This window comes from Daucus carota, chromosome 1 (genome assembly GCF_001625215.2).
Source record: "Daucus carota subsp. sativus chromosome 1, DH1 v3.0, whole genome shotgun sequence".
Taxonomy (NCBI): domain Eukaryota; kingdom Viridiplantae; phylum Streptophyta; class Magnoliopsida; order Apiales; family Apiaceae; genus Daucus; species Daucus carota.
The window spans coordinates 46,748,006-47,016,318 of NC_030381.2; the positions used below are offsets into that span (position 1 = coordinate 46,748,006).

The 268,313-nt window shown below is 34.3% G+C and overlaps 31 protein-coding genes and 1 pseudogene across 46 annotated transcripts; 21 read left to right on the top strand and 11 right to left on the bottom strand.

The window, feature by feature from the left end:
• Positions 1–1,547: 1,547 nt before the first annotated feature.
• On the bottom strand, positions 1,548–3,900 carry LOC108205416 (uncharacterized). The gene is made up of 5 exons (XM_017375365.2): positions 3,197–3,900; positions 2,894–2,951; positions 2,705–2,788; positions 2,484–2,619; positions 1,548–2,388 (listed from the first exon to the last, which is right to left on the bottom strand). The coding sequence occupies exons 1-5, from the start codon at positions 3,798–3,800 to the stop codon at positions 2,101–2,103; spliced, it is 1,170 nt and encodes a 389-aa protein (XP_017230854.1). The 5' UTR covers positions 3,801–3,900; the 3' UTR covers positions 1,548–2,100.
• Positions 3,901–15,883: 11,983 nt separating this feature from the next.
• LOC108198613 (peroxidase 7) lies at positions 15,884–17,404 on the top strand. The gene is made up of 3 exons (XM_017366370.2): positions 15,884–16,236; positions 16,457–16,799; positions 16,893–17,404. The coding sequence occupies exons 1-3, from the start codon at positions 15,943–15,945 to the stop codon at positions 17,297–17,299; spliced, it is 1,044 nt and encodes a 347-aa protein (XP_017221859.2). The 5' UTR covers positions 15,884–15,942; the 3' UTR covers positions 17,300–17,404.
• A 5,342-nt stretch (positions 17,405–22,746) lies between these two features.
• On the bottom strand, positions 22,747–24,250 carry LOC108215616 (myb-related protein 330). Its single transcript, XM_017388133.2, has 2 exons — positions 23,999–24,250; positions 22,747–23,729 (listed from the first exon to the last, which is right to left on the bottom strand). The coding sequence occupies exons 1-2, from the start codon at positions 24,126–24,128 to the stop codon at positions 22,927–22,929; spliced, it is 933 nt and encodes a 310-aa protein (XP_017243622.1). The 5' UTR covers positions 24,129–24,250; the 3' UTR covers positions 22,747–22,926.
• A 12,910-nt stretch (positions 24,251–37,160) lies between these two features.
• On the top strand, positions 37,161–38,776 carry LOC108204873 (peptidyl-prolyl cis-trans isomerase FKBP13, chloroplastic). Its single transcript, XM_017374529.2, has 5 exons — positions 37,161–37,605; positions 37,725–37,817; positions 38,024–38,084; positions 38,169–38,237; positions 38,319–38,776. The coding sequence occupies exons 1-5, from the start codon at positions 37,240–37,242 to the stop codon at positions 38,381–38,383; spliced, it is 654 nt and encodes a 217-aa protein (XP_017230018.1). The 5' UTR covers positions 37,161–37,239; the 3' UTR covers positions 38,384–38,776.
• On the bottom strand, positions 38,716–44,183 carry LOC108204872 (protein TRIGALACTOSYLDIACYLGLYCEROL 2, chloroplastic). The gene is made up of 6 exons (XM_017374527.2): positions 44,042–44,183; positions 43,313–43,950; positions 42,898–43,227; positions 41,646–41,761; positions 39,314–39,404; positions 38,716–39,220 (listed from the first exon to the last, which is right to left on the bottom strand). The coding sequence occupies exons 2-6, from the start codon at positions 43,832–43,834 to the stop codon at positions 39,128–39,130; spliced, it is 1,152 nt and encodes a 383-aa protein (XP_017230016.1). The 5' UTR covers positions 43,835–43,950; positions 44,042–44,183; the 3' UTR covers positions 38,716–39,127.
• A 990-nt stretch (positions 44,184–45,173) lies between these two features.
• On the bottom strand, positions 45,174–48,047 carry LOC108223482 (receptor-like protein EIX2). Its single transcript, XM_017397779.1, has one exon. It carries the CDS (start codon positions 48,045–48,047, stop codon positions 45,174–45,176), a length of 2,874 nt encoding a protein of 957 aa, XP_017253268.1.
• Positions 48,048–50,738: 2,691 nt separating this feature from the next.
• LOC108223492 (receptor-like protein EIX2) lies at positions 50,739–53,624 on the bottom strand. The gene has a single exon (XM_017397790.1). The coding sequence runs from the start codon at positions 53,622–53,624 to the stop codon at positions 50,739–50,741; it is 2,886 nt and encodes a 961-aa protein (XP_017253279.1).
• A 1,614-nt stretch (positions 53,625–55,238) lies between these two features.
• Positions 55,239–58,347, bottom strand: LOC108223500 (receptor-like protein EIX2). The gene has a single exon (XM_017397802.2). It carries the CDS (start codon positions 58,305–58,307, stop codon positions 55,335–55,337), a length of 2,973 nt encoding a protein of 990 aa, XP_017253291.2. The 5' UTR covers positions 58,308–58,347; the 3' UTR covers positions 55,239–55,334.
• A 4,129-nt stretch (positions 58,348–62,476) lies between these two features.
• On the top strand, positions 62,477–64,508 carry LOC108204382 (protein ALTERED XYLOGLUCAN 9). Its single transcript, XM_017373781.2, has 2 exons — positions 62,477–62,635; positions 62,842–64,508. The coding sequence occupies exon 2, from the start codon at positions 63,062–63,064 to the stop codon at positions 64,175–64,177; it is 1,116 nt and encodes a 371-aa protein (XP_017229270.1). The 5' UTR covers positions 62,477–62,635; positions 62,842–63,061; the 3' UTR covers positions 64,178–64,508.
• Positions 64,509–67,336: 2,828 nt separating this feature from the next.
• On the top strand, positions 67,337–82,204 carry LOC108205310 (vacuolar-sorting receptor 6). 4 transcript variants are annotated; one of them, XM_064085752.1, is made up of 14 exons: positions 75,194–75,711; positions 77,072–77,767; positions 77,857–77,945; positions 78,036–78,105; positions 78,767–78,850; positions 78,928–79,004; positions 79,121–79,202; positions 80,332–80,415; positions 80,648–80,730; positions 80,809–80,872; positions 80,965–81,084; positions 81,470–81,585; positions 81,675–81,802; positions 81,904–82,204. In XM_064085752.1, the coding sequence occupies exons 1-13, from the start codon at positions 75,438–75,440 to the stop codon at positions 81,795–81,797; spliced, it is 1,962 nt and encodes a 653-aa protein (XP_063941822.1). In that variant the 5' UTR covers positions 75,194–75,437; the 3' UTR covers positions 81,798–81,802; positions 81,904–82,204. The 4 variants fall into 4 exon arrangements, with proteins under 4 accessions (XP_017229269.1, XP_063941823.1, XP_063941822.1 ...); XM_017373780.2 differs by lacking the exons at positions 75,194–75,711; positions 77,072–77,767; positions 77,857–77,945; ... (9 more) ...; positions 81,675–81,802; positions 81,904–82,204 and adding exons at positions 67,337–67,896; positions 69,043–69,738; positions 69,828–69,916; ... (8 more) ...; positions 73,351–73,478; positions 73,580–73,879; XM_064085753.1 differs by lacking the exons at positions 75,194–75,711; positions 77,072–77,767; positions 77,857–77,945; ... (8 more) ...; positions 81,470–81,585; positions 81,675–81,802 and adding exons at positions 67,463–67,896; positions 69,043–69,738; positions 69,828–69,916; ... (7 more) ...; positions 73,158–73,261; positions 73,351–73,478 and having other exon boundaries at positions 81,904–82,041.
• A 1,079-nt stretch (positions 82,205–83,283) lies between these two features.
• LOC108197906 (vacuolar-sorting receptor 6) lies at positions 83,284–84,458 on the top strand. Of its 2 annotated transcripts, none has more exons than XM_064088557.1 (2): positions 83,284–83,839; positions 83,966–84,458. In XM_064088557.1, the coding sequence occupies exons 1-2, from the start codon at positions 83,536–83,538 to the stop codon at positions 84,241–84,243; spliced, it is 582 nt and encodes a 193-aa protein (XP_063944627.1). In that variant the 5' UTR covers positions 83,284–83,535; the 3' UTR covers positions 84,244–84,458. The 2 variants fall into 2 exon arrangements, with proteins under 2 accessions (XP_063944627.1, XP_017221136.1); XM_017365647.2 differs by having other exon boundaries at positions 83,312–83,839; positions 83,987–84,458.
• Positions 84,459–89,697: 5,239 nt separating this feature from the next.
• On the top strand, positions 89,698–97,082 carry LOC108205232 (protein PLASTID TRANSCRIPTIONALLY ACTIVE 14). 2 transcript variants are annotated; one of them, XM_017375140.2, is made up of 12 exons: positions 89,698–90,075; positions 90,623–90,760; positions 90,884–91,009; positions 91,149–91,277; positions 91,999–92,088; positions 92,215–92,365; positions 93,342–93,451; positions 94,492–94,560; positions 95,524–95,629; positions 95,719–95,919; positions 96,372–96,414; positions 96,521–97,082. In XM_017375140.2, the coding sequence occupies exons 1-12, from the start codon at positions 89,833–89,835 to the stop codon at positions 96,597–96,599; spliced, it is 1,485 nt and encodes a 494-aa protein (XP_017230629.1). In that variant the 5' UTR covers positions 89,698–89,832; the 3' UTR covers positions 96,600–97,082. The 2 variants fall into 2 exon arrangements, with proteins under 2 accessions (XP_017230629.1, XP_017230712.1); XM_017375223.2 differs by having other exon boundaries at positions 95,722–95,919.
• A 640-nt stretch (positions 97,083–97,722) lies between these two features.
• LOC108212935 (small ribosomal subunit protein mS33) lies at positions 97,723–101,942 on the top strand. Of its 2 annotated transcripts, none has more exons than XM_017384649.2 (3): positions 97,723–97,841; positions 98,811–99,041; positions 101,602–101,942. In XM_017384649.2, the coding sequence occupies exons 2-3, from the start codon at positions 98,824–98,826 to the stop codon at positions 101,702–101,704; spliced, it is 321 nt and encodes a 106-aa protein (XP_017240138.1). In that variant the 5' UTR covers positions 97,723–97,841; positions 98,811–98,823; the 3' UTR covers positions 101,705–101,942. The 2 variants fall into 2 exon arrangements, with proteins under 2 accessions (XP_017240138.1, XP_017240146.1); XM_017384657.2 differs by having other exon boundaries at positions 97,737–97,841; positions 98,814–99,041.
• Positions 101,943–104,743: 2,801 nt separating this feature from the next.
• Positions 104,744–110,685, top strand: LOC108204926 (uncharacterized). The gene is made up of 8 exons (XM_017374623.2): positions 104,744–104,954; positions 105,898–106,047; positions 106,225–106,401; positions 107,163–107,251; positions 107,344–107,408; positions 109,910–110,012; positions 110,190–110,300; positions 110,422–110,685. Exons 1-8 carry the CDS (start codon positions 104,855–104,857, stop codon positions 110,545–110,547), a joined length of 921 nt encoding a protein of 306 aa, XP_017230112.1. The 5' UTR covers positions 104,744–104,854; the 3' UTR covers positions 110,548–110,685.
• Positions 110,686–122,252: 11,567 nt separating this feature from the next.
• On the top strand, positions 122,253–126,545 carry LOC108213493 (uncharacterized). Of its 5 annotated transcripts, none has more exons than XM_064085755.1 (11): positions 122,254–122,450; positions 122,928–123,050; positions 123,177–123,233; positions 123,340–123,402; positions 123,516–123,584; positions 123,760–123,852; positions 124,754–124,858; positions 124,928–125,005; positions 125,384–125,512; positions 125,838–125,943; positions 126,130–126,328. In XM_064085755.1, the coding sequence occupies exons 2-11, from the start codon at positions 122,943–122,945 to the stop codon at positions 126,174–126,176; spliced, it is 855 nt and encodes a 284-aa protein (XP_063941825.1). In that variant the 5' UTR covers positions 122,254–122,450; positions 122,928–122,942; the 3' UTR covers positions 126,177–126,328. The 5 variants fall into 5 exon arrangements, with proteins under 5 accessions (XP_063941824.1, XP_063941825.1, XP_017240790.1 ...); XM_017385297.2 differs by having other exon boundaries at positions 122,256–122,450; positions 126,153–126,545; XM_064085754.1 differs by lacking the exon at positions 124,754–124,858 and having other exon boundaries at positions 122,253–122,450; positions 124,913–125,005; positions 126,153–126,545.
• Positions 126,546–128,154: 1,609 nt separating this feature from the next.
• LOC108204330 (cationic amino acid transporter 5) lies at positions 128,155–130,294 on the top strand. The gene has a single exon (XM_017373713.2). The coding sequence runs from the start codon at positions 128,356–128,358 to the stop codon at positions 130,150–130,152; it is 1,797 nt and encodes a 598-aa protein (XP_017229202.1). The 5' UTR covers positions 128,155–128,355; the 3' UTR covers positions 130,153–130,294.
• Positions 130,295–131,959: 1,665 nt separating this feature from the next.
• LOC108211528 (uncharacterized) lies at positions 131,960–135,045 on the top strand. Of its 3 annotated transcripts, none has more exons than XM_017383157.2 (4): positions 131,960–132,187; positions 133,478–133,795; positions 134,322–134,528; positions 134,606–135,045. In XM_017383157.2, the coding sequence occupies exons 2-4, from the start codon at positions 133,538–133,540 to the stop codon at positions 134,903–134,905; spliced, it is 765 nt and encodes a 254-aa protein (XP_017238646.1). In that variant the 5' UTR covers positions 131,960–132,187; positions 133,478–133,537; the 3' UTR covers positions 134,906–135,045. The 3 variants fall into 3 exon arrangements, with proteins under 3 accessions (XP_017238646.1, XP_017238654.1, XP_063941827.1); XM_017383165.2 differs by having other exon boundaries at positions 132,177–132,302; XM_064085757.1 differs by lacking the exon at positions 131,960–132,187 and having other exon boundaries at positions 133,355–133,795.
• Positions 135,046–135,269: 224 nt separating this feature from the next.
• Positions 135,270–137,388, bottom strand: LOC108210066 (proteasome subunit alpha type-4). 2 transcript variants are annotated; one of them, XM_017381319.2, is made up of 2 exons: positions 137,249–137,388; positions 135,270–136,348 (listed from the first exon to the last, which is right to left on the bottom strand). In XM_017381319.2, the coding sequence occupies exon 2, from the start codon at positions 136,346–136,348 to the stop codon at positions 135,599–135,601; it is 750 nt and encodes a 249-aa protein (XP_017236808.1). In that variant the 5' UTR covers positions 137,249–137,388; the 3' UTR covers positions 135,270–135,598. The 2 variants fall into 2 exon arrangements, with proteins under 2 accessions (XP_017236808.1, XP_063941828.1); XM_064085758.1 differs by lacking the exon at positions 137,249–137,388 and adding an exon at positions 136,508–136,529 and having other exon boundaries at positions 135,386–136,348.
• Positions 137,389–138,467: 1,079 nt separating this feature from the next.
• On the bottom strand, positions 138,468–146,733 carry LOC108204911 (protein SUPPRESSOR OF FRI 4). Its single transcript, XM_017374593.2, has 7 exons — positions 146,374–146,733; positions 143,963–144,060; positions 141,572–141,695; positions 140,360–140,781; positions 139,760–139,908; positions 139,611–139,664; positions 138,468–138,869 (listed from the first exon to the last, which is right to left on the bottom strand). The coding sequence occupies exons 1-7, from the start codon at positions 146,574–146,576 to the stop codon at positions 138,798–138,800; spliced, it is 1,122 nt and encodes a 373-aa protein (XP_017230082.1). The 5' UTR covers positions 146,577–146,733; the 3' UTR covers positions 138,468–138,797.
• A 2,599-nt stretch (positions 146,734–149,332) lies between these two features.
• LOC108205169 (notchless protein homolog) lies at positions 149,333–159,790 on the top strand. Its single transcript, XM_017374988.2, has 13 exons — positions 149,333–149,555; positions 150,225–150,306; positions 150,485–150,574; positions 150,771–150,896; positions 151,860–151,987; positions 152,843–153,042; positions 154,316–154,379; positions 156,072–156,182; positions 156,691–156,828; positions 158,363–158,505; positions 158,585–158,639; positions 159,088–159,144; positions 159,258–159,790. The coding sequence occupies exons 1-13, from the start codon at positions 149,406–149,408 to the stop codon at positions 159,339–159,341; spliced, it is 1,428 nt and encodes a 475-aa protein (XP_017230477.1). The 5' UTR covers positions 149,333–149,405; the 3' UTR covers positions 159,342–159,790.
• Positions 159,791–161,010: 1,220 nt separating this feature from the next.
• Positions 161,011–170,854, bottom strand: LOC108205136 (phenylacetaldehyde reductase-like; annotated as a pseudogene).
• A 778-nt stretch (positions 170,855–171,632) lies between these two features.
• LOC108205135 (phenylacetaldehyde reductase-like) lies at positions 171,633–184,620 on the bottom strand. The gene is made up of 6 exons (XM_017374946.2): positions 184,413–184,620; positions 182,924–183,093; positions 175,634–175,825; positions 174,075–174,240; positions 172,919–173,105; positions 171,633–172,042 (listed from the first exon to the last, which is right to left on the bottom strand). The coding sequence occupies exons 1-6, from the start codon at positions 184,528–184,530 to the stop codon at positions 171,898–171,900; spliced, it is 978 nt and encodes a 325-aa protein (XP_017230435.1). The 5' UTR covers positions 184,531–184,620; the 3' UTR covers positions 171,633–171,897.
• A 3,445-nt stretch (positions 184,621–188,065) lies between these two features.
• On the top strand, positions 188,066–191,045 carry LOC108209573 (polygalacturonase QRT3). Its single transcript, XM_017380556.2, has 3 exons — positions 188,066–188,584; positions 188,766–189,011; positions 189,833–191,045. Exons 1-3 carry the CDS (start codon positions 188,276–188,278, stop codon positions 190,820–190,822), a joined length of 1,545 nt encoding a protein of 514 aa, XP_017236045.1. The 5' UTR covers positions 188,066–188,275; the 3' UTR covers positions 190,823–191,045.
• Positions 191,046–193,286: 2,241 nt separating this feature from the next.
• Positions 193,287–194,980, top strand: LOC108194004 (uncharacterized). Of its 2 annotated transcripts, none has more exons than XM_017360897.2 (3): positions 193,287–193,421; positions 193,740–193,855; positions 194,401–194,980. In XM_017360897.2, the coding sequence occupies exons 2-3, from the start codon at positions 193,760–193,762 to the stop codon at positions 194,851–194,853; spliced, it is 549 nt and encodes a 182-aa protein (XP_017216386.1). In that variant the 5' UTR covers positions 193,287–193,421; positions 193,740–193,759; the 3' UTR covers positions 194,854–194,980. The 2 variants fall into 2 exon arrangements, with proteins under 2 accessions (XP_017216386.1, XP_017216377.1); XM_017360888.2 differs by lacking the exon at positions 193,287–193,421 and adding an exon at positions 193,432–193,656.
• Positions 194,981–195,880: 900 nt separating this feature from the next.
• Positions 195,881–197,707, top strand: LOC108223509 (polygalacturonase QRT3). The gene is made up of 3 exons (XM_017397813.2): positions 195,881–196,072; positions 196,187–196,417; positions 196,524–197,707. The coding sequence occupies exons 1-3, from the start codon at positions 195,881–195,883 to the stop codon at positions 197,595–197,597; spliced, it is 1,497 nt and encodes a 498-aa protein (XP_017253302.1). The 3' UTR covers positions 197,598–197,707.
• Positions 197,708–198,283: 576 nt separating this feature from the next.
• LOC108204354 (copper-transporting ATPase RAN1) lies at positions 198,284–207,674 on the bottom strand. The gene is made up of 9 exons (XM_017373741.2): positions 207,180–207,674; positions 205,807–206,421; positions 203,569–203,998; positions 202,793–203,118; positions 200,982–201,040; positions 200,528–200,870; positions 200,140–200,340; positions 199,743–200,000; positions 198,284–199,058 (listed from the first exon to the last, which is right to left on the bottom strand). The coding sequence occupies exons 1-9, from the start codon at positions 207,477–207,479 to the stop codon at positions 198,579–198,581; spliced, it is 3,012 nt and encodes a 1,003-aa protein (XP_017229230.1). The 5' UTR covers positions 207,480–207,674; the 3' UTR covers positions 198,284–198,578.
• Positions 207,675–216,716: 9,042 nt separating this feature from the next.
• LOC108204489 (vacuolar sorting protein 3) lies at positions 216,717–226,547 on the top strand. 2 transcript variants are annotated; one of them, XM_017373956.2, is made up of 15 exons: positions 216,719–217,881; positions 218,400–218,675; positions 220,671–220,867; positions 220,993–221,134; positions 221,872–222,144; positions 222,227–222,299; positions 223,935–223,983; positions 224,298–224,586; positions 224,758–224,813; positions 225,077–225,145; positions 225,226–225,337; positions 225,472–225,561; positions 225,645–225,815; positions 226,087–226,194; positions 226,292–226,547. In XM_017373956.2, exons 1-14 carry the CDS (start codon positions 216,778–216,780, stop codon positions 226,177–226,179), a joined length of 2,994 nt encoding a protein of 997 aa, XP_017229445.1. In that variant the 5' UTR covers positions 216,719–216,777; the 3' UTR covers positions 226,180–226,194; positions 226,292–226,547. The 2 variants fall into 2 exon arrangements, 1 of the variants encoding a protein (XP_017229445.1); XR_001803809.2 differs by lacking the exons at positions 225,226–225,337; positions 225,472–225,561; positions 225,645–225,815; positions 226,087–226,194; positions 226,292–226,547 and having other exon boundaries at positions 216,717–217,881; positions 224,298–224,614; positions 225,077–225,151.
• A 4,109-nt stretch (positions 226,548–230,656) lies between these two features.
• Positions 230,657–232,688, top strand: LOC108223522 (protein MAIN-LIKE 2-like). Its single transcript, XM_017397838.2, has 2 exons — positions 230,657–232,463; positions 232,519–232,688. Exons 1-2 carry the CDS (start codon positions 230,657–230,659, stop codon positions 232,686–232,688), a joined length of 1,977 nt encoding a protein of 658 aa, XP_017253327.2.
• A 3,912-nt stretch (positions 232,689–236,600) lies between these two features.
• On the top strand, positions 236,601–238,343 carry LOC108223531 (protein MAIN-LIKE 2-like). Its single transcript, XM_017397850.2, has one exon. The coding sequence runs from the start codon at positions 236,601–236,603 to the stop codon at positions 238,341–238,343; it is 1,743 nt and encodes a 580-aa protein (XP_017253339.2).
• Positions 238,344–241,933: 3,590 nt separating this feature from the next.
• Positions 241,934–243,781, top strand: LOC108223540 (protein MAIN-LIKE 2-like). Its single transcript, XM_017397863.2, has one exon. It carries the CDS (start codon positions 241,934–241,936, stop codon positions 243,779–243,781), a length of 1,848 nt encoding a protein of 615 aa, XP_017253352.2.
• Positions 243,782–247,370: 3,589 nt separating this feature from the next.
• On the top strand, positions 247,371–249,218 carry LOC135150519 (protein MAIN-LIKE 2-like). Its single transcript, XM_064086861.1, has one exon. It carries the CDS (start codon positions 247,371–247,373, stop codon positions 249,216–249,218), a length of 1,848 nt encoding a protein of 615 aa, XP_063942931.1.
• A 3,185-nt stretch (positions 249,219–252,403) lies between these two features.
• Positions 252,404–254,602, top strand: LOC108223548 (uncharacterized). Its single transcript, XM_017397873.1, has one exon. The coding sequence runs from the start codon at positions 252,404–252,406 to the stop codon at positions 254,600–254,602; it is 2,199 nt and encodes a 732-aa protein (XP_017253362.1).
• The last annotated feature ends 13,711 nt before the right edge of the window (positions 254,603–268,313 follow it).

The following is a 268,313-nucleotide window of genomic DNA, read 5'->3' on the forward strand; positions in this document are numbered from 1 at the left end:
GAGTAGAGTAGTGCCGAAGATACAATATTGATTAAATATCTAAAAATACATAATCGATTTGTCAATAATATTTTTATCAGATTCCAATATATTATTATATAATTTTTCATTAAAAAAAATATAATGATGTTAAAAATAAAATTATAAATATAAATTTTGAATATCATTTTAAAAACAAATATAAACAATTATATGAATAATGAGAGACACACCTGTCTTATTAGTTATAAAGTGTTATACTTAACTAAAAACACCAACCATCCCATAACTCTTTTCGGCACTAAAGTATTTTTTTTTTTGACGAAAAGCAAAAAAATTTAATAGATAACTGAAACCCAGCCGAGACAAACCCTCGAACTGTCAATTACAACCTGATTAAGAAACAAAAAACGAGCTAAACATATAGCCGCTTTGTTTTCAGATCGTTTAACAGATAGAATATTTAAATTCTTTATACTAAAAAGTATTACAATCAAATCTCGAACAATCCAACCTATATCAGTTGTGAACATAGTAGCATCGCAATTGACCTTCACATAAGCAGCAGCATCTGTAGCCCAATGTTCAGAATTATCAGTTACATCAACCGATATTGGATCAACAAATGACCCCAAAAGATGAACAATTTTATGTCGTGAAAGGTGAGCTCTTACGATATTCACCACCGTGCCATATCTGATACAAGCCTCACGGATTACCCAAAATATCATGTAACTCCTTCTTAGAAACATTACCGAGACCCATAACAAAACACACAGAAACGTCAAAACAGACACAAACATCCCAAAAAGATGGGCACGACCTTGATGACAAGGTACTCAACAAGAACTCACCCAAAAGGATTAGATCTTGGTTTTATTGATAAAATTAAGAAATACGAGAGAAGATGGAAGAACGAAGATGATTAATCAGAGGGGATGAAGGATGAAGAGCGGAGAAGTGGGGGTTAGAACTTGGAGTCGACTCTCAAAACTGCAAACCCTAATTTTGAGAGAGAATTATCGGCACTAAAGTATTTTACTTCCATATAAATACGAATTATCGATGTAACTTTTATTTACTCTAAGGTTTGTACTCCAAGACAAAGAAAAACACTACTGGTTATCCATGACACTTATTCATTAGTCACATGTTTTAGGATAGAAACATTAGCTAGCTATTAACTTAAAATGCACAATTAAAAAATAAAGCTAAAATGATAATTTAGTAACTATGATCTTTTAATCTCATCAAAATTGCTCTGTGTTGTTTACTATTCAAACAGATTACTGGTCTGATACATAACTCATATCTAAAAATGAGAATTACTGTTTGTGAGGAACTACTCTACAATAATTCAAAAACTCTTGGTTGCATGAGTATAAGGAATGTGTACTTTCTTGTATCTATCCCAAAAGCCTAAGATTCTTCTTCTATGAATGAGACATTGAATGGCTACAAAGCTATGATTTTGATGTCAGAATCTGCATATGAATGTAACCATAATGTCATAAACTGTATAAAAGTTGCGAAAAATGAGAAAAGTCTGTAAAGAAAGCAAGATCACATGCACAAAGAAAGTGTCAAAGTATATTTACATCTGCTCAATCAAATATATACCAAGCACCCCACAGTCAATAATGATACAATCCAATGCTCAAACTCCTAAAAAAACACAAAAACACTCAAAACCCTCCACTCTAGATTATGCTACACCCATTGTTATCCATATTATGGGTGTGAAGAAAATCACAAATTGCCTTATCTTGATCACATTTGATTCTTTTTCACACAACCTGTTAAAAAGCCATCAAATAATGGAGAAGAGGTGGTGGTCACAAAGCAAAGTGAATGGCATATGCACCAAACACATGCTTCTGTCCCAGTTTTTTCTGCCCACCTGCACATGCTCTTCTATCTTAAACTCCTTCTAAAAATCACTGCTGTTGAGTATAATATCTTACAACAACATATAATAAAACATCACACCTTCACACAACCTAGACATTATCTTCAAGTTCCTAGCTGGAAAATTACCTAACAATTAAGAAACTATTAGTGTTATAATCTTGTGATTACTAAAATTAATAGCCATTCTTGTTTGCCATGTGAATGACAACTTCATAGAGCTGGTGCCACGGTGGCGCGTCTCTGAGCCAGCGCAGTGCATTGAAGGTGGCGCGGGCAGGTGATGAGGTGGTCGATGGTGAGTCCAGCTGCCTGCATGAAGGAGTGTAGAACAGTGGGTCCGACTAATCGGAATCCTCTCTTGACCATGTCTTTGCTAATGCCCTCTGATTTTGAAGTTTTGACAGGCATTTTGTTGCATAATTTGTATTGTGTGACAATAGGGTTGTTGTTGACAAATCCCCATAGATATTTGTCAAATGACCCAAATTCCTTCTTAATCTGAAAACCAAATTTGTAAGCCTAGTGTTAATAGATTTCTTAAATTGTTATGTTGTTTAATAAACATAAAAAGATAAAAGTGTTGCAGTGATTACCTGAAGAATTCTGTTAGAATTGTCTACAACTCCTCTGACTAGCCTTAACTCTATGTTATACTCAGCACTGATTGATGTAATTTTCTTTTCTGAATATTTAGAGACAATTTCTGCATCAAATTCTGAGAAAGCATCTCTGTATATAAAAACAGCAGAGTTAGAGCTATAAGTTAGCAAAATTTTAATGTTTGCATGCTAATTGTAAATATTAGGCTCCTCACCTGAATTCCTGTCTTTTCTTTAGGACTGAAGTCCAATCTGATCCAACTTGTGCACCAGTTAGCACTAACAATTCAAACAGCACCCTGCATATCATTAGAAGAATCGTATATAGTTAATCCCCAAATCGCAATGCTAAAAAAAATTGTTCACACATATATAAAATAATGCTAGCGGAACAAGAGAATTACTTGTCATCATGGGTGGGAACTCCCCATTCTTCATCATGGTAAGCAACATAAATCGGGTCTGCAAAGATAACAAAAAGCAGCGCTATTTTATTAATAATGAAAAACTCCGAATACTTATTTTTTTTTTCAAATTCAAGCATAGCGCATATTTATCTTCTCTCAGTAACAAGAGGTTGGGAAATGAGGATATTAGCTTCCTTAAAGGCACGAGTGTGATAATATTCAAATTTCCGCTCGTAACAAGAGGTTGAAGGTTCGGGCAAAGGCTCAGTTAAAAATAAAGATATAAATTAAAGAGCATACCTGAATTAGGTGTAATGAAACTGCATCTTTTATCCTCTGTGACATTAAGAGTTGGCTCAATATTATCATTGAGGTTCAGGTAGGGGTCATATTTCGCAGACTTTGACCTTCCATAATGAGCAATCTTCATTTTTCTCTGCACTTGCAAATTCGCCACTTGCTCCCTCCTAGCCGCTGCAATACTTCCAGGAGCCTCGACTATACAAGACGAAACATAATTCAATGTGCTAGTGTCAACACAAGCCGTCTCGGTCTTTGACTTCTTCACAGGAATCCTAGCCTTCGGATCACTCTTGGGTGTCAAAACCAGCTTCTCAACGCTAGAATTAAGTCCATTCGGGTCATTCCCTCGTTTAATCGCAGGCTGTCGAGGCGATTTCAGCTTCGGAGACATAGGTGGAGTGGTCACAAAAGGCCTTAGTTTTGGACTAGTCACATTACTATGGGGAGGGCGCAGAGGCTGAATTTTAGGTGGTGTAACGGATTTTTTCGACGATATTCGACGTTCGAGCAGCGGGACTTGATTCGGCTGAAGGACAGGACGACCATTGAGATCAAAAGAGGGAGTGGTCGTTTGTTGAAGTTTGGACTTGGAGGAACACATTGTCAAGAGGAGGGCTTGTTTTGAAGTTCAAATGATTGTTATGTTTTTCGGAATGGGAAATAAATGGAAGAGTGCAAGTTGAGAGGGGGTTAAGTGAATATGAAGGGTATATATAGAAAAGGAGAAAAGATTGTGGGGGCAAGTTTGTGGAAGTTGTAACATGGGAGAGTTGGAATCTGTCATATATGTGATCATGTTCGTGGTCTTGTGAGTTGAGATTTTGAGAATGAAAGGGACCTTGGCTTAGGCTCGGGTCTTTGTTAGACTTCTGTATGCCAATAGTATAGTTTTTTTTGTTCGTATGAGAATTCTTTAATTTTCGAAAATCGTTTTTAGGGTCTCGACAAAATTTGTCATCTGTCTGGTGAAAGATCTGGGATGATATTTTTTGGGAACTAAACTAATTTTCGAAAAATAACGTGTATTTATTATTTGTTCGGAGTATAACAGTGAAAATAAAAATAAAATCACGGACTAGGTACGGAGTGTATTTATAATGTGCCCCATTTTGAGTTGAGTTTTTTTTTAACAAATCGATTGAATAATAAGTTTATGGAGTGAAATCTGTATTTATCTTTTTTATCAATATATATTGAACTAATCTGTAATTAAATATAAAAAAGTGATGAATATAAATGACAGCCTAGTGATGCTCTTGTTCTATGGCCCCCGACCCCGAGTGCATGCCTTTACTGCAACTGTGGCTGGAGCGGGGGAGAGATTTTTATGGGGCAGGAAAAAAGGAAGCCTTATTTTATAACGTCTTCACTTTTCAGCTGGCTCTAATTCTGTCATCTCTCCCGTCCTTTCTTTTTACATACTCTTTCATGAATCATGATGATAAAACATGTTAATTAGCTTTAAAAAATCTACAGAAACACTTGGCCATAAAAGAGAGCGAAACACTTTCGATAATCAGACACAAATCTCTACTTTAAATTATATACTCGGTTTGTCCGTCTCATTTTCCTTTTAAAGTTTTTTTTACTGCTCGATATGCATTTTAAGACGCATATAAAATATAGTTCTATAACTTATTTTTGAAAAATTTTCCTTTTTGTATAAAACTTTAAACATCGATTTTTTATTCAAAAAAAAAGTTCAAAATAATTAATCAAATTACATTTTACGAGAGTATTAGAATGCGTGACGAGCCCCCGTCCCCAATATAAACAAATGAGGGGACGGAAGGAGTATCATTCAAATATATAATAATAAGCCACTTTTCATCTGGCTCTAATTAAAATATTCAATTATTAGAAATTATTTAACATGCTCCATAAAAATAATTATTTAATCTGCATAATAAAAATATATTAATTTAACATGTTTATTTATTTTATTTTTTAAAATATGAACTCTGATTATGTATCATTTTAGTATAAATATATATTTTTTAAAATTAAGTATTCAAAATATATAATAAAATATAATATTGTAACCCAGGACGGTTACAAGCTAGTATAAACTAGGAGAGGAGCGCCTAATCCTGACACGGGTGTACAAATCAAGCAATCTACATAATTTTTGTGTTAATACTAAGATAGTGTTTGTTTATTGCTTAAAAGTCCGCTTTCTGGGTTTATAAGTTAGAAGCTAGGAATGTTATCTTTTATTTCAGGGTTTCGACTTCTTCAACAAACACTTTAATCACTTATATAAGTCTTAACTTGCTTCTGACTTCTACTCCACTTTTTTATTTGAAGTACGAAACACTTATTTTAAGTTCACTCAAACAGCCTGTAAAAGAGGTGGTTGTGATAAAAAAGAAGAAGAAGGAGCTGGTTGAGTTTAGTTGACATTTTACATATGAAAATCAACGTATTATTGCAATGCACATGCAGGTGTAGCTACAGAAGCTGACATTTGAACAATCAGGAATGATATTATTCTGAATCCTTATTTTGCAGATGGATTAGATGTTAAAATATACAAAAACTAGAATCAGAATTGTATGGAATCTCATAATCTTGAACTAAAGGACGGTGGTTAAAGGCCTGCAGAATAATTAGCATAGGCTAACAGGTTGTACATGTTCATTATAATAGTACAAGTTTAATACCAAAGACCTTTGCTCAAAAACAGCATTAAGATCTGGTAAGCGTGTTGAAACTCTGTCTTTTCTCAAAATTATTACTCCCTCTGTCCCTCTCATTTGTTTACAGTTACTATTTTGGGATGTCCCTCTCATTTCTTTACATTACCATAAATAGTAAGTTTTTCTCATCATTACACCCATTATCTTCCCCCACTATCTCATATTTAACAATAAAAACTACTATTACACCCACTACTTTCCTCCACTATCTCAAATCTATTATTAAATATTGATAGGTCCCACCACTTTACCCACTTTTCATCTAACTTTACTCATTTTTCATACATTGTATTAGTCTCCGTGTCCCCCTTCAATGTAAACAATTGAGGGGGACGGAGGGAGTAACTTTTTATTATAATATGAAAAGGTAGAGTTGCAGTTCTGGCATTCTGTAAAACACGCACGGGATTAGGGGAACACCTCTGGAATGAGGCTGGTTAATTCATCCAAGAAGTGGATTAAGTAAGATAATTTACATATATTCAATTTACGAAGAATATTATGGCTGGACTTAAAAAAATCCCAGTTTCCCGAGAGATGTAACCTATTCGTAGCTTACAAGTCAATTTCCGTCATAAACTCGAATGTAATAAGTGAAATGTTAGTGTTTTTCGGTAACTTATTTTCAATTTTGAAATTTGATTTAATATAAATATAAAAGATCATTTTAAAAGATAATTTATTATTATATAATAATTTTTATATCCAATAGGTTGTAAATATAACAAGATTTTGAAATTTAAGATTTTTAAAATTTGGAGTGGCCATGATGAACCCAGGTAACTAAGTTCTCATGTTTTGAGGTAACTACAAATATCATGAAAATTAAAGTTTTCTTATCATATCTATCTAGATATCATCTAACCAAACACTTGCACCCAATCAATATACTTATATAAAGGAGAAGCGGGCGGCGTGTAGGTGGCGCCTCTCACATCGCTCCGTTCTATTTTTCTAATTTTCTGGATTTTTTGGATGAAAAATATCAAAAATTAGAACTACTTTTTTAGTTTCGGGTATATTAGAAGCAAGTTTCAGAATCTGATTTTGCTTCAGATTATTTATAGAATATAATAGCTTGAAAGTTTTAATCTGATTTGATTTTGTTTCAGATTATTTAATTATGGGAAAGACAGATTATTTATGGAATATGGTAGCTTGAAAATTTTAATCTGATTTTGTTCGGATTATTTAATTATGGGAAAAAGTAGGCGCCTCTCACATCGCTCCGTTCTATTTTTCTAATTTTCTGGATTTTTTGGATGAAAAATATCAAAAATTAGAACTACCTTTTTTAGTTTCGGGTATATTAGAAGCAAGTTTCAGAATCTGATTTTGCTTCAGATTATTTATAGAATATAATAGCTTGAAAGTTTTAATCTGATTTGATTTTGTTTCAGATTATTTAATTATGGGAAAGACAGATTATTTATGGAATATGGTAGCTTGAAAATTTTAATCTGATTTTGTTCGGATTATTTAATTATGGGAAAAAGTAGCAAACAAGTCTCTCTGCACCTATAAATACCGTATAGATCGTAGGGTTTTGGATCATCTAAACACAACCTCCTCTCTCAATACCACAAACCAACCTGATAGTTCTCTTACTACTCGATTTTTAAAGGAGAAGCGAGGGACTTGTAGGTGGCGCCTCTCACAGCTCCGTTCTATTTTTCTAATTTTCTGAAATTCTTGGATGGAAAATATCAAAAATCAGAAATACCTTTCTCTTGCTCGATTTCTAACTTGGAGGTGTCGTTCTTCTACAACGATAAGTGAAGGCTGTTTATACAGTAAAGGTTGTTGCAAGCAAATGTAGTTATAGACCGTTACATTGGAGTCGACAAATCCAAACACGTGAAAAGAATATAGTCTTGACATGATATTGATGGTTGATGTCAATAAATTAATTATTAGTGATGTATGTTTGTCGGTTATTCTTTTATAATATTTGTTTTGTTCATCGGAAATGTTTGTTGTTGTTAATTTTTATATTATTTACTTTGTATACATGAAAATATTATTCATGCATTATCTGTTTTCTCTGTTTAAGCAACTTTTAAGAGGGTAGTTATATTTAAGTTAGATGTTTTTGTGCACAATCAATCCAAAAAAATTGGAGGAAGGTGACAATGTAAGAACATGATTACTTTAAAAAAAAACAAATAAAATTAAAATTCGTCATGCTTTAAATTGTTAATTACGTGTATAAATTTATTTATTTTCATTTTTCACCATGAATTATAATCCAATTTTGCAATTTTATATATTAGTATTGGTATTAAATCAAGATTTTTATAATATAAATTTATTTTATCCTACAAATATTAACTTTAAAATATTAATATACTTTTTATAGACAGCCATAAAATTATTTTATTCTAAAAATATAATATTAGATCACTTATATAATTTTTATAGACCGTCGCAACGCGCGGCTTCTCAACTAGTTTATATTCAATCAATTTTTGCTTACGTAGTTGGGTTATATTGAAACAAACTAGGCCTTCGTTATTTTCTTTTGTCTCATAAATCATACTATCGCATGGATATTGAACGAAAACAAAATTGGAATTTATTGCTTGTTAGTTGTTACATCATGCTAAAGTCAAAAAAACTGCCAAACAATAGCTTCTCTGAATCCACAAAGAGCAAACAAGATCCCGATAACAAGCAACTGATTATACAGTAAAATAGACCTCGCAGGCTTCAACATCAAGTAATATTATTACAACTGCAGTAGCTAGTGTATTGATATATTCCAAATTAAAACAGTCACACAGAGGAAGAAGATAACACTCTGTTCAATAAACTCCATATAAATGACACAGCATGTATCGAGTCCCAGTTTTCTTGAGCCCATTTGTTTTCTTTCTGGAAGTAGCCAACTCATTTACCACCAGACCTAGAGGTATCATATATTTCTGCCACATTTTATTATTGGAAAAAAAAAAAAGAATTCGATTTCATCGTCCAGCAACAACTGCTTTGACAGAAGCCGCGGTTTCTGACCCTCTTGACTAAGGTCTCAGAAATTTAAAATTATTGTCACATGGCTCAGACCTGTCGTGTCTTTTTAAAAGTGTATCACTGTAAACTGACTAAAGGACTCTACAGTAAGACATTTTTATGGAATCCGAAAAAGTTGATTTCACTTGTTTTTATATCATTTTCCTTCCGAAACATTTCCAAAATTATAGTATTAACTAGAGTAGCTATTTGTTCTTGTAATATTCCCCCGTCTTTCAATTGTTTACTGTCTTCTTTCACATATTTTAGGACTCATATAAACTATAATTTTATAATTTATTTTTAAATTTTATTTAATTTTTAGTGTGTGAATAATCTATAAAATTATATTTTATAAAAGTATTTTATTGGTATCTACTTGTCTAAAAGATTCAAAAGTAAACAGAGAAACTAACATTAATGTCTATTGGTTGGCAAAACTGGTTAAAAGTCTTAAAAAAATTAACTTAACCTAATTTCTTTAATAAGCAATTAGAAGCATGAAGCATCCTCTTTATTTCTAATCAATCAACTTAAACATTACTTTGCCACAAAACTAAACACCCCATGTGTTGATCCCAACCTTTTGCATCACTAATATCAAGCACTTTGTAGACATATCCATGGCAAAACACATGATTGGGATAATTAATCATGCAATATCCTCTGCTACCTAGCTTCTTAACACCTCCTCTTTTATCTTATCAGTTGCACCTATAGTAGGCCCTGTTATCACTTATTGTAATCTTTGTTTTTTATTTTTCTGATTAAATTAACTCAGCTTCTCAACTTCGAAATCACATTTTCAACTGAAAAAGATATGAGATCTACAAAATTTTAGCACTTTAGAAAAATAAATCGAGTATGGCTGATGATGTGATGATTTGAAATGACAAGTTAGGACGAAGATTGTTACAATGACACTTCCATGTTACTAGTGAAAAACGAGGAGTGTTTCGTTATTGTCTGAAATTTATTAGCCTTCCAAATAAAAGATGAGATTGAAAAACTTTCTGTCAATTTCTATATGTGAAGTGTGATGAAAGATGATGCTGATATATCTCATGCATGCATGTTCCTTTGCTTCAATTCTCTGCAGGACGATGGTTACATATTTTACTATATATCGAACGCGGCCAAGTTGCATTATTTGTTCGTACAAATAACATATAGTATATGCTCTGTTATTCTACAACCGTGTTTATACATATATGTGCATATACATCCATGAAAATCAGCTCTGGCCTATGAAAGCCACGATTCACCACATAACCCAAAGTACATGCAATACTATCTTTGTCTTCCATGGTTTTGCAATTCATCTTTAATTTATATTGAATCAATATACTCATATATAAAGGAGAAGCGAGAGGCGAGAGGCGTCTAGGTGGCGCCTCTAACATCGCTCCGTTCTATTTTTCTAATTTTCTAAAATTCTTGGATGAAAAATATCAAAAATTAAAACTATCTTTTTTTAGTTTCATGTATATTAGAAGCAAGTTTCAGAATCTGATTTTGTTTAAGATTATTTATGGAATATAGTAGCTTGAAAGTTTTAATTTGATTTTGTTTCAGATTATTTCAATATACTTATATAAAGGAGAAGCGAGGGGCGTGTATGTGGCGCCTCTCACATCGCTCCGTTTTATTTTTCTAATTTTCTGAAATTTTTGGATGAAAAATATCAAAAATTAGAACTACCTTTTTTAGTTTCATGTATATTAGAAGAAAGTTTCAGAATTTGATTTTGTTTCAGATTATTTATGGAATATGGTAGCTTGAAAGTTTTAATTTGATTTTGTTTCAGATTATTTAATTATGGGAAAGAGTAGCACACAAGTCTCTCTGCGCCTATAAATACCCCTATAGATTGTAGGGTTTTGGATCATCTAAACACAACCTCCTCTATTTCAATTTCAATCTGATTTTGTTTCAGATTATTTAATTATGGGAAAGATTAGCACACAAGTCTCTCTGCAACTATAAATACCCCTATAGATTGTAGGGTTTTGGATCATATAAACACAACATCCTCTCTTTCAATGCCATAACCCTACCTCTCTCTGGTAATAGTTTTCTTGCTCGATTTCTAACTCGGTGGTGCCGTTCTTCTACAACGATGAGTGAAGGATGTTTATACAATATTAAAAAAAAAATAAAGGTTGTTGCAAGCAAAGATAGTTATAGACCACTATGTGGGAGTCGACAAATCCAAACACGGGAAAAGAATATAGTCTTGACATGATATTGATGGATGATATCAATAAATTAACTATTAGTGATGTGTGTTTGTTGGTTATTTTTTTATAATATTTGTTTTGTTCATCGGACATGTTTGTTGTTGTTAATTTTTATATGATTTACTTTGTATACAGGAAAAAATTATTATAATTTGTTTGCTCCGTTCAAGCAACTTTTAAGTGAAGGTTGTTTACACATTATTAAAAAATAAAGATTATTACAAGCAAGGGTAGTTATAGACCGCTATCTCAAGGATTTAGGTTAGATGTTTTTGTGCACAATCAATCCAAAAAAATTGGAGGAAGGTGACAATGTAAGAACATGATTACTTTTTAAAAAACACAAATAAAATTAAGATTCGTCGTGCATTAAATTGTTAATACGTGTATAAATTTATTTTCATTTTTTCAGCATGAATTATATTCCAATTTTGCAATTTTATATATTAGTATTGGTATTACATCAAGATTTTTATAATATAAAATTTATGTTATCCTACAAATATTAACTTGGAAACATTAATATACGTTTTATAGACAACCATAAAATTATTTTATTCTACAAATATTAATATTACATCATTAATATAATTTTTATAGACCGCCTCAACACGCGACTTCTCAACTAGTTTCTTTATAAAAGTGGATAATATAAATTGTCATACTACTATATATGGCTAAGATGAAAGCGTAGATTGGGCAAGATGACTCAAATACCAGACACTTTTACTACGTTTGGATGGGAAGAATATAATAAAATGAGTAAAAATTATTATGATGAGATTTATTGAAGGTGAATGAAGCATTCTATCCGTAAATTAAGGAAAATGCTAGAAACGCCCGAAAATATTTTTATTTATTTTTTTCTCAAATCTAATTGGCAAATTGGCAAGGCATGATTAGTTCACCTCATACTAACAACAATGAGATTCCTATATGAACATTAATCACCCTTACAACTTGCCATGTTTGTGCCCTGTTATTCATGGGACAACATTGGAAAATAGAATTTGGAATACGTAATACTACTCATAAATTAATATTCCTTGAATCATTTGACCATATGCACATAATTTTATTTTAAAAAATTTTGAATAGCAGAATCTGTTTATAAAAATGTAAGTTCTAAATAAGGTCGATATAACAATAAATTAAAATTTTTGTAAATTACTCAAAATCGACTCAAATTGAATTGTTTGCAAGTCGAGTCAAGTTGGAATAACAAAATTAGTCAATAAACTAAACAATCAAATTCAACTCGATAAAAATAAACCTCAAACTCAAATTCGGTAGAGAAACTCGACTGACTTATTAACGCATTGCATTTCAATTTTCAAGAAAGTGTATAGTGCTTTCAATGTTAAATTAGATATAGAACACTTTATAAATTGCGTTAGACTTCTCAGACAAGATGGCTGTGAGCCTGTGACAAAGCAACAATCAAGAGAACTGAGATCGTTTACTGAGCTTGTTTTACTCGCGATTGATAAAATTTAAATATTACTAGTTCCTTACATTTCTAAATCAAAAAAAGTAGTAAGCAAAACAGGCAACGAGGAAGAACCTCGTAAAGGTTGTTGATGTACCAATGGCTTTATATCCTTGTGCATAATGCTCTTACATAATTACATTCTTCAGTGATTCTGGCCTAGAAATAAATTTATAGAGGATTATAATTTATACAGCACCCTTTCAACTTGAAACATAACCCATAAGCTGAAGAAATTATTGATTAATATATTCGTACAGAGTCATCGCTGTCAATTATAGACGAGTCTTGTTGGATTGAATGGAGAGAAAAACAATCAACACATTCTGCCACTGTGGTCTCCATTATACGCACTTTGTAATCGACCTGTTGCTGTTTTTATCAATTTACTGAATTCTATTTATGCTTTTATACATCAAACGAAAACACACCCAAAAAAAGACTTGGGAAGTAGTAATCATACAAGGATTTCCAAACTACGAAACCCAATTTTTTTAATTTGTTTTTTGTTTGTTTCTGGTCACATACACTTTTATCTCTGTTATGATCCAAAATCTCGACTGCTTGTTTTCAGGAGAATGGACGGACGTTATTGAATAATAAGACTATTGGTGAATGATTGATTGGAAAAGATATTAGTCCTTGATTTGGGGCTAATTCTTGGATATGTTGAGCCCACTACCATAGGACCATAGGTTTCAAGTTATGGACAGAAGCAGCCCAACCCTATACTCTACCCTAGCACCAAATAGTTTCTAAAAGGGAAAAGAGAGGAGAAAAATTATACATCCGATATGTCTAAAGCCTCTGTGATAAAATCTTTGATATCAACTTTTTAGAATAAAACAATGCAAAAAGCTTATCATTATGTTTGAATTTGGATGTTGGGTGTCCATGAGCACATCCTAAACGCTAAATTTAATGTATTTGGTTTATTTTAACTGGGACAACTTTTGAATATAGGGTTCACCATTACTAATAAGTAGCAGCCAATCAAAATAAGTTAAATACATGAAATTTGGCGGTTAGCATGTACCCATCACACACCGTAGCAAAACCGTATTATGTTTTATGGTTCGTGGCTACCAGAAAAGTAAAAGCCTGGTGTTGGATGCAAGCATGTCAAAATATCTTAAACTCAGGCCAAGATGGTAAATATATATCAGAATCATGGTCTTAGAATTCCGATTTCGGAACTAATCGATTAACATTATATTGATTCGGGATTTATTACAGATTTGTTAGAGATTTTTTCAATAAATACGGGATTTCTGAAATCTATAAATTGATAAAATATTTTTTAAGAATTAATCGAAGATTTTTAAATGAATGGGGACATTTAGAACACATATCAAAACTTATAAAAGAGACACTATCAGTTTTGGTTAGTTTATCAAATGTCAGCCTGGCCTGTCTAAAGGTTTAATTTCCAGAAACATAAACAGAAGTTGTCATCTTATAGGAAAAATTGAAATCTCCGAAATTGAACTTCTACGGACAATTTTCACTACCTCATTGCAGCTCTTGCGCAAATTTTAAACAGGTGCTGCACATATAGCTACATCTTAAGTTCAAAGTACAAAGGTACGATAAGATCAAAAGAAACAGTAACAGAGTAAACGTGGTAGCTTATGATCCCTTTAGGAAGATGTGGGCAAAGGAGAAGTTTCTAGAAGAGATGGAACTGAACCAGAATACCAGATTATCTGCCAAACTATGATGATATTAGCAACGGAATTTACCTTATTATGTTGTTGCCTTGTTAGCAAATTCTTGTTATTCAAAGTTTTGGTATCTTAGCTTGTCCTTTTACTGTTTTACATGTAACATATTCTAACCCGGACCAGCTTCTTATCTTATTTTCGTCGTTGGCCAGTGTTCTAACGCGATGATGTAATATCATCATCACTGACACTCCCTCCGATTCTATAAACTTTTCATGTTTGATATGTCGGTACTGTTCATAACATGAGACAAATTAATAATTTACGTCTAATCTATAAAACTAAATATGGTCGTGAGTGATCTCGTTGGATTCGTACTCACGAGTACCTTAATACGATGAAGAGACGGAGAGAGTATCTATTTTCATGCAAAACGATTCGAGAGGTCTAAGAAATTCAACTCCTTAGAATGTCAGAAACCACACCAATGATACAAGGAGAATGTCCTGATAGAGCCATTTTCTTTGAATGAGTTTTTCCCATAATCCTATGTGTTGATCAGCGATGTAGAGAGTTTTAGTTGTTACTATGGCCTATGTAGAGTAATCTGTAACTTCTTTGCATGATCAATCGCAGAAGATTTCCTTCCCTAAATACACATTCGTATTATGTGTGCAGTTAACTATTTACGAACTAGAATAGGGATTCTATAAAAGCTAAAGTTTCACAGACAAGAAGTATAATCTGCTATAGCTATATGCGAATGATTTTACAGAAAATTCTGTTCTGTATTGATTGTTGATGGACAATAGAAGGCAAAATTTTGAACCAAATGACTACGATTTAAAACAGAAGGGCACAGAACACCATACTAAAATGTAAGAGGAGCGAATGGGCGATACATTATTAAAAATTATGAAGACTCGTTGGAATCTCCGGTCTGGAAAGAATAGAGCTTTCAGGCTTGCCAGAGAAACCCGAGTCCATAGCAGGAAGAGCTTATGAACTCTCCACAAAACAGAGTTAAGTTCTGACTGTAAGAGTCTTGAGTCTACGCATAAATGTCTGGTCTTCTGTGGTGAGTCCACGCATAAATGTCAATCACATCTATTCGGATGGCACTTCTTATATCAAGAATTATTGAGAGACCTAAATAAATGTATTTAAGCGATGAAATCATTCCATTATGGCTTATTAATTTATCCAGGAATTACTCTATGTTCAAAGCATAAGGTGTTCTTTGGTTATTTTGGGCCTTGGCAAGACTTCTGGATCGTTAGACCAATACTGTTAAGCCAGGCTTAGCATTGCTATGTTCCTAGACGCTCTATTCATCCTTCAAAAACATAATTTAGTTGCATTGCTCTCTGCCAATGTCTTCGCACGTTGAGATCTATATATCAGAAGACTTTTACATTAGTTTAAGTTCAATGATCAAACATTAGCTACACATAAAACATGTTGTCACGTTATCAATATCAGCAAAAGGAGTGCCTCTCCACATATGTTAATATCCTTACCTACCTCATTCTATGCATGCATATTTACACAATAGTCAGCTCTATATATACGCCACATCAATTACCATCTCTCACAACCAAAATCAAAATCTTGTCTCATTCATCAAAAATATAAGAAAGAAATGAAGACTTGCATCAGCTTTTTCTTAATATTGTTCTTAGTTGTGGTTTCAGCGAAAGAGTATGATGGAGTTGATGATGATGATGAGCAGAGCTTCCCTGGAAATTCTATTACCACCTTTAGAGATATACCAGATTACTCGGACTTCGAGGATGATCTAACCTTTTCATACTACCACAAGAGCTGTCCTGATGCCGAAGCCATTATCCAGAGGAAGGTTGATGAATGGATTAAGAAGGACGACACTCTTGCTCCTAGTCTTATAAGGTTGCAGTACCACGACTGCGTTGTTCGGGTAAGAAATTAGCATCTGTGTCATCAAACAAAGTTGTTAATATTGACCACCTTGTTAATCACACACCTTAAACAATTGATGTAAGTTGAATCTAGTGATGCATAATTAGCGGCATTTTGATTTGCAAATATTTATTATATAATCAGTATAAAATGCAAGCATCGACTCTAGGCCGCGAATGCTGACACTCCTTAAACTGAAAATTCTTGTGAAAATGTAGGGATGTGATGCCTCAATACTTTTGGACTATGAAGGAAGTGAAAGGAATGCGAATCAGAGCAAATCCTTGAGAGGCTTCGAAGTTATTGATGACATAAAAGCCGAATTGGAGAAGAAGTGCCCGAAGACAGTGTCATGTTCAGATATTCTAGTTGGTGCAGTTAGAGATGCTGTTAGAATAGTTGGAGGTCCTTTCTACATGGTTCCTTATGGCAGAAAAGATGGACGCGTTTCTAAGGCCAAAGAGGCCGAATCTCTCCCCACTGGCCGCGAAAAAATTACTGATCTTGTTGAGTTTTTCCAGTCCATAGGGCTCAATATACTCGATCTGGTTGTCCTCTCAGGTAAATTTAATAACATGATTTTGTTTCATGTAATGTCTAACTGTGATACTTCAGTCGCGAAATGTTTGAGTTCTGTTTGAATTTGAAATTTAGGAGCGCACACAATTGGAAGGACTTCATGTGGCTCAGTGCAAGAAAGGCTGTACAACTTCAATGGAACAGTGGGACGATCCGATCCCTCTATCGATCCTAAATACTTGAACTTCTTGAAAAGAAAATGCAGATGGGCTTCAGAGTTTGTGGATTTTGATGGCATAACACCCAAGAACTTCAACAATGAATACTACAAAAATCTGCAGAAAAACATGGGACTTTTGTCAACAGACCAAATGCTTAACACAGACTCCAGGACTTCAGTTTTGGTCAGTGCCTTGGCTTCTCAGCCTGAGGTTTTTACCTCTCAGTTTGCTGCTTCTATGGTTAAGCTTGGAAAGATTCAAGACCCTTCTTCAGAGGGTAATGGAGAGATTCGTCTCAATTGCAATTACATCAATGCTTAATTTATTTTTGACTGTAAGTGATCCAAGAACAATCTAAGTGAAGGAGCTTTTATTTGGCCTTTTTCCCATGAAATTTTGAATCAGATGAATGTTTCATATGTGTAACTCTTTGCCTTTTTTACTTTAATATGTAGGGATGCATTTGGTAATATTTTTGTTTTATACTTTTGCTGATAATCCTGTTTGTTTCTTTGCTTATATTTTCTTGTATACTGATTTCCGGAAATAATTGGTTGGGGGATTTGCACACACCGAAACCGAATATCTGAAAATTACAGCACTAATGCAAGTTCCTATTCAGCATGCCAAATAAGGTTGTCTCACCCCCAACAAGAGCCCAATGCGGTATTAATTTTAAGAGAGTATACTTTACAGGGTATTTATAATGTTGACTGTAAACACACAACTATTATTTAATTAGATAAATTAATTTTATTCATAAATATTTTCTATACATGGAGAGGTTATTATTATTATTTTTTTTTTGAAACTGGAGAGGAGAGGTTATTATTATTAATGAGATTATAACAAACAATATCCAATATCTCCCTATAAAATGGTTGGTAGCATGTGTCTATTTTCACATACTCAAAAATTCGTACTGACATATTAGGAGGAAGCCAGTGACTTAGAAAGTCTTTATTTTATAATATATTTAATAGTGAGTTAACGACTTACTCCCTTCGTCCCACCTATTTCTTATCGAATGGGTTGGGCACGGAGGTTAAGAAATATGTATAAAGTAGTGGAAAAGCGAAAGAAAAGTGGGTGAAGTTGTGAGACCCATTGACTATTTTTGGTAAGTTTTGAAATGTAAAAAATTGAGTGGAATACCAAAAAAGTAAAATGTAAAGAAATGGGTGGGACGGAGGGAGTATAATAAACAGCTTATATAATATATTTAAAAAAAATTATATTTCTTATTATATTTAAGAGTGAGTCAAGATAGGAAGGTACTCATGAATTATGATTTAGTCACGATAATTTAAAAATAATCAAAATTGTGCAAAAGAAAACAACCGAGCACAACAGAAAGTACGTGCATCAATCGAAGAAAAAAAATAACTAGCGGTAATTACAAGAAAAAGTACGTGTATCAATGGGCAAAGACCGGATGCCGAATAGTTTATATTCTTTAAAGGAAGAAAAGTAAAAGAAAAATGGAAAACCAGTGCTGCAAATGCAACCATTTGTTTACTTTGAACATTTTGTAAGCAATGATGAATCTGCATATGGTCTGGACCCACACGTACAATCCATTTATTTCTTTCTTACATCAGAAGATGTTTTTATGCTTTTATCCGCTTCCACCCACCAGACCACATTCAATACCAGCATTACACTATCAACCATATGCTAGTTAGATACTAGTAGATAGATTTGGACTCTCTTGAATTCAGATATTGATGGGTAGCAACAATTTATAAATTTAACAGGAATTTTTATAATTAAGAACTGTTATGGAGAGCCCAAGGTTGAGTTCTTAAGATTTAAATATAATATTTTCTGGCAGAATAAATAATTATTTAGAATTTATTCAAAGAGATTACAAAATCTAAATTGCACCAACAAATTTTCATGTTTTTATAAATTTAAAAAATTCATTAATTTATATATGTCGTAAGAATTATAAATTCTAAACTTAAATTAAATACAATCACATTTGTAAGGGCATTTAAATTTTTTTTTTTTGAAAAAAATTGAAATACTGATTAAAATATTCACACACATTTTAATATGGACATGAACTGTAATTAAATATAGCTATACCTCATTAGTAACAAAGAATTTATTAAAAATTTGGATTCAATGCACCCCTTGTATATAAATACACACATGTTGACCAAATCTGCGATCGGAATGGTATGGCTAAAGAGAGCTCCCCTACGCTCAACAAAATTATGACCAACTTTTCTTGTTTTATTTTGGCCTCAACAACCCTCTTCTTTTTCATGCTTACAGTGATAATATCACCTACACAACACACCTTACCTCCTTCAACTATGAAGTCTTTGGTGGCGGAATCAAATGTGAAAAGCTTCAAAGAAGATGGTAATGCACAACAAAATGTTTCAATCACCGGGCGACGAGGAGGGCCTTGTAAATCGGTGAAGTGGCGAGAGAGAATTAACAATGCTAATGCTCATGAAGTTCCTAGCGGTCCTAATCCTATCTCGAATAGGTAAAATTAAATTTTAGAAATTAGGGTATGACCGATCGATGTATGTAGGTCATCTCTCTCGGTTATAGGTGCTTCTATTTAATATAGTTCGAGATTCCGAATTTTGAGTATTCGTCTTGGGTTTATCGTCATTATTTGTAGGATTTCTTTTCTGCTTTCGTTCTTTTGCTTTGTTTGCGGGAAACATGGCTGATTCGGAGCATCGATTTGCATCATGAATTAATAGTTAATCAGATCAAAAAGGAGATGATTAAATGATTTCATTGAAATAAGAAAGATGGAAAAAATATCTTGATCGAAAATTTGATATGATATACAATTGGGGGAGTGATTACTTTTTCTGTCCCGGATAAATTGAATTAAATATTATTTTTTCTGTCACAGATAAATTGAATTAAATAATAAATGTTATAGATTTATTTCATTTTTCCCAAAATTAAATATTCCGATAAAAATCAAAAATGAAGGCTTTGTCTATTTATTTACTCCCTTCTTTTATCTACGTCCTTTTAAATTTGTTTATAATATGTTGTTATTCCTAGTTTTCTCGGTGGAATAACCGTTACATTCTTCTTATTTTCTTTATTGAAATATTTCTTAATAATAAAATTTTAATTAAAAATTAAAGTGCCAATATATATTTGGTATATTATGCCTTAATTTCTTTTAATTTCCCAATAATATTATTCTTAACAGTTCAAAGAATATTAGTATATAAATATTTATTATGTTTAAAATAACCCCCAATTAAATATATGTAGGTCATTTTGAAGAAATAGACTTCATTTTTATCTATTTCCTATTTGCAAAAATTATTATTATTTTCTTAAAACATTTACTAGAGATATTTATGTGTAATATGAATAAAATATTTTAAATTTTCATTTAAAGTAATTAATATATATTTTAATGAAGTCAAATTTCAAAATGAAACTATTACTAAAAAAATTACCATTTCAAACTACTCATTTCAACTTATCAACATTTTTACATGGACCGCGCAAGTAATAAAATGATTAATACGTACGCAACCACCATTGTTTATTTCTCTAGAGGAAGTGCCTGATTTTGTCACGTTGTATTATAGTAATTTTAAGGTCTCGAGATGGATCAAAACAACACATTTACGACATGAGCACTTGGCAAGCAAGCCTGAGCATGGCATCCTGTGCCTAAATCGGAATCCGGATCATTTGTTAAACGCTAACAATTTAACATCCACACGTATAGGAAGTGAATGATGTAGTATCGAGTGCCAAGATAATGTCAGCACCGGCCAAGATTAAAACAAAAGGTGAAGAAGCTAATGATTGTTCCGGTTTAGAAGCTTTTATGTGCTAGCTAGCAGTAAAGACTTCAGACTGGACCGCAGGCAATCATCAAAGTGAAAGTAATATAGGACCAAAATCAAGCATTGTTTTGCGTGAAATTTCAGAGACCTTAATGTGTAAATATATGCTCAATACTTTGTTATTGTGCCAACTCGGAGCATTGAATTGTATAAATTGTATGACAGTATCCGAAGCAAGGGACAAAAACAACTTATAAGTAGCTCAGAAATGTCGCTTTCTTCTGCTGTGTCTGGCCGAGGCCTTGAATGTATTTTGTGGTGCAGAAAAGTAAAAGTCACAGTTTGTATGGAGCTGTAACGCAGGAGGCATCTGTGAACCATCAAAATCAGTGTCAATATATCTTTTTTCTTGTTCGTATACAGTTGTGTAGGATATTGTTAATTTGGCTGGGAAGATGTTCAGAGTAGTTTGATTTTTCGTCTGGGCATCTTTGAGTTCTAAACGAGGGAAAACATTGTCCATTCCAATTAAACCCACCATATGTCTATACGAAATTCACCAAGCATTTTCCATAATTTGCATCTAAGCAAGCGAGTCATAATTTCTTAACAGTAGCGTTTTGGGCCGAGCCCTACAGGTTTGTTTTTAAACGGGTTAATTATCAAACTCATAACTGAAGTGGACAAATGGTATCAACTTCATCACTGATCTCCACGGGTCTCAAGTTGCTCACTAAACTCGCTCAATGGTATCAAACTCATCACTGCCGTTAAAAAAAAGTAACGGAAGTTAGACGGAGTGACAGATTGGCGGTTGACGTAATACATTAATAAAAAAGACTGAAGAAAAACAAATGAAAGAAAATAAGATAAAAGTAGAAAATGGATATGCCACATAATTTGAAGTTTATATGAAAATAAAGTATGCAAATTTTTTATTAAATTCATTTTAGGATATAATTATCTAAATAAACGTATCGAACTAAATTTTAATATATAATTAACTAAACAATTAAGATTAACTTTTATGTTTTTTATTAGATTATAATTATTTTTGAATAATATTGAAATATTTTCTCTTTTAATAAATTTTATTTATGTGAATATTATTGTTGGCCAAAAAATATTTTCAAATTTTTTTTTATATCACCAACTTTTTTACAATTTTAAGAAAAATCTAGAGATAGAACATAAAGAAATTCATTTCGATTTTTAACACTTCTATTTCTTTTGGAATTTTTTGTACCAAACAAAAACATGAAAATATTCAAATCTTCAAAAACAACACATAATATTTAAAAATATTTTTTTGCCAACAATAATATTCACATAAATAAAATTTATTAAAAGAGAAAACATTTCAATATTATTCAAAAAAAATTATAATCTAATGAAAAAAATAAAAGTTAATCTTAATTGTTTAGTTAATTATATATTAAAATTTAGATCCATACATTTATTTAGATAAATATATCCTAAAATCAATTTAATAAAAAGTTTGCATACTTTATTTCCACATAAACTTCAAATTATGTGGTATTTCTATTTTCTACTTTTTTTTTATTTTCTTTCATTTGTTTTTCTTCAGTCTTTTTTATTAATGTGCCACGTCAACCGTCAATTTGTCACTCCGTCTACCCTCCGTTATTTTTTTTAACGGCAGTGATGAGTTTGATACCATTAAGCGAGTTTAGTGAGCAACTTGAGACCCCGTGGAGATCAATGATGAAGTTGATACCATTTGTCCACTTCAGTGATGAGTTTGATAATTAACCCGTTTTTAAACTTATCTCAAAAGGCCTCGGTTACTTCACGGCTTATATATGGATCCCGTTAGACTGAGTCTAAATTCCGCTTTAACGTCCGCTAAAAAGATTGATTTATGCTTTTCACACCGTAAGATTAAAAAAAAAGCAAATGCGTGGAAGGGTACCAAGTTCTCTCATTCAATTAGCACTAAAGAGACAAATCAACTTTTACGTAGAGAGAGGTGTGTGTTTCATACCATTATATCAACAAACATGATTGAGCTACAATAAAGCTAAACTAACACGAAACAATTTATAAACTCGCTCCATCTAATCACATTATGTAATTAAAACAACCCTTTAAAAAGAAAAGGAGATTAATAAACTAATTAACAGCCCTGACTAATTAACAATCCCATGCAAGCTGATCTATGATATTTCCACCAGCGTACATTCCACAAGGCACAAGTGCAGCTTCTATAAAATCAAAATCAAAGTTAGCGTCTGCATCAAATGAATGATCCATCCCCTCGATCATACTAGTCAACTCATTAACATTATTATTGTTCATCAAGTTTCCTTCGAAACGCTTCTTTTGTTGCGCTTCCTCTTCAAGCTCCATTTCTTGGCTTGCAATTGTTCCCACATTTTGATCCATACCAGCACTAGGACCCCACATAATATTTTCTTGATTAACAACACCGAAATTGGAGTGATTCATCGGGGTAAACTCGTTAGCAAAGTCTATTAAGGACTCCGAATTTTGAGTCGGAGTCCAAAACATTTTAGGGTTCTTGAATTCGAATCCATCGACCTTGGTTGCATTTTCATGAGGCAATGGTGTAAAAGAGGTTAATTTTGTGTGTGAAGTAAGAGTACTACTAGTAGTACTCAGAGAGAAAACTGAGGCTGCCGTGGTAATATTACATGCGTTATTTGCATTTTTATGGAGGGAGAGAAGATTGTGAGTATTGGGATCTAAACCTTGAGCAATAAGCTTCTTCTTGATGCATGAATTCCAAAAATTCTTCACTTCATTATCGGTTCTCCCCGGCAAATGTTTGGCAATTTGAGCCCATCTGTTGCCTAGAATTCTATGTACATCAATAATAGTTCTTTCCTCTTGCTCCGTAAACGACCCTCTTTTCAGATCAGGCCTCAAGTAATTAATCCACCTCAGTCTGCAACTCTTCCCGCACCTCTGCAAGCCTGAAAATCACACAAATATATACATGCATCAGCATTCATTAGTTAATTCATAGTAATTCTAAAGAATTAACTAATTAAGAACGACTTGGCGGGAGCACAGTTGGATAGCTCAAGTGATTAGGAGATTAGCCTCTGTCGTCCCAGGTCCTGGATTCGACCCTAACTCATCCCGAGAATATCTTGAAACAGATACTCATTTGTAAGGTTATAAGCCATATTTGTAATAAAAAAAAACGACTTGGCGGTCATAGGAAGAGAATGGAGCATGCCTGCAAGCTTAGGAACAGCACTCCAGCAGCCATGACCATGAGAAGTTATGTGTCTCATGAGTTTCTCATCTTCTTCAGGGGACCAGAGGCCTCTCTTAACTTTCTGTTTGCTGCAGCAGTGATGGCCCATCTCTATATAGATCCTATCTATCTCCTTCAAATAACATTCAACCTATGAATGTTGTCTCATTATATATATACATAATTCCTCTCTACTAAATAGTGTCTTCTACATATTATTATATATATATAGTGAGCTCTGTTAATCTATGTCTTTTCTAGAAAAAGAGGTTTAGTTCTGTCCAATTATTAGCATTACTTATCATATGCATACTTGTGTTGTATTTCAGGTAAAGTGTAGGTCACGGTGTATTATAATTATATTATACATGTTGATTAATCAGAGAGGCAAAAAATTGTTGGAAATATATACATTTTAACGTAGGATTTACTCTTTAATATTTAAGAGGACCAGATATATATGACAGCTCTGAAGAACAGTTTTGGTAGCTTCCAAAGTCATATAGATTGAGCCATTGTTCTTAGCTTAATGCTCACTCTATTCCAATCATGCACGTATGAAGGATTAATGAAGGTATATGATCATCTCTCTTAAAAGGGTCCGCCACACAATTATGTGTGCAGGTATACAATACCGTCCTCTTCAATACTAATCAAACTATAAATTGATAAAAAAAATAATCTAAATTACATTGAAGTATGCAAATTAATTGTTAGAAATAAAAAAATATTAATAATTGACGGAAAAAATCACATTAAAAACAGAAAATATTATTTTATATTGTGTTCGATATGATGTGTTTTAATTATTAAATTAGATAAGTAAGTTTTAAACTAATAACAAATGTAGGTATGATTACTCATTACATTTATTCCTGTGGTACATTGAAATAGGAATTTTTTTTTTCCCATTTTAACTGTTTTAATATTTTATATATATTGTAAGATGTTAAAAAAATTACATATAAATATAACTATTTTTATAGAATTCACATCAATTAAACTTTTAGAATCTAAATTTTGATTTAGCATAAAAGTTACATTTTCGTGTCAAATAAAATAATTATTCTTTTTATATCTTCATGTACGTATTAAAAATATCCAGTTAAAATGGAACTGAGTTAAAATAAATTGAAGGGAGTATAAACCAGGCAAAGCAAAAATAGCCCTAGGATAGACCTCAGCTTAACAGATACTCTACTGAAAATTAATCATATATGTTAAATATATAAAACACATGATCAATTTGGAATATTGTTTGTCAATTAAATAAAATATGAGTCAAGTATCAAGAAAACATGTCTCACCTTTAATCAAGAAACGTCATTAACCAACTAAGTTGTAAAATTACAGTAACAAATCTATATTAATGAAAAAGCTCCAAGTTTACCACACTCCAGCTTTACTCAAATATCCGAGCATAAAAATTTCAATCCAGTGAACTTCACACTTCAGAGGAGCATGCAGATGCATTGTAAACGAAATAGTAAAACAAAAACACCTCCACATATAATATTGCATAAAGTTGACTGTATTTTATACGTAAAGCAAAGTTTGAAATATTTGTGCATATAGCAAATATAATATGATATTGTGTCAGCCACGACTAGAAGTATTGATCTGCTTTTGTTTCGGTAGTGGGTTACTCATAATTAAAGTTACAAAACGAAATTATATATATATGTTAAAGACTTAAAGCTGATTATTTAATCAAATTCTATTATAGGAAATTGAATATACCAGATATCATATATTTACTTTATTTGGAAAGCGATAGGACTACCTATTTTTGTTATAATCACCCGATTAGGAAAAGTGCTTAGTTGTTTGCGCATATAATTAAGGATCAAGACCTGATTATTTGAAGATCTGGCTAGACACAAATTATAAGACCCTCCCTAATTAATTACATATCTATAATTGTATTATAAATAATAATTACACAGTCATTTAAATAATTTTTTTATTAATATACGTAGCTTCAATCGACACATACTTAAGTAGACACGCATTTGAGGATAACGATGAGAAACACACGAAATGTGAAATAGATTTGAAGGATAATGACATGGGTTTCCTTCACTCAACCGTTTCTAGCTTAACGACGTTTTAATTAGGACACTTATAAGTTGCTTAGTGAAAACGAATATTATTGTGGAAGGTGTCGGCTCCCATGACCTTGTATGTTTGTGCAATTCACTTTCACATTTACCCTTTCCCCTTCTTTTCACTGTATACTTTTTTACTCGCTTGTACTACATTTATTTATAATATATCTATGTTTGTGTAAGTAGGGATTAACTTTGAATTTTATATGGTCTTTCCATTTTGATGGTTTTCAAAACTTTTAGTTTTTTTTTTTAGGGAATCAAAACTTTTGGATTGTTTATTAGTAGAGGAAATCACGTGATAAAGGGAAACTTTGAAGTCGGGGGGCATAAATTGGTCTAAAAACAAGTGTCTTTTAAAACCGGTCTAAACTTTTTCTATAGTAAAATTATCTTTTTCCATCATTACACTTAATTATAGCAGGTAGAATCTTTTAGGAAACGCTTAGAGAAACATAGATCTTTTTAATCTACACGATTAATAGTTTAATATATAATTTACCTAGCTCTACCTAAGAGTACAATCCTATTTCTTAACATTAAAAGATTTAATCATGGATACATTGAATGTGCTACATATATACATAAAGAAACCGGTGGTGTTGTATGTAATTAGGTCGGTGCCAGAAGAAATCTAAAATATATAAGAGTGTTCATTAAAAAAAGCGGTTGATTTTGATAAAAAAAAATTCATTATTATCATTTTTACCGTATATGATCGTGACGACTAGAATAAATTATTAATTTAGATAATAATCAAAATTTAATGATTATTTTCGACCGCAGTCAACTCAGTCGATTGTGTTCCCCAAAATTTCAGTGAGGGTTTTCCCGTCCATGTTCCCAGACAAAAAATACTGGTCGAAAATAAAATGAAAGGGGGAATTTTATCACTTTTTTTCATGAGAAAATGCTACGCAGAAAATTATTTTCAACCAAACTTTGTCGAATATGTAATTTTGACCGGATTTGATTGAAAATTCAATCTTTGGAATTTTTCCTGAGATCGGCCGTAGTTGTATTTTTGATCATCTCTCATCAAAATTAGTCATCTAAATCATCACTGCTCGACAAGCTTTCCCATTCTTTCCTATTTTTACAAAACCTAGCCTCATTTCTCTATTGTGCTTCTATTAGAGCCACAAATACATATTCTCACATGTAATCTTCAAACGTTTATCAAGTCATTCGTTTTATTCATCAATAATGTATATATGCTTGAATTTTTTTTAATTTTTGTCGTTGTACGTAGCGGTTTTTACAATATTTATAATTTACCATGTGTGTATAGTTGTGATAATTCATTAATACTAGTATATATGTCTAAAATTGCATTTAATTAAATTTCATTATGTAAATTTTGTAGATGGCATCTAATCGTAGTTGGAACGGTTGTAATCGGTTTAATGAGCCAATATACATGACACATGAATACAAAAATTGTGTAAATGATTTCATTACATTTGCTTGTGAGCATATTCGTGATAAAATTGGTGGCCTTATTAGATGTCCTTGTGGAAATTGTAAAAACAAGCATTACAAGACTCCTAACTATTAGAGATAAAAATACGAGATTCAACTTCTATTCCAAAGCAGACAAACAAAAATATATGATGCGGAAAACTTACGTCCCAACATGTATTATTAATTAAAACTGTTATCAATAATACGATCAACAGAAAACTAGAATATTCAAGCATTCGCTCTCAATCGATACCTAAGTTTACATATTGGGCACACCTATCAAATATAATATGACTATGTGTGTGTGTATATATATATATATAGTCATCTCAAACTTACCTAAATCAGAATTTAATTCTAAAATACCTAATTCTTATTAGAATCCAATTCTGAAATTTAACTCGAATAAATCAAATTCGTACCAGGTTAATACGAAACAATCATTTTCATATTTTGTGATTAAGACATACCTATTATAATAATTGTTTAAATATAAATTTATTATCCATATATGTTTCGGATCATCCATGCTCATGCTACCATTGTAATGAGCTAATATCTAACAATCCTCCCCTCCAGTCCAATACATTTCATAACGGAATATTCAACAGCCATCACCAAGATACGGATGTCCATCCGCCAATGCTCCCCTCGAACAAGAATCTCCACTTCTCATTCTTCCGAACTTTGAGTGTCAACAAATTTCATTTTAATGAACTCTAAACCATCGTTCTTCATCATAATAGTATATCCATCTACAAAATCATGTGCATCGACAATGGGTGTCCTTCCATCTAATGAGTCACTCGATCCTCTCTTTCACAAACTCCAGCTTTTAGAAAAACACAACTAGTATCATCTAAATAATTCACCCTATTGATCAAATTGAAACAATTGCGATGATCCTCTCCATCTTAATCCATCTGAGTACATCATGATTAATCCACAGTACAAGTTAACCATCATACCGCACGTAAGCACTTTTTCTCTTCTTACTTTCTTAAAGCAAGATAATGCAAATTTTCAATATCAAATGTGTGCTAGTAATTTTATAATTTGAATAATCGTATTTCTGAGATGTGGCTGAATCCATTTGGAGGCATATATATTTAAATCTTTATCTAACCATCCTCTTAATTACTTAAATGTTAGAAGATACTCGCGCCACTTGAAATAGTTTTGCAATTTTCGAAATATCACTGCAAAATAATCATAATCATAAATATATATAAAGTGATATCGATTGAAAGTTGGATGGAATATTATGCAGACAGCCGACATTTGCCTTTTTCTTGCAGTTAATATTATTGTTATCGACAATAACGACAGAATTGTTGGTAATTATGATAAAGATCACTACCGCCAGTTGACTAGACTATTGGTTCTGCTTAATGCAATCTTAGGGGCCGGTATTGTATCATGACTTTTGATGACAAATTTTGGGAGGTTGACTTTAATGGATTTTATAGACTTTTTAATGATTCTCGTTGACTTCTTAAGATTTCAAAAACAATTCACGACTCCCGAGACAATGACTTTTAAAAACTTTAACGGACTTTTTTTTTTTACAAATTCATAACTTTGAAATACTTTAATAGACTTTTATTAAAATCATAAATAGCCTCTCTGAAACCCTCTAGACCTTTTGCTATACCCTCTCGATCTTTTGCTATACCCAAGTTGGGTGTATATACTATAATATTGTTTACTGAATCATATTTACAAACATAATGTTAATTGTGACCTTGTATCAGATTTTCGTATTCACTTTTGATACTATAAATTTACGGATTTTAGAGTTCGAGAATTATGTGTTTTTCACTCTTCATATTTAATAATGATGTGTTTTGATACCATAAACGGACTGATATAGCTCAAGTACGTAGAGTTGTTGGAAGACTGATCATGTTGCCTTTAATACTGCAACATTTTTGGTCTACTTAATTAAGTAGTGCTTCTCGTCGATGCAGAATTCTGCTTCACTTGATTCAGTCACTATATGTGGATTGTTAGGCTTGAAGGTGTACGGATGTTTAATTGGTAGGTATGGCCTTTGCATGGCATATATGCCTGGTAGGCTCTGAATGTAGCTGAATTTTCGTTGTATGCTTATAACAAGATCGAGATCTTGGACAATTTGTATAAATTAAAAATCATGAGTAGAAACAAGTAGATCTATATGTATGTAAAAACACAGAATGATAATGGAAAATCATAATAGAGAAGAAAATGAACCTTTTTCACAGAGGATGAATTGGAGAGACTTTTCACAGAGGATAAACCCTGGGTTGGAGCGACCGGTTAATTGAGGGAAGATAAAAGTCATGTCAAATCTTTTCAAGAATGGCCTGACAATTTTCTGAAAAAATATATGCAATTTTTCATAGAAAGTCATTAAAAGTCTATCAATTATATATTTCCACCAAAGTCATTGATATATTGAATAACAACTGACTTTTAATAACTCTTTAAAAGTTGTAATTCAATACCTCAAACTTTGATAGACTTTTTAGAAATCCTGATACAATACCTCTTTATTTTTAACGAGTATTTAAAAATCTTGATTGAATACACCTAGATTTTAAAAGTCAATAAAAGTCATTGAAAATCATGATACAATACCAGCCCCCTTAATTAATTAAGTTGTCTGCATGTGTGCGAGTTCTCATTTTAATCTCGAGGTCTAGTCGCCTGTTCTCCGTTGCAGTCTACTATTGCAGATTTATCGACCAGAATTATTTACAAAAATTTGTCAATGATTCAAAAAAATTTCTTTATATGTTGATGCCTTGATGGATAGATCTTTCTTATTTTTAATTAAGTTGATCATAGATATTTTATTTTCACATGTGGATAGTTTCCCCGTCATTCATTGATCTTTGCACTTGTAAAAATTGCATGCGTAAAATATTTACAATCATTATATTGATACATCTATTATATATGATGAATTTGTTAGTTAATTGCTAAGTTAGTTGATAAGTTTTCTAGTAAATGGATTTTATAATATGTATAATAACGTTGATCTTATAAAATACTTATAAAAAATAGGGTTAATTATCAAACTCATCACTCAAGTGGACAAATGATATCAATTTCATCACTCATCTGCATGGGGTCTCAAGTGGCTCACTGAACTCGCTTAATGGTATCAAACTCATCACTGCCGTTAAAAAGAGTAACGGAAGTTTAGACGGAATGACACATTGACGATTGACGTGGCACATTAATAAAAAAGACTGAGAAAAAACAAATGAAAGAAAATAAAAAAAGAAGAAGAAGAAAAAGTAGAAATGACTATGGGACAACCCGGAGAGCATAATAATGTGGAAACTGCCGGACAAGTTTAACATTTTAATTCTAGGTTCAGTGATGTTTCTTAGACTTGTGTTCATTCGGTTAACATTTTAATTAATTAAACTTGAACAATGTTTGTTTTTGGATCCATCTTTCATTTAACCTTTAAACATTATGTGTTGTTTTTGGAAATTCGAACAATGTATGCTGCTTCATATGCTAAAATTACATAAATTTTATTTTCATGTTTTTGTTTGGTACAAGAAATTCCAAAGGAAAATTTTAAAAATATTTTTTTGCCAACAATAATATTCACATAAATAAAATTTATTAAAAGAGAAAACATTTCAATATTATTCAAAAATAATTATAATCTAATAAAAAATATAAAAGTTAATCTTAATTGTTTAGATAATTATATATTAAAATTTAGTTCCATGCATTTATTTAGATAATTATATCCTAAAAGTAATTTAATAAAAAGATTACATACTTTATTTCCATGTAAACTTATGTGGCATGCCATATGTCAAACCCTACGGCCAATGTGTCATTTCGTCTAAACTTCCGTTACTTTTTTTAACGGCAGTGATGAGTTTGATACCATTAAACTAGTTTAGTGAGCCACTTGAGACCCCGTAGAGATCAGTGATGAGCTTGATACCATTTGTCCACTTCAGTGATGAGTTTGATAATTAACCCATAAAAAATATGATAAGTGTTAGTCGGAAACAATATAATTACTGACAAATACTAAACTGTAAAAGATAATCCTCAAATACTAAAATTTAAATTCAAATGCTAAACTTTAAAAAATTAAAAATAAATTTTAAATTCTGAATACAAATAAATACACCTAAATACAATTATAACTGAAACCCAATATCGGACTTAATCGGTGAAATCATAAACTATTATTAATCGGAGATTAACTGGAATAAATCGGAAATTTATAAAAATGATCGATTATTAATCGAACATTTAATCAACGTACATAAATTAATCTATGATTAATCATTTAATTACCTACTCTTAGAATAGCTGCTAGCAAGACAGCCATATAATTAAACAATGTTGGTAATTTACTGTTTATGTGACCGACAATATCACAACTACCTGTTTTTCTCGGTAAACGCAATAATCTGTTTTTAGTATTTGTTTTAAACAAATAATTGTCTTTGATGATTATAACCGGTGTTCTAAAAAGCGCATTAAGCGGCCGTCTAAGCGGGCGCTTAAGCGGAATCGGAGGGTAAAACGCTTCGATTTTACATTAAGCGGGAGATTAAGCGTTTTTTAACATTAAGCGGCATGTTAAGCGGATTAAGCGGACATTAAGCGGATTAAGCGGTCAGAATGATTTTGACTTTCTAATTTTTTATATTTAAATACAAATATTTTTTTATAAATATTATGAAAATTATAATAAAATATTAAAAATATCTTTTTTATTCAAAAACATTTTATGTTTAAATTCTTATTACTTAATTATTTTATAATTTTAATTATATATATAATATTATTATATATAAAATTTTAAATATATATTATTAATCCGTTTAATCACCCGCTTAAAATTCCGCTTAAGCGTCCGCTTATCCGCTTAAGCGCTAGAAGGTCACCTCACCGCTTAAGACCGATTTGCGCTTTTTACAACACTGATTATAACAATCTTTGATTAGATAAAGCAAATATCCTGACTATTTTTTGTCCCGCCCATTTGTCAAGTTCTCTTGCCTTAATTCTCTATCGAGGGTCCCTAATCTCTTTCTTTATCTGGTTATTGTCTTTGGTTTCTGAAACAAAAACACTGTAAATTGTGTTTATATTCTACTGTTGAGCTTAAAGCTACTCATCCAGAGAGCAACAGCTTTTCTATTAGTTTCCCCATTCGTACATGGTTAATCTTTTGAAAATTCATCTTTTCCAGAGTTTGCTTTACTTTGTTACTCTATTCACATACTCTATTCGGAATCTCTGGCCTGAGTACCTCGAAAATGTATTTTTTCTGTCCCTCTTAATTGTTTATATAATGTTCTCATAAAATATATTTTGATAAATTATTTTGAATTTTTTTCTTCTGAAAAATATTTACTATCTAAATTTTTATAAAAAAAAACATTTTCAATTTTTTTTATAAAACTATGTTTTATATGCGCCCTAAAATGTGTGTCGAGCAATATAAAGCGTAAAAAAATGAGAGGGACGGAGAAAGTATATTTTTAGATTAATAGATTTTTTAAAATAATATTTTCTACGAAAACTACTTCCATAAGTTCAAAAAATGACCAATTTTAATAATATAATAAAATTATAACTTTTAGAAACGTCTTGTATAGAGTATTATCATAAATTAATAATTATAAAATTATATATATTACAATTTTTGTTTAATACAATTTTTTTTTATATATGTTCTTTTTTTATATAAAAGCTTCTTAACCCGTGCAAAGCACGAGTTGCTTTAAATCACTTTCATGTTATATCTCGTTGTTATTTTTTATATCTATTTGTATTTTAGATCATAGTATGTTGATGTCTGTATATACACATATCCTCACTTTTATGATATTTATTAAAAATATAAATACAAAAAATATATTAAAATTCGGTTAAATCGATGACTAATTGGTCGAAAATTGGATTAATAGGGTCGAAAATCAGGTAGAATATTAAAATTTACAAAAATATTGGGGAAAATTTAAAATTTTAAAAATGATTATATATATATATAATATTATTTTTACATATATAATATTAAATTAATTCTGAATAATGATCCTATTAATCATTCTGATTAATCGCTAATTTTCTGATTTCCGCTTTTTACAACACTGAATATTTATTTATTTATTATTAAATCATAATTATATATAATATATCCAAAAAATTATAAAATATACATTTTTATAAAAACAAATAAACATTAAGGCTTAACTTTCGTAGCCAAACATAGCCCCATAAGATACTTAATTCCTACATTATATATCAAGGCAGTCCATTGACTCCAATATCAAAATACATATTTTTATATATAGAGAGGTCATTATTGACTTTTAAAACTCACGTATTTATTAGACATTAATGTCCAATCATTAATATACATTAATTATAACATGATTTTGGAATTAATTTAATATTATACATATAAATAATATATATCTAATCATTTTTAAAAAAATTTATATTCCCCATCTTTTCTTTTTTTATAGACGTACGTTCAAATTTTGTCAATGAAAAATATCTTCTTGTTTTTTTTTGAAACAAAAGTGTTAATCTAATAATTGAAAGTCATACGGCATCTACACCAATGATCGAGTCGAACAAACTGAATGTATTTTGAGTAAAGGATAGTTTAGTCATTTTGGATTAAATTGATCAAGACTCGATTTTACTGCTGTGTCAGATACTTAGATATATAGAATAAAAAAAAATAGTTACCGGCTATCAGTGTTGCAGGCTTCTGGTCATTAGCCCTTGTACCGAGATGCTTGGCCAAACTGCTTCTTTTATCATCAACTACAGTATATATTACATGATGTTTAAACACAATTGGAAATATAACATCTCATTATGTCAGCAGCCAAACTGCTTCTTTTATCATCAACTACAGTATATATTACATTATGTTTAAACACAATTGGAAATATAACATCTCATTATGTCAGCAGCCGCGCAGCAATCGTCAGCTTAGAGTTTTGACTATGACAAAAGAGTATACATTCATCTACGATCGAGCATTAAACTTCGAGCATTAAACTGCTCAGAAAAAATACCATCATTTTGACTCTGTTTTACATGATTTGAGTGTCTATTTTATGTAACTTTTCGCAAGGATTTCAAATATACAATTTGTTTTAAGTTTGTAATCAATAGAGAGTAAATAAAAAGTACACGAGTGTACCATAGAGAGTAAATTAAAAGTACGAGCGTACCATTGGTAGAAGTCAAAAATGCGATGGTACCATTGAAAAAAACCACTTCTATGAGGGTACCATCAAGAATTTCTCTAGATATAATTTAAATTTATATTTACTTATCTTTTAAGTCTTATTATCTTGATGTCTAAATGTACATATATCCTTACTATGATGATATTTATTAAAATGTAAATATAAAAAATATACACTATTTAAAATTTTATTATATAATTAAATAATCATTCACCTAAAATTATTGAAAATTTGATAAAAACAAATAAGATTCTTGTCGAATCAGAGTCTTTGTCGTATAGCTAAAAAATCATATAATTAAATCACAATAATTAAATATTCTAAAGATCGGCCGATTAGCCGAATAATCGATAACAGACGAATTTTTAATATTATTTGGTAAAATTCGATTAAATCGATGATTAATTGGTCAAAATTTGATTAATCAGTCAAAAATCAGGTAGAATATTAAAATTTACAAAATTTGTGGGGAAAATTTAAAATTTTAAAAGTAATTAGATATATATTATTTATATGTATAATATTAAAATAATTTCAAATAATGATCATGTTATAATTAATGTATATAAATGCTTAGACATTAATGTATAATAAATACATTGCTTAGACATTAATGTATAATAAATGCGTTAGTAATAAAAGTCAATAATAACCTTTATATATATTAAAATATTTCATATCGAATTAATATACAATGATTAGACATTAATGTCTAATAAATACATTAGTGTTAAAAGTCAATAATAACTTTTATATATATAAATATTGTATAATGAGCAAAGGGTAAATTAGTCGTTTTGAATTAAATTACTCATAGTTGCTGTATTATATAGATAATAAATTTATACTTTAAATTCATGTATGTTAAAATTGAAGTAATATTAAAAGAATATGGATCTTCCTGACCCAAAAAAAGAATAAGAATCTAGAGGTCGAGGCGCTGATTAACTCAAACCATAGGTTTCTAACTTCTAAGTCATTTTAAAGAAATTAATATAAATGTGGCTCCTAACAATTGATACACTGGACAAGGGTGACAATTTAATTTTTACTTCTATACTGATTCTTTATTTATAAATTATTGTTATCTGAGAGAAAGTTGTAGATATGATCCGAGAAATATGAAAAAAGTTAATATTTTTTTTAAGGGTTAATTATCAAGTTGGTCTCTGAAGTAGGTTTAATGTATCAAGTTGGTCACTGAACTCAACACGGTAGCAAGATGGTCACTAAAATCATCATAAATATCAAACAAGTACATTGAAATATGAGTTCAAGTAGTAAAAATATTATTTATAAAATTTTACACATTATTTTTAAATGTTACCACAACCAACATAAAGGTTATGACTTCTAGTATTTAAAATAATATATTTATATTTTATCAAATTTATTTATTATTTATATTTTATTATATAGTTATTTTCTTTTTTTTAATTAAAAAAAAATAAATTTGATAAAATCTAAATATATTATCATAAATATTAGAAGTCATAACCTTTTACTTGGTTTTGGTAACATTCAAAAATAATGTGTAAAACTTTATAAATAATATTTTTACTGCTTGAACTTATATTTCAAGGTATTTGTTTGATATTTATGACCACTTCAGTGACCATTTTGATACCGTTTTGAGTTCAGTAACCAATTTGATACATTAAGCCCACTTTAGTGACCACCAAGATAATTAAAACTTTTTTTTTTTAACCTAGTGCAAAGATTTATTCTTTTGTCAAAATTTGGTAAGATGTTGCTAACCAAGTACTTAACAAAATTAGCAAAATAACGCAAGTCTTAATCTAAAATATAATTCAAAAATATATCAAGTGTGCTCGTTTCTCTGACCAATGTAGTTGGGCTGATTTCAGACTCACATGTGTCAAACCTAAATGTAAAATATAAGTAAAATTACTGATCTTATATAATTTTTTTGTTGATATTTCCGTATATAATACACAATAATAGTGAATTAAATATATATTTAGAAAAAAAGAAAAGAAAATACAGAAATAAGAGAAAAATAAGTGAGGTTAGAAATTAATGACTTAACCAAGTAGGTTAGTTAGAGAAATGAATCTCAAATCAGGCTATATCAAAATGGATTCTGCATTTATGGGAGCCAGCCAGGGGCCCAGGGTTATCAATTGGGTTTCATGCAGCTATTTTCATACCCTCGATCTCGAATTTGCTCACAAAGATTTGTATATGGGTTGGGACTGACATAAATGGGCTTCTTGGATCCAATTTTTCTGTGTCATCACAACAAAAATTTTTAGCATTTCCTTTATTTTTATCCCAGCCCCATGTGTGTTGGTTTCATATTAACCAGATATTTAATTCCACATTCTTTCTTATCCCCTGGAGATATCTTTGTTTTTGCAAACACTAGTCTAGAGAGATGAGCTCATTGCCATTTTCCTTGGCCTCTCCAGCACACACAAAACAAATAAGAAGTCCCCCCACAGCACAAGCCTCATCAGCCTTTAAGACTTTTGGCAACAATGAGCAGAGATTTAACAAGAAGGCTGCTAATGAGCAGCTGCAAGTAAATGTGGAGAAAACATCAATGAGCTTGTTGGGAAGAAGAGAAGCCATTGGCCTTGGCTTGTCTTTCACTGCTCTTGTTGATTTTCTTGGCCAAAACGCCGCGGTGGCTGCAGAAGCTACTGCCCCGTGTGAATTCACTACGACTCCTTCAGGCCTTGCCTTCTGTGATAAAGTTGTTGGATTTGGCCCTGAAGCTTCCAAAGGCCAATTGATCAAGGTGTAACATACTTGTATTTTTAGATTCGAGTGTGCTAAATGCTTAGTTGGTTTGATATAAGATGGTATGCCTTCACTTGTTGAAACTAGAAGTGATGTTCATTTAAATGTTTGTGACAGGCACATTATACCGGAAAACTGGAGAATGGGAAGGTGTTTGACAGCAGCTATAACCGCGGGAAGCCTCTTACATTTCGGATTGGTGTTGGTGAGGTACACAGTTTTTTTTCAAGTATGATTCGTTACTACGTAGGGGTGTATTCAACTGAGATTTAAAGCATTATATATCCCCCAGTTCTCGGGTAAAACCAAGTTTGTGGTAGCTAGCACTACAACTAATATGTATTCCTGGATGAAACAAATAAACACCAGGATAATTCTAGTAATTCTTGTTGGATCTTTGGGGTGAGTTCTTGCAGGTTATTAAAGGATGGGATCAAGGAATTCTTGGAGGAGATGGAGTTCCACCGATGCTCGCTGGTACAAAGAATTTGTTGATATTTGATACAGACATCATCCATAACAATGTATATGAATGAATTATATGTTCTGCTTACATTCTAGGAGGAAAGCGTACATTGAAACTACCTCCGCAGCTTGGATATGGAATGAGGGGAGCCGGTTGTAAAGGAGGTAAGAAATCCTTCAAAAAGTAAGGACTAAAAAACCTATATTTTGCGTGATCTTCCTAATAGCCATAACCATGGGATGTAGGTTCATGCATCATTCCTCCGGATTCAGTTCTTCTGTTTGATGTGGAGTTCATAGGAAAGGCATAGGCATGAGATTTGATGGGGTTTCTAGCATTACACTTGCAGGATACTAAGATAGCGACAACTGAAAAGTATCCTGGAACAGCCTCTCTTCTTCGGAATAACAATAGAGCTGCGACGACGCGTCGACGCATATATTCATTGTACACAAAATGGATGGACCAATAGTGGAGTGAGTTTGAATGCATTTCAATCACTTAATCGCTGTTACAGATAGACCATCCTATATATTTTTCCCTACAAGATCCTGAAACTGTATGAAACTAGACACAATCAACTTCTTTGCTTGTGAAAAACTAGATAATAAGAGATTGCTCACCAAAATATATTAGGATTGGTGACAATCTGAAAATGGCTGAGATAATAATATTGCTCTAAGAAAGATGATTTGTCTCTCAATTCAATGTTCTCTTTACGCAAAAGCTTACGGAAGGTCTTGTTTCTTGGTCTGGTAAAACTTTGAAAGTAATCTACAAGTTGTATACTTTTTTCTGACATGAGAAAAACAGAGAAATGGACTTGAAGTCGTTAGCAACTTCAGTCCGGACTTTGGTCTAAATAGATACATCCAACAACAGAAAAAGAAAAAATTAAAAAAAGGGTAACCCTGTCCTCACCAGGCTTCAGTTTCAGAATCCTCATCAAGCTATCCACTCAAGACAGACTCACCGCACAGAAAAAAAGTACCTGCCAACAATCTACCCTCTTCTATCAGCCAGTACACTGGCGATGGTCAAACCAGCTTTGGCATCACAGTAGCCTGCTGAGAGACTTAATAAGAACCTTCAAATTTCGTCTTGTAGCTTCATCACCGGTAAATCCCACGATATCCGAACTTATACTCTACAGTGTTCACATAATAGTTTGAGTCAGCGTATAAAAAGAAAAAAGGCTTATTCGTTTATAACAGAAGTACTACTGTAATTAGCTGCGAACCTCAATATTTTTCAGAGTGAAAATAAGAGTGTATATAGATTTCTGGATCAGCTCAGAAGTCTCTGGAGTCATAATGGATGAATGCACACTTCTGCAATACAAGGAATACACCCCGTGTTAATGTATATACAAACTTGTAAAATTCAGTATACATAACCAAAAGCATATACACGACTAGACCAACAACATATGCTGCAACACGCACGGCACACACACTCACAAACACCTCTCAAAGGGGAAAACATTGAGAAGACAGATCAAAGCGGCACATTGAAAAGTTCATATGAAAACAGTCGACATTCTTACTGTGGCAAGTGGCTGCAGTTTTTGAGTCCAGGATACTGAAGATACAATATAGACTATAGAGAAAGTTGACGGAGCAAGGGGGCAATAAAAGACTGGAAATTTTACCAGTTGTAGTTTAGTTTCTTAATTGTAAACGCTTGTGTACGTGCAAATTACTGAATTCTTTTTCCTTTTCAAAATACTGGATATGTTGTCGTCAAAACTACTCAAAAGTCAACACTAAATTACAATATCATATTTCTAACTAGTAAACTTTTCTGTTTTACTAAAAAAAATTCAGCCATTAAATTTGTATATGCTCACATATCTATTTTTTAATAATTAAAATTTTATAAAAAAGGTGTGTAACATTTCAAGATCGCAGATCTCGAAACCAAAACAAACAGATTACAAACAACATGTCAGGCCAACAGAACAAACGCATAGAGAGCAAAGGAAAGCAGATAACAAAGTAAAAGACAGATGGGAAAAGCCAAGCAACCACACAACCTAGAAACAACTTAAACGAAAATATAAACAGTACAGAGGTTTTAGCAAAAGATTGCGGGTAAACATCGGATATAATGAGAGAGTACTAAGCAGCTTCACCCCCACCATTGTGGATATGTTCACATTTATATTGAAGTTAAAATTATTTCTTGAATAGCTGAATATGTATTATCTGGGCTAATCATTAAAACTGCATATTGTATGTGTATTGAAGACTTCAACTAGAATTCTGTAAAATAAAGCAATTTTGATGAAGAGAATTTTTTTTTTATTATATACATTCACTTTTTCAATATTTTTAACCTAATCACAGATAATAGTGTATTTATATTTTTACTACATAACTTGTTTAATATGATCATACACTATAATTAGTTTGTTAAAATTCTAAATCTAATTTGGCTATACCACTTTGCTTTACTCGACTTTCAATTATGTATATTCTATTTATTACGTAGGATTTTTACCAATTCATGGATTAATAGATTAGAGATAACATAATTTTCTTGAACACATTGCAGAAGCTAAAATTACAAAATAATAAATAACGTTTTGCTTAGACTACAAACTTTTTGCCCCTTTTTGGATAGTTAAGCATGCATTTTGCCAGTTACTATACTTTAGGTACACAAATTGTACTATCAACATAGTTCAGGTACACACTTTGCATGGAACTCAGAGGTAACCTCGTTAAATTAATACTCGGTATATTATGACCTCGATAAATTAATAAAATTTGACAGCCCCGACATAAGAGATAGCGTATATTCAACCTCCAAAAATTAATAAATTCCGTTGCTCTCAGCCTGTTAATTTGTCAAGATTAACTATATACTACTAAAATATAAATATATACTATTGGTGTATAAGGAGAAAAATACTATCTAAACATGAAAAGATTAGCAAGATGACCGCACATTGTAATATGGGACGAGAATCGAGCAATTCTTAACAAACTTGAAATATAATACAAGATGTATTGCAAATTCCTGTTCAACAGTTAACATAAAAACTAACTACCTAACATGAAAAAAGCAAGAGTTGTTTAAGATACAAAAGAAAATGACTCCAACACAGTTTACACAGTAAACCTAGAGTTTTAGTTGATAACCCTGCTACTTTTGTCATAAGGTTGTCTGGAAAATTTTGAAGAATCCAAGCCAAGCTAATATGATTTCTAAACTCGAACACTATAGCATTTTATTATAAATTGAAACGACAAAATTACGCAAGTCGCTGGCTCATACGATGGGGCAAAATATATTCTAATAAATTTTAAAATATAACAGTGTTTGTGTTATATATGTGGGTAACTGACGTAGAAGGTCAAAAATAGAAATAGAGTGATAATGCTTTTACACTGCTATAATACGGCCAGTGCTAAAATGATTTTCAAGATCAAACCCGCAATTCTAGGTTAATAGGCCACTATTAATAGTTCACCGCAGAACTAAAATATTTCTATTTATAGGCTGTGCGCCATCTAGCACATAATCTGAATGCAACACGTGCAAAGTACAGCAGTTAGCCAATTTACCTCAAGTCCTCTGTTGCTTGTGTCAGGCTTTTGGTTAATCTCTCAACTTCTGTTAGCAAACCACTTTCTCGGATCTCAGACAGCAACGGTTGAACATCTTCAGCCATGGCTTTAATCTGAGACAGTGAGACATCACTACATCAAAAGAGAAATTCTATGCATGAGCACATAAAAAAGGTTCTTTAGACGCAAAATCTTTAAACTGGATTTAACTAGCACAACAAAAGGCCAAACTACAAATAAATCTTTATCAAGTATCAAGTACTACAATTCATCCTGTTACACTGGCGGGTTTTAGAAAGAGAAGCTTACTTGGCAAATCAGTTGCTGCAACAGAGTTGCCAAAGTATAGTTATGCACTTACAAGATAACGATATATTTCCTAATTGGCAGTGACTTTACTGTTTAGATGTGGTATATGAACAACATAATATATGTGTTGGAAAAGAATTAATATACATTGCCAAGATATGTACTCACCCAATACTGTGACAAAAATAGGAAAAATCTGAACATGATAAATATAATTACATTGTAAGGATATGTAATTGTCTAATACATTGACAGATAAATTCTGTGAATCAGTGATATGACCTTTTTGAAAGCATTCTACAATTCATGAACTATGGACGCCAAACACAAATTTTGGCACTTGCATGAATACCCCCATGGAAACACAGTATGCCATATGCTTCTTTAATAGAAATTACTAGATCAATCAGAGAGTATAGAAATAGACTGGGAACCACAGAAACTTGATAGACCGTAAGACAAAAATCTTGTTAGGAAAAGGCAGTCAGCCAGAAAATATTACTCCCTACGTCCCCTTTCACATATCTCCAATGATTGACTAATTCATATATTCAAAACATTGAACTTAATTTAATGCATTTTCTAGGGTAAATAGGCAAACAATTCATCCAACTAACATTTTCTTAAGATGCGTAATTTTCCCCAAAGTGACTTCTACGAGGGAACGGATGGAGTACAAGTTTTTCAAACTTCTTTTCTCAAGGAACTAAACGAAAGATTGCTGTTTTAACCGACACACGTAACACGGTGTTTAGTGACGCACCAAAATCACACATTTTGAAAATAGATATTATTATTAATGTGTTTCTGAATTGTATACTCAGCAACATAATAATTGAACCAGTGACTTTGTCTCCTTTCTAACTTGACACATCATTAGCTACATCTTTTATTGTACGAACTAAGAACTAACAAGAAAACTTAAGATGCGGTAGACCACCTGTGTAAGGAGTGGTCTTGCTTCTTCAATAATTGCTGCAGCTCTTACAGCTAATTCATAGGTATTGGCAACACCAATTTCCTCTACATCACGTCCAAGGCGGGTAAATATTCCAACTAATGCATCCAGACTTACTCCTTGAATTCCTTTTATTTTTTGCCTGTCACATACAATTAAGCCTTCTTTTTCACATTCTGCATGAAGAGGACCTACTGCCGGAGTCGGGATAGGGTTGCGAGGTGTTATATCAATCATTGTTTCCATGAGAAGACCGGACTGATTCACTTCAATGAGTGAATTACGAGGTATAATTACCTTTTCATCTTCAACCTGCAAAACAACCACAGGAGGCGGATAAGGCAAAACGTGCAAACTAAGCAAACTTGTCATATAAAGACGTACACATTTAACTGACCTCCACGACTGCTTCAATGCTTTTCAGTGACGGATTAACCTGAATAACATTCCCAACAGTAACCCCTCTGATTCTAACAGGCGTACCATTACAAATACCACAAGCCTGAGAAAACTCAAAAACAGCCGAATACTTCCTAAACTTCGACCGTAACTGAAACCCTCTCAACCATGCCAGACTAAGCACAAAGAGAACCAAGTTCGACACAAGAAATAACCCAACCCCACCTTCCCAAATGCTCCTCCTCCCAAACCCAAAATCACTTAAAGGCTTCAAAGTCTGTCGCCAAATAGTCTTAGGAATATCAAGAACAACAGAAAGCGGGTTTTTCGGCTCAGAACCAGAAGATGGCTGTTGGGTAACATCTGCATCATCAGATACAGCTCTTATAACCGAGAACCTCTTTCGGAGTTTCAAATTCAGATTAGGCAACAAGCTCACAACCCCATTTCGTGAAGCCAAATTCGAAGAGATTACAGCAGGGCATGTTGATGAAACATGCACCAAACTATTCCCAAACATTTCTCAATCAAAATCCAAACTTTCTCAAATCCCAAGTAATTCTAGTGCTTAGAACTCAATGCTTCACTTCAGATATATGTTTCTTGATAATAACATTAGTATATGCTTGATGTGAGCTGAAACGAGGCTAATGCAAGTGTAAGCAAGTGAAAAAATCAATAAAAACACAAACATATAGCAATGTGAACAGAGATATAAAGAAAGCACCTTTAAGTTGCAGACTCTGAGAGGGTTAATTTGCTAAATGGAACCCCAATTCGGTGATTATTGATGTGAGGGTGAAGAAAGCGATTTGGGAAAAGTAAAAGAAACGGGTAAAATCTGAACCCGCCCCAGACCCCGGGTGAGGTACTTTCTGGTTCTTTTTATATTTTCAGGATTCGAAGATATCTTTGGTTTATATTTATTCAATTGACATATTTTTGACACTAAAGATATACCTGGATTATTTATATAAAAGGAAAATTACGGAACTTTGCTTGTTGTGTCTAGTTTTAGTATCGGATAAATGAAATATCTCAGATATAATTTTGAATGGTTAGTTATTTATAAATCGATGAATTAATTATTTTGAATAGGGTTTAATCTGTGAAACGAAGATTTTGGACCGAATTCGATTATTCATGCTGTATAAATCGAAGCAGTTTGGTTATGATCTCGAAAAATTATCTTTGATGGTTGATTTAGGTTGGCTAGAAAGACGGCATTCCAGTCGACCGCCCAGGATGCAAAAAGTTTAAAGATTCAAACATTAGATAATTAGATAATTCATGTATTATGTATACATCCGTCCTCATTGGAAAAATAAATTTAAACTTTCTAGTATTTAACCTCCATATGCGTGCTTATCCTACCCTAAGTGACTAACATCTGTTTAATCTTTTATTTTTTACATCCATAATTCGGCTCAGTACTGATCAACCAAATTTTTAATATTTCGGCTGTAATACTATAGATAGATGTTAGACAAATATGAAATCAATACATAATAAATAATATATTTTTTTATTATAAAAGAACATATAAAATACAAAAAATATGATTTAAAATTAATATATATGATTTAATATCATTTTACTGTATATATAATGTAATAGAAACAAAATAAGTCCTGCAAAATAGGGTTGATCAGAAAAACTTGACCACTATTTTTTAGCGGCCACCTGGTTAGGTGATCAAAAGTGGCAACATGCTGCTCTTAGAACCGGTTGCTGGACCAGTATAGCAAAATTTAGTAGATAAAAATAAAACAATGGCCATCACTTACTAATCACCAACTTACCGAACTCCTTGCACGAATATAGTTCACCGAACTCCTATATGTACATGAACAATGCTGTTAAGCTAACTTAAACAACCCAAAGTATGCTTCTCTCCATGTAGCCATTTTCCATAATGTGCACCAAACACAACAAATACCAAAAACATACCCACAACAGTAGCACAGTAGATTTTCTAGTTCACTTTGAAAATCATTATCTGGAGATTCTGAAATGGGGACATCAGAACCGACTTCAGAACCGCGACACTTGGACAGAAGCGGCTTCCCACATAATAAAGGATTGCCATCAAACATAGACACGTCAGTGAGTGTCTGCAGTTGATTTCCTGTTGGAATTCTTCCCACCAAATTGTTGTATGAAACATTCAAGTGACTCAAAGAATGCAGCAATGAAATGCTGTCTGGAATAGGTTCAGAAAGTTTGTTGTGAGACAGATCAAGGGTTTCTAACCGTCTCATGTTTCCAATTTCATTCGGGATGCTTCCTGTAAGATGATTCCTGGAGAGGTTTAAGGTTCCGAGTGCTGTGAGATTTGTTATTCCAGGTGGTATTTCACCTGTTAAATTATTGCCTGAAAGATTTATGATATTCACCAATTTCAGAGTGCTGCTGTATTCCAATTCTCTTCCTTTGGTCACCATAAACATTTGTTCTTTAAAGGTGTGCCCAAGCCAGCCGCCATAACCAACAGTTGAGTCGGATTTAGTATAAACCAGTGTACGCAGGTGGCCTAGACAGCTTGGAATGACCCCTGAAAGACTGTTCTCCGCAAGATCTAGGATATGAAGGGTTGAAAGATTGCACCATTGTGCAGGTATGATTCCAGTGAGCTTATTAGAACTTAGGCGTAGGATCCAGAGTTTGAGGGAAACATTCCCTATCCACTGTGGTAGGTTTCCTGACAATTTGTTATTTCCCAGATCCAGGCTCTCCAGATGTGTGATGTTCTGTAACGACGATGGAATCTCTCCACTTAAACTGTTGTTGCTTAAACTCAATACAATGATATCATATAGCCGACCCAAAGAACTAGGAATTTCACCAGATAGGTTATTGCTTGATATATCAAGAATGTATATCGACTGCGAATCATCCCAACAAGTAGGTAGCTTCCCAGACAACTGATTATCCCTAAGGGAAAGTATTCCCAAATTTGTCATTAGACAAAGGGATGGTGGGATCATGCCGGTAAGATGGTTCTCAGAAACATCAAAAACTTGTAGTTGTGTCAGCTCACTAATATCATCCGGGATAGGCCCTGAGAATAAATTTTGTTGAAGGTAAATTTCTGCAGCATTGGGAAGCCAAAGTGGAAGCGATCCCTCAAACTGATTTTTCCTTAAATCAATATATCCAAGTGCTGGAAATTTTAACTTCTGAGGCAGCTTCCCCTTTATTTTATTATAAGACAACTGCAGGTGGGTTACTTGGGATGATATGTTGAAGAACCACTCCTCAGGTATCGTGTCTTCAATTCCTGCTTTGTGAAGGACTACATGGTTGAGTTCACTTTGTGCACGTATCCATGCAGGAAATGCTGGTCCAACTATACAATTATACAGTTCAAGTGACAAGAGCCTAAATGGGGGACTCCATTCAGTTGTAGCGTTGAAAACCAATGGTCTGGCTCTGTCTGTGCTGACATATAGATATTGCAATCTTGCGAGTGTCATAAAATGGTCCTCTGTTAGAACACCTTGCCAATGGTTGTCTCTAAAATTCAAATCAGTGATCCTAGAAAGTTGCCCCAAAGTTCTTGGAATAGTTCCATTCATTTCGTTCAACGAGACATCCAATTCCTGCAAGAATGACAGGTTTCCTACAGATTCCGGAATAGATCCCCAGAAACAGTTATGACTGATATGGAGTTGTTTCAGATACTTGAGCTTCCCCAATGAGTTTGGCAAGCCTCCTGCTAACTGGTTGCCGTTTAGGCTTAAGGACACTAAGCTGTTGTCAGGACAAAATGTGGTAAAGCTGTCAACAAATTTATCAAGTCCACCTGTTAAAAGATTTCCTGAGAGGTTCAATACTTTTAGACCACAAAGACTTCCTAAGGACCCTGGTATTCGACCTTCAAATCCATAATATAACTGTGGATCAGGATCTTCTTTAGAGTCCTTGTCTCCACATTCTCTCGGAATATTTCCATTTAGATTGTAATAGTCATTGCTGAGATCTAGTTTAGTAAGACTGGTAAGGTTATATATCCAGTTTGGTATTAAAGACTGAATTTGATTATCAGAGAGATCAAGGACAGAAAGCAGGGTCAAGTTGACATATGAAAGTGAACTTGGGAGATTATAAAGGTCACATCTATGAAAGTGTAATTCTTCAAGAAAAGGAAGCATATTGACTACTTGCAACAATTCTGATCCTAGGTTGGCTAGGTCAGCATTTCCCATGTTAAGATACTTAATGGAAGCGAGACCTGAGAGCCATCGCAAGTTTCTGGACGACAAAGAGTATGATGAATCATACATATTAAGATCAAGATAATTCAGGCTAGATAAATTTCCAAGTTGAGGGGGGATTTCCCCTTCAAACAATGAAAAAGAGAGATTTAGATATCTTAAATTCTCTAGCTTCCCAAAGAATTCCGGAATTTGAAGTCCCTCAAAACAATTCAAGCTTAGGTCCAAGTAACCTAAATACTTCAACTCAAGCAAAGTAGAGTTTATCTTACCGCCCAAACACGACCTCTTGGAAGTAGAAGGAACTGTATTGCGGAGATTGATCTTGATGACATTTCCTGCAATATTGCATTTGATGCCACTCCATCGGCAACAATCAACACCATTCCAGGATGAAAGCCTTCCTAAAGGATCTTGAAGCCCTTGTTTAAAGCTGAGCAGCGCTTCCCTCTCTATTTCTAAACAAGCAGTGTTGGCGAAACTTTCTTGTGCCAAGCTGAGCTTGATGATGTCCATACTTTGAAACAATATGACCAAGGCTAACAGAAAAAATTTGATGAGATGATATGGATAATTTAACGTTAAGGCGATAAACATATTTCTGTTGCAGTGACTGTGATGACCTCTTGATCAACTATCTTCTTCCTTTTTGATGCGAATCATCCATCAGTTGTTACTGCTCTGCTTTTCACACAAGATGAAGAAAGATTTATTAATGAGTCTCGGAACTTTTTACTGTTTCTGCATCTGCTTATGGTAATATGTTTTTATAAGTCGGCCTAAAACGTATAATTCATCAGACAGTTGTCACTTTCTTACTTAATTCTAGCTTCTGTCCAAATGGTTGTCATTGTCCCACTCAATTCTAGCTTCTGTCCACAAACTCAGAGACAATGCCTTGGCTTATAATCCTTCTGGTGGTCTTTAACTAACAACTTGAAGAATATTACAAGAGCTTAAAGAAATGTCTGAGAAAACCAAAATGCACTGTTAGAATATCATATGATCCTGGTAAGCACTCATTCCAACACCTTGAGAATTTAGGAAAATTGGTCACTCAACATGATTCAGAGCTCAGGCTCACGGGAGAATCGAAGACACAATATAATTTTACTTCTCTGTAGCAAACACACATTTTGTTTCTTCTTCTGATTACTCTACTCAGAGATATTCCTTTGGTTTTTTCCAAGTAACTTCTAGTCTTTGTCTTCAGTGGTTGTTCTGTAGAAATATAATTTATTTATTGCAGTCTCCAATTTTTTTTTTTCGGACGAGTCTATTTGTAGGAGCATATGCCTATTCACTCCGGGACATCTGCAACGTCCTCCCAAAGGGCACTTTCCATTATGATCAAAACTGCAACTGTATTGCACAGACAGAATTGACTGAGAATGTTTTATATGTCACCGCATAGTGATTCTATAGATCTCAGTATGATGTGTTTGAAATTTTAGTGTCTGTCTTGCTGATGAAATTTAATCAGATATTAGTCAAGGCTCCATCCCAGCAAGCGTGTGTAAACAAGTCGAATAGTGACAAACTCAAGTTTGAGTGTAATTAAATAGTTTGGACTTGAGCTGACGTTCGATTGAGTTATAAATTTTGAAGTTTGAAGTTCGGTAACTTCGGTTCACCATAAATTTGAGAGGTTCGAATTTGGTCTGAAAACTCGAATCGATCTATTTATATATTGACAAAAACTCCAACATGATAGGTTCTTCTCAGGTTCGACTTGATTTAATATATAACATTTATTTAAATAATAGATATTTATATAATAATATAATTATAATATATAAATATATAAAATAAAGAGAATAAATATAGACATCCAAATTTTATGACCCGAGTAATTTGAAGTTTGAGCTTGGCTCAACATAATATTTGATTAGCTCGACTCGATTACTGTCGAATCGAATTCAAATATTTTAACAAGTCAAGCTCGAATAGCTCACGAACAGTTTGACTCGTTTACATCTTAGTTTTTTTTTTGTCAGGTTGTCCTAGATTTCTTATTTTTATCCAAGTGAGTTATTTGCTCTGGTATCTAAGCATGTGATGTGTGAAAATGTATCACGAATATGAGTCTGATGTTGTCCACATTTGAAGAACCCTAAATAGCCATCAACAAAATAAAACAATAAACTATCTACAGAACTGCTTCATGGTTGTTTTAGAGATCGCATGTCTTCCTTGCCCTTTTTCATGTTGAAGGTGTTTCCAGAGGTTCACTCCTTGATTCAGTCAGGATCAAGCAACACAACGTTGTTAGAACAACCAAAAGGAAAATGTGAACACTAATCAATTCATTAACTAGTTGTCAGTGCAGAGGAGATAATAACAATGATATGCCATGTGGCAGATTAAGTCTTCACCGATGACTGTGAAGGGGTGTATTCTCCATATTAACCATTAAAACTACTTTGTCATTGCTCTAATGTCTTCTTGTTTTAGTGCCTATTTCTTAATCCAAGTAGTATTTGTCTGTTGTTTTTGTTCTCCCTCCAACTCGGTTTATTTAAAACACTTCTTGTTGCACTGTATTATCTCGGAATTTATATATGTTAAGCATGTGTTGTCTCTCGTTTAAGAAACACTAGAATTGAGAGAGCACCAGAAGCTCTCCATATGTGCTAGAATAAAGTAACAGTCACTTGAATACTGTCTTTTGTTGCTGGTTTTTATTTGAAGAAATTAAGCAAATATAATATATAAAAAAAATACATTTCTGTTCCAATGCATATGGCTGCTGTGTCCTGGAAGGAGGAGTAGCTCAGAGTTTCGGTCAATAGGGCTCATTCAATGTCTCTACGCTTTCTTGCATTGATCTGGACCAGAAGTACATAAGGAATGTAATTAGTAACCTAATAATGTAATAAGATAATTTTATTCATCGTCTTTGTTCCAAGTTTGCATTCATAGATTTGAAGGTTATGCTGCACTGATTTGGAACTCCATTAACTTATTCATGAAAAACTAAATTTAAAGTTTTCCCATGTATCAGACTTCTATATCCGAAGGATGGAATCAGTGTGCTGAATTGCTCTAAAAATTTATACCTTTTCAGCTGTTCTGCAAGCTATATAATGAACAACTGGATGGTAATTGATCATTAGTGAATTTGCAGGGTCATCTCAAAAACATTTTGCCTGCAGGGTCGGTCTAATTTACAAATTGAGCAGATTAATATGTACATAAACAATGCTGTTAAGTTAACTTCAAAACCCGAAAGTATGCTTCTCTCCATGTATCTTTCTTCCACAAAGTGAGCCAAACACCACATATACCACAAACATAACCACCACAGTAGAACCATAGGTTTTCTAGTTCACTTTGAAAATCGCGAACTGGAGATTGCATAGTGGGAACATCATAACCGGCTTCAGGACCGGGACACTTAAGCAGAAGCGGCTTCCCACATAATAAAGGATTGCCATCAAACATAGACACATCAGTGAGTGTCTGAAGTTGATTTCCCGTTGGAATTCTTCCCACCAAATTGTTGTGTGAGACATTGAAGTGATTCAGAGAGTTCAGATATGAAATGCTGTCTGGAATAGGCCCGGAAAGTTTATTGTTAGACAAATCAAGTGTTTCTAACAGTCTCATGTTTCCAATTTCATTGGGGATGCCTCCTGTTAGATAATTCCTGGAAAGGTTGAGGGTTCCGAGTGCTGTGAGGTTTGTTATCCCTTGTGGTATTTCACCTGTTAAATTATTGTTGGAAAGATTGATGACAGTAACGATTCCCAGTGTGCTGCTAAATTCCATTTCTCTTCCTTTAGTCACCATAAACATTTGCTCTTCAAAGATGTACCTCTCCATGCTGTTGGGTACCGTTGTCCAGAAAGTATTAGTAGAAGTCAGTGAACTCAGATTGCCCAAACAGTTTGGAATGACTCCAGAAAGACTGTTGTCAGCCAGATCTAGGATATGGAGGTTTAACAAAATGCACCATTGTTTAGGGATGGTTCCTCTGAGCTTGTTAGATCTCAGTCGAAGGATCCGTAATTCCACTGAATCATTTCCTATCCACAGTGGTAGGTTTCCTGACAAATTATTATCTCCAAGATTCAGGCTCTGCAATTTCATGCAATTCTGAAGAGACAATGGAATCTCTCCGCGCAGACTATTGTTGCTCAAACTCAATTTAATGAGAGAAATCAGGAGACCTATCGAACTAGGGATTTCACCAGAGAGGTTATTGCTTGATATATCAAGAGCCCAGAGCTGTTGTGCCTCATGCCAACAATGAGGTAGCTGTCCAGTGAAATGATTTTCCCTGAGGGATAGTACTTCCAAAGAAGTCATTGCACAAATGGATGATGGGATCGTACCAGTAAGATGGTTCTCGGAAACATCAAGAATATTTAGTTGTGTCATTTTACTGATATCGTCCGGGATTGGCCCTGAGAAGTTATTTTCTTGAAGAAAAATCCACATGGCATTGGTAAACCAAAGTGGCAGCAATCCCTCAAATTGATTTTTCCTCAAGTCCATAATAATAAGTTTTGGAAATTTTAATTTCTGCGGGAGCTTCCCCTTTATTTTGTTATCAGACAACTCCAGGTGTGTGAGTTGGGCCGATAGGTTTGAGAACCATTCCCCAGGTATGGTGTCTTCAATTCCTGTATTGTGTAGAACTACGTTGTTGAGTTCATTTTGAACACGAATCCATGCAGGAAATGTTGGTCCCACCATACAGTTCATTAGTTCTAGTGACAAGAGCCTGAAAGGGGGATTCCATTGAGGAGGAACATTGAAAACCAGTGGTGTAGCTCTGTCTGTGCTGACATATAAATATTTCAATCCAGTGAGATTCATGAAATGGTCTTCTGTTATAACACCTTGCCAATGGTTTTCTTCAAGATTTAAATCAATGATCTTAGAAAGTTGCCCCAAAGTTCTAGGAATTGTTCCGTTCATTTCATTCAAAGAGACATCCAATTCCTGCAAGAATGATAAGTTCCCTACAGATTCCGGAATAGATCCCCAGAAACAGTTATGATTCATATGAAGTTGTTTCAGATACTTGAGCTTCCCCAATGAGCTTGGCAAGCCTCCTGCTAACTGGTTGCCGTTTAGGCTCAGGGACACTAAGCTGTTGTTAGGACAAGATGTGGTAAAGCTGTCAACAAATTCATCAAGTTCACCTGTTAAAAGATTTCCTGAGAGGTTCAATACTTTTAGACCACAGAGACTTCCTAAGGACCCTGGTATTCGACCTTCAAATCCAAAATATAATAGTGGATCAGGATCTTCTTTAGAGTCCTTGTCTCCACATTCTCTTGGAATATTTCCATTGAGATTGTAATAATCATTGCTGAGATCAAGTTTAGTGAGACTGGTGAGGTTATGAATCCAGTTGGGTATTGAAGACTGAATTTGATTATCAGAGAGATCAAGGACAGAAAGCAACGTCAAGTTAACATATGGTAGTGAAATTGGGAGATCATAGAGGCCACATCTGTGCAAGTGTAATTCTTCAAGAAAAGGAAGCATATTGACTACTTGCAACAGTTCTGATCCTAGGTCGGCTAGGATAGTATTTCCCATGTTGAGATACTTCATGGAAGTGAGACCTGAGAGCCATTGCAAGTGTCCGGATGATAAAGAGTATGATATGGGAGTTACATAATCATGCGTATTAAGATCAAGATACTGCAGGCTAGATAAATTTCCAAGCTGAGGGGGGATTTCCCCCCCAAACTCCGAGAAAGAGAGATTTAGATATCTCAAACTTTTTAGCATCCCAAAGAACTGAGGAATTTCAAGTCCCTCAAAACAGTTCAAGCTTAGGTCCAAATAACCTAAATACTTCAACTCGAGCAAAGATGAGTTTATTTTACCACCTAAACAATACCTTCTGGAAATAGTAGATGGAAATCTGTTGCGTAGATCAAGCTTCATGACACTTCCAGACATATTGCATTTGATGCCACTCCATCTGCAGCAATCAACACCAGTCCAGGAAGAAAGCCTGCCTAAAGGATCTTTGAGCCCTTGTTTAAAGCTCAGAAGCGCCTCCCTCTCTGAATCTGTACAAGTGCTGTTGAAACTTTCTTGCGCCAAGCTGAGCCTAATAAGATCCATTTTCAGAGATACAATCAGGATAGCCAAAATATACAATCTGAAGAGATGAGATGAATAATTTAGTGCAAAGATGGGAGAATAATCATCCATCAGTTGTGCGCCTCTTTTGTAGTTGAAAGATTTCCAACTGTTCTAAAAGGAAGAATGAACTTATATTAGTGACTGTTAGAGACTAATTTTTAGTTTTGCATAGCATGTTGCCATGTAAATGTTTGCTTACAGTTACAATTTCCGAATTTATATTTGCTGACACTGTTGTCATTATCTTATCAAAACTTAGCTTCTGTCAGCATCCTTAAAGACAATGCCGACAACCTTTTAACACTGAAAACACATAAAACCGGCCTAGGTGAAAACCACAATGTGGCAGTTTCTTCCTACAGAAAACTCTAGAAAGACGAAGTAAGAGCATTCTCCAACATCTATAGATTTTGTTTGGCTAGAATCTAGATACACCCTAACTTATATGACATTATCCCAGATAACCCTTTAAGTGGTTTAGGATTTCTTCAAAAATTAAACATAAGTATAAACTAGTACATCTCTGATTAAAGCCATAATGCTCACAACTATGCAAAGACTTATTCTTTAATTCTCAATCACTAACACATAGTATTTGTTTCTTCTTGTGAATATTCTCCTTCTCATTCAGAGGTATTCTTTGGTTTCGTCGAGTGGATTTTAGTCGTTATAATCTTTCATAGCACTTGGAGACAAAATTCTAATTTTTTTGTATGTGCATGTGGTGTCATCTACAGGATCATACATTATTTAACAGCATCCACAAAATATGTAGGATACATTTAGCTTATAGTTAATGAGTCCGGGAATCAGAACCTTTATCCCATGTGTTGGTGTTTGCATTAGTAAATTAGTTGCTTGGACTGGTAAACCATTCTTTATTTACATCTTGGGGTTTCGTATCATTTCCATTCTCATTCTTGATTCTCATTCCCATCAACGATCCAAACACCCCCCTTCCGGAGTATATCACCGTGTTATTTCATGCTCATTATCAGATGCTAACTACAACTGCCATTGCATACATAGAAACGACTGAGAATGTTAAATATATTATGTGATATATGATATCGAGTAGACACTGGACTGTCACACAAAAAACTACCTGCTTAGTGGAAAATGTATGTGGTTTGAGTGAGAACAGGGCATCATATCACTATTTCAGTAGGGAATCGAGCGATCCAAGGTTGATAAAATGGCCAAAACGGAAGTACGTGGTCACTAGTCATTAACTAATACGTTGTCAATTTAGAGGAGATGATAACAATGATAGTTCCATCACCCGCAATGGGGTCCAAGTATTTGTCTGAGGTTTGTGTACTTACTTCCTGTAATCTAGTTCACTGTATAAACAATCTTTCTTACACTATATTTATTATTATTATTGCAGTTCAAGATTTGTTTCCATGTATTTGGTTTATCCATGTTTTTAGATTATATATGTTGTTCTTAGCACCCATAAAAACATTCCTCAAATTTATAGAGCCGGGAAGGGCTAATAATTTACATGACGTGAGATATCACATTATTCGGAAAAAGTTATATTTCTTAGGCCCAACAATTTGATTTGATGTAAAATTTTATGCGAACAATGATATAATTGTATTGCTATATGAACTCTAAGCCAAACTTTATCATTATATAACAATGTATGACAGTAGCCAAATAATATTTACATGAAATAAGCTGTTAAGCTAAATTAAAGAATGAAAAGTAAGCTTCTCTCCATGTATCTTTCTTCCACAGAGTGCACCAAACACCACTTATACCAAAAACAAACCCACAACAGTAGAACAACAGATTTTCTAGCTCAGTTTCAGAATCATAATCTGGAGATTGTGAAATAGGTACATCGGAACCAATATCAGAACCAGGACACTTTGACAGAAGGGGTTTCCCACATAATGAAGGATTACCTTCATAGATTGACACATCAGTGAGTGTCTGCAGTTGATTTCCCTGTGGAATCCTTCCAACCAAATTGTTATATGATACATTGAAGTAACTTAAAGATTCGAGTAATGAAAGGCTTTGTGGAATAGGTCCAGAAAGCTTGTTTATAGAGAAGTCAAGTGTTTCTAACCATCTCATGTTACCAATCTCATTCGGAATGTTACCTGTGAGATAATTACCTGAAATGTTCAAGGTTCCAAGTGCTGTGAGGTTTGTTATTCCATGTGGTATTTCCCCTGTTAGAATATTACTGGAAAGATTTATGATATTGACAAACTTCAGCGTCTTGCTAAATTCCATTACTCTTCCTTTTGTCACCATGAGCATTTGCTCTTGGAAGTAGTAACTATCTTCAACAGAGTATTTATTGTTCAAGTCAGTTTTAGAGTAAATCAATGAACTAAGATCACCCAGACAGCTTGGGATAGACCCTGAAAGACTGTTCTCGGCCAAATCCAAAATATGAAGATCTGAAAGATTGCACCACTGTCTTGGGATGGTTCCATTTAGCTTGTTAGATTTTAAGCCTAGGATCCAGAATTGGGTCGAATCATTTCCAATCCACAATGGCAGGTTTCCGGACAATTTGTTATTTCCAAGATCTAGTATCTTCAGATCTGTGCAATTCTGAAACGATGAAGGAATCTGTCCACTCAAACTATTGTTGCTTAAACTCAATATTCTGAGAACTTGCAGGAGACCTAGTGAACTAGGAATTTCGCCAGATAGATTATTGCTTGCTATATCCAAAACCGTTATCCTCTGTAAATCATTCCAACACTGAGGTAGCTGCCCGTGAAATTGATTTTCTCTGAGAGATAGAATATCCAAAGATGCCATTTCACATACTGCTGATGGGATCATACCAGTTAGATAGTTCTTGGAAACATCAAGAATTCTCAATTCTGTTAGTTCACTGATATCATTCGGGATAGGCCCTGAGAACAAATTTTGTTGTAGAAACATGTAGGTCGCATTGGTAAAGCAAAGTGGCACTGGTCCCTCAAAACGATTATTCCTCAAGTCTATAGTTCCAAGTTCTGGAAATTTTAACTTCAGTGGAAGCTTCCCCATTATCATATTATAAGACAGGTCCAAGAGGGTGACTTGAGATGATATGTTGAAGAACCAATCCTCAGGCACGGTGTCTTCAATTCCTGCATTTTGAAGGATTACAACATTGAGTTTACTTTGAACACGAATCCATTCAGGAAGCTTAGGTCCCACTATACAGTTATATAGCTCCAGAGACAAGAGCCTGAAAGGAGGATTCCATTGAGGTGTAACATTGAAAACCAATGGCCTGGCTCTATCTGTGCTGAGACTTAAATATTGCAATTTTTCAAGATTCATGAGATGGTCTTCTGTTATAACACCTTGCCAGTGGTTGTTTTCAAGTTTCAAATCAGTGACACGAGAAAGTTTCCCTAAACTTTTTGGAATGGTTCCATTCATTTCATTGAGAGAAACATCCAATTCCTGCAAGAACAATAAGTTTCCTATAGTTCTTGGAATGGATCCCCAGAAACAGTTCTGACCGATATGAAGTTGTTTCAGATACTTGAGTTTCCCCAATGAACTTGGTAATTCCCCTGAAAATTGGTTTCCCCCCAGGCCTAGTGCTACCAAGCTGTTGTTGGGACAAACAGTGGTGAATTTATCTAAAAATCCATCAATTTCACCTGTCATAAGATTTCCAGTGAGGTTCAAAACTTTTAGGCCACATAGACTTCCCAAGGATTCAGGTATCCAACCTGCTATTCCATAATATAATTGAGGATCGAGATCTTCTTTAGAGGCCTTGTCCTCACATTCTCTAGGAATATTCCCATTAAGATTAAAATAGTCATTGCTAAGATCTAGTTCTGTAAGACTGGTGAGGTTAGAAATCCAATTTGGTATTGAAGACTGAATTTGATTATCAGAAAGATCAAGGACAGAAAGCAAGGTCATGTTGACAGTGGAAAGTGAGCGTGGGAGATAGTAAAGGTCACATGAATGCAAGTGTAATTCTTCAAGAACAGGAAGCATATTGACTGATCGAAACAATTCTGGTCCTTGGCCACCTAGGTTAGTATTTCCCATGTTGAGATATTTTATGGAAATAAGACCTGAGAGCCATGTTAAGTTACTGGACAATAATCTGAATGTTATTGTAGTTGTGTCATCATCTTTCATCTCAAGATCAAGATAATGCAAGCTAGATAAATTTCCAAGATGAGGTGGGATTTCCCCGGAAAATGAGGAGGAGGATAGATTTAGATATCTTAAGTTCTTGAGTTCTCCAAAGAATTCAGGAATTCGAAGTCCCTCAAAACAGTTCAAGCTCAGGTCCAAATAACTTAGATGCTTTAAATTAAGCAAAGAAGAGTTTACCTCACCACCCAAACATGAGCTTCTGTAAGTAGCAGATGGAGATCTACTCCGCAGATCAACCTTGATGACATTCCCTAACATGTTGCATTTGATGCCACTCCATTGGCAGCAATTAGTACCGGTCCAGAACGAAAGCCTGCCTGATGGATCACGGAGCCCTTGTTTAAAACTGAGAAGCGCTTCTCTCTCTATATCAACACAAGTGGAGTTGGTAAAACTTTCTTGTGCCACGCTAAGCCCAAAGATGTTCATTTTCGGAGCCACAAAAACAATGGCTACCAGAAAAATTTTGATCAGGTGATATGAATAATGCAGTGGCAAGGTGCTATGCATATTTCTTATGCAATAAATATTCCTACTGTGAATGTTGTGCTCTTCACATAGGATGAAGAAACTTATAAGTGACTTTTCTATTTCTATTCCCATTTCTGCAAATATTATTCATCTGAATTTATTTTTTCAGCAGTTGTCATATTGTTGCTAAAATTTAGCTTCTGTCCACAACTTAGATGACGATGCCGTTGTTTAAACCTTTGAAAACCTCTCCCACACAACCGGCCAAAGTTGAAAAAAAACAAGAAAGAAAGATAAGCAGGGCCTCATGGCTACAAGTTTGATAAATAAGTAATGTTTTCGTCAACAATGAAATAAGGCACTTGACTATTTGCTAGTGGCTTATCAGCTGGCTATAAATTGTTATAATAGTCTAATAATAAGAGAATAAAACTTGTAACACAAATTCTAAATGATTTCCAATTGTCAAGTAAAGAAACACATCAATCTGCTGATAAATGCAAATCAACTATGCTCCCACTAGTGAGTGATCATAATTACTGGAAAATTTTGATATATAGCTATTCCTGAGCATTAAAGAGTTGGGGTTAGAGTTAGCAAGTCCAGTCTTAATGAAATAAGGGTTGTTCGAGATGATCAATTTCCAGGGATCTATGAACTGCTCTAAGCCCCAAAAGGATTTCACAGGAAGTCTACTTAGTATTCGGAGCTCAATAATTTATGCTGGAAGGTGAGGAAGAAAACATGTTTTAAGATTAGTAACTGGTTAAAATTAGATTAAGGTGCATGTATAGTACATCAAGGAGCTTAATTTGGACTGTAAAGCGTAAAGATGTACTCAAACCTTAAGGTTTTACTAGAAAAGTAGAGATGTTAAACTAACCGGAGACTGGAGTGGTTATCAGCTTTTCCTAAATGCTAAACCGTTGGAATATACCAACCAATGAACTAACATGAACAGGGTCTAATCTTTTTGAGGCGAAAAACCATAACTTCGTGATGATCACACCAGGCCTTCTCCATTCCCTCGAGGAAAATCAAACTCTTGGTGAAAGTGCAACCATCATAGTAGTACTAATCACATTATCTTGGTGTGTGCATGCAGTTGAAAAATCATGACACTCTGTCGCAAACATGCTCTCATCGCTACATCTCCTACGCATTATGGAGTTTTTGGTTAGAGTTGTCGAGGTGAGCCTTGATGAAATCTGGGTTGCTGGATATTAGCAACTTGCAGGTTTTACAAACTGATTGAAACCGCCAAAGGGAATTAACAGGAAGTCTACTTGGTGTCTGAAATTTTATTAGTTCTGCAGGAAGGTGAGGAAGAAAATTGTTAGTGGCTTAATTGTTATCTGAAATGTTTTACGTGAATCCTGAATGAAAATTATCTATATAGACCTACTCTGGTAGAGCTAAATGATCCTATAACAATCAGAAACTAGCTAGATATTCCGGAAGAAAAATTAAACATGGATAAAATAAAACAAAATTTATATAATTATATCTTAAAAAACTACTAACAAACAAAATTTGGAATTGGGATCCGCAGTGGTGGAGGAACCGGTAAGAGCATCTCCAACCATACAAACCCCTTAGCTAAAAAATGAGCTGGCATTCCATATATAAAAAATTTAGCCAACTTGTTGAAAAAATCATACTCCAACCACGTGAACCTGTTGTCTATAATTTTAGTCATGGATGGCTATATTTGTCCCTGTTGTCTATAATTTTAGCCAACCTCCTATGGATGGCTATATTTGTCGAACCTCTACAGGTCTGGAAGAAAATTTTACATAATGCCTTACAGGTTCAATTTAACCAACGATTATAGCCAACGCCGTTGGAGATGCTCTAACATTTAAAATATATAAAATTAACAAATATATACATGTATAGGTTCATACTTCAATAGGAAACTTCTAGAATAAAAACCAAATGGATACTAATGCGATTAAATAGAATGATGCGGGTTTTGAGACCGGGGTTGGATCGCGAGATGAGCCCAGACAAGGTCTAAGCGGGGCCTAATAGGGCCGGGTCGAGGCCAAGGTTCGGCTCTTCAAGACTGTCTCGAGCCTGTCCAAGGCATGCGAGTAGCCTTGGCGAGGCCCTAGCGGGCCCGGGGTGGATTGAGTGGGGGTGACGGTGAGCCCAAGGTGGGTGATGACATATAGGGGTGAGTGATGACATATAGGGCGGTGGGTGAAGTCATTTAGGTATAGTCTCTCTTTGTTTTCATTTTAGTTTTTTTTTAGTGATTTCTATTTGAGCAGTTGCATACACACACACACACAGATATAATCATATCTTAACGAAAAAGAATTAAATATATCCCTTAACATAAAAGTTACTTAATAAAGAGAATTGTACTATAAATAATTAATGTAGTTATTAGTCCAAAAAAAAAAGAATATTAGTATATACCCGGTAAACAATATGTTACATATATAATATATCATAGTTATAATTGGATCTAAAAATTTAAAATAATATATTATATATTAGACTAAACTAAACTTAAACACGTGTTTTTTATTAAAATAATTATATAAAATTAAAAAAATTATAAATGATTATGTCGAATGCACAGAAACTAGTTTCTTATAAATATAATAAATAACCAGATTCTTTGAGTTCCCTGCAAACTTCACGATGGTGGCTAATATAAAAAAATTTGTAATTGATAATATTTAAGGAATTTAGCAAATATACTATTTTTTTATAATTTTTTTGTAATTTTACTGTAATATATTCAAAAAACAATTGTGCATAATGTAACTTCGTGTCACTTTCAATTCGCTCCCGCCTCCTGCTCTCCTTCTTCGAGTCCCAACCACCTTCACCACCATTCCCTATTCTTCGACATCCATTCTCCATCTCTTCCACCTTTGTCGACCACCTCCCTCCTAAACATCCCCTCCATTTTCAACATGCATTTCCATCTTCCTTCATCATCATAGATTCCGCTTCGATTTCTCAGCTTCCCGTCCATTTCGACCTCCCTCCTAGGTCCATGCAAGAAACAATACTTTTAATTTATTTATTCTCGACTGTGAATATCATCATTTTCTAAAGGGTTAGATATTTCAGAGAAGAGAAGTGGAAACGAGCTTACACAAGTGTGGTTGTTAAGTCAAGCAGCTCTATAAAACCTTACAATGGCGAGTAAATGAAGATGGGAGGCAACAATCACTTTTCACAGTGACGGTGGAATTTGTTGACAGGAAACCGAGTTGTCTCTTAATTTTTTTAATTGATTTTGGAGTTTGCTTACTTTTATGATATTAGTAGTGGCCCATGAGGGCACTTATTTTTTGTTATTTGCATTTGTGATTGTGTACATGGTTGTTAGCAGTTGCAGATATGATTGCTAATGCAACCCTCGTGTTTATGCAAAATTTCTTTTCAAAAAATGATATTTTTGTAATTTTCATTTGAATAATTATATTCTTACAAATGATTTAAAAAATGGGTTAATTATCAAGTTGGTCACTGAAGTGGGCTTAATATATCAAGTTGGTCACCAAACTCAAAACGTTATCAAGATGCTCACTAAAGTCACCATAAATATCAAACAAGTACCTTAAAATATGAGTTCAAGTAGTAAAAATATTATTTATAAAGTTTTACACATTATTTTTAAATGTTACCACAACCAACTAAAAGGTTATGACTTCTAGTATTTAAAATAATATATTTATATTTTATCAAGTTTATTTATTATTTATATCTTATTATATAGTTATTTTCTTTATTTTAATTAAAAGTAAATAATAAATAAACTTGATAAAATCTAAATATTATTATCATAAATATTAGAAGTCATAATCTTTTACTTGATTTTGGTAACATTCAAAAATAATGTGTAAAATTTTATAAATAATATTTTTACTGCTTAAACTTATATTTCAAGGTACTTGTTTGATATTTATGGCCACTTCAGTGACCATCTTATACCGTAGTTCAGTGACCAATTTGATACATCAAGATCAACTAGATAATTAACCCTTTAAAAAATTAGAAGTTTGCAAAAAACTTAATTTTAAAAAGACCCAAAATTTATTAATAATATGTTGTTTTATATGTGAGGAGTCGGGTCCATAAAATTAATCTCCGATGTTTAATGAATGTGAATTATAATGAAGGTAGATACGAATAATTCCTCAATTTATACAAAACCGACATTAAATAAAAATCTTCGTCCAAACATCTTAATCCATATGGGTCGGGTCAACATAGAGAACTCATTTGATTGTCTTGTTCCACCGACCACCGGCTTCTCCATCACACATACAAGCACCCAAATTCACACAATTTGATTTCTGGGTTTCAATTACAGTTTCTTAAGGGCTTCAAATCAAATGGTATTATTCCTCTCTCTATCTATTTACATTTATGTATTTTTTTTCCTTCCAATGTGCATTCTTGATTATTTTATGTTGTTTACTTGATTTTGTCTACTTTGCTTGAACTTGAATTTACCCAAATTTAGATCTATGCCAATAATGTAATCATGTTTGTGTTAAGTAATTTTATTTGAAACTGATGGATTGAATGTTTGCATTTTCAGCTATTTAAAAGTTGAAACTAGTACATTGATCTTGAAAGTGCATAGCTTGTTGTGATATCTTCTAATTTGGGTACACCCGTGTTGCGAAAAGGGGTTGTGGGTTTTTTGCCTGATTTGCGTGTGAGACCCGGAAAGAGGGCACTTGAAGGATTGGTTGGGATTTTTTAAACATAGAAGATCAAGAAATTTAGCAAAAAAAAAAAAGATCAAGAAATTTAAAATGTTTGGGGCCGTCCATTTTGGAATAGTGGCGGCCTGTGTCGTGTTGTTTGTACCAATGGGGTTGGCGGGTTGGCACCTTAGTCGGAATAAAGTTCTTTTCTTTAGCGGTATACTCTTTATAGCCCTCTTTGTGGGTGTTCATATTACGCCTTACTTTACTTCTGTATCCAGTTTTGTTAATACATTTCCTAGCACTACCTCCTCCCTACCTGTATCATATGAGCAAGACGATCGTGACGTTTGTGTTTCTGTACTTCATAATGTAATCTATGAGTTCAAATCGGGTAATATGGATGGACCCTTGAATGATTCGAGTGTTCATGAAGATTTGTCTTGGTATTGGGATAAATCTGGCCCTTTTGTTGGCTGTAACTTTCAGAAGTTGAGTAAGGTGGATGCATCTGATTTGTTAAATGGGACGTGGGTGGTTGTAGCAGGGGATTCTCAAGCACGTCTATTTGTTGTTTCCTTGTTGGATTTGCTTTTGGGTCCCGAAAAGATGGAAGCGATTCGTGGGGATTTGTTTAAGAGGCATAGTAATTATCAGACTGTAATCCATAGCATTGGGTTAAAGTTGGATTTTCTGTGGGCTCCTTATGCAAAAAATTTGACTGATATAGTAATGGAGTTTATGGGGAACAAGAGGTACCCTGATGTTTTGGTGATAGGTGCTGGGCTTTGGGATATGCTGAGGATTACAAATTCGACTGAGTACGGAAGTTCCTTACAACACTTAAATACTTATTTGGTCTCTTCGTTACCGGTTTCTCCTGAATATAGTACAACCTACCCAGTGTCAGGATCCGTTTCTGTCCCAACACCCCATTTGTTTTGGCTTGGTTCTCCGACATTAATAAATAGAATGCTGAATACGGAGGAAAAGAAAGTAAAGATGACTGATGCCTTGTATGCTGCTTACGAAAGAGAAATGCACAAAAGTAAACTCTTGCGTCAATCTGCTGGCCCTGCTTTTTTACTTGATATAAAGTCGTTGAGTCAAAAATGTGGGGATCAATGTACTGAAGATGGCATGCACTACAAAGCCGCTGTTTATGAAACGGCTGTTCATATCATGCTGAATGCATTAATAATCGAATCTCAACAGAAGCTTTAAGAATGGAATCTTTGGTTATATGTAAAAGAAAATGAGTCTCCAACCCTAGTGGATAGCATGCAAGGGTTTTAAACAAATGACAATTCTGGTACTTTCCTGAGGTCCTGTATATCTCCACGTACATTTTCTCTGGTGCTCTTCATCACAGCATATTAACAGAGTTGTGAAATTTTGAATAGTTTTACATCTTACTGGTTCTTTGGTTACTTTTCACCCTTCAATATGCATGATTTGTACAAACTCACTCAACTTGTATTTTATAGATATAAAGATATAACACCTCAATATGATTAGCTTTCTTTCTTAACAAGAAGAATTGAGCCTTTTCTGATTTTTGTGATTTGACTTCCTTGTTTTTTTTTATCTGCATCGATTCGTATAAAAGGGTACTGTATGTGTTTGTATTGTTTGCCTGTTGTAGAAAGAATGGAACTGATGCTTTGTAACAAGTTAGAGATGGAAGTATATTTGAGTTATACAGGGTTCTGATTTGGCCCATTTTTTCATTTTACGAGTTTTATGGTTTCATTCGCTTGTTATAAGCTTGATCCAGCCTTGTATTTGGTGGAGGGTAGGGAGAACACAAAATGATTCCACCAATGATGTGAAACCTAGTGATTATACATGGTATCACCCAGTGCCACACGATGACACGAATGAATACACTCGTGCTGTTTCACTGTTTTGTATATGGTAGGTGAGGAGTTTAGGGCGATGAGAGGAGATGGATTACAGATAAATGCAATAAAGCAATAAATATAAAGGTTGAGATTGGTAGCTTGAGTTGCATAACTAACCTATTATGCTTTGCAGTTTCCCATGAGAGTGTCTAACTTTCTACTGTCTCAGCTCTGAGTGCTCTGGAAACTGTTTCTAAACTAGCAATCTAGCATGTACTGGTTTAGTGGCTTGACTCTTCTGTTTTGAGATTTTTAGCACAGTTATTCAAATGTGTGTTCACTGCTTCCCTAGTGTTTTGATGTTCATTCACAAAGAAGTATGAAAAATGTTCTCTAGGAAATGATCAACTACAGAAATTTAAATACTTTCTCCGGGTTGCTGTTTCCGGAATCATCTCATATCCTTGTAGAAGATGTGAATCTACTAGGAAAAATTGACCTTTTCAAGGTATGTCCATGTGTACGGCAGACTGCAACAGATATGTTCCGTATGCATGTAAACATTGAAAAAAGGTTCGTAAAAAATTAGAAAAAATATCAAAAAAACAAAAAAAAAAACTCTCTATACATTGCATAGAATTGTGCATTTTTTCCTCATGTAGTTGATATATGTAGTAATTAGGATTGAGGAGTACCAACTACCAACAGGGCCTTCTAAGTCCTAATATTGGACACCTTGCCATAATCTCGACTTCTTCTTTCCTTTTCTTTTTTTTTTTTAATAAAATCTCAATTTTTTTCCTAGTTGTGAAGTGAGATGATCTTGATTCTCCCTTCATATGAACTTCATACATGTTTATATAATAACATGAACGTTATTTAAGCATGTGTAGTCAACGGCTGAGTCCATTTCTCTAATTTTTGTTTGGAGGGCGATCAATATAATAATCGATACAATTAAGTACAATGCAAATGACATTGGAATCACGGAAAGGATTGTTATTTGAATTTTGCACGTGGAAGAGATATTATTGAATGAAAAAATTTGGTCCATATTATTTTAAATTGAAAAATTATTTATAAATAATAAATAAATTTATCTTGGATTGGTTAAAATAGCCATACTAAAATTTATTAAATAAATAACAAAAATAAAAATAACTGTACCCTCGAGAAGGACGAGTAAATAGAATTATACTCCCTTCGTCCCACCAGGATGTTTACGTTCACTGTTTGCACGCATTTTGAGGCTCTTATAAAATATAGATTAATAATATTCTTTTTTTAATTTTTCATTTTTTGAATAAAAGTTTAAACATCAAATTTTTTTCAGGATTTTTTTAAAATAAATATATGATGCAAGTATATTTTATAAAAGTTTTAAAATGCGTGTCAAAAATAACGTAAATAACATGATGACGGGGGAGTACTATATATTGGCATAAACGAGGAACAAGTAAATTCATGGAAACTCTTACAAGTCAAGCAAAAGTATTCCCTTTGAATCATTCTTAAACTCTCCTTGAAATTTATGTCGATATCGACGTATTTCGATCAGCATTGACCAAGCAAATTGTAATACGTAGCACTAGGGGTGTGCATGGTGCGGTTTGGTGCGGTTCCGGACATTAACCGTAACCAAACCGTTAAATGCGGTTCGGTTCGGTTAATTATCATTAACCGTAACCACACCAATTAAAACGGTTTTTCGGTTGCGGTTAACCATTAGTCGGTTGCGATTTTTTTCGGTTTTTCTACTTTTGTCCATAATAATTTATTTTTTAAGAAATATAAAATTTTCATAAACATGTATAGTGTGTTCGGTTACTCATGTTTCCATATATGAGAATATAGGAAACATTACATACTTTCATCTAAAAAAACTTAATACACAATAAAAATTAAAACATACATATTTCAACAAGAAATTAGATGATGTCAAGTCAATATAATTATTCAAAATTAACTAGTCATAAAATTCATATAAAAAGTCTTCAAAAAGTACATAAATAAAAAGAGTAGAATAGGTTTCATAATAAAATTTGATTAGCAGATTAACAACATAAATATTTCTGCTCTGTTGCAAACTACAGTAGTCCTAGTCTTCGAGTAAGCGCTCCTCTAAATATTTGGGTGCCCTTCAGTTATTTAAGTGACTCAACAAGTTAGTGTCTCTGGAAAGGAAGCCTCGATATAAAATAAGATGTGAAGTGTAAATAAGATTGAGGTGCTTTATTACTATTATTAATATATATATACATATATTATTAATATATATATATATATATATATATATATATATATATATTTCTGTTCGGTTAATTTCGGTGCGGTTTTAGCATAAAACCGAAAATAAAACCGCACCATTAATTTCGATTTTTTATTTCGGTTATTTTCGGTTTGGTTTTCGGTTTGGTTTTTCTCGGTGTGGTTTTTCGGTTTTTTCAGGTTTTTTTTGTGGTTTCGGTTTTTTCTGCTCACCCCTACGTAGCACCAAACAACATTTACTTAAAATCTAAATCAACTCTAATTTCATTACAATTGAATACTAGGTGAATTTAGAAGAATTTGCACATAGAAAAAAGCTGAAGTTGGTAGTGATACACCCCTTCTTTCACGTCAACACCCATTTCTCCCTCCTACCATTCTTCCCTGTATCTATCTCTGTATCTATATAGTATTCCACAAACAAGTCTCCTCTGCCTCCTCTCTTCCAAGTCCACTCTTGACTTTTCTCTCTCTCTCTCTCTCTCTTCTTAATCTCTCCCGGTTCACAAACTTCACACCCCATCTTCTCTTCTCACACAACCATGTCAAGAAGCTTGCTGGGTGTTCTCTTTTGTGTCGTTTTGGTGAGTGTGAATGGGAGATTTGTGGTGGAGAAAGAGAGCATAAGAGTGCTCTCGCCTTATAAGCTGAGGTCGAAGCATGATGCTGCTATTGGTAACTTTGGAGTTCCTGAATATGGAGGTTCTATGGTGGGGTCCATGGTGTATTCTCATCAGAATTCTTATGCGTGCAAGCCTTTTGATGAGGAAAAAAAGCAGCCCTTTAAGACCAACTCTACTAGACTCCACATTCTTATTGTTGATCGTGGAGGTAACTGTGTGTGTGTGTTTTTTTTTTTTTTTTTATGTTGTCACAAAATTTTAGTGCCTTTCGAATTTATTTAAGAACTTGTACTGGTAACATGTTATGTTTATAATGGTGCGTTACTTATTCTTTGGTGTATTTGATTAAATTTTAAGTATACGAGAAGGGCCACTAGGCTATCGAATGGTGATTTTATATTTGTTTTATTTAGCATGTGGAATTTTATTAACATCGGCTAATCCTAGCATGTATGCATTTGGTAAGAGTGAGTAAATAGGGGTTTTTTGGGAGACGAATTTTAATGCTTTTGGTTCTAGTAAAAATACAAGCACTTAATCGAAGTAAATGTAAGATTTTAAAGTCTCCTTATTTGTACATCCTCTGTCTGTACTCTGTACCAGTGTTACGTTTTCTCCACATGAGTCCATGAGAACTACTATTTTTGCTTTCATGCGTCTTTTGGGCATTTACTATGTATAGTAATGCTAATGCTATAATAGAGTGTTCCTGAATGCTCATATTTTGCGCTTCTGCATCCTTAAGTCTCCTTTCCACCGTCATACGGAGTAACTACTCCTGTCGTTTCTTGCTGATTCTATCTTGAGTTGTTCTTGAGGGAGGGAGAGAGTGTCAGTGAAGTTACTAGAAAATTTGAACCAAAGATATTGTAGCCAGGTAAAATTGTTGGACACAGTACTCATGAGGCATGATTATTAATATAAAAAAAAGCTTAATAGACAGAAACACTCTATGGCTGTACTTATGATTTAGTAAGTTGGCTTATTAATTGGAAGAGCATGCTGACCACATGATCTCATCTACTTTTGTACAGGTCTCTGTCTATTAGGATAGCTCGTGCTCGTCTTCAACGTGGACATTCGTATTGATAGTTTAAGAGTCTTTATTTTTATTGTTTAACTTTTTGTTTACCTTATTGCAATCAAATGTTCCCTCAAATTAACTAATAGGATTCCTCTTTAATTGTGTCTATACTACTTTTAATGTCTATGATCAAGTTAAGTTGATTTTTCATATTTGACCATGTAATGCTTATCATCTCTTAAATGCCTGCGCAAGATTTATTTAAACGTAGAAGAAAATATGGAACATAGGTACTTTATAGTTTTTAATTTTGTTTAGTTTTTTTCCCAGAGTGCTTCTTTGCTTTGAAGGTTTGGAATGCGCAACAAGCAGGTGCTGCAGCTGTTTTGGTGACTGACGACAGAGATGAGCCTCTCATAACTATGGAGTCTCCAGGAGAAAGTGCTGACGCAGATGGCTATATTGACAAGATTGGAATCCCATCAGCTTTAATTGATCGATCGTTTGGTGAGACGTTGAAAGCTGCTGTACAGAAAGCTGAAGAAGATGTAGTTATTAAATTGGACTGGAGAGAGTCAATGCCCAACCCGGATCAGAGGGTTGAGTATGAATTTTGGACTAACAGCAATGATGAGTGTGGAATTCGCTGTGATGAGCAAATGAATTTTGTCAAGGACTTCAAAGGACATGCACAGATTCTTGAAAAGGGCGGTTACACCATGTTTACACCACATTATATAACATGGTTTTGTCCTGCGCCTTTCATTCTGAGCGACCAGTGCAAGTCTCAGTGCATAAACCATGGGAGATATTGTGCACCTGATCCAGAAAAGAATTTTGGGACGGGGTATCAAGGAAAAGATGTGGTATTCGAGAACTTGAGACAGCTTTGTGTACACAGGGTTGCTAACGAGAGCAACAAATCTTGGGTTTGGTGGGATTTTGTGACAGATTTTCACATTAGGTGCTCAATGAAGGAAAAGAGGTATAGCAAAGAATGTGCTGAGGATGTCTTGAAGTCCTTAAGTAAGTACTCTTCTATCAAATAGTGTGCATACAATCACATTTCTATAATTGTTCAGCGATTTATCCTTACAAATTTATTGGACAACCAGATCTGCCAATTGAGAAGATAAAAGATTGCATGGGTGACCCTGAAGCTGATGTTGAAAATGATGTCCTAAAAATTGAGCAAGATCGGCAGGTTCACAAACATCTTAGACCAACTTTTCTGTTTCTCTTTTCATGAATATAGCTATTTAAATAAGCAGTGTATACCTGATTTAGGGGTTAGTTATCAATTAGGTCACTTGCTTTGTTCGATTATATCAAGTGGGTCATTGACAAAGTTTTGTCTCGTTTGCATCACTAATTTAAAATAAAATTACATTCTATTAATTTTAAAAAAAATTATAAATGTAAAAAGTTGATTATTGAAGTTTTTCTGGATAAGTATATCTCATCTTTCTTACTACTTCGCTTTTTCTAACCAAACATGTACTCGTCTTCCTTTTTCAATTCAATTCAACCTCTATTTGTGTACAATTCTTTGATCTAATTTTTGATTTTCGTATTATTTATGTTCACATTTCCTTGTGACAAGTTCACGTCAAATGCCAATCATATTCATGTCACATAATTTAACAAAAAATGTTTATTTTGACTTAACTTCGCAAAAATTTATCAAGATATAATTTAATTTGAAATAAGTGGTGCAAATGAGACCAAATATTTGTTGTGATCCATTTGATACTTTGAAGCGAAGCAAGTGGCCTAATTGATAATTAACCCCTAGATTTAGCATTAGCCACTTAAAATCATATTCCTGCAATTTCATAGTACCCTGAATTTATTATGCATGTTGTCTGTGCTAATAATAGTACAATGTTTCTGATTTATATATAGGTTGGACGAGGATCTCGTGGCGATGTTACTATCTTACCGACATTAGTCATTAACGATGTTCAGTATAGAGGTATCTTGTGATTGCTCTTCTATTGTATTTCTCTTATGTCAGAGTCAATTACTCTATCATGCCATAATTTCAATCTGGAACACTAAATATCTCTTTGGACTTCAATTCGATCCATCTCATCTGCATCAAAATCCACAATATTCTAACAATATGTGACAACATTATCTTACACTTGTTGCTAATGTATATAATAGTAATATGAATATTCTTGTAAACTTATATCAAAAGAAGAAAACGTCTGATACGTGGTAATTCATTAAATTATGCAATAATTTTTGGACTTCCTGAGAAAGGTCTAAATAAAGACTTGATGAACTATTAAGTTCAAAAGATATAAGAAATCTGTCTGCGATTTATACAAAAAACACGAGATGCCTGGCTGGTTTACTGGATTGGTCACTCTTATGAACAAATTAAGTGGGACAACTCTATCATAGTGCATCGATTGTAGTGGATTTTGCATGTTCTTCTCCTCTCTTTTATGGTTTTTGGTTCTTTCCGGTTGTGCATCTTTTTCTTATTCATACAAAAAATATGCCCCAATTGGTAATTCGCCCGATTAAATGTGTCCGCTCTTTGGAAAGTGCCTTCGTATACGTCCTTGGGATTAGAAGAAATGTTATGGTAACTTATCTTGATATGTTAATTGTATTTGCCACAGGGAAACTTGAGAGAACTGCTGTGCTGAAGGCCTTATGTGCTGGATTTCAGGAGACTACTGAGCCTCCAATTTGTTTAAGTGGAGGTTAGTTGTTAACTCTTATATGTACTCATTAAATATATGTGCCCATATCTCTGCCTATAATTAAATATGATAAATAGATATGGAGACCAATCAGTGCCTTGAGAGGAATGGTGGTTGCTGGCGAGACTCAAAATCTAATATAACTGCTTGCAAGGTATGCTAAAACGCGTACCACTTCTTAGATATAATTAATTTTCATCAATATTATGTACACGACAACATGTTCTTCTGAAAATATTATATGACTCGCAAGTGATTGTAATTTGTAGGACACGTTTAGAGGAAGAGTATGTGAGTGTCCCGTGGCCAATGGGGTGCAATATAAAGGCGATGGATACATGTCTTGTGAAGGTAGAGATTTCGTTATAAGCTAGCACATGATCTACACTTTCACAATTTTGATGCGAATTGATGCTTCCTATTTTATGAAAATGATGCCTGTGTAAAACTTTTGCCATCTAGAGAAGGAAAGATCCACACCTGTACTAAGTCTCTCACTGTAGAATAGATACACAAGCATTTCGCACAAGCAACTGTTTTCTTACATTAGCTATAGGGATGCAAAAATGAATTCCAGCCATGATTCTGTTAAGCACTTATATCTTGACTAGTCTGTCTCTTTAATGGGACTGACGTATAGAAGGTTTAGCAGATTCAGTATGATGAAGAATAACGACCATAAACTTATCCAATAAGAAGCTTTGTATGTTCAGTCATGCCTGTGCCTAAGTTTATTTAAATAATGAAACCAAACCAGTTGGGTTATGTGTGCTACTTCTAGAATATATTGGCTCATGTTACTGGAGCTACTATTAATTTCTTAATTAACCAACAATCAGATTGCTCAGGCCCTGCTATTTCCATTTACTTACCTTTTCTATGTATTTTACAGCCTTTGGACCCGGAAGGTGTGCAATAAACAGTGGGGGTTGCTGGTCAGAAACTAAATACGGACAAACGCTTTCAGCTTGCTCAGTTCAGTGATGTCCTTTTTTTTTTTTTCCAATTGTACTACATCTTGACATTGTATTCAGCTAAAATTTTATATCTTGTATAGGATTCCGATATAACAGGCTGTCGATGCCCACATGGTTTTCAGGGGGATGGCCATAAATGTGAAGGTACTTCGTGCTCTTTCTTTTGGTCATCTCCAGACCTTACTATAGGGTTTGACATATATAACTTATATTTTTCTTTTGGACATGGACCAGATATTAATGAATGCTCAGAAGGTCTTGCTTGTCAATGTGAGGGCTGTTCCTGCAAGAATACGTGGGGTGGATATGGCTGCAAGTGCAAGGGGGAGAAACTTTATATAATGGAGCAAGACACATGTATTGGTAATAATAAACTCTCTATATAAAGCATCTACTACAGTAACTAAAATTATAATATATTTTAAACATTATGCAGAGATGGCATCTTAGTAGGACTTCCAGTAGATTTATCTGTTATTTATGTACTAGGTTGTGTTTTGAATTTAAGGGCTGAAGTTAATGTTGGTTAAGGAAAGCTGCTTCGTCAAAATTTAGGTGTTAAGTTATAATTTACTATTTTTCATTAAAATGTGACTTCATCACTATTCTACTTCGAAGCATTCATACAACAGCTTTATGCGTTCAAGCTCCTGCATGTTGTTGGAACATCTAGGGTCGATGAATTACATTTTAGTAGATCTAATGAGATAAATTTTTGTTTCTTTATTTTTCTGCCTTCCTACTACAGAAAGAAATTCTACAAAATTTGGATGGTTCCTAGCCTTGTTGATCTTAGGGGCAGTTGTTTCTGCTGCTTTTGCTGGCTATATCTTCTACAAATATAGGTTCCGGGTAAGCAGAATAATTTTCACCAAATATATATTTTCTTACATGCTGGTACCAGGATCACTACTCACTTAACTATATATTTCTTTCTGTAGTCTTATATGGACTCCGAGGTAATGGCCATTATGTCTCAGTACATGCCACTTGACAGTCAGCATCATAACCAAGTCACTCAACATGAAAATGGGTCCCTACGACAAGGCAGCTCCGGCGTATAATAAAGGTACTTATGTCATGGACTGTGCCTTCCTATGTGACCTTTTGTATCATTTCTTTTATTGTTTTCTACCCACTTTTTGTTGACAAAAACCATTTACCATGCAGAAGCTGCAGAATTACATACATCTTATAAGCCATTGGTGGTCAATAATGGCGATATTGTTAGAGACATTTAGACGATTTTCACACAACTCAGCATACGGTGCACAGTTGAGATGATTCTGAAATTTGAAATATCCGGGATACTTGTTTACTGAACCCTTCCCTCCTCTTTTCTTGTTTTGATGTATATACTTTGTTGAGATGTAGATGGAGGACCATAGTTACTGTTACACTTATATAGTTGATGTATATATTTATAAAAGAAATATTAGAATGGAATAAATAAGTTGATGGTTTCCACAAGCTGTCTCTTTCTTATTTCAAAGGTCTTGATAAAGTGAAAGCCTAAAGACGATATAAAGAATGCAGTATGAGAATAACTTCACAGACACTGAAGAGTATAGGAGTAGGGGATTAGTTTTTTCCTTGAATTATTCTTATTATTTGATTATTTATGATTATACAGAGATTATTCATCCCATGTTATGTCATACAATATGCACCTGTTGCTGATCATTTAAAATTTAGTTCACATGATGTGCAAGAGCCCAACATTGAACTCTTTCAACGGAGTGCTAGCCAGAAAACGTACGAATGATGCTAACATATGTCTCGAGGGGAAGAAAAAAAAATGTTGGATGTGAAAAATTCCTGGAATGAGACAATTTTCCACTGTATGATATTACATCCTTTGTATATATATTAAAATTTTAGCGTTAAGCATAGGCACGCGAATGAGGACGTGGACTCAAGAAAAAAGTGAAGCAGAAGTTAGAATTAAGTTAAAATTTATAAGCGATTAAAATGTTTGAAAAATAAGTGGAAACAATAAAACAAAAGTTAGCATTCCTAATTTTTTAGGGCAAATTAATTTATAGGTCCTTGAATTATTGACGTTTTATTGTCTAGGTCCCTGAACTAAAGATTCCGTATTTCAGGTCACTTAACTTTTCTATTTTCTGATCTAAGTCCTTCCGTCAAAAAGATTCTAACGGTGTTAACTAGGGTTCTTGAGTTTCATACAGATCAAAGCAATTTTGAAGGTGTTAGTGATATCCAAACTCAAAGTTCAAATAGTCAAATTGAAGTTTGAATCACTAGCGACACTCATATGACAACAATTTTCACAAATTAGATTTAATTTTAAAAAGCCCTAAATTTGACCATAAATTTAGGGTTCTTTATCGAATTTAGTGACCTGAATTTATAAAATTTTAAATTGAACATAATTTTTGAAAATTGGTGTCATATGAGTGTCGCCAGCGACTCAAGCTTCAATTTGACTACTTGAACTTTGAATTTGGATATCACTAACACCTTCAAAATTGCTTTGATCTGTATGAAACTCAAGAACCCTAGTTAACACTGTTAGAATCTTTTTGACAGAAGGACTTAGATCAGAATACAAAAAAGTTAAGTGACCTGAAATACGGAATCTTTAGTTCAGGGACCTAGACAATAAAACGTCAATAGTTCAGGGACCTGCAATTTAATTTTCCCAATTTTTTATAAGTACTTCTTGATTTTTTACACAAACGGTACAAATAAGTGCTTTTAACTTATAATTCCTAAGTCCGGCTTAAAAGAGCGAGCCAACCACCCACTAAGTGAATTTAGAAGAATTTGCACTTGAAATAAAGCTGAAGTTGGTAGCGATACACTCATTCACCCCTTCTTTTACGTCAACAGTGAACACCCATTTCTCCCTCCTAACATTCTTCCCTGTATCTATCTCTGTATCTCTATATTCCAAAACAAGTCTCCTCTTGACTTCTCTCTCTCTCTCTCGACTATATGTTTCTCTTCTTTATCTCTCCCAGCTCACAAACTCCACACCCCCATCTTCTCTTCTCACACAACCATGTCAAGAAGCTTGCTGGGTGTTCTTTTTTGTGTCATTTTCGTGAGTGTAAATGGGAGATTTGTGGTGGAGAAAGAGAGCATAAGAGTGCTCTCGCCTTATAAGCTAAGGTCGAAGCATGATGCTGCTATTGGTAACTTCGGAGTCCCTAAATATGGAGGTTCTATGGTGGGGTCCATGGTGTATTCTCATCAGAATTCTTATGCGTGTAAGCCTTTTGATGATGAAAAAAAGCAGCCCTTTAAGACCCACATTCTTCTTGTTGATCGTGGAGGTAACTGTGTGTGTTATTTTTTTCTTTTTTATGTTGTCACAAAATTTTAGTGCCTTTTAAAATTTATTTGAGACCTTGTACTTGCAACTAAAATGTTATGTTTATTAAGGTGCGTTACTTATTTGTTTTATTTGGAATGTGGAATTTTATGAACACTGGCTAATCCTAGTATGCATGCATTTGGTAAGAGTGAATAAATAGGGCTTTTTTAGGAGCCAAAATTTTAATGCTTTTGATTCTTTTAATTGGTACATGGATAGGTATACAAGCACTTAGGCATCTCCAACCATCACTCTAAATTTTATATTGCTTCACATTTAATTTTATAAATAGAGTAATCCATCTCTAATCATCCATTACTCTATCTTTATATATAAAGTCATGCACTATCCTACTCTATATATGAAGTTGAACTTGAAGATAAAGCACAAATTACTTTATTTATAAAATGAAGTAATGGTTGGAAATGGAATAAAGATATAAAGTGAAAAAGGTGAAAATGAAGATGAAGTTGCTTTATTTATAAAATTATGATTGGAGATGGTCTTAATCGAAGTAAATGTAAGATTTTAAAGTCTCCTTATTTGTATATCCTCTGTTTGTACTCTGTACCAGTGTTACGATTTCTCCATTTGAGTCCATGAGAACTAATTTTTGCTTTCATGCATCTTCTACGAATTTACTACTCTGTATAGCAATGCTATAACAGAGTGTTCCTGAATCCTGAATGCTCATTTTGGCGCTTCTGTGTCCTTAAGTCTCCTTTCCACCATCATACGGAGTAACCACTCCTGACCTCCTGTCATTTCTTGCCGATTCTATATTAAATTGTTCTTGAGGGAGGGAGAGTGTGTCAGTGAAGTTACTAGAACATTTGAACCAGAGATTTTGTAGCCAGGTAAAATTGTTGGACACATTACTCATGAGTCATGATTATTAATGTAAGAAAAACTTAATACACAGAAACACTCTATGGCTGTACTTAAGATTTAGTAAGTTGGCTTATTAATTGAAAGAGCATGCTGACTACATGATCTCATCTACTTTTGTACTGGTCTCTGTCTATTAGGATAGCTCGTCTTCAACGTGAACATTCTTATTGATAGTTTAAGAGTCTTTATTTTTGACTTTTTGTTTACCCTATGGCAATCAACTGTTCCTCGGTTTAACTAATATGATTCCTCTTTAATTGTGTCTATACTAATTTTAATGTGTATGATCAAGTTAAGTCGATTTTTCATATTTGACCATATAATGCTTATCATCTCTTAAATGCCTGGACAAGATTTATTTAAATGTAGAAGAAAATATGGAACATAGGTACTTTCTAATTTTTAAATTTGTTTCATTTTTTTCCCAGAGTGCTTCTTTGCTTTGAAGGTTTGGAATGCGCAACAAGCAGGTGCTGCAGCTGTTTTGGTGACTGACGACAGAGATGAGCCTCTCATAACTATGGAGTCTCCCGGAGAAAATGCTGATGCAGATGGCTACATTGACAAGATTGGAATTCCATCAGCTTTAATTGATCGATCGTTTGGTGAGACTTTGAAAGCTGCTGTACAGAAAGCTGAAGAAGATGTGGTAATTAAATTGGACTGGAGAGAGTCAATGCCCAACCCGGATCAGAGGGTTGAGTATGAGTTTTGGACTAACAGCAATGATGATTGTGGAATTCGCTGTGATGAGCAAATGAATTTTTTCAAGGACTTCAAAGGACATGCACAGATTCTTGAAAAGGGTGGTTACACCATGTTTACACCACACTATATAACATGGTTTTGTCCTGCGCCTTTGGTTCTGAGCGACCAGTGCAAGTCTCAGTGCATAAACCATGGGAGATATTGTGCACCTGATCCAGAAAAGAATTTTGGGATGGGGTATCAAGGAAAAGATGTGGTATTCGAGAAGTTGAGACAGCTTTGTGTGCACAGGGTTGCTAAGGAGAGCAACCGATCTTGGGTTTGGTGGGATTTTGTGACAGATTTTCACATTAGGTGCTCAATGAAGGAAAAGAGGTATAGCAAAGAATGTGCTGAGGATGTCTTGAAGTCCTTGAGTAAGTACTCTTCTATCAAATAGTGTGCATACAATCACATTCCTATAATTCTTCAGCGATTTATCCTTATAAATTTATTGGACAACCAGATCTGCCAGTTGAGAAGATAAAAGATTGCATGGGTGACCCTGAAGCTGATGTTGAAAATGATGTCCTAAAAATTGAACAATATCGGCAGGTTCATATTCCTGCGATTTTATAGTACCCTGAATTTATTATGCGTGTTGTCCGTGCTAATAATAGTACAATGTTTCTGATTTATATATAGGTTGGACGAGGATCTCGTGGCGATGTTACTATCTTACCGACATTAATCATTAACGATGTTCAGTATAGAGGTATCTTGTGATTGCTCTTCTATTGTATTTCTCGTATGTCAGAGTCAATTACTCTATCATGCCATAATTTTAATCTGGAACACCAAATATCTCTTTGGACCTCAGTTCGATCCGTCTCATCTGCATCAAAATCCATAATCTTATAACAATATTGTGACAAAATTATCTTACACTTGTTGCTATTGTATATAATAGTAATATTAATATTCTTGTAAACTTTTATCAAAAGAAGAAAACGTCTGAAACGTGGTAATTCATTAAATTATGCAATAATTTTTGGACTTCCTGAGAAAGGTCTAAATATAGACTTGATGAACTATTAAGTTCAAAAGATATAAGAAATTGGTCCGCGATTTATACAAAAAAGACGAGATGCCTGGCTGGTTTACTGGATTGGTCACTCTTACTAACAAATTAAGTGGGACAACTCTATCATAGTGCATTGATTGTAGTGGATTTTGCATGTTCTTTTCCTCTCTTTATGGTTTTTGGTTCTTTGCAGTTGTGCATCTTTTTCTTATTCATACAAAGAATATACCTCAATTGGTAATTCGCCCGAGTAAATGTGTCTGCTCTTTGGAAAGTGCCTTCGTATACGTCCTTGGGATTAGAAGAAATGTTATGGTAACTTATCTGGATATATTAATTGTATTTGCCACAGGAAAACTTGAGAGAACTGCTGTGCTGAAGGCCTTATGTGCTGGATTTCAGGAGACTACTGAGCCTCCAATTTGTTTAAGTGGAGGTTAGTTGTTAACTCTTATATATACTCATTAGATATATGTGCCCATATCTCTGCCTATAACTAATTATGATAAATAGATCTGGAGACCAATCAGTGCCTTGAGAGGAATGGTGGTTGCTGGGGAGACTCAAAATCTAATATAACTGCTTGCAAGGTATGCTAAAACGGCGTACCGCTGCCTAAATATAATTAATTTTCATCACTATTATGTACCCGACAACATGTTCTCCTGAAAATATTATATGAGTCACAATTTATCGTAATTTATAGGACACATTTAGAGGAAGAGTATGTGAGTGTCCCGTGGTCAATGGGGTGCAATATAAAGGCGATGGATACATGTCTTGTGAAGGTAGAGATTTCATTATAAGCTAACACATGATGATCTAAACTTTCACAATTTTGATGCGAATTGATGCTTCCTATTTAATAAAAATGATGCCTGTGTAAAACTTTTGCCATCTAGAGAAGGAAAGATCCACATCTGTACTAAGTCTCTCACTGTAGAATAAATACACAAGCATTTACCAAAAGCAACTGTTTTCTTACATTAGCTATAGGGATGCAAAAATGAATTCTAGCCATGATTCTGTTAAGCACTTCTATCTTGACTAGTCTGTCTCTTTTATGGGACTGACATATAGAGAGGTTTAGCAGATTCAATATGATGAAGAACAATGACCATAAACTTATCCAGTAAGAAGCTTTGTATGTTCAGTCATGCTTGGCTTAAGTTTATATAAATGATGAAACCAAACCCCTAGTCCATTTGGCTATTAGTTCTGAGGTTTCTATCAAATATCCTGAGTTCCGCATAGAAGTAGGATTCGACATTAGGATCGCTGGCATGTATAAAGTCTTGATCTTGATCTTCTTCTCATTAAGATTTGGAGTGATAGCTCAGTCACAAACAAATGTTATCGTCGATCTTTCTCAAGACAGGCTATACTTCTTACTCGATTTTGATCGAAGCGGTCGTGTGGGCGAGAGATAGCGTCGCGGTGGTGGCGAAGGGGGTGACGACGGCAGTTCCGGGATTTGTATGGGATCCGGTTTCAGAAAGGAAGGCGTTAATTGTGCTTCTTAATCGAGGGCGTTAATTGTATCTCTTAATTGATGGGTAAATTGTGCCTCCTAATTGATGGCGTTAATTCTGCATTATTTGAGGGCGTTAATTGTGCCTTAATTGAGGGTGTTAATTGTGTCTTAATTGAGGACGTTAATATTTTATTAATTGTGCCTTAATTGAGAGTCTTAATCATGAGTAATCATAATTGTGGTAATATTTTGATCAGCAAATGCAATATGCACATGTTTTTAATAATAATCATTAAATTATTGGATTTATTATCTTTTATTTTTTAAAAAATATATATAATCTGTTATATATATATATATATATATATATATATATATATATATATATATATATATATATATATCGACTTATGTTCTTTTTGTTCCTTTGTTTTTATTTTCAGAATTTTTGGAAGAAGACGAGTTTTTCTTTTCGGACATTAAAGTTTTATTGTCTAAATTTCCCCGGTCATCATGCAAGTCCGACGGTTAGATAATAAACTTTCTTTAATGAAAGAACTATCATGGTGAATTGCCGATTCATATTTGTTGAGATCTATTCTCATTATCAAAAAAAAAAAAAAAACAGTTGGGTTATGTGTGCTACTTCTAGAATATATCGGCTCATGTTACTAGAGCTACTATCAATTTCTTAACCAACAATCAGATTGCTAAGGCCCTGCTATTTTCATTTACTTACCTTTTCTATGTATTTTACAGCCTCTGGATCCGGAAGGTGTGCAATAAACAGTGGGGGTTGCTGGTCAGAAACTAAATACGGAGAAACGATTTCAGCTTGCTCAGTTTAGTGATTTCTTTTTTAAAAAAAATTGTACTTCATCTTGACATTGTATTCAGCTAAATTTTTATATCTTGAATAGGACTCCGATATAACAGGCTGTCGATGTCCACCTGGTTTTCGCGGGGATGGCCATAAATGTGAAGGTACTTCATGTGCTCTTTCTTTTGGTCATCTCCAGACCTTACCATAGGGTTTGACATATATAACTTATATTTCTATTTTGGACATGGACAAGATATTAATGAATGCTCGGAAGGTCTTGCTTGTCAATGTGAGGGCTGTTCCTGCAAGAATATGTGGGGTGGATATTACTGCTCGGAGAAACTTCATATAATGGAGGAAGACACATCTATTGGTAATAATAAACTCTCCATAGAAAGCATCCACTACAGTAACTAAAATTATAATATATTCTAAACATTATGCAGAGATGATGCATCTTAGTAGGACTTCTAGTAGATTTATCTAATATTTATGTACTAGGTTGTGGTTTGAAAATGATAAGGGCTGAAGTTGATGTTAGTTAGGAAAAGCTGCTTTGTCAAAATTTGAGTCTTAAGTTACTGATTTACCATGTTTCATTAAGATGTGACTTCATCACTATTCTACTTTGAAGCATTCATACAACAGCTCTATGCGTTCAAGCTCCTGCATGTTATTGGAACATCTAGGGTCGATGAATTACATTTTAGTAGATTTAATGAGATGTATTTTGTTTCTTTATTTTTCTGCCTTCCTAGTTCCTACTACAGAAAGAAATCCCACAAAATTCGGATGGTTCCTAGCCTTGTTGATCTTAGGGGCAGTTGTTTCTGCTGCTTTTGTTGGCTACATATTCTACAAATATAGGTTTCGGGTAAGCAGAATAATTTTCACCAAATATATATGTTCTTACATGCTTATACCAGGATCACTATTCAATTAACTATATATTTCTTTTTGTAGTCTTATATGGACTCTGAGGTAATGGCCATTATGTCTCAGTACATACCACTTGACAGTCAGCATCATAATCAAGTCATTCAACATGAAAATGAGTCCCTACGACCAGTCAGCTCCGGCGTATAATAAAGGTACTTATGCCATGGACTGTGCCTTCCTGTATGACCTTTTTTATCATTTCTTTTATTGTTTTCTACCCACTTTTTGTTGACAAAAACCATATACCTTGCAGAAGCTGCAGAACTACATACATCCTATAAGCCATTGGTGGTTAATAATGGCGATATTGTTAGAGACATTTAGACCATTTTCCCACAACTCAGCATACGGTGCACAGTTGAGATGATTCTGAAATTTGAAATATCCGGGATACTTGTTTACTGGACCCTGCCCTCCTCTTTTCTTGTTTTGATGTATATACTTTGTTGAGATGTAGACGGAAGACCATAGTTACTGTTACAATTATATAGTTGATGTATATATTCATAAATGAAATATTAGAATGGAATAAATAAGTTGATGCTTTCCACAAACTGTCTCTTTCTTATTTCAAAGCTCTTGACAAAGTGAAAGCCCAAAGAAGATGTAAAGAACGCAGTATGGGAATAACTTCACAGACCATGAAGAGTATAGGAGTGGGGAATTTTCCTTGAATTATTTTTATTATTTAATTATTTATGGTTATACAGAGATTATTCATCCCATGTTATGTTTTACAATATGCACCTGTTGCTGGTCATTTAAAATTTAGTTCATAAGAGCTGCTAAGAGCCCAACATTGAACTCATTCAACAGGTGACAGAGTGCTAGAAGGTCAGAAGTATAGATAAAGTACTGTTGGTCGAGAACATACGGAAGGAAAAAAAATTGGACGTGAAAAAATCTGGATTGTTGCAATTTTTCGTTGTATGATACTACACCCTCTGTATATACATTGTATATAATATATATTAAAAGCTTAGCGTTAAGCTGTACGGCCTACATATCTGTATGTCAGGACCCGGACCTAAAATAAAATAAATGTTTTTCTTTTATGTATAGGTTCAGTTGGTAATCTTTCTCAATCAAAAATACGTAAATGCACATACATTTAACAATATTTTGGTCTGTTGATCAAGTAATATTAACTGGGAGATACAATCTTAGTTTGTAGTAAAATACAATTGATTTCCATGGAAGTGGATCAAAAGTCTACCTCTTGACACATTCCTAACTCTTATTATATATGAGTCTTTAGTCTCTGCATTTGCGTGCCTGAGCAGTCACTAAATCAGTAGTTAATTATTTACGTCTTGCAGTCTTAGTCTTTCCTGAATACTGATTTAAGCAAAGTTGTTAGAGATAAGCAAAGGATTACTTACCCGTTAATTCATTGACTCGATTAGTATTCTTAAATCATGGATTGCCAAGCAATTATATTAGGACGAGTGATATATTGATTAGTAATTTATGCGACTTGAGGTTTAAAACAATAATTATTATAGCGTTGTGAAGTTAAAGCATGAGCAATCTTGTTAAATATATTGTTGTTGTATGGTGAAAGTCTATTTGATATCGTGTGTGGTCATATTCTATAAGACTGAGAGCATCTCCAAGCGGTTCATTGGTATTTGATGTCAAATTTAATGTCCAACTTTTCATTTAATAAAAAAATTACACTATTTTAGAATTTTAGGCCTGCGGCGGCTGAATATATCCTGCCTTTTGTCTCAAAATCAAATTATTTCAATTATTTAAATATTTGTAGATGCATCACTCATCTTAATTTTCACTACATCTGCTAAACTCACACAATTGTTCACTTCCACTTCTCTCATTTTTATCACTCTTAAACACCCCATTTCCCTTCTTCACTTCCATAATCATGTCAAGAAATTTATTATTTATAATTGTTATAGTTTTTATTATTGGTGTTAATGCAAATGGCAGGTATGTGGTAAAGAAGAACAGCATAAGAATAGTCCATCCTTATGGTTTAATGTCTAAACAATATGATGCTGCAGTTGCAGACTTTGGAATTCCTTTTGATGGAGATGCAATGGTGGGGTCTGTACTGTATCCTCGTAAAAACTCACATGCATGCAAACCTTTTGATGGGGTTGAAAATGGTGAACAGCCCTTTAGGTCTAATTCTACTCCACCTATCATTCTCCTTGTTGATCGCGGAAGTAAGTAGTATTTCTTTGTAAACAAGCTTAGAGCAAGTCCAACAGTGTCCTAGTTCAAGTTTTAAATATAATATAAAAAATTATGTTCTAGTAATTTAGGACATATTTAACTAACTTCAACGGAAGGTAATATGTTTTTCTTTCCAGGATGCTTCTTCGCTTTGAAGGTCTATAATGGGATGCAGGCGGGTGCTGCAGCTGTTTTGGTGGCTGATGACATAGATGAGCCTCTTATTAGTACTCCGGAGTCTCCCAAGAAAGTTTTATACATAGAGAAGATTGGAATCCCGTCAGCTTTAATTGATCGAGCTTTTGGCGAGACATTGAAAGCTGCTGTACAGAAAGGTGAAGAGGATGTAGTGTTGAAACTGTACTGGACCGATTTGATGGCCAACTCGGATTAAAGGGTTGAGTATATGTAGAAGATGTTCAGTTTAGCGGTTTGTTGGCGATTGCATTTTCCAATGTGTTTCTTTCATGTCATAGCAGATTACTATATTGTGCATTACAGTTTTTACAAACCTTGTAAGAAGTCTAGTCTGCTGACAGTTTGTATTACTTGCTGCTAACAATACACTGTAAAATCATAGTTTCTATTAACTGTTAACAAGAGATGAGAGACGATGTGTTTTAAATAACAGAGCATTTTTAAATGTTTTAGTATGTCTATCTGGTACATGGTAATTTATTCGCTTAACACATTGGTTTGGAACTTCTCTGGGAAGGTACAAATTAGACTTCGTGAATTGGTCAGTCCAAAAAATAAAGAATAAATAAATTTAACTGTTGGATTTATAGAAGTAAGATGAGGTCCTGCTACTGGATGGTTAACTGGAATCGTCACAAACTTTTGATTCATGAAATAGCTGATTGACTTCAATATATACTTAAGATAATGTAAGATTCGCAGCAGGCAAGGAGCTCGTACTCTGGCTGACTGATTAAAGATATTTTGGTTTATGTTTTCAGTTAATTACAAGGTTATGTAGTTCAATGTATTGTAGCAGGATAAAATCATATTTCAGAGAACTACTCCCCCATTCTTAATGAGATATCAGAAAGGTGGAATCATAGGTTTTTACTCTTTTCCTCTTCATTTTTTGTCCTTTTTATTTTGATTTATATAAGAAAAGAACCGAAATGTAAAGAAATCTCATGGCAACTTAGTTGGTGATAATTGTGTTTCCGCGACAGGGGAACTTTACAGAACTGCTGTGCTGAAGTCCATATGTGCTCAAATTAAGCAGACTACTCATCCTCCAGTTTGTTCAAGTGGAGGTTAGAAGTGAACTCATATAAGGACTCGTGCACATATATATATGGTTCTACTAATAGTCTAATACCTCTGCCTATAATGAATGTAATATACAGATCTTGAGACCAATCAATGCTTGGGGAGAAATGGTGGTTGTTGGGGAGACTCAAAATCTAATATAACTGCTTGTAAGGTATTCTAATTGCCAAAAGAGTGTACCACACCACACCTTTTATTAAAAACAAAATTCAGCAATATTTTGAAGGTGACAACATGTTCTTGATACGTATCACATGACTCGCAAAATATTTTTATTTTCTTTGTAGGACACATTTAGCCGAAGAATATGCAAGTGTCCTGTGGTAAATGGTGTAAAGTATAAGGGGTTAAATACATGTCTTGTGAAGGTATACATTTTGCTTAAACTATATAGCTGATCATTCACAACTCAATTTTAATGCAAATTCTACTGTCATTGCTCAATGAATAACACCCATATAGAATACTAAAACAGCTGTGTTCTTGGTGTCTTCATTCTTCTGCTTTTGTACAGCTAAAATAAATTACTCCACAAAATCGGGATGGTTCCTCGCCTTGTTGATCCTAGGTGGCTGCAGTCGTTGTTTCTGCTGCTTTTGCTGGTACCAAATGCTACAAGTATAGGTTCCATGTATGTACAGTGACTTTCACCAAAGAAATTATGTTCTTCAAGAGGGATTGCAGCAGAGGCATTGTTTAGATACAAGCTGATGCACAAATGGTTAAAAACCTGAAATGGTCATGGTCAATGGACACAAGATGAGAGCAAAGGATTATTAGAAATTATGGTTGATGCAGCAAATCGAGGATGGCGTGACAATAATGATGTTCTTATTAAACATATAGTGGAAGATAGAATTATTCCCACTTTTAATTCAAAACTTGGGTGTAATAAGACTTATAAATATTATTATAGTCAACTAAAATGGTATGAAGACCGATAGCTCTCATATTCATCGCTTTTAAGTTTAATTCCAATTTTAGTTTAAATATTTTAGACATAACCAAAACATATAGACTATATTTGGTTATGACCAAAATTATTTAAAGGTTTTGCTTATGACTCAACTTCAAAGAAGTCATAATCAAAATCAAAATTAAACTTCAAAAGAGGTGAATAAGAGAGTCATCGACCATTAAATCATTTTAGTCAACTATAATAATGGTTATAAGTTTTACTACATCCAAGTTTTGAATTAAGAGCAAGAAGAATTTTATCTTCCATTATTTATTTAGTAAAGACACCGTTATTGTCACGACATCCTCGATTTGTTATATCAACCATAGTTTCTAATAATGATTTGCTCTCTTCTTTAATCCATTGACCATTATCATTTCGACTTTTAACTTTTTGTATATCATCTTGAACATCAAGTGTATCATCAACATCTAAAATGACCTGTCACTAATACATACAATATCAATCAAATATATCAAGATGTATACCAGAATTACTCATAGGAAAGATTCATAGGAAAGATATATACGAAAACTTACAAAAATACATGATCGTAATGATAGGAAAAGGGTTTTATATGTACTTGTGGAAGAAGAGGAGCCGGTGAAAAGGAGTAAAAATGAAGAGAAGAATATGTGGCGTATAAATAGTGATTTTGTACATGCTAATTGCTATAATTTATCAATGTAATGAAATCTTACCTATTGATGTCTGATTTCGTATCCATATAAAATCTTTTTCAAATACTTCAAAATCAGTGATGTAATTAAATACATGAATACTTAATATCTCGAGATTTTGATTGATATTTTAAAATTCGAATTGGATACAAAATATTAATTGAATAGCCGCACATTTTAGAGCATATTTTCAAATCTTAATTTAATATCTTCATATTTTGAAATATATTTTCAAATTTCAGTTGGATATATTCGGATTTCAAAAATCCAAAAAAATTAATAAAATCTCAGTTGTACACTCTCTCAAAAAGAATTCATGAATTTTAAAAATCTAATAGAATCACATATTATTATCAATATATTAAAACTTATTATAATCTCAATTGAATACACTTTAAATCATTTTGATATTTTAGCTCTACCTATATACTCGACAGAAATACGTTCGGGATATGTAAAATTATCTTTACCAATTAAATATTAAAATCGGACATATCATGTTGACGCTGAAAGTCGCATTAATGATTGCTTTGACTTTAATATATAATTTTTTCAATATACCAAATGAGAAATAAATATTATAATTGTTATACCACATTCTAGTACATACATACGTTTTAATCATAAATTTAAAAATATAATGCGATATTTTTCTTCGTCCAAAATTATACAATATGCCTCTAATGCGGGTGTATTTAATTGAAATTTTTTTATAAAAAAACCATTCATGAAATTCGGTATATTCAACATGGATTTTTAAAAATGATTCAGAATATTAAAATATTTAATTAGGATTTAAAATTATTTTAAAAAATCTGATGGTATTCAATCAAGATTTTAAATTATCCTAAAAATATGATGATATTCAATTGATATTATTTAAATTATATTAAAATTTGATAGTATTAAAATCATGATGAATTTTTTAAATTTCATAAAATGATGAATTTTGTGAAATTATTAAATGTATTTTATGTTTTTAAAAAATCACCACAATTCATGTGATTTTGAAACATTGGGTTTAAATTCCAAGGATTATGTATCAATTCTACAACATTTTATTTAGAGTGCATATCAAATCAAAATCCGATATAATGTATAAAAATATTTTATTTAAAATCCGTATAAAATCAAAATATAATAAAATCTGTTAAAATTATTAATTTATATATTAATTATTAAAATGTAAGTTGAATACACTGTAAATTAGAGCTGGAAACGAACTGAGTTGGTCGTTAAGAAACTCGTTTGGACTCCATAAAAAACTCAACTCAGTTCACTTCGGCTCGTCTTGTTAACGAGCTCGAGTTTGAAAAACCAAACTTGATCGATAAGTTTAACGAGTCAATTCATGCTTTTTGGATGTCCCGTTGGACTTCGACTCGAACTCAACACTGTAAACTTTAAGAAAATAATCTTATTTATATAATCTAAATAAAAAATACATAAACAATAAAGCATCATCTGACTAATTTAATCTCTCATCACCAATAAAAAAGATTTAAAAATAATGCATCTTCATTATTGATGACAAATTGTCAAACTTACGAATTTATTAAACTTGAAAGTAGAAACTGTCACACTGGAATAAATTCATAATACAATGAAGACTGATTTAACACTACTCCATTTACGAGCTCATAAGACCAATCTCCAACTCATGACATCATTTTGGTGTGAAAAATACACCAATTTGGTGCGAAAACTACACCACATCAAAATTTCACTCCAACCCATTAACACCATATCCTACATCAAAAAGAATCTTTTAACAAATTAAATGGAATATTCTCTCTTTTTAAGTTATTTATATCAATATTGAATTTGTATTTAAATTTTAACATGTTTAATAAACAAGAACCTAAAATAATTATAAATTCGTTGATAAATTCAAGAGGCCAACTTAATTATATGAATTCCCGTGCTCTTCCCAGATATGCTCGATCAAGGCGTTGCGAAATTCAAAATGAGCTTCCTTATCTTTAATTTGTCGATATCTACTAAGAAAATCTTGAAATTGGTCGATACCATGATGTTGTTTCTGTGTACTGCATATTCCTTTTAGATGCATAGGCAGGTCATGTAATCCTGGTTTCATGCAAAAGTAAGGCAAAGTTTTTAGTTTTATTTATTTATATTTTAATCATTATGTAAAATAGTAATGGGATATAAATGGAATAATTTATTGATATTTGGAAATAAATTTATATAAGAATATAAATTTATTGATATTTGGAAATAAATAAAAAACTTGAGTAAAATAGTAAAGAAAGAAAATTTAAAACAATTATGATTGAAGAATAAATAATATAACATAAAACAACTTTAATGGGACATAGATAGAATAATTTTGTTTTCATTAACATATGTGTGGGTATAGTAGGTATTTTGAAAAACTCCAAATTTGGTGTAAAAGTTACACCAAATCAATACTTGACACCAAATTTAGTGTCAAATAATTCATTTTGGTGTTGGGTTGGAGTTGCTCTAAGTCACAAAACGATGCTATTATTATGTTATTCTATATTACTTAATTGATAACTTTAATTTTTTGCATTTTTCCTGAATATATATAAAAATACAAGTCAAAATAAGTTTGAGCGGTAGTGTGTGGTTGTGGACTGTGTATACTTATATTCGAATCAAATAATCTTTTATTATCAATCACTAATAAATTTTAATTTTAGAGTATGATTTGTTTTCTATTTTTAAATTTAAAATTTTATTATTTTTTTAAATATGTAGACAAAGTAAATCCTTAAAATGAAAAAAAACTAAAAATTATATTGATCAACTCGATTTCTACTCAGACTTTTTAACAACTAAAACTCGACTCGATTGTTAAAGAATTCGAGTTCGAATCAAGAAAAAAATAGAGTTTGACTCGACCGTAAAAAAGACAAATATTGCCGTCGACGGTAATAAGTTCGAAATCAGTTAAAGTGGATAACGTTTGTGTCCATAGCCTAAATCTCACTCTCTCCCTTCTTTGAAACATGAAAATCCCAACATTACTATAAACCCCTGCAGAGATTATACATACATACATACATACACAAAGATGGGTTCTTCAGTTGTTTTTCAACAATGTCTGATTTCAAGTCTCCATTATCAACAACCCAATCACCAATTTGTCAAACAAAACTGCCCACCATCAAGAACTGTACGGACCACTCAGGGATATGGCGGAGCCACTAGAGCTTCTGCTGCTGCGCTTGAAGCTACAACCCCCGCTTCTTCTTCTCCAGCTTCATTTCCTCTGCTTAACCCCCCTGCTGAACCCCAAGATTCACCTGCTTCTCAGGTTAAATTATTATTATTTTAATTGATTTATTTTGGGATATGGTTCTTGATTAAGTAGTATATGTTGTCAAAGTTTTGAGCGGATATAAATTATAATGATTTAGGATCTCAGAGGGTAAGGAAAATTATCCGATTTTTTCTGTAAAATTATACAGAGTACCTGCTGCACATTCTCATTTGCTTGACAAAAGTTAAGATACTTGATGCCAAGATTAGCATAAGACATAGTCCGTGCCACGGTAAGAAAGTTCAGAAATGCCAACCGAAATGATACACATTATTAAGTAAGATAAACTTGAATTCAAATTAATATCTGCAGTTTGTATAAACTACTAAGGTAGTCCAGCCATTGATTTTGTCTATAAAATTGCTTCATCTGTGGTGACTAGATTATTTGAAGTTATAGAATTTTTTCTTACCATGGTGTTGGATGCAATAAATGATTAGGTATACTTTGATTGCTTGCTTACTGCTAGCCTCTAGCTCTTTGTATAATCCTTGCTGCATATTTTATCCTGCTTAACATTAAGAGATTTATTTATGAGCAGTTGGAATTAGCGGATCCAGACTTCTATAGGATAGGATATGTTCGAAATGTTAGAGCATATGGAGTCGAATTTAGGGAAGGCCCTGATGGATTTGGAGTCTATGCCTCTAAAGATGTCGAGCCTCTTCGCCGAGCCAGAGTTAGTTTTCTGGTTATTTTAGACTGATCTGCTGATTGTAATAATTAAATAATACATTACTTTCTCATGGCTACTTTGACAGTTTGTATATATCAATACACTTTAAACTCATGATAAATGCAGGTGATTATGGAAATTCCCTTGGAAGTGATGTTAACCATTAGCCAAAAGCTTCCATGGATGTTTTTCCCAGATATCATACCACTGGGTCATCCAATATTTGACATTATCAACTCGACCAATCCAGAGGTAGTTCTGCTATACCTTTCTCTATTTATTAGATATGGCTTTTTAAAATTTATTAATTGGTTTGCTACATCAATGTTATATTCCTAATGCTAGTTTTTTCCCAGTTGCTGCCTAATTTTTTTTTCTATAAAATATGCAGACAGATTGGGACCTGAGGTTAGCATGTCTTCTTCTGTATGCATTTGATCGAGATGATAACTTTTGGCAGCTTTATGGTGACTTTCTTCCCAGCGTCGAGGAGACTACTAGCTTGCTTCTTGCTACGGAGGTTTGTGAGTGTCAAATATGCAATCGCTGATTGCAGTTGCTAGTTATCTCCTATTTGTATCATCTATTAATTTGTCTAATCTATTAAATTACCACAAACGTTTCCTATATAGATACATTACAAACATTTTCAAGGGCATATGAGGAATTCGCTTGCTGCTTCCAGACTATGATATTACATAATAATATCAATATCTGAATATATATTGGCCAGAACCAATAGAATTAAAGGTTTTGTGGAACAAATTTTGCCAAACCATATCATAGAAAGTGAGAAGCTGTGGTTCTTAGGGTTCTTCCGTGAAAGTTATAATTATATGCAATGTTTCCAGGGAGGTAATTAGTAACTGATGATCGGGAATATTTGCTGAGAAAGATTTGATGTTAAACAATTACAGAAAATGCAGAGATGTGGAGGTTATCCGATAAATTATCTTTTTTTTTTTTTTTTTTACTTGAAACTCTAAAGCACATCAGTTGAGTTGTATTTTAAAGAACTACATGTGTTTGGTTTCAGTATCTTCAAATTTCTTTAGTAGTCTAAAAGTAGGCAATATTTGCTCATCTACCTGGTTATGCATAAAAGAAAGTTCCTGATCTAATGACTTGGCTTTTATATATTAGTATAAGGGCATGTGAGTTTAAAAGTTACTTTTTGCATGTATCTATTCAACCCCAAGCTGCTGAGAAGATGCTATCTTATTTTTCTGTGTACATGATAGGAGGACCTATCAGAGCTGCAAGATCAGAATCTAGCTTCAAAAATGAGAGAGCAGCGAAAGAGAGCATTAGAATTCTGGGAAAAGAATTGGGTATGGATCTATGATTAACCTGTATACCTTTTAGAATCAATTTATATTTTGTCCTCACTCTGTTGTTTCATTTTTACTTAAGTTCAAAAAAAGCTATTATAAGTTACAAGATATGTACATTTTCAGCATTCTGGTGTGCCACTTAAGATAAGGCGCCTGGCTCCTGATTCTGAGAGATTTATTTGGGCTGTGAGTATGGCGCAGTCTCGATGCATTAACCTGCAAGTGAGAATAGGTGCACTAGTTCAAAATGCAAATATGTTCATTCCTTATGCTGGTGAGGTTCTTGCAGTTTATCTATTAAATTTTTGCCCTTGCATTTTTCTCTTCTAAAATTAATATTTTATGCATGTCATTTATACAAATTAAGTTTATTCATGTATCTTGTCAAGAACTATTACATTCAAATCTGACCGAGGTAAGAGAGAGATACATTACGTACTTAAAATCATGTGATCTTTATCCTTGTACAAACTCAAATTCCTGTCCATGTCACATCTAGTATGCACATGACAGGGAATAGGTAAACCTCTATATAATGTTGTCATGCGGACTTATGGACCTCCACCTTGGATTTAGTGTAGGGAACCTTCTTGAAACATACGTCATATGGTTCTCTAACGCAGCCCATGGATGGTATGTTGAAGATGTAAATGTGATGCATAGTTTGAAGCTATATAAGAGAGTTTATCTGCATGTACTTTATGATTCCTTGAGCTAAATCTTGTCCAAGCCTGATTACTAAGGATCACGCTGGCCAGTAGTACACTTTAGAGAATATGATTAACAAACTCTTAATATTAATAGTTGAGGGAAACCTTATAATAATTCTGGCAGCATATTGGGGAGGTGCTTAACTCAATTAAGTAGCATTGGAGTATGAATAATATGTATTGTAAAATTTTGAAGAAGGGCGTATCAGAGGATCTATTAGTCTTTATTTGTCATAAAGCATACGGCAAGTCCTTGAGCTAAATGACATTCTCTTAAATTTGTATAAATGTATCAGCGTAGGTATATTCGTATAAGACCTCATATCCCCTTGAGCCGCTTACATAATTAATAAGAAATTTTAAGCAGATAATTTAGTGTAAATTGTAGTTTTTAATAAAAATATTATTAGTTTAGTGCAAGCTAAGTCAAGTTATCCCCCTATTACTGATATAAGTTACTTGGTATATTTTTGATTTTTGATTATAAAATGCTAGTTTATTGAAAACATAATTTTGAGACCAACTTTTCTTTCTTTGCAGACATGCTGAACCACTCATTCCATCCAAATTGCTTTTTCCATTGGCGTTTCAAGGATCGCATGCTTGAGGTGATGATAAATGCAGGACAACGGATCAGAAAAGGAGACGAGGTACACTTAATGTGCTCTGTATAGTAATGATTGTCTGTACTGCTCCCACATAGTAAACTCCCACTTTACAATTTTACATCATGTGAGAGAACATTTAAGTAAGTACTAAGCTATGAACGCAGCTAGTAAATTAAATTCACATTACTTATTTATCACATTAATGGTAGAGGTGGATATACTTTCCTTGCTGAGAAAAGTGTAAGTTGGTTTTACAACTTTAACTTGTTGATTGACTTTCTGACAACCAAATCCTTGATATTTACATTTTCTCCGACTAAACTCTCGACAATGTGTCTTCAGAAGTATACCCCACTTCTTGAAAAAGAATATAGACATCACGAATTCATTGTTTTCGTGAGCTGTAGCCCTTACAAGGAGATGAATTGAGAGTTTTGGAAGGGTTTAATTAGAAAACTAGAATCAATCCGGAACATATTAAGTTTTGATGGTTTTGTCCATATTAGTTACAACCAGTAAGTGGAGTTCAATAGACGTAATAGTAATGCTTAGTGGTTAGATGTAACTGCACATTTTTTGGTGGCCTATGTATGTTGTCATGTACCTGAGAAATATTTAGAACGATATGCAAGTGCCAGAAATAAAAATCAACTAGTAGGAGCACTTCATCGTTTTATTTGGAAGATCACAGATGAGTTGATGTCTAATCATTTCTTTGTCAAATTAACTACTTACAATAATGACCTCAATCCTTGAGCAAGTGTGAGACCTACACGTAATTCCATGAAATAAATGCCATAATATATGTCAAGGTCTGTGGAACCCAAAGTGAAAGAATGTTGAGAGAAATCAAATGGTATTCTTAACAAACATATAATATTTGTTAAAGACATCTGTTGCAGATTGAGAGAGCAAAATTGATCTTTATCCACAAAAGGGAAATGGAACTATTTTAAACTGGTTTATGTTTTTTTTATCCATTCTCTATGCACGTATATGTAATTCAATTTGGGTTGTCTACCTTAGAATTTTTTGACATATTTGTTCAAGTGATTACTCATGGGTTTATATTCTTTTTACAGATGACAATTAATTACATGAGCAGACAGAATGATATACTTATGCAAAGTTATGGATTTTCATCACCTGTGGTAAATTCCAACACATTGGCTTGTGTTATCTTGGACATCGTGACATTGTTATCGACTGAAATATGATAGTCTTTTTACCAAAATGTGTATAGATTGGTTTAATATATTAAATGTTTGCGAGTGAATGAAGAGTATATCAGAATTCGCACTCTTTATACCCTTACAGAATTTACCATCAAATGCAAACACACACATTTAATGATAGTTGCAGATCTTCTTTATGCTTCCAGGGGAAAAGTGATGGTTTAATACCTTACACCCCAACCTCCTTCTAAACAATCATGAAGCATTGATGTAGAAGCCAGATAATTGCTTGATATATTAACCTAGCCTTGCAAACATTTTCATGCCACAACTTTTTGTGGCTGAAAAACCTAATCTCCCTTTTCCGAAATGTCCTTCAATACAACATATAGTCTCAATATATCAAATTCTGCAGAACTGTCTTCATCTACTATTTGTGCTAGAAATGCTCATTCTGATCTATTGACGTTTAATCACCCCTCTTCACATTGATCACTGTGTGGTAATGTGTCTTACACTATAAAGAAACATAGTATCCATTTTGGAGTCTATTTGATATATGAAGACTTTATAAGAGTGTGAAATATTGGTCTTATAACCTTTTGTCTGAAGCCAAGTTGTTCTACAACCCACATGGTATATATAATAAGGATATAATATATCTGCAAAAGTTACCAATCATGGTGATATTCTTGTACCAATTAATTGTTATGTTACAAGCATGGCACTTATCAAGCACCTGAATCCAAACTTAAGCTTTTAATTTGCTAATATATGTTGTCTTTTCTGTTAATTATATCCTCATTTTTTGCTCATATCTGCTTGATTAGCGATCCGTTTTTATATGCATTTTTTCAGTCTGAAGACTCCTTAGTTTAAACTCCTTCGTTCTTTACTTGCTAGTTAATGTATTTACAAGGGGTTCCTTGAATATTGCAGAATCCGTGGGATGTCATTCCATTTTCAGGCAATGCACAGATCCATTTGGATTCCTTTTTGTCAGTCTTCAACATATCCGGGCTTCCTCAGGAATATTATCATAACCGTATGGCTTACAATCATTATTTTGGGAAACACGGTTTATATGACTTTCATTAGTAACTTGGACAGTAAGACATACAGAACTTCTTTTAGCAGGTCGGCTATCAAATGATGGAGATAGTTTTGTTGACGGGGCAGTCATTGCAGCTGCAAGAACATTGCCTACTTGGTCAGATGGTGATATACCTCCTATTCCTAGCGCAGAAAGGAAAGCTGTGAAGGAGCTACAAGACGAATGTCAACAGATGCTTGCTGAGTTTCCCACAACTTCTGTGCAAGACCAGGAAATTCTAGGTAATTTGGTAGTCCAAACTCCTTACACTATCCCATGACAATACCAAAATAAATGCATTAGTAATATTACTGAAATATAAATTTTCTTCCTGTTATCACTGGAAAATTCACGTATTTGGACAGATCTTACTGTTGAAAATTGAAAGATTGCTTATTGATTCTTCAAAACTTGAGCAGTGTAATAAAAAAAACTAGACTCAGTTGACATATTTGTGGATCATATTCTTCTCTACCATTCCCTATTCATTATTCTCGTGTTAAGAAATTGGGTATATTCTCTATTAAAATACTCATTTCCCTCCAGGTTGAGAGTAATATATTTTAAACTAACAGCAGTTCAATGAAAGACCTAGAAAAACTAAATAATTAACTAACCTAATTAAAATCATTCTATACACGAGTTATCTCAGTTCTGCTTATAATCTATTTCTCTGTAATATGACTGCTAACAGACTCAATGCTGGAAGCTAGAAAAACGCATGAAGTCGTTGTCAAGTATGTAATTCTCACACTATGTCACCATTTTCATTTTTCTTTTCAGCCTGTTTAGTTGTCAACACCTAACACCCTATTCCACTTATTAACGATGTGCATATTTCAGGTATAGATTGCACAAGAAATTACTCATAGAGAAGGTTATCCAAGCATTAGATATTTATCAAGAACGGATATTGTTTTAGAGTGGATAAAGAGTTGTTTGTCATCAACAGTTTGCGTACTGTTCGCCATGATATATCAGCACGTAGATTTTAAGCAGGTTCAAGTGTAAAAATGGCAATCCCCTACAGCTACTCGTGACATTTCATTGTGTACTAGGTAGTCATTGCTGGTTGATGCAATGATTTGGGGTCCTGGTAATGATACACAAGTCTCAGTAGATCCATCCACAGCTTGTTGCAGTTTGTAAGGGCTAAAGAGGATGTTCATAAGAAAATCGGTTTTAGAAAGTTTTTGGATGCCTTGCCCTGCAGAGTTTATAGGGTCTTCTTGGAAGTTTTGTGCTAGATGGGTGGTTGGGTAGAAACTTCGTGTGGAGTATTTTTGAGCTAGTGTAACACTCACGTTTTGTTCTTAAAGAGACATGTGGTGTGTTCATGTACTTGACATATTCATTAGGTTCTAGGAGTTAAATTTAAGAAAAGTAGTTAATTTTTTTTTTTTGATGACCACTTTATTCCTGATTTTTTTTTTATGTTAATTGATTTGAGCTTTAGCTAGTTTACAATATAAAACTCACCTTGCTACCCTTCTTTACAGGGGTTGTTAGTGAAAAGAAAATTTTAAAAGTTTTTTTGACAACCACAAGTTAACTGGGTTTTTGTTTAATAGCTCTCAAATTTATGAAAAAGATTGATGAAAACATATGCACAATTTGCTAATATTACATTCACAATATGTGGAAATTGTTTTAACAAGTATTTGATTAAAAGTAAATGCTCAAACATTATGTCTTCTTTAGGAATTAAAATAATGAAGTGAAATCATAAAAATTCAAAATCATGACAAAATTTTAAAAAGTACTCACTCTCTTCGGGTACTCTCTGGTGAATTGTATATGTTTGAAAGACATCATTCGATACATATTTAAGATTTTTTAATAAAAATATAGTTTCATAATTTATTTAAATATTTTTTACAAAATAAAAATATAATGTTTAGATTTTTATTACAATAATAAATTTTAGAAATAAATTATATAAGTATAATTTATAAAAAAAATTAAAATACTTGTCATGTCAAAAATTATATAAAAATTAAAAACAAGAAGTGAATACATAAATTTTAAAAGGGAAAAAAAAAGTAAATACTTTACTCCAAGTTCAAATAACAGAGTGCAATTTATTGAAAATTGAAGTCGGACCATTTGGCTCGCTCTTGGGGTTGAAGCCGCTAGACTGTTGTTTTCGTTCTTCGCATACCAGGTACATCTGACTCAACTCCCACCTATGCATACTCTCAGCTTTTTCTTGACTATGTAAAACTTTGAGACTTCCACAATCCACCCATCTAGGGTTTTTACATTTACATCTCTTCTGCTCTAATTATATAAACCCTTTTGCTCAAATCTGCTCTTTACGAACTTGCAATACAGTCTCCAGGTTCCATTGTTATTGCCCCCCAAATGCTCGATGAAATGCATCAACCAACCAATTTATGTACTTTGTACCTCTAGAATATTTTTATTTTTTTATAAAACGGGGTTTCATTTTAGCCAACATAGCTAATTCGTTTCTATGATAATTGTTTCCTTATAGTTAATGTATGCTGAAATGTTGTCAATTTTTTTTCATTCTAATATAGGATTATACTAATACTTCTCCCATTTCAAGTTAAATGTCCCTTTTAAAAAATCACACAGTTTAAGAAAAGTGAATGTTTATAAATTAATTGCATTAAATGATTATAATATGTGGAATGAGGTTGATCTAGGAAATATAAGTAACATATATGTGAAGTAGAACTGGCTTTGGAAATATAATTTTATATTGAAAGTTGAAGTGAACAACTAACTTGAAATAAATTTTATTCTTAAAAGTGGACATGTAAATTGAAACGGAGGGAGTACTATTATCGTTGTTATGTTAAACTAAGTGGGTGTTTAAACTTTAATGAAATGAGAATGACAAGATACATTATCATTATTCGGTAGTTGTTGTCAACTCATTCGCATTCTGGATTCTGTAAATCTGTAAATGATAGAATGATACATTATCTTAATTTTTTGATACAAGATGTCGAGCTTAAAATTACAACTTGTTGTGCTCCTTTTGTTCTAATATCTTTGTATTTGTTTTAATACTCGCAACCATATATAACTTCTAACTGCTAAATTTCCAAGATGAATGAAACATCTGTTATTTTTGGTTTAATTGTTTTCTTCACGTTATTAGCAGGACAGGACAGATGAGTGTTGGGGTGTTAAAAAAAGCGCTAGCTCAATCAGCTCTTGCAGGACTGACGGAGGCAAGGGCAAGGATCTTTGGTCATGTGCTAAACCCAACAGGGCAGAGATCTCCTCACAAGCTTTTACGGAAGAAACTCATTGGTGAGAAAGTTGCATCCTGGTACCCGTATGACATCAAAAGAGATGACCCTCTTATCATGGCCCGAGAACAGCAGGAGTAAGCTTTCTTCCTCTTTCTTGCATACATGTGCTGTCAGATCAGGCTGGTTCAATGATTTTTCTTATATGTTTGATGTAGTTCCTTTTTTCTGTTTGTCAGGCAGCCAGCCATTATTGAAATTTTTTAACTTTATCTAATTAGTTAAGTTTATACAATAGATGCAAAGTTTGTTTCTTTAGGTTGATGTCTGAGTTTGCAGAACCAAACAAGCTCCACCTCTAGAAAATATGCACAAAAAAAAGTATAATATATAAATAATTTTATTCGAGCAAATAGTAATTGCAGTATCAAGAACACTGGATTGATTGTACTTTGGTTCATGCTTCTACAAAAACTCTTGTCCATGTAAACTATGGGGGCGTTTGGATCGTGAGTGGGATCGGGAATCGGAAATGGAAATGAAGGGTATGGGAATGAGGGGTATGGGAATGGGTATCCCAAGGGGACTGTAAGGAATGATTTACCCTCCAAGTGGGATTGGAATTCCTCACAAAATTGTTAATCCAAACACCAACATGTGGGGTTTGAGGTTCCGATTCCCATTAACCGGGCTTGTTAACCATGAAATAGAAGCCTCCTATATCTTCATTGTTTTCCTCATAAAAAAAAGAAGTGAACTTAAGTTCTGGGTGGTTTCATATTATAATAGGCCTGTAATGTGAAAGTTATTTATATCTTGGAATTTTCGTACAACAATCTAGACGTGGGTATATTAAGTCCACTTCACAGGGCTGAGGGCCCTGATCCGTTCTGTGCTTTATACGTGCCCCTGTTGTGTAGTTTCGAGTTACTAGAGGCTGCTTGTGTATAACATTATTATTTTTTGATTCATAACATGTTTAAGCAAGGATTTACAAGTGAAAGTTGCATCCTTTTGCTCTTTAAAGGCATAGCCTGATGAATCAGGGCTCTGGTAATTAAAAAGACCAGTGATCAATATGCAAAATAGGGTAAATTAGTTAACACCCTATTGTGAAGCAGTTAATCTGGCCTTACTCCTTCAGTCTAATAATTTTATCTTTATAAAAAATACATTAACACAATTGAAGAAATTGTTCTGTTAATTGTACATGGAGAATAAGTTTATCACATATTTAGGCTTAAATATCTTTTTGTCATTGAAGTTTGTCCCCATATACACATTAACCATCAATGTTTCAAAATGTACGGTTCAACCATCAATGTTTAAACAAGTGTATATCATAACCACAATTAAGAGAAAATAAAAAAACCAAGGGAGAGTGCGTCACAGTTACTATCAAAGAGAGTGATTGCGGTGATAAGAGTCTAAACTAAGCCAACAAGCATGAGAGAGGACAGCTCCTTCGCGATCGGACTTTACAACTTACAAGTCTACGACATCCTTTTCAGTTTCCACCCTTCTCCCAGTCAGATTGAGAATATGATTGATTGGTAAATTAAATAAATTTAATAATCTTAATATATAAAATAATATATATTTGACTAATTTAAAAACCATACTAATTCAAATATATTACTAAAATAATTTATCTGAATTTATAAATTTTGTATTAATTAATATTATTTATTAAAAATTATAAAAATAATAATTTTAAGAGTCTGATTAAAATATATAAATTTATTTACGAAATTTAATATTAAAAAAATTATTAAGAAATAATTTTTCAAAATATAATATCAAGAGCCCTTTAAAAGCACATTTAAAGTTATTTAGCCAATTTAATATTAATTAACTATATTTTATTCAAAAGAAAAAATTTGAAATATATTTAAGGGCACGGTCAAAGAATATTTATACAAAAATATTAACTAAATATGATTTATTCATATAAAAAAAAAACTTAAAAATTAATAATTTTAAGGATTCGGTCAAAGCATATTTATATTTATTTACATATAAACGAGACGTCATATAAATAAGAAAAGCTGTTTCTTCGACTTTATCAAGTCAAACAAATAATAAGTATTAGATTTTTATTTACATATTATGGTTATTAGCATGGCTTAAATCTTCATGTACGGCTTGTGTGTACCACTGTTTCCTGCAACTGCAGCTCATAATCCCTTTGCAGTTTGCATTGAACCGCGAGTATACTACAAACACTGGAGTTTGTGGTTTTCTGTCTCCATTAGGGTTGTAATGTTCAAAAATTGTAACTTCAATGGCTGAACCGTATATTTTGAAACATTGCTTGTTAGTGTGTATATCAGGACAAACTTCAATGGTAAAAAGGTATTTAAGCCCACATATTTATGTTCAAGATTTGTTGTTCTTTTTCTACATTAGACAAACTCTGATGCAGTTTTAAATAGATTCATACTTGAAGAATCTGGCACAATTAGTCTTCAATAGTGGAGTTTTAGTTTTTTACACTAAAATGATGTTGGCCAGAATGCTCTTGCTCATAGTGGAGGGGTTGTCATAAGCTTTCATGTGCCTACAGAGTTTCGTTTTATATACTATGACGATTAAAATAGTGTCTTGTGATGATATTGATGTTTATAAACATGTGTCCGTGTCTGTATGCATATTGCATTTTTGATGTTGTGATTAAGCTATACCTTGTGCTTGCAGGCGTCTGTCCAAGCTTGAAATGTTGAAGCGTCGTAATAAGGGACCACCCAAGAAGGGCCAAGGAAAGCGTGCTGCTAAACGTAAGCCTGCAGTGCCCAAGTAGGGCAAAGAGTAGGTAGCCAATGTGTCAAGGAATTCTCTGAATAATTTAGTTTGGAATGTGTGGCACTTAAGTTTGTTTCCTCCTTTTTTGTTTCTTTGGACCTGCACTTGGAAAATATATCCGTTTTTTGGGACTCTGTATGAGCCCACGTTGCAGCAATAGATGTCAACTAATATGTTCTTTTATCAAACATTTACTTGGATTTATTTAGTCAATTAAATGTGTTCGCTTTTCATCCTCCACAATTTGTACTTTCTAAAGTGAAGAATTGTTGAATAATTCCTATTCTAATTAGTTCGTTCGTTGCATTGATCATTCTATCTGCTAATGGTGTAAATGGGGCTGCCCAAATCAAGCCCCCGGTTAACATTTGTTATAAGGCTAATTCTATCTTTTTATGATTGTTGGGAATAAATATGTTTAGTGGAGTAAATATCGTGCATTCTATTTTATATTTTTACAACATGGTTCTTTGTTTCTATCCACCTTAATTCCTAAATCAAGTTTTAATAGAAGAGAAAAAGAGCAGCCTCTATTATCTTTTAAGTTTTAACATTTCAAATGCACCAAAATTTTTAGAATTGTTGGCATTTAAGTTTCAGGAAATCTTAAAGCTTGTTCACTACTGATATGAACATCAAAGCTTGTTCGTGACCGATCTGAACCATCAAAAGTTCAAGTATATGAGCTCGTCCAAACGAGCTTAAAATATTGGGATCGTTTGGCTAAACTTGAAAGAAGTGACTTATTGTTTAATATAAAGAAGTGGATTATAAGTGAGAAATTGATTTGGATTTATAAGTTGTTAGAAGTGTTTGGATATGATGACTTATAAGTTTGAAGTTAATTAAAACAAGAAGAAGTTGTGGTGAATCATAGGGGCCGTTTGGTTGAGCTTAAAATAAGTGCTCTTTGCTTAAAGTAAAGAAGTTAAGTAGAAGTGAGAAGCAATTAAGACTTATAAGTGATTAAAGTGTTTGGGAAATAAGTAGAAGTCGTGAAATAAAAGCTAATATTACTAGCTTTTTATAGGTGCTTCTTGACTTTTTACACAAACGGTACAAAAAAGTGCTTCTAACTTGTAAATCCAGAAGTCGGCTTAAAAGTCCAGCCAAACACATAAAAAGCTAGGATCCATAGCTTATTTTTTTGAGTTTTTAATATCCATGATAAGTATTTAAATTTATTTGTCAAACAAATCATAAAAAAACAGACACCACTTCTTTTATAAGTAAGCTGCCAAACACCCACATTGACTTGTTAGTTACCTCATCTTGCGAAGCTACAAGAGACTTAAATGTGGAAATTTGTTGTTATTATATTTTGGGTTGTTTTATATCTATAAATTATTAAAAATATTATAATAAAAATAAATTTGATAAGTTCCTTATTTGAATGATAATATAATTTTCTATAATTCAAAATCCTAAATATAAAATAACTTGTTAGATATAGACTTAAGAATTTATTCATGTTTGGATACAAAGAAGATGACAAAAAGCAACATTATCAAAAAGAAAATAATCGGAGTGTATTCAATTGATTTTAAAGAATTTATCTTCATTTATAAAATCTGAGAATATTCAATTCAAATTTTAAAACATATATCAAAATCTTGAGATATTCAATTGGAATTTTAAATTAACTACAAAATCTAATGGTATTAAATTAAAATTTCAAATTATGTTAAAAATATGAAGATATTCCGTCGAGATTGTTTAAAATTCATTAAAATATGAAGATATTCAATACTGATGAATTTTTCTGAACTTGATAAATGATGGATTTTGTGGGATTGTTTAGCATTTTAATGAGATCTCGAAGTATTGTGCTTAAATCCTAAAAACTTTTTTTCAATTTTATGACATTTTATCAAGAATCTGTACAAATCAAAATCAGATACGATACAATAAAATTCATAAATTAAAAAAAAATTCATTAAAATCCCAATTAAGTACACCCCACAAATATTTAAGTGGAGGTAATTTATCACCATCACAAATTTTTATAAACAGAAAATTAGAAAAGAAAAGTGTTATATTAAATTGGATTCGTCAAAAAGAGGAGATTTCTAATACTAGTAGTATACAAATGCATTTTGGTGACAAAAAAAAGTAATTTTTCTAAACCTGTTCTAAAAATATTTGTATAATCTATTTTCAGTTTATACTCCCTGTAAGATGAAGAGTCCCACAAGGATGTTTTATTCCCTTTTAGGTATTTTCCCGTTTTCTTTGTCACCTCTGGGTTCCATCCAAAACGTGAAAAAAATTAATGCTACCTTCCGGATTTCTTTTTCTTTTTTTTACCAGGGAACCTTCCGGATTTCTTATTTTCACACGTAATCCGAACAAAAAATAAATTTAAATTAAAGTTAAAAAAAGTTACGATTTATAATTATATTCAATATTTGAAAATAAATAAAATATCAATATTTCAGAGAAAAGGTCCCATACACAATTTTTTCAGCTAATGCCCAAAATATCAAATTAGTGAAAAATAGCCGAAATATCAATTATTACTCCTTCCGTCCCCCTCAATTGTTTACATTGGGGGACGGGCTCGTCACACGTTCTAATACTCTTATAAAATATAATTTGATAAATTATTTTGAACTTTTTTTCTTCTGAATAAAAATTTACTATCTAAATTTTTATTAGAAAAAAAATTCAAACAAAGTTATGGACCTATGTTTTATATGCGCGTTAAAATGTGTGTTTAGTAATGTAAAGAGAGTGTAAAGAAATGAGGGAGATAGAAGGAGTAACTTTTAATAATTTAATATTTGTTTTAAAAAAAATAAAATATTTACGTATGGAAAATGACTACAAAAGGTAATACAATTCGACATTTTAGAATAAAATACTTCATAAAAGTAATATTTAGAACTTTAAAACAGATGAACATTATACGTTTTTATATTATTAATTGATACTCAAGATCATTTTATTCATTTTTCCGGATCTCCATGCTATATATTTGAGATATTGTCCTAAAAAAGAAGATAGATTAACCCCACCACCCAACTCTCAGTTAATACGTTAAAAAGAAAACAACACTCGATATATATTATTGGACGGGGAAGCAAAAACACAAGTTGGCTTCAAATGCTATATAAAAATCAAGAAGCCAAAGCAAAGAATCAAGAAAATGGAAGAAGCAGCAGCAGCGAGAGTGAAATCAATTTACGTGTACCCAATTAAATCATGTCGCGGCATCTCTGTTCCTCAGGCACCCCTCACTCCTACAGGTCCATTCATCGTCCATCACTTTTTATTCTTTTTTTGTTTTATCAACTTTTAAGTCTTTCATGTATACATAAGGTGGTTTAGTAAAGCTGATTACTTTGTTTTTGTTTATGGTCAATTACGTTGATTTAGTTTCTCATAACTTGTTGTTATATGTCATGTGTTTGATATATATGATGATCACTCATCTTGATTAATTTACTAGGACCTGAGAGAGTTGTTAATTTTACATGTATTCGAGCTTTTTTTAATTCAAGATTCGATGAGCTTTGGTAAAAGAATAAATGGGATTTTCGAGGGAGGGGAAGTGTTAGTCGGGTGAAGAGGAATGGAGTTTCATTTTCTGTGTGTTGGTGTTTGGTTGAAGGGGTTTATTTGATTTAAATGGGTAATGCAATGCATTATTGTTATTTACGTGAATTATGTGATTCCATTTGATTTCTATTGTGTTCGTACCCGTTTCTTATTGCTGTTCTTATCAACAATCCGATGGCCCCTAAGTTTCTTCAATTTAGACGCAAGTCTGGAACACCCATAGTTTTCATAGTTGAAATTGATATCTCGAAAAGGAAATAGATACAAATTGTATGCTGGATGCAATTACACAGAGCTTGTTCACTGGATATTATGCAGCTTGGGCCATTTTAGAAGCCTGGTGTATGTTTTTTAAATTTTAGTGAAGAATCTTCTTTTAAGACAATTTTTCTAAAGAGGGTTAGTGTTGTTGAATAAGTGTTTAATTTGGTTCCAAGTGATGGAAGTAGCATATTATTTTCTATGTTGCAACATAGCATTTTTATTGTATATATTTTCACAACATCCTACAAATACGGCTTAACAAATTTATATATGATGCTATGCTATTAGGACTTACTGTGAAATACTCAGTATTTTTTGTCTTACTGGATATTGATGTAGTTATCTCGTTTTGGTGCTTGTATACAGGTTTTCGCTGGGATCGACAATGGTTGGTTGTCAATTCCAATGGAAGGGCATATACCCAAAGGGTTGCACCAAAGCTAGCTCTTGTAGATGTTGAGCTTCCTACTGATGCTTTTGCTGAGGGGTGGAAACCTACCAACAACTCATTTATGGGTAAACTTTAAATTTCAAAATGATCCACCAAAACTTACAAACTCTTTTGTTCAAAATTATTTTCTGTTGTTATTTTTTCAATCCTTTCTTCACATACACTTCTTTTGAAAGTCTTTTGACATAATCTTCAGAAGAAATAACATTGCAACAATCTAATATAATTCAATTTCTCTGTAGTGCTGAAGGCCCCTGAGATGGCTGAACTGAAAATTTCATTGAGTAAACCAAATGGAACAGCTGATGGTGTGTCAGTGTGGGAATGGTCTGGTTCTGCCTTAGATGAGGGAGCTGAAGCATCAAAATGGTTCTCTGATTATCTTGGCAAAGCCAGTCGATTGGTGCGCTTTAATGAAGGTATTCCTTGATCAATTTAAACCAGAGGGTGGTAGTAACTATATGGTGTTTAATATTATTGTTCTCTCCAGTTTTCACATAAAAGTAAAACTTATGTAGGCTTCATCTGTACTCATGTTTTGATTTCCAACTCATGACAGAGAAACTCAATTGTTGAGCAAGCAAAATAATGCACCTTAATCTCAAAACATACAATTTTATAATTTATGTATAAATCATGACTCACGAGTCAGTTCTACGTTATGTATTCGTTCCTGCTTTCTTTACATTTTATGCACTCCTTGAAAAATACATCAACCTCTACGACTTTCTATTTGTTTTCTTTCACAAGGTTAAACAATTGCACTGTTTTTCTCTCACGAGTCATGAGTTGGTCTTTTCCCTTGTTCTTTGCACTGTTTGATATGATAGCTATTAAATTATATATCTATCTACAAAGTATTATGGATGGAGAGCACCATTTTACGAGATTTGTGCAATATACAATGCTAGATGATGTTCTGTGGTGCCTTCTGTGTACATTTTTCATGTTCATCCCTCTCGAGCTATACGTGTTTATGTAAAACATTTACACAAGTTGCCTCTCATATACTTGCATGTGAATATCTAGGAATGCTATTATATAGTAAATAAGATATTACTTGAAGTTACTCTTCTGCAGATTGTAGAACAGATCACCAACTATTTTGCTTCTATGCAATTGCATGAAGTTTTTCTTTACTTAAACCCATTAAAGTTATTTAACTTGTTCCCTGATACAGAATCGCAGTCTAGAATGGTAGATCCTAATTACGCTCCTGGACACAAGGTTATGTTCTCTGACGGGTACCCTTTCCTGTTACTATCCCAGGTTATTTAAACTCTTGGTCTTCTGTCAGTTTTGACTTTTGGTGTATTTGTTTTGAATAGAATACCTGCCTCAACTTTGTCATATATTTTCAGGGATCAGTGGATGCATTAAATAAGCTTCTGAAGCAACCTGTACCTGTCAATCGCTTTAGACCCAAGTACCATTTGTACTCTTTTACTTTTTCATATTTTGAGTTCTGGAGTCAGCCTACTGCTTAATTATATGTGTTAAGTGAATAGGTACAGTGAGTCAAGTGAATGGATCTACGTTTTTGAAGATTTAATTTACACCACATAAAGTAGAAGTATTACTTATTGCAAAAATAGATAAACGTTACACAATTATTTGGGACTATTTTTGTGAAACAATACCATGCACTTTGTGCTAAACTGAAAAACAAAGCTTTATCTTTTCTAAAGTGCCCACGAGCAAGAGCTTCGTGGGAATAGTTAATTTTGTTTTTATGGGCCTGAAACCCGTGGGCAGAAGCTCTATATATGCCCACACACATGTCATGCCCACACACATAGACACCAAAACACTGCCTATACACTCATTATCAATCCATGTTAGTGAGCTTACTGATTAGGCTATTGCTACTTGGAGTTAATTTTCTAGTATTATATAAGCTAACTGTGCATTCATTTAATATATGTTTGGTTCTGGTTTATCTACGAGCCCTCTGTGGTTCCATCTAGGATGCCTAGGTTCACTTTTTTGTGCAACGCTATTTAAAGCCCGAGCTGCACTGTAGAAATTTTTGATATATTATGTTGGGTCCTGGTCCCTGACAACTGGTTGTCAGGGACAGGTTATTTAACACACACTTCCAGGGTCGTCGGATCTATATTTCAAGGGTGCAGATTAAAACTTCGTTTTTTTAGTATCTGCTATAATTTTCCGCGGATAGGGAAATTTCCGCGGAAAGGGAAAGTTCCTATCCGCGGAATATTATAGCGGATACTTAAAAACAAAAGGTTTTAATCCCAACCCTTGAAATACAGATTTGATGGTATGGAGCTGTGTTAGATAAGACCTCCATGACAATCGGTTGTCATGGACCAAAAACCTATTATGTTTATGACAAACTTTTCGGACTTAATAATATGATTTGATATGTCTTAGCATATGATCCTTGAACGTTTATCTAGTAAAAAAATAAGATGTGTAGAAGCTAACATGAGTTCAATATGGATGTTGGATGTCTGTATGCAAACCCAACCAAGTCTTATTGTTGCCAAGTTTCATGAGCCTGTTGTTTTCTTTTAGGACAAGAAGTCTGATAGACTGTAGGAAAAGACTGGCCATTAGAATTAGTTGAACTGACTTTGATAATGATTCAACTGAATATCAAACTGCTTACTTACCATCTATAAGATGTGGTGAAGTACAAGTTCCTTATTGTGCAGGCTTTAAAAGCAACTGCACCTGTAATTAATGATTCCCTTTGATCTGTAATATTATCTAAACTTTTACTATTTTTTTCATGCATAGAGTTTGTTTTGTCTGTTTTAACTTTATATAAGATTAAGGGTTAAGTGAGTTTCTGAAAACACTTTGAGGGCGATATGAGAATGAGACCAAATCTACTAACCAAATGCAAAGGACTAAAAGGAAATTAATGTATGATCCACCTGTTATGAAGGCTAAAGGAGTGTTAGATAAGAAATAACATATGAAAGTTATTCAATCTGTTGGAGGGCTTAACAGAGGCCTGTTTGATGGAAAGTCTCAAGTGACAGACTAAAAGTTTGGGCACTAAAATGCATGTTTATATCCGTGTTGGGTATATCTAACTAAAAGAAGTAAGATAGCTTTGGTTTATATTGTGTTTGTCTTTCACACTTACACTCGTTATTGGGGAATGATAGTTCAAAACTTTATGGATAGCCATGTTAAACCGTAGAGTAAGTTCAATGCTAGATGCAAATGGCTTGAGCCATTAATATAATATAGCACTAAAAGCTCTTTTTTGGCAAAAGTTGATCTTGCACTCTAATGTTAGTTGCATTTTGCAACCAAATTACTTCAAATTTAACAAACTTTTTGTCCAACAACACCAAATTTCATTTTAAGCAGACCAACTTGCATTTCGTTTATGGTTGATTGATGATGTGGCTAGATGCGTATATTGGTTGCAGAGTGGGAACCAAGTATGCATTTATGCATCCAATTACGCAACTCCTTTGGAGTAGTGCTTTTTTATATTTGGTTCCAAATTATAGCAACGCAGCCAAATTTTGATGGACTTGCTCTTAGACTTTGATGCTAGGAAGCATGAGTGCAAAAATTCTAAAACATTAAAAATATTATAATGTATATATTTCGATAGTTACATACATATTTTAACTAAATATTCATATAAATAAGTTCAGTAAGGGATATAATAAATAACACAAATGTTGCATTATAAGATAGCTAAGTGATTAAGTAGTCATCCAATTACTCAATTAATTAAAAAGAATTGCTGCATCCCTTATAATCAAGTGCGCTGAGCGGCGAGTGAGTGAATAATTTTTTGCTTTCTAGAACTTTGATGTGATCAGTTGTGTTCTATATCATACTACCCCTCATATTTCACCCGGGTAGTTGGGATACTGTATTATGTTATACTTCTCGAAGTAAAGACCTCTTTTAAATTTATTATTGATTTTGTAGTATTTTCGTTGATGGTTGTGATCCATATTCTGAGGACCTATGGAAAGAGATGACGATAAACAAGTTCGAATTCCATGGTGTGAAGCTATGCTCTCGCTGTAAGGTAAGAGGCTTTGATGTGTTTTCTTGGTTTTTTGGGCATATTACAGAATAACAAATTTTCAGTGTAAGTGTATGCATATATAGCATCCATCTATTATTTATGTTTATTATTTCACCCTCTGTAAAGATGTTTGAGAATTTGTCTAATAAATCATAAAACCTCTCCCGCATCTTGTAGGTGCCTACAATCAACCAGGATAATGGGACAGCAGGCCCTGAGCCAACTGAAACTCTAATGACTTACCGGTCAGATAAAGTGCTGCGTCCAGCTCAGAAATCACAAGGGAAGGTAATCAAAACCGAACTTTTTCATTGCATTCATTTGGCTGATGCATACCATAATTTTGGAATGCGACTGGGTAGCTGTAACATACATCATAAATGCTATTTTTCCATCTGGAAAATTGCAGGTTTACTTTGGACAAAACCTGGTTTGTAAAGAGTTCAATACTGAAGGCAAGAGAATGTCGATTAAAGTTGGAGATCCTGTTTATGTCCACAAGTTATTTTCTTCATGTGCAGATGCAGCAGCTTGAGTTTATAAGATTATGCTTCTTTTTTTCAATGAACAAAGACCTTACTAGAAATGTAGCCTTTCCGCTGGGCCTTTTTATATCATAAAAAATTATATAGAAACAATGCATCGATATTAATTGAAAAACTTTCAGATTCTACTTGAATTCCTATATATATTTGTGGTCTGTTAATCCAGTTTGTGTCCCGTATATAATAAGGATGATAGTAAGAGCAATATTTTAGGTGGTATATGCGTTGCCCTTCCGTAGTTTGTTTTTGTTAATTGCAGGTGTTTTACATCACTGATCCTGAAATATTTGGTGAGCATGGTTCTCATGCTCATTCACCCGATAATCCATATTCCGTAGCTTACTAAACTAATTAATCTCATTAATCTCGTGTCTGGTAATTTCATCAATTAAATTTGACTCATGTTTTTCATTATAATATGAATTAAATTCGATTTGCGTTTTTTCTAGTAGCCAAGTGAGCTAGGTGCGCGACTCAAGTTACCTCACAATTTCACTTTTCAATCTTTGATCTTCGATTTTCAATTTTCATGTGCTGCGCAGAGTATCATATCCAGTTAATCTAATACTCCTACGTCATTCACTAATACTCCTCTGTCATTCATACAACGTCTGAATTACTTCGTCACTGCATACAAAGCAAAAAATTATTGCATGCACGCATGGGGGCCACAACGATCTGATTCTAGAAGAGGCCTACTTTGAATCAGTTTGTTAAGATAATCACATGTCTGACACTCATATATGAGCGGTCTTGCAGATCCTCTGGCGGCCTTTATATCTTTTGTTGCCCTTTGGCCTTTGTCTTTTAATTACTATATACATAAATTTAACTTCTTGCTAAAACTTAAATTAATCACACTAACACTTGTCGACTCTTATTCTATTGACACTTATTCTATTGTAGTTCATTTTGTAAGAATCTAAATCACTAACACTTGTCGGCTCCTCCCATTTGTTGTTCATTTTATATGTTCTAGGGAGGTGCTTAGATGAATCTGCTTTTATTTTAGTTAATATTATTCATGTTTCATGCTTCATTATTCTAATAATTTAAAATTTAATTGATTAATTTCTCGATAATTTTTACTCCTTCTATCCCTTTTGTTTTTTTTTACTTGTTTTTGAATTATTTGACACTTATTTTAAAGTAAATATAAAATATAATTAAATAATTTATTTATTAAATTTTATTTTTTATATAAATATTTAAATTTTAGAATTTTATTCAGAAGAATTTTTCTAAAAATAATTTATAAAATTATATTTTATTGGAGTTTTCAAATGCGCGTGAACTTCCTGTCCCAGGATAAACCATATATGTAGATGACACAAGGAGTAGAAATCATTAAATTGATTTAGTTTTTCAAATGTAAATAATCATCGCATATTTCTTTGACCAATTTTACGAGTTTGATTTATTAATAAATATTATATTCTTTTAATATATTAATTAGTTGGATCTATCATTGTAATAAATAATCTATTATTCGTTAATCATTATAAAATTATTCGATCACTTAGCTTTGAATATTAATCTTACAAATACAATTTACTTACGTAATGGCTTTAAGATATATTGATGAATTTTTTCAATGTACTACATCATTCTAGTATTAATAACTAAATTATTATATATCCACGTTAGCTTATCAGCCTGATACTAGTTTGACAGACTCAAATATTAGTGTGTGTGTATGTATGTATACACACACACATAATTTATATGTGTACACCTAGTAAGTTGCGTGTTCAGTTGATTAATTGGGTTAATAAATTTTGAAATTATAATAAAGACTCAGTTTATTATTTTTAGCTAGTAGTAATTGATTTTATATTAGTTTCTAAATTAAACTAAGTTGTTATATAATTTCTGTTGTTCAACTTAAATGCTATTATTTTATTATTATTATAATTGATTAACTAAATTATTAACGACGTATAGAAGGATAGTCCTGGCCTTTTCCATTTACTTGATTGAACAGGATTTCTCACTGAAGTAGAATATTTAATATTTAAAAAACGGTTTTTCTATGGTGTACCATGTGCACATGATAAGCAATAACTCTTATGATTTTGGTGCATAAAGATGGCCCCCCTGCATTTACATCAAGTTCACCAATCAAAATCCACCAAAACTATCAATTTTAATGTATAATGTGTGCCCATTAGACACCACTAGATCCAAACCCTTTAAAAAATTGTTATGTAATCTTAGTCAAAAGTACATGATACTTTATAGCTTTATCAAACTCAGAAATTGCATTAGAAGTTGCACCTAAGCTCACAACTCACGAGCCTATAGGTTACTTATGTTACTTTGTGTAAAGAGTCTAAAGACTAATGTCATAGATAGTATACTATAGTCTATAGGTATATCATAGACTACTACTGTCCAAATTGGTAAATGCCCGCTGTTGTAGACTGCATGCATTCGTAGAACCCAGACATGTACCTCTGAAATATATATCAGCTGGAATCAACTATACAGATCATACGACATAGGTATCGGAATCTAAGTAATTAAATACATAAAACAGACGTGGCCTCAGTTCAATCCTGGTCGAATGATTTAGTTCTGATCTAACCGCTGCAAATTACCCCTCCAATTCTTTAAATAGACAAGTTCCTCAATGAGATTTTGCTATTAGCCATTGCTTTTGTTTAGTGAACTCTCTCTGTCGACACGGCATGAGCACCGAATCTCCTATATATAGACTACATATATAGACTAAGAGCTACCAAATCTTCTGCAGTTCAAACCTAGTAAACATACTTTCTTAGGTTAAATATCAGGAAAGCTATGCTATACAATATAGATTTAAGGTTTGGAGTCCCTGTCCTAGTCAAAATTTTTATCTACTTGATCAACAGATCCTCCCATACAAGGGAAGACACTGCTGACCTAATTCTTGTGTGGGATTATTTGAGTCGTCACAAAAGCAGCTTATTTAGTATAGGCCTCGCCTTTGTCGTCCTACTTCTTGTCGTTGCAATCAAACTCAGTATCTCCGTTGCTGTTTTTGCCCAACCTATAATCTTGAGATTCGGTGATTTTAATCCATCTTTGCCGCTTGTTTTTCTGTTGATAGCCTCATTTCTATTCCCGCCCCAAGGTTTGCTCTACGCATATTTCGTTTGCATCTTCATTTGGATGATTTCTCCATGGCCAAGCTACGTGTTGGCTGCGTTGGTGAATTGGTTGCAGCACAATGTTCCGGTTTTCATTATAACGGCTCAACAACCACCACGTCCCGGTCCTTCGATGTATTTGGAAGATGTCGATGTGGAGAATAACGATAACCGTGAAATGAATATGATTTTCGGGCATGCCTAGCCAGGATGATCAGCAAGCATCTTCTGGTCAAATAGCATGTTCGAGAAAGTCATTTATTATGGTGACTAATTTTAATATATATGATATGATGTACATGCATGCAGCTCAATTCCTCCGGGTTTAAAGTTGAAGCCCAGCTAGTATCTATCTTTGTGTGTAACATATTTGTATATCATACTGATAATTTATGTACGTAACTAACATATGTTGTTTTAACCTTCACGTCTTGTGTGCTAATTGTTACTGTAGAATTTATCATACGGTTGAGAGGATTACTAGCATCATGTTATATAGTAAAACCTTTCTCCAAAGTCCATTTTTGGGTGCATAATATTGCCTAGGTGCTCAAATCTCTTGTAAGAATAAGGTTTGATATCATATTAATTGATCACTTTTTTTAAAATCTCAAAATATTAGGAGATTTTATCAGAATGATATTTTATTTTAACAATCTATAAATATGAAGTATGTAGTCACTCGAATTATTCGAAGATGTAAAAATAATCACATTTTAATTAGAGTTATTAGCCTATAAAACATGCATTGTTAAATGAACAAACACAAGTATCTTTAATCTTATCAACTACTGTTGATTAGGTGATGGAGACGCATAGTATAGAGTACTATCTAGTGCTGGCTAAATGGTTTGATATTTGATACTGTATAATATATTAGTGTATGATAACTTGCAGCTCGTATCAAACTAGTTTATTCCATATTTCTTGTTAGTGGTCTCCGAGACCTTATCCAATGCAGTCCCAACTCCCAAGTGATGGATGGGAGACTGTGAGAATAGATTAAAGTGGCTTGGATGGAGCCGGAGCCCTAGTGGTAGCTCTTGTTAAGAGTATAACATCTTCTGCGTTTTTGTTTGGTGTGTACATGGACTCATGCTCTAAAATTTATAAGATTGATTATTTTGATTGGCTCATATTTTTTAATAACTGTGGTCAGATATAGAATTTAGTGATTAATTTGAATGTGCGCATGAGTACCTCAATGAGATTTGCTATTAGCCATTGCTTTTGTTTAGCGAACTCTCTCTGTCGACACGGCATGAGCACCGAATCTCCTATATATATAGTACATATATAGACTAAGAGCTACCAAATCTTCTGCAGTTCAAACCTAGTAAACATAATTTCTTAGGTTAAATATCAGGAAAGCTATGCTATACAATATAGATATAAGGTTTGGAGTCCCTGTCCTAGTCAAAATTTGTATCTACTTGATCAACAGATCCTCCTATACTAGGGAAGACACTGCTGACCTAATTCTTGTGTGGGATTATTTGAGTAGTCACAAAAGCAGCTTATTTAGTTTAGGGCTCGCCTTTCTCGTCCTACTTCTTGTGGTTGCAATCAAACTCAGCATCTCGGTTGCTGTATTTGCCCAGCCGATAATCTTGAGATTCGGCGATTTTAATCCATCTTTGCCGCTTGTATTTCTGTTGATAGCCTCATTTCTATTCCCGCCCCAAGGTTTGCTCTACGCATATTTCGTTTGCGTCTTCATTTGGATGATTTCTCCATGGCCAAGCTACGTGTTGGCTGCGTTGGTGAATTGGTTGCAGCACAATGTTCCAGTTTTTATTATTATCGCTCAACAGCGTGCACCAAGTCCCGGTCCTTCATTGTATTTGGAAGAGGTTGATGTGGAGAATAACGTCGATAACCGTGAAATGAATATGATTTTCGGGCATGCCTAGCCCGAATTATCAGCAAGCATCTACCGGTGAAATAGCATGTTCGAGAAAGACATATATTATGGTGACTAATATTAATATATATGATATGATGTACATGCATGCAGCTCAATTCCTCCGGGTTTAATTTGCAATGTGCAAGCCAGCTAGTATCTATCTTTGTGTGTAACATATTTGTATATCATAATAATTTATGTACGTGACTAACATATGTTGTTTTAACATTCACGAATCACGTCTTGTGTGGTTATTGTTATAATATCATACGGTTGAGAGAATTACTAGCATCATGTTATATAGTAAAACCCAAAGTCTTTTTTTGGGTGCATAATATTGCTCAAATCTCTCGTAAAAATAAGTTTTGATATCATATCAAGTAATTATTTTTTTAAATCTCAAATATTAGGAGGGTTTACCAGAATGATATTTTATTTTAACCATTATAAATATGAAGTATGTAATCACTCGAATTATTCGAAGATGTAAAAAGTAAGCTTCACATTTTATCAGAGTTATTAGACTATAAAACATTGTTAAATGAACAAACACAAGTATCTTCTCAACTACTGTTGATTGGGTGATGGAGACGCATGCATCTGCCTAGTATAGAGTATCACTCCCTCTGTCCCAATGAATTGTATACAGTTTTTTTTTTGGACGTCCCATTAATTGTATACATTTCAAAAATAGTAAATTTTTATAATATAAAACATCATTACACAAACTGCTTTTTTCCACTATATCTAATATCCGTTATATAATAATATAAACACTATTACACCCACTACTTTCCTCCACTAACTCAAATCTATTATTAAATATAAAGGGTCCCACCATTATCCCCATTTTTCATCCAACTTTACTCATTTCTTACACAATTCTTTGGTCTCCGTGTCCCAACCATTTGTATACAAATGGCTGAGACGGAGGGAGTAGTATATATTTCTAGTGCTGGCTAATGGTTTGATATTTGATACTGTAGTATACTAGTGTATGATAACTCGCAGCTCGTATCAAACTAGTTTATTGCATATTTCTTGTCAGTGGTCACCGAGACCTTATCCAATGCAGTCCCAACTCCCCAAGTGAGGGATGGGAGACTGTGAGAATAGATCCGCGCGTCTTTCTATCTGGTTTTGGACGTTCAAATTAATATATCAAATTTTGATCCACTATTTGGATTTATTCTTTTATTCTTTTTAATACATTTTCAAATAGGTTTAATATATTTATGATGATATAATTGTTTTACATATATACCTTTTACCTATAATATTTTATAAATTTAATTAAGTTTTAATCAATCTGATCATTCAAGACAACTAATTATAACTGGAGAAGACATAGTGACGAATTTTTTTAGGTGAGACGCAGCGAGTAGCTACCCGCACAATTTGGGGGAGTATACAATAATAAAAGATTAATAATGGAAAAGACTAATTAAGCTAGCGTTGTTTCGAGTAAGAAAAAGGATGAATATAATGGAATTTCTGTTAGGACATCGTTAATGGTTGTCACTTGTAAGAGGCGGCTTTGCCGGTGCAAAGATGAGGAAAGGCATTCGTGCTTTTTGGTCATTTTAATCTTTAGAAGATATGTTCATGATTGCAATTGTTTTTGATTTGTTTTTTCTCCTTGTTTTATTAGTCAAGCATGATACGAGAATTATTAAACTAATGGCCCACGTACTTTCACTTTTTCTCCAACTGACTCGTAACTCATTTCCTTAGTAGACCTTGCTTAACAAAAGTTAAATATTCTTTGTAGGCTTTTCATAACCAGCTAACGAAGCAAGGCCACAAGTTTACGAGGACCGCATTCATATTCGATTTTAGGCCAAGGGTCATTTATCTGGAAAGAAAAAATTGAAATGCTGTGATCATTTGATTGAATGTGTGAATTTGCTCTTTTTATATATTTTCATATATTAACATAATTATAGTGGTCAATTATCAATTATAATTTCTAATTTAATTATAACAAAATAGAATAAATATTATGTATTTATATTCCGTAAAAGAATTAGTAATATAAATAATTAATTTTATTATGTTGTTGATCAGATTCCCATCATATATTTTCAAAATACTATATAAAATGATAAAATATAAAATAATTATTCGTACATATTAATTAGCTCTAGGATCAGTACCTAGAGCTTCGTAATCTTTCCAATTAACTTAATTATAGTTAAGTATATATCTAATATCCCATAACCAACCCACCTTCGTTTGTCGACACCTTCACAAGTGGAAACTTGATTCTCTAGTAGCGTGGTGGTAGGCTTTCCAAACTAGCTAGGTCATGAGTAATTTTCTTTCCCTGCAAGATATAAGAGAACTTGTTTTGCGTATCTATTAATTTGCTTTCCGGAACTAGCTAATGAATTCAGGAGCAATCTTTCGTGTACCACACTCACATACAACTTTTGAAACAAAAAAGAAAAAACAGTTCTTATATTATTTCAGTTCAATTTTTAAATTTATTTTACTTATCTACTCGGTTCTAATTAAAATTCGCTTCGAGCTTGTGCAAGAAATATATGGAAGTGATTAGATAGAGAATGCAAATTTCTGATTTACTTCCTAGTGCTAATAGAGTAATAATGTAGTTTGGCTTGTGTTCATTTTTTCTGTTACCGAATTCTAATTTGAGTTTCTTTGTCTTGAATAAGTCTGAAAAAACTAAGTCCGAGTGTTAACAAATTTTGAAAGTTATCAAATTATAGCGAGGGGTACTATTATTATAATTAAAATACTTCAATAAAATTCAGTTAGTTTATAAATTTAAAACATGTTTTAAAATTGAGATCAGCCCCCAAACAGAGCCTTATGCTTACGGAAGTGCTTAAGTCAGTTTCTTAGGTCAGTGTGATTCTATTATTCAAAAAGAGGTTATACGCTTCTTAAAGATTTTTTGCTGTTGAAAATTTAAAAGTGTTACTATACATTATAAGTTGTTTTCGGGAAGGTTTTACTATAAGTTCAATCATCATACATTTATTTTTGTGATTATTTTATTTGTTAATAATTAAAATATTGTTAATATGTTCTACTCGATTATTAGTTATAAAAAACCTAATACATGGACTTAGTAGATATTTCATGCACCAAATTCAAGATTACAGAAAACAACAACAAAAAGTAATTAAGGCCGAAAATGCATTGTTATTTTGCTTTTAATGTACTATACTTTCGTTTTTGTTTGATTATTAAAGAAATTGTTTTACATTTTGTAGTTCAATAATGTTAGGTTTTTTGTATATATTTGTAAAGAAAATTAACAATTTGATTTGGAATTGTAATATCCTGCCACGCCCATTTCATAATCTTGTTTCTTAAAAGAAAAATTCATGAAAATTGCCAAAGTCCCGCCCATTTTTTTTAAATTGGATTTGGTAATTAACCAAGATTAGGCAAGTAATATGCAAGAATGTATAGTGTGAAGATAAGAGAAGTGGATAGTACGGGATTTATTGGTTTTTTATTAATGTAGTGCGAAATAGACAGGAGAGAATATTAAATATTATAATTTTGCTTTTATATAATTTTTTATGTAAGTGTATATTCAATATATAAAACCAGGCATGACCTATGCATATATATCAACCAATGTTGTACAGCTATTTATCTTCATATATTTATAATTAAATCATAGCAATTTATATATATTTATTTTTCTAGGTCAATTCCAAACAAAATTAATGTCATAGTTAATTATCACTTAAATTAAATATTTACTAGTCAGTATTGGTCATACAGCAATGGAGTCATATAGCTATCAACTAAATGCTGCGATGACTAGATTTTATTCCCGTAAACATATAATTTAATATTAATCATAAGCATGAAGAGTATACTTTAGATTAGCCATATCATAACCATCCAATTTGCTGCAAAGACTGATGTCAAAAGTGAACTATTAAAATAAACCTACGGTTGAGGACCCATTCATTTCTCCAACACGCGTTACCACTACCAGGACTCTGCGATATCAGCTGGAATCAGCAAAAGCAAAGCAATACAGATCTCTTTCTTTTGATATTAAATAATGGTATTCATCAGACTAACAGTTGTTCTGGGAATGTCAGAATATATATACTACATGGAACTGACGTGGCTTCTATCCTAAATATATATGAGCAAATTTTATCATATTAAATTAGCATTCTAGTCGGCAAGATCAAGTATCAATCCGGAGGCTAAAATTTACCTACCCAGGTCTTTAAATAGATTGGTTCCTCACTGAGATTTTGCTATCTGCCATTTTAGCCCTAAGCCTTCGAAACTCTTTTTACTTTTTTAACCTCGTGCACAGCCTAAAAACTACATAATCTTCTTCATTATCTAAAACCCTAGCTAGTAAATTTACTTTTTTACATAAACTATTAGCTAGGAAGCTATGCTATACAACATAGATTTAAGGTTTGTAGTCCCCGTGCTAGTCAAAATCATTATCTACTTGATAAACAGATTCTCCAACAGTCCAGGGGAAGCTGATGAAATGCTTATTTGGGATTATTTGATAAATCACCAAAGTAGCTTATTTAATGTTGCGCTTGCTTTTATCTTCCTGCTTTTTCTCAGCGCAGCGAAGCTCAGTATCTCCGTCGCTGTTTTTGCCCAGCCAATGATATTGCGACTAGGAGATTTTAATCCATCTTTGCCGCTGGTTTGTCTGTTGATAGCCTCACTTGTATTCACACCACAAGGTTTGTTCTATGTATATCTCCTCTGCATCTTCGTTTGGATAATATCTCCTTGGCCTTGTTACGTGTGGGCTACTTTCGTGAACTGGTTCCAGCACAATATTCCAATTTTCATTATAACGGCGGCGCCACCACCACCACGACCTATTATTGATCTTTCAGGTCCCAGTCCTTCAGTGTATTTTGAAGTTGATGATGAGGAGAATAGCGACGATGACCTTGAAATCAATGTCATTTTGGGGCATGCATAGCCCGGGTTAGCTACCATATCTATGGTGAAATGCTAGGATATATCTTCGAGAAAGTATGCCAACCTGAGGCTGCCATGATGTACATGCATGCAGTTCTATTCCTCCGGGTTTAGAAATGCTAATTGCTAGCCCCAGATCACCCAGCATCCTTGTACTCGCTTATATATCTTGATTATGACTTTTGATGTTAATATATAGTTTTATGCAATTACTCAAAGTCAGTTTGTTATCAATATCTTTAATTATGTTTGGAACGTGAAATTTATTAGACATTATAAATTTTGATAAGTTAGGTCTCATCAGAATTTATGGTTGAATTTGCAGGAATAATGGATTACAGTGCACTTTCTTATTTGTTAGATTATTTATTTATAAATAATTTTTAACCATAATATATAACGCACGAAATTTGACAACAAACCGGTGTTCTAAAAATTCCCCATATAACCGATTAGTCCCCACTGCAAAGTTGCCGACCGATATGTTTTTTGAAATCCGATTAATTTCTATAAATTTTTCTTAATTGAAATATATATATATAATAATTTATTAAAATTAAAATACTATATCATTTTAAATATGAACAATTAAAAAATTTATGATATTAAAATCCTAAATCAGTAGATTCATCGGATATTCCCAATTTTTTGTAACATTACAACTAACATTTTAATTTTTAGCGCATTTGTTTGATTATATCAATTAATCAACTGGGGTTCAAAATAAGAACCAGTAGTCAAGGTATATATATAATGTTTCTCTTACGCTCTTGTTTCCTTTTTTCCTATCGAACATAAAAAATTTGTTGTACTTTTTCCTTTTCTATATATAAAAATTTGATTATATCAATTATAACCTTTTCTATAAAAAAAAGATATTTAAAATCAAAGATATTATCACTATAATAATGCTAATATTATCATGAGTACTGTTGACCAAATTTTAGGGTTGGGTATATACATAGATATTAACAACTACAAAATTTTTAAAAGTAAAATAATTGTATCACACATAAGTTTACTAACTTTTTATGTGCTGCATAGTATTGTAAATCAAGGGGATTTTGGATTAGTTGATGGGTGTGTTCTAAAAGTCGGTGATTAATCATAATTAATGATTGATTAATTTATGTTCTGTAACTCGTCGAACTAATTAAATTTCTGATTAATTCCCGATCAATCCGATTAATTTTCGATCAATCTAATTAATTTTCGATTAGTGCTTGTTCCGTGATTTCACCGATTAACTCCAATTCCCGCTTTTAACAACACTGGTCGATGGAGATGCATCCATCTAGACTCTAGTGTTAAATTTAAAATAAATTTTAAAATAAGTTACATTGTTTATGTGAAAAAAATTCAGATTCTAAATCTAAATACATATTTTAAAAACGAGTTTAAATTTTTTTACACAGTTGTGTGTGTTCGAAAATGATATCAAAATATAATACATAAATTTTGAGGGGTAATATGGGGTAAAGTAGCTGGTACAAACTAATATACACACTATCACCTCTCAACCAGTTAAAGTTTAATGGCGGTTTTTAACGAATGTGTGAGTCAGGGTAACAAACTCAAAGTTAATTGAAACTTAGGGTTACAAACTATCATCCTTTAAAATGTATGGTCTGATTGCTAATGAGCCAAAGTCTGAGGTTAAAAAGTGTAATATATTCTAAAAAAAAAATACTCCGATATTAGTTTCCTAAAAGAAAATTTGTTGGGAAAATAAAAAGGGAGTACTGGAAAGCACCTACCACCGACTCCGACTCTCCGAGACAGAGATTTCAATTTGAAGATATACCTCTACAGACTCGGATTTCCCGCGCAGAACAGTCTGTTTTTAATAAATTGAGTTTTGAATCAAGTGCAACGGATTATCATCCCCTTAGAAGTAAGTCAAGCTTGTAGTTTTTAATTATACTAATCTGTTTATTTGTTTTCATAAAAATAATGATTTTCTATCTGCACGCCAAGTGTTTGATAATATTTCTATGCATAGCCCAGCTGAATATGGGTTTTGGGATTCTCAGAAAATGCTTCTTTTGTGATGCTTTCCTGGTTCTAGTCATGTGTTTGTTCTCAGTTAGATTTTTTAAATTCGAAAAAATTGCTACATAATCCTGATCTAAAACATCCCGTAGGCTTGAGATTTGTGAGGCCTTAGTCAAAATCAGTTCTCGGGGGCCCTTAGTTATAAAGCTGTATTAAGTAGATGAGTACATGAGATGAGATATGGCGTGGAAGCTATTCATTATCTCTCTAGCATCTTCGTATTAGTAATGTATTCTACAGCCTGAATGCAGTTATATTAGTTTGCAGTCTCCACCTACTGTTATGTTGTTTTGACAATGGTTTTTGTCTAATGTAGGTTTTGAGTGTGAATATGGACAATGACAATAGACATGAGCTCAGCGGCTTGCTGAAAACGCTTCCTCCTATAGATTTCTGCTTCATGTATGGCTCTTCTCTTCATCCGAATAACAATGACAAGGTTTTCCATCTTCCGTATCCTTCGTATTCAACTTCCTTCCACACGTATACTCAAACATGCAAAGTCGCAATTAACATTCTGACCTATTTAAATTTGTATGTTCACATATTGTTGGTGGTAATCTAGTCATCCATGATAGATTACATTCTTGGTGTATCTGATCCTCAACAGTGGCACTCTGAGGTAGGTGTTCTGTTCTTTCCATTTGCTTCTTCTTAATTGTTGGCTATCTAAATCACATCCTCCAAATTCTAATGCTTTTATCCCTTTCACTTCTTTCCTTTCGAAGAATCTGCAACTAAACAGGGACCACTATGCTTCATGGCTGATGCGCCTTGGTGGAGCCAGGCTGGTTCTTCTCTCTCTCTATCTATCTATCTCTCATTCACTCACACACACAGACTCGCTGGTCAAACATTTAATGTGGTTCTGCCAACTCTAAAGCTCTATATGGTCATCTGTTAGGTTACTGGTGTGGCAGATGGCATTGGTGTTGGGGTGCACTTCAACCCATTTATAACATATGGGGACAAGGTATTTTAATTTTCCATTATGTGATTGTGAAGAAAATCTGTGTGCCACAGAGCAATTTGCATGCTGAATTTCTTAAGCTGATTTTCTTAAGTGTTTCAATGCCTTGTTTGACTACTGTGCTTTGTCTTTTATATTAACTCCCCATATCCTTCATTTGTGATCAACTTCCTGATAGATGTACAAATATGGGGTTGTTCGAGTGGATGACTTGATTCAGGATATTCTTGACTGGAAGACGTTTTACTTGAGTGGTCGCCTGCAGAAACCTGTAGGTTCTATCTTTCTCCCTCTCTTGCATGTGTTGATAAGTTCATCTACTCTAGGTTTATTTTCTAAGAAATGTTACAAAAAAAGTTATGCTTTTGTTCAGTAATCACATATTAATCTAATGAAGTGAATAAATATTATAAATAATAGTCACCCCTCTTTGTGGTCTCATATTATGTGTTGTGTACAACAGTGTAAGTCAATGAATATTGCATCTTTTAGGCTAATAATTGTAGCTTGCCTGCTCAGCTATTTTGTGAATTGTCCAAAATGCTAAATAATCCATCTTATATAAGAATTTTGTGCTCAATTCGATCTATATCATCAGTAGATGAATAAATGCCAGCCTATGTAAAATGCAGAATAGGTTTCGAGTAATTTTTACCGCAGTTACGCGTAAATGCTTTGAGCCTTTAGCTGCTAAACTTAGCAACATATGTCAAATTTGATAAACTGTATTGCTCCTTAGCATGTGCCTTATTCTGTTCGCTAATTCAGCTTTGAACCATGTAACTAACCATTTCAAGGATGACCTGGTGGATACTTTCCTTCATAGGCTGCACAGTGGATCACTATACATGTTTGTGCATCGTTAAAGTTTCTTGTATATAAATTAACTCCCTAACTTGTAATAGGATTTTTTTTTCTGACCCTAATTTTAAAAACTTGAAGCACTTGCACTTCTAAAAACTTTTGCATTCCAACAGCTTTTCCAGCATGAGCAAATATAGTTGCCTTTGACTTATCTTTTAAAGTATGCTGTTATGGTCTTGCAAAAAGTTTGAGTTTGAAAGTTGTATGTTTCTGGTACATACGACTTCTTATCCCTTCATGTTTTTTATGATGTCTGCACTACTGAACACTAAACTCATATAACATGAGAGTTTTATTCCACTCGTTAGGTCCGTGTGCTTGTTGATAATCTGGGCATAGAACATAAAAATTCTGTTAACTTGAAGAGTGCCACTTCCGCTGCTCTCCTACTTTTGCCATCTAAATTTACTGAGGTTTGCTTCTTCATCACTATAAGTATTCTTAATTTGAAAATGATAGTCTTACAGATGATGTTCATGCAGGAAGATCTGTATACCAAGATATGTAGCCTGTCATATATGGGTGATTTGCGCATGTTTTTTGCAGAGGATAAAAATAAGGTAAAGCTGCTTGAAAATTAAAATTAATTTTGACTTGGAGGGAAAATTTATAAATTCTGAATATATGCTAACTGTTCTGATTTGAAGAAAAAATGCTGAAATCATATGAATGGAGTTTCTTAAAAACTTTATTAACTACCGTAACAGCCTTTCCAATTGGCATAATATACTTTTTATATTCTGCTTACGACCTGGATTATTATTTAGCAGAGATTTTAAGAAAAAACAGGTTACTTTTTCAAGATCACCTATATTTATTTTTATAAAATTAGTATATGTCATAGTCATCAGCATACAACATCTGGTGTGGATGAATATCAACCAGCATTGTTGTCTTCAAATTTCTATTTACTAATCAGTAATCACATAACTACGCAGGTTAAGAAGATTGTACAGGGGCAATATAATTTATTCCAGACAATGTACAAGTCATGTATAGAAGACTATGCAAGCAAAGAGCTATTGAGATTCTCTTCATCTGGCAATAACCAGGTGCATATAACCCAGGTCTGTGTAAGCTTTCATTTTACTCTTTTTTTTACTTTGTTTTATTTTCTTAATTCCTTTGTGTACTGTACATTTGTACTCATTAATCATGACAGAAATTAAAATGAATTTTAACAGTTGCAGCTGTAGAAGATTTTATTTTTTCTTCCACATCATATTTTTATTAGATTAATGGTAATTCAACAACTTTGTTCGTCAAGTAGGAACGTTGTCTTTACTGCTTATACACACTACTAGCTATTGATGGTAATATTAAGGGACATATTTATACCTAAGCTTGGCACTTCAACCCCGAATTTGACATATCTTAACCTCTTCATGCTAGGATTGTGGTTTATCTGCAACATCTACTCTTGTTTCTTCACTTCCTGGGTTCATCAGAAGCGAAATGGGAATAAAGCTAGGAGAAAAGATGGGACCGGGTGAGACTGGTAAGAAATTGAAGTCGTCATACTAATTTATAAGTGTGCTTTGACCTAATAAATGCATGCCCAGTTTGGGGTAGCTCTATCTTTTCTATTATAATATATTCCAGATGTAAAACACTCGGTGACTGGAAAGAAAAAATTCTTGCATTTACAACTCGATTTGCAGCTCCACCACTCACACTTATGTAGACTTTATGTCACTTCCCATGAAGGTCAAATTATATCCAAAGTTGTAACCGGATCTAGACAAGAGGCTGCTGAATGCATGCAAAAAATTTTGCGGAAAAAGGTTATGGTTTCAAGTGGAAGGCAGGCTGTAGCTGGTCTACTTACAGTCGGAGCTGTTCACGGAGCTAGATATCTTGCAAACAAGGTTAAGAAGGCTTGGAGATCTTGGTCATAGCTCTCTTCCTTGCTATTTCATAACTAGGGCTCATCATAGAAATGGTTCAGTTAAGTGGATTAATCGGTATTTTAAAGATCTGCTGCACCACATATTTTAGAGATTTTAGATACCAACGGCTCAATTGCCAGTTTCTTAATGGAATTAGCGTTATGTTTTGCTCATATTTGTACTAATTTGGCACTCACTTATCTTTTTCTTACCTCCATTGGTCTACGTTATCCTCAATCATTTTACATTCCATTTTCTCTCGAGAGTTGAAAGGTTGCTTGAATGGCAATCGCAGGTTGCAACCCATAATTTTGGCATTTCTTTTTTGTTTTGTAACTAGAGTAAAGATCACAGATGTAATATATAAAGAGTAGTGCTAGGTATCTGACATTATTTTCTCAATAAAGTTCCCAAATATGACGTGGAACGTTGATGTGTCAATATGGGATGATTTGATTGATGAGGTTGACGTGAATGCAAGGTCTATTTTCATTTAGGGGGTGTTCGGTTCATGGTTAATGAGCCCGGTTAACCGGAATCGGAACCTCAAATCTCTGAATTAGTTATTTGGTTGTATGAATTAGTTATTTGGTTGTATGGGATGAGATTATGAGAACCCCAATCCTTTTAGATGGTTAAATTATACCCTTCCCACCTCCGGATTTCTATACCATTCTTAATTCTTGTTATCGCCTGTTCTCGTACTCTCCATTCTTATTCTCGATTTCCATTCCAAACCTTAATCCAAATGTCCTCTTATTGTTAAGATATCCAACAAGAAGATTTTTGAGAATATTTTTAGGATACAGTAATTAGCATTTTTCATCTATAAAACTATCGACTCTCGAAACCCATGTTCAATACTTGACCATTCTGCTGGTAGGGGATGGGGATTATTGAAGATCATTCAAATATCAATAATAAGGTCAGAGAATCCCCATATTCAATGGCCATTGATGTCACAACTCTTATGGAAACCCCCAAAAATCAAGCCATATCTGTCCTCTGTTATATACTAGTACAGGCAATATTGAAGACTATACAAATACAACTTGTGGAAATGGGCATTGATGTCACGGATGCACAAATAGTCCCCGAAAATTATAGAGCCATCAATGGCCATTAGCAAGAGACCAAGTGATCACTAAGGAGCAAAGAAATATCATAAATTTTGGGTCAAATATATTACCAAATATGTAAGGGTAAAATCTCCTAGGCTCACTGGAGCCATCACTAGTACGACAAAAGAGGTAAGAGGTTCCATATCGTTGAATTTAGAGTACCTTGTCCACAACTTGTTCAACGGCCTCAGTGTCCAATCAATCACAAAGATGAGAAAGGAACCCATTAACCAATTTTGTCAGTGTTGAACACATGAGGCTGCGTCCCAAGCTGGACTAGCTCATGCATTATTGCATGTAACAAACCATCAATCTTTATCTATAAACTCGTCTAGTTTTCGGGACCATACCCACAAGTTGTTACAATTTTCTTTCACATCGAGACATTTCCACGAGTCCTGAACATCTAACAAGTAGACACTTGACCATTGCATGCACGACCTTTCTAGTTTTTCAGCTAAACCCGACATGAACTTGTTAATCACAGAAGTTATAAACAAACATTACAAGTAATCCAAGTAGACAATCCAAGTAATCGGCATACTACTGTAAAATTTATAGCTAGCTGACAAATTATTATGTTCTTTTTTCTACCTTAGCTGTTCTAGGATTGTGATAGCCGGAGAATCCTTATGTTAACAAGGATGATTGCAATCTAGTGGTTTTAACACTTACACGGTTATCCCAATGACATTTGATAATGTGACTATAAAAACAACAAAGAAAATCATGTACAACTCTGCTATCTTGTCTCATCTTTTTCATAAGTCAGCCAAGAAAGCACAATTTTCCAACAATTCTGTTAAAACACTTGTGGGATCTCTTAATATGATTCATTAAGCCAGCCTATAAGTATGAGAATATAGATTTATACACATCAAGGCCAGGCATTACGAAATAATGAGTTCAGTGAAAGAATTTGGTGATGAGGTCCAGCCAAGAAGCTACTGGAGATGTAGCAAAGCAGATTTTTTCCCGGAGCAATCTTTTGAGAATTGGGGTACTTATCGTTACGCGTTATCACAAACAGCTTATCGTTTCAAGGACCGGCTATTAAGCCGATCAGACGATGCAAATGAGACCACTGAGCTGAAAAAACAGAGCGAAAATGACCTGAAAAGATGTCTCAATTGGTGGGATCTTATTTGGTTCGGCTTTGGTTCAGTCATCGGTGCTGGCATATTTGTGCTCACTGGTCAAGAATGTCATGATCATGCCGGGCCTTCAATTGTTCTGTCTTACGTTGTTTCGGGTATCTCAGCAATGCTTTCTGTTTTCTGTTACACAGAATTCGCCATTGAAATCCCGGTAGCAGGAGGCTCATTTGCTTACTTGAGAGTAGAATTAGGAGACTTTGCAGCATTTATAACCGCGGCAAATATACTTCTTGAGAGTATTGTTGGCAGTGCTGCAGTTTCAAGATCCTGGACATCTTACTTCACATCACTTCTAAACAAGCACCCGGATTCCCTCCGTATTCATACTAACCTCACAGAAGGATACAATCTGTTGGATCCAATTGCGGTGGCAGTTCTGGCTATTGCATCAGCTATCGCGATGGCTAGTACTAGAAAAACCTCGTATCTCAATTGGATAGCCTCAGCAGCAAACACTCTTGTAATTCTGTTTGTGCTAATTGCAGGGTTTGCTCATGCTGATACTGCAAATCTGAAGCCATTTTTTCCATTTGGTGCCAAAGGCGTTTTTCAAGCTGCAGCAATAGTCTACTTTGCTTATGGTGGATTTGATAGCATCGCGACAATGGCAGAGGAAACAAAGAATCCATCCAAAGATATCCCTCTGGGATTACTTGGATCAATGTCTATTATAACAGTTGTGTATTGTCTTATGGCGCTTTCGCTTCCCATGATGCAAAAATTCTCAAGTATAGACCGCGAGGCAGCTTACTCAACTGCATTCGAAAGTGTGGGAATGAAATGGGCTAAATATCTAGTGGCCTTAGGAGCCCTCAAAGGAATGACCACTGTACTATTAGTAGGAGCCCTCTCACAGGCTCGTTACACGACTCACATTGCGCGAGCCCATATGATCCCCCCTTGGTTTGCTCTTGTTCATCCCAAAACAAGAACCCCTATAAACGCAACACTACTAATCACAATCTGTGCTGGTTGCATTGCATTCTTCTCCAGCCTCGACGCCTTATCAAGCCTCCTATCTATAAGTACACTTTTCATCTTCATGATGATGGCCGTGGCGCTTCTAGTTAGGAGATACTACTCAAGAGGGGTGACTCCTAGAGCAAACCTCTTGAAGCTTGTCGCGTACTTGTTGGTAATCATAGCCTCTTCAATGGGAATTTCGGCCTATTGGGGAGTGACTCAAGACGGGTGGATTGGATACGCTGTCGCGGTGCCTATATGGTTTTTAGGTACACTAGGAATCGCTATGCTGCCACAACAGAGGACGCCAAAAGTTTGGGGAGTTCCACTTGTTCCGTGGCTACCATCTTTGAGCATTGCAATCAACTTGTTTCTGATGGGATCATTGCCATCTTCAGCTTTTATGAGATTCGGGGCCTGCACGGTTGTAATGCTGATTTATTATTTCTTTTTTGGTCTTCATGCAACCTATGATATGGCTCACCAGCAGCAAAAGACGGACACCACAAAGATTCTTGAACTTGAAGAGCATCAAGTTGGAAAAGAAAGGTCTGTCGAGGATTCGGGGATAGCCTAGTGGTAAAGATCTGTGTTCCTCTCGTGACACAGGTCATGAGTTCAGGCTTGCCTTAAAAAATACAGTGTTAATTCATACGCACACTATTGATGTATTCAACAACCTCCGTAATAATATAACGCATTTGCAGCTATGGTATAAATATCCAATGCAGAACCTGACTCACGATCAGATTTCATTTTCTTACTTATGTAGACTTGGAAAATAGTGGTATCTACCATTAATCATATTAATTTTGTTGGTTAATTTACAATTTTAATGTGCTCCCGGGCTTCATAAAATAGGATAAATGTAGACTTAGTAATCCAGTCTGGTGTCTAGTAGGAGTATATTAGTTAAGTATGGTAGGTTTCTAGTTTGGTGTGTTTGGCTTGGGTTTCTGCTGTTTAGTTGGGTGCTGTTCCGTTAAGCTGTATCCGTTTTGCTCTTTCATTTTACAAGTGAAGAGCATGTACCTGCTTTTATTAATAAAATTCGCTGCTTATCAAAAAAAAAATGTAGACTTAGTTTCATTAATGTGTTCCTGAGTGGCAGAGCATTTAATTGATTATTTTGTCTTTTCATTTAAAAAATATGTTAAATTTTAATTAATAAAATCATATTTGTCATTTCAATATTTTTCTAGTGGCTCTCGCCACTTGCTTTGTTCTTAATCTCATTTTTGGAATGAAAATTTAGTAATGAAACTTTTATATATCGATATCCCTTTTTACATTTATTACCATATTGAACTGATATATTCTATTTTAATAATCTAAAATATTAATAACATAGTATCTTTAAATTATAGCCGACCAATATAGTTAATACCATTAAAGCATAATGTTTTAGGTCCAATTTAGTTAACGATTATAGCCAATCCATCGGAGATACTCTAAGAGGTTGACTAAAAATTATAGACAAGAATTTAATATAGTTGGAGTGTGAATTTTTCAAGAAGTTGATTATATTTTTTATTTTTAATATGACACCTCAATTTACATTATATATTTAAAATTTACTTTAAGATATTTTCTTTCGATATCTTTATGCCCAGAAGAAACATTAGTTCAAACCTAGAGGTGATACGCCAAATCAGCGGCTATACTTTATCAAAAACTACTGTGTTTACGTCCACGGTTTCTATTCTAGGTTTCAAAATGGTACTATATGGTTTTGCACTTCAATTACCAACAATCAAATATAGTTTCAACACAAACGTCGATGATTAATTTTTGTAACTTACTGTGTTAATTTAATTTTTATCTGAATGATTATTATATCTTTGTAATCACTAAACTAGATTTAATATATCAAATATCATTAAATTAGTTGAACTTACTTAATTAGGCTTCCACTATTACTTATATCTAATGATTATATAATAGGAGTATTACTTAACTATTAACCATCCTATTAATTTTATAATATTGTCTTGTCAATTAGTTTTTATTATAAATTTTTACAAACCTTTCAATAAAAGCCTAAAAATATTAATAAAATAAAACAATACTGAGTAGGATGTCTCTAAAACTCAAAATAAAAATAATTTATTAGTGTGATTTAAAATATGTATAAATATGAATATTATTCAAAAATAAGTGAATGTACAAAATATTAGTAGCAAATATTACTGGAGGATAGTGAATTAATACCATAGATACTATAATATTCTATATGATTCAAATATAAAATAATTCTATATGATTCAAATATAAAATAATATAATATAATTATAATGATACACTACTTTAAATAAATAAATTAATCGAGATATTAATGAGTACGTCTGTTTTTTTATCAGTTTGATATTTCTCACATTTTCATGAGACAAAATTAAACGAAGATGTAGGGAGCACAAGAATATGTAAGCCCACAGGCTAGAAGAAATGGTAATACGTGCACAGTAATCTAAAGACACACATGATTCAAGTGCAATCAACCACACTCTTGCCTGTAAAATAAGTTCAGAGAAAAATGGATATTTAAATCCGGTGGGCGCCCAAAATCCATTATATATCTGAAGCTAACTTGGGAGCTTGGCGACATCAACGAGGTACCCACTTGAAGATTCTCTGTATTTTCACTTTCTTTGTTTTTTCTTTACATTGCTTTTTACTTAAATGGACTTGCTCTTTTGCCTTTAATCTGTTGTTCTTTATACATTTGAGGTAAATTCAACTGTTAATGCATTTACTGCATTTTTTTTTTCATTGAAATCTGGCATTTTTAATCTCAATAGAACATAGTAGTGGTAATTTTTTTATCCTGTATGTTATCTAGATAGTGTTATTTCTTTTCTGGGTTTTTTTTCACTTTGAGATGGTGATAAGCTTTATGGTTTTTTAATTCAGAGTGTTTATGAGTTGATAACTCTAGCATTCACTGTAATTAGCTGCAGTTGTTATAATTAGGTATCATCTTATGTGGTTAATTGATGCAAGTTTTTGAATTCATATCTATAGTGCAAGAATGTGAATATGTGATTGTGTTGAATAGCCAAACATGAACTGCTATCCAATGTACTGCATATATGAAGAATCTAAGTAATAGTGTACGCCTCGCGGAAGTGTTTATGCACTTGCTCAGAAATTTCACTTTCAATTAGATATTTCCTAAGATTGGTTGTTTATTATTATCAACAGTTGCCTGTATGTGTACTGGCTGTGTTTGTAGCATATGCTCCTGTCATTTCCTAAAATATATACATGGAAGGGATTTATGACAGAGGTTCCCTAAAAATATTATAAAATAATATGTCTTAGTGATTTAGCACAAGATTTAGCACATGAGCTCCAATAGTACTCCCTATATCCATTCCCTATTATTATAATAATATTAAATTTAAACACTTTGGGATGTTGTGAAAAAGGAAATGATGTGGAGGAGAGAGGGAAATGAATATTTTAATGATAAAAATAGTTTAGAAGTGGCTAGCATATTCTAAAAATAGGGAAGGGGAGGCTTGTGCTAGTGATTTAGCACATCACTAGCATAGTGTTGGAGTGCAATTTTATCCCATACTCCCTATTTTTGGATTTAAGACTTGATTTAGCACACCTATTGGACTTGCTCTAAGAACACTTGATCTGACTCCCAGAAGGGGTTTTATTATAAGTGCAGAGACAAATTTCTTTTTTAATCATATAAATCTGTTCCTTTTCAGTAAATTCAATTGTGTTCATACTATGTCATTTTCTTTTTAGGCCATTGTCACTGATGATGCTTGCTATATCATAGAATATCATCGTGTCATCAACAAACTCGATGATAAATTAAAATATTGAGGTTGTTGGTAGTACATAGGAATCTGATACTTTTGTTCTTACATTGTGTCATGGAACAGGTGATATATACTGAAGTGCCTAGATTTCTTTCAGAACCAAGATACAACACCATACTCATCATGTCTATGTTGACAAAGCTACGTTGTATCACGCTGGATGTTACTGGCACATTGATAGCTTACAAAGGGGAGCTTGGTGACTACTACTGCATGGCAGCCAAAGCTGCAGGACTGCCATGTCCAGATTACAAACGTGTACACGAGGGTTTTAAGATTGCATACACACACATGGCAAAAGAACATCCATGCTTTGGGTTTGCAGAGAAAATTCCCAACATTTTATGGTGGAAAACTTGTGTCAGAGATTCTTTTGCAAAGGTATTCATTTCAACATTGCTTATTGTCCTAAAGCTTCATTTATTTGTCCAGCGTGATTGGTGACTTATTCATAATAATAGAATAAGTCTCCTATGCTTTCTTTGTGATTATTCATTAAATAGATATGAATCAGATACTTAGGCACACTATATATCTGAGAGAACTCTAAAGACTAAAAGTACAAGAAAAAGGGTACTATGGTATTTGTGGTTGTTACATATATTGATATTATACTAGCAATCCCTGAGTTTTGAGTTTTAGACTTTTAATTAGCTATCAAGTCCATACATGTGCCCTCCCTGGCAAATTATTTAAGGCTTGTATTGGGAGATTGAGACTAAGAACTTGTTTCCATTATATCTACATTATCCCTCTGTTCAAAAAAGAAAAATTTATATATAGGTTTTCTTACATGGAAAATTTGAACTTTCAATACATGATAGCATAAAATAAGAGAAAATAAGAGAATGATCTTCATTTGGTTCATGATTGTCATGTTTCAATTATTTTTTTTATATACTTCCAGGCAGGATACGATTATGACGAAGAGACATTTGAAAAAGTGTTCAGGCGTATATACTCAACCTTTGGCTCTGCTGCACCTTATACTATGTTTTCAGATTCCAAACCTTTCCTCAAATGGGCCAGAAAAGAGGGTTTGCTGGTTGGATTGGTTAGCAATGCAGAGTACCGGTATCAGGATGTAATTCTTCCGGCCATGGGTTTAAATCAGGTAAAAATATTAATGACATGGATTTTCTTCTATTATCGGATCTTGATAGTTAGGCTGATTTACCTGTCATGATCCAGGATTCTGAATGGGACTTTGGGGTGTTTTCTGGTCTTGAAGGAGTTGAAAAGCCTGATCCAAAAATTTACAAGCTTGCTCTGGAGAGGGCAGGAAACATTGCACCTGAAGAAGTTCTGCACATTGGGGACAGCATGCGAAAAGACTATGTGCCTGCAAAGAGTGTAGGAATGCATGCTTTATTATTGGATAGATTCAAAACACCAGATGCTCAAGAATGGAGGAAATCTGGTGCAACGGTGTTGCCTGACTTGGTCGCTGCACAAGAATGGTTGAGTTCTGAGAAGTCTACTGTTGAGTAGCTTGTACTTACGGTCTTTCTTACATGCTTGATATGTTTTTGTTCACTATCATCCTGCAGATTTGTGAGGGTGTACCAAACATAACGAACACCTTAAGAAATTTGAATCAGAGATGACCAAAAACTGAATGCCTTTCCACATCTTACTCTTCATTTGCTTGTTTCTAGAAATTAGACTATATATGATATATGATACTAATCCTTCATTATTTTCATTTGATATTTCATATATTGTTTGACAAACTTGAAAATATAATTTGCAACACTATATATATTATTTTCGTGACTTCTAAATAATAGAAAGTTACATATTTATATTATGTAATCCGGCTAATTTCTAAAACTAGGAACATTAAACTGAGAGATGCAAATTAAATATGTACTGTATGCAATTCAAGATGAGTGGTGCCATACAAACAGCATTCTATGTTCCCAAAAAGTAATCAAAGAGCCAAACATGGCAATTTATCACTGAACAAGGTAATGGAAAGCTACTTCATAACATTACCAGTTAAAAACAACCATAAGCAATAAATAGTGTACTAATAAGTCCGGATGGCAATGCAATAGAAGATGGCAAAAGAAACATTGGAAGGAAGCCAAACATCTGAGAACCACCATAAGAAAGAAGAATACAGTTTCCGTATTACAAATTACTTCAGGAACCCGGATTTTCTAAACAAGATGTCTTAATTTAGGAGGCCTCGGCAGGAGGTTGGGTCACACCGTACTTGACCAATAGTTTACTCAGGGCCTCTGGTGAGCACACCTGATACTTAACTTTCCCAGAAGACATGAATACCTCAGCAAGTTCGAGCTTTTCTGAAGTAAGACTTGTGCTGTCCATTGTCTTACTGAGAACCTTCAAGGCAAGCTGTACAGCTTCTTCCCTGGTGATGTCATCCTTGTAGTCCTGCTTTAGCATTGATTGTGCAGCCTGGTTGTTAGCTCCAACAGCTGCTGCCTTCCAACCACCGTAGTTTCCACTTGGGTCACTCATGTAAAGCTGAAATCCATAGTTTTTATCCCAACCTGCAAATAGAAATGAAACACCAAAAGGACGAAGCCCACCAAACTGTGTGTAACCTTGCTTGGTATCGCAGAGAGACTGGACTAGCTGCTCAACAGGCATGGGCTCTTGGTATGATAATGTGTATCGCTGAGCTTGAACCCGAGCCGTGTTTATAAGAATGTTGGCGTCTGACATTATTCCAGCAACGGCACAAGCTACATGATCATCAATCTTGTACATTTTCTCAGTGGATGTAGAGGTCTGGAGGAGCTTGGAAGTGACCTTCTTCTCACCGACCAACACAACACCATCCTTGGACAAGATCCCAATTGCAGAACCTGCATTCCCAATGGCCTCCATAGCATACTCTACCTGGTAGAGACGACCTTCAGGGGAGAAGATTGTTGTGCGGCTATCATACCTTCTAGACATCTGTCAAAACAAGTCAAAAAAGGAATTTAGTTCATTGTTTAATTGTCTAGAAAAAGACAGCAGTAGCTTATGAAGCCTAATTGTTCATATCAAGTCTTAGCACAGGGATTCCAACTTTTTACAAATATTATGGTTCCTTAATACAGGATAGTAACTCACCCTTTCTTTGCTATGTACGATAAGCAAGATTACATAAATTGTGCCCCCTCAACTCCCACCCCCAGGCCTGTAATTATCATGGTCTATCAGCTTGTGCCTTATAGTCTTTCAGGCTACATACAGTTCGAACAAAGACCATTACAATGTGCTTACTTCAACACCTATAACTAGCAAGTGAAGTTCATAAGCCATGTTCATATTTGGTACCAAAACTGACCAAACGCAGGATCACATCATTTTGATAAAATCATCTCTCGACTTTCTCAATTATAGAACCCCTAATAGTTCACATCAATGCAATCCGAAATGTTGGACTTATTCAGCATTGTTTCCTAAAATTCTATCATGTTTGCGACTAAATTAATTTTAAAGCAAGATTATGCCAATGTATTCGTATTAAAGCTCCGACGATTGAAGTGGATATGCAACGAAGTTAGAAATCCAAAAATCAAAATAGCATTTTGACTTGAAATAAAATTTGAAGTATCGAAAATGTTGACATGTGTGTGATCCATGAGCGTTTGATCAGCACAAATTCAACACAAGGTATATATCACAAGTCCGAAACGCCTATATATAAAAGACTGTTAAAATATCTTTATAACAAAACTCAGCCAAATCAAATCATGTGTTGTGTTGAAGCTACCTACACTCTCATTCTCCCCGAATCGTTAATTAACATAATAATCCCTGGGTTTCTCGGCGAGATATACATATAGATTACAGAGAGAGAAGAGTTACCTGGTTTCTTCTGAGCTTGTCGTCTCAAGCTTTTGAATCAAATTCCCCAATTTCTTCTGTACGTGTGTCGTGAGTCGTGACTCGTGAGTAATGTGTAACGTGGATATAACTCGCTCAGTTTCATTTTTGGGCCCAAATTCACCCCACTGGGCCTAGTTATTTTCAGTCTTATAGCAATTCTACTCTAATTTTAAATAACTATTATCTTTATTTCAAAAAACCAAACTATTATTAGTTAACAATTTCAGTTTTATTTTCGGTAGGCATTGGTACTATTACCGTAACTCAACTTTATGAAGTCCGGTGAAATACTTTTTGATAACTCAAAATATTCGCTTTATTTTTGACAAGATTCAAACTCTCGACATCTCATAAAGATAGTGTCATAGAGATAGTGAAGGAGATATTATTAAACTAAAAATCTATAATGAATTTGAAGGAGATATTATTAAACTAAAAATCTATAATGAATTGTACTCCCTCCGTCCCCTTTTACTTGTCCCTTTTGAAAAAATAACGCATCTTAAGAAAATGTTAGGTGGATATCTTGTTTTCATACATATCCCTAATAAATGTAATGAATTAGATAGAGTTGTGTATATATACATGCTAGTCAAACATTGGAAGTTGTTACATTTTGAAAAAACATACAAAAAGTTACTTTGAAAAGAGAAGTGGACAAGTAATTTGGGACAAAAAAAATTTTCAAAAGGGACATGTAAAAGAGGACGGAGGGAGTATTTTGATAATTAAACTCTGACATTTCGTAAAGACAACAAAGAAGTCGAACTCTCGACATTTCATAAACACAACGAAGAAGATACAATCTAAAAGTATGTTGGTACAAATTCATTTCGTGCTTTGCCAAAATTGCTTAACCAGCACTATAACATAATATCTTTCAATAATGTTCCACTGGGGGTTGTTGTGTACTTGTGTTGAAGTACATTTATCATCATGGGACGCCTGGAGGCAAAGCTCAAGCCAATATAGTACCGTATTTTTATAATTTTATTCTTCAAAACCTGTACCTCTCTTGCATGCTTTCTAATTCTTGCAACCACTTCCAGTACTGGAAATGGCTTCGCAGTTCCACAACCAGGTCTATTCTTTATAGTAAACTCCCTCGTTGAGAAATCAATCGAGACATCGAATTCCTCACTACATATTATCCTAAAGTCTGCCTCTTACAAAGGTAAATAGATTTCAAGGAAGCATGGAATCCAAAAGCAAAGTCATTACTATGAAACGGATAGACCTGAATACAATTGCCAACTGGCAAAATGGTTCAGTACAAACTGCTAAATTGTGTAGCTAGTACTTTTATAGAGAACTGAGTTCTACAGAAACTGACTAGTAGGAAGAGAGAAGTCAATTACTCTTTTTAAAAAAACAAATATGACCCTATCTCAGGAATATATAATAATTACTCATGTTGGGTATATCCTTGCTAATGATTGAAAAAATTACTTCTCACACCTTCCTTCGAATCAACAATCAGAACAAAAGAACCGAGTGCCTAGGCCTACTCATTTCCACAGCTCCAAAGCTAAAATTGCATGCGACCAGCCAGCCTGCTTTCTGATATCCTTCTGTCGATGGCCGCATCTACTGAGCTCATCTGTAACGTGGAATTGCAGATGGTAATAAATTAAACTTCATATATGACAATTAATCACATTGTTATACCAATAAATATGTTTCAGCTTGCCTCATTGCAAGATACACTGAACCTTAAGAAAGAAGCTGACCTGGGCAGAGTTGAAATTCTCTCTTCGACCAAAAAGTAAAACAATAGTATAAATGAAAGTATTCAATTAGCAAAACACAATAAAAAGTTCTCTTGTTTTTGTTCCACCAAACTCATCCCACATTAGATACACACCGGTAGTCTATATAAAGATCAATCAATATTTTTATAGAACTGCATGCATTCTGTTTCTTAATTAAGTAGGATGTGAGCAACTACTGAGTTGATAACAGCAAACCTGTGAGAATAGTAATACTGACTTACAACAGATAAAATCAAAGTACCTACTTGAAACTTTGATGACCAGAAAATTTTGTGCAACTGCTCAACAACCACTGAACGGCCCAAATGTTAAAAAAAAAACATCTGAACGGCGATATGCAGAAAGTAGACACAGACATACTATATAAAATCACCTATATTCTTTTCTCTTGGTTCCAAAGGATGAGCAAGAATATAAATTACATACAGAGGTACCTTTACAAAATGTAACAACGCGCAAACAACTGAATCTGAAAGGCAAGGAAGGTAACACCTCCTCATCTGGTTAGCCATAAAAAAGGAGCTTCATATCCATGTGAAAAATTATATAAAAAGACAATGATCACTTACCTGGCTAGTTTCATCATGCACCTGGTATTTTGGTAATGCCATTCTTCTCTCTTCCTGCATATATCCAACAGGATAACAATGATAATTTGATAAGAAAATAGATGGAAACAAATGTTGAGAAAAGAGAGATAAATAATAAACCAGCTTACCATTGACAGTGCTTCATCATCCCAAACCAGATAGACCTCATTTGCTGCTGGCTGGGGAGGCTTGTTTGCAATAACTGGGGGAGGGCCAATTGAAGGACCACTTGTATTGGGTCCAGATGCATAGGAGTGTGAATTTCCCAACGCCCCTCCTATTGAAAATGAATTTTGAATATAAGCGCGAGAAGAAATCACAGTTATATACAAAATGTGCACAAGTCATACATTAATCTAGGGCTGTCAAAGCCTATGTCCGTATCCGTATCCGCAATTGTCGGATTCAGATACGGATAATATCCGCTTTACTTCGGATACGGATAATATCCGTTTTTTCTTGGATACGGATGCGGATATTTCGGACGGATATCGGATCTTTCGAAATTTTTTGACAGCTCTACATTAATCACAATAAAAAATTGTAAATAAGACAACTTGCAAAACTTTACTTCCAACTATTTATACTATCATTATTTAGGTTCCACATTGAGCAAATATTAGGGATCCATAACATTCACTCCAAATGCCCATATATTTAAAGTCCCCCGTCTGACAAGAAAAAAGCTCCATAGAAAACATATGTTAATGGGTAAAGGAAACTCAAACCTGGAAAGCCTGGGGTATGGTAACTGTTTGCCAGTGATGAGATGTTGCCACCATGCAGATCACTGGAGCCATTATGTTCTGCAGAAGAGCTTAATGGAACAGTTGTTGGAAATAGAGGTGCAGAAAATGGCGGAGCTTGGGTGGATATGTTATTGTTGGCAACAACTGGAAACAAAGGTTGTGATACAGTAGCAGGCGCAGACACAGGTAACACCGGGGGAGCAACTGTCAGTGATGGTTGGAGCCCTGGAGATGCAGTAGATGGCATGGGAGGCCTGAAATTCTGTACAGGGAATAACGGTTGTTGGACAAGCCCCGGAGCTCCAGGTTGTGGAACTGACACAGCTGGACGTGGCATTAACCATGGTTGGGGACGTGGTTGAGGCCACCCCACACGTGGCATTGGTATCGCAGGATTGTAACTGCATCCAAAAAACAAACACACAACAGATTAAGAAACAGTTATATCAGCATCTAGGTGTTTCTAGATACAGTACTGCGAACAAGAGTAAAATTAATGAATAATCAGCACGGAGCATTTTCTCGACAAAGACTAAGGGATAATGTGTGCACTGTTCAGGTGTTATAATCAGTTCCTAAGACATGACTGGATGTTTGTAATAATTAGGATGCCTCCGCATGATAATAGATTCATAAAAAACTGGGGTGGGAGGCAAGGATTAGGCAAAAACCAACATGACAACATGAGATGTGAGGTTCTGTTGACATTAGGTATCTGACATGAATGTCAGACCCCCCCCAGGGGACCATGTCGGGAGCAGATATCAAACATGAGTAAAAACCTATTACAATAAGCTAAAAGGTATTTAGACTTCTACTCCCAAGAAAGAAAATAAAACTTGGAATCATAAAGGAACAGCTATTATCAAAATTTATTGGCATCATTGAAAAATTAACATGAATTAACTTATAATCTGTTTATAAGTTATATCACATAAGGAGACCTTATAGAACTTTAACGAGTGCTCAAAATAAGGATTGAATGCAACTAATAATATTTGATACTCCTATAAGAATGAAATATAAGCATCCATGTCTCGAGCCAAATTTTGAAAATGTATGAGACATAACGTTTTCAACGCTCTACCATATATACGCAAGTAAATTATTAGAATATAGTGCATTCTAAGTAATCAGGTTTGAGGTAATGTGCACTGCGACTTTAAGATACAAGTTAATCTAAAAACTTACTAAGGCGGCATTCCTGCAGCTGGTGGAGGAGGATATCGAATGCCAAGTGATCCAGGTAATGCACCACCACCAAATTGGGAGGTTGGGATGTCCACTTTTCCCATTTTTGACGGATTGTCTTCATCTGCAAGACAAGTGGCAAATAATTACATGATAAGAATATAACCAGTAATAAATTACAGAAGTAGGGTTTTTTGTTCTGCATTTCTCAAGTGATTTCAAGTTCATGAGCATCCAAGTTAATACTCAAAATTATATACACACAAAATTTGGTATACCTCATTAATGAGCATACCATTCTGCAAAACACCATGCATGCTAAAATGTATATTGCACAAGTAGGTTTAAGTTCAAGCAACAAGAGAGCAAGCAAGTGAATCCATACCCATCCTTATAATGAGTTGGATGCTAAGGGGCCTGTTACTGTCACCTTTGGTTGCCATTGGTTGGCTTTACAAGGTTTAATAATGATTTGGACTATTGAGTAAAATGGTGAAACGAAATGGAATGAAGCTATCAATTCGTCATTAACTTCATTCAAGTAATCTCACTGACGTTTATGCAAATGAAAAATTCCATCATAATGTTGGGCCTCCTACTCACTTTACTTACGTTAGCGTAAGAAACAATACTTATTCTTGAAATCTAAAAGGGGGGAATCATTGGAGTAATTATTATGAAAGATTGGTGGGAGCTGATTAGTTCACAGTTCAGTTACAAATCTGCTATATATTTGGAATAAGAGGGATTTCTAGAGTAATTCACTTTCCAGTTCATTACAGATTTGGAAGGAGTATTTTCTGGACTTATAACGTTTCAATTCAGTTTTGGGACTGGGAACGGGTTGATGTTAGGGTATATATATAGGGAATATTCTGCATGTTTCAGGTATCAAGGAATTAGAATTGAAAGTGTGCTCGAGGAGAGCTGGTGATCTCTCGAATATCACCTGTGATAATAGTGTTGGCTGAATAAATGAAAGCTACCTTGATAACTTCCAGATTGCTTTTTCTCCAGTCTATCAGAACAAACATATATACATATACACCTATATCATAACCTCGAAAGCAGGGATACTCTACATGGGTGGAGTAACACGTATGGGATACGCACCGGTGCGAGGGTGCACCGTGGTGCGTACGTGGTGCGCCAGGTGGCGTATCCACGCGGTGCGCCAGGTGGCGTATCCACGCGAATGCAGTGTACCTATACGGCAATTGCGGTGCGGGATGTAATTTCACAGGACTTTTAAATGAATTTGAAACCCCCAATTTCAATTGCAAAGACCTAACTGCAATTGCAGCACCTCCGTCCTCCGTCCTCCGCAGTGGCCTGCTTTCTCCTTCTCCATAGCTTCTCTTTCTCTCATGTATTGTGTGTATATATGTGTGACGTGTGTGTGTGTGTATGTGTTTCTGAGGAGTTGATGGTGTAGTTGATTGGTTAAGTGTTATTGTGTTGACTGCTTAATTAATCCCCTGGCCTGCAGCCTGCTGTACTGCTATCTGCCTTTATATATATACTCCTGCCACTTCTTGTTTTATTTTAAATAATAATATATTTTGATTATGCTCCTTTTATTAGTTTGTGATTAAAATATTATTGGAGGTGTAACTTGATGTACTTGACTCTTTGGTTTAGTTTGAATGCTAGTTTTATTTTTACTAAATAAATATATTTATAAAATATATTTCAAACATTTTTATATTTGCCGTATCCCCCCGCACCCGTATCCCCATTTTTTTCAAAATTGCCATATTCCTGTATCCCCGCACCGGGGCACCCGTGCTTCCTAGATTATAACTATAAGAAACAGGTCTTAACACATAACTCTAAGTACTATACTTCCAATATACAAATAATCTCATTCTGCAAATCACCATGAATGCTAAAATATATTCATTCTGCAAATCACCAAGAATGCTAAAATATATTAATATTACCCCAGAAAATTCAAGGTCAAGTGAAGAGGGAGCAAGCAAGTGTGTCACTTGCCCAGCAGAAAAGTTCTTAAGTACAAGGGTTTTCACTTGCCCATCCTTACAATGAGTTGCAGATGTTAAGGGAATAATATAACAAGTGAATGAAAATGTGATTGATGTTACATGCAATGTCATCTTGCCCGGCTAGCTAGGGCGTCTCCAAGAAACATATAAGATATCTTTCAGAAATATAATTTGAAACTAGAACTTAAACTTCTTTTTCCCACTTCTTATATCGTATCATTAGCAATCAAAGCTGTTTTTTAAATCCATTAACTAATTGCAATGCATTCTGGCTGGAAAACTTGGATGCCTCTAGCACAACGGAAAAAGCATAAAAGAACTTGAAATACATATTAGTGATACTGAAAAGGTGCAATGTAAAAGTAAGATGTTAAAGATATCAAACCTTCTCCATAATGAGCTGCCATTGCATCAGCTGGAATTCCCTGCATTCCATATATTTCAATATCAGTCGACTCTCTACCCTCTTTAGCATTTGGCACCCTGTAATATATTATCGTGTTAAATACAATTCAGTGAATAGAATGTGCACTAAAATTATGTGATTGACATTCAATAATATTATTATTACTATTTTTACAAGACCAAGAAACTGGCTGCACTTGACAGAAAAGATGAAGAGAAAGGACAAAGAACTTTGAACTAGAATTATTAACATGACTTGACCAAATTGGAATGACTTGACACTGAGTTTTAAAAGAAAAATGGGAGAATGAATTCAAAAATTCTGGCATTGTTTGTGACATTAAACTTAGAAAAACAGGTCCCAGAGTCGATTCGATTACACAGTTCAAAAAGGGCCTCAGCAGCCACTAGAACATTTTAGAGAGGCCTTCCTAGTTGTTTTAGCTAAATATGGTTAACCTAGTTTACCTTCGTCGCCGATGGTGTTTGTGGTGAAAAACTGAAAATAAAGGAATTAACTCAAAGACAAAAGACTTAAAGTAAGATTGATCAATGGTGGAAAACACTCGAGTACATTTGATATATGAAAAGTATCCTCCGATTAAAAGCAGTATCAACATTCAGAACTGAAATGTCACACATGGATCTCACTTGGTTTGAGTGATGAAATATGTTCTGGGGGGGGCATAGTAAAGGACTAAAGGTATGTTGTTAGTGTCATGGACTGCAGGCAGATTGTGCAAATAATGATATTTTATTTGATAAAACATAAAATCGTGAGGGATAAAACATTATCACCCGTACATGGAAATTAAAAATGTAGCAAGGCAGACTATAGGAAACATATTCATCCTTCGCTTTTCTCTAAACAATAATCAGATCATAAGTAACTAGTGCCTACTGCCTGAAATAACATAATATAGCAGACCTTAGATGAACTAAATATAGATGAAAACTGAATAATTGTCGGTTAGAAAAAGGATAAAGCTCAGAGGAATATTTTGTATCAGAAGCAACTACTATAAGGGATCAAATTCAGCAACTACAGTGAGAGTTAAACAGAGACCAAGACACTAATTTCATTAGCTTATGATGGTCGTGCATGCTCAGACTCAGATTTTGGTATAAACAAGGCCTAACAGCTTTCAGATGGACAGCGTCTGTTCACATTGATTTAAAGAAATACATAATATACAGTGATTGCTGAGTGATTTTTTTTTATGTTGTTTTGGACCGTATTAACATTTCCCGACAAATAAGAAGAAAGTTTCATAAAGAGTAAAGGAAAAGAACTCAGAATAAAAATATAAAGTATTGATTTACAAGTGCTTCACTCCACAATTTCTGTTTGTTTAGTCACACATCTAAATTTTCAGTCAAAAATGACAGTAGTTTCAGAAGAGTAAACAAAAAAATTCAAATTGTCAACAGAGATTAGATTCAGGAAGAATGAAACAGATGTGACGAGGAAGAACTAAACTCCAGCTAAATCCAGATATAACATGCTATAGCTTTTGCCACGTCAATATTCAGAGGCAGAGAAGACAGAAAGATTGAGTAATTAGATCAAAAATTGAAAATAAGTTAATAAGCAAACAATCTGAGATTCAGAGGATAAAGACACAAATGTATAGAAGAGAGTAAACATGCTTCTCATTTTCTGCTCTTTTATCAATACATCCATTGCATGTATAATATGTAATTACTTATGTACTCATAAACAACAGATTTGCATATATGAGTGTAGGTCTAACAGCAGACGAAGACTTCAATCCTACACTCCTTGGTAGCAAATTTACAATTATAAATCAGCTAGTAGAATTCCATCATTCCTTGTGTGTATATCTTTAAAGACAGAGAAAAATACTTCTTATTAAGTAAGTAATTCTTAGTTTTAGCACTCTATTACCAAAGCTTCTTTTATATCATAAATCATCAGTTGCAGCAACAAATATTTTATATTTTATAAACATTAATCTCCTAACTAACACCATTTCATCGTCCACTCTTGCCCAATGTTTCACATGCCGGGTCCTACTCCTGCCTAATCTGATAATCTTCTTTTCGTTTTTTAAATTTATCCCCCAAATCTCACTCCAACTGATCAAAATGTCCGATTATCTGATGTGTGAGCTTCAACTTACAGCATTATGCGAACCCGAAGAATTTGGCAGCAATCAAATAAACATATAATAAGTTCCAAACAAATATACAACTAACAAGCTCTGACCTATGACCAATCATAAAATAATGCACATCAACAACAACAGTGAACACATAACAAACCGCGATTAAACCTCACAAAACAATCAAACAAATCACAACATTCTATCTAAACAAAATCCAAATCACAGACATAGAGGAGCGAGGGAGGGAGAGACAGAGGCATACTTAGAAACAGTCTCTTTATGAACCTGAAGAACATGAATAGACATGCCCCCAGCAGTAGAAAGCTTCTTATGACAAACATGACACTTAAAGTGCTTAGCTTTCTGATGCTGAACTAATATCTTCTCGTCATCAAACTCTCTGTCGCAATAATAACACCAAATATCTGATACAGCTGCGGCTGCTCTCTTCTTCTTCTTCCCCATCCAAGATACGATCTCTCAATTCAATGATCTGATTACTCCAATTGAATGTATGTATCCAATCAAATTAGGGTTTTGCAATTGAGGGTTATCGCTCGTCTGCCGTCTAATTCCCCTCTACTTGTGCTCCATATATAAGCAGTGCACAATTAGTTTAGTTACTTTTTTTATTTTTATTTTACTTTAAATATTGTGTAAATTTTGATTACGATACGGTTTGTCTTATCTTAGTTCTATAAGAATATAAAATTATCTTTTTCATAACTAAATAATTTATTTTTATAGATAAAAAATTATCAACAAGTATAAAATATTTGATATTAATAATTACTTTATAAATATGAAGTTTTTAATAAGAATAAATCATTTTCATCCGGCCACCGTGACATGTCAAATATGTCCATTATCTTGTTTTATTATTCCTATCAGTTAAGTTTGTAGGAATATATAACATAGACCATAATTTTTATTTTATATTTCATTCACTCATATGATTATCATTTTAAATAATTTGATCATTTTCTTCTTTTCGGAACTATAAAATGAACTTTCAAAAGATAATATATTAAATTATACTAACAAGCGTAGAATATTGATGAATAATAACATATTGACGTTTATTATATGTGCACTGAAAATATATATGTGAACTAATATAAATTTAAATTTGAGAATACAATAATGATTACAAAACTATCATAAAAGTGAAAATTTTGATATGTTAGTCGTTTTCAATTGCAAAAGAATATTGCGAAAGATAATTAAAATTTTATCAATGTTCACCTTTTTCATTAGTCAAATTGTAGAGATTGAATTTGAGTAATGTATAGTAAATTATTTTATATTTGGTGTTAATAAATATTTTCTGTTTTATTCCAAAAAAATATATATATTTTCTGTTTATGAGATAATATTAAACTAATTTCATGTAATTATGTTGTATTCAAAAGAATATTTTTTGTTTTGATGGATTTATTTTAAGTTTGAAATTCCAAAAATTCAATAAACTTCATAATATATGTCTCAAGTTTTTATAAAAATTAGATTTGATCATTATTAGTATCTTACCGTGATAATTGTATCATGCATGGACCATATTATTATTTACATTTTATTATGATTTTTATTTGTATTTTTTATTGTGAAATTGTGGTTGAATTGGGAAAGTTGATCTTATAATATTCTAAATTGTTTAAAATTCAATAGTCTAGTACAAATTAAATACAAACCCATGTGATTAAATATAATGGTGAGATTTTTAGGAATCAGGATAAGCCCATATAGGTCTAGACGGGGTCCAAATGGGGCCTAGGAGTGTTATGGCCTAGTGGAACTATGGCGGGGCTATGTTTGGCTTTCAAGGCTGTATGGTGTCCGTTCGGGGCCTTTGTGGAGCATTGACAAGGCTGTAGCGAGTCCGGGGTGGATTGAGTGGGGGCGATGGTGGACCTTAGGTGGCTGATGACATATAGGGGGTCTGGTGGTGATATATAGGGGTGGGTGATGTCGTTTGAGTATAATTTCTTTTGATTTGTATTTTAATTTTTATCGTGCCTGTTTTTAAATCCTCTCGAATTATCATCGTGGCTATTTCTATGCATGTATCGGTTCATATTATTTTGAAATACTTGGTCCTCATTTCTATTTCCTCGATTTTGAGATTTTAGATCTTTTTGTTTTTTTGCATAATTCTGTTTCTTTTTACTAGCAACAATTCAGATCGATCAAATTTTTTCTATGTGTGCTAAAAATGTGATTTTCATTTCTCCTTTTTATTGAACTGACAAGAATATTTTTCAGTTAAATGATGTTGACAGTTTCTTCATCACACTCTTTTTCACTTTCATCCTTTTTAATTCTGGTTGTAGGCTTACTTGATGTTACTCCCATTTCTTGGAGATGGTGATAATAAAAGATAAGTCAGTTGAGTTTGATCTTTATTCCAATGAATAAGATATGGAGTTGAATTTGGATCAGAAAATTTCTCATTAATTTTAAGAAAGCGCATCGCGTGCTCCCATGACAAAAAGTCAAAAGGATATATACTTGTACGTGAAACCGACATAGTTAGGTAGGTAAAGAATACCGCAAGACAACTCTCTCTACGAAATTCGGCAAAATAGCCCCATAACTTCGTAAGAACGGGTGCCTCCTCACAAAAGGACAAAGGAGGTCGCAGTGACTAGGCCCGGGCGACTGTTTACCAAAAACACAAGTCTCCGCAAAATCGTAAGATATGGGTCTGAAAGTGCATCGAATTCAAATCATGTTCAACAAATCGAGTCTAATAAAACTTTCATGGCTTAGTTCAAGTGGGGAAAAATATATTTTCGTTATATATCTACATATTAATACTTTAAAATTTTTACATACATCACCCTAAAATAGTTACATATTTAATGAAATATTTGGATTTATAAAATTTGAAAATACGAGAATCACATTTATTTAAATTTTATGTTTATAAAAACTGTAAAATGAGAATTTTATTTAAAATGCGTTATATATTTATATATTTACTAATATAAATTTTATGATTATATAACATATTAAAATTTCAGTTAAATTTGGTCCGATTTGACATGCCAAAAATAAGTGCATAAATACTTTGAAATGAACGAAATAAACTCGATAAAAAAGTTATGCGGGGTCGGGAAAGGGGAAAGGCATGGAAACGGCGTCGTCATATATCTACTCATTCCATCTTCATTTAATAATAAATATAAATATAAAAAGTAATAAAAAGTAATAATAATATTGGACCCTATGTATAAACCCTAAACAACACAACAGAGTCAGAGTCGCATAAACCCTAGAAAGCAAAGAAGAAAAATGGAGGCAGAGATGGAAGTGAAAAACAAGAACAATGTAATGTGTTTGTTATCCGACCCGGAAGGGAACCCACTCGGAGCCCCGATGTACCTCCCCCAAGACGCGGGTCCCAAGGAGCTTCAAATCACCGTCAATCAGCTTCTTACCAATGTAAACTAGCCTCCCTTTAATTTTTTAATTTCCTTGATTTTTGAGCTTTTGTTTCAGTTACTATTATTATTATTGCCTCTAGTGATGGGGTTCTTATGTTTGAGTTTGATTGGTTGTATTATAAGCCAAAATTATTTAGTATGTCCCACTCAGGAATTAGGGTCCGGGAAAGTAAGATGTATACTGAATTTTTGATGCTGATAGGAGTCGTGAGGTTGTTTTTCCTCGAGACACGGAATTTTATCTAGGTTTGAGTTATTATGATTCCAGTAATGAAATATTTAGCAGTAATGATATGTGTTCATATGGCGGTAATACTTGGTGGACAAATTTTGTTATACGGATCTCTCAGTAACTGGATAAGATGTTTTTAGTTTTATAAGAGTAAGGGACTTTTTAGGCGTTGGGTGTGGACTCATCATTAAGTTTTGCTCCGTGCGTATCATGTAGAATTTGTCAAATGCTTTTATGCTTTTGTTTAAGGGCCCGATAATAGTAAAGCGAAGGACTCTGCTGTCCTTGACAATCTGGTCATGATCATAAAAATTTGCTATGATTAGAGAATTGTTAGGACAATGGCAAAAAATGTAATAAAGCTGTTGATTTATTTGGAATTGGTTATTTTCTTTATTTTTTGGTTAGTGATAGATTTTTGTTCTGTTCTTGCAGGAGGAAAAATTACCTTATGCGTTCTATATATCAGACCAGGAGCTTCTTGTGCAACTAGGGGAATATTTACAGAAAAATAAAGGTTTGTAAATTTAGATGTATAAATTGTAAACAAACTTTTCACTTTAGAATTTTTTAATTTGTCAAGTAAGTTGTTTGATATAAGTTATTTAAAAAAACTTTTTAGCACAGTTTTCCCATTTTCTATTCAAAACTTTGCAGTATTAATAAAGTAAATATGTTTGATGATTGTTTGGCAGTTTCTGTGGAGAAGGTACTCCCAATAGTTTATCAACCACAATCAGTTTTCCGTATTCGACCAGTTAACCGTTGCTCTGCAACAATTTCTGGTAAGATATTCTGTCTGAGAACATGGTAAATAGCTATATCTTGTCTTGATTATATTATAGTCATCCAAGGTGATGGTGTCAGCTAACATACTGCTTTCTACATCTCTTCCATGTCTATTATCATTTTCCTCTATTTCATAATCTACATCTTAGTTTTATGTTCTCTAAACACAGCCTCATTCTTTTCTCGTTGCAGGACACACAGAAGCTGTACTTTCTGTTGCGTTTAGTCCTGATGGTCAACAACTGGCTAGTGGGTCAGGGGACACAACAGTTCGATTGTGGGACTTGAACACTCAGACACCCATGTTCAATTGTACAGGTTAGTATCTTACATATATGTCTTATAATAAAAATATTAATACTTGCAATCTTATAAACCGTTAGGGTAGTGGTTTAGATGCAGTTAATTAACCCAAACCTATTTTTCTTACCTGGTTAGCTTTATTTTTCCGTTGTACCTTTTTATAATGACATCTCCTGCATGGCTTGCGGAAGAAGGTTTCAGAAAGAGATAGTGCAAAAAAATATTATATAAAAAAAGAGTTCTGTCATTAGAACAATTCAAAGAAAATTGTTGTTAAATTATTGACCACATAACTTACCTCTGCCATACAACAATCGAAGTGCAACTTGATTAACACCATGTACCAACTACTTTTAGCTTTTGAGAGGAAGTAAAAGTATTCATGAGCGAGGCAGTACTTTAAAAGGCTGAAAAACATATTGCGGTGATCTAGGCTTTCCAGTATTGCGCTGAAGTGGTTCACGTGGTGGAAAAAATCTCGGTGTTCTATGCTTTGCACCTGTTTCGTTAAATTTATTTCTTGGCTCAAAGTGTTAGTTAAATAGGTAATACTTTTTTTACGGAAATTTGTAAGTTATTTACCACTGTTTTGTGATAGGCACACACTCACAATCAATGCAAACTCGTGAATCATGATCAGATGTGCACCCCTTTTTTTAGCAAAATCTATAGTAGTGAAAATAATTCGAATATGTATACACTGTTTTGACAATTTTGTTACTGGTTTAACTAGTTAACAATCTAATAGTATGTTGCATTGTAACGAAAACTATTATAAATAGCTTACAACACATTAAGCAACCGAGTTCACCAGCTCAGATGTTTTAAAACGTTCAGTTTCATGATCATCTAGTACTAAGTGGAAAAACAGAGACGTGAATAGAGATGTGGTGATCAATCATGTAGAAAAATTTATAATAGAATTGTACTTTTGCCTCATTTTGTTTCTGGTGTGTGTGTGATTTTTTTTTTCCTCAGGGCACAAGAATTGGGTTCTCTCTATTGCATGGTCACCGGATGGTAAGCACCTTGTCAGTGGGAGTAAAGCCGGAGAACTTATATGTTGGGATCCAAAGACTGGAAAGCCATCAGGAAACTCACTTGTTGTAAGTGTCTTATTTTGTAAAAAACTTTTTATTCATGGTGTTGTTACAACATGCTTATTGGGGATAATGGAAGTTGGTTCTCTTTGTCATTCCATTAGCGGCCTGGAGGATAGCATTACGTCTTAATCTTTTGTAGTTTTGCTCGAGAATCTGTATATCCATTATATACATGTCAAACATCGGGATGTTTTTAGTATTGCATGTTACTATTTTTGGATTTTGAGTAAAGAACATAATGTAGAAAAGAGGATTTGGCTTATTTCATGCTCATTAAGCATGGTAATCGGCTTATCTACAGACTACAAGAAATTATAACCACCATGAATTTCCTTTCACTCTCATTCTTTGTGTCTTTATTGTATAAATTTTAATGTTTGTTTTTGGTGTTCCTTGAACTTTTTAATTTAAACATATCAAAAGAAGGTTACCAGTTTGACTATTTGGGGTGCATATCTTTCTTTATACCATAAGCGAACTAAAGCAGATATCTTGTATTTTTGTTTAAGCATGATTAAGTTTGTACTACTCTTAGGCAAATATATAAACCTGAACTCGCAGGTAAAAAGCTTCATATGGTCATATTTGTTGCATATTTTATTAATTTTGAATAATTTTTTCAGCTGCAGATTACAAGCCATTAGTTTACATTTCCTTTTCTTGAATGTGCACTATATAAATTAGCTTCTACATCTATCACATCATAGATGTGTACCTCTGGTTTAGTATCGCAGAATCTGGGAGTTCAGTTGCATAATTTTCCCAGTAACATAAATTAACTCTTCAATTTTTCGCACATACTACTACTGCCAGTGGAATACTATCTTGCGTATAAATTACTTGTTTGATCAATTACAGGGTCATAAGAAATGGATTACTGGTATATCCTGGGAACCATTGCACCTACAGGCCCCATGCCGTCGTTTTGTTAGTTCTAGTAAAGATGGAGATGCACGCATATGGGATGTTACATTGAGAAAATCTGTTATCTGCCTTAGTGGGCACACACTTGCAATAACTTGTGTGAAATGGGGTGGAGATGGAGTCATATATACAGGGTATATGTATTTTCCAAAATTTATATTTTGCAGATTTTGTTTATGCATGACAGCTTTATTGGTATATGTTTAATATATTAGTTACTTCATGATCTAGTGTACATGTTCTTTTACATGTTTATGGCTAAGCATACTACTATCATTTTTTGAAATTCCTATTGCATATGTAGCATATGTTCTACTGCAATTTCCTTGCAATTTTTCTTATAGGTGGAATACTTCTATTTAATTAAGAGTACCGATTTCCTTTACCAAGGCAATTTTGAATATGACATGATATCCAAGAAATTAGATCAGTGAGGTTTGGACGATATAGATATGCATTAATGTGTTTGGACTGTTGGCAATTCCACTTAGAAGGGAAAATATTGGGAGAGATAGAAAAGGCATTATAGGGGTCCAAATCAGGCACCAGATAAACCAATTAATCCACTAATGTAGATTGTATTTAGTCTCCACATTTTATCCATATATTTGTTCCTCTCTTTCTGTCCTATGCTGTTGGCACTTATATCAGTTATATGGATGTCGAACTGGAATTAATTGGAGAGAGAATCTATGTTATAGTTTTAAATTCCAAATTTGATACTCGCTCCGTCCCGTTTATCTAGTTCCCTTGTTAAAATCCACAATTTATACAATCATAATAAATAAGTTATATGTTACCAAAAATTTGTATTGTTTTTTTAGAAAATGTAACAAATTTGACTTATAATTTACCACATCAACTTAATGTGGATAGCCTTTTTGGGACGAAGAAACAAGGAAATGTGGACTAGAAAACTGGGACAGGAGTAATACTCTCCACTACCTTGTGATATGTGTGTTTAAGGTATGGATCTCCTGACAAGTCCATGTAAGCTAATTTATGATCCTTGAATAGTAACAAGCTGGTGTTATCACTTTTAAGGTCATTTAAGTTGCTTTCATAATGCCACTTTGGGAATTACTGATCAACAGTATATTGTCATTTCTTAAAGCAGTTCATATTATATGTATAGAATAAAGTCTGTTTAAAACAGACCAATCAGATATTATCTGTACAAAAGAAGTGCTCTAATCAGTAATCAATATGTATGATATAGACATGATATCTTTAGTCATTATCTCTATTCTCCTCTTATTTCCACTTATGTATATTTTCTTCTTTGCTAATTCAACGAAGCTGAGAATTTACCAGTGGATTCAGAAAGCGAATGAAAATTACTGGAACTTCTGACTCCTTTGCACACAAATGATTTGTTGTTTTTGACTTTTTTGCTGCATCGTGCAGATCGCAGGATTGTACGATTAAGGTATGGGAAACTACACAGGGAAAGTTAATCCGTGAACTGAAGGTATATATTTCATTTTAAGTGATGAATATTGTATTTTATTCTTTGCTTGCATGTTCTGCTTAGAACTTTCGATGCTAATATATTTGCAAAGTTGCAGCCTGTGTGGCATTATTGATTGCTTTGCATGTCTGTGATATTTTAACTTCTTGTATGGAGCAACCATAGTTACCTTTAAATTTGTATGCTTTCTCAACATCATGCCACTGTACACAGTGGCGTAGCCAGTTTGAGCCCAGGATGGGGTGTGGCATACCCTAAAAAAATGTTTTGCCTACTTATCTGCAGGAGGTTAGAGTTTTGACCTGTGTAGTGATAATATATGGTACAATATATTACTTATTTTTCAGAACTTTTGTAAGAACCTTCATCAATTTATCTTTCTATGGGTAATAAATAAATGGTAGATTGTGATAATTATCTGAACTGTCCTTTATTTTACTTGTACCATTTTATATTGTATTATAACAATTTTTTGACTGGTTTCATATTGATCTTTTCTTTCATCACATATATCTATTTGACTTGTGTTACTTTATTGTATTGATACATTATATTAATTACATATTTTCTTTCCGTCCAAATTAGTTCATTTATTGCATTATTTGTTTTTTTTATCACACATCAAATATTTTTTTGTTACATTATGCTGGCACTATTGTTTCTTTTATTATTTTATATTAAATTAGAAAAAGCTAAAAAATATTTATTCAGCATAGCTTTTGCTTGCTTGTACTGCATTTTCTTTTTTGCTGAATTGCTTGTACGACATTTATACTTCATGAAGTTGTCTTGTGGATAGGCAGGATATCTAATGACCTGTACCCGGCTAGAAGTTCCGGCATGGAGGGTATATTCCCATGTGCTGGTTCAGCAAAATTTAGAATTTATTGCATGTTTTTTGGCATGAAATGTAGTGTTGAGTGTTCATACATATTTATAAGAGTGTCGGGGCACAGGTATTAAGACCCTGCCCACTGCCCAGGATAGGTAGAATATAGTCTCCATTTTTGGATCAGCAAGGTGGTGATTTGTTTATGTGGTCTTATATTGCTAAAGAATTGTTATCACATAATATTTAAGCTCTTGGTTGAAAATAAAGTTTCTGTACTATAATGCTGATAGACCATAAATTATGTTTTTGTTGATTGAGGCGATCTCTTTCTTTCTTTACTGTCATGAGTCCATGAACCTACAACCATTTGTTGGTTATATGCTATTTTACATATAGAAGTTATATCACTAATATGGTGGCATCCAAATAATTATTCATGTCACCAGTGGCGGAGCCAGAACTTAGCGGTGGAGGGGGCACATTAATTTTTTTTTAACTGTAACGAGCGAATGAACCTTACGAGAAGCCCTCAATTTACCTTTCAATTTTTGTGAAACGAATACAAGAAAAATATGTTAACAATAATAAAATTATGATATCAAATCTTGGAATTATGAGGTACATGAGAGTTAAAATTGTATCTTTTTAATATTATATACATGAATTCTACTTGAAATATATATACTTTTAAAATCCTGGGGGGCACGTGACCCCGGAGTTCACAATGTGTCTCCGCCACTGCATGTCACTACCTTTTGCGAACTTTACTCTGGTGTGTCTTTTTGTTTATTGTGCTTCTTTGTTTATTAACATTAAAACTTCGTGCTTACCTTTTATCTTCTATTTAATTTTGGATGCAGGGCCATGGGCACTGGGTCAATTCACTGGCATTGAGTACTGAATATGTTCTTCGAACCGGAGCTTTTGACCACACTCATAAACATTATGCATCTCCAGCAGAAATGAAGGAGGTTATTGTTTGCCGATATTCTTGATAATTTGTGGTTTGCCTCCCTGAAAGATTATGGGAATTTGAGTAAAATATGTCCGTTATTGTTATATATTTATTAATTTGGGGTTAATGTTGAATGTATGTTCTCACTGCACAAATAAAGACCTAATTTGACCTTTTCATTTTGACCCTTGCCCTTATCCGGGCCGTGTCCTGTCGACACGGGTACAGCTGGGTTTCCACAAGAGTCCGAGCATCACAGCTCACAGGTATTATGTTTCTCAAACAGATGTGTTATCCCTGTGGGTGGGTCAAAATGATTTGGTTGTACTGATTACAGTCAATCAGGTTATGAGAGTCTTATATACTTGATTATATATAGTTGATTTGGTACTCGGTTAAATAAAGGGTAAATTTAAATGGTATTCAGTTGAATCACTATGTAACAGTTTTTTAGTACAACCTTAAAGTGTCTACTTTTTCTTTCCTCCGAAGAATCTAATGCTCATTTGTCATGGTTGAAACAGGCAGCTTTAAAACGTTACATTAAAATGAAAGGCAATGCCCCTGAAAGATTGGTTTCAGGCTCTGACGATTTCACCATGTTCCTCTGGGAACCTGCAGTTAGCAAACACCACAAAACTCGTATGACAGGCCATCAACAGGTAGAATAGTGTTTAGTGCTTCTTTTCTTTTTCATCATTAGCAAATTTATATTTTATAAAGTTCATTTTTCTGGTAAACAAGTGTACTTTTGAAAACCTGGAGCTTCGAGGAGTTTAAGTGGAATAAAGTCCGAAGAACCCTGGTATTACTATTATCTAAGATGAGTTATTAACATTCAACAAGTAATTTGGCTTATTGTTGATTATCGCCCTCATGTTCTCTTGTCAGGACTCCCATCAAACCACACCATATTCTACAAATCCTATATTCTCATCTCTTTGATTGTGACTTACCCTTTGTCTCAACTAAATAAATTCTACCTAATACTGTATACCATTAGCAAAACCAGCTAATTTACTGGTAGCCATTTAAATGGCAAACCCAGTGTGATAACCTCCAGATTACACACCTAAAATGCTCGAAGAGAGCCAACCGTAATATTATTTTAAAGTTTATACATATCTTAGCTACTAAAATCATACCTATAGCAATCAAAAACGAAAAAGAGGACTGAGCTGGTAACCTTTTACCAACCATATAGGTTTCTGTTGCGGTTTGAATTTTGTAAGATGATAGTTTTTTGATTACCATCTTAATTTTCTTTTTTTTATTGGTCTAGTTGGGTCTGTTTTTTGTCGCTAGTCAATTAGTTGCTGACTATGGTGGAGACTAATACGAGTATATGACACTTGATCTTCCCTTTGAGAGGGCTAGAGTAGTCAATCAGGTGGTATTTATTTGATACTATTTGTTTAGTTTATTTGTTATATTTGAGGCGGCGTTGAGAGGCTGAAAAGATACGAGAGAGGAAAGTAATTAACAGTAAACCAATAAGTATATTGTGATTAGATAATACAAAGATATACATAACTGAGAAATTGATGTAATTAATTACTCCGTAGATAGAAGAGTAGTTTTGACTTGGATATCTACTTGAGTTACTTACCTATTTTTAAGTGTAATGGTCTCAAAGGGACTTGGTACATCATTATTATCTTTTTAAGTCCAGTGCATGTCCTTTGTTTACCCCACATGTAGATAACTTGTAGGTTTGAATTACATGAGAATTGGTATGATTTTCTCTTGGTGGGCTGCATTATTACCTATCCTTCCCTTTTGAGGAATCCAATGGGCAGGGTGTTTTCTGTTGCTAATCAATCCTAGTTTTAGTCTTTGAAGTCATTTTTGAAGTCTTATTGTCTCTTGATTTCGTATCAGGCATTGAGAAAAAATTAATAGTTATTACAATGCTTCTAAGAGTGTGCTTAAACAGAGATTTCAGTTGTGGTAGCACTTTAAATCACTATATGTTGATAACTGAAGACTTGTAGGGTGTTTGGACTGTTTTTACAAAATAAGCACTTGTATATAAAGCTGAAATTTCTTTTCTGTATAAGGGCTTATTTTGCTAGCATGAAGGTGTCCAACGCTCTTGTTCTTATAGCTTAGATGTTGAATTTACTAGACACCATACAGGTAAAAAAAAGGGTTCACTACTTTCTTAAGTTTAACGTGCAACTTCTTTTGATGCAGATCGTGAACCATGTTTACTTTTCTCCTGATGGGAAATGGATTGCAAGTGGTTCTTTTGACAAGTCTGTTAAGTTATGGAATGGTATTACTGGTAATTTTGTAGCAGCTTTCCGTGGCCATGTTGGGCCTGTATATCAAATAAGGTTTGTTTATAGCATTGTTTAGCTATGCTCATTCTTCTTATTTATACAGTTTGTTGCTGAGTTTTCATTTGCACTGCAGTTGGTCTGCTGATAGTAGGCTTCTTTTAAGCTGTAGCAAAGACTCTACACTCAAGGTAATAATGAGATCTTCTATATGACAGAATATATGTATATACTTGATATATAAAGGTGTTCGTGTATATTTGCAACATTGGTAAGCCTACGGCGAAAGCGATCTTGGAACTGTTAAATGTCTTGATTACACTCAACATGTTATTGCACAGAATGTTTGTATCTTCTCTGTGAAGAAGGGATTTATTATTCACCATACCCACGTTATGAATATGATTAACGAAAGCTGACATGAGTAGCACTCTTAACACCTAACAGTATGACTGGAACACATACCATTTGATTTTGTGACACATGCCAGCAAGTGTTTTCTTTTGAAAATCTGAAGGCTTAGAAAAGCGACTCTTACAACTTCTTAATAGATAAAAGCTCATATAATGTATTTTCATGTAGCTAAAGCTTTTTGTGATCCCTAGGAAAATTAATCCTCCTTTTTATTTGGTTATCAAGGTTTGGGATATCAGGACAAAAAAATTGAAACAGGACCTTCCGGGCCATGCAGACGAGGTAAAGTTCAGTTAGAAGTGCTGTTCATATATTTCTTGCTAGGTGTTCAAGTTACTCCCTTACCCATATCTTGAAGTAAAAAGTAACTTGTATTATCTATTTGACTTGTGAAGGTTTTTGCCGTTGATTGGAGTCCAGATGGTGAGAAGGTGGCATCTGGTGGCAGGGATAGAGTTTTGAAGCTATGGATGGGATGATGAAAAATTGGAAACTGCAGTGCCTGATAGTGAATGCTTAAGGTTCTTTCTTCTGTTGAAGCATGGTGTTTGTTGTTCCTTCTATCAAGGGGCGGCAGTTTGTAGTCAAGTTCATGGTTGCATAGGTACTAGCATAGCTGGCAAGGCACTCTGACACGGCCATAAATCACATGCCATCAACTTGCTACCTGAAAGCTTTACCAATGTGATCATAACAATGCATATAAGATAATAGTCTATGAAGGGTTATACAGGGAAATTTTAGGTCAGCATATTATAGTTTGTTGGCTGATTGGATTCCTAATTTACATAGCATATCAGTTAAATTATATTACAGCCAAAAACAACATATTCTTTTAGGTTTCCATATTGTTTGTCTCTGTAATATGCCCGCACGATACTGAATCATGACAAATGTTGATGATGAAAACTGGTTTTGTTTTTAGCTATTTTGGAAATTACTACTTCTGCTGTTTAGATGTATAAATTGATATGGAAGATTGGCTCAAATTTGCTTGATTAAAGTACAGTACAATATTGAGCAGCCAACTTTTTGATTCTTAGAGAAAATATTACATCATGGCCGCGTTCTAAAAATTACTACAAAATGGCGTTTTAATGTGAAACATGGTATGAAATAGTGTTTTTGAGATCTGTTTCTCGATAATGATATTTGGAGCTTATTTCTAAAGAAAATGATAGATCGTCCCAATAGTCAGATTTATTCTCTGTTATTTCGGGACAATTGAATTTGACTTTACTCATTCCATAAGTATCAGAATGATATTTGGAACCTTTTTTTTTTTGAAAAAAGAAAATAATTCAATAATGAAAAATCATACGGCATCTACAGATATAATCGAAATTGAACAAACGCAGAATCATATCGCCGTTGAATCCTTCCTTCTTCGGTAAGCAACCAAGCGATTTTTTGAAGAGATATGTACATGATGTAATACTCCCAATATTGTTTTGAGCAATCGATCATAAATGCATCACCATGCACTACTAGAAATTTGTTAATAGACATCGGCTAATAAGCGATGTCTATTGAAAATCCGAGCGATGTCTTCGCGTGCGATGAGAGAAGTAGCGGGCTTTAATTTTTTAAAAATTGAGCTTAGACATCGTTTTATAAACTAAGTGATGTGAAGAAATTTTAAGAAGAGATAATAGACATCACATCTGTTACCGACTAATGTAAAGATACCAAAAAGACATCACATTTTTATCAAGCGATGTAAAAAACGGTTATAAAATCAGTGACATTTCCGACTGATGTCTAATGGGCGATGTCTAATACTGATTTTCTAGTTGTGCCATACAAACCTTTATCACCAAATCAACATCATGAAAATCCCGCAGATCTGTAATCCCGGACATGATGAACACACAAAATCCAAACAAAAACCAAACTCTCACAGAAGGAGAGACCAAACAAAACCCAAATAAATTGGGAACTTATTGAAGCAAACAAGAGATTAACTAATAGTAAAAAAAAAGACAAAATTGGGGCTTTCCATCGGTGAAAGCCGATGGAAGCCCCTCAGATAAAAGAGACCGTGGCTACTTCAAGGTGAGAGAAATTTAGGGTTTTTGTGAGAGGAGAATACATTACAAGATATATATGATATTTGGAACATTATTTCTAAAGAAAAAAAAAATGATAGATCGTGCTAAATCGTAAAATAATTGCAACAAAAGAGTATAGTACTTTGGCAAAAAAAAAAAATAGAGAAGAGTATAGTACAGTACAAACGCAGCGGACTGTTGCCATTTATCTATTATTATCATAATGATATGGTAGATATTAGTTACAAACTGGTAGATTCATCGTTTACACTAAACTCTGCTCATCATTTATTTAAGCCCTTCCAATTTAGCAGAGTTGGTACAATGATAAATTATACAGGCAAATATGTAGTATATGCGTCTTTAACATGGTACTAGTAATTTAGAAGAGCAGAAAGTTCTTTTCCTTGAAGCTTTCCACCATATCCTTGAGGCTCACTTCAAGAGGACGGAAATGAATGCCCAGAGATTTTGCTCTTTCCTTGGAAACATGGTTGGGTGGCACAACAGGTTTGTCCCCTTCCAACCTGTTTAGTCAAACAAAATGAAAACAAAGAAATTAGATGGAAAGCTTGCACATAGAATGGAAAGCATGCACATAGATGAATCAGAGGACATACTAATTCTGATTATCAATGACAAAAATAAGCGAGCTTACTTGTCAGGAAGACTGAGAGCAGGATACAGCTTGTGCAATATCTCCAAAGCCTCTGAAGAGTCTGTCACATTCCCAACTAAGCAATATCTTCCACTAGCCGAAGGATCCTCAAATGCTCGAATATGAGCATAGGCAACATCTCTGACATCAACAAATCTATAAACTCCGCCGAACATGTCTCGTCCTGTGACATGAATTTTCTTTTAAGCATCACGATCCATTCGAAGTGTCAAAAGGAAAAAATGGTTCACAATTTATGATATATGGAAGTAACAGCAACACATGCATGCTCATGAGTCTTTTCCGAATTTAATTATTGTTATGTTATAGACAAATGTCAACCCAAATCTCACGTGATAAAGATTTTAGTCATATTTTTACGTCATATATATAACTGTGCATAGGATGGCACTAAGTCTCGTTTTTCTTTGCACTTGTTTGATTCTATTCCCTAATGAGGTACCTAACGCTTGGAAGTCGGAACTATCAAGAAACATGCATAAATATCTCTTCGACATAAAAAAGATTCTGGACAAGTCAAGTTGAACAACTGAATTTCAAAATAAGAAGACACTATAAGCTTACCCGTTTTGATGAGGTCCAACATCACTTTTGAACTGGCATTTAGAACCGGCTGTAAAAGAGCACCTAAGACTAAACCTGGATGCAGCGTCACCAGGTCAATTTTGTGCTCTTCAGCAAACTTCAAAGCTGCCTGCTCCGCCAATGTTTTTCCAAGGGGATAATAAAGCTGGGAGGACGATGAACCAAAATTTCAAAAACATTAATTAGTTCTAGACACATAGAAAACCTCGTCATATCATTCATACTTGTGCTTGATCTAAAGTAAATGTAATTAAACAAGTTTTGCATTGTGATAATAACTATAGGTCCTCGTGAACGAACAGTTGAACAAGGGAATGAAACGTATTTTAACAGCTGAAATTTCATTTTACAATGTGCACATGCCTTCTGTTCCTCACAAAGTACGGGAGAAGAAAACCAAGTTTCATCCATTACAACATCAGGTTTCAAAGGCTTTGCGGTGAACATAACAGAAGCCATTGAAGATGTTATGACCACCCTTTTGATGGATGGAACTTTTGTGCATGACTCAAGAACATTAAGTGTTCCCTTCACTGCAGGCTCGACCAGTTCTGCCTGAAATTGAGCAAAAGGAATATAAACAATTCATTTAAAGAGATGAATAATACTAATAAACTTATTATTTGTTCAACAGCTGCTATGAAATAAAGTATAAGATTCACTGTAATAATGATAATGATAATAACTATGCCCTCAAAGCATCATGAGACAAGTTGAAGAACCTCTGGGTTAGTGGATGAATGGTTTACAGGTGATGCTGTATGAAAGACACAGTCACATCCATCAACCGCAGGATCAAAAGATCCCTCCTCAAGTAAATTGGCTTCAAACAAGTGAAGTCTTTCCTTGGCTCCGTCAAGTGCAAGGAGGTGTTCGGTCTTCTGTGGATCATCTGAAATACAAGCAGAAGACTGATGATTACTACCAGCCTTAAAATGTCGATGGAAGCTGTCTAGCTATCTGCCCCTCCCACAACCGACGACAACTCCTAACATTTACTTGGGCATATAAGCTTTTGAGTAAAAATTTCTATTTTGGCATCTCAAGGGACCGTTGATGCTGGCCAGGCTTTGGACGAGCCCGCACATCTTTGTTTTTAGGCATCTCCCAAAAAACCCTCATACTAATGGAATTATTCTGGTTGTTAATATTCTAGTTTTCTGTTTCTCCCGCAGCCGATGTGGACGTGGACAAGCCTAAACAATCCCGTTGGGTCAAAAACGGAAAACACACTAAATCAACACAGCAAGAAACACAAAAAAAAGAGCAGAAACATGCAAAGAAAAAGAGTTGAAATACAAACTGAGAGATCGAACAGTGGCGTTGACAGTGTAATTCCGTTCAAGTAACATCTTGACAAGCCATGCAGCGATATATCCTGACGCCCCTGTTACACAAACTAGCTTTCCTCTTCCACTCATGCTTTCCTCTGTCTCAACTGCCTTAAACTCTTCTTCTTTCTTCTCAGACATAACTGACATGTCGACTCCAAGACAAGATTTTTCAAGTGTATTCTTGTTCAACTTTTGACTACATGCACTTGTATCTCTGTTTCTTTATAGTGCCTTGTACGACTATGCTACCCACTCCAGCCAGAGTACTTTTACAAGTAATTTAATATGATTCTTAAAATTCTTATAAATATTTATTTTTCTAGAATAATTATAGTATTGTAAATTTTTCTTGAGAAAACAATCTAACTATATAACTAGTTCTTTAAAACTTAAATTACATTTAAAAAAAATCAAAATAACATTTAATTTGACCAGAATATTTGAAAAATAATGTGTAAACTTTTTCTCATACCTTAAATTATATGGAAAAATCAAAATAACACTTAATTTGACCATAAAATTTGAAATTACGTGTAAATTTTTTCTTACACCTTAAATTCCAAGGAAAAATCAAAATAACACTTAATTTGATCTGAATATTTGAAAAATAATGTGGAAACTTTTTCTTACACCTTAAATAACATGGACAAATCAAAATCACACTTAATTTGACCATAAAATTTGAAATTATGTGTAAACTTTTTCTTACACATTAAATTCCATGGAAAAATCAAAATAGCACTTAATTTGACCTGAATATTTGAAAAATAATGTGGAAACTTTTTCTTACACCTTCAATAACATGGAAAAATCAAAATCACACTTAATTTGACCATAAAATTTGAAATTATGTGTAAACTTTTTCTTACACATTAAATTCCATGGAAAAATCAAAATAACACTTAATTTGACCTGAATATTTGAAAAATAATGTGGAAACTTTTTCTTACATCTTAAACTGCATGGAGAAATCAAAATAACACTTAATTTGAGCAGAAAATTTGAAATTATGTGTAGCTTTTTTTTACACCTTAAATTACATGGAAAAATCAAAATAACACTTATTTTGATCGGAATATTTGAAAAATAATGTGAAAACTTTTGCTTACACCTTAAGTTGAATGGAAAAATCAAAATAACACTTAATTTGATCAGAAAATTTGAAATTACGTGTAAACTTTTTCTTACACCTTAAATTGCATGGAAAAATCAAAATAACACTTAATTTAACCAGAAAATTTGGAATTATGTGTAAACATTTTCTTATACCTTAAATTTCATGAAAAAAATCAAAATAACACTTAATTTGACCAGAATATTTGAAAAATAATGTGTAAACTTTTTCTTACATCTTAAATTGCATAGAAAAATCAAAATAACACCTAATTTGACCAGAAAATTTGAAATTATATATAAACTTTTTCTTACACTTTAAATTCCATTGAAAAATTAAAATAACACTTAATTTGACTAGAATATTTGAAAAATAATGTGTAAACTTTTTCTTACATTTTAAATTGCATGGAAAAATCAAAATAACACTTAATTTGACCAGAAAATTTGAAATTATGTGTAAAGTTTTTCTTACACCTTAAATTACATTAAAAAAAATCAAAATAACACTTAATTCGATCAGAGAATCTTACAAGATCCGTTCTTCTTTAAATCCTTCTTCTTTTTGCTAACATCTTGTTTTTTTTGCTAAACAAAACCCCTGTTACAACACTAACAAATCATGTCAAAATTGATATATTGATATATACTGCACTTACAACGCTAACATATCATGTTAGCATGATATGTTTTACCAAAATTTATGTTTTTGTTTACAAAATACGTGCTTGATTCTTATTTCAGCAAACAACAAATTTGGTTCAACTTCACCACATATTACATATTCAGAACAAAGCCCTTTAACTACAGCCAGCTGACATCTCTCTTTCTGTGTACTAGAAAGAGTAAAGAAAAATTCTCAAGGTGCTGCAATCTTAATAAAACAACTAAATTTATCAAATGTAAAGTTCACATAGGACATTTCGAATTACCGGTGCTGATTAGTGTGACCAATTATGTTAACAGCATGAGAGTCATTTATTTTTCGGCTACTAGTATGTAACATTTTGATTTAGAGAATCAGAAAGTTCTTTTCCATCAAGCTTTCCACCATATCCTTGAGGCTCACTTCAAGAGGTAGAAAATCAATGCCTAGACTTTTAGCTCTTTCCTTAGAGACATGGAAGGGTGGACCAGCAGGCTTTTCTTTTTTGCACCTGAAACTCAATACAATAAAACAAAATACCTGAGACTACTCCAACGACTTGTGGAATTATTAGGTGGAACTTAAAAATTTTGATTACTATCATGCGGTTGTATTACAACAGTATCAAATGCATTCAGCAAAGAGTGTACTACTGCATTTTGTTAAAATAACAGCTGGTTTCATAATGCAATCGGAAAAATATTTTTATTTTCCAATGATATTATATCAAAGTGTGTATAGACTTTAGAGATCCATGTTATATGACTCTAGAGAATCTTAATATAAAAGCATATTATATGATTCCCATGTTCTTATCAGATCAACCCTTCAGAAGTCACGTCTTTTGTCATCATTTTTCACTTTGATAGTTTGGCCAACATGAAACGAACAGCAGCAACTTAATCTTGACCACATACATGTCCATCCAATGAAATTAAAAAAACATGCTTATCTATTGATTTCTTCGATTATCTGTAATTTGTAAAGTAGATAGAGTGTCAGGCATCTACATTAAACTTCTGTGATTTACTAAGCCGATACTTCAAAAACTCGTGTCAAGGTGTACAAATCCTTTTTTGATTTAAAATTATTTTTTCATCATTGAACAATGACCGACTCTTCATAACAAATCGTTCAGATTATACAAAGAAAGGGATTTAAATCAGAACTACAATGAAGAAAGAAAAAATTGCACGAGACAATGCACATGGATGACAACATATTAAATTTTTTAATGTCAGATCCCATGGAATCATGCCTAGAGTCATGGAAGATAGAAATTCTAATATGTGATGGCAATGAAAAGTAAACATACGTATCAGGAAGACTAATAGCAGGATAAAGCTTGTGTATTATCTTCAAAGCCTCCGAAGAGTATGCCACACTCCCAACTAAGCAATATCTTCCACATGCAGAAGGAATCTCAAATGCTTGTATATGAGCATAAGCAACATCTCTGACATCAACAAATCTATAAATTCCATCAATGGACATTTCTTTTCCTGTGACATACAAAATATTTTAACCATCAGGATGATTTAAAAATGTGTGATGATATATGAACACATCCATACTTTTTGATACTTAACAGTGTAATTAAGATGGATGTCATTTGTTTGTGATACATGCGTTGTAAATTAGACGTCTCTCATCTAGATGGTCGAACAAACAAAAGGAAGCATAACATATATAGCATATACAAATATTACTGAAACCAACAAAGTAACGAGAAAAAACAAAAATACTTTAAATTTGGTTGAGAAAGCAAGAGGTGGGGAACTTTAATTACAATTTACTGTAATTAGTTCTAGTTGGAGTGTAAGACTTCTCTGTAAAGTTTGAGAAGTCTTAAAAGTAGTGCTCGATAATCAATAACATCTTACAATGCCAGAAGTAGAGAAAATGATTATGTTTATGATAACCTATATTGGAGGAACATCACATATGATACTTGTACATATTAAATACTTGGCTGATAAGTGACATAAACTGATCAGTTGCAAATGTACTTTAATGAGGCTGCTCTTTTTTCAATTTTTTCACAATGTCCACAGGCATAACTTTGGCCCTAATGCCTTGCTCCTAGTGTCTGGGTGTCAGACTCAAGCAGTTTAGCACAGAATGAAGATTTTAAGTACCAGAGCCTTACAGGCCAAAGTTGACAATACAAGTTGTTAGGGGTGTACGCGATTTGTTTTGGGCAGTTAGAAGGTAAAACCAAACCAGACTACAACTTGCGGTTTTTTAAAATTCTTCATTTGTGGCTAAACCACTAGTTAGAAAAAACCGAACCAAATCAACCCGCGAAAATGCGGTTTTTGCAGTTCGAATCTACAGTTCAATCACTATAGATGCGTGTGTGTCTAGTTGGAAAAAAAAAAACTCGCCTTAGTTTATGAGCTTGCAGAATTTGCAGAAATAATAATATAAAGCAGTAGTAATAAAGAAGTGCAGAACACAACCTATGAAAATCAAACAGAATGGTACAATATATAAGATTAAGTAATTATACATAAGCAGAAGCTTAGTTTAGAAAGTCGGGAAAAGGGGGACAGGGACGTACTCACATAAAACCCATGACCAAAAAAAGGTCATGAATAGGCGCCTGAACCACTGGGGCAACACGACATTTGTATATTACTATAGTTAGGCATTAAGACAATTCAATATAAGAATTCAACTCATATAAAAATATATGTATATTATAGCACTCAAGTGACCCTGATTTTTTCTCACTTATAGGTCAGAGGAAAGAGCTGCAAGAATCAATCGAGTAGAAGATACTTGGAATTATGTTATCAAGTTTCTTCCATAGGTAGTTGCTAGACAAGTTGCATAGTTGAAAGGTAAATGGTGCTTTGGCAATGTAGCAGAAGGTATCATCTTACCCGTTTTAATGAGGTTTAGCATCCCTTCTGAAGTAGCATTTAAAACTGGCTGCAAGAGAGGACCTAAGACAAAACCTGGATGCAGTGTCACCAAGTCAATTCCGTGCTCTTCTGCAAACTTTAAAGCTGCTTGCTCAGCCAATGTTTTGAAAGGTGATAATAAAGCTGAGCAAAAACAGAAGTTCCATCAACATCTTACAGTTCACAAGCTTAAAGATACTCTTTCAAATTATAGAATTCCAAAGCAGGTGAAATGAAATAATTCCAAATAAAACACGGTCTTCAGATTTAAGCCTTACAACGAAAATGTTCCGTTCCATATTAAATAACTATGCCTTCGATTGGAGGATAACAAGGTTAACCACAGACAGCCTATTACTTTCCTTTTTTTTTTTGCTAAATGACTGAAGACTGAAGAAAACAAGCTGTGCATTGTTTCTAAAACTTTGTAGGCATGCGTTTCAGTTAAAAAAGAGTGGAATATATGCTATAGGCAGTCTACAGAACAAGCACATTTTAACATATTTAACAGTTGAGAATTTCATATTATGTTGTACACTTGCCTTCCGTTCCTCACAAAGTACTGGAGAAGAAAACCAAGTTTCATCCATCACAGTATCAGGCTTCAAAGGCTTCCCGGTGATCATAATTGAAGCTGTGGAAGATGTTATTACCACCCTTTTAATAGATGGAAATTTTGTGCATGACTGAAGAACGTTAAGTGTTCCCTTCACTGCAGGCTCGACCAGTTCTGCCTGAAACTGAGTAAAGGAAATAAGAACACGGAGGTCAAACGTACGCTTGTAAGCTAAAATTCCATTTCAGAAACATTTGTTAGAAAAGTACAAAAAATAAAATGCAGATCATGCTCACACGTTGGTTGTTATCATATATTGATAACAATCAAGGAAACTACACAGCAATAGATCTACTGACTAAGTAAATGATAATTATAAACAAAATAAGACAACAACCTAATATAACCCAGGAAATTCACTTGTTCTGCCAAAGATACGAACTGAATCTATATTGTCCAATAATATGGTAGATAAAGGTTCCAGTCGTGTGTAAGTTTAAGAATGGCGACGAAGTATGAGCACTTTATCTAGTGACAAAGTGCTAAATCTATATAACTCTTTAAAAGTAGTTGTAATACTACATATACTCTTCTTGTCATGGTATTGCCATCCAATTTAATGTGACTAAATGTCTAATTTGTCCCTAAATTTGTCTAGATCAGTCTTACTTACAAGTACACGGAAATGCAAGGAGTAGAAGAAAAAAACCTGGGGGATAGAAGATGAAAGGTTTACAGGTGATGCTGTATGAAAGACACAATCACATCCATCAACCGCAGGATCAAATGATCCCTCCTCAAGTAAATTTGCTTCAAACAAGTGAAGTCTTTCCTTGGCTCCGTCAAGTGCAAGGAGGTGTTCGGTCTTCTGTGGATCTTCTGAAATACAAGAAGAAGACTGATGATAACTACTAGCCTTAAAATGTAGATGGAAGGAGTCTAAATTTCTTCTGACATTCAGCAACTCAGTATATATCTAGTTCATCATGTCATGCAAATTGCAAAGCTCCAATCCTCACAAGGTCATGTGCAACTTTAGGTTATGAGACATGTCATTTTATTCTTTTTAGTTGGGAAATAAGCTTATGAGTAAAAATTTCTGCAGTGTCTGAAAACTAATATCTAATGTCTTTGGCTATTAAGGAGGACCTAAGCGAATTTCAGACTGTTCAGCAAAACAAGAACACGACGGATAGCCTAATGACACAGATTTATTTGGTGGTCTGGGTTCGAGAAAATATTTCTGTACTTGTAAGGTATATAAGCCTAATTTTTCAAAAAAACGAAAACCAATAAAACAATGATCACAAATCATCTTTAAAAATTACAAGCAAAAAAAAAACAAAGATTACAACTTAACTGAGCACATGAGTTGAGCTTAACATATTATGTTGTGTTTGGTTGGGGTAAATGAAAATGGAAGGAATGGAATGAGATTTGAACTATAATTTAGTTGAATGTATATTATTTCAATTCTTCCACCATTCCATTCCTATCACCCTTAACTAGAGCTCAAACCCTTAATTTTGTGAAGGAATGCTCCATTCCTTATCATACCTATTTTCTACCCAAATCTTATCATACAAAATTTGCTTTCACATTTCACTCATTTTTTTCAAAGTCCTCCCTCCTACACTCTATTATTTTCTTTTATTTTACTCATTCCATTCCATTCACCCCAACCAAACACAACATTAGAACTTGAAATTCACAGAACACACTGAATCAAGTTTAAAAGAAAAAAAGCCCTTCCAGTTTCAATCAATAAAACAAAAACAAAATAGAAATTGATTTAATGCCTTAAACTACACATATCAAGAACTGGGTTTCTCATTTTGCACTAATATATCACAGAAAACACAAATAAAGCAAGATAAGTGAGGCAAATCAACAAAGCAAGGAACACAAAAAAGAGCAGAAACATGCAAAGAAAAAGAGTTGAAATACAAACTGAGAGATCGAACAGTGGCGTTGACAGTGTAATGACGTTCAAGTAACATCTTGACAAGCCATGCAGCGATATATCCTGACGCCCCTGTTACACAAGCTAGCTTTCCTCTTCCACTCATGCTTTCCTCTGTCTCAACTGCCTTAAACTCTTCAACTTTTGTCTGTCCTAAAATAGGGGTACTAATTTTACAGTGATAAATTGAACACCTATAAAATTGTATAAAATTATTCGAAAACACAAGTGTTTGAGCATTTTATTATAATAAAAAAATAAGTAACATGTACGAGTATAATTTAATTATGAACAAGAGGAATCTTAATTAGTTCACGTGAATTTAAGAACCGGCTGCTGAGAGTAATATTTTAGTGCAAAATTTAGCGCTAACAACAGACAAGAACATTGATTGAATAGATAAATTCAACTCTCTCGTCCTACAAATTGGTCCAAGTCTAAGAATAAGACAGAGCCGAGACCTCACCAACGGCTTGGTTCTTTATTATCTGGTTGTCAGAAATTTTAATAATTTAAGCAGGAATATAAAATTATATATTCACTTTTATAATTTGCAATTACACATTTACTTTTACTTTAATCACAAATTCGATCATCAAAACCTTAATAAATATAAATCTTCATAAAGAATCTTTCAGAAGCAATCTTGTTTATTAATAAACTTATACTTGTATACAACTACTTACCTCATAATACTTTTTTAGTGATGATATGGTTATCCGTAAAAAAAAAATAAAAAAAATCTGGTATGGTTTGGTCAACAAGCACGAGTCAGAGTTGTAAGCATAAAGGGTTTCTTAAGTAATCCTTGAGGCTCAAGAGGTAGGAAATCAATGGCCAGAGTTCTAGCTTTTTCCTTGGAGACACGGTAGGCTGGCCCAACAGGCTTCTCCCCTTGGCACCTCTGGGGAAAATGAGTATGCATGCTTCAACGAAAAGCAACTAACCTCAACATATCCAGAACCAAGCCCTCTAAATACAGCCAGCTTTATTTATCTCTCTCTGTGTTTTAGAAAGAGTTTAAGAAAGATTCACAAGGTGCTACAAGTCTTTATAAAACAACCCAGTTTATCATAATAATTACAGTTCTCATCGGACACTTCAAATTTTCGGTAGGGATTTGTGTGACCAACTGACCAAGTATGTTTGCAGCATGAGAATAATTTATTTTGCAGCTGACTAGTATGTAACATTTTGATTTAGAGGATCAGAAAGTTCTTTTCCATCAAGCTTTCCACCATATCCTTGAGGCTCACTTCAAGAGGTAGAAAATCAATGCCTAGACGTTTAGCTCTTTCCTTAGAGACATGGTAGGGTGGCCCAGCAGGCTTTTCTTTTTTGCACCTGAAACTCAAAACAATAAAATACAATAAACTAGATTACTATGGAATTATTAGGTGGAAGTAGAAAATCTTTATTACTATGTCACAGATGTTTTTATATGATATACTTACAACACTGTCGTATGCATTTAGCAAAGAGTGTAGAACTGCATTTGTGTTAAAATAACAGCTGGACGCTGGTTTTATAGCGCATCCGAAAAATATTTTTATTTTCCAATGATATCTTTGAAAATCTCTTGCTATTATCATTCACAAGTGATTAATCCAATGTAAAATTAGAAAAACAGAAACTAATCTCTTAATCATTCATATTTTGACATAATCAATGTGTAGAGACTTTAGAGATCCACTCTACATGACTCTAAAGACTTTTGGTTTGAAAGCCAATTCTGTGACTCCCATGTCATTATCAGATCAACCTTCAAATATCATGTCTTTTATCATCTGTTTTCACTTTGATAGTTTGGCTACTTTTGAAGTTGACCACAATCAAGTCATCCAATGGAATTAAAAAACATGCTTATCTATTGATTGCTTTGATTATCTGTAATTTGTAAATTAGGTAGAGTGTCAAGCAGCTATCTTAAACTTATGTGATTTAAGAAGCCTGATATTATAAAAACTGTGTCAAAGTGCACGAGCCCTTTTTTGCTTATATTTATTTTTTCATCATCTAACAATGACTGACTCTTGATAATAAATCACTCAAATTACAAAAAGAAGGGGATTTAAATCAGAGCTACAATGAAGAGAGAGAAAATTTAATCACACACAATGCACATGGATTGCAACCTATTAACTTTTTTGAGGTCATTAACCCCTGGAATTTTGGAAGAGAGTGATTCTAATATGTAATGGCAATGAAAAGTAAACTTACGTTTCAGGAACACTTATAGCAGGATAAAGCTTGTGTAATATCTCAAAAGCCTCTGAAGAGTATGCCACCCTCCCAACTAAGCAATATCTTCCAGACGCAGAAGAAATCTCAAATGCTTGTATATGACCATAAGCAACATCTCTGACATCAACAAATCTAAAAGTTCCATCAGGGAATATTTCTTGTCCTGTGACATAAAAATTATTTCAACCATCAGAATGATTTAAATAATATATTAAAAAAAATTAACACTTCCATAACCTCCTAAAATTTAAGTACTTGGCAGTGTAATTAAGATGGATGAACAAAATGAAAACATAACATATATAGCATATACATATATCACATATGATACTTGTGCTGTACAAATGAAATACTTGGCTGCTAATTGACATGGACTGATCAGTTGCACATGTACTTTGATGACTTCACTCTTTTTTGCAATTTTTCACAATGTCCACAGAGCAGAAATTTGTGCAATAATGCTGTTCTCCTAGTGTCTGGGCATCCGACTCGAGCAGTTACGCACGAAGTAAAGATTTTTAGTTGGTATAAATTTGCAAGAACGCCCAAACAGTAAAGACACTATGGTTTTCTGAAAATTCAGAAAGGTGGAATTTTCTATTTTAGGGTTTTTGAGAAGTGTGTTACAGGAGAGTGTAGCAAAAATTTAATTCGGAAAGGGGAAAGGGGAATAGGGGGAAGGGACGTACTCGCTTGTCCCATTTGAAGATAGACGTGTGAGGAGGGTAGGATGTATGAAGCCTTCCCTACTAAAGAGTAGAAAAAGTTTCCAAAAAATGACCTCTCCATGTCTGATACCAGAGTTAAACCCATAAGGCCATGACCAGATGGTCATGAATTGGGCACCTAAACTACTGGGCCAATGCGACATGCCTAGGTTATAATAGTATGGCATTACGAAAATTTTATACAGGAATTTACCTCATATATATTTATATTTATATTATGGCACTCATTTGACTGTGCTTTTTTTTTTCCCTCACTTACAGGTAAGAGGCAAAAGTCACAAAAATAAATCGAGTAGCAGACACTTGAAATTAAGTTAACAAATTTCTTCTATAGGTAGCTGCCACAAAAGCATAGGAGAAAACTCAATGGAGCTTTGGTAATATTTCAGAAGGTATCATCTTACCCTTTTTAATGAAGTTTAGCATCCCTTCTGAAGTGATATTTAAAACTGGCTGTAAGAGAGGACCTAAGACAAAACCTGGATGCAGTGTCACCAAGTCAATTCCATGCTCTTCTGCAAACTTTAAAGCTGCTTGCTCAGCAAGTGTTTTTGAAAGGTGATAGTAAAGCTGAGATAAAACAGAAGTTCCATCAACATCATACACTTCACAAGCTTAAAGACACTCTTTCAAAGTATTAAATTGCAAGCAAATGAAATGAAATTAGTACAAATAGAATATGGTATTGAGATTTAAGCCTTACGATGCAAAGTTTCTAGTCTTCAATAATGAAAATCTTTAGGTCTCCGACAAAAGAATGGTTCATATGATTCATACCAGTCTTTGGTCTAAACTCGAGTCCAATATCAACACTTATCATGCAAGGTAACTAAAATGGATGAGAGAGTAAGTAGAGTACACCCCACTGGGTTGCAAAGAAGCTACACCAAATCAATGGTGCAGCCAACTTTTTATTAGTATATATTAGAAAAGAAAATTTTAAAATTGGTTGGATTAGAAGTAGGAAGACAAACAAAATCTGATTATGAATAGAAAGTGGTTGATCAATGCTTATATGCAGATTTAACAAATAAAAAATTATGTTATCTGGACCAGATTCAGCTTTGGTCTGGAACATGATAAGCATCATAAGCTACATGAATAAGAAATTACAACACAGTAAAGGAGTAAACGTGTAAGCAAGATTATAAGTAGAGTTACTTGACTTTTGAGTTCTCAACACTAAGTTTAAACTACTGAGTTTGTGCACTTAAAGGTGCGAGTCAATAAAATACATAAGTATGCAGACTTGGAGATTTAAATGTAGTACCAATTTCGAAAAGTACATGTTAATAAAAGTATCTGGTAGATATGACCTAAAGGTAAGGTAGCTACCATTTTTGGTATATTTCTAGATGTATAATAGTAAAAATGCATATGATGGTATCGTCCTTGCTCCCGGAGGTTGAGGGTTCAAATATTGTCAAAGACAGAAGGTGTCTGTGAGTGTGTTTATTTCTCGAAAAAAAGACATAAGATTGACATAATACATGCAAAGCACTTGCTTCCCATTCTGAATATTAAATCACCACAACTTGCAAACAAATTAAGATTATGCACTTTTTACACTACTATAGGTTGAGTCTTCAGTTTCAAGAGCACCACACATGGCTAATCTTAATACATATAATTCAATTATGTGGTAACTTAACCTAAATCATATAAATGCAAATCTCAGCCTACAAAAGTGTAAGCGTAACAAATTAGTACAGGTAAATATCTTTTCATCAACTCCATATCCATATTTAATAGTTATCGCTTCAATTGGAGGATAACAAGGGTTAACCACAGGCAGCCTATGGGTTAAAGACTGTAGAAATCAAAATGTGCATTGTTTTTAAAACTTTGTAGTCCTCATGTGTTGCAGTTAAAATAAGAGTGGAATATATGCTATAGGAAGTCTAAAGAACAAGCAACTGAAACATATAACAGTTGAAAGTTTCATATTATGATGTACACATGCCTTCTGTTCTTCACAAAGTACTGGAGAAGAAAACCAAGTTTCATCCATTACAACACCAGGCTTTAAAGGCTTTCCTGTGACCATAACTGAAGCTACGGAAGATGTTATTACCACCCTTTTAATTGATGGAAATTTTGTGCATGACTGAAGAACGTTAAGTGTTCCCTTCACTGCAGGCTCGACCAGTTCTACCTGAAATTGAGTAAAAGGAATAAGAACACGGAGGTCGAATGTACATTTGTAATCCACGCTAGTGAGCTAAAGTTTTATTTCAGAAACATCTATCAGGAAAAAACAAAAAAAATTAAATGCAAATCATGCTCAAAAGTTGGTTGTTATCATTTACATTGATAACAATCAAGGAAACTTACACTGCAATAGACCTACTTAATAATTAAATGGTAATAGCAAACAAAGAAAATAAGACAACAACTTGCCATAGCCCTGAAAATTTACTTGTTCTGTTGCAGATTGTTAACGGAGAAAACTGGTAGGTTAACAAAGATGAGGTTCGCAGCGTGGATCAAGATTCTTGTTGGCGAGAATGTAGGAAGTGGCTGGTTGTTTGTTATGGAGGCGGCTGCAATTGTAAGCAAAGGGTTCGAGATTGCTAACTGGAATAGCTCTCAAGAATGATCGATGCCTACAATCTGCCTACGTACCCCTATTTATAGAGGATCAAGCCGGCACGTAGTTCTTTCTCTTAAGAGACCCATGTGGACTGGGCCTCCCCTTCTGGAATCTTCCTCCCGAAAGGGGCCCAATACGATGAGGCCTAGCCTTGGGCCTTGCAGACTCTCGAGCACCCAAGGCTTACCCCAAATGCATGGACACTACTCCACTCCCCGACAGGGACAACCCGCCAGACTACAGAGGTAGAGCCTTTCAGGGCGCGTCTTCTATTCTACCTCCACCTCCCAAGGAGGACAACTCCTCAGACTACAAGGTAGGGCCTTCTACAATTCAACAGTTGGATTTACTTATGTTTAAGGGCGTCCCCCTAAACAAAAGCATCTCCTTCTGTCCTTCTGAACCATTGCTAACTGAACTGTCTTCGGCAAGATGGTGCGCCCAAAGATAGGGCGCGCCCTATCTTTCTACAGGGTCACTTCTAAATTGGGTTGATCTTGATTCTTCTGGCCCAACCAAGTCTTCTTTTGTGGGCCTGGCCCATGAAGTCGGTCTTCATATAAATCATTTTCTTATAAAGCTGAGATGTGTCTTCTCCCTCCAATCAGGGCGCGCCCTCATGGAGGTCCTTCTGGGTACAGTCAGATATGTAGTTGCTGTGAGATATGTGGACACGGCCTGATATGTGGACGCGGCCTGGCATGTGGACGCGGCGTGGCATGTGGGCGCGGCCTGACATCATGTGGCCACGGCCTGGCATGTGGGCGCGGCCTGACATCATATGGACGCGGCCTGGGATGTGGGCGCAGCCAGACATTTGGGCGCGGCCTGATATGTGACCGCGGCCTGGGATATGGGCGTAGCCAGACATGTGGGAGCGGCCTGGCAAGTGGGCGCGGCCTGGCATGTGGACGCGTCCTGGCAAGTGGGCGCAACCTGGCATGTGGACGCGCCCTGGCATTAAAGCGGCCTAGCATGTGGACGCGCCCTGGCAAGTGGGCGCGGCCTGGCTTGTGGACGCGCCCTGGCAAGTGGGCGCGGCCTATCATGTGATCCAGCCCAATCTTGAATATGTCGGCCCAAAATAGTTTTCCACCTAAAGCGCGCCCTTATTAAAGATTCTTCTGGACGTGGTCAGATATGTGGGCGCGCCTACATGTTGTCGAGCCCAATCTTCAGTGCGTAAGTCCATATCTTCATCTTTTATACGGGCCTAGCCCATCAATGAAGTTCATGTTGAATTTTGGGCATAACAACTACCCCCAGATCTTGGTGGCATTGAAGATGTCGACGAGATCTTGATAATCTTTACTCCCTACGACGTTCCATCTTGTTTATTCCTCTGTGACGACTGTCCTTCGCATGTGTAAAAGACGTAGAAGTTTCCTTACTCGGCGCGCCGTGTGGCGCCGACTGTTAGAACTTTCTTGATGTAGTATGACTGAGTTTTGAGTAATGTAGCCGAGTCAAATTGAGTAAGATTCCACTAAGAAGAATGAGTTAAGTTGACGAAGAAGATTCTGCCGAAGCCGATGCTGAAGAGGCTGAGTCGCGGAAGATGATGCCGAAGAGGGTGAGTCGAGGAAGACAATGATGGTAAAGCCGATGCTGAAGTGGTTGAGTCGAGGAAGACGATGCTGCTGAAGCTGATGCTCGTACCTTCTACCACGCCTTAGATGAGGATGAGGCGCACCCTGATGGTGAAGATAATTCTTCCAATTGTTGTTGAACAAGGATCTCAACTCTGCAGACGTTTGAGTTATAGGCTAATTGGGGGCGCCTCATGTTCCCTCCCGCTCTTCTAATCTTCATGTAAACCATATTTATGTAGAATCAGTCAAATATGTCTTCTTCCTACAACAGGGCGCGCCCTCAACAAGGGTCCCTCTGGACGCAGTCGGACAGATGGGCGCGGCCTGACAGGTGGCCGAGGCCTGAAATGTGGGCGTAGCCTGACAGGTGGCCGAGGCCTGACAGGTGGGCGCGGCCTGACATGCGGGCGCGACTTGACAGGTGACCGAGGCCTGACAAGTGTGCGCGGCCTGACATGTGGACGCGGCCTGGCATGTGGCCATGGCCTGACATCAAGTGGACGCGGCATGTAATGTGGACGCGCCCTGGCAAGTGGGCGCGGCCTGTCATGTGATCCAGCCCAATCTTGAATATGTCAGCCCAAAATAGTTTTCCACCTAAAGCGCGCCCTTACTAGAGGTTCTTCTGGACGTGGCCAGATATGTGGGCGCGCCTACATATGATTGGAGGCTTAACAACCGAGTGATTGGAGGTCTTTCATGGAGGCGCCTGTTAAGTTGGCGGCGCCAGTTAAGTGGGCGCGCCCACTTACTGAGCAGCCTAATTCTGACCATGTCCGGGCCCAAACAACATATCTCCGGTTTTCTAGTGGATTTGTCTCATTAGGCAATCTCATGTCTTCCTTCCATCAAGGCGCTCCCAGATTTTGGGTCTTCTTGGAGGAGCCAAATAAGTGGGCGCGACCACATTCTATGCGGCCTCCATCAAGTGCTTGTTGATTTTTTGGTAACTTTCTCTCCCGGCTAGTTGAATGCCTTGTAATGGTATTATGAAGTTTTGATCATTTCTGAAGGCGCGCCTAGAACAAATGTCGTCTCCAAGATATTAAGCTCAAATTATACCTCTGGCCTCCAATATTTTACTCATAGCTCGTCTCAGGTTTCATAGTTTTGTCCAGGTCAACAACTTATATGTTGGTATTTGTCCTCGGTCTTCAACTTACATCCTGCGTCTTGTTCTAGGTCTTTGGGCTTCGACTTGCATTCTCGGTCTTGTTCTGGATCTTCGGTCTTCGACCTGTATCCTTGGGCTTGTCTTGCGCCTTCAACCTGTATCTAAGAGCATGTCCAGGGTTTCTGACCCGAACTCGGAACTTATCTTGTGTCTCCGACCTGCACTCGGAGCCTGTCCTGGATCTCTTGCCTATACTCGGAGCTTGTCCTGAGTCTCCGACCTATACCCCGGAGTGTGTTCGGGGACTTCAGCCTTCAACCTGTAACATGGAGCTTGCCCTAAGTCTTCTCTCACAATCCTCCACAATATATACCTCCGAGACGAGCTTTCCCTGTAAGTGCTCCAAGCAATGTGTCTCTACAAAGAGTCCACATTTGATTCGATAGGGTCCTTCCTAGTTAGCATCGAACACTCCATGATTTTGGCACTTTCATCCCTGACATCATCCTGCACTAGGTCTCCCCTATTCAAAGGATTGGCCTTGACCTTGCTATTGTAGAATCGAGTTGTTCTCTGTTAATATGCTGCTTCCTGAGCTGTGACTCGCTTCTGACTTCTTCCATCATATTGGGGGTGAAGCCTCTGATTAACTTCGTTTGCCTCCTACTCGAAGTTGTCTCTCCTTAAAGAACCTGCTTCAACCTTGACTGGAACCATTGCCTCAGGATCTTTAGAGCAAGTGAACTACCCCCCGAGTGATTGTCACACATTTCTTCATGAACTTCCATCATCTACCAGGATGATAATGGAGCTGGGCTTCGGAAGAGTCCTTTGTTGGTTGGCTTTAAAGATGCGTTCTATTGACGCAACCAAATGTGTCTAATGATTAGATCTTTCATCATAGTCCCGAGGTGGTGTGTAGTTTCTTCTATAGGTAATATTGTCTCTGCTTGGATGTTGACGTCTGCTTCTATGTTCCGGGCTGGAAGATTGTTCTCGTCTCCCGAGGTTGTGTTCTTGTAGTTGACGGGCGAAGGATCCTTGATGACTTCGGCAAAGAGTGATTCTTGACTGGAAGTGACGTTTTTCCTCCATCAAAGTGGTGTCGAGATAATCCTGAGGGTGTTGATGTCGATAGCCTCGATCCCTGGAATGTTCTGGATATTAGGTTGGACACGCGTCAGGTCGCTTGGCGGCGGAGCAAGGAGATTCGATGACATGGCAAGATTTGATGGAGCAAGGGGATTTGACGATGAAGCAAGATTTGATGATGAGTTGATGGTGGAACGAGAAGATTGCCGATGTCTGTTGTCGAGTTATATGGTTGACTTGAGCATCTATGAGATTGAAGTGGAGCGTGTCTGTGCCTAAGGTGTGCCATGTTAGAAGGAGGTGCACCTTCTAACATACTTTTTCCCTGCAAGGGATACAACCAATACAACATATCGTATACAAGTGTTAGGAAGAGTATTTACCTCAGGGCGCTCCCAGTCAGGGGAAGGCGCGCCTAAACTAACATTCTTCCTCCCTGCAAAGGACCCGACTAACACAATATACCGTACACAAGTACAAGAAGAATATTTACCTTAGGCGCGCCCAGTCAGGGGGAGGCGCGCTCATCGATACATTGTGCCAGCCGTGGGACTTGCTTCCTTCCGAAACCCTGAGAAAGTCTCCAGATCCGAGAATCACGCTTCCCTCATGTGTTGGCTTCTGGAACCTTCACTCCGATCTTGCCTTCATCTTTCGCCCTCACAACCGTGCCTTGTTCAATATCGATAACAAACAACAATGCTTACCGTTGTCTTCCCCTTCTGAACATGCTTCTCCATCGAACCCGTCTTCTTTTCCTTCATAACGGGCTTCTCTTTCGATCCCGTCTTCTTCTCCTTCAAGACGGACTTCTCCTTCGATCCCGTCTTCTTCTCCTTCATAACGGAATTCTCCTTCGATCTTGTCTTCTTCTCCTTCATAACGTACTTCTCCTTCGATCCCATTATCTATCCCTTCCGAACAGACTTCTTAGATAATTCATCGGTACTCACCATGATTGGCGGCGACCAGGCGATCGGTGGTCGTAGACTGACGTTGTCTCCATCTGTTATCACAATTGCCTGTTCCTGGGGGGTGTCCCCGACCGTGATGTCGTCCGTCCATCGGTGTTGCTTGTCTTTCCAATGTTGTCTCCACTGGATCTAGGATCGGGGTGCTGGTTCCCGTCGGGCGTTCTCTCGCCGTGGTTCTACATCTTTCTCCTTGATGGAAAATCTTGAACTACCCCTCCTTCTAGCGCCAATTTGTTAACGGAGAAAACTGGTAGGTTAACAAAGATGAGGTTCGCAGCGTGGATCAAGATTCTTGTTGGCGAGAATGTAGGAAGTGGTTGGTTGTTTGTTATGGAGGCGGCTGAAATTGTAAGCAAAGGGTTCGAGATTGCTAACTGGAATAGCTCTCAAGAATGATCGATGCCTACAATCTGCCTACGTACCCCTATTTATAGAGGATCAAGCCGGCACGTAGTTCTTTCTCTTAAGAGACCCATGTGGACTGGGCCTCCCCTTCTAGAATCTTCCTCCCGAAAGGGGCCCAATACGATGAGGCCTAGCCTTGGGCCTTGCAGACTCTCGAGCACCCAAGGCTTACCCCAAATGCATGGACACTACTCCACTCCCCGACAGGGACAACCCGCCAGACTACAGAGGTAGAGCCTTTCAGGGCGCGTCTTCTATTCTACCTCCACCTACCAAGGAGGACAACTCCTCAGACTACAAGGTAGGGCCTTCTACAATTCAACAGTTGGATTTACTTATGTTTAAGGGCGTCCCCCTAAACAAAAGCATCTCCTTCTGTCCTTCTGAACCATTGCTAACTGAACTGTCTTCGGCAAGATGGTGCGCCCAAAGATAGGGCGCGCCCTATCTTTCTACAGGGTCACTTCTAAATTGGGTTGATCTTGATTCTTCTGGCCCAACCAAGTCTTCTTTTGTGGGCCTGGCCCATGAAGTCGGTCTTCATATAAATCATTTTCTTATAAAGCTGAGATGTGTCTTCTCCCTCCAATCAGGGCGCGCCCTCATGGAGGTCCTTCTGGGTACAGTCAGATATGTAGTTGCTGTGAGATATGTGGACACGGCCTGATATGTGGACGCGGCCTGGCATGTGGACGCGGCGTGGCATGTGGGCGCGGCCTGACATCATGTGGACGCGGCCTGGCATGTGGGCGCGGCCTGACATCATGTGGACGCGGCCTGGGATGTGGGCGCAGCCAGACATTTGGGCGCGGCCTGATATGTGACCGCGGCCTGGGATATGGGCGTAGCCAGACATGTGGGAGCGGCCTGGCAAGTGGGCGCGGCCTGGCATGTGGACGCGTCCTGGCAAGTGGGCGCGACCTGGCATGTGGACGCGCCCTGGCATTAAAGCGGCCTAGCATGTGGACGCGCCCTGGCAAGTGGGCGCGGCCTGGCTTGTGGACGCGCCCTGGCAAGTGGGCGCGGCCTATCATGTGATCCAGCCCAATCTTGAATATGTCGGCCCAAAATAGTTTTCCACCTAAAGCGCGCCCTTATTAAAGATTCTTCTGGACGTGGTCAGATATGTGGGCGCGCCTACATGTTGTCGAGCCCAATCTTCAGTGCGTAAGTCCATATCTTCATCTTTTATACGGGCCTAGCCCATCAATGAAGTTCATGTTGAATTTTGGGCATAACACAGATACCATCTGAATCCATATTGCAGATACCATCTAATAGTTTTAAGAATAGAGACAAACTAGATGTACTTCATCTGGTGACATATTTATAACTCTTGAAGCTGAGTTGTAGTGCTACATAATTCTTGTCATGTTATCGCCATCCACTTTAATATGACTACATGTCTAATTTGTCTCTAACTTTGTCTAGATCAGTCTTGCTTACAAGTACAAGGAAACACAAAGAGTAGAAGAAGAAGAACCTGGGGGTTAGAGGATGAAAGGTTTACAGGTGATGCTGTATGAAAGACACCATCACATCCTTCAACTGCAGGATCGAAAGATCCATCCTCGAGTAAATTTGCTTCAAACAAGTGAAGTCTTTCTTTGGCTCCATCAAGTGCAAGTAGGTGTTCAGTCTTCTGCGGATCATCTGAAATACAAGCAGAAGACTGTTAATAACAATACTAGTCTTGAAATGTAGATGGAAGCTGTCTAAATATTTTCTTACATTAAACAATTCAGTGTAGAATTAGTTCATCATGTTATTCAAAGCTCCCTCACAAGGTTAGGTGCAAATTTAGGTCTGTAATGGACCAATCGCTGCAAATGCAGTTTGCAACTTACGTTTCATAAGTATGAGACATGGCATTTTATATCATTTTATTTATTCTTTTTGCATATAAGCTTATGATTAAAAAATTTCAGGCTGTTCAACAGAACTTACTATAATTTTTCTTAAATATTCGACACAGTGTTTGGTAAGTTTATGATGAAACCTTAAAGTTGAAGGCCAAAAAAAAATAATCTTAAAATTTTATAACTAAGTTCAAGGATAAGGTTGATTTTGGCATCTCACGTGGGTCGTAAAAGCTGATTTCCTCAGTAACTATAAAAGTTGGCTTTTCCTCTAGTATCTTTCTTACCTGGCTTATAAGAAAGGCAGTTTTTTTGGGCAAGGTGCTTTTATGGTCCCGAAAAACAATATCAAGCGGGATCTTGGTAGTATTAACTTACAAAAATGAACGACACCATCAAATTCTAAATATATGCAAATCTTCTGCTGAAGTGATATATATTTTTATTTTTTTTTGAAAATGATCACTCCTTGATGTTCTCCCTCAATGTACGTGTTGTTGCTAAGTTGATCTCACTTTTTACATAAAATAGGAAAGGCTGCACCATGTTAAGCATATGGGATCCCAATGGGTGAAAAAAAAGTGAGTGCTCTATAGTAAGTGGTTTAGTAAGTAAATCAAAAGGCCAAAAAATGGGGAAAATATAGGCAGGATTATAATCATATTACAAAAGAAGACTTTATCTCCAGATAACAGTAATTCTCAATCTACTTTCAGGAAGGTTCTTTAAAGTAGAACATGATTTTCAGCATCAATCAAACTAGCAATCACAACTAGCCAACAGAATTCACAAACCGTGCTAGCTTTCGGGAAAAAAATTAAAAATAAATTCTAACTCAGACCCACAAGCATGTACTAACTATCAGCCCCTCTAGTATAAAAATCCCAGTAAGGCAATGTTCACAAATCACCTTCATCAGCAATTATTAAACCAAAAAAATAAAATTAAAGAAGTGGGTATCTCAATTTGGACTTGAATATTACAAAACACACAAAACTAAGCAAGATAAGAGAGACTTTCAGTATGAATCAACACAGCAAGAAACACACAAAACAAAAAAGAAAAAAAAAAAAGAAGCACAAACATGTAAAGAAAAAGAGCGAGAATACAAACTGAGAGATCGAACAGTGGCGTTAACAGTGTAATGACGTTCGAGCAACATCTTGACAAGCCATGAAGCTATATATCCTGATGCCCCTGTTACACATACTAGCTTTCCTTTTCCACTCATGCTCTCCTCTTTTGCTTCTTCTCAAACAAATTTTCGGACAAGTGTATATTCCGTTTTTTTTTTTTTACTACATGAATTCGTAGTTCTTGCCTGTCCGGCTGTCCTGTATGCCTTCTTTGACTTATCATGATAAATTTTTATTTGAAAAACGAAAATTAATAATATTTGTTACTTATTTTATGTTCTTAAACACTGCGCATGAGTGCGCACCGAAAGTTTTGTTACATCATATTTTTCTGAATGTTTTGTTTGGTACTCCCTCCCTCCCCCTTTTACATGTTCATTTTGACTTTTGACCAGACAAATTGATTATATTTTGACTGAACTTTACACGTATCAGATAATTGAGAAAAATAATAAAAATTATATTATTAGAAAGTATAATTAATCTATTTTAATATGCAACTTTCAGATTTTAGAAATGATGAGTAGATAATTTATAATATTTAGTCAAAAATTGATCAATTTGACTTCTCGAAAATCAAAATGAACATGTAAAAAGGTACGGAGGGAGTATTAATATGATGATTTAAATAAGTTTTAATGATATTTGGCTATAATCTTATTGCTTTTTTAAGATCCTTTGATATTCAACCTAACCTCCATTAAAGAGTTTTGAGAGGGTTTCATCAGTTTTTACTTGTAAAAAACCCCAATTTCTTTTCGGTTTTCCTGTTATCACATCTTTATTTTTTCAATAAAACTCTCAATTTATTTAGATTTCAATAATTTCCCAATTTATTTGGGTTGTCTTAGTCTCTTCTTGTGTGAGAGTTTGATTTTTGTTTGATTGGGATTTGATGTTTCTATAGCTGAGGTTATAGATCGCAAGATTTTCATGATTTTGATTCAGAGATTCTGATGGAATTGCATATACATCTACAAAGATTTATTTCATTTTAAAATGTATATTATATAATCGAAAGAATAAAACTACTCTGAATATTTAATTAATGGAATTTTTATTATAAGATTACAAATAAATATAATCGAGCCGAGTCAATCTCAAAATTTGTCTACAACAATAGAGTCAATCTCAAAATTTTTTTAACGGAACACAAAGTTGTGTAACCGAGTACGAATTTATTTATGAATTCTGAGTTGAACAAAACTGTAGTCAAATTTGAATAGAGTCCGGTTATTTATAAGTATATCGTATATATTTTTTACTTGACCAATTTTAGAAAATAATTTATATTTTTACAAAGTATATTTGATCATATCTTAATATCCATTTTACCTTCAAATACATATAAAAATTAATCTTTTAAATTATAATATTTGTTAATTTAGGCAAACTAGAGTGAAAAAAACAAAGCAAAATTAATTTAGGCTACAATTTTAAGCACACGCACAACATCCAATTTTTCAAAATAACTTAAGAAGATTTAGGAAATTGTTAATTTGAATTCAGTTATATTAAATAAATAATTATTCATATTACTTTTTAATTTTACGATCAATATTACTAACTTTTATAAGACTTAAATTTTTTTTTGATATTTTTTTTGTTGTGTTAAAATGTAATCTAAAATTATAAATATTAAAACTAATAAATGAAGATTGTTGACCACAAAAAATATTAATACATATTGAATTAAACTATTTTTCTTGTTACTTTCTGAAATAATTTAATAAATATGAAGTGTTAAGTATTATAATTTTAAATATGTTTTTATTATGTTCCTATAAAATTGATCCAAATCATGTTAAATATAACAATTAATTATAATAAATAAATAACATATATCAAGTAAATTTATAAAATTTTATGTCATAATCACCTGCAAAAAAAAACAAGTACGAATTAGTTAATATATATTTCATAATACATATAATACATTTTTTACTTTAATATCATATTTTAATCTTTGAACTAATACTTATTAACAACAAAATTGAAAATAGATTAGTCAGAATTTTTATTATAATTTTAATAATAAAATAGATTATTTGTTTGAATTCAATAGACGGTATATTTTATTATTTAATTTTATATAAAATTATATGTGAGATCGGGACATTTTGCTGAGAGAACATTAATATCATTCAACCCCTGATTTTCATATTAATTTTTCATATTATTAATATTTTATTTGATATATTATTCTCAGTAATAAAAAGATTCTTAATCCTCATCCTGAGTGAGACTTGTGGGATCAGACGTGCGCCAGAAATTAGAACGACCCCCTCAGATTATAGGTTTTAGAAAAAATTGTGCCAGGTCTCGAGACTGACCACATATTTCGATCACATGTAATTATCGATTTTATAGCTTCTGTAGAGTGGGTAAATTGTCACAAAGATGCTACAAGTCTGTAACTATTAGTCAAATTAAATATATCAGAATTGTTACGCAATTTACCAATAATTCATATATTCCGCCTTTGTTTGATTTTTCAAACTAGATTAACTATAATATATATGCATATATATTTATTATTTAAATTTGTATCTTAGAAAATATATATAATACTTAATAATATATATATATATATATATATATATTATTTTTTAAATTTATTTAATATATATAATTAACTTGTGAGCAAATTTTGATTAAGTTTATTATAAAACATTATAACTATTATACATGAAAAACAACTCATACATACATATATATACATATATACATGTATACAAGGAGATCAAATGACAATAAATCATGCATATGAATATAGAGAAGATATAAAAGATTTTTCGACATTTGAAGCTAGTAAATGGAGGGAGATATGATTATATGTCTTTGTAACAAAAACTACGATTTAGTTTGATATTTGCAAGAATGATAGGGAGAGTTATACCGTTTACATTGTACATGATGAGATTTTACAAAAAAAAATATTATCAAAAATTACATCAAACTCGACAATTTTCAAGGATGGAACAATTATCAACACTATGTTAGACGATTTTATCAAATCATTCAAATCAAGTGATTGAATTTTACGATATCATGGATACTAGTAATATTGAAGAAGCTGTAAATGACAATGCTAAAGAGTTCTATGAGATGATTGATAAAAATGATATTCTTATTTAAACCGCCAGAAAAAACAATACGAGGATAAGAATGATATTATCACATCTAGTTTCATGATTGGTTTATAAAATAGATTATATATGTGATATGGTACAAAAATATAAATATGTATAAAAAAATCAGACACCCCGTCGATAAAACAAATGGAAGAATTTTGATCTTCATTATTTGTCATTTGCTTAAAAGACTTGTGACAAATATGATTATAATTTAATTTTTCATTTAGAAAATATTAGAATTTGACATTTGGTTAAAAAGGTGTATCGACCCAATTCACTTGGGGGAAAAGAAAACTAACCTCAACATATTTTACATGTTTAAAACGAACCCCGCTAAACACTGCCAGCAAACTTTTCTCTTTCTGTGTGTTTGAAAGAGTGAAGAAAAATTCATTCGTTACCACAAGTCTATATAAAACAACACAGTCTAACCTCATAATAGAGTCCTCTCGGGACACTCGAAATCTCAAGCACTGATTTGTGTGACCTAATACGTTAATAGCATAAAAACCGTTTATTTTTTACACTACTAGCTAGCCTGCCCCTCCCTTTTCGTGTCCTATATATTCACACCCATAAAGATATCTCTTACTATTTCTTTATAAGTCATTTCTTCAAGGTTGCAAGATCAGCCCTTCTCTTCCCATGACCTAGTTTTTCTCTTTTATTAATAGAGAGAATAAACAAAAAAAAAGGTTGCAATATGGCGAGAAGGGCTCCAGTGTTAGTGTTAGTGCTCATCGGCATAGGACTGCTGATGAATTGTATGATCACAGTTGATGCATATCATGAATTTTCAGCTGAGCATTATTTTCCAGGCAGCCGTTTCGGCGAAAATAAAAGAAGGGTGCAATTTTATAAGGCCCCGTCGATTGCTCAAGTTGACGGTACATTTCGTCCTCCTAGCCCTGTAATTCTTGATTCATCGGCGCCAAGCTCGCCTGCTCCGTCGTCGTATGTTCACGCGAAAGCTCCACAGCTGAGAACTCATTCAACAGCCCCATCACCATCAGTAAGTAAGCTTTTTGGTTTTTTGAATACAAATCAAAAAAATTGATTTAAAATCGATTTTTGTATCATAACATTCCAGTGGCTAGTTAAAATGTATAACTATATTTGATTTCATTAAATAGCTAGAGGTTGAATAAATTTAAATCAGATTTGTGAACTTGTTAGATGTTGGATACATGCAGATTAAAAATGGGGTGGCAAGGATACGTGAGTATCACGTGACGGCCTACGGAGCAGACCCGACCGGACAATCCGACAGCACGGATGCAATTCTGAGAGCCATAGCAGATGCAGTGCGAGGGCCAGGCAATGGGGAGATGATGAGAGGAATAGTGAATCTTGGCGGCGTTAGGATCGATCTTGAGGGTGGAATTTACAAGATCAGCCGCCCTTTGCGCCTTCCTGTTGCTGGCCGAGGTAACCTAATGGTAAATTTGCTTATTCCCATTTTTTTACCGCTTATGTAATTCTCACAAGTGTCAGATTGGTGTCAAGTTTCGATGTTTTTTGTGTGGTAAAACATGACATGTGAATCGTTTGTAAAAATTGCAATATAATTACTGGTGTAATTTTGGTAATTTTGGTTAGAGCCGATGGAGAAATAGTTCGGCAAAGACTAGAATATAGAGTAGTATACAGACCACTCAATGATTGACTGACATTATTCTAATTTAGACAATTTAGTAGATTTCTAAATATACAGTAGCAGTAGGTGATTTAAATGTGTGTAATAGGAAATCTTAGTCATGGTGTGGGTGGGGAGTGATGTTTAAGGGAGCCATTGCACCGGATTAATTATGGTACTTGTTATCAAAGATCTGATCAATCTGAGCACAGTTGGATAGCTCAAGTAGTTCAGAGTTTATCCTCTCGTCCTAGGTCTCGGGTTCTCAAGAATATTTGCCAAGAAATTACATGCTCCATATATAGGCTCTCTGTTTTGGCTGCTGCTGGTGCTTCTTCTTCTTCTGATTCTGCTGCATGTTTTTCATTTTCTTTTACCATGCTTGATTTACATGGAAAATTATTTAAAATTGTACAAAGTCAATAAGCATCATATATCGTTAATCCTTATGATATTCTCTTTTTCTCTTTCACACAATCCAATTATTTATTTCAATGCCCCACATTTACAATTATCAGTCATGATTCGGGTAATACTCAGGAAAATTAATCAATTATTTAAAATTCATGGCCTGTCATGATTCACAATATAGTGCTGATTGTGATTTTTGCTGGAAATAAACAGATTCACGGAGGGACCTTAAGAGCTTCTGATAACTTCCCAACAGATGGCTATCTGATTGATCTGTCAGCTTCATCTGATCTCGAATACATCTATGAATTTGTGACACTAAGAGACTTGATGCTGGACTCCAATTTCAGGGGAGGCGCAATTCAAGTTGTGGACTCACTCAGAACCAGCATTGACAATTGTTACATTACACACTTCACTACCACTGGTATCAGGGTCCAGGCTGGCCACGAGACGTACATTCGTAACTGCTACATGGGGCAACACATCACGGCGGGTGCAGATCCTGGAGAAAAAGATTTCTCTGGAACAGCCATAATTCTAGGAGGCAATGACAATGCTGTCACCGATACTGTGATTTTCTCAGCTGCCATCGGCATTGTCATTGAGGGTCAGGCTAATACGCTCTCTGGAGTACATTGTTACAATAAGGCCACGCCTTTTGGCGGTGTGGGGGTTTATTTAAAAGTCCCTGGCTTGACACAAACAAGGATTGTGAATTGTTATCTTGATTACACAGGCATCGTCGCTGAAGATCCTGTACAGCTCCACATTTCTAGTAGCTTTTTCCTGGGAGACGCGTTTGTTCTCCTCAGGTCAATTAAAGGAGTCGCGAATGGAGTTAATATTGTTGATAACATGTTTTCGGGGTCAGATCAGGGGATTGAAATAGTCCAATTGGATGAAAAAACAAGCAAATTCAAGGATGTGAAGCAAGTCATAGTTGATAGAAATAATGTGAATGGAATGAAAATCAAATCCACGATTGCTCGCGCGACTGTGGAGGGCAATGATAGCTCCTGGACAGTTGATTTCAGTCGAGATTTATTATTCCCGAATTTAATAAAATCGGTGCAATATTCATTGCAGGCCACTGGCAGCCAATTTCCTAATCATGCTCTGCGTAGCGTGACAGATAATCGTATCGTTATCACGACGGACAGGGTGGTTCCTGCCAGTGTTACTGTCACGGTGGATCAGTGAGTGCCAGGTTTGTGGCGACTATAGACCAAGTTTGCATATGACATTGGGACCTTTTTGGGATCCAGCTGCTTGTGCAGAGCTGATGGAGTTAAATTTACATACAATTTTCTTGATTTATTAAGTGTATATGATATACTATTGGTGAAAAGAAGTATAAAAACTATTAAGATGAATCTGATACCGGAAATGAATGGATATTTTAAATTTATGTGATTGCTGAGAAGCATGGCTTTTATGAAATTGGATCGGATAGTTTTACATATATATTTTAAGAAAAACTTAAAGAACGTTGCTGAACTGTTTAAGCTGTGAATTCGACCCTTGTTCATCCGAATCGAGAATCATAAATATCAGAACAAATATTCGTTACAAAGACATATAAGAGGTTAAATCGTGAGAAAAAGAAAAAAATTAAGTATAGAATTATGGGTACAATTTACATAAGTAGGCAGATGTACATTTTACAAGACATGTAAATGTTAGAGATGCGAGCATGACTTCCGTAAAAACACATCACATCGGAAGCTGATGCTACGTACAATACATGCTTTATGCGTTTTTCATCATCTATGAATTGTAAGTTGCAATTGACTATATGGGCCCTTTGGTACCCTTTCAAACGGTCTTGACAACAGTCAGTCGTACCAAATTTCAATTCAAAATTTCTCTTAAGTCAATTATATTAAATCATGAGTTTTGTTAGCAAGCTAGGATACCGCTCATCTATGCTATAGCTTGCCTAATTTTTGGCAAGGTGAGGAGCTAACTGACAGGTCTCTCTTCTCGCTTTCCAGTAGAATGCGAAATTCAATATTGATCTGAGATTCAATTCGTCAGAAATTGGAAAGTGTGGTGATTAGACGATGTTGTTATATAATTATTGATGTCTTAACATATTTTTCTTTTGCTTTTTCTTATTTTATGAATGCTTGTTGTGTGTCTTTATGCCACAATTGAGGTATGTTATCTCAAATTTTTGAAAATTTACTGTTATATTAATTTTGTTAAGTTAGATGAAGATGTGAATATACCTGTTACTTGTTATTTTTTCTCAATTAGTATCGTAGTTGTTTTGGTTAATTGTTATAGTTTTTGGACTCTATATTTTATTGTATTATTTCTTGGTTAGAATTTTAAGTTTCTTGTTCACTATTTATACCTCAAGATCATTGTTTGATTTGATTGGTTTTGTGATCATTTGTTGTTTCTTTTTTATCAAATTTGTCCAATAAGACGAGTGAATAAATTTTTAGTCAAGTCTTAAATCATGTGAATATTTAAGTTTTCGGTAAATGATTAATAAAAAATTATATTACACCTACAAAAATAATTAAAACGGACAAATATATAGTAAAATTAATTAAATCAGGATTTGAATCATCAAAGTTGTGATGGGTGAGCATAATTTGAAATGTAGTACATCCACCAACCACTTATTTTGGAGATAATCTTAACCATTTGTTATAGCCTTGACAAATATATATACACTTGTTTGGTGCAAACGAATTCAAACAATCGACTATAACTATGACACCGGACAATCTAACTAATGTGACAAAATAAAATTTCATAGATTTGCGATTCAGGATACGGAGAAAATAAGACAAACACTTACAACGAGAAAAAATAGGTCCAATATATGGGTAGAAAAATCTATCAATGAGGTACTAAACTCTCATTAGAGAGAGAAATTTAGTGAAAAACCAAACAAAATTAAGAGAGAATAAGGAAATTATAGAATAGTAAGTGATAATCAAAAAAAAGATAAATATTTCAAGCACTTTACTCCTTGGTTAATGCCAGTGTTTTAGCTTCTCCTGAAGCAGCAGTCTCCTGTGCTACTCCCACTGCTTCTGAATTGTATACGCCAAGACTTAATGGTAAAATGCTACACATATTTTAAAATTTTTGTAAAATATAATTTTATAATTTTTTATATGATTTTTGTTTTGAATAAAAATCTTGATATATTTTAAAAATTAAATATAGAATTATATTTTATAAAAATATTAAAATACGTAACAAACAGTAAAAAAACGTATAAAAATGAGTGGGATAAAGTAAGTAGCAAACTAGAAACGTATAAAATACAAGGATTCCCTTATATAAAAATATTTTTATGTTAGGATTTAGTATTATATAATTAAAAAAATGTTTAATTATATTAAATTAGGAAGCAGAATAAAAAAAATGATAAAGATGAACATAAAACAAAGTAATGGCATACACAAAATAATATAATAAATTCGTCCCTCTAATTTCTTTAACATTTTCTCACGCTTCATAAGTATTTGACCGTATAGAAAATATAATTTAAAAATATATTTTAAAATTTTATTTTCTGTATAATTTATTATTAAAATTATATAAATAATTAACTTATAAAATTTTATTTTATTAAAATTTTAAAATCCATAACTAACCACCCTTCTCAATGTAAAGAACAAGAACCAGGATTATTTTTTTTTTATCAGAAACTGGAAACAGACTCGAATCTTATTCCAGAAAAGAAAAACTAATAAATGTGACAAACTGCTAATTTATTCTTGACTTTTTTATTTTCCTTTTTTCTTTCTGAAGCTCGCATACAAAACAGCAGGTAACTCTCCTCCTAGCTTCCTCTTCACTATGCTGCTATACTCTTGATATATTTCATCGTTTGTATGTTTATATGTTTTATTTGTTTACTTTTATGATGGCCATATCAAACTGATGATGCCCAATTGAGGAGGGTGAACATTTTTTATTGATGTCTGCTATCTGTTTGATCAAAGTATCCTGAGAACCAAATTCCCTAGTTGTGTTGTATCAGGACTTCACGTTAATCTTTACAGGTGCTCTGCTCATTGTTGTGGGAATGTTGCTATTCGAAATTTTGTTTAACCTAATAGTAAAATTTCATTGTTTGAAAATTCAGGTGATTGGGTTGAAGGAAATATGCTTAAGCAAGTGCACAACAAGCTATTTGCTCGTGGAAGTGATAAAATTTTGCCTGCCTTGTATATGTTAAGAAAAGGTCTACATTGTGGACAGGTACACGCTGTAATGTCTACTTTATTTACAGACAGTTTTAGAACAACTGATAGTTATTTATTCCACTTTCAGAAGCAAAACTTCATGTCTTTGATGAACAGCTGAGTTTGATTAAGAAAGGCTTTCGAGAACCTACTTGTATATCTACCGTGATCCTTGACCATCAATTGATTATATATTACTTCATATTTGTATCTAACGATGTAGAACAAGTGTAGAAAAACATGAATGTAGATGAAGATGATAGTGAGGGTGGATGTAATCCTTTTGCAAAAAAAGTGAAGTCCGGAAACAAACTGTAACTTTAGTATAGAGTATTTGAGTTTAGCTGTAGGTGAATTCAATATTGCATCTCCTTATACTGTATTACCTGACTGAACTTTATTATCGGCTTCAATATCCAGTCATTTGTCAAATAGGATATAATTCATCCACCAGCAACAAATTATCGGCTTTTGGTAAAAAGAAAATAGATATTGTTTGCTATAATTCAGGGAATCATTAGCTTCGAATGCTCCTAACCATCTATTCTGTATAACTTGCAGCCTCGTTTAGCACCCAGGAGCTTTTTTGGAGTAGAGGATTTCCTTGATGATAACAATAGTCGACCGTACACATACCAGAAGGAGAAAAAGTCCAAGAATCCAAACAAACATGTATCATTCAAACAGCGCACTGTAGCTTATATGGAGCCTTTTACATTAGATGTGTTCATTTCAAAGCGTTTTGTCTCAGCCTCCATAACTCACAGAGTAACAAGCAAGCAAGTTGCTGTTGCCGGTACAAACTCCAAAGACATTAAAGCTGCACTCAAATCGCGATCAGATATTCCGGCATGTTTGTCTGTAGGTAAGATTTTATCGGAGAGGGCTAGGGAAGCGGATGTCTACACAGCTTCTTACACTCCAAGAGATAGGGACAAGTTTGAAGGGAAAATCAGAGCAGTTGTGCAATCCTTGATTGATAATGGAATTGATATTAAAGTCTACCTGGATTAGCTCATTTTTCATTTTTTGCTGGCATTTTTAAGAACTCTTGCTAGGTTTAGTATCCCTTGGACAATCTTTTGTAGTTATATTGTTGTGTGAAACATCATAATCAATGGTTGTGCTGTTTATTCCCTTATGCAACTCTTCTGACGTACATCTAAGGACTTCGTCTGCAAAATATACAATTTTGTTAAGCTATATACAGAATTTATGTTAAGAAACCTTTATTAGTTATGAACTTATGATACAGTAATTTCATGTACGATACAGGTAATTTTCATACATGTATTCTTGTATATATGGATTTTAATATACCAAATTATTGTTCTGTTTTGTAATTTGCCATAAGACGTTAACAAGAGGAGAGAATACACATGTACAATTGAACATGACTAACATATATATTAATCTAGGGTTTGTTTGAATTCAGGCCTTTTATGTTGCCTTTTTTAACAAAAACGGTGGCTTAAAATCCTTTTTTAAGTGGTCAAGTCAAGTGACCCACTTTACAACAATACAACTTATCAAACTTCAAATTGTGGGAATATATAATAATCTAATGGAAAAAACAATTTACCTTAAATTTTTCCCTATAAAACCTCCTAATAGTTGAGTCTTTCTTCATTATATTAATTTTTTAAATATAGTCATTAGGTAGAGGAATATAAATTATATAATAACAATTATCATTTTTTTGACAAAGGGTAGATGAATATAATTTGAACACTTTCCCCTCTAGAAAAGTTAAAAGAAAAAAATATGTGCACGAGTTAAAGGCCTAAAGCAAGCACTGCAGGCTAATTAATCAAAAACTTACAGCATAACCGCAATGTTTGACAAGCTGGAGAAATTATTTTACCATTACTTTTCATCCCCCAACTCTTTCTTAGATCTTACGTGCATGCACTTGCACCAAATAGCAATGCATGTAGTCTCTTACTACACTTCTCTATGTGCACTTATCATCTATAAATAAGCCCCTCAACCAAGCACTCAATATAATTCTCTTGCCTTGTTAACTTAATATTATCAAACAATGAGAATATCTTCAGTAGTTTACATCTTTGTCATGTTTCTGTTTGTAAACCAAGCATCGTGTAAGTTTCACAAACAGAAGAAATTATATGATTTCGAAACCAAGCTGCTTCGCAAGACCTCAGGAGGCGCAGCAGCAGCTCCATTGCCTAGCCAGGATTCCTCCTTTTCGATGCCTTCAAGCGCCCCAAAGGTGAACTAATTGTTACTAATTGTTACATGCATGCATGCTATTGCTATCTCTTTGTTTTCTTGTCTGTGTTAATTGCTTTGTTTACCAATTTTCTTGTTTGCATAACGTGAACAGAGTGTTGGCAGAGTGTTTTACCCTATAGGATACGGAGCTGACCCGAGTGGGGAGCAAGATAGCAGCGATGCAATACTTGAAGCAATGGAAGATGCAGTGAGGAGTGATAAACAAGGACTGGAACTAATGCCTGGAATTACAGACATGGGAGGTGTTGTTATTGACTTGCAAGGTGCTAGTTTCAAGATCAATAGACCAATTAGGGTCCCTGCCTTTACTGGCAATCTCGTGGTACCTAATTTCATTTCTTTTTATGAATGTTGATTCCTAAAACAGTGTGGCCATGGCGCATGTTAAAACAGTGTTAAACTTGATCAATAATATTTGGTTTTAATAGATTCAAGGAGGAACATTTCGCGCATCAGAGTCATTTCCAACTGATCGCCATCTAGTTGAGCTTTGGTCTCCAAACTCAATAAAACTTGACAGTACAGAGATTGCTCAACTTGATGGATTTTCTGACCAGAAAGTCCAAACTCATGGAATATACTATGAGGCCATTACTTTTAGAGACATTCTCTTCGATTCAGCTTTCCGAGGAGGAGGCCTTTTTGTGGTTGATTCAGCTAGAATCCGAATAGTAGATTGCTTCTTTCTCCACTTCATGACACAAGGCATTCTGGTACAAAAAGGGCATGAAACTTTCATTTCTACTTGTTTTCTAGGTGAACATCCTACAGTTGGGGGTGATAGACGTGAACGCGATTTCTCAGGCACAGCCATTGATCTTGCTAGCAATGACAATGCAGTCACTGACGTCGCCATTTTCTCAGCAGCCATTGGAATTACTCTAAGAGGCCAAGCTAATATTGTCACAGGTGTACATTGCTATAACAAAGCTACATATTTTGGCGGTGTGGGGATTTTGGTTAAGGCAGGACAGACTAGAATTGATAATTCTTACTTGGATTACAATTCTATAATCATTGAAGACCCTTCTCAAGTTCATGTCACTAATGGATTCTTCCTTGGAGAAGGAAACGTTGTGCTCAAAGCGATTAAAGGTCGGATATCTGGATTGACTGTTGTCAACAATATGTTCACAGGGAATGCAAAAAGTGCAAAACCAACCATTTGTTTAGATGGGAAGTTTACAAAGATTGATCAAGTTGTGATTGATCACAACAATGTGAATGGAATGAAACTGAAATCGACGGTTGGGAAGATGGTTGTGGCTGGAAAGGGGGCAAAATGGACGGCAGATTTCTCCTCACTCTTGGTATTTCCAGATCAAATAAATCATGTTCAGTACTCAGTTTATCAGGGACCAAGAGAAGTTTCTACAGGGCATGCATTGACAAAGATTTCGAAAAATGCTGTGGTTGTTGAAAGTGAAAAGGAGATTGAAGGGGTTGTTTCTATTGTAGTTGATCAGTATAGCCTGGATGGAGAACAATACTTATTCATGTAGATTGCAGGAATTATTTATTCTTGGACACAAAGAAGCCAGATAGACAGATTTTCTAGGATGGTATTATTGTTCGATTTCAATTTCAGTATAAAACCACACCGATGACTAGAACTACCATTAAACAATCCCCACCTAATCCTTGACAATTCATTTTGCATAACATGTATTACTTTCTTTCCGGTCCTTTCATCCTATTTTACATTATACGAAAGAAATTAGAATTTTGTCTAAAGAAATAAAATCGCATATTTCCTATCTCTATTTTACCTCAGATGTATGACATGTTATTATTTTTCTTGTAAGATAGAAATATAAGATGCATATTTCACATCTCCATTTTGGATCACATGTATGACCTGTGACCATCTTTCTGATGATAATATCATTGCATCACATGTACAATATATAATCATCTTTCTGGTCATGGTCATGGCATCCTAGTTTATATGAGATGTTTTGCGAAACATATTGTAGAAAACATGTTATATTGCTACTAAAAACTAACTAATTTTGCTGAAAACAGGAAGACGCAAGTGCATAGCTCATCACCATTAACCATCTTTATTACAGACGTTGCCATCTTGCAGGAGAAGTGAAGATTACAAGAGAGAAAAACTAATTCTATCATTTAATGGGCATCTAAGCAAATTTAATATTTAACTCTGGCTAATATATCAGGACACAAGTAAATTCCAACTATTTTACTCCAGCTTAAAAGTAAAGAGCTTTCAGTTTGTTTACTACAAAAGGTACAAACAAAACAACACAACAGGTATAAATTTGCTATATTTACATTGAACAAACAATGCAACACCACCACCACCACCACATTGACCTATTACAGCTGTGTGCTGTGAAGCTCGGAGAAAGAAATATAGTACAAAATTGGATGCTAGGAAGCAGTCAACATTCATTCCAACACCACCTCGTATATGACTTGGTTAATCCTTCTAATTTGGCTTACTTTCTGGTTTTCCCTAGCTAAGTTTCTACAGTTATTTCCAGAATATCCGTAAGTCTTGGTTTTCTGTATCTCCTAAGAAGCAAAGAAGAGCACACGACACTTACAGATGACATAGCCATACAGGCGCCAGCTGCCCACGGTGGCAATTTAAGCTTTACAAGCGGAAAGAATACACCAGCAGCGATAGGGAGGGCAGTTAAATTGTAAGCCATAGCAAACACATAATTCAATCTGATGCGTGAAAACGTCTTTCTTGAGAGATCGATCGCTGTTATAACATCTTCCAAGTTGCTCTTCATCAACACATAATCGGCAGCCTCAATTGCAATATCTGTTCCAGCTCCAATAGCCATACCAACATCAGCAGCAGCTAGAGCCGGTGAATCATTGATACCATCACCCACCATAGCCACTATCCTTCCATTTTTCTGAAATGAACGGATGACATCAGCTTTCTCAGCTGGCATTACCCCTGCCCTTACGTCATGAATACCTACCTGCATGTAAAGTACATATTAATATTTGCTACATTTTTTATGTAATTATGTTTTAACAGACACTACTAGAGTAGCTGCTGCTGCCGCCATTGTCTTAGCAATCGTCACTCAACATTGAGCGAATCAGCTTAATAAGAACAGTTGCAATTTTAATCTTTACACTATATGGACATGCAATTCTTGCTTATCCTGCCAAAGATGCTCAAATCAAATAAAGATACATGTGGTTGGTGACTACAACATATTTCTATTAATATTTTTAAACCAGAATCTTTGATATCTAGTTACTCCCACATAAATTAGGTCGATCAATCCCAAAAATAATGTCCACTTACTTAATAATAGAGTATGGGCTAAATATTATATCCGTTTTCATCTTTATAGTTACTTTAAACTCCACTTTCCGACCTACATTGTTGGCTTTCTTTTCCTAAATTAAATGAGGTTCCATAGGGTCCCACTAAGAGTTAAAAACCAACGTCAACTCTAATGGCAACTTCCTCAGTTTTCAGTAAAGCATACTGGGAATCTATTCAGAAAATTTCATGCCCTGAGCATAAGATCAGAGGGGTTCAAGTTTAACTAATTAACAGGGCGTTAGTACCAATGCTTGTTATACAAGGTGAAAGCAACCAATTGAGCATTTAAATTGTGGGAATTGATTTAACCCTGACATTTACTCACCTCTTTAGCAACAGCTTGAGCCGTCCTCCAGTTATCCCCAGTAACCATCACAGGTGTGACACCCATTTTCAAGAGGGCTTCTACAACTACAGCAGCTTCTCTCTTTAGTGAATCTGCTACACCCAAGACACCAATAAAGACCGAACCATATGCCACAAGTATGCCCGTCTTAGCACTTTCTTCCAGCTCCACCACAAATTTCTCAGCATGAGTTGGGATATTAACTCCACTTTCTGTAAGCAAACTACGATTACCAACCTGTTAAATGCGCATGATTTAGTTAAAGCAAAAAAACAATAATTATGAGTTATATTTGGCATTAGAACACACTTCTGCTTATTTATCTTTCGTCACTATAATATAGTATGAACATGCAAGCAAAGTCTCAGAAACTCACCAAAACCTGTTTTTCATTTATAATGCACTGGATGCCTCTTCCAGGTAGAGCACAGAACTCTGATGCATCAAGAAGCCATCCAGAATATTTGGGGTCTTTTTCAGGGTATTGAATATTGGAGGTAGTAGAAGGCTCCTCAAAGAAGTGGAAATGGCGTGCATACTCCAGTATAGCTTTTGCCAAAGGATGTTCACTGCTAGCCTAAACGAAGAAAAGATGAATTTATCAAGTTTAATGGAATATTACAATCGATTATATACACTATACAAGGACAGCCAAATACATTAGCTGACATGTGTGGAGCCCTTCTTTTACTTCATGTCTAGCTCTATCATACTTTATAATACATGGGGTACGCTCGTCTTGAAGTTTAAGAATTGAACCTTACCTCAGCTGAAGCTACCAACGTAAGAAAATCCCCACGCTGCATTTCTGTGAAAACTTTAGCTGTTGTAACTGTAGCCTTTCCTTGGGTTAAAGTGCCTGTTTTATCAAATACAACACAATTTACCATCTGAGCTCTCTCCAATGCATCTCCACCTTTGATTAACACTCCATTATTAGCTCCGACCCCAGTTGCAACCATGACAGCAGTTGGGGTAGCCAAGCCAAGTGCACATGGACACGCAATCACTACAACTGATATTGCAAACATGAGAGCGAAAACAAAGTGATTTCCATTTTCAGGAAGCCATTGTTCTGAATAAGAACCAGTAACTCCACCAATATACCTACAGAATATTATATTAACATGCAAGTATATTAGAATTTTCAATGAATAGAATAGTAGTATAGTACTATCAGTTATCTACAACACTATTTACAGTATAAAATGTACTTACCAACCAGAAAATGTCAACAATGAAAATAGAATAACGGTAGGAACAAAAATGCTCGCAACCTGCAAGTAATAGAGATAAAATGATGAGGATGATGATAGAGTTATGATTCAGCGGAACAGTGACATATTCTGGAGAACACAACAAAAACCACTCAGACTCTCTGCTGATTTATGTTACCATCAGAAATCATCAAGAAGATAGTATAGATCCAAGGATAATGCTATATAGACCGAAGCTCATCTTATAGACGGGTATATATAACTGTTAATTTTATGTAGGAATATCTATCCTCATATATAAAAAAGAGTCCAACAAACAGAGGAATATTAGCTAAACACGTCGGTCCACTACTCGGCTTTTATATATATTCACCGACTGCAAAGGTTGGTCCGTATATATTTCCCTAGAACTTTCAGGCAACAAAAAAAACGTTTATTAATAAAGCATATGCTATAAACCATAAACTTGTCTGTTTCACTGGTAACAAGTTTTAGCTTTTAACATTTATTGGTGAAATTAGTTAACGAATTACAAACCAGCTTAAAGGATGAGTGCTTTCTTACGATTTTATGAGGCAGAAAAGAGAAAATTTGTTTCAGAAATGCAGGATTCATTTTGTCCATGTTTAGATGATCTAGCAAAAACTTGATCTATCAATTCTATCAAGGGATATCACAATCAAACTTATTCAAATGGGATTGTCAAAGCTCCTTTTAATTTCCCCCAATTTCAGTTGCAATAAGTGCCTTTAATTCCAAGCGGAAAAAAGTCTGCTACGACAAGGTTGTTCGACTTGTTTAGTGGTGAGAAGAGAAATAAAGGGACTATTAAAAAACATTAACCTGAAGCAGTAGCCAAAAAGGTGTAAACATATACTGAGTCTCTTTAAGCATACACTCCTTCTCCACTATCCATCCCCTTGGATTTTTCATATTGATCACTATTCTCTCAATACTCACTTCAAAGTTTAACTCAAGGATTGCCAGAGTTCTTACAATATAAGATTATAACTTGTTTCAAATAGGCATGGACACTCCTGAAAAGTGTTCAGGATGGTAAATGATGGATTATGCTGATAGAAATTGGCACTACAATGCTTTTCTTCTGTTGATGTAATCGACATGCTTTTAGAGTAAACCGATGTTAATATTATACTATGCTTACACCAAGAGGTTTGTAAACTTGCAGAGAATTTAAAAATGGGTTTCATTATATTTCCTTGATCAGTGAACTTCTAAACCTGCATCAGGTCACGTTGATAAAACTTATTTAACCTAGAGTAGTTGATAAGACCCATATTCCGGTACATAGTATTAAAATGCCACTATGTCCTTCATCTTGAATTTCTAAGATGTTAATTACTAAATTCTGAGCACGATTGGATAGCCCAGTGGTGGGTTTGACTTCCCCTAATGTACTGTCTCTCAATATGAAAATCAATATATTACAGAATTCTAGAACGGAAGTTACCAGCAAAAAAAGGTTGACTACAGGAACCTTGGAAAGGAAATTCACAAAAAGAGTCAATTGCTCAATAAGCATGTCATTTCACTAGAGATCACTACTTATGGAACTTGTTACTTGTCATCTATGTGTTTTAATATGTAATGTGTATTCAACGAACAAGCACCACAAAAAATTATATCAACAAAGCATGACCAAATAGGATGGAGGAAATGAAAGGGAAAACAATTTATAGAATAATTAGCAAAGAAATAAATGACTAATAAAAAGAACAATTTCATGACCTTATTTGAATTCAAAAATAATGAAAAGTTGCAACTTGTTCCTAATTTATAATTATTACTTACATAATCTGCAAATTTCTGAATAGGAGCTTTGGACATTTGTGCCGTCTCAACCATAGATACTATTTGGCTTAAAACTGTGTCTGAGCCTACTTTGGTAGCTTGTATGTGAAGCGAGCCACGTAAATTTATGGTGCCACCAATAACTGAACAATTGACCTCCTTGGAAACTGGTATAGCTTCACCAGTAACCATACTCTCATTGACATAGCTTGTACCCCAAACAACCAAGCCATCCACTGGAATTTTTGTTCCAGGAAGAACTTTTAGGACATCACCAGGATAAATCAGCAGAGCATCAATTTCCTTTTCTCCAACAATTTTGCCACCTGGGATCCAGTAGATTAAATAATCACAAATTTAATAGAAATTACAATAATGATATGTGAGCTTTAAAAGTGTGTGAATGGGCTTAGGAATAGCCGAACAGAATTAACGAAGTTAATTAAAATTTATAAACTATTTCGTTAATTAAATTTATAAACTATCAATTGTCTTTAAAACAATACATTGTTTTAGTCATACTGATGTGCAGACCACTATTAACTTCTCAGAGAAGACTTAAATTTTAACCTCCTGACATTGAGGGGAAAGGGATGACCAAAATGGCAACGCCTTGACCCTATGCTCAACGCTTTTTTTTATAAATTCTTCTATCATCTCATGGATTATGTGTAGCATACAAGAAAAGATAAAAGTAAAACCACAACTAGATAAATATCAAAAATCAAATAAACTGGTCCTCAATTTTTTTTTAAACAGGGTCAGAAGCAGTGTACCCTTGTCTTTAAGAAGCAGAATTGCTGTTGCCGGTGCTAATTCCACCAACTTCTTTATAGCATCTGAAGTTTTTCCTTTAGCAAGAGTTTCTAAGTACTTCCCCAGCAATACAAATGTTATCAGCATTGCACTTGTCTCAAAATATGTAGGTGACCAAAACCCAGTTACTGCACCATATAGCAGCGCGCAGACGGAATAAAAGTAAGAAGCAGAAGTTCCCAACGCCACCAGAACATCCATGTTTGTTGAACCATTTTTTAGGGCTCTCCAAGCTGCAACATAAAAACGCTTCCCAATAACAAATTGCACAACAGAGACTAATGCCCACTTCAACCAATCACCCATTATGAAAGGTCCACACTGCCGGAGCAACAACGAGTACAGTAGAGGAATGCTTGGACAAACAACTCGCATGAAAAAGAGAGGAATCTGGTGACAGCAATTGAAGTCAAAACTGAGTTAATTACAAAAATCGATAAAAATGACAAGAAATGTGTGTTAGGCATACAGAAGAGGAATGCTTGGACTAACAACTCGCATGGAAAAAAAAAAAGAGGATCTGGTGAAAGTGATTGCAGTAAAAACTGACTAAATTATAAAAAAAATGAAAATAAATGATAAAAATGTCTGTTAACCGTTCATGCAAAAGAATTCTTAACCTTCTGGTCGGTTGACTTTACAATAAATATATTCCACAATATTATGAGTCGGTTATGTTTTCGATTAAACAAAGATGTCTTCCCGATCAAAATACATAAAAAAGGCAGAAATATGGTGGTTATATACTCATATGAGTATTATATAAAGAAGTCCCAGCCTATCTGCTAGTATATATTTATACATAATTAAAAAGCCGCGGATAATATTTGCCGCATAATTTTGCTCCTTCGTCTTTTAGCCTTGTCAAATAAAATCCCATTCAATTTCTTACATATACATACAATAAAAACATTTATTATATTTACTGTGGAGAAATAAATATTTCAGTGTTCGACTCCTAGCTAAAATCAATATTATCGGCTCTTTTCATTGCAAAAAGGCAAAACACAATCACTTTTTTACTACCTACTTGTGGTTGTGCGTACAGCTTAGCATGTCATGAAATTTTAATATATATTCACGTGCACAAACACTTCAGCAGACTCCCTTTATATATATTTCTACTAACTCTATGTCTATATATAAGTATAACTCCTATTCATGGTTATTACGGCGCCAAGTCGAGCCTCGACGCCCGAGTACCTTCGAGAAGACTAGTCGACAAGTCGCCCGACTAGTCGTAAAAAGTCGACAAAGTGTTCATTATACATATACTTACCAGATTTAATATATAGTATAACTAAACACATCAGTTTCATAATTTATATCAAAGGTACTAGAATAATTAGTTCAAAATTTGCATAGGTACTACATATAACATCAATATTCCAAATATCAAACATATCCAAGCAAATAAAAACATATATATGACTAATATCAAGCAAAGTCATCTATCTTACATTCTTAATATCATTTTCATCTCCATCTTTTTCTTGTGTACTGTCATTTGGTTCATGGTACACCACAATTATGGTTATGAAGGTCCTAAGTCAGGTTTCGAGACTCTCGGGCGACCTTCGCGTCAACTAGTCGGCGACAAGTCGGCCTTCGAGATTCTCGGCGCCCGAGTACCTTCGCGTCGACTAGTCGGTGACTAGTCGTCTTCGTGATAACAATGCTCCTATTATAGTTCGTGTGCTCTTTAAATCACACATAATAACAGTATTTCCCTTTTAAACATTTTACAAGTAAATAGGATTGGAAATACGACTTTTCACTTTAGATATACAGATATTAAAGTTCCAGGTAAGGATTATGGGCTTATGAAGTCGATACAACATAGGACAAAGCTGCTTACATAAACAGGAACAAAATGAGAACAACAAAATGACAATTGTACCCAGAAAGATAGAAAAAGCTACTCCCTCTGTTCCTATATATAGGTTGTTTGACTATTTGGACCTAACTTTAGGTGTTTTGACCATATAACAAAAAATAAAATTCTTATAAAAAAAATTCTGAATAGAAATATTACATAAGTATTTTTATTTAGGAAAAGAAAATATTAAATTCTAATTTTAGATGTGGTCAAAACTTCTTAAGTTTCATGCAAAAAATCAAACGACCTATATAAAAGACCAGAGTGAGTAATACTATTTTCACTTAGATTCGGTGTCAGAAGAAAGGCATATACTTACACTGAGAAAGAGACTAGTCATGAAGAGACGAAACATGTTAGAGGTTTCTTCAAGATCCTTGGAGGTCATTCTCGTGTAAGGGTTTTTGACATGTAGCTTAATATTTCCAGAGCTTCCTTCTTCAATCCCATCAACTAATGCTCTTGAACTAAGAACTAGTGGATCAAATAAAACTTCTAATTCTTTTGATGTCCTGTTGAAATAAAATTGTCTCACTCCCTTCAAATTGCACAGTATTCCTTCTAGAAGCTTTACATCCATTTCGCTCAATATACCTTTCACATCGAGGATGATTTTATCCTGTTGGCTGCTTTGTAGGAGTGAACCTTCAAAACCAGCATCTTCAATTGCTTCTACTATCTCATCCTTAGTAATTAAAGTAGGATCATACTCTACCTCTCCTAAAGATGTAGCCAACGCAACAACTGCTCTTTTTACTCCAGGAAGTTTCCTCAGGATACCTTCAACAGAATTTACACATGCTGCACATGTCATACCTCCAATCGAAAACTGGCCCACTAATGTGCTGCTTGAACTTTTTTTAGTTGAACTGGCTTCTGGTACAATCTCAGCCTCAAAACCAGCATCTTCAATAGCATTTTTTATGTCATCATCCTGAACATAGATTGGAAATGTAAATAAATAAAAGTAACATCAGTATGCAACAGACAATTATGTAAGATCCTCCAACATATCTCATTCAAATTTTATTAGTGTTTTAACATATAAGCATCATTAAACATATTTAAACATTTTCATTTTTTGTTCTTTCTTTTTTACTAACACAACAGTTCTGCTCGAGATTAATCATAACAAACCCTGATCAACATCAGAATAAGATTCAACAACTGTATACATATATAGGTGACATTTCAAAGTTAGACTCTAATTAAAGTTTAAGCATCTACATAATGGTCATAACCAAAGATATATAAACATAACACATTTCCATTTTTAATTAAATTACCTTGTTACTTGAGCTTGATCCTAACTAATCACGATTAGATACAGCAACTATATATATGTAGAAAAGAATTTAAAAAGTTCAATTAAAGTTGATGCATTTATAATATATAATCATAAATTAATGTAGCTAGCAGCTACGAATATTAGTATTTGTTTCATTTTGACTTGGATCGCAGTTCTACTCAAGCTTACTCTAATAAATCGCAAACATAGACAACTATATATAGACACACACATAAATACTCCCAAACTAACGTAGCTTAACACGAAATTCTATTTCATATTACCTGATTCAAAGTTTCAACAGAGCTTAATCCTACCAAATTATGATCAACATCAGAAACAGATACAACAATGATAAAACAACAAAAGCCCAATAAAAAGGTGAGGAGGAAAAGAAGACTAACGTTGACCGAAGCGGAATCGAAAACGACGTCGGCTTTGTTCTGAAGAAGCGAAACCGAAGCCCTAACAACGCCGATTAAGCTCTTCAAAGCTCCTTCGACGGAATTAGAACACGCCGAACAAGTCATCCCGGTAATTCTGACCTGAATTCTCCGATGATTGGAAGAAAGGCTATAATTAGCATCTTCATTCTCACCGTCCTCGTCGTAGGAATCGAGGAGTCGGACGTCTTCGAGCTCGTCGCCGTCCGGCAAGTTTCGATCGGCGCCGGTCAATTGGATGTTCTTTTGAATTGGCGCCATCGAAAGCACCGGAGAGGCGACAATAGAACCGGAGGAGGAGGCTATGTATGAATAAATTATATGTATAGTGTATATATGCAGTAATAAATAAATCAATGAACGTAACGAGAGAGATTTTTGTGGAGAGAGAGAGAGAGATTGACTTGAGAGAGATTCAAGAGAGAGAATGAGTTGGTTATAAATGGATGTGAGGGATGATTATACAACAACTACCAATTACCAAACTTATTGAAATTAAAATATTGATGCGTATGAGCTGAGGTAATAATATATTAAAAATATGGTAAATGTATTTTGGCAGCTGGTCATGATATTAATATCAGCATATATTCAATCGAAAAGGTATGTGAATAATTTTAGAATAGTATAATATATTACTGAATAACATTTTAGCACTCTTTTTTATATATCAAAATTTTAAAATTTTCGAACTCATTTGTTCCACATTTTTTTTTCGATTCAACATATGATACTAACATACGTATGTCAAGAATCCGGAGATTCATGTAATTTTGCTTTCTTTTTCCTAGCTCTAAATATAATTCCCATAATCGTGTTTTTAATATATAGATTATTGTTTAATAATAGTGTCTTTAGTTTGGTTGGATTAAAATAAACTTATCTTTGGGTAGTGGCAAACGCGGCAGCCGTCGAGGAATGTGTCTGCATTGTAAGCAAACAAGCCTGCTTTTATTACACTATATTTCCGGTTATAGCCGACGCTTGCAATTGTAGTACTGGTCGTTTTATCTCCGATGTTTCAGCGTGTTGACGACCAAATACAATGTTTGGAGTTCGGTAGACGTTAGACTTTCCTGCATAGTATATGTTTTTACAAATCAAAATAATTAATCTCTGTCATTTGAAAATTTTGGAGTACCTAACACTCCTCATATATAATAGATACTATTTTAATAATACATAAATCTATAATATTTTTTACATTATTAATTAATATAATCGGTAGCATTGAAATAAAATATTTTACAGATTCAGCAAAATTCATGATATGTATTTATAAGTCTAATTTATCCACCCATTTCAGCAGACGCGTTTTATATGCTCTAAGACAATTAATCTATATTATATATAACATAAATTATATATAATTTTGGAGATAATATTGGATTGATTATGATTAATCATTCAAAATAATTTTTGATTATTTTGATTATTTTTATTAATTTCTAATAATTATTTAATTTTATTAATTTCTAATAATTATTTAATTAATTTATGAATGATGTACTCACCATCTAATTTACACTTTTTATAGTAAATTGTTTATAAACATTGGCTGTAATTTATGATACATAGATTATCATCCAATGTAATTATCATCAAATATTTCTCACGTGAATCGATAATTTTGAACAACATATGCCTCAACATAAAAATATAATGTCACTGAGCCACTCGAATATAACAACACAAGATACTTGGATCGTGAAACAGAAACAATTATTGGGTTTTCCTTTTTGTCTCGGGGAGAATTATCACTTAAACAAGTGGAATCCGATATCAATCCCAACAATTTTTGTCTTCTTCATTTTGTGTCCATTATGTAACTAAAGTGATATGACTTGTGTTCATGCCTCATATAGTGTTGTCATATTATTTTCTTATTCGTTGTCCAATTCACCCAACGCAACTCAACCATTTGGCATTTTTTGGTTCATTTAACACCTCATGCTAAAATACGTAAATGACTTGTCATTTGAAAGCATAATTTTGAAATTTTTTTATTTGACAGAGTAATTATAAGTTATTTTATCATTTCAATTTTTAAATTTAATTAATCACAATGTGTTTTAAAAATAATACAATAAATTTAAGAAATTAATTATTAATGCACTAATTTAACATATCTAATTAATATCCGATTCATCATTTCGATTAATCTCCTGTCATCTGATTTTAGTCGCATTTTAGTAGTTTCATTGTGACTCCGCGGACTACTGGACTAGTAACCATTCTCGTTTTTAAATTGAGTAATAGTAATAAACCCTTTTCGCTAAGTTTTAGCTTTATGACCTGTGCAGCAATGTCATAAGGATCCATATTTTATGTCATTTGGATAAATGTAGCTTTGGAAGTCTACTAGCTAGCTGACTGTTCGGTGCATTACATAATTTCCCCTAAATTTGGCTGATCTTGATAGATATACCACAGCGATCACCAAGGGCCAGAGAATACCAACTTCTACAATCCAAAGCAACTATAATCCTCAAGATGCACGATGACCATATTTTCTGAAAATTCTCACATGAAATTGGATCTGTTTGCATTTTAGTTTATGTAAGATGAAAAAGGCAATAATATATACTTCACAATCAAAACACCTCTAACCGGGAACTGGATTTTTATCCAGATGGCATAGTATTGGAAGCATCTTATAAGCTTTCTTTATCAGAATATGAAGGAACTTGCCCTTTTAAAAATTGATATACTGTACTTTCCTGATCGAGAGTAAACTGCACGGTCACAGTGGATGAGTTTAGCTATTTTTGAGGCAGAACGAGTGCAAGGCATAATTTTTGTATTGCATATGGCCCTAAAAGGGATTGAAAGTATTATCAAAATGAAAATCAGAAATCCACTGTTTTCTTCCGAAGTAGCCATAGGAAACTGCTGTCTGCCTGGAAAAGTATATGCTTACTGACTTACTCTATATCTGATATGAAATGTCAAGCGATGATCAGCAGGATCAATAACAATGTGCGAGTATAACAGAACCAACATACATATCCGATGCAAACGCCATCTGATGGACTTGGTTTCTGTCCCTTTCTCTCTCTAGAATGTGAGAGCAATTCTTGTGTTTATGTATATGTGTGTATTTTTGTGTCCCTCCCAGATGAAGATTAGGGTTTTTCCTTTTATATCTTCTTTTTGCTGAGTCATTCCTGCTTCTCTTCCCCTTGTGCCATCTGGGTGACTCTACTACTTATAGAGCAGGTGACTGTTTGAAGCTACTATACAGGCAGGCAGGTGAGTCAACAGGGATTAGGGGGCAGGTGTTCCTACGGATGGAAGGCACGTGTCTTCGTCGTAGGCTAAGCAGGCGTGATAGGGATCGCAGGGTAGGCTGGGTTCCTAGGGGAAACGGCCTCAGACCCTACGGTCCTTTGGCTACTTATAAGGTTGATTTTTGAGTCTATCATTTGCCCTCGTGGTCGAGGAGCCTTCTTTAGGAGGCTCTAATTGCGGTTGGAGATTTAGGTGGAGAAAGTATGAGTTGATTCGTAAGAAGCCTTCAATCACATGGGAGAAGCAAAAAATGAGGGAGATTTCAAGGAGTAAAAGGAAAGGGAAAGTAGTGGAATTGGAAGGTTCTGTTTTGGAGAGGGTGAAAGCTTTGCAGGTACCTACACGGAGTGGTCTGGGCGATGCTTCAGGTTGGGCTACAGTAGATCTGAGGGGTTGTTTAGGTTGTAGGATAGGGGTCGGTTTTTTAGGACCCTGTGACATCATTGGGGGTTTCGGCTGTAAAGCCTACGGTCTATCAAGCCATGCGGGTGGGCTGGAAACTGAAGGGAAGTTGTAGCTATGGGGCCTTGACACGTGTCCAGTTGGTCGGACCTTAGGTCGTTGGGTTGTAAGGTTGAAGGGTTGGAGGATAGGTCAATCCTGGCGTTGGTGTGTTTGGGGAGAGTTCTCCAAGACTATGATTCTACGGATCCGTAGCCTGCTGTGATATGACCGTTAAGGGGTCAAGAAGAGTGCCTTCGGCGTGTTAATGTCTAAATTATGGTCTATCTATTCGGAGGAATTTTTCGTTTCTTCTCATAGATTTTCTTTGAATGTGTGAGTTTTTTAGAGATTAATGGGTTCATTTTGGGGATTATCAACGTGTCTTTGGTTCTCCTGTAGATATTGCAGGGAGAAGACATGGTTAAAAGTAGGAGGGAAGTTGGGGAAGACGTTGAAGCTGGTGCTACTGATTCAGAGAAGTAGTCGTTGTCTGCGTCCAGTAGTGTAGGGGAGGGTTCAGACGGGGATAGTTCGGAGACGGAGAGTAGTGAGAGAGTATTTAAGTTATATGGAGTGGCTTGTTATTATGAGCCTCAGTGGGATGTAGTTGCAGATGACTTTTTGAGCGAGGAATTGGGAGAGCTGGAACATATAAACATGTCGTGCAATTTTGATCCAACTTATTTCCTAGTGATGAAAGCAGCTTTTCAGATACCCGAGGCTTATGAGGTGAGGTTGCCGGAAGTGGGTGAAATGATATGTGGGTTGGGATTCCCTTGGAATACTTTGGAGCAGGCTTACAGTTGCCTTTACATAGGTTCATTCATACACTGTTTGTTAATATGAGGTTAGCTTTGGGGCAGTTAAGGCCGAATTCTATTCGGAAGATATGTGCTTTTATAGCTAGGTGTACAGGGTTTGAGCTTGGATCCGACTTTGTCTTTGTTTTGATCTCTACATCGGTTGCAGGCATCTCGTGATTAATATCCACTTTTCGAACTACACTGAGTGAGTAAGAGTTTGGGGGAATTTTAGTGGAGTTTGTGCTATTCTTTTTCGTGTTTGTTGGTGAGAACCGTGGCAAAATTTTTTGTAAGGATCGTAGGCGTGTAAACCTTTGTATGAATCGTGGTAGATTTTTGTAAGGATCGTAGGCGTGTAAGCCTTTGTAAGAATTGTAGGTGTGTAAGCCTTTGTAAGAATCGTGGTAAATTTTTGTAAGGATCGTAGGCGTGTAAGCCTTTGTAAGAATTGTAGGTGTGTAAGCCTTTGTAAGGATCGTGGTAAATTTTTGTAAGGATCGTAGGCGTGTAAGCCTTTGTAAGAATCGTAGGCAGGGTATGTGTACCGCCAACAGGGGTGGAGTAATCTTTTAGGTTACTCCTGAAGTTGGAATAGAATGTTAGGTATATGGGTAAAGCCCGGGGGCTGTGGTGAGCCTGAGGGCCGTAGTGATTGGCCGTTGGGTTAGAGTCGTAGGGTTTTCTGGGTTGCGGTGAACCTTAGGGCCGTAGCGAAGGTGGGCTACATATGTTGGCCGTTTGGTTAAATCCATAAGATTGTGTGGGTTTTATGACTTGGTCCCAGATGGTTTGTGCAATCGTTTCATCAGGATGTTTTTATATTTAAATTGATTATGTTGATTTTATTGAGCTTATGTTGTACTGGTGGGATTATCATTCATAGTTCCCTCGATGGAGGAATTAATCTTTTAGGTTACCCCTGAAGTTGGAATAAAGTGTTTATTATAACGGGCCGTAGCTATTGTAGACTGCTCAGGTTGGATTTTTTTTTTTATTATTATTATTATTATTATTATTATTTTTTTTTTTCAAAGGAGCCATAGCAAGGGTAGGGCTATGTATGTTGGCTCTTTGTTGAAACCCGTAAGGTCGTGTGGGTTGCAGTGAATCCTATGGCTGTAGCGAAAGTGGAGTGGCATATATGGGTGAGTTGCTCAATGTGGCAGAAAACGTAGATTAAGTGATGGATATTTTACAAGCAGAGGTGTTAGGTATATAGAAAGCTGATAATCACCTAATACATACTTCGGGGGCAGGGAGGCGTCTTCATTGGTAGAAGTGGCCAAGGTTGGAGATATGCCAAGTGTTGGGGACGGGGTCTGTTCGAAGTTTTTGTGTGTTCCTTCCATGTGATGGGTATAATATTCTGTTTTTGGGTCGTAAACGCGCAATGGTGTTCCCTTTGTTGTTATTTAGGCAGCCTATTATCGTGATTCAGGCTGTTTGGTATGGATTTTATGTTTTTCATATGTATGTAGGCTGTCTGCTGTTGGGCCGTAGCGATTGTAGGGCTACGTATGATGGCCTTGTGGTAGAGTAGCCATAGCGAGCGAATGTGCGATGTATGTAGGCTCTCTGCTGTTGGGCCCTAGCGATTGTAGGGCTACGTATGATGGCCTTGTGGTAGAGTATCCATAGCGAGCGTGTAGAGTTGTAGCTATTGTAGGACCGTAGCTGTTGTATGGCTATATACGTAAGCCTTTTGGCGAATGAGCTTTATGTGTAAGGGGGCTCCTCGCTGTTGGGCCGTAGCTATTGTAGGGCTACTTATGTTGGCCTCACGCATAAGGTGGCTCTTAGATGTAGAGTTGTAGCTATTGTAGGGCCGTAGCTATTGTAGGGCTACTTATGTTGGCCATTTGGCGAATAAGCCCTGTGTGTAAGGGGGCTTTTCGCAGTTGGGCCGTAGCTATTGTAGGGCTACTTATGTTGGCCATTTGGCGAATAAGCCCTGTGTGTAAGGGGGCTATTCGCAGTTGGGCCGTAGCTATTGTAGGGCTACTTATGTTGGCCATTTGGCGAATAAGCCCTGAGTTGTAAGGGGGCTCTTCGCAGTTGGGCCGTAGCTATTGTAGGGCTACTTATGTTGGCCATTTGGCGAATAAGCCCTGAGTTGTAAGGGGGCTCTTCGCAGTTGGGCCGTAGCTATTGTAGGGCTACTTATGTTGGCCATTTGGCGAATAAGCCCTGAGTTGTAAGGGGGCTCTTCGCAGTTGGGCCGTAGCTATTGTAGGGCTACTTATGTTGGCCATTTGGCGAATAAGCCCTGAGTTGTAAGGGGGCTCTTCGCAGTTGGGCCGTAGCTATTGTAGGGCTACTTATGTTGGCCATTTGGCGAATAAGCCTTGAGTTGTAAGGGGGCTCTTCGCAGTTAGGCCGTAGCTATTGTAGGGCTACGTATGATGGCCTTGTTTCATTCTGTGTTAGATAACGCTTAAGGAAAATGTGAGATATATGGGGTGATAGAAAAAATTTACATACAGATGTGTTATTTGTATACTAACTGAAAGTCGCTGTATACCTGTATGCAATCAGCCTTGAGATCGTGAGCTAGGCGGAGGCCGGCTAGAAGGGCTTCGTATTTAGAGCAATTGTTAGTGGCGGAGAAGCCGAATCTAATGGATTGCTGAATTTGAAAGCACTCTTCAGTGGTCGGAGGACCTGGACCTTGCTTTTCGTCCATGTCGGGGACTGCGGTTGCCATATGGGTAGTGGTGGGAGTTTGCTGAGACTCGAGACCTAGAGAAAAAGCGGTTTGGCCGATGAAGGTGGTCATCTGGGAGGCCAAATTATCCACCTGCTCTTGTAGATGTCGTTGTTGAGTTTCATATTCGTCGAATCGATCGAAATTCGGGAAGTGAGATGATGAGGGAGTGATGCTATACGGGTGGTGAGAAGACTGAGATGGTGAAGGTGGTGAAGGTGCTATACGGGAGTGATGCTATACAGGTGCTCGATTCTTCGCTCACCTTTCTTCGTTTAGAGTTTTCTTTCTAGTCGTTGTGGTATGGCGGTGAATTTCACGGGTTTCTCTTTTTTCTCGATCCCCGGCGGCGGCGCCATTTGATGGACTTGGTTTCTGTCCCTTTCTCTCTCTAGAATGTGAGAGCAATTCTTGTGTTTATGTATATGTGTGTATTTTTGTGTCCCTCCCAGATGAAGATTAGGGTTTTTCCTTTTATATCTTCTTTTTGCTGAGTCATTCCTGCTTCTCTTCCCCTTGTGCCATCTGGGTGACTCTACTACTTATAGAGCAGGTGACTGTTTGAAGCTACTATACAGGCAGGCAGGTGAGTCAACAGGGATTAGGGGGCAGGTGTTCCTACGGATGGAAGGCACGTGTCTTCGTCGTAGGCTAAGCAGGCGTGATAGGGATCGCAGGGTAGGCTGGGTTCCTAGGGGAAACGGCCTCAGACCCTACGGTCCTTTGGCTACTTATAAGGTTGATTTTTGAGTCTATCACCATCTTAAAAGGTGGGCTCTCACCCACCTCATTGGTCTTTACTTGAAGCTCTATAAAATTGTAGTAAGCATATCCTTGTACCTTGCTCCAATCTAATAAATGCCAGTCTCTTCTGGTTTCTGCATAAAGATGATTGAATGCTTCAGAAGCGTTTAGTGGCTTTTACATTCGTAGAATTATTCAGAACCGCAGGAGAAATCCAGGAGAAACTACAAAACATATAAATGTCAGTAACACGGACAAATAGTTCAACAAGATTAACTTTTAATGTGCTTAATTTATAAATAGCAGGATCATCTATCAAATAAACTTTTATTAAAACTATAGTCGCATCATCTATCCCAGACTGGGTTACATACATATATGCATTGTATTTAACAATATCACTGACAAAATAAATATGATCTACTTCTTGCAATACTCTTTCCTTTCAATTGTACATTGTATATTGTACACACAAGGCAGAAGGCAATGCATTATGCATGCATAAGTTACAGATTTCATTTACGGCCTATAGCCATGTCAAAAGGATAGCTTCTCGCCATTGTGAAGGACAAATAACTCACGGTAGTGTGGATTTAAAACAAAATAACACAATATGCGGCAGCAGATTCAAGATTTGGAGAATTGGGTATCGGGACATCAAAAGGATTTGCTTCATAAGGATCCCGCACTAAACTTGAGATCTCAAAATTAAGGATTTTTTTCATAAGAAACCAAACCATGAATGCCGCCTTCAGTTTGTGCAGCTCCAGTTCGAATTCGAACCTGATCAATCAGTAGAAGAATCAACTGACTTCCTGGATGGTTATAATAGTAAAATTATTTCATTTGTTGGTCATCTTTGCCAAAACTATTTGGTCTGGGCGAATGTGTACATGCATACATTTCGGAAGGTGAAATCAAATCTAACTCGTATGACATTTCATTTGTTTGGTTCATCGTTAATGAGTTTGGTTAACGCCTTAACGGGAATCCTGAAAACCCTGTTTGACTGCAAGCGTTGTGTATGAAATAAATCATGATAGTTTTGTAGGACATGTTACACAATTATGTTAATCAGATATTTACAGTAATTTCGTGATTATCGAGTATAACATACACGACAAGTGAATGAATCTCTCAGAAATTGTGAATTTTTTTTTGGAACTAGATTTCAATTTTTTAAATGATTAAAGTGGTTAAGAGTTTATTCTTTTGCCATTTTGGTATTCATTTTTGCTTTCAAAGTATTTTCATTAATCATTGAATTAAAATATCAACCGTATAAATAATGTTAATTAATAATAACGAATATGGCAAAAATATAAATCAAATCTCATCGATGATGACGCATAATTAATCAAATTAACTAAAACTTATAGTAAAAAAATTAATCACCACAATCTATATAACATCATTAAGCAGTGAACTATTATCAATTTCCAGAAGAATGATAAAATTAAAAGTGGAATAAAAATTCAATATATTTTATTGCTCGAGTCGAAACTAAGCTGAGTGAACAAAACAGTCTCCAATAACTAAGCTATACATACACACAACTCTCTTTCTTGTTCAAATGGTGGTTAACGCCAAGTCCACTTCAATGGCGAAACCCGACCCGCCAAAATCCACAACCATAATCGAACCATTCGCAGAGTTCAAAGGCCCATCCACTTCTTCCCCCTCCTCCCAAATCAAATCTCTCGCCATCTCTACTCTCTCCGATCCTCAAACCCTAATTTACGCTGGCACTAATTCAGGTAATCTCCTCTTACTTTCACTCGACATTAATCAGCCAAGCAATGATTCTAAGCTTAAAAATGTTAAATTGTTGAAGTATGTTAAAGTTAGTACTGGCCCAGTTGATTCAATTCATGTGATTGATCATGTTAAGAGGGTTTTGGTTGTTTCCGAGGGCTTTTTGTATTTTGTTGACCTGTTTTTAGTCGAGGCGGTTAAAAAGTTGAGTTCTTTGAGAGGGGTTTGTTGTGTTGGGAAGAGAGTTAGGAGCGGGGGGAGTGAGTTTACTGATTTGGAGGAGTTGGGGAAGACGGGCGGGTCGAGTTTGTTGAGGAAGTTGGGGAATTTTCGGTCGAACGGGGTTAAGGAGGGGAGTGCGAAGGAAGGGGGGGTTTTGGATGTGGAGCGGAGTTGTGTGTTTGCGGCTGTGTGTGGGAGGATGTTGATGTTGATTGGGTATGATTCGAGTGAGAGTGTGTTGGTTTTGAAGGAAATGCAGTGTGTGGAGATGGTTAAGACGATTGTTTGGGTAGATGATTGTATTTTTGTTGGGAATCATAGTGGGTATTATTTATATTCCTGTGTTACGGGGAAATGTGATTTGTTGTTTTCATTGCCTGATCCGATATCTAGTCCTCCACGTATTAAGTTGTTGAGGAAAGAGTGGAAGTTGCTTTTGTTGGTTGATAATGTTGGGGTTTCAGTAAATTGTCAAGGTCAGCCGGTTGGGGGGAGCTTGGTATTTCGTCATGCTCCTGATTCTGTTTCAGAGATGGGCAGATATGTGGTTGTTATGAAGAATGGTGAAATGGACTTGTATCACAAAAAGTCGGGGTGCCGTCTTCAGACAGTTTCTTTTGCTGGGGAAGGAATTGCCCCTATTGTAGCAGATGATGAAGATGGCAGCAGGGAGATTGTTTCTGTAGCAATTCAGTCCAAGGTACATGAACCAAATAACTGAGCATTTAGTATAGTCAGGTGATGGAGAATAATAAAATTAATAAAACTGTAACAATTTTGGGTGATTGAACCGCAGAACAATCACCGTGGTAGTGAAGTTTTTCAAAAATTAACTTCAGCAGTAAAATTTTAAATTCTGATATATATATTTAATAGGCAATATGAATAATAACTTACAGATACACTTTATATATAGAATAATAATAAATATAAAATGTGAAATCTTGTTATCTCTTGCTCAGCCTTATAAATATTCTTGCATATGCTTGTCATACATTTTTAAGCTTTGAGTTTCATGCGTCACCTTGTCTCTGCGTGTCTAATCTATTTTTTTTTCTTTCTCTAAAGTTTAAGGTAATATAATTTACATTTGAGCTGAACATAATTAGATTCACAAGGCACAAGTTCTATGGCCCTAGTTTCTGAATGTTGTCACAAAATATCACCACCCCAAGAAAATGTAGGTGTATTTTTACAGCATATTTCTTCATGTTTCAGGTTTTTTGCTATAGTCATGTGCCTTCTGAAGAACAAATTAAAGACCTCTTGCGAAAGAAAAACTACAAGGAAGCCATCTCCTTAGCCGAGGAGCTTCAGGGTGAAGGTGAAATGACAAATGAAATGCTGTCCTTTGTCCATGCCCAGGTGGGATTTCTCCTGCTTTTTGACTTGCATTTTGAAGAAGCAATAGATCAATTTCTGCTCTCTGACACCATGCATCCTTCAGAAGTATTTCCATTTATTATGCGGGAACCAAATCGATGGTCACTGCTGGTATGTGCAACATCATCTTTGGTCTACATTCTTCGTTTCTTCATTTTTTTTAGTTTCAACAGAAAGTTACAGATATAGTGAACTAATATGTGGGTTAATTATAATTTTTGCACATAAGTTTGACATAAGAGCATCTCCAACAACATCCCATGAACAATGGGGTTTCCTTAAATATATAATAAAAATACAACTCCTAGTAAACTAGGACAATATATCCAGGACAACTCCAACAACAATCCTTATTTGTGTTCCCTATTATTATTATAATATTAAATATAAAATCCATCAGGAGGGAATTAATGTGAAAGAAAAGGAAAAGAGTGTGAAAAAAGAGAGAAGTTAATATGCGAATGCTAGAATATAAACTGAGGAATGGTTCCCATTCCTCATAAATATATTTATATTGAGGAATATAAACTGAGGAATGGTTTCAATTCTGAGGTTCAATTTTGTCTCACACCTTAAATGGAATATTTACAATAATTTGACAGCGAGATCTTTGGAACATGATAGCAATGAACCTTAATGGCCTGCCGGCTGCCATGCATAGTTGCATACTGCATGTTTGTTTTTTGGTACTTCCTTATGGCCTTGCATAATACATGTTGCTTTAGGTGTAAGACAGAATTGAACTTCCCCTTCACTTTAAATGTTTTACCTATTGTAATCCGTAACCCAAGAATTTCTGAACACCGTCACCATGTAGTCAGAGAAGGTCTATATAGGAAGTTAAATGCAGTAGGTACTATCAGCTGAGTATTGGGTCATGGGTTTGGTAGGTAATTTGCTCTGTTTAATACAATGTCAGAGAATAATATGTTCATGTCTATGCTGTATGTGAGACACCTCTTGGTTACAATGAGCTATCCTTCACAGCTTCTGTGGAGCAAATATTTCTTATGGTTACAAGTGTTTCCTTTTTAAATATTTGGGCTTCTTCCCAATTGTAGGGTTACTCATTAAACCGCAAAAGCCACCCCGCCCGCCACGCCCTGCATGTTTAAATTTTTTGTGGTGCTGTGTAGTTTGTATATTATCCAAACTGGGCGGTGCGGTTTAAAACCTTGAATTGCTTTTCAAACTGGACATATTAATATGAATACACACACACACACAGGTAGCACTTCTCAACATACCCTCTTATATGGAGTTCCGTTGTACACTACTATAATTATATATACATGATGCATATATTTTTTACAAAATATAATTACAAATTTTAATTAGTAAATCAAAAACAAAAGTATACAATTTTTTATTATAAAAATAATTGAAAACTATGCAATATTCCAACATGATTCTACATCAGAATGATAATTTCCAGAATTAGTGTTCAGTATAACTGGTTTCAAAAATATCTTTTTTGTTCAAATTTTAAGTGTTAAATTATCTATTATATGTGTGTGTGTGTGTCGTGGTATTCTGTATTAGAATCACATTTTATATGTATTCTATGATAGAATGTATAATAAAAGTAATAATTTATGATGGTGTACTACGGAACTCCATATCAGAAGGACCTTCATGGAATGTTGGCCTAAATATATATATATATATATATATATATATATATATATATTATATACACACACACACATATATTATACATTTGCAACCTTCAGTGTCCTCTCTAATCTTTACACTCTATTGTCATGGCCTCTCCACAATCACGCAGAGAAAATTATCTGATTGTATCAGATAATTAATTTAGTCAACCTGATTACATGACTTTATGCATCAACTGAATAATAATACATGCTTATTTATGAGACAAGGCCTCCCAGAAATACTTTCATCGTCAAGTACACTTTTTTACAGAGGACCCTTGCAATAGTGATTGTTTATGCCGTTATATTCTATCACCCAATTTCTTATCAAGTTAGTGTATACTCTGATTTCCTTTATCTCTTCCATATTGAGTAGTACTGCATAGCATTATTGTGTGCCGAGATCTGTATATTTTTACATAGATTTTGTAACAGTTGCATTTCTTAGGTACCAAGGAACCGCTATTGGGGGTTGCATCCTCCCCCCACAATTCTTGAAAATGTTATTGACGAAGGATTGATGGCTATCCAGCGAGCTATTTTTCTTAAGAAGGCAGGTGTAGAGTCTGGTTTAGATGATAAGTTTTTACTGAATCCTCCAAAGAGAAGTGATCTGTTGGAGTCAGCTATCAGAAATATGATTAGGTTCGGTTAATACATTTTGTAGGTTTTAAATTTGCTTTCTTCAGATTCTAATATATACTACTTCTGTTGTGCTAGCGCCTGGTGTTTCTTTCTGTTGTAATATATTAGAGGCTATTACCTTTCAGGTTTTTGCAAGAATCTCGCCGAAAAGATCCAAATCCTTCTGTAAGAGAAGGTATGGACACTCTATTGATGTACCTTTATAGGGCAGTGAACTGTGTAGATGAGATGGAGAAACTTGCTTCTTCGGAAAACAGTTGCGTTGTGGTACGCGTCATCTAAGTTTTGTTCACTTGTTATTTATTATCTCTACAAGTAGATAACAGCGTGACTTTCATGTTTACGTAGGTAAGGCATATTAAAGAATTACAAGTCCATCCAAGCGGTGCCCAGTCTTGGGATTTTATCTTTTGCTTGAACTGTAATGATTATGCTTGCAAGATCTTTTACCCATCAGTATCAAACAATTTGGATCACCTTCTTACTTGTTGACAGTTGACACAACTATATTCCACTACTAACAAAAGAACCGTAATAGTAATTAGAGAAATAATGAAAAACTTTTCTCTTAGTTATAAATTATGTGACTTTGTTACTTTTGGAACTCACCTACTTGGTAGATCAGGGAACAGTCAAGTAAGATGTGCACATTCTTTGCTCAATAAAATTCATTGGACAAGTCAATTAACTACTACCTGAGCCTGTTGTCTTGTACCTAAAGATATAATAATTATCCATATTAGTATAGCAGTGAGCCTAAGGTCACAATTTCCAGAAAAGAAGTTTTCTGGCCTTTGAGCAATGTAATTTCTCAATGTTTTTTGAGTTACTAAAATAGTTAAGTACTTACTTTAGGGTTTTAGTCATCTCTGTATATAGCCTCGCTATATATGCACTGTGCAATTTTTGGTCAATAGTAGCTTAGAATTACAATTAATTTAAAAGCAGAGAGAATAATGAGAAGACTGCTTGAAGGATGACCATACAACTTTTGGGTGGTGCAGGAGGAGTTAGAAACTTTATTAAATGACTCTGGACAATTACGGACACTCGCTTTCTTATATGCCAGTAAAGGAATGAGCTCGAAGGCCCTTGCTCTATGGCGTATTCTTGCTAGAAATTATTCATCTGAATATCGGAGAGAGTCAACAGATGTAAATAATCAGCAGAATGCTACCAGATTGGTTATCTTTGGGAAGGATTCTGCTGCAATTGAGGCTTCCAGGATTCTTGAGGAGTTGTCTGATCAAGATTTGGTTCTGCAGCATCTAGGATGGGTATGATTGTTGTCGAAGTATTAATAGAAACCCAAGTTTAGTGGCATGTAAGTTAGCTTTATATGCTATTTCTCTTTCTTAGATTGCAGATACTGACCAGCAACTTGCCGTTCAAATTTTAACGTCTGATAAAAGAACTGATCAGCTATCACCTGGTAAGCTTCATGGTCTGGAAAAATTTCTTGATCAGGGTATATTATTTATCTTCTGTCTGCTGCTTTGTAAATTCCACCTTAATTGTATGCAGTTGCTTGAGTTCGTTTCAATCTGTATCACGGCTTCTCAAAAATAATTGTAGATTTGCTATGTGATGACAACATAATTTGATTATTGGTAACCAATGTAACTGTTAGATATTTAAATAATTTAAACTATGGATTATTGTATTTGTTATTATTAAATAATATCGATAATCAATAAAGCATGATGATGGGTTGAAAAATTCCATATACAGTAGAGTCAAGGAATTTCTCAGGGTGTCAGTGTCGACAAGACCAGTGTTATTAAAGGCAAAAAGCGAAGCGAAGCATAAGGGGTCTCTTTGAAGGCTTTTGTAAATGAAGCACACTATATACATACATACATACTTACATACATACATAAATACATACCTATACATACATACCTATATATATGTGTGTGTAGGTCATTCCTCTGTAGAGAACCATGCTGTGTAGAGTCCTTTAAAAAACCATTTTATATAATTCATGTAGAGAACTATTTGGTTCTACTTTAACATCTCATAGATAATTTAAAATTAATCATGCTTATGCATAAAATTTGATTCTAATGTGGTTTACTGATTATACATAACATGCATAAATGATTTATGCAAAAATTTGATTTTTAAATTTGGTTCTACTGCAGGACCACTTTGGACGACTATGGTTCTACTGTAGAATTAATTTAGATATTATGATTACTCCGCAAATTCCGCAAATTCAGTCTTTACCTCATTCTCATACTGAATATCCTCAACCTCGATCTCATTAATTAGCTGCCTTGTAGATGATCCACTGTTGTATGCACTGGCCACTCTTGATTGCTATCTTGATCTATATAATGGGTAGGTTTTAAAGTGCATAAACTCTTGTTTGTATAACGTATTGGGCTTTAAAAAAAATCCAGCAAAATAAAATATTGGTCCACCCTTTAATCCATATCTCATTAAAACACCCATTTACACAAAATCGCACTTTTTATAGTTTTTTTGTGCGTTGGGCTTCAGCATTAAGAGCACTTTTTGCACGTTGGGCTTCAGCATTAAGCGCACTTTTTATAACCATATTCACAGCCATACTTGTAATATATAAGGGAATCTTTTTCGTGCAATATAGGGATGAGATAAATTTGTCTACTTAAAAATATAATTATAAATCATATGATCTTATAAAAGATTGCTTTCTATCCACTTATAAAAAACAATCTTTGTGCATCATGTTAATAAATTGCCAACTTTTCACTTTGAAATCCGTCTTTTTCTTTCTATTTTTTTGCTAAATTGTTTGCTATATTGTTTGTTTTCACTTTCTAGAATGCAAGACTATATTTTTCAGTCTTTTGTTTCAAGTTGTACTCCGTTAATCTATTAGATAATAGGTTTCAACCAATAATTTTCTCTGTAATTGAATTTTACAGGATATTGATATAGTTGTATGAGTCTCTTTAAGTTGCATACACTTTCCAGTTTTGGTTAGTAGTGTCCATCACAGGACAATTTGGATTCACTTGTCTTCAAGCCATTCTTGTTTTATCAATAACATATGCTTTTATGGGTATTCTCTAAACAGATGAAGTCATAGCTGCAATTGATCCAAAAAAAGTTGAAATCCTCCAAAGGTATGTCCATTCCAGTTGCTCTTTTGAAGTATCAACCAGATACATGAGTATAGTATAATTTATGCACAAAGGCGATGATAATTCTTGAAGTCCATATATTTTCGTGTTGAAAACTTATTCTTACTTTCCTTGCTATCAATAAGGCGGAACCCTAGTTAGTAACTTCTCCATGTAATATTTTGACCTTTTTAATGGTCTAATCTATATATCATATTGGTTTCTGTTGGTGTTACAATATTTTCGTTTTCTCTTTTATTGACGCTTCTGTTCTGTATAGATTGAATAACTTGCTAAATTTGAAATTTGTATTCTAGTTATCTACAGTGGTTGATTGAAGATCAGGACTCTGAAGATGCTCAATTCCATACATCATATGCAATCTTGCTTGCGAAATCCGCACTTGAAAGTTTTGATGAAGAACATGTCTTTCAAAATTCAAGTACCAAAACAATAGGGGAAACAGATACCACCGTTTCTGAAAGGCCGTCAAGTCTTCAATATTCTGTAAGAGAGAGGCTGCAGATATTTTTGCAATCTTCGGATCTGTATGATCCAGAAGAGATTCTTGATTTGATAGAAGGATCAGATTTGTGGCTTGAAAAGGTCCGCTAGCACTATTATCTTTAACCTGGTATCTTCTTTGTTTACTTGTGTACAATTGCAATAAATTCGATATTCGATTATTTCCACTCTTGAATCTCTGGGAAGATCAATCTTTCCTTTCAGCATGATATCAGCTAAAGTATCGGTACTTGACTCTGATTTTTGGAACAGGCAATACTTTATAGGAAACTTGGGCAGGAGACATTAGTACTCCAAATTTTAGCCTTGTAAGTTTGAATTGCTTTTGACATAGTTGTATTTGTACCACTAAAAAGCCTTCCTCCATCATGTTAGCTACACAGTAGAGGATGGATGTCTTCCACTTCCCCCCCAAGCCTTGCATCCCTATCTACCTATATATTTATGTATCTGTAGAGGAGCTTCACTTGCTAAAAAACAATTAGTGATAATTAAATCTGGCTTTTGCACAAATTGATAAAGGGAAAAGGATTAGTATGTTGGTCATTACATTTAGTCGCTCTTCTTTCAGGAAACTAGAGGATAGTGAAGCTGCTGAACAATATTGTGCTGAAATTGGTAGACCAGACGCCTATATGCAGTTCGTTCCTCTCTCACTTTGTCTCTTCTGTTAATAATAGTTTGAATACTTATTACTGGTGGTCTATATTATATACTCAGGTTGCTTGACATGTATCTGAATCCAAAAGATGGCAAAGAGCCCATGTTTAGAGCTGCTGTTCGACTTCTTCACAATCATGGAGATTCTCTGGACCCATTGCAAGTTTTAGAGGTTTTTCCCATCCTTATCTGCTTTATTGGATTATATAAGTATATAGTAACAATATTTTATATTAATGTGCAAGGCGGACTTCTATTCCTCAAGTAGATAGAACTAAATAGAGAGCTATGCTATTTTATTTACAGCGATTGTCCCCAGATATGCCTCTACAACTTGCCTCAGAAACAATATTAAGAATGCTTCGAGCTCGCATTCATCATCACAATCAAGGGCAGGTAAGATATTTTACGTATATCTTATACCATTTCTAAATCATCTTAGGACCTATAAGTTCTAAAACATTAAAATTCTCTTTCAGATTGTGCACAATTTATCGCATGCTGTGGATGTTGATGCAAGTTTAGCAAGATTTGAAGAAAGGTCAAGACATGTGCAGATTAATGAAGAGACCCTTTGTGATTCTTGTCATTCCAGACTTGGTACTAAGTTATTTGCAATGTATCCAGATGATTCAGTAGTTTGCTACAAGGTTAGTGTTACAGGTGCCTCGCCTTTAAGGCCACTCTATCTTTTTTTTGTCACTAATATTAGTACATATGTTTTGATGGTATTAGAGGATTCCGAGTATGAACTGAAATGTTAATGGCATGAATAATAACTCGCTATCTTGAATATTGCACACATCTTCAATGTGGTTGCAGAAGAGTGCACACATTTTCAATATAGTTGCAGAAGAATGAAAATAGTTACTTAATCATAATGAAACCAATGTACAAGACATTTTTGTTTCCCTTATGCAGTGTTTCCGACGGCAAGGCGAGTCCACATCTGTAACAGGTCGGGATTTTAGAAAGGATATAATTTTTAAGTCGGGCTGGCTCGTAACACGATGACCTGTGGAAGAACACGTAAGTGTAGATGTCCGATATGTTAAGTTTGTTTCTGGCCAAGCCACTCATTTAATGTTTGAGATCAGTACAATGAAAATATTTTCCTTTATTGCAGATGAAATGTGCGATATACCATCCCTTTTTTCCTAGCTTTACAGAGTAGCATTAATACCTTCTTTGTTCCCGGATGTTTTTTTGTTCGTTCTTTAGAGATGGGTGCCCTCCCCAAGTGTACATAAACAATGACAAATAGTGTATAAACCATATACAATTGTTACCCCTCATGGTCATGTAACTAACAGAAGTAGAGATATTTTGTATCAGGTTCCTGCCTTTATTTTGTTTATACAAGATTATCATGTTATAATGTATCATGGTCCATTGCATGTATATTTATATTAAATGTTACATTCTCAACCTCTTACTAAAATAACCAAGTGTTGAGGATAACAGCAGTTTGGTTGCCAATACTATGCTCCTGGAATTTCCCGGGAGGCTACAATAATAACGTTTGTTACAGGTTCCTTCACATTTCTGGATACCTGGTCCTGGACGTTTTGTTTACAAACAATGGTATTTTTGGACGGCTGGATAGCCCAAGTTAGCATAAACAGTTGCAGCCATGGTTACAAGAAACGGGAATCGGAGCTAGTCAGACAAAAACTGTTCAGGGATTAAATTGATTAATGGAGTTTAATCAGAACGATTGATCGGACTATTAATGGGAATCAATTTTATATTACTTTTTAATTATACATATATAATATAGATTTATGATTTCATTATATAATTAAAAAAAACAAAATATATATCAAAAAAACGCATGATGTATACTTTTTAAGTATTTTACATAATTATAATACATAATCTAATAAAAAGTTGTATATCGTACATGATTATATTTTTAAGTAAAAGTCCAAACACAGCTGTAACAACTCGTGAGACAATTTGTGGAATTCTGGAAGTCAAGGAAAGTACAACACCTGGAAAGTATCTTGGATTACCAATGTCAGTAGGACGAAGAAAGTGTGAAGTATTTAATTTCTTAACAGATCGAGTGCGACAGAAACTGCAGAACTGGCAAAACGCAAAAATATCCAAAGCTGGTAAATGTATATTGCTGAAGAGTGCTGCACAGTCCATTCCAAATTTTTGGATGAATCTTCTGCTTATTCCAGATGAAGTTTGTAAGGTGATCCAACGTCAGATGAACAGATATTGGTGGGGTAATAGCAACAATAGTAGAGGGGTATGTTGGATGGCATGGGACAGGCTCTGTACTGTTAAAGAAGCAGGAGGGCTGGGATTTAAAAACTTACGTCAATTCAACGTTGCAATGCTAGCAAAGCAAGGTTGGCGTTTTGTAAATAATTCAAATCCTCTTGTTACGAATATTATGAAGGCAAGATATTTCCCAAACACGGATTTCTTGAATGCAACATTGGGAGACAATCCGAGTTATATGTGGAGAAGCATACTTTCAGCCAAAGATGTGATTAAACAAGGTTGTCGGAGAGGTATTGGTACAGGAGTGGACACAAATGTGTGGAATATACCCTGGCTACCTTGTAGTGATAATGGGTATCTTACATCAACTATGCAACCGGAATTAGCCCATATAAAAGTCTGTGACTTGATGGATACGCAGGAGAAAAAGTGGGACGACGACATACTAAGGGATCTTTTTAATGAAAGAGATGTTCAGCTGATACAAAATATTCCTCTGTCTTCACGAAGAACAAATGATACATGGATGTGGTTATTTGATGGAAATGGGGAGTTCACTGTTAGAAGTTGCTACCGTCAGTTGGTTGGGGAATGCAGTACAACAGATGCAACTTTCTGGAAGAAAATATGGAGCTTAGAACTGCCAGGGAAGGTTCGTTTCTTCTTATGGAGAACTTGTAGGTTCTGTTTACCAACGAATGTAGCACTCATAGAGAAAAGAGTGAATGTACCTAGTACATGTTCCTGGTGTCAAGTAGAGGATGAAACTGAGAAGCATATTCTTTTTGAGTGTCAATTTGCAAAGGCGGCATGGGAATCCATAGGCCTGGCACAGTGGAGTCACACTATACCAGAAGAATCAATTTTAGATCACTTTAGAAGGCTGGTAACAAATGCGACAAAGGAACAGTGTGTTTTGGCAGCAAGTCTATGTTGGAGTCTATGGAATCGACGTAATAACTGGGTGTGGAATCGGATTGCAGCTTCTGTATTTGGAACAACAAGTGCAGCAAATAGTTTATTGGTGAGTTGGAATTTGGCTCATCTAAAACAGACTAGGAGCACTTCGGGAACAATGAGGACGAGTATACAGCGATGGCAGCCACCACAACCGCAGTGGGTGAAGATTAATATAGATGCAGCCATATTTACGGATTTGAACAGCATAGGTGTGGGTGGAGTAATCCGAGACGAGAGGGGTCAGTTTGTGAAGGCAATGTGCAAGCAGAAGCAAGGGACGTGGTCACCTCGAGAGGCTGAAGCACTAAGCTTTAGGGAGGTTCTGTCTTGGATGAAGGAACATAGTTTCACACGATGCGTCTTCGAAACAGATTCAAAATTGTTGGCAGATGCATGTAATGGTAACCCTGGTCGATCATATTTTCATTCTATTGTTGGTGATTGTGTTGAGTTGATTAAGCAATTTGAAGATGTGCTAGTACGTTTCGTACCTAGGTCTGCGAATGAGGTCGCTCACTTGTTAGCTAGAGTGTCTCGTTCTATGTCAGATCTTAAGGAGTGGGATAGTGTTGCTCCCAACTTCCTATCAGATGTACTTTCAAGTGATTTGATTTAATGCAAGTACAAGTATTTCAAAAAAAAAAAAAAAGTAAAAGTTTCATAATTGATAAAATTCCAATGGAATAATTTTGATATTTTTTTAGTGTTAATTATTCTTTTAATTTTTTATAAAATTAAAATTGATAAATTCAATAAAAAATATTTTTTATATAATAAATTGAGTTTTGTCTGATGAAATCGATTTTTGACTGATTTTATTGATTTTTTTTTTAAAAAAAAATATTATTCAGGACGTTTCCGTCTGAACATTAATCCTGAATAATTATCGATTTTTAGAACAGTTGGTTAACGATTTTTATATGCAAGTGTGGACAATAGAGCCGGGGAAGTATGTTTGGAAAAAGCATCTTCTACATGAGATTTGAGCTGATCAACCTTGGAATGAACAACATTGACATTCTGGGAAACAGAGAACAGACTAAAACACAATCACAAAAGACTTCATGACAGCTTGATTTCTGTGAATATATCAGTCTTGTGAAAAACAGGCCTAGCAATGTCAGGAGATACATCAGGAACAATCTCAGCAATCAGCATGAAGATCAGCCTCTTCTTGATTTCAGATGCGACTACTACGAGGTTCTAAGCATCCCTGGTTACTATGTTCTTTTGTAGTGAACAAACCGTTTCTAACATGCACTAGGAGATAAAAATCTCCTTTCTTATATCCATCTCTCCTACTATTTTTTTTTAGTCTCTTTGATATTTTTATTTTTTAGTAGGCTTTGCTACACTTAGAATTTGAACAATCTTCATAAGCAGACTTATGTTTGAATTTGAAGAGATATAATTAACAGGATCCTTTTGCTTCGTGTCATATCGTAGAATTCTTTCCGGATGCTATTAGTACCTAGTTCTGAGTCTGTTTACCCGAATTATATATCCTTAAGTCCGATTTTCTTATTTTATTTTTCAAAGAATTTCATACTTCTCATTCATAACTGTTTGCAGATGGTTAGCACGAGCACATTCTTTCTAAATTTCTAGCATGATTACTGGTTCAACTTCTAAAAAATCATGTCTTTTCTTTGGCTCAGTCATTTCATTTATCAATCTCGCATCTTCTAATGACTAACTCTTAGAGCTTACATGCAATGATTTAACTCTTTGTCAAATACTTTGAATTTATTTGCGTCTTTAATGATGTTCCCAATTAACTTAAATCTAAATAATATTTTGGTACTTTAATTTTATATTATTTAAATATTTGAAACTTTTTTTTCATATAAACATATTTCAAATTAAAAGGCAGTTAACTATATTTTTTAAACATATAAAAAGGATGGTAAAATAATTTTACACGAATATGAGAATATATGTGTAGTTTTAGTAAAACATAGTTGCTATATATTTTACTCCAAAAAAAAAAAGTCTCCATACTAATCATAATCTAATTACATCCTATTTTATCAAAAAATATGTCATGTATAACTCTAAATTCAAAATGTTTTATTATAAGATGTTTATATTATAAGCCTCGGCAGTTATGTCTACATGCAAAATCCCAGCAGATAGATACATTTCATATTTTGTATGCTTATGTTTATACATTCAATAAGTTACCATTTGACCCCAATTCAAACTTCACAACTTCAAAAAGCAAAACAAAGCTTCAAAAACCTTCACAAATCACAACATCAAACACCAGAAACAAGCTTCAACCTTTTCTGCAATGGAGGCCGGTAACACATCTGCTGTTGTTGCTGCTGGAGATGCCCTTGTTGAACAAAGTGAAGAGGTGATGGTCCCAACTGGCGGGGGGAATCCAACATTAGGAATGGCCCATCTCATGAAACCCTTGGTTAGTGAGGACATTCTTTATTATCCTCCACCACCAACTGTACTGATAGCCTCAAACCCCAATTCTCAGAACTTGAAGAAATGGTGTTTAAAAGGGAGCAAAACAAGCCCCAAAGCAAGATGGAATCTTTGGGTGAATTCTTTGGAGCCGAGGTACGGAGAAATCTGGAGGAGAAGTGGGATCTACCAAGCAATCAAGGCCTCCACATATAGTGTCCCGAGGGACAAGATGTTGCTCTTGGGCTTTGCAGAGTTCTGGTGCTGTGATACCAATACTTTCGTTTTTCCTTGGGGTGAGGTAACCATAACTCTTGAAGATATTCTTCATTTAGGGTCTTTATCTGTTATAGGTTGCTCAATATTAACTCCCTGTGATAATGATGAATGTGGTCATGTCTATAAGTGTCTGAGAAAAGAAATCAAGCAAGTTAAACGTGATCGTGGTGGATCTGTGACTCCTTATATGTGGATAGATCATTTTGCTGTGAATACTGGTAAGGAGGTCGAGCATGAAGCCTTTCTCTTATGTTGGCTGTCAAAATTTGTGTTTGTACGCACTCAGATACTCGTGCAGGATCTAAATGTGGCGATTCATTTGTCTAGAGGCACTAGGGTTGCCCTTGCCCCTGTTGTTCTTGCTTATATTTATAGAGATATGAGTGTGCTACATAATGCAATGGGTAAGCCTGTTGAATCAGGGTCTAGAATTGGTAAGAAGTTCTTTATGTGGCACTATGATTTAGTGCAGATGTGGGTTTGGGAGAGGTTTCCGGAAATGAGTCCAAATCCTAAAGTCATAGAAAGCGGAGACCCTAGAGCAGCACGGTGGAATGGAGTCACAAAGCTGAACTTAAGTGATTACAGGACGGCCTTAAACAATGACAGCATTTTATTATTTTGGCGCCCTTATTCTCTGATTCAGAGCGGAAGTATGTTGAGCAACTTGTACAAAGATAAAGAACAGTGGGTAGTGGTGGAGTCTGATGCAGTAGAAGCTTTTGCTCGATGCTTGATAGCTTCTAACTTGAATGGATTGGGTTATACTGAACCGTATTTTCCCCAAAGAGTTGCTAGGCAATTTGGATTGGACCAAGATATTCCTCTGCTTGCTAGGAATATTGCTTTGGGCAGTTATGACAGACCTATTAGAGGTGTAAAAGTCTATATACCACCTCGAGATTTTCAGTCTGATGTCACTGCCCGATACAGTTCTTGGTGGAAGGGCCTTTTGGCTGTCAATGAGAATTATGTGAACAACAGCAACCATGAACAACAACTTTTAGCGTTGCTTCCTTGTGAACACCAGAGCAATGCAGAATCCTTCGAGGCTCCTGGTTCTCTTTCTGGTTGTGTTATGCAAAGCCTAGAAGCTGGTCCTTCAACTGCTCAACTTAATAGTCAATTGGGAAAACCTGATGGCTTTGATAAAAGGAATGATCCTGGCAATGATTCAGTATTGAGCAGTGATGATGATGTTGATGAAGATAGTCTTACAATTACACAACTTCTCAGTCGAACTAGAAAGAGAGAGAATTTTGAGAATGCAAGGGATGTTGGTAATGAGCATGTACTGAATACTGGTACTTCAAATTTGATGGCATTGGCAATATGCCCTGACACTACTAATGGCTTAACTTGCACAAGCGAACCCCTGGAAATGAGTGTGCCTTCTTTTAAAGGTAAGAAGAGTAAATTGTCAAGTGATAAGCAAGCATGAGTTTGAAGAATATGCAGTTGTGAGTCTAGAGGATAACATTATTAATCTTGAAGAAGAACGCGGTGAGGAATCACAACACCTGGGATTCAAGGCTCGTGGTTGCAGGCTCGAAATGATTTTGGATAAGCATGGAGCAGTAGATCTGCCGGTGCTAGTTCTGCAGCCTGCAGGAAATCCTGAGAAGTAGTTCTCATTATTAAATTACTTAGCAATTAGCATTCGTTACTTTATTGCTCTCTTGGTGTATTGTTTGGAATTTTAAAAACATTGTTTTTAAAAGATTTTACTTTGCTTGTTTATGCTTGAGCATGACATCAAATTGTATCTTGCCTACATCTGGTTGAATTTAACACCCAACTTATACCATTAAGATTTCGGAATAATAGTGACTTTTAAATATGTGATAAGGTCAATTGTGATGTTAGATTTCTGAACAATAATTTAATAATAACTTTTAAGTATGTGATAAGGTCAATTGTGATGTTCTCCTTTCTTGTGGTGCAATTTGGATCGTTTCTAATATCTCTCATTTAATTTTTAGCTTATGTATCGGTTGGGAGTTTTTCCGGACGGTTAATGAAAGGGGTTTTGTTTGAGAAAAAAAAAACATTTACTTCAAGAATTTTTAAAAATTGCAGTAGTGTACTGATTTATTGTACCATATGTATTATTTTCATTTTTCGATTTTAAAGCCGAAACCGGTCTCATTAAAATCGAACCGAGATCTTTGAAAACGAAACCATAATGAAAGTTTAGTTGCGTTTGCGATTTTTAATTTTTCAAATCGAAGATCTATGGTTCCTATTTTACCCAAAAACCGAATCAAACTTACCCGTACTCTCCCCTAAATATATGTATATTTATAAAAAAATATACATATTTGTATTCAAAATAATACTTGATATTATTAAAATAATACCTGATATCATAATGTTGTATATAAATATAATATATATATATATATATATATATATATATAATATAATATTTATCTAAAAATGTTATATTTTATTTTTCTTTATTTAATAAAATTTAAATAATTAATTAATTTTGCAAGAAAATATGACATGAAATATTTTGCATGTGAAAATACTAAAAAGTTTTAAGTAAGTTAAGTGAAATTGTTTTTTGATTAACTCATTGTCAAACTCCTTGAATATATATTTATTCTTTATATCCTAATGAACTTAATTTTAGATAATATTTTTTGTATTTTCAGTTTTATTTAAATATTTGAAATCTATTTTCATATAAATATATTTCAAATAAAAAGGTATTTAAATTTATTTTCTTAACATACAAAAATGATGATGAAATATTTTTACATTATACAAGAATTTGAGAATATATATAATTTTAGTAAAACATAATTGTTATATCTTACACCAAAAGACTTGGGGAATACATTATCAAAAAATATGTCATATATATTATAGGATATACTTTATTTTGAGATTGAATATACTTTAATACTAAATGTATAATTTAATATTTTAATACATTTTTCAATATATATGTCATGTATTTATAGTCATCAATTCGTAACCTAATAATCTAATATAGTAATATATGTCCATCCTAAACATAATACGCACACCGTAATTGACCCAATATATCATGTACATACCAGCCTTAAATCTGATGTACATCGTCTTAATTCTATTATATCAATTTATGTGTTCTCTTGCATATTTTTAATATTTTACTTCTTTAATATGAATGTCCTAATACATCATGCATCTCAGTGTAATTATATATCTTGGATGCTGAGCATCTGTTTCCTCTGAACTTTCATATATTTTTCATATATATAATTTTAGTAAAACATAATTGTTATATTTTTCAATATATATGTTATGTATCTGTAGTCATCAATTCGTAACCTAATAACCTAATATATATACTATATGTCCATCCTAAACATAATATGCCCACCCTAATTAATCAAATATATCATGTATATACCAGTCTTAAATCTGATGTACATCGTCTTAATTCTATTATATCAATTTATGTGTTCTCTTGCATAATTTTAATATTTTACTTCTTTAAGTATGAATTTTATAACAGATATGTCCTAATACATCATGTATCTCAGTGTAATTATATATCTTGCAGGTGAGCATCTGTTTCTTCTGATGTTCTTTGTATTATCAAAAAATATGTCATGTATAACTCTAAATTCAAAGTGTTTTATTATAAGATGTATAAATTAATATCTTATAATATTTTTCATATATCGCTATGCACGTTCTATCATCAATTCTGGCGCCATCATCAATTCTAAACCTAAGATATCATCCTAAACTAATTTATGCGCCCCAAACCTAATATGTCATTCGACCCTAATATATGATTCTGTTTTAAACCTAATATATTATCCTAATCCTGCCATATCAATTTAATTATGTTCTCTCTAGAACATCAATGTGTATTTTATATCTTTAATATATATTCTATATTGTGATCGGTTCTAATACATCATGTATCAGTACATATATGGATCTTGGATGCATAAGATTTGTTTTTCTAAACTTTCTTTCTTGCTCCTTTGTTTGCACTAAAGCACACTTTCTGACACTCTATATTCACCTTCAGACATATGTTACAACTTGTGCTTAGAAAAGTTTTTTTCAAAACGGTTTTTCGAAAAATCTTTTAAATTCTCTTCCAACCACCAATTAACCAGTACGTATAGAAAAACGTAAAATATATTTCACATTATTTATACAATGGTATACAAATACATTCACATGATAAACCTAATTTCTTTGTAAGCCTCTAGTGGTTGCCCCAATAATTCTTGACCCAGAAACATGCAGGAGTATCCATATATGTCTTTTTTGACAAATACAAACAAAACTAATTAATTACTGCTAAATTAATTAGCTAACAAATTTATTTTTATTTCATAAATGTAAACAAATAAATTATTCATTTCTGTATATTAAAAAACTTAAAATTCAATTCCTTTTATTAAAAGGTAGATATGTATCATTTTATTTCTTTAATATTATAAAAAAAAATATGAGAGATGCTAAAGAATCAAAAATATACCCCAAAATTTTTTGAGATCATCATTTAAATATTTAAAAACACACAAAAATTATCAATTATTAAAACACATCTTCATGCTAGTATTTGTGTGTATATATAATGGGTCCCACATAGTTATATATTTCTTCTGCATCTGTACATACGTACATATAAACACATACATATAAACAACAGTTGCAGAATCTCACATAATGAACTTACACCAAACCAGTGAAGGAAGAAATAATAAATATAATTGGTCCCACATCCATTTCACGAAATAATTCATCACGTAAATACTGAATTTTATGAATTTAGCTTGATTACCTTAATTATACTAAAACTGTTCCAATTAAAATAAACAAAATTTACATATAAAATTTAGTCACAAGCACACAATACAAATTCAACGTTGATGTTAAAATAACATATAATATCTAGTTTGTTTTGTGAATTTAACACTTCTAGTTAATGCACCTAAAAAGTAAGATTATATAATTTCCAAACTATATATGTCCTTTTAATTTCCAAATGAAGAAGTTATAAATTTAATTGGTCTGTATTTGTGAATTGTTTGGAACCTCTGATTAATGCACCTACAAACTAATATTGTATAATTTTCCAAACTGCAAACTGTATGTGTCCTTTTAATTCCTAGATGGAGAAGCCATAAATTAAATTAAAATGAAATTAATGTGAAAACGAGTAAAGCCAAATCAGTAAGCTGTAAGTTGGTTTCATGCACATCACTGGCCTGGGCAGTTATGTCTACATGCAAAATCCCAGCAGATAGATACATTTCATATTTTGTATGCTTATGTTTATACATTCAATAAGTTACCATTTGACCCCAATTCAAACTTCACAAATCACAACTTCAAAAAGCAAAACAAAGCTTCAAAAACCTTCACAAATCACAACATCAAACACCAGAAACAAGCTTCAACCTTTTCTGCAATGGAGGCCGGTAACACATCTGCTGTTGTTGCTGCTGGAGATGCCCTTGTTGAACAAAGTGAAGAGGTGATGGTCCCAACTGGCGGGGGGGAATCCAACATTAGGAATGGCCCATCTCATGAAACCCTTGGTTAGTGAGGACATTCTTTATTATCCTCCACCACCAACTGTACTGATAGCCTCAAACCCCAATTCTCAGAACTTGAAGAAATGGTGTTTAAAAGGGAGCAAAACAAGCCCCAAAGCAAGATGGAATCTTTGGGTGAATTCTTTGGAGCCGAGGTACGGAGAAATCTGGAGGAGAAGTGGGATCTACCAAGCAATCAAGGCCTCCACATATAGTGTCCCGAGGGACAAGATGTTGCTCTTGGGCTTTGCAGAGTTCTGGTGCTGTGATACCAATACTTTCGTTTTTCCTTGGGGTGAGGTAACCATAACTCTTGAAGATATTCTTCATTTAGGGTCTTTATCTGTTATAGGTTGCTCAATATTAACTCCCTTTGATAATGATGAATGTGGTCATGTTTATAACTGTTTGAGAAATGAAATCAAGCAAGTTAAACGTGATCATGGTGAATCTGTGACTCCTCATATGTGGATGGATCATTTTGTGATGAATCCTGGTAAGGAGGTAGAACATGAAGCCTTTCTTTTATGTTGGCTTTCTAAGTTTGTGTTTTTACGCACTCAGATACTAGTGCAGGATGTGAATGTGGCTATTCATTTGTCTAGGGGTACTAGGGTTGCCCTTGCCCCTGTCGTTCTTGCTTATATTTATAGAGATATGAGTGTGCTACATAATGCAATGGGTAAGCCTGTTGAATCAGGGTCTAGAATTGGTAAGAAGTTCGTTATGTGGCACTATGATTTAGTGCAGATGTGGGTTTGGGAGAGGTTTCCCGAAATGAGGCCAAATCCAAAAGTCATAGAAAGGGGAGACCCTAGAGCAGCAAGGTGGAATGGAGTCCCAAAGCTGAACTTAAGTGATTACAGGACGGCCTTAAACAATGCCAGCATTTTATTATATTGGCGCCCTTATTCTCTGATTCAGAGCGAAAGTATGTTGAGCAACTTGTACAAAGATAAAGAACAGTGGGTAGTGGTGGAGTCTGATGCAGTAGAAGCTTTTGCTCGATGCTTGAGAGCTTCTAACTTGAATGGATTAGGTTATACTGAACCGTATTTCCCCCAAAGAGTTGCTAGGCAATTTGGATTGGACCAAGATATTCCTCTGCTTGATAGGAATATTGCTTTGGGCAGTTATGACAGACCAATTAGAGGTGTAAGAGTCTATATACCACCTCGAGATTTTGAGTCTGATGTCACTGCCCGATACAATTCTTGGTGGAAGGGCCTTTTGGCTGTCAATGAGAATTATGTGGACAACAGCAACCATGAACAACAACTTTTAGCGTTGCTTCCTTGTGGACACCAGAGCAATGCAGAATCCTTCGCGGCTCCTGGTTCTCTTTCTGGTTGTGTTATGCAAAGCCTAGAAGCTGGTCCTTCAACTGCTCAACTTAATAGTCAATTGGGAAAACCTGATGGCTATGATAAAAGCTGGAATGGTCTTGGCAATGATCCAGCATTGAGCAGTGATGATGATGTTGATGAAGATAGTCTTACAATTGCACAATATCTTAATCGATCAAGAAAGAGAGATGTTTTTGAGAATGCAAGGGATGTTGGTAATGAGCATGTACTGAATACTGGTACTTCAAATTTGATGGCATTGGCAATATGCCCTGACACTACTAATGGCTTAACTTGCACAAGCGAACCCCTGGAAATGAGTGTGCCTTCTTTTAAAGGTAAGAAGAGTAAATTGTCAAGTGATAAGCAAGCATGAGTTTGAAGAATATGCAGTTGTGAGTCTAGAGGATAACATTATTAATCTTGAAGAACGCGGTGAGGAATCACAACACCTGGGATTCAAGGCTCGTTAGTTGCAGGCTCGAAATGATTTTGGATAAGCATGGAGCAGTAGATCTGGTGCTAGTTCTGCAGGAAATCCTGAGAAGTAGTTCTCATCATTAAATTACTTAGCAATTAGCATTCGTTACTTTATTGCTCTCTTGGTGTAATTGTTTGGAATTTTAAAAACATTGTTTCTTGCTGCTACATCCGGTTGAATTTAGCACCCAACTTATACCAATTGTGACTTTTAAATATGTGATTAGGTCAATTGTGATGTTGGGATTTCTGAACAATAGTCTAATAATAACTTTTAAGTATGCGATGAGGTCAATTGTGATGTTCTGCTTTCTTGCACGTTGGTGCAATTTTGATCGGTTCGAATATCTTTCATTTAATTGTATCGGTTGAGAGTTTTTCCGTCTGGTTAATGTAAGGGTTTTTTTTTTAGAAAAAAAAACATTTACTTCAAGGACTTTTAGAAATTGCAGTAGTGTACTGATTTATTGTACCATATGTATTATTTTCAATTTTTCGATTTTAAAGCCGAAACCGGTCTTATTAAAATCGAACCGAGATCTTTGAAAACGAAACCAAACTAAAAGTTTAGTTGCGTTTACGATATTCGATTTTTCAAATCCAAGATCCATGGTTCCGATTTTACCCAAAAACCGAATCAAACTTACCTGCGATCTCCCCTAAATATATGTATATTTATAAAAAAAATACATATTTGTATTTCAAATAATACTTGATATTATTAAAATAATACTTGATATCATAATGTTGTATATAAATATAATACATATATAATTAATATTTATATAAAAATGTTATATTTTATTTTTCTTTATTTAATTTAATTTATATAATTAATTAATTTTGCAAGAAAATATGACATGAAATATTTTGCATGTGAAAATACTCAAGTTTTAAGTAAGTTAAGTGAAATTGTTTTTTGATTAACTCATTGTCAAACTCCTTGAATAATTTTTTTTTCTTTATATCCTAATGAACTTTATTTTAGTTAATATTTTTTATATTTTTAGTTTTATTTAAATATTTGAAATCTATTTTTATATAAATATATTTCAAGTAAAAAGGTATTTAAATTTATTTTGTTAACATATAAAAATGATGATGAAAATTTTTTACATTATACAAGAATTTGAGAATATATATGATTCTCGTAAAACATAATTGTTATATCTTACACGAAAAGAATTACGGAATACATTATCAAAAAATATGTCATATATATTATATGATATACTTTATTTTGAGATTGAATATACTTTAATACTAAATGTATAATTTAATATTCTATTATATTTTTCAATATATATGTCATGTATCTGTAGTCATCCATTCATAACCTAATAACCTAATATATTAATATATGCCCATCCTAAGCATAATAAGCCCACCATAATTAACCCAATATATCATGTATATACCAGTCTTAAATCTGATGTACATCATCTTAATTCTTTTATATCAATTTACGTGTTCTCTTGCATATTTTTAACATTTTACTTCTTTAATATGAATTCTATAACAGATATGTCCTAATACATCATGTATCTCAGTGTAATTATATATCTTGGATGCTGAGCATCTGTTTTTTCTGAACTAACTTTCTTTCTTTTGTGTTCTTTGTATTATCAAAAAATATGTCATGTATAACTCTAAATTCAAAGTATTTTATTATAAGATGTATAAATTAATATCTTATAATATTTTTCATATATCGCTATGCACGTTCTATCATCAATTCTGGCGCCATCAATAATTCTAAACCTAATATACCATCCTAAACTAATTTATGCGCCCCAAACCTAATATGTCATTCGACCCTAATATGATTCTGTTTTAAACCTAATATATTATCCTAATCCTGCTATATCAATTTATGTTCTCTCTAGAACATCAATGTGTATTTTATATCTTTAATATATATTCTATATTGTGATCGGTTCTAATACATCATGTATCAGTTTAATCGGACATATATGGATCTTGGATGCATAATATTTGTTTTTCTGAACTTTCTTTCTTGCTCATGTGTTTGCACTAAAGTGCAAACACACTTTCTGACACTCTATATATATTCACCTTCAGACATATGTTACAACTTGTGCTTAGAAAAGTTTTTTTCAAAACGGTTTTTAGAAAAATCTTTTAAATTCTCTACCAACTACCAACCAGCATGTATAGAAAAACGTAAAATATATTTCACATTATTTATACAATGGTATCCAAATACATTCACATGATAAACCTAATTTCTTTGTAAGCCTCTGTTGGTTGCCCCGATAATTCTTGACCCAGAAACATGCAGGAGTATCCATATATGTCTTTTTTGACAAATACAAACAAAACTAATTAATTGCTGTTAAATTAATTAGCTAACAAATTAATTTTTATTTCATTTAGACGGACTAAATGTAAATAAATAAAATTTTCATTTATGTATATTTAAAAAACTTAAAATTCAATTCCTTTTATTAAAAGGTAGATATGTATCATTTTATTTCTTTAATATTATAAAAAAAATGTGAGAGATGCTAAAGAATCAAAAATATACCCCAAAATTTTTTGAGATCATCATTTAAATATTTAAAAACACACAAAAATTATCAATTATTAAAACACATATTCATGCTAGTATTTGTGTGTATATATAATGGGTCCCACATAGTTATATACAGTATTTCTTCTGCATCTCTACATACATATAAACACATACATATAAACAACAGTTGCAGGATCTCACATAATGAATTTACACCAAACCAGTGAAGGAAGAAATAATAAATATAATTGGTCCCACGTCCATTTCACGAAATAATTCCATAACGTAAATACTCAATTTTATGAATTTAGCTTGATTACCTTAATTATACTAAAACTGTTCCAATTAAAATAAACAAAATTTACATATAAAATTTAGTCACAAGCACACAATACAAATTCAACGTTGATGTTAAAATAACATATAATATCTAGTTTGTTTTGTGAATTTAACACTTCTAGTTAATGCACCTAAAAAGTAAGATTATATAATTTCCAAACTATATATGTCCTTTTAATTTCCAAATGAAGAAGTTATAAATTTAATTGGTCTGTATTTGTGAATTGTTTGGAACCTCTGATTAATGCACCTACAAACTAATATTGTATAATTTTCCAAACTGCAAACTGTATGTGTCCTTTTAATTCCTAGATGGAGAAGCCATAAATTAAATTAAAATGAAATTAATGTGAAAACGAGTAAAGCCAAATCAGTAAGCTGTAAGTTGGTTTCATGCACATCACTGGCCTGGGCAGTTATGTCTACATGCAAAATCCCAGCAGATAGATACATTTCATATTTTGTATGCTTATGTTTATACATTCAATAAGTTACCATTTGACCCCAATTCAAACTTCACAAATCACAACTTCAAAAAGCAAAACAAAGCTTCAAAAACCTTCACAAATCACAACATCAAACACCAGAAACAAGCTTCAACCTTTTCTGCAATGGAGGCCGGTAACACATCTGCTGTTGTTGCTGCTGGAGATGCCCTTGTTGAACAAAGTGAAGAGGTGATGGTCCCAACTGGCGGGGGGAATCCAACATTAGGAATGGCCCATCTCATGAAACCCTTGGTTAGTGAGGACATTCTTTATTATCCTCCACCACCAACTGTACTGATAGCCTCAAACCCCAATTCTCAGAACTTGAAGAAATGGTGTTTAAAAGGGAGCAAAACAAGCCCCAAAGCAAGATGGAATCTTTGGGTGAATTCTTTGGAGCCGAGGTACGGAGAAATCTGGAGGAGAAGTGGGATCTACCAAGCAATCAAGGCCTCCACATATAGTGTCCCGAGGGACAAGATGTTGCTCTTGGGCTTTGCAGAGTTCTGGTGCTGTGATACCAATACTTTCGTTTTTCCTTGGGGTGAGGTAACCATAACTCTTGAAGATATTCTTCATTTAGGGTCTTTATCTGTTATAGGTTGCTCAATATTAACTCCCTTTGATAATGATGAATGTGGTCATGTTTATAACTGTTTGAGAAATGAAATCAAGCAAGTTAAACGTGATCATGGTGAATCTGTGACTCCTCATATGTGGATGGATCATTTTGTGATGAATCCTGGTAAGGAGGTAGAACATGAAGCCTTTCTTTTATGTTGGCTTTCTAAGTTTGTGTTTTTACGCACTCAGATACTAGTGCAGGATGTGAATGTGGCTATTCATTTGTCTAGGGGTACTAGGGTTGCCCTTGCCCCTGTCGTTCTTGCTTATATTTATAGAGATATGAGTGTGCTACATAATGCAATGGGTAAGCCTGTTGAATCAGGGTCTAGAATTGGTAAGAAGTTCGTTATGTGGCACTATGATTTAGTGCAGATGTGGGTTTGGGAGAGGTTTCCCGAAATGAGGCCAAATCCAAAAGTCATAGAAAGGGGAGACCCTAGAGCAGCAAGGTGGAATGGAGTCCCAAAGCTGAACTTAAGTGATTACAGGACGGCCTTAAACAATGCCAGCATTTTATTATATTGGCGCCCTTATTCTCTGATTCAGAGCGAAAGTATGTTGAGCAACTTGTACAAAGATAAAGAACAGTGGGTAGTGGTGGAGTCTGATGCAGTAGAAGCTTTTGCTCGATGCTTGAGAGCTTCTAACTTGAATGGATTAGGTTATACTGAACCGTATTTCCCCCAAAGAGTTGCTAGGCAATTTGGATTGGACCAAGATATTCCTCTGCTTGATAGGAATATTGCTTTGGGCAGTTATGACAGACCAATTAGAGGTGTAAGAGTCTATATACCACCTCGAGATTTTGAGTCTGATGTCACTGCCCGATACAATTCTTGGTGGAAGGGCCTTTTGGCTGTCAATGAGAATTATGTGGACAACAGCAACCATGAACAACAACTTTTAGCGTTGCTTCCTTGTGGACACCAGAGCAATGCAGAATCCTTCGCGGCTCCTGGTTCTCTTTCTGGTTGTGTTATGCAAAGCCTAGAAGCTGGTCCTTCAACTGCTCAACTTAATAGTCAATTGGGAAAACCTGATGGCTATGATAAAAGCTGGAATGGTCTTGGCAATGATCCAGCATTGAGCAGTGATGATGATGTTGATGAAGATAGTCTTACAATTGCACAATATCTTAATCGATCAAGAAAGAGAGATGTTTTTGAGAATGCAAGGGATGTTGGTAATGAGCATGTACTGAATACTGGTACTTCAAATTTGATGGCATTGGCAATATGCCCTGACACTACTAATGGCTTAACTTGCACAAGCGAACCCCTGGAAATGAGTGTGCCTTCTTTTAAAGGTAAGAAGAGTAAATTGTCAAGTGATAAGCAAGCATGAGTTTGAAGAATATGCAGTTGTGAGTCTAGAGGATAACATTATTAATCTTGAAGAACGCGGTGAGGAATCACAACACCTGGGATTCAAGGCTCGTTAGTTGCAGGCTCGAAATGATTTTGGATAAGCATGGAGCAGTAGATCTGGTGCTAGTTCTGCAGGAAATCCTGAGAAGTAGTTCTCATCATTAAATTACTTAGCAATTAGCATTCGTTACTTTATTGCTCTCTTGGTGTAATTGTTTGGAATTTTAAAAACATTGTTTCTTGCTGCTACATCCGGTTGAATTTAGCACCCAACTTATACCAATTGTGACTTTTAAATATGTGATTAGGTCAATTGTGATGTTGGGATTTCTGAACAATAGTCTAATAATAACTTTTAAGTATGCGATGAGGTCAATTGTGATGTTCTGCTTTCTTGCACGTTGGTGCAATTTTGATCGGTTCGAATATCTTTCATTTAATTGTATCGGTTGAGAGTTTTTCCGTCTGGTTAATGTAAGGGTTTTTTTTTAGAAAAAAAAACATTTACTTCAAGGACTTTTAGAAATTGCAGTAGTGTACTGATTTATTGTACCATATGTATTATTTTCAATTTTTCGATTTTAAAGCCGAAACCGGTCTTATTAAAATCGAACCGAGATCTTTGAAAACGAAACCAAACTAAAAGTTTAGTTGCGTTTACGATATTCGATTTTTCAAATCCAAGATCCATGGTTCCGATTTTACCCAAAAACCGAATCAAACTTACCTGCGATCTCCCCTAAATATATGTATATTTATAAAAAAAATACATATTTGTATTTCAAATAATACTTGATATTATTAAAATAATACTTGATATCATAATGTTGTATATAAATATAATACATATATAATTAATATTTATATAAAAATGTTATATTTTATTTTTCTTTATTTAATTTAATTTATATAATTAATTAATTTTGCAAGAAAATATGACATGAAATATTTTGCATGTGAAAATACTCAAGTTTTAAGTAAGTTAAGTGAAATTGTTTTTTGATTAACTCATTGTCAAACTCCTTGAATAATTTTTTTTTCTTTATATCCTAATGAACTTTATTTTAGTTAATATTTTTTATATTTTTAGTTTTATTTAAATATTTGAAATCTATTTTTATATAAATATATTTCAAGTAAAAAGGTATTTAAATTTATTTTGTTAACATATAAAAATGATGATGAAAATTTTTTACATTATACAAGAATTTGAGAATATATATGATTCTCGTAAAACATAATTGTTATATCTTACACGAAAAGAATTACGGAATACATTATCAAAAAATATGTCATATATATTATATGATATACTTTATTTTGAGATTGAATATACTTTAATACTAAATGTATAATTTAATATTCTATTATATTTTTCAATATATATGTCATGTATCTGTAGTCATCCATTCATAACCTAATAACCTAATATATTAATATATGCCCATCCTAAGCATAATAAGCCCACCATAATTAACCCAATATATCATGTATATACCAGTCTTAAATCTGATGTACATCATCTTAATTCTTTTATATCAATTTACGTGTTCTCTTGCATATTTTTAACATTTTACTTCTTTAATATGAATTCTATAACAGATATGTCCTAATACATCATGTATCTCAGTGTAATTATATATCTTGGATGCTGAGCATCTGTTTTTTCTGAACTAACTTTCTTTCTTTTGTGTTCTTTGTATTATCAAAAAATATGTCATGTATAACTCTAAATTCAAAGTATTTTATTATAAGATGTATAAATTAATATCTTATAATATTTTTCATATATCGCTATGCACGTTCTATCATCAATTCTGGCGCCATCAATAATTCTAAACCTAATATACCATCCTAAACTAATTTATGCGCCCCAAACCTAATATGTCATTCGACCCTAATATGATTCTGTTTTAAACCTAATATATTATCCTAATCCTGCTATATCAATTTATGTTCTCTCTAGAACATCAATGTGTATTTTATATCTTTAATATATATTCTATATTGTGATCGGTTCTAATACATCATGTATCAGTTTAATCGGACATATATGGATCTTGGATGCATAATATTTGTTTTTCTGAACTTTCTTTCTTGCTCATGTGTTTGCACTAAAGTGCAAACACACTTTCTGACACTCTATATATATTCACCTTCAGACATATGTTACAACTTGTGCTTAGAAAAGTTTTTTTCAAAACGGTTTTTAGAAAAATCTTTTAAATTCTCTACCAACTACCAACCAGCATGTATAGAAAAACGTAAAATATATTTCACATTATTTATACAATGGTATCCAAATACATTCACATGATAAACCTAATTTCTTTGTAAGCCTCTGTTGGTTGCCCCGATAATTCTTGACCCAGAAACATGCAGGAGTATCCATATATGTCTTTTTTGACAAATACAAACAAAACTAATTAATTGCTGTTAAATTAATTAGCTAACAAATTAATTTTTATTTCATTTAGACGGACTAAATGTAAATAAATAAAATTTTCATTTATGTATATTTAAAAAACTTAAAATTCAATTCCTTTTATTAAAAGGTAGATATGTATCATTTTATTTCTTTAATATTATAAAAAAAATGTGAGAGATGCTAAAGAATCAAAAATATACCCCAAAATTTTTTGAGATCATCATTTAAATATTTAAAAACACACAAAAATTATCAATTATTAAAACACATATTCATGCTAGTATTTGTGTGTATATATAATGGGTCCCACATAGTTATATACAGTATTTCTTCTGCATCTCTACATACATATAAACACATACATATAAACAACAGTTGCAGGATCTCACATAATGAATTTACACCAAACCAGTGAAGGAAGAAATAATAAATATAATTGGTCCCACGTCCATTTCACGAAATAATTCCATAACGTAAATACTCAATTTTATGAATTTAGCTTGATTACCTTAATTATACTAAAACTGTTCCAATTAAAATAAACAAAATTTACATATAAAATTTAGTCACAAGCACACAATACAAATTCAACGTTGATGTTAAAATAACATATAATATCTAGTTTGTTTTGTGAATTTAACACTTCTAGTTAATGCACCTAAAAAGTAAGATTATATAATTTCCAAACTATATATGTCCTTTTAATTTCCAAATGAAGAAGTTATAAATTTAATTGGTCTGTATTTGTGAATTGTTTGGAACCTCTGATTAATGCACCTACAAACTAATATTGTATAATTTTCCAAACTGCAAACTGTATGTGTCCTTTTAATTCCTAGATGGAGAAGCCATAAATTAAATTAAAATGAAATTAATGTGAAAACGAGTAAAGCCAAATCAGTAAGCTGTAAGTTGGTTTCATGCACATCACTGGCCTGGGCAGTTATGTCTACATGCAAAATCCCAGCAGATAGATACATTTCATATTTTGTATGCTTATGTTTATACATTCAATAAGTTACCATTTGACCCCAATTCAAACTTCACAAATCACAACTTCAAAAAGCAAAACAAAGCTTCAAAAACCTTCACAAATCACAACATCAAACACCAGAAACAAGCTTCAACCTTTTCTGCAATGGAGGCCGGTAACACATCTGCTGTTGTTGCTGCTGGAGATGCCCTTGTTGAACAAAGTGAAGAGGTGATGGTCCCAACTGGCGGGGGGAATCCAACATTAGGAATGGCCCATCTCATGAAACCCTTGGTTAGTGAGGACATTCTTTATTATCCTCCACCACCAACTGTACTGATAGCCTCAAACCCCAATTCTCAGAACTTGAAGAAATGGTGTTTAAAAGGGAGCAAAACAAGCCCCAAAGCAAGATGGAATCTTTGGGTGAATTCTTTGGAGCCGAGGTACGGAGAAATCTGGAGGAGAAGTGGGATCTACCAAGCAATCAAGGCCTCCACATATAGTGTCCCGAGGGACAAGATGTTGCTCTTGGGCTTTGCAGAGTTCTGGTGCTGTGATACCAATACTTTCGTTTTTCCTTGGGGTGAGGTAACCATAACTCTTGAAGATATTCTTCATTTAGGGTCTTTATCTGTTATAGGTTGCTCAATATTAACTCCCTTTGATAATGATGAATGTGGTCATGTTTATAACTGTTTGAGAAATGAAATCAAGCAAGTTAAACGTGATCATGGTGAATCTGTGACTCCTCATATGTGGATGGATCATTTTGTGATGAATCCTGGTAAGGAGGTAGAACATGAAGCCTTTCTTTTATGTTGGCTTTCTAAGTTTGTGTTTTTACGCACTCAGATACTAGTGCAGGATGTGAATGTGGCTATTCATTTGTCTAGGGGTACTAGGGTTGCCCTTGCCCCTGTCGTTCTTGCTTATATTTATAGAGATATGAGTGTGCTACATAATGCAATGGGTAAGCCTGTTGAATCAGGGTCTAGAATTGGTAAGAAGTTCGTTATGTGGCACTATGATTTAGTGCAGATGTGGGTTTGGGAGAGGTTTCCCGAAATGAGGCCAAATCCAAAAGTCATAGAAAGGGGAGACCCTAGAGCAGCAAGGTGGAATGGAGTCCCAAAGCTGAACTTAAGTGATTACAGGATGGCCTTAAACAATGCCAGCATTTTATTATATTGGCGCCCTTATTCTCTGATTCAGAGCGAAAGTATGTTGAGCAACTTGTACAAAGATAAAGAACAGTGGGTAGTGGTGGAGTCTGATGCAGTAGAAGCTTTTGCTCGATGCTTGAGAGCTTCTAACTTGAATGGATTAGGTTATACTGAACCGTATTTCCCCCAAAGAGTTGCTAGGCAATTTGGATTGGACCAAGATATTCCTCTGCTTGATAGGAATATTGCTTTGGGCAGTTATGACAGACCAATTAGAGGTGTAAGAGTCTATATACCACCTCGAGATTTTGAGTCTGATGTCACTGCCCGATACAATTCTTGGTGGAAGGGCCTTTTGGCTGTCAATGAGAATTATGTGGACAACAGCAACCATGAACAACAACTTTTAGCGTTGCTTCCTTGTGGACACCAGAGCAATGCAGAATCCTTCGAGGCTCCTGGTTCTCTTTCTGGTTGTGTTATGCAAAGCCTAGAAGCTGGTCCTTCAACTGCTCAACTTAATAGTCAATTGGGAAAACCTGATGGCTATGATAAAAGCTGGAATGGTCTTGGCAATGATCCAGCATTGAGCAGTGATGATGATGTTGATGAAGATAGTCTTACAATTGCACAATATCTTAATCGATCAAGAAAGAGAGATGTTTTTGAGAATGCAAGGGATGTTCGTGATGAGCATGTACTGAATACTGGTACTTCAAATTTGATGGCATTGGCAATATGCGCGGACACTACTAATGGCTTAACTTGCACAAGCGAACCCATGGAAATGAGTGTGCCTTCTCTTACAGGTAAGAGGAGTAAATTGTCAAGTGATAAGCAAGCATGAGTTGAAGAATATGCAGTTGTGAGTCCAGAGGATAACATTATCAATCTTGAAGAAGAACGCGGTGAGGAATCACAACACATGGGATTCAAGGCTCGTAGTTGCAGGCTCGAAATGATTTTGGATAAGCATGGAGCAGATCTGGTGCTAGTTCTGCAGGAAATCCTGAGAAGTAGTTCTCATTATTACTTAGCAATTAGCATTCGTTACTTTATTGCTCTCTTGGTGTAATTGTTTGGAATTTTAAGAACATTGTTTTTTTAAAGATTTTACTTTGCTTCTTTATGCTTAAGCCATAACAATATCAAATTGTATCTTGCTGCTACATCCAGTTGATTTTAGCACCTTCTTCTGTTATAAAGGCAAGCATGAAGTTTCGTCAAAGCACGTGTATGAAGTCCATACATGTACAATATGTATAGAAAATGACCATAACTAAAAGGTGAGTTAAAAATTAAATGTACAACAATAAATCAGGATTTCAACTTGAGTGGATATTACAAATTCTTGGACTCTCTTTTCTGCCAGCCTCCCCTTCCTCTTAAACTCCATAATTGATGAGGCTTCCATTAATTTTATCTTCCTCGAGGAAAGAATTACTATTTTTTTTTATTAGTTTTAGTTTGTTTTTCTAAATCTACATCACAGGAGCTTATAGTTTACTTCTTTCTTTGATCCAAGTGGAGTTTACAATGAGATTCTGAGAGTTAATCGCCTATCTTATACTTTCGACTGTTATCATATTTAAATTTTTTTATTTTATTTATTTTCAGTTTGCATTCATTTCGGTCTTCTGACTTGTATTTTCAGCTCTTTGGTGGAAGGTTTGTTTGGCTTAATGTGGGTCTTGATTTAATTTCTTTGTAAACCTAGTTTCATATGATAAACCTAATTTGTTTGTAAGCCGGGGTGTCCCGCCATAATTCTTGACTCAGAAGCATGTCGGAGTAACTACACTGAACACATGAAGCCCTAGTAATTAATTAGTTAACAGATTAATTTTTTATTGCACTTTGACCTCGTGAATGTAGATTTTTAACTTTTTGTTATATTTTAATATGTTGATGAGTAGAAATTAATGGCGTGTATTAAACTTTATATTAATTATAAATTTTATGATAATTAAACTGTTTGATCTAAGATAAAGATAACATTTTGATAGATGGTTAATTTATTGTAGTTGACAAGTGATCTCAATGCTATTAACTTGTAAATATGTGATGGTTGTTTTTCGATGATTTATAAAACAATATTCATTTATTGTATTTACATTTTATAATTAATATTTACGTGTGTATTCATAAAAATTATGTGCATCCCAAATTAACACTTACGTCATATAGGTTATCTATCTCAGTACCTATTAATAATATAAAATAATGAGTCCAGTAATTTAGAAAATCTATTTTTAGTGTCAACTCCAATAGCAATGTATGTTTTTTATTTTCTATTATTTTAATAATAAATTTGAGAGAAAGAAGGTGAAAGAAGTTACAGAAAGACGAGGGAGTTGAATTTTTTATCTATAAGTATTTTGATGATGTGCCAACATTTTTTAAACATTATTAAAAAAAGAAATGTTATTCCAACACTATTCTGGCGATTACCTATATAAGTAGCACATCTTTAAATTTCATAACCATTACACCTATTTTTTGGTAACCTCTGGTCATTTACATATTCAATATTTATAAATAAAAAATTCATTTCTCTCTTTTTTTTTTATCTTTTCTTTCTTTTTCCTCCTCCTTTCTCTCAAATTTATTACTAAAATAAAAATATAGATTGCTATCAGAGCTTGAACACACTGTAACTCATTGTTTCATATCATTCATAGGCAATGTCTTAAGAACATATTTAGAAAAATAATTTAGAGTATAGCATCGTTGTAGCTTAATACCTCTAATTAATGCACCTAAAAGTTAAGAGTATAACGTTTGATTTTTTACATATATTTTTAGAAGATTTGACCATATATTTAAAATCGATATTTAAAAAAATATTTTTGAATAAAATTATATATATTAAATTTTTATTCAGAAAAAAATTATAAAAATATTGATTTTTGTCATGCGGTCAAAGCACCGTAAAAAGTCAAACAAGAAGGGAGTAATTTTCTAACTGAAAACGGGTTAATAGGCAAAAAGATCACTGAACTCATGGTCAACTTGCAGTTGGGTTACTGAACTCAAAAAGTTTGCAAACGGATCACAGAATTCGATTTAATTTGCAGTCAACTCATTGAACTAATAAAATTTTGCATTTAGGTCACTGCGCCGTTAACTATCAGTTGACTTTAACGGAATCCGTTAAAAAAAAATTGAAAAAAAATATAAAAATCGATTTTTATTTTAAAAATCTGAAAATTTTGAAAATACTTTAAAAAATATAAGAAATTCGAAAAAATCTAAAAATTTTGAAAAGAAATTTAAAACTTCGAAAAAAATTCTAAAAATTTTTAATTTCAAAAATTTAGGTATATTTTTTGAATTTCCAGATATTTTTTTTAATGTTTTCAAATTTTTTAGATTTTTTTAATTTTTACGTCTTTTCATTTTTTAAAAAAATTCCAAAATTTTTAAAGCCTTTTCAAAATTTTCAGACTTTTTAAGTTTTCAGTTTTTTTTTAAAGAACATATTTTCATATTTTTTTCAAAGGTTTTTTTTTATTTTTTAACGGATTCCGTTAAAGTCAACTGATACTTAACGGCGCAGTGACCTAAATGCAAGTTTTTATTAGTTCAGTGAGTTGACTGCAACTTACATCGAATTCTGTGATCCGTTTGCAAACTTTTTGAGTTCAGTGACCCAACTGCAAGTTGACCATGAGTTCAGTGATCTTTTTGCCTATTAACCCAACTGCAAACTGTACATGTCCTTCTAATTTCCAAATGGAGAAGCCATAAATTTGGTTAAAAATGAAATTAATGTGAAATCGAGTAGAGCCAAATTAAGTAAGCTGTCAGTTGGTTTCATGCGCATCACTAGCCTAGACAGTTATGTTTACATGCAAAAGCATAGCAGTATAGCCCATAGATACATTTCATGTTTTCTATGTTTATGTTTATACATTCAAATATAGTTTGACCCCAATTCAAACTTCACAAATCACATCAAAAACCAAAGTAAAGCCTTCAAAAAGCTTCACAAATCACAACATCAAACACAAAGCTCCAAGCTTTTCTTCAATGGAGGATCACACATCTGCTGTTGTCATCGGAGATGGCCTCATTGAAGAAAGTGAAGAGGAGATGGTTCCACTTGGTGGGCAAAATTCAACATTAAGAATAGCCCATCTTCTTAAACCCTTTGTTAGTAAAGACCTTGCTTATTATCCTCCCCCACCAACTATACTAATACCCTCAAACCCCAATTCTCAGAACTTGAAGAATTGGTATTTGACAGGGAGCAAAAACAGCCCATCAGAAAGATGGAAGCTTTGGGTGAAAACTTTGGAGCCCAGGTACCAAGAAATCTGGAAGAGGAGTGGGATTTATCATGCAATCAAGGCCTCAACTCATAGTGTTCCAAGGGACAAGATGGTGATCTTGGGTGTTGCTGAGTTTTGGTGCTGTGATACAAACACTTTTGTTTTCCCATGGGGTGAGGTAACTATTAGTCTTGAAGATATTGTGCATTTAGGGTGTTTGTCTGTTTTAGGTTGCTCTATTTTAACTCCCTGTGAAGATATTGATGTTTATAATTGTTTGAGAAGTGAAATTAAGTGTATTAAACTTGCTAGTGGTGGATCTGTGACTCCTTGTATGTGGATGGAGCATTTTATGAATAGGGGTAAGGGTGTAGAGCATGAAGCGTTTCTTGTATTTTGGCTGTCTAAGTTTGTTTTTGTGCGCACTCAGATACTTGTGCAGGATTTGGGTGTGGCTATTCATTTGTCTAGAGGTACTAGGGTTGCCCTTGCGCCTGTTATTCTTGCTTGTATTTATAGAGATATGAGGGTGCTACATAATGCAATGGTTAAGCCGGTCCAATTAGGGTCTGGAATTGGTATGAAGTTCGCTATGTGGCACTACGATTTAGTGCAAATGTGGGTTTGGGAGAGGTTTGTGGACTTGAGGCCAAAGCCAAATGTCATAGAAAGGGGGGAGCCTAGATCAGCACGGTGGAACGGAGTCAGAAAGCTGAACGTTAGTGATGTCAGGACGGCCTTGAATGAGGCCAAACTTTTATTTTTGTGGCGCCCTTATTCTATGATTCAGAGCGAAAGTATGTTGAGCAACTTGTACAAAGATAAAGAACAGTGGGTAGTGGTGGAGTCTGATGCAGTAGAAGCTTTTGCTCAATGCTTGAGAGCTTCTAACTTGAATGGATTAGGTTATACTGAACAGTATTTTCCCCAGAGAGTAGCTATGCAGTTTGGGTTGGACCAAGATATTCCTCCCCTTAGTAATATTGCTTTGGGCAGTTATGACAGACCTATTAGAGGTGTAAAAGTCTATATACCACCTCGACTTTTTGAGTCTGATGTCACTACCCGATACAATTCTTGGTGGAGGGGACTTTTGGCTGTCAACGAGAATAATGTGAACAGCAACCATGATAAACAACTTTTACCATTGCTTTCTTGTGGACACCAGACCATTGCAGAATCCTTACAGACTTCTGGTTCTCTTTCTGTTTGTGTTATGCAAAGCCTAGAAAATGGTCCTTTAACTGCTCAACTTAATAGTCAAGTTGGAAAACCTGATAGCTTCGATAAAAGGAATGATCTTGGCAATGATTCAGTATTGAGCGGTTATGATGATGTTGATGAAGATAGTCTTACAATTGCACAATTTCTTAATCGATCTAGAAAGAGAGATAATTTTGAGAATGCAAGGGATGTTGGTGATGAGCATTTACTGAATCATGTTACTTCAAATTTGATGGGATTGGCAATATGCCCTGAAACTACTAAAGGCTTAACCTGCACAAGCGAACCCATGGAACCAAGTGTGTCGATTATGCCTTCTTCGAATTTGTGCAAGGAGGGTAAATCTTTTTCTGAAAAACAATGTGGACCTCTGGAAATGAGTGCGAGTAGCATGCCTTCTTCTGAGAAGAAAAGGAAATCTTCTGTAAAAAGGCAAACAGAAGTTGAAGAAAATGCTGTTGTCACTGGGAATTTAAAACCCCTGGAAGTGAGTGTGCATGGTATGCCTTCTCTTACAGGTAAGAAAAGTAAATCTTCAAGTGATAAGCAAACAGGGGTAGAAGAATATGCAGTCGTGAGTCCGGAGGATGAGATTATCAATCTCGAAGAAGAAATCCGCGAGGAATCACAACACCTGGGACTCATGGCTCGTATTTGCAGGCTTGAAATGATTTTTGATATGGTTAAAGCAATAAAATCTGGTGCTAGTTCTGCAGGATATCCTGAGAAGTAGTTCTCATTATTACTTGGCATTCGTCACTTCATAATCATTGCTCTCTTGGTGTACTTAAATTTTAAAAACATTGCTTTTTAAGAAGATTTTACTTTGCTTCTTTATGGTTAAGCCATTACATCAAATTGTATCTTGTTGCTACAGCCAGTTGATTTTAGCACTTTCTTCTGTTATACACCCTCCGTCCCGCCCAAATGCTTACATTTGGATTGGGTACAGAAGTTAAGAAAATAAATAAAATTAAAGTGAAAAAGTAAGAAAAGTGAAGATAATTGCGGAACCGATTAATATTTAATGTAAGTAAGTATAGCGGAGAAAAGTAGTGGGAGTAGTTGATTTTTATATTATAAAAATTTACTATATTTGATAAATTTTAAAATATAAAGAATTGGAAGGGATGTCTATAAAGGAATGTGTATAGAATTGACCGGACATCTGCTCTCTACCACATGCAAATTAACAGGTTGGTATGGTCAAATATTGTCATGGCCTTGTGGGTTGTTGCCAACAACCAAAACTATTGTAGACTTGTTTCTTATGCCAACATGTGCTTTACTTTCCCAGTACTTCCCATACACATATATAAACCCCAGGTTAGCACCTCTTGCTAATGTAGTCATTTTGGTTCATGCACAGCCACCACTGGTGAATTATGTTCTATGGACTACTAGCTATGATCAGTCCGTTTAATTACTCTGTCTCAACCACTATATATACTGCCTCCATGTTTCTGAACAAGATTCATCTCATTGACCAAAAAGATTATGAATTTATTCCATCCTTGCTTGTAATGTTTCTTGCTTAAATGAGTATTCCACAGGCAGGCAGGCACGTACTGTCGATTGGTAATGACGATGGTGATCATTCGGTGTCTTAATACTGAGGAGCTGGTTGCTTCTGGATACTCATTTATGCAAGAATCGTTACAACTGAAGGCTACATATTGTTCTTCAACGGCACAGCTGATAAATGAATGATTCCAAGGAAATCAGATAAGTTCTTCATTATTGATGTTTTTCACTTGAACATCAGTTTTACTTATAAGTTATTACGTACAGTGATTTGAGCATAAACGTGATTTCTCTGGATAAATTACTCGGCAGACAAAGATTGCTATTTCAATTTGTTACATCTGACCATAATTATCCAAAGCAACTGTTACACATTGATTAGCCAATAATTATCAAAGATAAACCATATTGTATTTTGACAAATCATAAAATTTAACGAGCACAAAGTGATTTTAAGTAGTTAGAACAAGAATTCACAACTATGCAATCGTACTTGAATATTTTTTTCAAAGACACATAACAAGAGTTGTATTATCTATGAAATGTTTCCATGCAACCTGTGAAATATGATGGAGCCAAGCCTTAGACGAATTTGGTAGCTCTGGCAGAAGAAGAAACACTCAGGGACGGGAGAACAGTGAGCATGAGAGGGCGATCATGGGCCTCTTCATCATCTTCTTCATCATCAGTGTCGTCTGTTGTGTTCAAATGCATGCATGAGAAGCATTGCAACGACGCAAAGAATGCAGTGGACACGCCCAATCCCAAACAATTTGCCAGATCAATAACCTTCCCATTCGACGTGTAAGGTCTGATTCTTGAATTATTCTCCATGATATCCGAACTTCCCTATCCCCGGCAGTAGCAGAAAGATAGAATGCGATTTTGTAAAAACTTGTGCAGACAGATGCTAGAATAGTTGTAAGATGTAACTAACAATTATTTGTTTTTGTCAAGTGTGTTAGTGCCACACCAATCCTTTCCCCACAAAGCTCAATAAAAAACATATGAGGATCGCAACTCAAATGTTGCTTGCACGTCCATGCTCAATACAAATTAATCAAAACAAGTCATGGTACTATATTATTTTAATGATCTGTCAAATAAGCATAGAAGAAACAGAATCAGAAATAAGAGAAAGGTGAAAGGTTGAATTCAATCTTATGGTCTGCTTTAAATAACCTGTAAACTAATTATTGCTCCCGGTCTTCCCGGAACCGAGGGAGTATTATTTTTCGTATGAAGAATATTAAGTACTTCTAGTTTCCATCTTATAAAACTGAGGGAGTGCTGGTTCTGGGTGATCAGTGTCAGAGAAATTTAACCGACTACAGTACATTATTAAAAAATTTATGCTCCCCATAAAGAAGTGGAGACAGCATATTGTGTCAGCTCTTGAGCTCGGTGGACTAGAAATTGCTAAAGATGGCAACTTTCTGCAAAATACGAGTGACCCATGTGATAAATTTGGGGTTTTCTTGTATTTAAATTACCAAACTGCATTGCCCCCTAGTTGTTTGGTTTTGATCAGAAAATCAGTGTTGGTGTATTGCATTTAACCATAATCTGCATTTCTTCAGTGTACCTTTATTCAATGCATGGCTAGAGCTAATTGTTTGTGCTAAAATAAATAAAATTATTGTTATTAATTTTGTATAAAAAATTAATTTCTGATGTTAAATAGTAGTATATCTCTAATGATTAGTTTTAAATATTTTTTGAATTTACTTCCAAATAAATCCCGTTTTGAATATAAAATTTACTGATTTTCGAAGACCATTCAACTTTTTTATTCACTTCTCTGTTGCAACTTCCCAGCACATCTCATTTGAATATAAATTTAAAATTAAGTTATAAAAAGTTTACACTTTCAAATACCTTTTTATTTATTTCTCTCTTTCTCTCTGTGTTAGAAATTATTACTTCATCTACATATGTTCTATAAAACAAATTAATTTATAATATAAATGTACAATACTTACCCGCTCTATTACAAATACACGGTTGCTCGGGTAATCAATATACTTATATAAAGAAGAAGCGAGGGGCGTGTAGGTGGCGCCTCTCACATCGCTTCGTTCTATTTTTCTAATTTTCTGCAATTTTTGGATGAAAAATACCAAAAATTAGAACTACTTTTTTTAGTTTCGGATATATTAGAAGCAAGTTTCAGAATCTGATTTTGTTTCAAATTATTTATGGAATATAGTAGCTTGAAAGTTTTAATTTGATTTTGTTTTTATATAATCTGATTTTGTTTCAGATTATTTATGGAATATAGTAGCTTGAAAGTTTTAATTTGATTTTGTTACTATATAAAAGAGGAGCGAGGGACGTGTAGGTGGCGCCTCTCACATCGCTCCGTTTTATTTTCTAATTTTCTAATTTTCTGAAATTTTCAGATGAAAAATATCAAAAATTAGAACTGTCTTTTTTAGTTTCAGATATATTAGAAGCGAGTTTCAGAATCTGATTTTGTTTCAGATTATTTATGGAATATAGCAGCTTGAAAGTTTTAATCTGATTTTGTTTCAGATTATATTGGCACTGTTTGGAAGTTAGTAGTAAGCAGTTTGTTGTTAGTGGATTGAATTATATGTTTTAATTATTTGATTAAAGTAGATATTTTGATTAGTGGATTGAGTTAGCAGTTTCTCGTAATCGTTTAGTAATTAGCTGATTGATAATCTTTTCTGACACAGATCAAAACCTCTAACACAAAAAACTCTTCAAAATCAGTAATAAATCAGTAATTAGTTGATTGATAATCTTTTCTAACACAAATCAGAACCTCTAACCCAAAAAAACTCTTCAAAATAGTTTTCTCAGAAATAACATTTTGAATTCAAACCTCCATTGCATCCCGCTAACTAGGGGTGAGCAAAAAATCGAATAAATCCGAAACCGAAACCGCCAAAAACCGCTAGAATCTAAACCGTATAAAACCGAACCGAAACCGAAACCGAAAATTTTAAAACCGAACCCGAAACCGATTATGCGGTTCCGGTAATAGCTAGGAACCGATCCGAAAAAAACCGAACCGATCCGATTTTTAAAATAATTATAATATTTATATAATATTTTATATTTATAAATTTACAGTATTATTTATATTTTAAAAATACAGACTTATATATATATCTACTAGAAATCTAGAGTTTCTGGGATTAAATAGGACTTGGGTCTGTGCTAGTAGTTTGGGCTCTTGATATGCTGCTTGCCTGCTTCTGTTTCTTCTTGTTTGCTATTTTATTTTTTAGTTGCTTCTTTTTTTGCACGTAAATTCTCTTTCTTTGCTAGTGATCCTAATGCTTTTTATTTTATTTCTCTGCTAGTCCTTTACTCCAGAAAGAGACTTCCTTCAACTCCATCCTGAGTCTCCTGACTAAACATACGCATTTTAAATAGCATTTGATGAGGTTTACAATACACTAGCAAGACTTCTAGATTTGTTTATTGCCTGTAACTTGATTTAGTGCTAGTGCTGGTTCACAGAATGTTCTACCTAGCAGGCAACATGCAATAGCGTGATTGAACTAAATTTGTATTAATACCTATGTAGAGTTATGAATTTTTATGTTTTCTATGTTTAAACTTCGGATGGATGCATAATTTTAAGTTAAGTTTAATTATTTATGTATAATTTTTCTTTTTTTCTTTCATGCGGTTTTATAACCGAAACCGAACCGATAGAAACCGAATCCGAGGTTTTGGAACCGAAACCGAAACCGAGGATGAGATTGCGGTTGAGGTTTTTGATTTCTAAAACCGAGGGCATGCGGTTTTATCCAAAAACCGCACCGAACCCGCATCCGCTCTACCCTACCGCTAACACACTAATATTATTAGCAGATTCTAGTTATCAAACCTGAAACTCCACAAAACTCTAATTCTATCCAAAATCCCTAATTTCCAAACCTGATCATCATATGGTCATCCCTGCTACACTCAATTCATCTTGATCGCATTGCAACAGAAGCCGAACAAGCTCTAGGCAAGTGAAAGGGCAAAATTTCGAGTCATTCTAGTTCGATTATTGTAAACCCCATCACAGTATTATTACTACCCACCCACATACCGCTCAAACTCACTTCGGCCTCGACTCCACGACTTGATCTTACCTTTTTCCTCCTCCTTAACTATATCGGTTTGTAATTGATTTTAGAGGTAATTGCATATCGCACCCCCTAAGTATCGTTCAAAAACGATAGAGTACCTATACTTTAAGAAACTCAACTCGCACCCCTTATCTTTACTTCTCAAAACCGAGATGCACCCCCTGCCGTTAACTTCCGTTAATTCAGTGCACTCCGTTAAGTCACTATATATATAATTGCAATTCGGACCCCCTAACTTACGTCCAAAAACAATATTGTACCCATATTTTTGAAACTCGAATCGCACCACCTATTTTTACATCTCAGGAACGATACGCATCCCCTCCGTTGAATTCCGTTACCTTAAGTTAAAATACTCCTCCGTCTCAAATTACATGTCCCTTTTGCTTTTTGAGGAGTTAAATTGACTAATTTTTGACCAACTATTTGAAAATATGTATTTATTAAAATAGACTAGATTTAATTATTGATGATATTTTTTAAAAAAAAATTGATCAATTTTTCCAAACAAAATAATTAAAATTTATATATTTTAATCAATAGATAAATTTATGTATTATTTATAATAAATATCACATAATATTTATTATTTATATTTAAAATAGTGTATATTTTAAGTACCTAATACATGTGTCACTAAAAATTTAAAATCATTCAATATGTAAAATCATTTTGACTTGGGCATAACTTAATTAAACTAAATTTTAATAAAAAATATCATCAAAAAGTAAATCTAGTCTATTTGTTTTCGCAAATAATAGAGGGTCCGATTTCGCAAATAATAGAGGTAACTGCAATTCGGACCCCCTATTATTTACCTCTATTAAAATAGGCTAGATTTACTTTTTGATGATATTTTTTTTAAACAAAATTTAGTATATTTTAATATGTAACTTTCTATTTCCTAAAGTAATAAATAAATATTTTTTTAATAGTTAGTCAAAAACTAGTCAATCTGACTTTTCAAAAAACAAAAGGGACATGTAAATTGAGACGGAGGAATATTTTAACGGAAGGTAACGGAATTCAATAGAGGGGGTGCGTATCGTTCTTGAAATGTAAAGATAGGTGATCCGATTTGGGTTTCCAAAAGTACGGGTACAATATCGTTTTTGAACGTAAGTTAGGGGGTCCGAATTGCAATTATATATATAGTGACTTAACGGAGTGCACTGAATTAACGGAAGTTAACGGCGGGGGGTGCATCTCGGTTTTGAGAAGTAAAGATAAGGGGTGCGAGTTGGGTTTCTTAAAGTATAGGTACTCTATCGTTTTTGAACGATACTTAGGGGGTGCGATATGCAATTACCTCTTGATTTTATTACTACAATTCATATCGGAGGATTCTAGTACAGACTACGGAGTAAGGGGCCGTTAGCTTCTTATAAGTGCTTTTAATTTTTTATACAAACAGATTAAAAGAAAAGTATAAACCGGCTTTCTATTAGAAAAAATAAGAAGCAATTGTTATCAAACAATAAGTATTTATTTTTAACTCACTCAAACGGCCCTAAGTCTCTAAAGAATTTTAAGTTTGAGAGGGATACATATAGGGATGTTGGCTATCGCTTTTAAGTTGGAATTCTGTGTTTATAAATTAGAAGCACTTATTCGTACTGGTTTGTGTAAAATGTCAAGAAGTACTTAAAAGAAGTTGAAGAATGCTAACTTTTGTTTCAGGACTTCTGCTTCTTTTCCAAACACTTTAACCACTTACAAGTCTTAAATTGTTTCTAACTTCTATTTCACTTAATTACTTTAAGCAATAAGCATTTATTTTAAGTTCACCCAAACAATAAAAGACTAAAAAACAAACATTATACATTTTTAAGAACCGGGAGAACTTTGTCACTTTGACATTGTTCGGACTTCAGACCATCTTGATTATTAATAACGAAACACTGCACAGTGCATAAAGTTCCGATAAACAATAAGCTGTTCGTATTGTGAATGTGCATCTGGTAACAGATATGACTTCATACAGTGATACAGTGAATTGTTTCCCACCTCTCTTTCAGCCTTCAGGGATGGTCACAAATTTAAGGCCCAAAACTAAACTAAGTAAAGTTTCATGCCCAAAATCCCTCATATAATATATATTCCGAGGTAGAGAAGAAAACAAGGCTTGATAAATTTAAGTTTCTTACTTGTACGAAAAAACATATTTAGTCGATTTTTATATATGACAGGGATTTGCATAACATATTTGTACTTTCAAATAATTTAACGCCTCAACATATTTGTACTTTCAAATAATTTAACGCCTCAACATTTTTCCTAATTTCATTCAATCTAACACTCGAGATTTTTTCAACTCAGTAAACAAAATAACGGTGTCGATAATTTTGTATCAAAAACCAGAGCAACCTAGTCACAAGACAACAAGACAAAACACTGATGAAGCACTTTAAAACTCACAAATATAAACACATAACGAGAAAATGAGAAGAAGAAAAAGGATGGTGTACGATAATTTGAAGACGACGAAATGGTCGAATTGTCAAGCGATTCAACAACCTTATCTTTACTTGATATGAAATTTCCAAAACTCCAGTGTGGTGACTGAAACCTTACAGGAGGAGAGAAGACATGGAAAGAGGCAGATGAATAATATTATAAGCCAGAAAGAAGGTCCACTTGAAAAGGTATTTAGGGGCCGTTTGGGTGGGCTTAAAATAAGTGATTCTTGCTTAAAATAAATAAGTGGAGTAGAAGTTAGAAGCAAGATAAGACTTATAAGTGATTAAAGTGTTTGGGAAATAAGTAGAAGTCCTGAAACAAAAGCTAGCATTCCTAGCTTTTTATAAGTGCTTCTTGACTTATTACACAAACGGTACGAATAAGTGCTCATAACTTATAATCCAGAAGCTGGACTTATAAGTCCAACCCAAACACCCACTTAGTTTGGTAGACAGGCTTTTTTTTAATTAAGTGTACGACTCACTAGTCTACTCCATACCACCCCCGAGCCCCCTCTCTTGGTCTTTGTCTTTCCTTCACATGGACAACAGACTGGTGAAGAGATACAGCAATAAAAACAACATTCTGGATACATTTAGACACAGGAGAAGAGATCACTGCACTGTGCAATTGTGCGTGTCATATCACGATTGTTAACCACGGTATGATCATAAAAAAAAAAAAAAATTATCATTTACAATAAACAATATAAGTTTACTGATTATTTATGAGGTGTTTATTTTATGGTTAATGAACTCAATTAACATAATGTGAAGTTGTCAAATTTTGATAATCTTGTTTCAATAGGTTGTCATCCAAAGTTGTCATCAGTGATCATACAATTTTAATAGATTGTCAACCAAAATTGTCATGATATATAGGAATCGATAACTTGAGAGCATTTGGTTCATGATTAATTAGTCTGTTCAACCGGAATTGTAATTTCATACTCATTTATTATGTTTGGATTAGCAAAATGTTTGTGGAATGTCATTTATTCTCTCTTGAAGGGTACGTATACCATTCCACCTCTGGATTTCCCTTTTCCATACCCTCCATTTTCATACCACTCATTCTCATTTCCACCAACTAGACAAACACCTTCTAAATGGTTGGATCAGTTATTTGATTGTATGGAATGATAATCCAATATTTTTAAGTGGTTTAATGTTTCCTATGTTCACCTCTTGAATTTACGTATCATTTTCATTCTCTTTAGCCCCATTAATATATCCTCAGTTTTAGTTACCGATCCTTATTCTTAACTTTTTTCTTTTTTTTTTAATCATCCTTATTCTTAATCTTAATCCAGATTTCCCCATAATTTGATCGATGGACCTTATAAAATACTTATTAAAATGTCAACAACAGTTTCACATGTTGTATTTTCCTATACTCACTCCTCCATCTCAATCATTTTTATACGAATTTTTCCACTATTCGACACGCATCTTAATACTCTTACGAGTATATTTCTATAATTAATTTTTAAAATTTTATAATTTTAAGTAAAAATTTAAATATTATATTTTTGCTCAGAAAAAAAACTTCAAAACAATATCTAAAATTACATATTTTATACAAAATACTAAAATATTTTGTCACATCTCCCCTTCTAATATACTCCTATCTATACTATAATATTAAAACCGAAACATTAAAAATTTGGTCGGTCGGTACTTGGGCCAAAATATGAGCCGGTGCATATAACCACTTATTCACTTGGGTCGAAATACGGTTCTATCTATATAACCAATTATTATTTCTAAATAAAATATCTTATTTGTTTTTTTAAATTTTCTAACTAAAAAACTCAATTTTCTAAAATTACATCGAGTAACATAGTAATTACCTTTTTAACTAAAACACATTATCTTTTTCAGATTTTCTAACTAAAAAAATGATTTTCTGCAATTAACACGGGCGACATATGTATAAAATAATATTATTATATATAATTATTAATAAATAACCAGTTATATTTTTCAACCAAAATTAGTTAACATTATTTTTAAATACTCTAACGGTCTCACTTTAAAAGTGATATCATAAATCTATATTATACTATATATTATTATACCGTTAAAGCCGAAAGTCGAAAAATGAGAAGTTCAATTGGTTAGTTGGTCGGACGATCAGTAGAGTTTGGTGAGACAGTCGGTATTCAACCAACGGACCTCATGAATTTATAATATGTTATAATATTTTTTTATTATCTATCAAATCAAAACATTAAAAATTAGATCAGTATGATGGATCGATATCTGGGTTTACGCGTCTCTTTAACTTATAATATGTTCTATACTATATTATTAATTATTACTAACGAAATATTATAAGGTTGATTGGTTGATTTATATATGGGTTTATAGATTTCCTTAAATTATAACATGTAAACAAATATATTTAACATTCTCATCAAAATATATGTTCTGCCTAATTTTTAATTAGTCATTTGACGTAATTAACTATTAAGAATTTATTCAGCTGTTAAATAAAAATTTATTTAATCACATTATTTTATCATAATTTTATTTTTACAATAAGTTTAGTTAAATTTAAACTACATATGATAAAATAACAAATATTATAACCACCCGTGCATTTCACGGGTTATAAGCTAGTACTCGTAATTGAGGGAACGGATGTAGTTTACATCTATACATGCATACCAGCTGTTGCAAGTACAGGGTAATTATAGGGCTAGTAGCCTAATAGTAGAGTAGGAGTAGGGTATAAGGGTCAAACGGAAAGGACATGCAGTAGTCAAAAGAATTAGGACAATGATAGGCTCTGACGAATATTTCATGTTGGGTCTTTTCAGATTTTCCTTGCCTTATCCCCTTGCTTCTTCCCGATACTTTTAAATACTACTCCTGCCGAGACCTTGCTAAATTACGAAATTTAGTTAAATTATTGAATTGTGTTTAAAATTTGAGTTTTTAACACATATTTTTAGATTTATAATATACTCTCAAATTAGATATGCTCGTTGACTTCGGGCATACAACTTAAGGTCCATTGACCACATAGCTACATTACTTATTTTTTAAAATTTTCGTTTTATAAATAAAAATTAAAATATGAAATCTTCATTTACAAAAGAAATATATAAAAAATACAAATTTCGAAAATAGATGATCAATTCACCTTAAGTTACGTGTCAAAGTCAAATAACTCATATATTTTCCTAGAGTATAATAATAATCATTATTTTAACAAATTTTAACAATAATAAGTGTGGCGAAACATATCCAACAATTAAGATAGAAGGCTGACTAAGTCAATTATAAAAATCCGAACGTCCTCTCTGTCTTTTTGAGGTTGTGGCTTGTTTAAAATTGTTTAGGTCATATCCTGCCACTGGAGATACAGGATCACTCGGATAAATTTTAAAAAAAAAAGGAAAATTTAATTTTAAAATAAAAAAATAAACTAGAGGTGAGAATTAAATTAATACTTATAAATTTTGTTATGGCCAATTTTGGTTATAAGTGGAGACAAGGGCGCGCCCTTCTCGGGGCATTCCTGGGGGGCGCGGCCTTATGTTTCGGAGAAAGGTGTAACGTATATGGAGGACTAAGAAGACAAGGCAGCAAGGATCAAGGGCGCGCCCTCAAGGGCCGCGCCCACAGTTAGATATTATGTGTGAGGATGAGTGAGTCTCGATGACGACCCTTCCGAGGGATATTGAAGACAACCCTTCCGGGGGATATTGAAGACAACCCTTCCGAGGGATATGAAGACTAGTGCCAGGCTCATCTGGAAGTTATCAGGCTCATCTGGTAGTTCCCGGGTTACGACCGGGCGTGATCTATAATCCCCAATCCTGCTATCTGCCGGGTTGTCCTCGTGCGGGGGCTTGGGGTGATCACGGTTGTAGAAGGCCCTCAGGGGTGACATGAAGGCCGATCATATGTCTGGGTCCTGTATTCTGGTGAGTTAGCCCTCATTGGGGGACTGAGACGATCGTGTAATTTGGCTCCTCAATGGTCTTACCTCTTAGTGAGAACCTTCACTAGGGGGTAAGGACGCGTCCCTACACCTCAAGGAATTGGTCACGGCTCTATCCGATGTCTCCTCCATGCTACGAAAAGTAGCGGTTAGTGTCATCTCTCGTAGTGGAGATGATGCCGTATCCGTGATGTACTTGGACTAGGAGTCTGAGGTAGTTGGCCTCAAGGCTTAATTCTAACTGGAGTAGAACTCTAAGTGATAAGTCACCGGCTTAAGGTTGGTCTTATCCCCAAGAGGCCTAGTCTTGATCAAACTAGGAGTCTTGGTTCAACAGAACTACGTATGGCTTGATCCCCTATAAATATAGGGGTACGTAGGCACATTAGGGGATCATGAGTTGAGAGCACGTGAGACCAACTCAAAACCCTAATCTCAGCCACCCCTAAAAACACACAACCACCGCACTCCGGCGACCAAAACCACCGTCACAGATCTTGATTCCGGCCATGAACCTCATCTTTGTTGATTACCAAATTCCTCTATCAACAAATTGGCGCTAGAAGGAGGGGCTATTCAAGATCTACATCTATGGAGGAAAGATGTTAAAAACAAATCTAATGTTCTAAAGATTTTCATGGTGGACATACAAGAAAATTCGTAGGGATTGTGCTACAAGCGTCACCAACACTGTTTTGGTCATATCTTGAGTTCTAGACGTCCGATTTAGATGATCTTACAGCCCACGCGAAGCTTGTCAAATTACGGTTAATTCAGAGGTGGTATCATCATGAGAAAAGGGCTGAAATCGGTCTGAAAATAAGGACGAAATACAGTTACGAATTTTCACCCAAGAATCCTATTCAGTTTCGAAAACCTGTTGCTAATCGATTTAGGATGACACTTAAACCCTATTCAGAGAAGAAGATGATGATTAAAGGAGCCAACAAGGAGGCTCTTGGATATGTGCTGATACTCTTAAAGTTGGAAGGAGTTGAGGCTAATTTGGCCTAAACAAGATGAAATTCGGATTTGTGGGAGAGTCTGCGCACCAATCACGGTTTTGGCTATAACTTGAGTTCCAGGAGTCAGAATTGAGTGATTTTACTGCTCACGCGAAGATAACAAAATTCTCTAAAATCCAGGAGTGGTTTGGTATTCTACTTTCTGATCGAAAGACACATAAGAAGGTCTGAACAGCCACAGTTTATAAGAAAAAGAGCTGCATCTCAATCCCTTAAGGCATGCCTTCACCTGACAGGGCGCGCCTCTATCCTCAAATTACCGGGAGCTCAAAGGATGACCATCTTCAATGAAATTCCAGGGGTAACTTAAGCTGCGAGCAGGGTTTTCCGGAATGGGGAGTCAGCGATGGATGCGATTTTCAGAGACCTGACACGTTCGAATGGCGCGCCTCCCCCTGACAGGGCGCGCCTCCAGGTAAAACTTCATTCTAAACCTCCTCATTATATCATTCTCTAGAAAAGTATGGTGTATATCAAATTACAGGTGATGTGGTGTCAGACTACCATCATGCACCCCTTGACACCTTTGAAGAAGGCGCGCCTCCCCCTAACAGGGCGCGCCTCTAGGTAAGTTTTTTGCATCACCTTCACATACTATTACCAGCTAGTTTGTCGTGGTTTAAGACGTTATAGGAAGGAGTTCACATCCTTGGACTCAAAGGATTTCTGAAGTGGCGTGCCCTCCCCTGAGCGAATGATTCAAGGTTCACGAGAGGTGTATCTTGTGGGCCTAACCACATGTGACGATATGAAAGGGAAAGTTACGAGCGGGGAGTTATTCAAATGGAACCTAGCTTGAAAAGTTATAAAGGGTGCGCGCCTTCCCCTGACCGGGCGCGCCTTCAGGTAAATACTAAACCCCTTCAGTATTTGGTTCTCTAGGACTATTGCATGTATAAAGCTGCAAGTATTGTGGTGTTCGACTACCTCGATGAGGAATGCGCCTCTTCGCCGTGCCGAATAGTCGCGCCCTCCTCTAACAGGGCGCGCCCTCAGGTACGAAATTCTATATTATGCTGTGTCTTTACAGAAAATCAAAACGATGAGCTCGTCTCTCATGGAGAGAAGGGGCGCGCCATATCCAACTAGTATTTTCGAGAAAGATGGTTGTCCCTCTATCGGTTCCCTATTATGGGCGCGCCCCTCAACATTGTGAAAGCGAAAGGAGTCAAAGGTTGCGCGCCTCCCTCTGACAGGGCGCGCCCTCAGGTCAAGTCCAACATTCTAGAGGAGCTGTCTGTCTTGATTAGGACGCGCCCTCCGTTCTACAGGAACGTAGCATGATACTTGCAAGGTCTTTGATCATGATACACTTAAGACCTTTCAAAGGTCTACCTAATTATCCATGACCAGCTCTGGGTAC

Excerpts from the sequence above, each read along its gene's own strand:
- LOC108205416 (XM_017375365.2), bottom strand. The coding sequence starts at position 3,800 with ATGTGTTCCTCCAAGTCCAAACTTCAACAAACGACCACTCCCTCTTTT. Across the intron at positions 2,952-3,196 it reads TTTCATTACACCTAATTCAG|ACCCGATTTATGTTGCTTAC; the intron begins GTATGCTCTTTA and ends TTATCTTTGCAG. Across the intron at positions 2,389-2,483 it reads ATTCTAACAGAATTCTTCAG|ATTAAGAAGGAATTTGGGTC; the intron begins GTAATCACTGCA and ends TTTGGTTTTCAG.
- LOC108198613 (XM_017366370.2), top strand. The coding sequence starts at position 15,943 with ATGAAGACTTGCATCAGCTTTTTCTTAATATTGTTCTTAGTTGTGGTT. Across the intron at positions 16,237-16,456 it reads ACCACGACTGCGTTGTTCGG|GGATGTGATGCCTCAATACT; the intron begins GTAAGAAATTAG and ends GTGAAAATGTAG. Across the intron at positions 16,800-16,892 it reads CGATCTGGTTGTCCTCTCAG|GAGCGCACACAATTGGAAGG; the intron begins GTAAATTTAATA and ends TTTGAAATTTAG.
- LOC108215616 (XM_017388133.2), bottom strand. The coding sequence starts at position 24,128 with ATGGGCCATCACTGCTGCAGCAAACAGAAAGTTAAGAGAGGCCTCTGG. Across the intron at positions 23,730-23,998 it reads TGCTGTTCCTAAGCTTGCAG|GCTTGCAGAGGTGCGGGAAG; the intron begins GCATGCTCCATT and ends TGTGATTTTCAG.
- LOC108204873 (XM_017374529.2), top strand. The coding sequence starts at position 37,240 with ATGAGCTCATTGCCATTTTCCTTGGCCTCTCCAGCACACACAAAACAA. Across the intron at positions 37,818-38,023 it reads TTCGGATTGGTGTTGGTGAG|GTTATTAAAGGATGGGATCA; the intron begins GTACACAGTTTT and ends GAGTTCTTGCAG. Across the intron at positions 38,238-38,318 it reads GGGAGCCGGTTGTAAAGGAG|GTTCATGCATCATTCCTCCG; the intron begins GTAAGAAATCCT and ends CATGGGATGTAG.
- LOC108204872 (XM_017374527.2), bottom strand. The coding sequence starts at position 43,834 with ATGTTTGGGAATAGTTTGGTGCATGTTTCATCAACATGCCCTGCTGTA. Across the intron at positions 41,762-42,897 it reads CAAGACCACTCCTTACACAG|ATTAAAGCCATGGCTGAAGA; the intron begins GTGGTCTACCGC and ends TCACTGTCTCAG. Across the intron at positions 39,221-39,313 it reads TCACTCTGAAAAATATTGAG|AGTATAAGTTCGGATATCGT; the intron begins GTTCGCAGCTAA and ends TGAACACTGTAG.
- LOC108223482 (XM_017397779.1), bottom strand. The coding sequence starts at position 48,047 with ATGGACATCATCAAGCTCAGCTTGGCACAAGAAAGTTTCGCCAACACT.
- LOC108223492 (XM_017397790.1), bottom strand. The coding sequence starts at position 53,624 with ATGGATCTTATTAGGCTCAGCTTGGCGCAAGAAAGTTTCAACAGCACT.
- LOC108223500 (XM_017397802.2), bottom strand. The coding sequence starts at position 58,307 with ATGCATAGCACCTTGCCACTGCATTATTCATATCACCTGATCAAAATT.
- LOC108204382 (XM_017373781.2), top strand. The coding sequence starts at position 63,062 with ATGTTTGGGGCCGTCCATTTTGGAATAGTGGCGGCCTGTGTCGTGTTG.
- LOC108205310 (XM_064085752.1), top strand. The coding sequence starts at position 75,438 with ATGTCAAGAAGCTTGCTGGGTGTTCTTTTTTGTGTCATTTTCGTGAGT. Across the intron at positions 79,203-80,331 it reads TGGATACATGTCTTGTGAAG|AATTTTTGGAAGAAGACGAG; the intron begins GTAGAGATTTCA and ends TTTTATTTTCAG. Across the intron at positions 80,416-80,647 it reads GTCATCATGCAAGTCCGACG|CCTCTGGATCCGGAAGGTGT; the intron begins GTTAGATAATAA and ends TGTATTTTACAG.
- LOC108197906 (XM_064088557.1), top strand. The coding sequence starts at position 83,536 with ATGTCAAGAAATTTATTATTTATAATTGTTATAGTTTTTATTATTGGT. Across the intron at positions 83,840-83,965 it reads TCTCCTTGTTGATCGCGGAA|GTAATATGTTTTTCTTTCCA; the intron begins GTAAGTAGTATT and ends CTTCAACGGAAG.
- LOC108205232 (XM_017375140.2), top strand. The coding sequence starts at position 89,833 with ATGGGTTCTTCAGTTGTTTTTCAACAATGTCTGATTTCAAGTCTCCAT. Across the intron at positions 90,076-90,622 it reads AAGATTCACCTGCTTCTCAG|TTGGAATTAGCGGATCCAGA; the intron begins GTTAAATTATTA and ends ATTTATGAGCAG. Across the intron at positions 93,452-94,491 it reads GGATCAGAAAAGGAGACGAG|ATGACAATTAATTACATGAG; the intron begins GTACACTTAATG and ends TTCTTTTTACAG.
- LOC108212935 (XM_017384649.2), top strand. The coding sequence starts at position 98,824 with ATGAGTGTTGGGGTGTTAAAAAAAGCGCTAGCTCAATCAGCTCTTGCA. Across the intron at positions 99,042-101,601 it reads ATGGCCCGAGAACAGCAGGA|GCGTCTGTCCAAGCTTGAAA; the intron begins GTAAGCTTTCTT and ends TTGTGCTTGCAG.
- LOC108204926 (XM_017374623.2), top strand. The coding sequence starts at position 104,855 with ATGGAAGAAGCAGCAGCAGCGAGAGTGAAATCAATTTACGTGTACCCA. Across the intron at positions 106,048-106,224 it reads TACCAACAACTCATTTATGG|TGCTGAAGGCCCCTGAGATG; the intron begins GTAAACTTTAAA and ends ATTTCTCTGTAG. Across the intron at positions 110,013-110,189 it reads AGCTATGCTCTCGCTGTAAG|GTGCCTACAATCAACCAGGA; the intron begins GTAAGAGGCTTT and ends CGCATCTTGTAG.
- LOC108213493 (XM_017385297.2), top strand. The coding sequence starts at position 122,943 with ATGGACAATGACAATAGACATGAGCTCAGCGGCTTGCTGAAAACGCTT. Across the intron at positions 123,403-123,515 it reads GCCTTGGTGGAGCCAGGCTG|GTTACTGGTGTGGCAGATGG; the intron begins GTTCTTCTCTCT and ends GTCATCTGTTAG. Across the intron at positions 124,859-124,927 it reads TGCCATCTAAATTTACTGAG|GAAGATCTGTATACCAAGAT; the intron begins GTTTGCTTCTTC and ends ATGTTCATGCAG.
- LOC108204330 (XM_017373713.2), top strand. The coding sequence starts at position 128,356 with ATGAGTTCAGTGAAAGAATTTGGTGATGAGGTCCAGCCAAGAAGCTAC.
- LOC108211528 (XM_064085757.1), top strand. The coding sequence starts at position 133,469 with ATGGAACAGGTGATATATACTGAAGTGCCTAGATTTCTTTCAGAACCA. Across the intron at positions 133,796-134,321 it reads TCAGAGATTCTTTTGCAAAG|GCAGGATACGATTATGACGA; the intron begins GTATTCATTTCA and ends ATATACTTCCAG. Across the intron at positions 134,529-134,605 it reads CGGCCATGGGTTTAAATCAG|GATTCTGAATGGGACTTTGG; the intron begins GTAAAAATATTA and ends GTCATGATCCAG.
- LOC108210066 (XM_017381319.2), bottom strand. The coding sequence starts at position 136,348 with ATGTCTAGAAGGTATGATAGCCGCACAACAATCTTCTCCCCTGAAGGT.
- LOC108204911 (XM_017374593.2), bottom strand. The coding sequence starts at position 146,576 with ATGGGGAAGAAGAAGAAGAGAGCAGCCGCAGCTGTATCAGATATTTGG. Across the intron at positions 141,696-143,962 it reads GGCAGCTCATTATGGAGAAG|ATGAAGACAATCCGTCAAAA; the intron begins GTTTGATATCTT and ends CTTGTCTTGCAG. Across the intron at positions 139,665-139,759 it reads ATGATGAAGCACTGTCAATG|GAAGAGAGAAGAATGGCATT; the intron begins GTAAGCTGGTTT and ends GGATATATGCAG.
- LOC108205169 (XM_017374988.2), top strand. The coding sequence starts at position 149,406 with ATGGAGGCAGAGATGGAAGTGAAAAACAAGAACAATGTAATGTGTTTG. Across the intron at positions 150,897-151,859 it reads ACCCATGTTCAATTGTACAG|GGCACAAGAATTGGGTTCTC; the intron begins GTTAGTATCTTA and ends TTTTTTCCTCAG. Across the intron at positions 154,380-156,071 it reads AGTTAATCCGTGAACTGAAG|GGCCATGGGCACTGGGTCAA; the intron begins GTATATATTTCA and ends TTTTGGATGCAG.
- LOC108205135 (XM_017374946.2), bottom strand. The coding sequence starts at position 184,530 with ATGAGTGGAAAAGGAAAGCTAGTATGTGTAACAGGGGCATCAGGATAT. Across the intron at positions 174,241-175,633 it reads TACTTTGTGAAGAACAGAAG|CTTTACTATCACCTTTCAAA; the intron begins GCATGTGTACAT and ends GTTTTATCTCAG. Across the intron at positions 173,106-174,074 it reads GCTAAACTTCATTAAAAAGG|GACAAGAAATATTCCCTGAT; the intron begins GTAAGATGATAC and ends TTTATGTCACAG.
- LOC108209573 (XM_017380556.2), top strand. The coding sequence starts at position 188,276 with ATGGCGAGAAGGGCTCCAGTGTTAGTGTTAGTGCTCATCGGCATAGGA. Across the intron at positions 188,585-188,765 it reads CAACAGCCCCATCACCATCA|ATTAAAAATGGGGTGGCAAG; the intron begins GTAAGTAAGCTT and ends GGATACATGCAG. Across the intron at positions 189,012-189,832 it reads CTGGCCGAGGTAACCTAATG|ATTCACGGAGGGACCTTAAG; the intron begins GTAAATTTGCTT and ends GGAAATAAACAG.
- LOC108194004 (XM_017360897.2), top strand. The coding sequence starts at position 193,760 with ATGCTTAAGCAAGTGCACAACAAGCTATTTGCTCGTGGAAGTGATAAA. Across the intron at positions 193,856-194,400 it reads AAGGTCTACATTGTGGACAG|CCTCGTTTAGCACCCAGGAG; the intron begins GTACACGCTGTA and ends TATAACTTGCAG.
- LOC108223509 (XM_017397813.2), top strand. The coding sequence starts at position 195,881 with ATGAGAATATCTTCAGTAGTTTACATCTTTGTCATGTTTCTGTTTGTA. Across the intron at positions 196,073-196,186 it reads TGCCTTCAAGCGCCCCAAAG|AGTGTTGGCAGAGTGTTTTA; the intron begins GTGAACTAATTG and ends TAACGTGAACAG. Across the intron at positions 196,418-196,523 it reads CCTTTACTGGCAATCTCGTG|ATTCAAGGAGGAACATTTCG; the intron begins GTACCTAATTTC and ends TGGTTTTAATAG.
- LOC108204354 (XM_017373741.2), bottom strand. The coding sequence starts at position 207,479 with ATGGCGCCAATTCAAAAGAACATCCAATTGACCGGCGCCGATCGAAAC. Across the intron at positions 203,999-205,806 it reads TGACTAGTCTCTTTCTCAGT|ATTCCTCTCTTTTTCATGCG; the intron begins GTAAGTATATGC and ends TGCTGTCACCAG. Across the intron at positions 199,059-199,742 it reads CTCAAGCTGTTGCTAAAGAG|GTAGGTATTCATGACGTAAG; the intron begins GTGAGTAAATGT and ends CTTTACATGCAG.
- LOC108204489 (XM_017373956.2), top strand. The coding sequence starts at position 216,778 with ATGGTGGTTAACGCCAAGTCCACTTCAATGGCGAAACCCGACCCGCCA. Across the intron at positions 222,145-222,226 it reads TTCTGCAGCATCTAGGATGG|ATTGCAGATACTGACCAGCA; the intron begins GTATGATTGTTG and ends TCTCTTTCTTAG. Across the intron at positions 224,814-225,076 it reads GTACTCCAAATTTTAGCCTT|GAAACTAGAGGATAGTGAAG; the intron begins GTAAGTTTGAAT and ends CTCTTCTTTCAG.
- LOC108223522 (XM_017397838.2), top strand. The coding sequence starts at position 230,657 with ATGGAGGCCGGTAACACATCTGCTGTTGTTGCTGCTGGAGATGCCCTT. Across the intron at positions 232,464-232,518 it reads GAGTGTGCCTTCTTTTAAAG|TTGTGAGTCTAGAGGATAAC; the intron begins GTAAGAAGAGTA and ends AAGAATATGCAG.
- LOC108223531 (XM_017397850.2), top strand. The coding sequence starts at position 236,601 with ATGGCCCATCTCATGAAACCCTTGGTTAGTGAGGACATTCTTTATTAT.
- LOC108223540 (XM_017397863.2), top strand. The coding sequence starts at position 241,934 with ATGGAGGCCGGTAACACATCTGCTGTTGTTGCTGCTGGAGATGCCCTT.
- LOC135150519 (XM_064086861.1), top strand. The coding sequence starts at position 247,371 with ATGGAGGCCGGTAACACATCTGCTGTTGTTGCTGCTGGAGATGCCCTT.
- LOC108223548 (XM_017397873.1), top strand. The coding sequence starts at position 252,404 with ATGGAGGATCACACATCTGCTGTTGTCATCGGAGATGGCCTCATTGAA.